The sequence below is a fragment of the Sus scrofa genome, chromosome 17 (assembly GCF_054392235.1).
Source record: "Sus scrofa isolate SSC_HxYL_T2T_F1_AM1 chromosome 17, Sscrofa_HxYL_maternal_Yorkshire_Landrace_v2.0, whole genome shotgun sequence".
Lineage (NCBI taxonomy): Eukaryota > Metazoa > Chordata > Mammalia > Artiodactyla > Suidae > Sus > Sus scrofa.
The window spans coordinates 65644660-65925741 of NC_139399.1; the positions used below are offsets into that span (position 1 = coordinate 65644660).

At 55.3% G+C, this 281082-nt stretch overlaps 3 protein-coding genes and 5 long non-coding RNA genes across 21 annotated transcripts in view; 4 read left to right on the forward strand and 4 right to left on the reverse strand.

The window, feature by feature from the left end:
* Nucleotides 1-15754: 15754 nt before the first annotated feature.
* LOC110257401 (uncharacterized) lies at nt 15755-18378 on the reverse strand. The gene is made up of 2 exons (XR_002339957.2): nt 18058-18378; nt 15755-16797 (listed from the first exon to the last, which is right to left on the reverse strand). It is a non-coding gene; the product is annotated as an uncharacterized LOC110257401 (long non-coding RNA).
* On the forward strand, nt 18333-24298 carry PCK1 (phosphoenolpyruvate carboxykinase 1). 2 transcript variants are annotated; one of them, NM_001123158.1, is given in 10 exon segments: nt 18333-18477; nt 18655-18918; nt 19402-19583; nt 20015-20218; nt 20565-20752; nt 20985-21147; nt 21561-21785; nt 21873-22004; nt 22385-22480; nt 23307-24298. In NM_001123158.1, coding segments are annotated over 9 exon segments (1869 nt in total). In that variant the 5' UTR covers nt 18333-18477; nt 18655-18694; the 3' UTR covers nt 23762-24298.
* A 34891-nt stretch (nt 24299-59189) lies between these two features.
* ZBP1 (Z-DNA binding protein 1) lies at nt 59190-72226 on the reverse strand. 4 transcript variants are annotated; one of them, XM_085002618.1, is made up of 8 exons: nt 72060-72225; nt 69724-69945; nt 68753-68830; nt 68172-68345; nt 66789-66947; nt 65231-65434; nt 64004-64237; nt 59190-62248 (listed from the first exon to the last, which is right to left on the reverse strand). In XM_085002618.1, the coding sequence occupies exons 1-8, from the start codon at nt 72151-72153 to the stop codon at nt 62100-62102; spliced, it is 1314 nt and encodes a 437-aa protein (XP_084858744.1). In that variant the 5' UTR covers nt 72154-72225; the 3' UTR covers nt 59190-62099.
* On the forward strand, nt 70936-87229 carry LOC146395401 (uncharacterized). 4 transcript variants are annotated; one of them, XR_014831982.1, is made up of 3 exons: nt 70936-71235; nt 80082-81907; nt 84877-87229. It is a non-coding gene; the product is annotated as an uncharacterized LOC146395401 (long non-coding RNA). The 4 variants fall into 4 exon arrangements; XR_014831983.1 differs by having other exon boundaries at nt 80082-81405; nt 85113-87229; XR_014831981.1 differs by lacking the exons at nt 80082-81907; nt 84877-87229 and adding an exon at nt 71981-76872.
* Nucleotides 85404-140586, reverse strand: PMEPA1 (prostate transmembrane protein, androgen induced 1). 5 transcript variants are annotated; one of them, XM_085002614.1, is made up of 5 exons: nt 110014-112371; nt 109536-109639; nt 93882-94036; nt 89945-89998; nt 85404-89499 (listed from the first exon to the last, which is right to left on the reverse strand). In XM_085002614.1, exons 2-5 carry the CDS (start codon nt 109585-109587, stop codon nt 88951-88953), a joined length of 810 nt encoding a protein of 269 aa, XP_084858740.1. In that variant the 5' UTR covers nt 109588-109639; nt 110014-112371; the 3' UTR covers nt 85404-88950.
* A 7988-nt stretch (nt 140587-148574) lies between these two features.
* On the forward strand, nt 148575-171194 carry LOC146395402 (uncharacterized). 3 transcript variants are annotated; one of them, XR_014832706.1, is made up of 2 exons: nt 148575-148709; nt 170354-171194. It is a non-coding gene; the product is annotated as an uncharacterized LOC146395402 (long non-coding RNA). The 3 variants fall into 3 exon arrangements; XR_014832707.1 differs by lacking the exon at nt 170354-171194 and adding an exon at nt 150299-156277; XR_014832705.1 differs by lacking the exon at nt 148575-148709 and adding an exon at nt 163532-164123.
* A 1512-nt stretch (nt 171195-172706) lies between these two features.
* LOC146395403 (uncharacterized) lies at nt 172707-198424 on the forward strand. The gene is made up of 7 exons (XR_014832816.1): nt 172707-172970; nt 173060-173140; nt 193797-193965; nt 194491-195379; nt 196540-196657; nt 196837-197231; nt 197543-198424. It is a non-coding gene; the product is annotated as an uncharacterized LOC146395403 (long non-coding RNA).
* Nucleotides 198425-270153: 71729 nt separating this feature from the next.
* LOC146395404 (uncharacterized) overlaps nt 270154-281082 on the reverse strand; it is an 18435-nt gene continuing 7506 nt past the window's right edge. Inside the window, exon 2 of the long non-coding RNA XR_014832695.1 lies at nt 270154-273771. This is a non-coding gene — a long non-coding RNA (uncharacterized LOC146395404). The remainder of the gene's footprint in view (nt 273772-281082) is intronic.

The window sequence follows — 281082 nt, forward strand, 5'->3', positions numbered from 1 at the left end:
GCGGAGAGCTTATTGTGTTAAATAACTTTGGATGTTTTAATATATTGGGTTTCCTCCGAATGGGGCATCCTTCAAGCAACGGGCTCCTAATTCCTCTTAAACGGCCCCAAACGATTCTAGAAAACCTTAGAAACCCCATGCAGAGCTCCTCTGAATTGTGACCGTTGACCTACATTTATGTAACCTTCTGGTTACACAATGGAGCAAGTTGAGGTTAGAAAGAGGTGTGTCCTGCCTCAGGTCCAAAGCTTGCCCGTGGGACCAATTTATCTCCTTGTTTTCTTTCTTGATTGCTGTTTGTCTCTCTTGATCTTATTGAAAGGGACTTGAAAACATGAAGTACAGCTCTTGATTTGATTGAACTGATTGCTCTAAGTGAAAACACAGGACTATCAACCTGGAGCTGCCGATAAGGCTGTTTTCCAGGGACACAGGGGAAGCAGGCTCGACCTGAAAGTTCAGGGTTGCGGGGGCTGGCGGGGAGCGAGGGAAGGAAGGCAAGGTGGTCGTGTTACAGGCGCTCAGGGTTAGAAATGCATCACACAATCGGATTGGGGAGGAAGCCAGGTAATAAAATAAGTGCCTAATTGTGGGCTGCCAGGCAGACAGCGGGGGCAAAAACTGAAGTGACAGTTGACTATGGCAGAGGACTGAGCAAGAGAAGGGTGGGCGAGGTGGAAAAACAAAGGAAGACGTAATAAAAAGCCAACACAGGGGGAAGAGCCGTCTGTCACTTTGTCTTAGGAGAAATTAAGAAGCCAGACAAATTATAAGTGTACTTTGCTTGGGAAACATGATCAGACAGGCTGGGGCTGGTACTCCTGGCGGGGTGGTGTGTGGGGCGGAGGGGTCCTGTGGGTGACTCGTCGGGGGGACCGTTGTGACTGGACAGGGTTTGCAGGGCTCAGTGAAATACAGGAGCAGGAGGGGGTGATGTTGGGGGGTTTGGCTGGATCGCCCTGGATCGCCCTGGTTCTTCTGTTCAGAAAGAGAGCAGATAAAGGCAAAGACATGGCACGTGACTGGGGGCCTGGGTCTCCAGCCGTGGGTGCTGCTGGGCTTTAATTGCTTTGAACGGTCCTGCACAGGCAGTGCTGTTTTTCTTCTTCTTCTTCTTCTTCTTCTTCTTCTTCTTCTTCTTCTTCTTCTTTAAATATAAAGGCCATTTCATTTACTTATTTATTTTTCTTTTTTGGTTGCCCCGCGGCCTATGAGCTCCTGGGCCAGGGGTCAGATCCCAGCTGCAGTTGCGACTTGTGGCACAGCTGCGGCAGCGCCGGATCCTTAACCCACTGTGCCGGGGCGGGGGTCGAACCTGCTTCCCAGCGCTCCCAAGATGCCACCTGTCCCCGCTGCGCCACAGCGGGAGCTCCCGCAGGTGCTCCTCTTAGCCTGCGGTTTGAGACCAGGACGCTGGCTGTCTGTCACACACAGCGAGGACCCTGTGCTCGTCTCCCTCCCCAGGTGTCCTCTGGAGGAAGTATCCGTGCTCACACGGGGCTCCCCCAGGAGGGCTGGAGGGAGAGCTTTTTGGGGACCCCCTAGCCTTGGAGGCCAAGGATTTCATTTGTCCTGTCTTCACAGAGGAGAGGGAGGGGGCCACTCTGAACATTTGATCTTTGCATTCCGTTGTCTTTGTCTCCTCTCCGTTGGCAAGGGCTTCATCAGGCCTTTAGGATAATACCCCCCAAAGAGTGTGCTTCCGGGCATCTCAGGACCAAGGCGCCCAGATAGGCCCCCACTCAAACCCCGGCTGCGCCCGACCAGCCTGCGGATCTGGCAAAGACCTGTGGTTCGGGTGGGCCTCAGGTTCTCGGGGAGCTCAGGCCCTGCGTCCAGGCAAGAGTTGGGGGCTTAGAGCGAGGGGTGTCCTCCTCCGTCTCTCCAGCCCACGCCGAGTCACGCAGCCATGCGTGGCCACGGCGGCCTCTGCAGACGAAAAGGGAATTCCGTTTCCTTCTAGAAGGTCCTCTCCAGGTCTCAGGTGTCACGACCGAGTGAAGAGCACAAGGCTGCTTTCGAAATCCGTATCGACACAGCCAAGCAAAACGGTTTCCAGTGGACTGCCCAGGCCTCGCTAATGCTTCATGAGGATAATAGAGGGCTTAATTTGTTTTCGGATTGTAATTTTATTGTATCTTAATGCGAGGGAAGGTGAGATAAATTCCCTATTATTTTATAATAACCCTCATTTTTATAAGACCATACTCTTACAATAACCGCTCCACTGCAAGTGATGAATACGTAATTGGGTTTCTTATATATTAGCATATTCTAATTTACCACCACACACTTAGCTCTTTTTTTCCCACCTTAATGTTTATATTTTTCACTATTGAAACACTTTTAAAGATTCTCTACAGTGTCTCATTCAGGCTTATACTGTAGACGTTCCACCACGAAACTTCTGCCATCATCTCTCTTTTCAGATGGTAAATTACCCCGAGAGGTTTAATGAATAAATGAATAAGTGAGTTAATAATGACCAGAGAACGGTCCCAGTAGAGCACGGTGTGTTCGGGGTGCTTGGCTGACACTTCGCCAGTGGGGACTCTCTTCCGGCAACCCCCACCCCGTCCCAGCTCTGCCTCCTGACTCACCGTTTTCATGGGCACGGCTTATGTGTGTAAACACACAGAGCAGGAGGGCAATTATTGTTTAATTTCAAAAACAAATGAATCACTTGTGTAAAGGGCAATTTTGCACCATGCTTTTATGCCCGAGGTGACTCATGCCGTGTGGTCTGCGTTTTCAAAGAGACGGACCTCGGAACATGTTTGCATGCCTGGCAAGGTCATTGCGATGCTGACGCCCCCCCACCCCACCCCACCCCCCTCCCCCACCGGGCCCTCCACCAGGAATCAGAGGTGCAGAGCTTTCCAACAGGGCCTGGTGGCGTTGGTGCAGGACAGGTGGGGGGAGCGTCCCCTGGTCCCCCAACACAGAATGCCAGTCATGCTCCCCTCTTTTGGGGACAACCGCAAAGGTTCCATATTTCTGATGGCAGCCCCGGGGCCGTGGGTGCTGGGGGTCCTGTCCCTGGTGGAGAGTGCATTCCAGAAGGTTGGGGTCTGCCAAGCTCTTGGGCTGCTGTGTCCACCCGTGTCCCTGTGTTGACCCCTTGGCCGACTTACGATAGATGTTTAGTGCTGCTGCTCTTTATTCCTGGCAGGATATGCTTGTTTGGGGTTTTTGTGTTTTGTTTACTAAAGAAAGAATGCGAGTACAGATAGGCTCTGAGGGCTCAGGAGAGGAGGAGGTAAAGTCCTCCTGCAAATAAAACCCAAGCGGAGTCCAAACAAGATGTAACAGTGGCAGGAACTGGAATCCCAGGCCAGGCGCCCGGGGCCGATCCCCATGGCGTGGAGCGGGGGACATGGACTTCTGGCTAATTTCTCACAAGCCAGCGTCACGGCTCCAAGCTCCCATCCTTAAACCCATGTTGGGAGCACCCTGGCTCTCAGAGCTGGGCTCATCTGACCCAAACTCACAAGACAGGTGGTTAGAACAAGAACGCCAACCCACGGACCTGCATGGAGCTGTGCGGGGCTGAGCTCCTGGCATCTACGACGCTCACGACCTTCAGAGCACAAATCAGAACCATCATGGTGCTCAGGTCTAGAGATGCCACGCAGAGGGGTTGGTTAGGTTACCTGGATTCACTGACGCGTGCAACGAGCACCACTGAGCCCTTCCTGTGGTCAAGGCTGCGACATCGTCGTGACCAAGATGGACAGGGTGTTTGTCCAGCACGGAGCCTATTACATTTGAGTCAGGGATTCTGAAATTTCACTTGTAGACAAATGAAGACACTCATGCCAGGCAATAAGTGCCAGGAAGGAACCCCAAGAGATGAGAGTGTGCTGGCAAGGGGTGGGGAAGGCCGAGCCCAGGTGACAAGAAGGCCCAGCCTCGCGCAGGCCGTGAGGAGGGCTGCAGGCAGAAGGAAGAGCAGGTGCCAAGGCCCTGAGGTAGGAACAGAGGTGGCTCGAGGATGGGACCGAGTTTCACTCACGAAACGGAAGCTCCTGGGGCTCTCAGGCACGGACCACGCTGATACAGAGGGTGGACTGAGCAGAGGGAGCAGGTTGAGAAAACAATGGGCTGAAATTGCCGGGATCCTTTTGGGGTCAGTCTGTGTCCCTTCCCATACCCATTGCACCCTCACAGCAGGGCGCCCACTGCCTGGCCTCACGGACTGCACACAGATATGTGTCGTCCAGGTCCCAGGCACTGCAGGAAAGGGAGGGACAGCCTTTTTGTGACAATCCGAGTGCTTATGGCTAGAGGTGCTACAGGCCACCTCCCCGAGAGGACACGGTCCCGCTCCGACGGGCCGAGGAAAGTAAATTTCATCTCCGACTTAGACTTTTTTTTTTAAAGGAAAAACACATGTCACATGAAACTTTTTGACATGACAATACCTGAACAATTAGGTACATAAAGAACAATGAAAAGCTAAGTGTTCCCAAGTATATTTTGAGCAGTTATTATCCCCCATGCGTGCCTTTCATGTCACTTGTGGGGTGTTCCCCTGTTTGTAGCGAAGCTGCAAACTTTTCCGCTTGCCCTTCTTTAAAGCAGTTGAGAGTGTTCTTCAGTCTCTGAGTTGAACTGTGGCAGGTCGCTCCAAAAATAAAGCGCGCAAACCCTTTATTTTGAAAAAAGCCCAAACAGGGCCCATCACCTTGGCGAGAACATTCCCTTTTCAGAATGTCGCACGCTGCCCTGGACATGTCCAGAGAGCTCTCACTGACACGACGCGGCAGCTCCCAGGAAGACTTCGGATGAGCATTGCCTTTGCTGTTCAAAGTACAACCGAGAAAGTCCATGAAGTCCCCCCGCCCCCCGCAACATTTATCATGAAGAACTCACAGCAACTACTTTATATCGGGTCGCCTACAGAATATGCAATTATTTCATTTCTCTCTCGCTGCACATGGAGGCTGTGAAGACATTTTAACAGAAGGGGACCCCTGACATGTTCACCTGGAAGGAAGAAAAACCTTCTGATGGCTCCACTAGGCTTCACGCTTTCAAAATGCACACGGAAGTGTCTGGACGGAGGCATAAAGGCGTCCATCTTCAAATCCAGATCTTTTGAAAACACGTTGTGACCCCAGAACCAGAACTTCCCATCATGGGCCAACTTGCCGAAAATCCAAGCTCACTTGTTTGTGGCTCATGACATTTTTTTTTTTTTTTCTTACAGAAGGGCCCAGGGTTCAGAATGCTCATGCATCTCTCTAAACATTGACCCTGGAAGTTGCAGTTTGCTGGGTAGAAATAAACCTAAGCCCCAGAGGACTGGTCCATGGCTACCGTCTTGTTCCCAAGATGCCCCTAGCCTGGGAAGACCAGCGCTGGGCTTTCTGGTTTGCAGGATTCAGGGTGGGTTGGTCCAGTTGGTCCGTGGGAAGGGTACCAGGGCGTTAAAAGCCCTCTCACAGCTGTTCTCCTGCCTGGAATTTGGCATCTTCCTCTTCCTTTGCTCTCCAACCTTGGTCAGGAACATAGAGGCCTGACTATGTGAATAGCCCAGGGTGCAAAAGACGGACCCTGGTGTCAGGTGAATTCTTGACACGGGCAGCTCAGCCTGGGGCCAGCCCCCTGCACCCGCATCCTCCTCAGGGGCCAGCGGCCTCCCCAGTGCTTCTGGGGAATGAGGTCAGGACCAACCAGGGAGCCTTTGGCCAGCGCTGGCCCCGGGACAGGAACGGCTCTCTGAAGGCAAGACTCTCCCTCTTCCAGAGAACGTCAGGCCAGGCCAGCCCGCGCCCCTGGGTGTGTGAGCAATGCAGCCAGTGACGGAGGCTCCATCGGGGGCGGGGGGCGATGTAATGGGCCCCCGCTTACGTGCTTCGGGTCCAGATGAATTTCCTCAGATGTTCCCGTTAACAATGATGGATCGAGTGAAGCTATTGTTAATAAAAATTAGGCGCCCAGCTTGGGAATGGGCTTCGGTTCGTGCCTCGGCCCTTCGCAAAGGGCACGTCTAAGAAGGATTATTTTCAGCAGCTGGTGATTGGAGTGGGTTGGGCCAGGCGGACCATGATTCCAGCCATTTATCAAAGCTGTCAAGTCGCGTCTCCCACCGCAAGGGTTTACCAGAATGCGCAACGAGCTCCCGCCTTCTGCTAGGAGGAGACTATTAGGCCGTAACTCAGGACTTTTCAAACGACTGCGGCTATGTAGTGCACCTGTTTTATTGGATGTGCATATGTCTTGGGGCTCTTGCTGCTCCTAATTATGAAAGGGTACCCTGGGACTTCTGGAAAAGTAAACAACGCAGCTCAGGCAAACGCCTGCCCAGGGAGCTTTGCCTAAGCCCGGGCAGAGTGTGCTCCAGGGAGCTGGTGAGGCGAGGGGAACGGCGGTGTCGGGAGTGAAAAATGGGCCAGTTGTTCCACACACGTGATAACATAAATCTGCTTCAAGGAAACGAGAGGGAAGAAGAGCAGACAGGAAAGCATATGGAGAGAGTGTACTGAGAACCTGCGCCGAGACTGCCACTTCTCCGTGGTTAGGGATGGCATCGGGGGTGGGGGCGTTGATGAGGCGTGTTTATCGCCTGCACTGTGCACTTGCTGCCATGTCACCGTGGCTTTGGGTGGCTCTGTTCCTTGGGTGCTGACCTCGTGGTCACTGTGGCCCTGGGGGGCTCTGCGTGTGCACACCTTGTCTTCCCAGTGGGGTTTGTCTCGCGGTCATTTACTGAGCACCTACTATGTGTCAGGGGTGGCTTGAGGGGTGGAGTTTGCGGGAAGGAGTGAGAACACAGACTCCCAGGTGTCAGGGGTTTTGCCTTTGCTTTTGCGTCCCTTCAGAAACCAGCAAGGGTGGCTACTTGGGTTACCCCGTGGGATCTGGGCACCCTCTGATGGAAGTTCTGTGATCACCCTCACTTAACAGGAGGGGAAGCTGAGGAAGCACAGAAAGGGGATGCCTTGACCAAGGCCCCCTGGTCAGGTGGGGGTGGAAGCATATCCACCTGCGGCGTCCACGATGTCGGCTCCTACGCGACACTGCCCCCCGCAAGGGACCCCGCGGTCTACCTGCAGGTGGAAATACTGAGCCAGTCCCCATCTCTGCTGGTCAGATAGGGTCCCCTGCTCAGGGAAGGTGACCCGCCCCTGCAGAGAAGTTGGTCTCTCAAAGCCCAGACTTCCCACTGCTTTCCGGTCCCGCAGTGGTTGGCCTGCCACTGGGAGAGAGAGCCCACCAGGGCGTGTGCGTGGAGGCCAGCCTGCGACAGAGGTGAGTGCACTAGACCCTGCTGGTGGTGGCCGGGGTAGCAGCCAACAAGGCAGAGAAGGATTGAGAAAGAGGCCTCTTGCCTCACAGCTTCCCTGCCCCAAGCCAGGAAAAAAAAAACTTGCACAACTGAGAATGGAATTCTCCCTGATCGACAATTAAAGGAGGACAGAGGTGAACGCATTCGAGGGGCAGCATCTCTCACCCTCTTCTTCCTATTTTCTGGTCTGAAACACCAGCTTGTTGGAAAAAACGGAGCTTCTCTGTCTGCTTTGGCCTGAGTGTCTATACACCCCCAGCCGATGTCTCAACAAAAATTTTATTTTTTCTAGAAATATCCAAAAATGCCAAAATGAACTGCTGCCTTTACCATTTGCCTTACTCGGTTGCATCTTGAAAGCAGCGCGGACGAGTTTGGGAGAGGGGGCTCGTGCGCTGGCATCTTTTCCCATCAGACTCCGTGGTCGTTGTTCAAGCAGGGTTTTCTGCGTGCGTGCAGAGGGGCTCTGCTTGTGCAGCAGGATGTGAGAACAGCATCCTGAAAGGCCTCCATCTCCACTGTGTTTCCCCTTGGAAATATTTCAGGGTGGCACGGCTGCCTTGGTGATGGGGTGTGCTGCCTGGACAGCCCCCCACCCCGGGGGAGGCGTCCCGAGGCTCGGTATTGGGAATTCTCCCCCATTCTTGGGAGAGGAGCTGAGAGTGTTAGGTTTACTGGGTTTCAGGAATGATCCCCAGCACGGATCAGAAGAGACGTTGTCTTTTTGCAGGGAGTGCCGGGGAAGGACCCAGTCGGTTCCCTGGTAACCCTCATCATGGCCCATGGAGTTAACTCTGCCGCAAAGTGGATCCATTTTCTCGCTGCTGGATTGTTAGTGTGGTAACTATGCAATTAGTTCTGTCTGCCCCGTGCTTTGCCGGGTGATGCTGTCTTTTCTCTGCAAGCGTGTTTGGAACCGGTTTTGGTGGCGGGTCTGTTCTCACTCTGCGGCACGTGGGAACGTGGACCTGCTCACTTGGTAGTACCCCAAATCAAGGGCCCTGTGAGTCAGAGGGGCGTCTCAGCTCCGAGACAAGGAAGCTGAGACCGTGGAAGATGAGTGACCAATCCAGGGATACTCAGAACCGATGGCCCAAGCCTTGCCTTTTCGAAGACCGCCTGGGCCTGTACCACCCAGCGAACCCCCTCCGCGCTATCAGTCAGATGCGCATCAACGGGAACAGCAAAACATTGGTGACTTGGGCCAAAATCCGGGTACATTCTTCATCAGCATGAAACGGATGACGAGACGAGACCTAAGGCCGGCTTGTAAAACCTGGGTGTTTGATTTTCTGTGGTCACATCCTGGTTTTCTGCCCCTTTCCCCCCAACGTAGTTCACGCCTAAGTCACCTGTCTGGAACCCTGACTCCTCATTTGAATAGGTACACGCAGCACAGAAACCGAGTCCTCCCCAGTTCGCTGAGAAGGGAGGCTTAGAAAACACCCCTTCACTCAGCTTCCAAAGGAAGTGAGAGGGAAATGAGACGAAAACCACTGCCACTGTGGGCCACAGGATCCATGGCAGTGACCCCGTGCCGTGGTCAATTGACAGGACCTTAGGGATGGCGAGAGCTTTGGACCGTATCTCATGCACCTTCACGCTGTTCAGGAGAAGAGAGGGAGAAGGGCATGCTGGTCTCACTGGTTTCTGGGGGAGCTGGAGCCAGAATTGACCCAGGTCTCCTGAGCCTGGGTTCAGTGTAGACTGGCATCTATCTTGTCTCACTTAGGATACGTTAGGCTGCAAACCACAGGCCTCCCAACTCCAACATCGAGTCACCACGAGGGGCTGTGATCTCAGAGGGTCCGGAGAAGGGCACAGACCGTGAGCGTCGTGGGATCTGCCGGTCCTGACTTCCAGGGCGGCTCTGCTGCCACCGCCTGGTGCTGCGACCTCCGTAGAAGGTGCTGCGACCTCTGGGCCAGCATCCCAGAGGTGGCCCTGCTCGCTGAGGTTCACGGGGTGGATGCGGTGCAGAATGTTGAATCCCAGCATCTGCGTCATTTCTGCGTGGCCAGGGCTCCTTGATGCCTCCCCATAAACCTGATGGGGAAATTGGCAGAAAAAAGAGCCAAGATGGGCAGAGACAAGAAGCAAGATCGCGGGGCTTTCCTCTTTCATGGCTCACCAACGACTGAAAGGGGAAAGACCCCGCCCCTAGAAAGGCTCTAACACCTGGTGATTAGCATTCGTGGAACACGTCTCAGTGCAGGTCTTTGGGCAAAAATCATGCTTTAGGAACGTGCACCAGGCAAAGTGGGTCAGGTCCCCTTTTATTTCTTCATGGCGGGAAGAATATGCTCACAGGCAAACTCAGGAAGATCCCGCAATGACACAGTTGTCGCCTCTGCGGGCTGAGTGTACCGCCAGCCCGAGACCATGGCCTGAAGACATTTCGAGGCTGTGGAGTGGAGGGGTGGGGGGAAGGCTGCGGTGGCGGGTGGCGGGTGGCGCGTGGGTGTAGGGTGCTGGAGAACTGCCTACATCCTGGAGTGAGCTTGAAACGAGCGTCGCCCTGTACCTGCCCCCATGCTGGGCCGTTGTCTCCACATCTTCCAAATAAAAGCCTGGACTACATAATCTTTTGGTTTTTTCATTGAGGTAAAATTCACATAACATAAAATCAACCATTTTAGGAGTGCCCACTGCGGCAGGGTGGTTAAGAATCTGACTGCAGTGGCTCCGGTCACTGCAGAGGCGTGGGTGTGCTCCCCTGCCTGGCAAAGTGGATTAAAGGATCTGGCATTGCTGCAGCGGTGGTGTCGGTTGCAGCTGTGGCTCAGACTCAGTCCCTGGCCCGGGACTTCCGTTAATGCCAAGCGTGCGGCCGTGAAAAATAAAATCATAAAATAAAATAAACCATTTTGAAGTGTACAATCTAGCGGCATTTAGTACGTTCACAAAGTCATGCAGCCATGGCCTCTTAGTTTTCAAAACATTTTCATCATCCCTGAGGGAGGCTCCCCCCCCCCACATTAAGCTGATCTTTTAAGGACCCTTTCAATTATGTGATCCTATGGCTCTAAAATAGGAACTCATCCCATTCAACTCCCTAAAAGTCCCCTCCAGGCCGCAGAGACCTTAAGATTATCCTGTAAAAGTAGAACATCTAAATATTTGTCCCTGACAAACACCGCGCTGGTGGCCGCTGGTGGCCGACTGGGGTTCCCTGAGCCAAATGCTCCCATGCAGATCGTTACACGCCTGGCCGGTGTTTTCCTGCCACTGGAAACTTCCATGACTGGGGCGCTTGTCCCCCACAGAGAGCGGCCCTGGCGGGGACACGGGGTTGATATGCGCACATGCCTTTGGCACCAGGACAAGACGTGGGATGTGCACTGTTTGTTTCTCATCACCTTCTGGAAAACCACTGTCCCTTTGATCCTTACCAGGAAAGGGGAGCGCTTTCCTAGGGCTTCAGATTCCCAGGCCGAGGGGGCATTTTGGGGGTGACCCCTGGGTGGAATGAACCCCTCCATCTCCCCCATCCGTGGAGGAGAGGCCATGGTCCTGCAGTGGAGAGCCCTGACTTGGGAAAACGGCCCCTTTGCCCCCTCTGGGTCACAGCTGTTTCACTCCTCCAGGGAAAGAACTGGTGGTGAGGGGTGGATTTTGAGTGTTTTCTGGAGTTCCTTGTTGGAACAGAGATCCAGTACGGCAGTCCCACAGGTGAGGTCCAAGATGCAGTCCAAGATGCGGCGGGGTGAGGAGAGCTCGGAGCACTTCTCACCTGGCAGTTCCCCCTCTGTCCACCAGGGGGCTCAGAGGGACGCCCCCAACCCTCAGAGCCCAGGGTGGAAACCTCCCATCTAGACAGTACGGGACGGGACGGCCAAGCCCCGGGGTTGACGGTTCTGGGAGTTTCTGTTTTTTTATTGGCATCTAGGTAACCAGGAACCGCCAGTGTATGTCAAGCAAACTGTTCTCTGGGAGACTCCACCCAAGTTCATGGCTTTGTTTTCCACTGCTTACCTGGAACGCAGCCATTCCCTACCCTATACCTCACCTGCTCACACCTTCTAGTCTTGGTGGCCCGGCCTCGGCCGCCCTGTGGCCTTCTTGGCTGCTCCATCCGCACAGGCATCCAAAGACTTTTCAAAGTCTTGTTTCCTCGCTCCTCAGGACCCTGGGGACAGCGGGCCTGCAGCTTAGGATAAGAAAAAACGTGTATGTGACCTCGGGGAGAAGGCGTGAAGGCATCCGCTAGCTTTGACACTTTTTTCCAGTGTCTGGTTTTCTTCCTCGTTTCAATGGCGCGGTTTTGTACCTGGGCTTGGCTTTGCAGATGCTTTTGGAAGAAGAGCATCCTTGTGCCTTAGGACGCGTGTGTTTATGCGGCCCTGGGAAAACTGGGGTGGGGGGTGTGTGTCTTGTGGTGTTTGCAAATGCAGAAAGGACAAATACCCCTCGTAGCCCCGGGAGATGGCAATTGATAAAGCCTGCTCGTCAACCCAGGTCCCGACGTCAGCAGAATCGCAGAAATAAGAAGAAAGAGACACAGAAATAGAGTGGGGATCAGGGGGCTACTGCTTTCAAGAGGCAAGAGCCACCCTCTGAGCCCACTCACGGTTTTTATTTACTAGTTTCTAGTTCCTTGTACGTGCAGGGGATACATCGGTATTTTACTTCAAACTTATAGGAAGCAAGATATGCTAGGACAGGGGAGTTCCCATCGTGGCGCAGTGGTTAACGAATCTGACTAGGAACCATGAGGTTGTGGGTTCGTTCCCTGGCCTTGCTCAGTGGGTGAAGGATCCGGCGTTGCTGTGAGCTGTGGTGTAGGTGGCAGACATGGCTCGGATCCCGCATTGCTGTGGCTGTGGCGCAGGCTGGCAGCCACAGCTCCGATTAGACCCCTAGCTTGGGAACCTCCATATGCCGTGGGAGCGGCCCAAGAAAATGGCAAAAAAAAGAAAAAAAGATATGCTAGGAGAGTCATTCCGAAGCACACAAAGCAATCATAACTGTTTTAGCCCTCCCAGGCCGTAATTTGTTGTGTGCTTCCAGCCATCTGTGGCCTCTCCCACAAATCCCCCCAGGCTCCAGCCCTGAGAATGCCAGAGCTGAGGGTTTTCCATCAGCAACACCAGGGCTTCAGCAATCTTGTTTTCCTGATGCCATTTTTTGATGTTGTTCTCTTTCGTGTTGCCTCAAGGGTCATGAGAGTCACAAGACTTTGTATAGACTGACCTCTACAGCCACTCTACGGTGCCAGTCTTTCCTTTCCATTCTTTGTCACGTCGCATATTCATGCCTCCAACAGACAATGATAAGTGTAGCCACCCACCCTCCCCAGCCACCTTGGCACGAGTTGAAAAATCCATAGCGGGGTTTTGACGGAAGATCCCCAGGGGTCCCAGCTCCAGGGAACGGCTGGGGGATTCCAGGTTAGCTGCCCCTGCAGGAAACCAGTGGCTGGTACTCAGTTCTGGGGCTTCCTCGCAGCAAAGGCCACGGGTACCTTGAGGTGTTGCTCAGTGAGCCCCCCCTTGGGGGCAGGGGGTCTCTGAGAACAGAGGCAGATTGGGGCCCTAGGGGTCCATCAACAGAGGGACAAGAGAACCTCTTCTGCGAGTCCTCAAAACCTTCGTTTCCCTCCGCATTGCTTTTTTCTTTTAGAGAACTTGGTACTTTTGGGTAAACCTGCGGCCCTATGTCTGCTTTTTAACGTCTGATCGGGAAAACTTGCAGAGACCTAACGCCATCCTTCCATCCTGTACACGTGGGAGAGGGGACGGTTGGGTGGCTCTCTGCTCCCTCGTTTTCACCGGACCAGCCCTTTCGCTCCTTGAACGCCGTGTAGGCTTTGGAACCGCGCCGAAGTTCTGGTTTCTCATGTTTGTCTTCCATCTAGGTGCTCTTCGAGCGACTCTCAGCTGCCCTTATGGGGCGCAGGCTCTTTGTGTGCCCACCGTGCAGAAAGACCCACTCTGGTGGTACCCCGGTGTCTGATGCACTTCAGGAAATGCAAGGTCTCAGCAATACAGGACCACGTCGGAAACCACGTCCACAGCGGCCACGGCCACGCGGCTCTGTCTGGGATGCGCGACTCACGATTGCCTTTATGTTAATGTCCAAATGCACTTGTTCTCCTTAACGGTTAAAGCAGGGGTACCGCACACACTCCACAGGCCACCAAGAAGGCTGTTCCAGTCTAAATCACGTCCAGCCAGAGCCACTTCCCCATACCTCAACAGCGGACAGTTTCTTCTGTCATTTCCCCTTTGTGTCTGCAAATCTTTCGACACGACAACCCTTTGTCCTTTGCCGCCTGCCCTGGGTCCATCCTTGTCTCTTGGTGCCAGGCCTCCTTTGTTTATACTGCTATATTTATCATACATAATTTTATATAGTTTTACAACAGATAACATTGTATCTAAGATGGAATTTTATAAGTATATAAAATATAAAAATATAAATATCATGTCATTTGTATACCTTTGCTATATATATTTGTATTATATACTTATATATTTATACTAAACACATTTAAATGTTAGATATTTTATCTTATATTTTGATTATATATACATTTTTATATATGCAAGTTACATTTATGAAGTTGCCTAGTTATCTACACTGGGGGAAAACTAATCAGATGAACTGAGCAAGCACAGAGGTATGCGGACAGGGAAACTCTTTATAGGCTGTGTGTTTTATTAATTATACCAAACTGTCACACAGACATTGCGCATGTGTTTTTAGCCACAGTCTTAAAGCAGGTGGTGATGAGTGTCGTGAACAGTTACGTTCTGAGAACTTCGCTACGGAATTTTCTTTCTATCCTGAACACTGGGGACTACGGAGGCTGCGAAGTAAAACAATAACTTTCAGTTTTGACAGGGAGCGAACCTCGGAATGACCCCGTCACTAAACTTCCTTCAGTTAATTAGGGACACTCCAAAGTTTCAAGTTGCCACCATCTGGAGAGGCTATTTCTCAGCATTCTTAAAACATAGGAAGTTCCTAAAAAGTTCACCTTAAAAAAACCTCTTAGTTCATGTACCTTCGACTTACTTAAAGACTCCATCGTATCAAAATGGGCTGACAAATTTTCTAACAGAAATCACATGAACTTATTAGACTTTCAGTAAACCCAGGGGCAATAAAGATGTTATACTTAATCTTGATGCCTCTGAAGACAGGTCTGTAAACACGGAATATTTTCCGGATCACGTGAGCCTAAAATTCACTCGGGTTAGTTTCTGTTCTGTTTCTTTTTTTTTTTTTTTTTTGTCCTTTTTGCTATTTCTTGGGCCACTCCCGCGGCATGTGGAGGTTCCCAGGCTAGGGGTCGAATCGGAGCTGTAGCCACCGGCCTACGCCAGAGCCACAGCAACGCGGGATCCGAGCCGCGTCTGCAACCTACCCCATAGCTCACGGCAACGCCGGATCATTAACCCACTGAGCAAGGGCAGGGATCAAACCGGCAACCTCATGGTTCCTAGTCGGATTCATTAACCACTGCGCCACGACGGGAACTCCCTGTTCTGTTTCTGAGCCAATGTCCTTTAAGCCAATTAACTCGTGCTCATTTACGAGTGAATTGTGGTAAGACATCCGAAGGGAAAGACGTGTGTTCACAACCTCCACGTGGACATGCGTCCACTCAGAGATCTCATAGCTTCATTTTAAACTTAGTCATGAACCAGGTGTTACAATATAACATTCACTAGTTTATAACCAACAGTTGGTGTAAGTTAAATTTAAAAGCTTCTTCTTTTTATTTTTTATTTTTTGTCTTTTTAGGGCCTGCACCCAGGGCATATGGAGGTTCCCAAGCTAGAGGTCGAATTGGAGCTGTAGCTGCCGGCCTACACCACAGTCACTGGGGATCCGAGCCACGTCTGCGACCTACGACACAGCTCACGGCAATGCCAGATCCTTAACCCACTGAGCGAGGTCAGGGATCAAACCCGCGTCCTCATAGATGCGAGTCGGTTTCATTAACCACTGAGCCACGACGGGAACTCCTAGAAGCTTCTTTCCCGCTTTTTTTTTTCCTCCTCAGCCTCCGAATGGAGATGCTCCAGCTAAGGTACCGGTTCCTCAGAGCCCTGGTAGAACGTTGATACCTCAAGGTATAATGAGCAAAAAGCAGGTTCTCCTAGAAGGACTTGTTCCCCTGGGGTTCGAATTTTGACAAGATGTTTTATCAAGCCAGCAAAACCCGTTCTGAAGGAGCCTCGTCTTGGGAATTTTTCTCCAGAGTCTAAAGAATAGTATGGCCATTACAATATCTGATATTGGCTTTGGTGCTGAAACCAGAACTGAAGGTGATCTAATTTTGTAGGATTCACCTCAAATGTCTACACTTAGGACCTGAACTTCTGTGTGCCATGTTCGCCAATTAAAATAATGTACCTTCTTGAACACACACACACAGACACACACACAAATGACAAAAGCCAACCTCAGTGCAAGAGGTTTAAAGCCACACCAATTCCAAAGGCCATCTTAGGCTCTTACTTTTATTAAACCAATAGACATCTTCCAACCCAAAAATCGTGCCTTTGCAGCTAGCCTAAAATATTGCCTAGGGATACTGAAACTCTGGAGGGGAATTCTCCAGCCAGATCCCCAGGCCAAAGGGGCCCGGGAGCTGCTGGATCTGCGAAGGAGAAGCCCCCCACCAGCAGAGGGCCTGCAGACCCCAAGGCCCTGAGCGCTCTCAAGGAAGAGTTGGTGTGCCCGGGGTGCCAAAAGCCCAACTCTGACAGCGGGCGTGTGCGGCAAAGTGAGGGTTTATTTGCAGAGCATCAAGCAAAGGAGAAGGAGACAAGCCTCGGATGCCCTCCGTCTTGGTCTTCGAGTTGGGGGTGTTTTAAAGGGGGAAGAATGAAAAAACTGGGGTTAACCATTGTCTTATGACATGTCTACGACTTTTCTTAGTTTTAGGTGTCAGGATTCTCCAGTTGGCGACTCTCTGGCCAGGTGGTCCATGGCTCGGGGATCTGGGTGCTCACGCTGCCCTGGGAAACACCCCGAGTCTGTAGTTCCTGAGGATACAGCCGCAGCTACAGTGCGCGGATGATGTTGTGACAGCAACTGTCTCAGTTGTCTGTTTGATTAGTGTTCGTTTAGCACAGGTTGGAGTTCAGAGGTGACGAGAAAGGGCTTGAGGTCAGAGGAGGCAGTTTTGATAGAGAGATAAATCTTAAACTCGGGAAGGATCTTGGTGTCACTGTTACTGTTTTATCGGCACCATGGGAATCTCCAGCCCCTTGGGGAGATCAGCCACGCTGGTGTCAAGGTGTGTGCTGTGTTTTCGTGGTTATGCATTTGAATGGCTGATTTCATTAACACCAGATCCTAAGAAAGTGTCCCCAGAGGTGGAGCTATGTTGTGGTTAAAACTGGACACCCCATAAACTTAGACATGGCCGACAGCACCATTAAGGATGAGTTCCAGGAGTTCCCTGGTGGTGCAGCGAGTTAAGGGCCCACTGTTGTTACTGCTGTAGTGTGTGTTCCATCCCTGACCGCGGAACTTCCACATCCCTTTGGCATGGCCAAAAAAAAAAAAAAAAAAAAAAAAGAGAAAGAAAAGAATGAATTCCATTGAATTAAATGGCAATTGATTTTAAACTAAACAAAAACATTTATTGTATTTATACTGAAAGATTAATTGGCTGAATAAAAGATCTGCGTGAAGGAAACACAGCAATGGGCTGAGAGTTCTGCTGGAAGTTGTACGTGTGTACACGACAAAGTGGCAGCGGGAAGGAAGCCCTGCTGGACGGTCCTCTAAGTACCCCTTGGTCGGAGGTGGTTTGTCCCCAAGGCCTTGTGATGGCCACAGCTCCTCACAGACACAGTCTGGGAATCAGCTCAGCTCACGCCCCACGGGGGAGGCAGGCAAGTCCCCACCGACCCCCTCTGAGTCCCGCTGGCTGTGGGGAGTCAGGGGCTGGCCCCGTTCTCCTGACTTCTCACCCAGTGTTCCAGAAACATTAGCCAGCAGTTCCATAGCTCATTAAATTGGGCTGAAGTTCTGATGCTTTGCAAAGCAAATTCTTTACTGCTGTTATAAAGGTCTCATTGCTCAAGGGTAATCTAGCAAAACCGCCAAGCCCCCTCCACTCCCCGCTGCTCAGATTTGCAAGGGCAACAGAAAGTATAGAGTCAACTTCAGAAATAACTGCACCCAGCCCAGAACTCCTTGGAGAATACATGCAAGTTCCCAGAAGGGGCAAAGGTGCCTCATAAGGCGCAGTCTGCTGCGCTGCTCCAGAGCCCAGTCGCTCGTGTTCCAACCCCCCCTCTACCACCCACCAGCCTGGGAGCTGGGAGTAGCCACTGGGTCTCCTGGGCCTCAGTGTCCTTGTCTGTTCAGGGAGGTGGGGGAGTGGGGAGCCATTCGTGGACGCCACTGCAGAGGGCGACAGGAAGTTAGTTGCAAAGCACTCAGAACAACGCTCGGCGTTTGTTCATTCCTCTCCCACTGTGTGCGGGGAACCATGCACACAGCACGAACAAAAGAGAGAGAAATCCTTACCCTCAGGGAGCTGATGTTTGGGGTAGGGGCAGGGGGCAGGCAGTGGACACTCAATAAGGTTCATCACCTCTAATTAGGTCAGACCTTTGCCAAGAAGCCACATGCTTTCTTGAATTCAGGGTCGTTCTTCCCATGGGCCTTTGACTGTGGGGTGACAGCTCACCATCGTGGTTGTGGCCAGCCAGCGGCCATCTGTACACAAGACGTGCTGCCCAAACCGCCAATCTCCCCCCCCTCCCGCCCCCGCTGGGGCGCCATCCTACCTGCCTGTCGATGGGAGGGCCGTGAGCTATGCATCAGCAGTGGACTGGTTCAAAGTTTAGTCAATCTGAGGTTGCGTAACGGTTGGCTGTGGCCGATCCCAGGGCCGGAGGCCGCCCAGCACTCATTAACGACCATCAATGATTACCCCCGGGGGTTTATTGTGGTGAGCCGGTCCAAAGCGTAACGGACCGTGGCCATGATCCAAAGACCGGCCCTGACGTCAGAGACGAGCCTCCCGGGTGTGGCTGAGGGCCCGGGCCTTTCTCCTCCCCGGAATTTAAAGCTGGGAGGTTCTGCCCCCAAACACCCAGCAGGGCCTCCCCACTGGGAACGCGCGCTGACCAGCGGGACGAGCCTGCAAAGCGACCCTTGGGTCTCGGATCCGACCTTCCTTGACCATCCAAGGAGAGAAAACGTAGGTAAAGCTGCTTCATTTCCATTTCTAACAAAGGGCAGAGCTAACAGGAACTGGTTTTTGTCTTCCTTCCAGCTGTGACTGTGTGGTGACGTGGAGCCCACAGAGAGTGCGTGGCGTCCACCCGAGGTTGCCCGAGGTGCCGGTTCTGGTTCAGGAAGCCTGTGCTTTCTTGTTGCAGGCGACCTTGGCATCCACGCCCCTTAGCTCAGCCCTGCAGGATGCCTCCTCAGCTCTCAAACGGCCTCAACCACTCGGCCAAAGTCGTCCGGGGCACCCTGGACAGCCTGCCCCAGGCCGTGCGGGATTTCGTGGAGAGCAGCGCTAAGCTGTGCCAGCCTGACCAAATCCACATCTGCGATGGCTCCGAGGAGGAGAACCAGCAGCTGCTGAGCCACATGGAGGAAGAGGGTGTCATCAAGAGGCTGAAGAAGTATGACAACTGGTGAGTCCCGCCCCGGCCCCTGTGGTGGCTTCCCTGTCCCCAGCGAGCGAGCTGCCAGTGGGAAGAGGTGGAAGAGGGGCTGTGTGGTTGGCAGGCTCTCGAGAAACTTAACCAAAGAGTCAGAAACGCATAGTCTTAATTTTATGATATTGGCAGAGCAGCCCAAGGTCTCAGGGAGAGGGCGCGTGCAGGCCCTCTTTGCGTTTAGATCCTTGATCAAAACCAAGGTCAGACCATCCCTGTCCTCGACGACTCGCCCCTAGTCTATGAAAGGTCCCCCGACCGAGTGCCAGTCGGCGTGGCTGTGTCCACACGGACGGACCATCATCTGTGAGCCCGGCACCTGCCAGGTGTGGGAAGAACGTGCTAATGAGTAAACGGGTCCCATCCGGAAGGATCGGGCGCACCTCTGGGGGTCCAGGGCATGGGGGGTAGCAGCACAGCCCTCTCCCGTCCCAACCTGGGTGTTTTTGATTTTTGCAGCTGGTTGGCTCTCACAGACCCCAGGGACGTGGCCAGAATTGAAAGCAAGACGGTCATCATTACTCAGGAGCAAAGGGATGCGGTGCCCATCCCCAGAAGCGGCCTCAGCCAGCTGGGTCGCTGGATGTCCCCGGAGGACTTCGAGAAAGCCTTCAATGCCCGGTTTCCGGGGTGCATGAAGGGTGAGTGAAATCTTTACCTGATTGGGTGAAATATCAGCGAAACTTTTCTCATCGATCTGGCCTCCTGGTAGTTGTAATAGAACCTCCCGTGGCCTCAGCGAGCTTTAAATTCCGTGTGTGAAATGGGCCGCGTATTGACACTGCCCAGCGCAGTGTGGCTGGATAGACTGACTTGCGTGGCCATGGAAACAGTTTCCACGCACGCAGCGCGAAGACAGCTTGGAGGGACCCAGCTGCGCGTTGGTGAAAAGTCTTTCATTTGGGGGCTCTGTTCACTCTCCAGTGGGCTCCTCCAAATCGGGGAGGGGTGCCAGCGGCAAAGGGGCGTGTTGTCCAAGGGGGATCAGGAGGAGGGTCGCCGGGGACACCGGGGGTGGCGGCTGGGGAGTCCGGGGTGACCCCTCACCCGCTGCCCCCTGCTGCCCCCGCAGGTCGCACGCTGTATGTCATCCCGTTCAGCATGGGGCCCCTGGGCTCGCCCCTGTCCAAGATTGGCATCGAGCTGACGGACTCGCCCTACGTGGTGGCCAGCATGCGCATCATGACGCGGATGGGCTCGGCCGTCCTGGACGCGCTGGGGGCGGGCGAGTTCATCAAGGGCCTCCACTCCGTGGGGTGCCCCCTGCCTTTGAAAAGTAAGCAGGTGCATTTCCAAATCGACAGCTGGAGTTGGGAAAAAAGGCGTTTCCGTTGTTGCCCAGTGGAAACGCATCTGACTAGGAACCATGAGGTTCGATCCCTGGCCTCGCTCAGTGGGTTAAGGATCCGGCGTTGCCGTGAGCTGTGGTGCAGGTTGCAGATGCAGCTCGGATCCTGTGTTGCTGTGGCTGTGGTGTAGGCCAGCAGCTACAGCTCCAATTAGACCCCTAGCCTGGGAACCTCCACCTGCTGCAGTTGTGGCCCTAAAAAGCAAAAAAAAAAAAGATAGCTTAAGCTTTGAACCCAGGTGGATGCTAATGTGGGGCGTGTCCTCCTGTGCAGAGCCCTTGGTTAACAACTGGGCCTGTAACCCAGAGCTGACGCTCATTGCCCACCTGCCCGACCGCCGAGAAATCATCTCCTTTGGGAGCGGGTACGGCGGGAACTCACTCCTTGGGAAGAAGTGCTTTGCCCTGAGGATGGCCGGCCGGCTGGCCAAGGAGGAGGGGTGGCTGGCAGAGCACATGCTGGTAAGATGCAGGAAATCCTAAATGTGCGAGGCAGGGGGCGGGGGAGGCAGGGAGGAGGCGTGTACCCACCTCCCTACAGTTCCTACCAGGCAAGAGCCTGTGGGCTCCCAGGACAGATGTAGAAACTCCACCCGTACTTCTGAGTGGCTCCCGGGCACCCTCCTAGGCCAAAGCATTGACCTCCGGGACAGAAAGGAGCCGAGAGCTTAAGGAGAAGTCTTGTCTCCAACAGATTCTGGGCGTAACCAACCCCGAGGGCCAGAAGAAATACTTTGCCGCAGCTTTCCCCAGCGCCTGCGGGAAGACCAACCTGGCTATGATGAACCCCACGCTCCCGGGCTGGAAAGTGGAGTGCGTGGGGGACGACATCGCCTGGATGAAATTCGACCAACAAGGTGACCCTTTGAGGCTCCCGTGCTGATGATTCGAATTGGCTCGCAGTGAGGTTTTGGCTTTCACGCGTCCAGGGTGTCGGGGTTGGGCTTCTTCCAGTTCTTGCCAAAGTGTGGACATCCGCATTCTGCCAGCCTTCTTTAACCTCCTGGCCAGTCTGGGTGGAAATGGGGCCCTGTATGGGTGTTCGTTTACACAGTAAATGGATTAAAACCTTGTGGTGGGACAGTGGTGAGGAAGAAAGAGTCTACATGACTAATAATGCTCGGACGAGAAAGGAGACGTAGACTCGAGGGAGGAGGGAAAAAATGAAAGATTTGAGAATCTGGGACAGAAACTAGCGTGGCCGGAACGGAGATTATTCGTCATGCCTTGCCTGGGACTTACCTCCACCGGCCGGTTTGAAACTCTCCAGGTAATTTACGGGCCATCAACCCAGAGAACGGGTTTTTTGGCGTCGCTCCCGGAACCTCTGTGAAGACAAACCCCAATGCCATCAAAACCATCCAAAGCAACACCATCTTCACCAACGTGGCCGAGACCAGCGACGGGGGCGTTTACTGGGAAGGCATCGACCAGCCGCTGGCCCCGGACATCAAGCTCACTTCCTGGAAGGGCACAGAGTGGGACCCCAAGGATGGTAAGGCCCCCCGGGAGGCCCGGTGCCCCCACCTACAGGCCTGTGTGTCGGCAGCTGCTCAGGGCGTCTTCTCTCTGGCTGTTGTAGGGGAACCTTGCGCTCACCCCAACTCGCGGTTCTGCACCCCTGCCAGCCAGTGCCCCATCATCGACCCTGCCTGGGAGGCCCCGGAAGGCGTGCCCATTGAGGGCATCATCTTCGGAGGGCGCCGCCCTGCTGGTGAGGCTCCCCTGCCCTCGGGCTGGGTGCTCGGGGTATCGCTAGCCGAGTGGGGGGGGGAGCGTGGTCCTCTTTCCTGTGACTTGTCGGAGGGTGCCAGGGATCCAGAGCTTCCCTCCCCAAGCCACAGGGGAAGAAGCAGGCCCCAGCGCAGAACCCCGTCTCTGGCTGCCCAGCACCCCTGGCTCCTGGGATGCTGTACCCGCCTTGACTTCAGCCTCCCGCTGTAACTTCGACGTGGCCGCATGTGCCCTTCGCTCTGGGGAGGCAGAATCAGCCCTGTTAGACAGACTCTGCTCTGCCGTCTCTCCATGTCTGAGATGCCGCCCCGAGGGCTCTGGGCATCGAGGCCGTTAAGGAACACTTCTTTCCTACTAAAGGCGTCCCTCTGGTGTACGAGGCTCTCAGCTGGCAGCACGGCGTGTTCGTGGGGGCGGCCATGAGGTCCGAGGCCACCGCGGCTGCGGAGCACAAGGGTGAGTCTCCAAGGAGGGCAGCGCTGCCCTTTCTTCTCTGTGTGTCTCTCTGTTTCTGTATGTCTCTCTCTGTTTCTGTCTCTGTGTGTCGCTCTTTCTCTCGATATATGTCTCTCTGTGTCTTTATCTCTGTCTGCCTGTCTCTTTCCATCTCTGTGTGTCTCTCTCTATGTGTCTTTCTATCTCTGCCTCTCTCTGTTTCTCTGTCTTCTCTCTGTCTCTGTGTGTCTACATGTCTCTCCGCGTCTCTCCATCTCTGTCTCTGATGTCTCTCTGTCTCCCTGTGTCTCTTTATCTCTCTCTGTCTCTCCATGTCTGTCTCTGTCTTGCTGTCTCTGTGTCTCTCTGTGTCTGTGTCTCTGTCCTCTCTCTGTCTCTGTGTTTCCCCATGTCTCTCTGTCTGTCTCTATCTCTCTTCCCTGAGTCTCTGTCTCTGTGTCTATCTCTGTTTCTCTATCTCTCTCTTGCTGCTTTTGTCTCTGTGTCTCTCTGTGTCTGTCTCTCTGTTCTCTCTCTGTCTCTGGGTCTCCCTATGTCTCTGCATCTCTCTGTCCCTGTCCTTCCCCGTATCTCTCTGTCTCTCTGTCCCTGTGTCTCTCTGTCTCTGTGCTCCTCGCATCTCTGTCTCTCTGTACCTGTGTCTCTCTGTCCCTGTCCTTCCCCGCATCTCTCTGTCTCTCTGGCCGTGTGTCCCTCTGTCTCTGTCCGTCCCCGCATCCCTCTGTACGTGTAGGGAGGCAGAGAAAGTCACGGGGCACGTCAGCGGTAAGTGGCGTGCCCGGCGTCCCGTGGGGCATCCCTCACCAGCCGAGCCTCCTGTCTGCAGGCAAAGTCATTATGCACGACCCCTTCGCCATGCGGCCGTTCTTCGGCTACAACTTCGGCAAATACCTGGCCCACTGGCTCAGCATGGCCCAGCACCCGGCGGCCAAGCTGCCCAAGATCTTCCACGTCAACTGGTTCCGGAAGGACAAGGACGGCAGGTTCCTCTGGCCGGGCTTCGGCGAGAACTGCCGGGTGCTGGCGTGGATGTTCGACCGCGTCCAGGGGAAGGGCGGCGCCAGGCTCACGCCCATCGGCTACGTCCCCGAGGAGGCCGCCCTGGACCTGCGGGGCCTGGAGGCCGTCCGCGTGAGCGAGCTCTTCCAGGTCTCCAAGGAGTTCTGGGAGGAGGAGGCGGACGAGATCCACAAGTACCTGGAGGAGCAGGTGAACGCAGACCTGCCCTACGAAATCCAGAGCGAGGTCCTGGCCCTGAAGCAGAGAATCAGCCAGATGTGACGGGGCCCAGGCCACCCCGCCCACCCGCCCCCTGCCCTCCGGACGGCGGAGCCCAGAGAGGGTGCTTCCCGACCTCCCACCGCCTGCAGCACCGCAATGAGCACAGCCCACGTTTTCTGATAAGACCCCAGAGTAGGGCTAGTAACAATGAGGTCAGGAAGTGAGATCTCAGCACGACTCCAGCCTTCACGATCCGGCACGATGGTTCAGCCTAGGGACACGCAGGCACAGGGTCTCTGGTTTTGCCCTTCTGCTGTAGCAGGGAGCCAGAATGCCCAGACTGCTTGAGCTGTATATACGCGTATGTGTCAGTGTGTGTGTCCGCAGACGGTCGTCTGCGACGTATTTAACACCTTTGGAAAAATCTTGGGCGAGATTACTGCTAGTTGTTGCTAGAAAGTCATGTGGCTTTGTCATTAACACGTGTGTTTAAATTATTTTTATATACTGTGGTTCCCTGCCTTTACATAATTTCCACGATTCCCCCTCTCACTTCTTAGAAAAAAAATCACAAAATAAAGTTTTATAGAAAAGTTGGCTTTGTTGACTTGGCGTTTCTTACCTTTTTATTTTTTTGTCTTTTTGCCATTTCTTGGGCTGCTCCCACAGCATATGGAGGTTCCCAGGCTAGGGGTTGAGTCAGAGCTGTAGCCACCGGCCTACGCCAGAGCCACAGCAACGTGGGATGCGAGCCGCATCTGCAACCTATACCACAACTCACGGCAATGCTGGATCCTTAACCCATGGAGCGAGGCCAGGGACCGAACCCGCAACCTCATGGTTCCTAGTCGGATTCGTTAACCACTGCGCCATGACGGGAACCCTCTGGTTTTTCTTATTTTGAAGCACCGAGAAGAGGGGACCCAGATGCAGTCCTTAGAGAGCAAACCCACTCCAAAGAACTCAGGGCATCAGGTTCATTCCGATGCAGGGAGCGACTCGTGGGCGAGGGGGGGAGCAGGATGGAATGAGACGGGGGCGGGGGGGGGGCGATGAGCAGCAAGAACGTCACGCATCGGTGACATGGCACCACGCTTTGGGTTTTCTGAATTAACCACTGGTTAGCTCCTGGATGCCACTAGAGAGTGCCCTTTAGTAAGCCCACAAACCTTTAAATGGTGGGTCTTGTGTGACTGGAGGGGGAGAGTTTAAAATGCGCTTTTTGACAAAGCCTGGGGGCTCGGCTTCCACGAGAATTATATCCTGGCCAATTTCACAGCCTTTTGGCCATACACTCTTTTTTGAGCAATGCTTTTCTCCACTGTCACCCGCAGGGGAGGAGAGGAGAGAAAAACGTCCTTCAGAAGAAACAGCAGAAGGGCTCTCCGGGCATTCATGGAGCACCTTCTGTATACAGAGCATCGTGTCGGTGTCCATGGGGGGCTGCCCTGCGACGAGCAGCTGGCGTGGTTTGGCCTCGAGTCCCCCCCGGGTCCTGGCGTCTACTGGGTGTTCTCCGGGAAATCCAAACACACCGCGCGCTGGGGGGGCCACACGCGTCCTGCAGATCAGCGCGACCTTCTCTGGTGGCCGTGCTCCCTTCCGGGCGCCCCCATCACACCCCCCAGTGGCGTGTTCCCGGGTGATCCGGATGCCTCGGCTTTGCTCCATGCCACCTCTCACAGCTGCGACTTGCCTGCTGCTCTAAACTCCTCTGTGCCCCGCAGCCTCCACCTGGACGATCAAGCCAAGATCCCCCCGATTTTGCAGGTGGGGGACCTGAGGCCAAGAGGGTCGGTGGGGGCTGGGAAAGAGCAACCAGTTTTCTTTCCCTTGAAGGAGCTGAGCGCCGCCTGGGTTCTGCCGACAAACTGTCATGTTCTGATGGCAAAACCACTGATGGGGAAAAATCATTTAATGGAATTAAATGCTATCTGCTGTATTAATTTAAATCAGCGGCTTTCAAACTTGTTTTTCCTTTCACTGCAGAACATCTGCATGACACATACTCTGACTCAGAAACCCAGCGCCTACAGGAGACAAAACCGGAGACCGCCCACCTAAGGCTGGGCGGGTGTCGGGACCCAGGCCCCTGGCCTCCTTTTTTCCACTCCCTGGGGGCTCTGAGGCAGTTCTCTGGACCCCTGAGAGGCGCTCCCCTCCCAGGATATAGCTTGGGCACCATTTTTAAAATGCATGCCTGGGCCCCGGGGTCCTGTTCTAGGCCCTTGGAGGGCCTCATCCATTTCCGAGCAAAGCCGGTCATCCCAGAATTCTGTGTGCCCAGTGTCACCCCCCCCCCCCCCCAGCCAGCACACTTGCATATAACCGTGTTGCCACCCGGCCCAGGAAGCCTGGGGGACAGCCTGGAGGAGGTGCCTCAAATAGAATAAGAGTTTTCGGGGGCCAAAGGATTCAACACATGCCTAAGTCAGTTTCCCCTGTGCCAGCTGTGCTCCATGTCCTGGTTTCAATGCGGGGCCCTGTCGCTACAATAATCAGGATACTCTGGTCTGTGATGGCAAATGTTGTTTTTGCTGCACCTGAGCCCACATGCGGCAGGAAGACAGACAAGGCCAAGGCTGTTTGCAGGTGGCCGGGCTGAGGCCCTGAGAGGGTGAGTGGCCCGTTGTTCTGGGTGAAATGGGGATGAGAATAAAAGCTGAGTCTCCGGGCTCCGTCCGCCCCCTCCGTGGTCCATATGCATCCAAATCAACACAGGAGCTGATGTCCTGTGTTGGAATCCAGCACCGAGCTGCCCTCTGACCTCCGCAGGTTCCCGGAGCCCTGCTGGGGTCTGGGTTAAAGGCCAGAACACAGTAGGTACACAGCAAATATTGAACCAGGGCAACAAACCTATCGCTACGTTCACTCGAGCACCCGATGTCATCGGGGGACTGGGGGAGGTGGGCGGGAGGGGCTGGGGGCTCTGGGCTCTGGGACTGGCAGGGCCAGCTGCCTCCCTCCCTCCCTCCCTCCCTCTCCTCAGGCCCACCCGACCCCAGAGCCCTGGTCTGCTCAAGCTCCCGGCCCTCTGGCCACCACACTGCACCTTCCACGATCCTTCCAGAGCCTTTCGGCCACAGGCACGGGCTCCGGTGGCTCCTGGGGCTGCTCCCCTGCCAGACGGCACCGGGCCAGACCATGACCTCGGCTGTGTCCTCGCTGCCATCGTCAGCAGTTGCAACAGCAGGCAGCTAAGTTCCAGCATCTATGGGAAAGGGCTGGCTGCCTGCTCCCACCTCCTGCCCTCTTTCCTTCCCTGGGGGCAGTCGATACAGATGACCTTGGCCTCAGCCCAGCTCTGCCTCTGGCCAGGGGTGTCAGCTAAAGTGACATCCTCATCTGTGCCTTGGGGTAATAATACCCCTGCTGGCATCCAACGGGGACAAAATGTAATAGCCCAGCTCCGTGTAGATTCCGGGTCTGCAGGGTCTGGATGCGTGTCACCACCCTCCCTCTGCCTGCGGTGAGCCGCAGGTGCCGGCACAACACTCCGAACCTCAGTGTCCTCAACTGTAAAATGGGCTCCACTCTAGTCGGGGCAGATATTCAATACGCGGGGCTGGAGGAAAGAAGCCGAAGTCTTCCCATGCTGGCCGATGGGGAGCCGCGGCCCCAGCCCCTTGACTGCCCCCTACCCACCATCTCACCTCTTCCCCTGGGTCTCCCGGGCCTTCCCACATCTGGCTCTGGGTTTTTACTTCTCCCACTGCCCTTTTTTTTTTTTGTCTTTGAATGGCCCCTCCCATGGCACATGGAGGTTCCCAGGTTAGGGGTCGAATCGGAGCTGCAGCTGCCAGCCTACGCCACAGCCACAGCAACGCCAGATCCGAGCCACATCTGTGACCTACACCACAGCTCACGGCCACGCCAGATCCTTAACCCACAGAGTGGGACCAGGGATCGAACCCTCATCCTCATGGATACTAGTCAGGTTCTTAACCCGCGGAGCCACAGCAGGAACTTCTCCCACTGGTTTTTAAACATTTTGAACATCACTGCTGACCCAGCCCCACCTGGATGCTTTGATGCTGTACTAACCCCCTGACTCAGAACTTGGCCTCTAACCATGGAGCTTGGTCAGGGAGAGGAAGCCCTCTCTCTGGTTGAGTCAGCTGACCTCAACCCAGGGGACCGAGAAAGTTTCCTCCATGGGGTAAATTGGGGGCTTGAGATGGGGACAAGTGTCGGAGGGGCACAATCTTAAGTGTGACGTTTCCTGCTATTCCGAGGTTTTGCCTTGAGTTTTCTTGAGGAGGAAGCTGAGCACAGCTGGGCCCTTGTTAAGTGTTACCTCCCAGGACCACAGTCCAGATGTCGAGAAGCACGGCCGTGGTTCTGATCATCACCGAGCTGCTCCCACACACCATGTACTCTGCCATCTGGGACCCCCAGAGCCCAGAGCTTTCTCTGATGCCGCCGAGCCGGGCTCCAGGGCATCCCTGGTCCACAGGCGCACCGAGGCGGGGCCCAGAGCACACTTGCCTGGCTGACGGCTGCCACAGCTTTGCGCCAATTCTCACTCCTGGGGGCTCGCTTGTCTGCCACCTGCTCGGTGCCATGTGGCCCCCGGGGAACAGGGCATGTCGATGTGTGACCATACACCAGGCATGCCAGCCCCAGCGACGGAAACTTTCTCCCGGCGAAGCAATTTGAAGCAAAATACGCTGTAAATATTTGTTCAGCCCAGGAAAATGACTTTAATTGCATAATTAAACTTGATGTAGATGGCTATTTCCGGACAGTACGACTGGGGAAAAGCTGAGACCACAGCTGTCCCTCTGAGTTTGTTGACTACAGGGGACGAACGGCGTATTTGTAGAGACTTTGCCCTGGCCTCTGCCTTTCCTCTGAGTCATGAGGGTTTTGAGAAAAGTCAGGGGAGGCGGAGGAAGAGGCCTGGTGGCTGCTGGAGAAAGGAAGGAGGGGCGACGTCCCCCAACTCAGAGAGCCAACAGCAAGGGGACCCCCCAGGCCTCAGGCGGGATTTGCACTGTGTATTGCAAGCCTTCTAATGTACATGTCATCTTCCATGGCAACCGGTAACTCGAGCACAGGATCAACACACTGAAGTGGGAAAAAATTACCAGACTGAACGAAATTTGCTTCAGAAGCAAACATTGCCAGCCGACCACTAATTAAAACCCGGCATTCCTCGCAAAGGTAACCACACGAATACCATCCTAAGTGGCAGAAGCTGGCATGGCCACAAAAGACATACTCCATGTGGTTCCATTTATAGGACATGTCCAGAACAGGCAAATCCACAGATAGAGAGATTTGTGGTTTCTAGGAGTCACAGGAAGGAGGCATAGGAGCGAGTGTAGGGTTTCTTGTGGGGGTGATGAGAACGTTCTAAAATCAGATTGTGGTAGTTCCCCTTGTGGAATAGCAGAAAGGAATCCGACGAGGAACCATGAGGTTGCAGGTTCGATCCTTGGCCTCAGTGGGTTAGGGATCTGGTGTTGCCATGAGCTGTGGTGTAGGTCACGTGCAGGTGTGGCTCGTATCCTGCATTGCTGTGGCTGGCATGTAGGCTGGCAGCTACAGCTCTGATTCGACCCCAAGCCTGGGAGCCTCCATATGCCGCAGGGGTGGCCCTAAAAAGCAAAAATAAAAATAAAAAATGAAATACAATCAGATTGTGGCGAAGTTTGCCTGATCCTGTGAATACATTTAAAACCCCCTGACTTGTACATTTCAAGGAGGTAAATTTAATGGTCTGTGAATTAAAGCCCCCCAAAATGATTGAAAAAAGAAGAGATTCTGTAAAACGAAAATCTCGCTTAACTTGCATTAGAAAGCAAGCAGGTGCCTGCCAAAGGCTCTGAGTCGAGGGGGGCATTCGCCTTGTCAAAGAGGGAGATGGGAAAGGATGAGGGCGAGGCAGCCCAGCGGGTGTCTGTCCCGCAAAGAGTCAGGGGGATTCAGAGAAAAGGGGAAAGGGACAGACTTTCTCATTGTGGATTTCAGTGCCACTTAATGCCAGGCCCGTGAACCTCTTCGCATCAGCAGGATCACGGCAGATATCATCTCGGCAATTGCCAGAGGAGAAACAGGCTGGAGAACAGCAGCCTGCAAAAGTCGTCGCAGCCAGCAGGTGGCAGAGCTGGGTCCCCAAATCCCAGCTGTCCGTCCGTGCCCGGATCCCAAATGGGTTCTCAGCAGAGGGAAGACTCCCACCCCAGCTCTGACAGTGGATCAGAAAACTTGCACAGCGAGAGGGCTCATGTCACCGCCCAGGAGACGACTGAGACGCAGGTGCTCTGGACACAGAGGCTCCAGACAGGCACGAGAGCTCACTCCCCTCCCTGGCATCAGAAGCCTGCAGAATGGACTCCGGGCTAGGGAATGCATGTCACTGCAGCCACTTGACCCCTGCTGCAGCCTGGGGACAGACACTTCTGCTCTGAACCTCGGTTTCCCCAGCTGCACAAGAGTGCCCTGCCTGGCCCCCAGGAGGTGTCCCCCCTCCAGCCTGCCATAAAGTCAAAGCCATGTGGATTTTTGGTAGAGACCCTGAGAACTGGGATTGAGTGAGCCCAGGTCCAGGTGTGGGGACAGTGACAAGGTGGAGAGCATGGGCTGACTTCAGGGATGGGAAGGGCACGTGCTCCCGACGCATTGTCCACCCACGGCTCATCAGCACGCCTGCAATCCCACCCTCGGGGCGCCCGGTTCCTGTTGGTCCGGCTGCCTCTCACCTACTGCTAAATTCTCCCAAAGCCAGGACCCAGATCATGGGCACACCCTGAGGCCCCTGGACCCTCCATCCTGGCCCAAAGCCTCGCCCCCTGTAGGCCATAGAGGAGAGATGGACACTCATGAGCTGGTTTTGCCTTCAGGGATGGGGGTTCAGACGATGGGGTATTTGGCCCTTAGCATCTCCTGGGGAGGGAGGGACCCCACTCTGTGGCCCATGGCAGCTCTGGGACCTTATCCACCAGAGGGGTACGGGCATCTGGAAGATCTTGACTGTCAATCAAGAGCCAGACCCTGGAGGGTGAGGGGGTCAAGGCTACTTTCCAGGTCTGGGTGAAGACAGCTCTGGGGACCCCCCAGCTCACCGTGAAATCCTCTGCTGTGGCTGAGGCTCCTGAACCCGGGTGGGTGGGCACCCTGGGAGACAGGCACAACCCCAGGATTGGTCCTAACCCCCATCCCGCAGCCCCCCATTAATAAACCAATGCCCTCCGAGGTGAACTCTGGTCTGGCCTCGGTGGGCACGGAGGCTGTTTGTCTGAAATCTGGGCGAGAGTTTCATCACCACTGAGAGCAGAGGCCGGGGAGCCAGGGGCCACGGTGACTCAGGCGGCAGCTGCTCCCCGTTATGTAAAACGGAGCTCAGAGCCATTAGCCGGGAGGAGGTGAAATTTACATTTTGAATTAACTCGGATCATCAGATGCTTCCTCTCGACCCAGGGAAATGAAACATAACATGGGAGGGAGCCGTGGGCTGGGAGGCAGGGGCTCGGCCAACCGTGCCAGATTGGCTGTTCCTTTTTATTTTTTTCAACAGGCTGCAGGCGAAAGGGGACCAGAGGACACTGCCTGCTTCAGAGTCAGCCTGGGAGGGGGAAGGCGATGCAAATGGACGTAGTCTTGCTCTTTTTTTTCCCTTGGACCGAAGCACAATAAATCTGAAATTCTGATCTGTCCAATTTCCTCCACCTCTTCCTCCCTAATAATGGTTATTTATTGAGCTCTTATTATGTGCCTGGCACTTGGCTAAAGACTTCAGAGATAAGGCAGAAGTGAATCTGTCCCCCCTTCCACCCCTCTCTTTATTTCCTAGCAGGGAGGGAGTCTGAGGGCAGAAGTGAAGAGAGAGTTTTATGAACAGCGCAGCGCTCCGCGGCTCCCGGTCAGAGGTTTGGTTTGTTTGTCAGAGGCACTGCTCGGGAACCAGGGGCCTGAAACCCACCCCCTGACACTAAAGCACCGTGAAACCCACCGCCCTCCCCCAGGCTCGCTGTGAAGGGCGCCCCCTGTGGTTGTGCAGCACGACCTCCTCCTAGGCGTCCAGGCCAGCGAGGGTCTGCACGGCTGTCTGAGCCAGAGCAGGGCTCACAGCCTGGGCCTCAGCGGGCGAGACGAGGTGTCTGCCCCTTCCCGGGGCCTCTGAGGGTGTCTGTGCTCAACAGCCAGTGAGACTTCCCTCCCTGGAAAGGATGGCCTGACTTTGTCCGGAAGAGGCCTGCTGTCACTCAAGGGGCCCTCCCCTCCACAGCTCCATGGGGTGGCCCTTTATCGACCCGGTCTTCCTGGCTTCACAGACCGATCGACCCCTGAGAACAGGTTATAATCCAAGCTGCCTTGACTCGACTCGATCCAACTTCAACTCTTTCATGTCCGAACTCAGATGGTCAGGGGTTAAACCTCCTGGAATCACAGGTTGCTGCAGGTGCCCGGCGCCCCTCTGGTGTGGGTTGCAGTCACCCCACAAATGTAGGGGGCAGCGACGGAAGAATGGGGCCTGACTCAAGCAGCAGGACCTGCCTTTTCCCACTGCTGAGAGTGAGGGAATGTGCTCTGAGGGGTGAAATGCCCTTGCCGTTGCCCGCCGGCCATGCCTCCTCGGATGGCAGGTCTCTGGGAGCAGCCTGTCCCTTTGCAGTGAATAGTCACTGAACACCTCTGACTGCCTGGCCCTTAGAGCCAGCCCGAGTGCTTAGCTGAACTGATCATGATTCCTTCCTAATGAACTGGTCCTATGGGAGGCCCCGTCCTTTTCCCAGGGTGGCTGAAAAACCTCAAGCTTCAAGTTCTCAGGAGCATTGTTCTGGTGGCTGAGCATCCACAGGTTTGCTTTCTGCCTCACGCAGAATTTCTGGGTGTCGGCCTCCCGGTCCAGCCCCCCAGCCTCTGTAATTCTGCCTGGGTAGCAGCTGAGGGTCCCTCCCTCGTCTTTTTACCCTTCCTTCCATCAATCCAGCCCTTCCGGTCCATTTAATCATCCATTTCTCTCTCCTCCGTCTACGCCTCCGTGTACCCCCCACCTGCACACCTATTCAGCCTGGGGAGAAGGGCCCGGGGTTGTCAGAAAGGACAGCCCCAGGCCACCTGGCTATGCCCAGGGCCCAGGGTCGGGGGTCTCTCCCTCCAGCCCTCACCAACCCAGCAGGGACTTTGAACAACCTGAGCCAGAAAGCAGGCTCGTGCCTGGAGCTTGGCTGCCCACTGCTTAGAAAATGACGGCCCTGTGGTCACTTCCTAATGGCCTGTGCAGCCCCTGCATTCACGCAAGAACAAAGCAGTGGAGGAAACCGAACGACTTCCCAGGGTCTTGGCTCTGGCGGGGCAGAAATCTAGGTCTTTTACGGTTTCAGACATAAGTGCTAGCCTGCTGTTATGCTAAAAATTTCAGCATCTGAAAAGTTCCAAGCTAATTTTCAGGGGGGGAAATTAGACACAAAGTGGCTTTTAAAACCCAGAGGATCTTGGGTTTAAAACCTGGTTGCCAGGGAAACTCTTCCAATGCTTCCTCGCCACCACATTATAAATTAAACCCCTTAACTGAAGGGTAGGTAATTAAGGTAATTGGCGATGCTGCTGCAGACAGAGAACGTGGTGAGGCAGCTGGGGGAAGGGGCGCATGACATTTTAGGGCGCACCCACCCCCCAGGCCCTGGGGAAGCTGGATCCATGACCACCCTGGGGGCTGGAAGGCACCTTTGGAGGAGAACAGCAGCCAGCGAACAGCTGCGTGCTGTGTTCTGTGAAAGGCCAAGCAGGTGACTGCTGAAAGGAAGCCTTAAATGTCACGCTGCTACCCCGTTGGTTTCAAATAGGTGGAAAGCTTCGTGAGTCAGTTAATGAGCAGACTGTGAAGGCTGCAGTGTTCCGGCCCCCGCGGCCGTGTTAATGTCTGTGGTGCCGGAGCCGAAGCAATTGTTATCTCCACCCTCCAGAGGGAGGCAATTTAGGTTTTCTTTTGCAGTCCCAGCCATCCAGCAATACATCTGCCCATATTCATCTCTCTCTCCATCTGTTCATTCATCGAATTGTCCGTCAGAGCATCCATCCACATCCACCCCGTTACTCTTCATCTACCCATCTGCCTACCTGTCCACCTGTCCATCCACTTGCCATTCGCCTAGCCCCCGACCCCACACACACTCAGGATGGATGGATGCCTGGATGGACCAAGAGTGAGGGCATGTCCCCTCTCCTATCCATCTACTTCCATTTCCCTGTCTAGGGATTCACTTGCTCATCCATCCATCCACCCACCCATCCATCCACCCATCTATCCATCCATCCATCCTCCATCCATCTACCCATCCATCCATCCATCCTCCACCCACCCACCCACCCATCCATCCATCCTCCACCCATCTACCCACCCATCCATCCATCCTCCACCCATCTACCCACCCATCCATCCATCCTCCACCCATCTACCCACCCATCCATCCATCCTCCACCCATCTACCCACCCATCCATCCATCCTCCACCCACCCACCCACCCATCCATCCATCCTCCACCCATCTACCCACCCATCCATCCATCCTCCACCCATCTACCCATCCATCCATCCATCCTCCACCCATCTACCCACCCACCCATCCATCCATCCTCCACCCACCCACCCACCCATCCATCCATCCTCCACCCATCTACCCACCCATCCATCCATCCTCCACCCATCCATCCATCCATCCTCCACCCATCTACCCACCCATCCATCCATCCTCCACCCACCCACCCATCCATCCATCCATCCTCCACCCATCTACCCATCCATCCATCCATCCTCCATCCATCTACCCACCCATCCATCCATCCTCCACCCATCCATCCATCCATCCTCCACCCATCTACCCACCCACCCATCCATCCATCCTCCACCCACCCACCCATCCATCCATCCATCCTCCACCCATCTACCCATCCATCCATCCATCCTCCATCCATCTACCCACCCATCCATCCATCCTCCACCCACCCACCCATCCATCCATCCATCCTCCACCCATCTACCCATCCATCCATCCATCCTCCATCCATCTACCCACCCATCCATCCATCCTCCACCCACCCACCCACCCATCCATCCATCCTCCACCCATCTACCCACCCATCCATCCATCCTCCATCCATCTACCCACCCATCCATCCATCCTCCACCCACCCACCCACCCATCCATCCATCCTCCACCCACCCACCCACCCATCCATCCATCCTCCACCCATCTACCCACCCATCCATCCATCCTCCACCCATCCATCCATCCATCCTCCACCCATCTACCCACCCATCCATCCATCCTCCACCCACCCACCCATCCATCCATCCATCCTCCACCCATCTACCCATCCATCCATCCATCCTCCATCCATCTACCCACCCATCCATCCATCCATCCTCCACCCATCTACCCATCCATCCATCCATCCTCCACCCACCCACCCACCCATCCATCCATCCTCCACCCATCTACCCACCCATCCATCCATCCTCCACCCATCCATCCATCCATCCTCCACCCATCTACCCACCCATCCATCCATCCTCCACCCACCCACCCACCCATCCATCCATCCTCCACCCACCCACCCACCCATCCATCCATCCTCCACCCACCCACCCATCCATCCTCCACCCACCCACCCACCCATCCATCCATCCTCCACCCACCCACCCACCCATCCATCCATCCTCCACCCATCTACCCACCCATCCATCCATCCTCCACCCACCCACCCACCCATCCATCCATCCTCCACCCACCCACCCATCCATCCATCCATCCTCCACCCATCTACCCACCCATCCATCCATCCTCCACCCATCTACCCACCCATCCATCCATCCTCCACCCACCCACCCACCCATCCATCCATCCTCCACCCACCCACCCATCCATCCATCCACCCACCCATCCATCCATCCATCCACCCACCCATCCATCCACCCATCCATCTATCTTCTATCCATCCACCCATCCATCTATCTTCTATCCATCCACCCATCCATCTATCTTCTATCCATCCACCCACCCATCCACCCACCCATCCACCCACCCATCCATCCACCCATCCATCTATCTTCTATCCATCCACCCATCCATCCACCCACCCACCCATCCACCCATCCACCCATCCATCTATCTTCTATCCATCCACCCATCCATCCACCCACCCACCCATCCATCCATCCACCCACCCATCCATCCATCCATCCACCCACCCATCCATCCACCCATCCATCTATCTTCTATCCATCCACCCATCCATCTATCTTCTATCCATCCACCCATCCATCTATCTTCTATCCATCCACCCACCCATCCACCCACCCATCCACCCACCCATCCATCCACCCATCCATCTATCTTCTATCCATCCACCCACCCATCCACCCACCCATCCATCCACCCATCCACCCATCCATCTATCTTCTATCCATCCACCCATCCATCCACCCACCCACCCATCCACCCATTCATCCTCTCATCCATCCACACATCTAGTTAGTAAACATTAAGCCTGAGCTTCCACGTGTCCACCGACAGTAGCTTTGACTTACTGAGTGTTGACATAGGCCCAGCGCTTGCCAGGCACTATCTCTTTAGTTCCTCTGCTCAAGGCTGAGACTTGCGAGAGTTTTATTATCCTCATTCTATAGATGAGGCCATAGAAGAATTCTTACAATTCCCGCTAGCAAGGGTGGGACTTGGATTTAAACCTTTCTCTCCCCAGGGAGGGGGCTGGGGTTTAGCATCCCCCATCCCCCGGGTTTCAGCCCCAAGAGAAGAGTTGAAGGAGGATGGGGACAGAGAGGAACCTACATCCCAAACCCCAGGGCTGTCCAGCAGCCCTGGCTCTGACCTCCTGCCCCAGCAGGAGTGCAAGCACTCTCGCATCCTCTGTTTTGGCCCCTCCCCCTTCCCGCATGGTAAATATGCCAGCGTGGTCAGGGAGCTGGTGCCAAGGTGAAAAGTCCGCGGATCAGAAACCGCAGCGGCTGAGGCCAGGCCCCCTGGGAAGTGTTGTTCCCAGAAGGTAAGACCTTTCGCCCAGTGAGCTCTGCCCCCTTCCAGGGAAGGCCCAGTTGGCAAACCGGTGTCCCCATCTCTGGCCTCTGCCTCGCCCTTTACCTCCTTCCAAGGTACCCTGTCCCAAGAACCAAGTTGGTGGGTGGTGAACTCCTTGACCCCGACTCTTGACACTTGGGGAGGGAGGGCTGGGTCCAGAGCAGAGGAGGGGGAGGGGAGGGTGGGCTTGTCCAGCCACCCAGGGCCCAGCACTGTGCCGGGGGCTCCAGGGGCCTCTGCGTCAACCTGACAGCACCCCGATGTCAGACTGGACCACTGGACTGGACCAAGGCGTGTGACCGCGCCTTGGAGAGGCCAGGACTGACCTGCTGTCCGTAGCCCTGGGCGGGGCACCAGAAAGGCTGGCAGTCCTCAGCCGTGTGGCAGATCCCAGTCCCGGGAGAGGTGGTGTCACCGCAAAGACGGCAGGGAGCTGGGACCTGGGGAGGGGCACCCCTCGGCCTGTCTGGGGGGAAAGGCACAGAAGCCTTTGTGAACCGAAGGGACTCGCGAGCACCTGCTGAGTGAGCCACTGAGGACAGGGCTGACTGGTACAAGGCACGACTACCACAGTGCCCAGCACGGTGCCCAGTATCGGGGGATGCTCAGCTGACGCTCCCCAGGACCCATGTGTGCCAGCCAAGGCACTCAAAGCAGGCAGCCTCTCTGAGCCCCCGCCAAACCTCTGAGGTAGCCATGACCCCCAAGTCTGGCTTTCAGGACTCGGGGAGGACGGGGTTGGGGGTGCAACTTGCCAAGGTCGCGGGATCGGAGGGCAGAATGGGATTTGACCCCTGGTGTGTCTGTGTCCCGAGGGGCTGCATCCACCACCCTCAGCCTCCTAGCCATTTGCTGAAGGGTGGAGCCAGGCCTGGGCTTCTCCCAGGGCTTTTGCCTGTTATCACCGGGGGCTATTTGCTGGGTGTGATCCCCGTGGCAGGTGCTGGGAGGTCCCGGCCGAGCCAGGCCAGCTAGGGCATTGGGGTAGCAGCTTCTCAGCCAGAGGTCCCCGCCCAGGAATTAGCTCCGCAAACACTGGTGGGGCGGGGGCGAGGGCGGGGGTGGGGGGTGGGTGGGCAGGGAGGGAGTGCTGCTTCCTAAACCCAGAGCTAAGCCTGGGACATCAGCTCCTTCCTGGATAAAAATCCTAACACCTACCCCCTAGGAACAGGAACCGAGCATGCCAGCTAGACCCCCCCGCCCCCCAGCCCTGCTGGGAAACGCTGCCTTGATTCCCGCTTTGTTTATAAGAAACTTGGGGGGTGTTGGTTTGTGGGTACCACCACCTCTCTGGATCTGTGAGCATCTTGGAGTCAAAGGATAGCAAGCTTTCCCACGGCCGACACGCCCACCTGCCACAGCCCCCCTCCCAGGTGAGCAGATGGGGGTGAGGCCGAGCCTCCACCCTGTCCCTCCAGGCAGGGAAACTGAGGCCGGGAGCTGGAAAGGGACAGATCTGAAGGACCCCCGAGTTTCTCTTCCTGGCTGCAGACCAGCTGAGAGAGTCATCCAAGGTCGCCAGAGCCTGGGCGGCAGTGTTTTGACTTCTGGTCAGGTCCTTCTCCCATCACGACGCGCCGTGCGAGGGGAGGGAGGCGTGGGGGCCGCCGGGGGCCTCTTTAATTCATGAGTTACTGGCAGAAGCACAATCTCGGGGGAAGATTGATGACCGGCCGCAGGTATTGGTGGGCGGATTCATAAAGCTGTCGGCAGCCGGCCGTAAATCAGATGAATATTCAAGATTCTGCCTCGGGAGCCGTTCTCTGACTCTGGCAACAACAGGATGGATGTGCCGCAGGAAGGCGGCGTGGTGGCCTCGGGAGCCCTCGGCCCCCGGAAGGAGGCACTTTCCACCTGCGCAGAGCTTCTGCTTCTGTCTGGGAAACTTGGGCAGCTTGAAAGAGCGAGGAGGGGGTTGTGGACCCCAAACCCACCTGCAGCTCCTGTTTCAAAGATATTTTTTCATTCAAGCATAATTGACATGCAGCAAAACACACAGGTCTTAGGTGGGGAGTGGGCTGTGTATATCCACCACCTAGAGCAAGATCCAGAACATTCCATCATCAGCCCAGAAAGTTCCCTTGTGTGCATCCCTGCTAATCCCCACCTCCCCAAGCCCCAGGGGGCCCCGATCTTTCTATCCCTAGAGACAGGTGGCCTCATCCATGGCAGACAGTCTGGGATGGACATGGAACCATTTCCTGTTCTGCCTGTTTTCTCCAGCACCCTCAGGGGTCTCACGGCGAGCTGCCCATCCCGCCGCACAGCTGCTGCATCTCCGCTGGGAGCCACCACCGCGGCTGGCTGAGCCGTTCCTTCGCCATGGCCGCCTGGCCTCTTTCTGGTTCTGCCTCTTTAGGAAGGGCTGCTTCGAATGCCTCCCTGGGAGTTTTCTCTTGGGTGGGGCAGATATCCCACCAAGCAGACCCCCAAGTGGGCTAGAGGTCCAGGTGCTGCCTCTGTTCCATGTCACCTCCCCTAGTGGCTGTGCAGTGGCCCTTTATTTAATCCGCAAAGTCTCCGAGGTCCTGCAGGAGGACAGCCTTTCCCCTTCTCAGGAGCTGATGGGGCAGGAAGCTCGTCTGGGTTGAGTTCAGAAGCTGAATCTTGAGGATACAACTTCCAGAAGGGGACTGAGCCTTGTTCCTGAGGCTGCTCAAGCCCTGACTCAAAAAAGCCCTGGAGCAAACCCTCCCGTGGCAGCCCATTGCCCTCAGGATGCCACTCAAATTCCTCCTCCACGTGGCCGCAAGGGCCTGTGGGATCCACCTCTCTGCATGCATTTCAGGCCACGGTCCCACCTGTTAACCAGGTCAGGTCCTACCCCAGGGCCTTTGCACTGGCTGCTCCTTCTGCCTGGAGCATGGCAGAGAAGAGGGGCTGCCCCTGGAGTTGCCTGGGTTATGCACCCCCTGTGGCTGCCCCATCCTGGGGTCCCATAGGCTCACTTGTGGCGGGGGGCTGAGGGTACAGAAGCAGCAGAAGGGCCCCTGCTGGCCTCCCACCTGTCCACAGACTGGTGTCCAGGGAGGGGTAGCCTCTGCCATCTGGGGCAGGCACCTTGCTCACGGCGGGCTAGGTGTGCGGCGAGGTCCCTTGGGGGGTCCCCTCAGGAACAACCTCATCTGTCAGAGCAGGAAACTGAGGTCTCCGTAACGCCCAGCGCCCTCCATCTCCAGCCTGTGGAACCTGGTTTTCCTCAGGCAGGGGACCCCGAGCGCTCTGGGCTGGCTTTGGGCCGAGGCTGGACTCAATGAAAAGCTGCCCTCCCGGGGTTCACTGCCTTCCAGGAGGGCGGAAGGAAAGCTCGCACCTTTTCTCTCGGGAGAACAGCTGCCATCTCCCGGTTCTCATGAGATGAACTTCTCTCCTAACTCTGGGCTCTGCTGCTTCACTGCTCTTGGCCAGTGCCACAGGGGGTGCTCCATGGGATAGGGAACCTTTAGAAGTTAGTATCTGAAAGCCCTCCTCCACCCCCTGGTCCCCTGTCTGGGGGCCCCCCTGGCCATCGGTATAAAGCCAGCCCCCAGGACTCATCACCACCCCAGGTCACAGCCTCCCGGGGCAGGGGGGACGCAAAGCAAGCTTTGTCCTCGGGAACTGCACTTCCTGCCCCCCTTTCCATCCTGCGGGGTGTGGGGGGTGCTGACGGCGGACACCTCTCCCCCCTCCCCGCTCCTGCTCCCCCTCCCCAGGCGGCTCTGGCTGGTCCCCCTGGAGCTGAGAGCACAGAAAGCCCTGGTCCTTGAAGAAGAGGAACTGTCACCAGTTAGCCCCACGTGGGGGTCCTGCAGGGGCCCCGCATTTCTATTTACGAATATCGGGGCTGCCCACCCACCCCTCAAATCAACTCCCCCAAAGGCAGTGACCCCAGATGTCCCCCATGGAGATAAACTTTCTTGTCCTAGACTTTCAAAGTCCGAGAAAGAGCCTCAAGCAACACAGTCACGTCTGCTGGCAGACATGTGCGTCATGGAAAACTTAGAGGCTGGCGATTGGGCCGCCTCTGCTGCAGCGCGACGAGTCCCCAAACGCTTGAAAAACAACCTAATGTATTCCTGTCTGCAGCTCTGAGCAAAAGCTCATTTCGTGTCTTGTGTTTCCATTTCCTGAGGATTAATAAGTGTGGAGAGGGACTCGGGCTTCGTGCCGAATATTTATTTAGTCAATATACACATCAATTTAGCAAATTAGAGATTGCAAGCCATTTCTAAGCAATGCTGTAAAAATAATAGCTGTACTTTAAACTTGTAATGGATTTTGGTGTTGGGGGTGGTGATTACGTGCCTGGCACTTTATAAGCACAAAGTTTAGTTCTCCTTAAACTTCAGTGAATGTCTGAGTCATCGTGGGTGTTTGTTAAGAAAGCAGACATCTGAACCCCATTGTCTGGTTCACGGAAGGGGTCTGGGATGGGGTGGGCTTTGGCTACAGTGACGCTGCATTTAGACTCCAACTCAGCTCCTTCCGGCTGTGTGATGGCAGAGGGCGGGCTTTCTCAGCCCGGGCACTGCTGACTTTGGGGGCTGGATGGGGGCCATCCTGGGCATTGCCGGATGTTTCTAGCAGCATCCCTGGCTTCTACCCACGAGATGCCATCGGCAGCAGCCCCCTCCCCAGTTGTGATAACCAGAAACTTCTCCAGACACTGGCTCATGTTCCTGGGTTGCAGACTCTCCCCCAGATAAGGACAACTGGTCTAGAGCCAGGCTCCCAGTCTCTGTAAGCCTCCATTTCTTCCTGGAGACCCTCGTTCTGTGAGCAAGATTTCACCCCACAACCCAGAGAGAGAGTGGCTACTGCTCATGTTGCAGAGGTGAGAAAATAGGCTCAGAGAGGTGCTGGGGCCTGCCCAGGGGTGCACAGCAGACACATGCCTGAGCAGGGACATGCAAGCCATCTCCTGCTTCTTGGAATGGTCACAGGCTCCATCCAAATGACTCCTCAGAAAGACCTGCTCTGTGTCCCTCAGCTAGGGTAGGTTTTCACCCCCTCTCACCCCGCTTCTCTTTCTCATCACCATGGTTCTCTTTATAGGGCTTCGCCCGGTAGCCCCCAGTTCGTGTGTGTGTTGACCTGGTTCTCATCTGTCCCCTCCTCTGGAATGTGGGCCCCATCAGTCAGTAAGCAGGGCTTTTTTCCATCTTGTTCGCTGCCATTTCATCAGTGCCTGGCACATGCTAGATGAATCCAAGAGTAACGGAGTGGCAGAACTTCTGGGCACATGGCTGTGTGACCAAGTGCTGGCTAATGAGTTATAAGCGGAAGTCTTTGGTGTTGCATTCTGGGAAGTGTCCTAATTGGGAGAAAGCAAGCTCTTTCTTTTAACCAGTCCCTGGAAGAGGGAAATGATGGCTGGAGCACAAGCAGCCACTTTGGGCTATGACGTAGAAGCTCTGTGTAGAGGATGAAGGGTCGATAAGGCAGAAAGGATCTGGGCTTTGTTGACTTCTGCAAGGTGCTTTACCCACCCCAGATTCCTTTCTCTGAGCTTCTCCCACATGAATATGAAATAATCTGCTGTATTTATCCTCTTACCTTGGTTTCTCTGTTCTATGGCCCACACTGAACCTTACCTCATGTTCTCAGCTTTTAGGAGTGCCCAGGATGGAGGAGGAAGCAGATATTGTTCATTCTGTCCAGGATGCTCTCAGATCTTTGGATTTCATGGGGCCCTTCCATTAGGAGGAGCTCCTACCCACACTGTCAAGGTCAATGCCCCAGCCCCCAAGGTGAGAGGGGTGTGAGTGGCCCCATGAGAGAAAAGAAGCACTGAGGTTAGAGGAAGGACTCAGGAGTGGGGAATGGGCTGGGAGTCAAGCCTTGGCCATGTCTGCGCAGGAACCCGTGCTCCTTAGATGACATTGCTGGTTCTCTGACTCTCAGTCAAGTACTTCCACTTGTTCATTCACTCACTCATTCAGTGACAGCCCCTCTGTGCCTGCTGGAGTCTGGGGACAGGATGGCCAACGACGGCTCCCGGAATCCTGGAGTGAAATAGACCAGGTGTTAACCAGTAAACAGGGAAATGGAGATTCCGAAGTAGACCCGCTAGGCTGGGAGAGGAAGGGAGAAGGAATTGAGAGGGACCGAGGGGGTGGCTTTACATGGGAGGCAGGAACGCGCTCCCCGAGCGGGAGATGATGGTGAGATGTGGGGCGGTGGGGAGACAGGCCCCTGGAAGCCGGACCGGTGCTCCGCCCGGAGGGCATGGCCAGTGCAGAGGCTCTTGGACTGGGCGTGCATGTCAGGGGAGCAGGAAGATGCCCAGGGCGGGGGGGTGGTGCTGGCTTGGGAGGACCTGCCTTGAAGGCGATTTGGGGAGGGTCTCAGGTCCAGGGGGCGTTAAGATCTACACGAGCTTCTCCCCAGGGCTTTGCCTGTCTGGCTGATATTTTCAGTATCAACTCCTATTCCCTGGACACTTTCCCAGGGGCAACCATGACCCCGCGGGCTGGAGATGCTCTTTGGCAGGCAGGCTGCTCACACTCCCTACACCCCCATGGGGCGGGGGCTGGGGGGGGCCTCCACCCACAGCTGCCCAGCTGGTTGGATAAAGACCTCCTCTCCAGCACCATCCGTCTGGAATAATCTTGAGCCAAAGGTTACCGGTGGTGTGTTCTGCACTGGCTCCCAGAGCCTCCTGCCCACAGCGGGGAACCCCCCTGCCCCCGCGTCCATGCCCCTATCCTACCCCCTCTGCCTCTGGAACTCCTTTCCTTCTGCCTCCCCAACCCCCAGGGCTTCCCGTCCTTGTCTCCATTCTGCCCTCTAGAGAACCCAACCCAGACACAGTGTGAGCTCGTTCAAGCCTCACAACCACCCTGGAAAGGAGATGCTATCATTGCTTCTGTTTCCTGAAGAAAAGCCAACTGAAGCACAGAGAAGTTAAGCCATTTGCTCAAGGACACACAGGAAGTGGCAAAGCTGGGACTAAGTCCAGACAGTCTGGTTCCCAAGTCAGTGGGTTAATGCCCTGCCCTGTTGTATCATTGCTGAGTGGTTCTGATTTGGATTTGAAGGCTGACCCAGGGCACGGGGGCGGGGGGGGAGGCCAGCCTTCTCCCACCGTGGTCTCTTGGCAACAGTCTAGCAGGGGGGCAGCAGCGCTCCTTAACTTGTCAGCAGCCGTCCTCACCTGCCGAATCAGGAACTTAGGCGGGGCCCAGGCTCTGCCCTGCAGATTCAGGTGCACACTCAAGTTTGAGAACCACTGGTATAGACAAGTGGTGTAGACATGACCTGACCTAAAGTTTAAAAGTTTCTGTCTGGGGAGTTCCCGTCATGGCACAGTGGAAACAAATCCAACTAGTATCCATGAGGTTGTGGGTTCAATCCCCGTCCTCGCTCAGTGGGTCAGAGATCCAGCGTTGCCGTGAGCTGTGGTGTAGGTTGCAGATGCAGCTTGGATCCTGCATGGCTGTAGCTGTGGTGTAGGCCGGCAGCTGTAGCTCCGATTCAACCTCTTGCCTGGGAATCTCCATATGCCATAGGTATAGCCCTAAAATGACAAAAAAAAAAAAAAATTAAAAAATTAAAAAAAAATTGCAGGTTCCTTCTGGCTGCCACGTGGGAGAGGGGTGGGAGGCAGCAGAAAGGGTCGCCATCCTAGAGAAGGGGGGCTTCAGGGGAGATGCAGCGGAAAAAATGTGTCAGATTCGGGCTGCCTTTGAAGGTCAGGCTGCAGACCTGGAGCTGGATAGGCTGGTGGTGGTGAAACCAAGAAAAACCAGAGACAACCCCCAGGTTTTTGGCCTCACCCAGGGCTGGGTACAGGTTTCAGAGTGGAGAACAGTGGGGGTGCTGGCTGTGAATCAAAAGCAGTGTCCCAAACTGCATCCAAGCCTTCGAAACAAACACCGGCTGTCCACTCCTTGGTGGCATCCCCCAGGGTCGCCCCCTTCCAGGCAGTACCCAGGGGGCTGTGGCCGGGGCACCAGCGGGATCTCCAGTCTACGCAGTGACCGACTTCCAAACCAGATGATTGTTCTTCAAAAGCACTGAACAATAAGTCCATTGTTGGCGTGCCGTGTTCAGATGCTCAGGAAAACAACATTTCCTACGGCCAAGGATGCTCACGCGGGATGGAGACCTGGGGAGGAGAGGGGTTGAGGCCTCGCGGTGGAATTAAGTGGAGGACAGAGGGATTCGAAGAGAGAGCCAGGGAGATGGTAGAGGAAGGGACGGAGGTGGGAACGGCCAGGTGTGGGTACCAGCCGGCCAGGTGGAGCTTTGGAGAAGCTGTTTGGGGAGCAGCCCGTCTGGCTGGGAAGGGAGACGTGGGTTCATTGGAGGCAGAGCCAGGGAACCGCAGGCAGAAGGAAAAGAGACGCTTATCTCCGGAAGAGGCTTTGAGTTTATTCAACCTGATCCGACACATATTAAGTACCCATGACATGTGGGGACGTTGCACCCATGAAACCAGGTGCCAGAGAGACGCGGGCCTGATGCCAGGGGGGCACACAGTTTGCCAGGGCAACTTGAGGGGCATCCTTGAGAAATGACTCCCGGGAGCAGGCTGAGGGTGCACCAGAGGCCCCCAGTGTCCCTCGAGGCTGCTGGGGAGCATCTCAAAGGGGACCGAATGAATGGTCCACCGTGTGGATTCTTCTGGAAGGAGGAGAGACCCATTCTTGCTGGCTTAAGGAAACTGCTTGTCTCTCAAGAGGCTTCTTAGTCTGGGATGGACTCTTGGACCAAGACAGGGAGGCCCAAGGCCACCTGTCCCCTGGGGTGTCCCTGTGCCTGTGTCCTGTGTGAAGGGTGCAGAAGGCAAAGGTCAGGACTTAGCCTCCTTGTCGGGCCCCAACCTGGCTCGGCTGAGCCAGAGTCCTCAGGAGCACGGCTGCACCTCCTTAGAAGGACCTGTAGAGGGCGCCCTCTACTACACAAGCACACCCAGGTGGTCTGGCCCGGGAGCCCTTGCATCCCAAACGAGCTCTCTTGGAGTTCCCCTCGTGGCTCAGAGGTTAACAATCCCAACTAGGATCCATGAGGATTTGGGTTCGATCCCTGGCCTCGCTTGGTGGGTTAAGGATCCGGCGTTGCCGTGAGCTGTGGTGTCGGTCGCAGACACAGCTCGGATCCCGCATTGCTGTGGCTGTGGCTGTGGCTGTGGCCAGCAGCTGTAGTTCTGAGTTGACCCCTAGCCTGGGAACTTCCATATGCCATGGCTGCGGCCCTAAAAAGCCAAAAAAAAAAAATTAAAAAATAAAAAAATAAAAATAAAAAATAAAAAACCAAACACGCTCTCCCTGAGAGAAGCCCTAATAAATATCAATTTCTCCGATCTGTCACATTTCCACGGCTGCTCGGGCAGCTGCGGCTGAGAAGCATCTGGACTCACTCCTTAATGGCTTACTAGCTCAGTCCTTCCGCAGTCTCTCACCTGGCGTCCCTTCTTCATGGTACGCGCACGGGCACGTGTTCAAAGCCACACGCGTGCACGTCAGGACCAGAAGGGACCTTTAAAGATTAACCAGCACGCGCTGGGGGCTGCGAGCCGGACCCTGGACAAAACGCCTGACCTGCACCAAGGCGATGACGCACCCACCCCCACGGTCAAGCAGCCGCCCCAGGGCCGCAGACGACGGGGTGCACATCTCTGCTTGATTTCTTCCAGGGACGGGGTGCTCCCTTCCTCTCTCCCACACAGCTGCAGAATAGCTTTACCCAATGGGGCCAGCGGCCCCCCACCCCCTCTGGGTCCTCAAGGGCTTCGAAGCCACATCCCAGAAAACACGCGCAGGCACCCTCCCTGTGATGGAAACAACCATTACTGGGTCCAAGGGCTCCTTAGACCCTGCTGTCCTGGTCTAGGGAGGCTCTGCCTTTGCTGACCTAACCCAGCGCCTGAAACAGACCCGGCTTTCCAAGGGGGCTTGGTGGGGCTAACCTGCTGTCGCCCCACATTAATCAGGGAGAAGCAGCAGCAAGAACAGGAGAAGAGGGTACCTACCCCTGTGCGCTCGGGCCCTTGGGCTGGCTCTGCGGACGCTGCTAGGTCCTGGGGAGGCCCCGGGTGGGGAGCACTTAAGCCAAGCATTTGGTCCTGCCTTTGGGATGGTGACAGAGCCACCCATGCACAGGTTTCCCTGTGCACCCAGCGTCTCCCAGTCTCTTAGAAGGACCAACCCACATGCTCTTCTCAGCAGCCTGCCGAGGTGTGGACCGCACTCCCCACACTGCACTCGGGGGGTTGCGGTGAGAATTACATGAGGTGATACGTGTGAAAGGCTGAGAGGGGCCTGGTATCTTGGGAGCACACGAGAAAGGCAGACTGTTATTAGTGCCATTTAACAGATGAGGAAACTGAGGCCAGAGAGGATAAGTGATTTAGGATCAACCCTCCTGAGCCCCCGGCTGAACCCTGGATGCTAACCTTGACACTAACTCAGAACTTCCAAGGAATCAGGTCAATGACACAAATGATGAAAAGAAGGATGCTTCTCAGGGCTGGCCCAAGAGGTGATACCCAAGCACCCCCGCCCCAGTAAGAGGGGCTGTCATTGTCCTATTTACAGATGGGGACATCATGACCAAGGAGACTAGACTCTGCCTGAGGCCACACAGGGAGACAGGTCTCTCAAATAGCACCAGTGCTTAACGACCACACAGTACTACCTGTGCAGCTTCCTCCTCACGGGCAGAAAAGGCAGGCTCCAGCCTAAGCCAGCACCCTTTATAGGGACACCCCATGACATGCCTGGAGGTGGCTGTAGACCACCAGCATAAGTGGGAGGGTCAGGCTGCCCTTGGGGGCCGGGAGAGCCATGCCAAGGCAGGTGGTCTCGAATCCCGCAGCGCTGCTCTCCAGCTGCGTGACCTGCTCTGAGCTTGGCTCCCGGAGTTGGATCGTTGGGCCCGCTGTGCAGGGAACACCAAGGCACAGCGGGGGGTGAACACAGCCAGTGAGGCTCTAGCCGCCCCCTCCCCAACCCCCCCGCATCCTGACTCCTCCCCACCGCCTGCCCTTCCCCTGGGGCAAATCCCACCCAGCTCCTGGTCCAGCCTGGCACACAGGAGCCCTTGTCCATCCCAACCTGGCACGGCCACGCTCTGGAACGGGGCTTGTTTTGATGGGGGCCAGGCCCCAGGACAGGAGCTGCTGCTCAGAGGGGGTCTGCCCAGGGCAGAGCGCCGAGCTGAGGGAACTGCCCTGCATGAGTCCCCTGCCCACGGGACACCCGGCTTGCCAGCAAGCAAGCAGCCCCCTGCCCAGGACGGCTTCCAGATTTAAAAGCAGTCAAGGAGCAAAGCCAGGCCGAACTGCCTGGTGCCATCACTCTGGGGAGTTTTGCTCTCCTGGCAGGTACGGGGAGGTCCACCCGTGCCCCCAGCCCTGCCCCCTGCTAGAACAAGGCTTTGTGGGGCCTGGCCTTTCTTTACCAAAGTCCCCAGCAGAGGGGCAGGGCTGGGGTGGGGTAAAGTTGGATGGGGTGGGGCTGCCACAGCGGACCAAACCAGTGTCTCCAAGAGCTTCCAGGCGGAGATCCAGCCCGAGCCAGCTCCGTTAATCATTCTCTGTCCACTGGGGAGCCCGCCCGGATGGATTTTCCAGGCCACAGGAGGGCCAGAGCCCCAGCCACGTCCCCTGGCCGTGAATGTTCCGGTGGGGTGTTTTGTGACCCGCCAAGGGAGTTCAGGGTTGGGGAGGGAGGCCTGAGCTCCAAGGGCCGGGGTCACAGGGCCTCAAGCTCCTTCTAGAGCCAAGATGCAGTGGGATGAGGTTAGATGAGAAACAGGGCTGGTGCCCAGGTGCTGGGCAGCCCCGGATACCCTGCCACAGCCTATAAAGAGGGCCGGGGTCTTCTTGGAGCCCTGGGGAGGGCCGTTTCTTCACTAAGCACCTACTGAGCACCGGGGGCTGTGAGACACGCCAGATGCAAACGTGAACTTGAGCTAGAAGCATGGCTAAAGGGCGGTGAGATTACGAAGGGAATATGCCCACGTTTATTGAGCTTTTACTGAGCTTCAGGTGCGGTTCTGTGTGTGCGGCACCTGCCCACCTCATGCTGCTTCTCTCCTGGGGGCCTGGGGATGGGGGGGCAACCACCAGCTCCACTCTGGGGTGGGGATGCTGAGCCTCTGTGACTTCAGCCCTCTGCCCATAGCCCCACGCAGGACACGGCAGAGCAGGTGAACTCTGAACCCCTCGGCCACACCTGAGCCAGGTGTGGGACAGGCTTGGGGTGGTGACGGAGAGGGACATGACCCCCTTGGGGACCAGAGGCTAAGGGCCTGTTCCCCTCAGGTGGTGTGGGGGGCAGCTGGGGACTCTCACGGGTGCACAGACCCGTCGGAGACCCTCTTAGTTCAGCCGCAGTGAGGAGGAGGGGGCTTTACTGGGAGGGAGGCGAGCAGCAGATGGAATGTGTCCCCATGAGAGCCTGGTAGGGATGGACCCGCCCATTCTGCTCTGTCCCGGGGACACCCACAGCCTCTGTCGCCCCAGGTCCACATTGGCCCGGCAGCTCGGTGCCAATTCTGGGCCACCCACAGTACAAAATGTCACCTCCATGGGGCCCCAGGACCTCTCAGAGGAGAGTGACCAGCGCCCTCTGCTGGAAGAGGGACGCCTGAGTCGAGGCCTGGGGCCACGTGAAGCCCTGGAAAGGGCGTCCTGTGAATGGGAACAGCCTTAGGCAGAGGCTCAGAGGCTGGGGCGAGGCCTGGGCAGGTGGGAAACTGGATGCAGCAGGCGAGCTGGGGACGGGAGGAGCAGGGAGAAGTGGAGGGGTTGGAGGGTTGGGTCTGGCTGGCCCCGAGGGCCACGTTCAGGGGCAAAGGGGAGCCACTGAGGGTTGTATGGGGAGGTGCCTTTCTGTCTCCCGAATTCTGGGTGGAGAACAGGCAGAGGGGTGAGAGGAGAGGCGCCTGCCCTGTCTGTAGAGAGGTGGTGGGCGGCTTCGTAGGAGGTCCAGGGGCAGCTTTGGAAGTGGGTTTGAGGGACTAATGGGTGAGTGTTGTCAGCACCCTCCCCGCCCCCCGCGGTCTGAGAGAGAGAGAGAGCGAGAGCGAGAGCGAGAGCGAGAGAGAGAGAGAGAGAGAGAGAGAGAGAGAGAGCTGTAGGGTCCTGGGAGGACTTGGTGAGCAGGGTTAGGGACACCCAGAACCCCCCCGGCCAGGCCCTGCCCTCTCCCGATGGCCAGACCCAGGATGCAGGTTCTCATCCTCTAAGGACTTGGTCTCACCCAGGAGGAGGTGGGACCACTGCAGAGCAGGGGGAAGGGCAGGGGGGTGGGGGGACTGGCCCAGCCCCTCCTTTCCCCATCCTCGTGGTAGGGCTGGCTGGAATCGGGGTGGGGAGGGCAGCCTGGAGTGGGGGTGGGGAGGGCGGCTGGGGAGGGAGACAGGTGAGCAGAAGAAGAGCGCAGGTGGTGGGGCTGGGAGGGGGGTTGGGGGCAGAAGGAGGGCCGGTCTGGGCCTTGCACACGCAGCAGAGGAGAGGCCTGGTCTAAGCGGGGAGCGCGGCCCCCACCTCAGCTGGAGAATCTCTGAGCCGGTTCTGCCCTGCCCAGCCCCAGTTCCCCTACATGTCCCCTGTCCAAAGCCAGAATCAACCAGAAACATCAATGCTTAACCTGGTGACTCCACCGGGGACCTGGGCCGCAACGTGTCAGCACTTGGACAGAGCGAGTCTCTGTAAATACCCAGCCCAGAGCGAGCGAGCGAAGTCCCAGCCCAAAGTCCCCGGCCTGCCAGTGGGATTCAATCCACAGGCCTGACTGAGGGGAGGGGGGCTTGTCAGCTGAGGCCCGAAGGGAGGGGCTGCAGACCGTGGGGTTCTGGGTGCCCAGGCTTCCAGGAGCTTGAATGTGGCCCCCAGGGAATCCCAGGCAGCCTGGCTGCCACGGCCTCATCAGGGATCACAGCCCCCATAGGGGGAAGGGGACAGGACCACCTGGACCCCCCACAGGGACCGGGGGATGGGGTGGCCAGGAAGGATGGCTCAGCCACTGTCTTTAGGAACTTGCTGTCCTGCAGAGGGAACGGCCTGAGCAAGTCCCTCCCTCCGTCCAGGTGGGGGGTGGGATGGACGAGGGTCCCTGGGACAGGCCAGAAGTCACCTGCACACCTGCCTCCCCGGCCTTGTCCCTCACATGGGCCTCCCGCAGGAGCCACTCGCTGCTCCTGGACGGATGTTCTCGTCTCCAACAAACAGCTCCCGCTTCTCTGTGTCAGGACTGTTTAAATGCCTTCGAGGTCTGGGCTCCCAAACGCCCACAGCAGCCTGCGAGGTTGGTAGGGATGGGAAACTAGGCACAGAGAGGCTGCCCACTTGTCCACAGCTGCACAGCCTGGCAGGGGAAGCTCTGGGCCAAGCCCCTGACCTTGGGGCCAGGTAGACAAGGAGGCCTCAATTTACCCTGCCGGCCTGGGTCCTGTGGAGGGCAGAGGGCAGAGGGCAGGGGGCAGAAACTGTTCCTTCTGGGTTCTGGGCCCCTGGCTTAGTTAGATGTGAATGGCCAAGTCCAGCTCACCACAGCCTGCATCAGCTCCCGGGCAGAAAGATGCCAAATGCTGATTCCTGGGGCCACGCTCACCCTCCTCCTCTTGGTTGGGGGCCCTGGAGTCAGCTTTTCTCTGGAGATGGCCCCGGGGTCTGAAGATGGCCACTACAGCCTGGGCGGGGCTGCCCCTGGGGGCAGTAAATGCCTTGGGCTGAACCCCGAGAAACTCATAAAGAGTTGGGTGGGGTTTATAGGCCAGAGAGGTAAATATTGACTCAGGAAAGAGCCCAGAAGGGCTTCAAGCTGGAGTCGGAGGTTGGGTAGGGCCCAACATGAGAGTTCAGTGGGCAGAGGTGAGAGTGGGTGTCCAGGGGAGGGCACTGCCCAGGCGAAGGCTGGGGGGCTGGCAGGGCCCTGGACTGGAAAGTCAGGTCTGGGGAGCAAATGAGGGGGTGAGGACACGTGGGAGGGGCCGGGTCCTCAAAGGCCCTGAATGACAGGCAAATCACCCAATTTCAGCCCCACTGGGCGTCAGTCACCTGTGAGAGTTCATTCATTCATTCGTGAAGTGCATGCATGTTGTGTCCCTACTCAGAAGCCAGACATAGCTCTTGAAATCGAGGGGACAGTGAACCAATGGATGGACGAGGTCTCTGCCCTGGTGGAGCTGACAGTGTCCAGGGACGAGACTCCAACTCAAAGAACAAGGAAGTGAAATGATGGCTGATCCCTCTGGGTGCTCAGAAGGAGAGGCTCAGCCATGTGACAGGGAGGGCCTGGTGACAGAGGGGGCCTCTCTAAGGAGCAGGCCCTTGAACTGAGACCTGGAAGAGGAGCCAACAGCCAGAAGAGACAGAGGAAGGCAGCCAGAGGGAGTGTGCGTGCAAAGGTCCTGGGGCAGGAAGATCTGAGTACATTCCAGTCTGCTGAGGTTGGGCCAGAGAGGGACACAGAAGGATGTCGGGGGATGAAGCCGAGGGGCTGGCAGGTCCAGGTCAGCCGTCCTCCCCGAGCTGGGAGGGATTTGGAGCGCTGAGCTCACCTGGAGGGTTTTCTGCAGGGGAGAGTCTGATGCGATTTACATGCAGTGTGGAGTCCCGGGACCCACGTAGACGTGCTGGACTGAATTTGCAAGCGGGGGCCTGGGAATCTGTCTGTGTGCACACATGGGGGTTGGGGACTTTGCTGGACAATAAGATGTTGCTTTGCAGGAGGGGACAGTGAGAGGGAGAGAGAGGACATCCCACAGAAAGCTTCAGCGAGAGGTAGGCAGCAGGGAACACGGGCTGGTAGGGCTGCAGGCGCTCACGGGTGTGACAGAGCAGCAGCCCCACCAGAATGAGGGAAGCGGCCAGGACAGAGGCACCCCAGTGGCCCCTGCAGGGACCGAATACAAAGGCACCCCAAGGTCCCTTTAAGGACACATACCTTGTGCAGGTGGTCACCGTTGCACTGCAGAACTGAGAACTTGGGGTTTGAGGGTCCACAGAGACGAGGTAGGAGTGGGGGGCGTATTCGAATCTGAAGCTCCGGCCCCGGAAGGGACCTCAGGAACCAGCCCCCAGCCTAGCATCCTGGGCCGAGTTGAGGCAGTGAATTGGATCCTGTGACCCCAATTCCACCACCCAGTAATTTCCAAACTTGGGTTCCGTTTGCAAAATAGGTCAAGGGCGCCACCTGGTGGCGAGAGCCTTGGCCACGGCGGGCTTCACAGTGTCGGGTCAGAGGGGGGTCTGTTTAAAGTTACCCATTGAATGCGTGTGCCCTGCACGTAAAGCCGAAGACCCAGGTGAACTGAAAGAAACCGCCGCCTGGGATTTCAGTCTGGGAAAGCCTTTCTTCTCATGTACAGGGACTTTCATGTTTTTTCTACGCATCCAGGTATTGTTTAATCCAAAATGTGCATCACGCCCGCGCAGAGCCCTGGGACCTGCTGGGATCGTCCCTATGTGGCGGAGGTCTCTCTGTCTCTGTCACTGAGGGTTCTTTGACAACCCAAGCCGCTGCACACGCCCTCTGGGTGGGCCTGGGGGTGACTTAGGCTGGCTGAGCACGTAGGTCGGACGTACAGAAGCAAAGCGAGTTTTCCAGGGTTTTTGGTTTCTGCTGTTGCTGCCCTCGAGGCAGGTGGAAACTTCAGAGCCCTCAGCTCCGTGACTCCATGACGAGAAGGGGGTTTTGCCAAGTCCACATTCAGACACAAAGATCACAGCGCTGGGGACCAAGCGCCCCCGCTGCCCCCCAGCCCTGGCCTCCAGTGTCTGCTCCACCGAATGGCCCGGCCACCTGCCCTGGCTCCTCTCAGAGTTGGAGGGGCCCGACTGCCCTGGATAGATGCACCGAGACTGGAACACAGCCGAGCAGTCGGACCTGGGTTTGATCTTGCTTTCAGGGGCCTCGGTTTCCTTATCTGTGAAATGGGCCAGAGCCCAGTCTGTCCATTTCACTGGGCTTTTGTGAGGGTTAAACAGGCCATCTCTGTGTGCAGAGCCAGTTCCTAAGCCTGTGTGCAAATGCGGATTCAGGGATTGTGGGACCAGGACAAACTCAAACTGCCTGGCGTGTTGTCACCATCAGCAGAGGGGGCAGGCTGTCATCAAGTCACGACAGGTTAGCCCACCTTTGCTGTCACTGTGGCATCATGAGCACAGATGTCCCCTGACGTCCCCAGGATGCTCACGGCACGCCAGGCCCCGCTGCAGATGATCCCAGCGAAAGCCCCATTTCGTAGAAGGGAAAACTGAGGCTCAGGGAGACTCAGCAATGTTTCCAAGGGCCTGTGGTAAGAGTTGGAGCCCTGATGGAGCCCAGGCCCGGTTCCCCTGGTTTGGTGGGAAGAAGCAATGCTGCCAGTGTCACCGAGGTGTGACACGTGTGTGTGTGTGTGTGTGTGTGTGTGTGTGTGTGTGTGTGTGAGAGATTGGGGGAGGGGGCTAGCCAGTGGGGAGACACCCCCCTGCCTTGGGAGCTGAGCTGTGTGTGCATTCCGTGCTGGCATTGTGGGAAGGGAGGGCAGTGTAGGAATTAACCTGGAGTCTGTGGACGGGCTTAGGGTGCCGTGCAGAGCCCCAGGACCCTAGGGGGAATGTCTTGGGTCTGGCCGCTTTGGGGGAGGGAGTAAGAAAGCATCCCCACCTCCGCCTGGCCCCTGGCTGGGACCCTGGAAGTTCTTAAGCTGAGCCTGCTGAGAGCTGCAGCCGCCAGTGGCCAGGCCATCTGTGGCCAGCAGGTGGCGCTCGGCCCAAAGCTGTGAAAGGCTGAGAGCAGATTCCTCCAAGGCCTGCCTGCAGGTTGGGACCGGCTGGGACCTGGGACCTGGACCTGGCTGAGACCAGTATGGGACCTGGGACCTGGGACCTGGGACCTGGCTTGAGGCTGCTCTCCCCCCAGTTGCCGTCCTGCCACAGAGACCAGCCAGAATTGGTTTGGGGTAGGGGACGGCTCCTTCCCAGGGGGCCTCTGGGATCCCAGCTACAACTGTGGTCCCTTGGTGTCCTGGCTGTGCCCAGCTGGAACCAGGCTGGGATGGTCTCAGCCTCAGAACAGCTCCTGGGGATCCCAAGGGTGCTTCAAAAAATGTCCCTGCTCTATTACGCTAAGTGAATAAGGCAGACAGAGCTAAATACTGCGTGATACTGCTTATATGTGGAATATAATAGGATACGACAAACTAATGAGTGTACCATAGGAGAAACCAACTCAGATAGAGAACAAACTGTGGTCACTGGTGGGGGAGGGGGGCCCGATGGGGGTGGAGAGTGGGCCGCACAAACTGTCGGGTGTAGACAGGCTCAAGGATGCATCGTACAGCATGAAGAATAGAGCCAACATTTTGAAATACCTGTAAATGGAAAGTAACCTTAAAAATTCTATAAAAATAAAAAATTATTTAAAAAAAAAACCGGAGTTCCCGTCGTGGCGCAGTGGTTAACGAATCCAACTAGGAACCTTGAGGTTGCGGGTTCGGTCCCTGCCCTTGCTCAGTGGGTTAACGATCCGGCGTTGCCGTGAGCTGTGGTGTAGGTTGCAGACGCGGCTCAGATCCCGTGTGGCTGTGGCTCTGGCGTAGGCCGGTGGCTACAGCTCCGTTTGGACCCCTAGCCTGGGAACCTCCATATGCCGCGGGAGCGGCCCAAGAAATAGCAAAAAAGACAAAAAAAAAAAGAAAAAAAAAAAAAAAAAACGAAACAAAACCCTACTCAGGCCCCGCTCCCAGAGCCTGCCATGGACCAGTCTAGGGTGGCTTGGGAATCAGCATTGGTTGGAGGCTCCGAGGGCTAAGGATCACTGTGCAAGACACACTTAAATTCTCTCCAGGAACTCCGTGGGGAAGGGGCGGTCTGAATTTCTTCCCATCTCACAGAGGGAAAAACTGAGGCTCAGAGGTGACGGGCCTTCCCGTGAGGTTACACTCAGGTTACAACAAAGGGCTGCCATGCCAAGCCTTTCGTGACATCCTCCCCGGTGCTGGCTTTCTCGCCCTCCGCACTGCTGACGCTGGGGCTTGATGGTTCTTTATTGTGGGGGGCCGTCCCAGTCAGCAGAGGGGGAGGAACACAGCCCACCCCAACCCACCACGACCCCCCTGCCCTCATCCCCCGAAGCTGTGAATCCGGTACCTGGTGGGACGGGCTTTGCGGATGCGATTAAGGATCTTGAGATTCGAGGGACCCTGGGCTGGCAGGTGGCTGAAAGAGATCCAAGGTTCTTACAAGAGGGAGGAGAGGGGAGGGGAGACAAAAAACAGAGCGAGCTCGGGAGATGTGGGGGGAGAGGGAGGGGCCGCCAGCCGGGAGGGCAGGTGCCTCCGGAAGCTGGAAAAGGCAGGCTGGAGTCTCCGCTGAACCTCCAGGGTAACAGCTTTGCCCACCTTGGCTTTGTCGCAGTGAGGCCATGGCATTCCCGCCTCCAGAATCCCAGGATGAAGAGTTTGTGTTGTTTCCAACCACTCCTTCACGGCAGCTGGTCACAGCAGCAACAGGAGGCTAGACCCCCCGCCCATGACAACCAAGTCGCCGGACTCGCCACAGGTCCCAGGATGGGGTGGGAACCACCAAACTTCTTATCCTTCCCGGAACTCTTCCCAACAGAGGCCCCAACCCTCTCGCAAGCCTGAGCTGCGTGCAGTAAACTGCCTGCCTGGCCCATTCTGCAGATGAGAAGGCTGAGGCTCCGAACCGCTTGGTGGGCAGCTGGGGGTGGGGTCCCAGAGAATGACGGCGGCACCAGGACTCCCCTCCAGAAGCTCACAGCCTCTGTCCCAGACTCTGCATCCCTGTACCCTCGTGGCCCCCACCAGCAGGTGGAGCTGGGTCTGCAGCCCCCAGGCAATGCCAGGCCTTTGCAGGGAGGTGGGGGGCTCTGCAGCCCAGGTGAGGGGCAGTGGCCCCACCCCCACTGCCTGGCACCCCTGCCCTCTGGCTTCTCTGAATTTTGTGTTTGTTTACAAGAGACAAAAAAAGAACACACACACACACACACACACACACACACGTGAGCACACTTTTTTTAATCTTTTCTTGGCCACATCCAGAAGTTTGCCGAGCCAGGGACTGAACCCACACTGCCTCAGAGATAACACCAGGTCCTTAACCCACTGTGCCACAGAGGGAGAGCCACATAATTAATTCAGACGTTCCAACAGGTCTGCAATATATCCATCTAGAGTTCTTAACAAATGCAAAAATATACGTTTAGAAATCGTGTCCATTTTATTTTTCCCACTGGAAACTTCATTCCTGGGTTTGCCCAGCCTTGCATTCCAGGCCATGGCCACAGATGCTTCATCACTTTCCCGCACAGCATCAGGCTTCCGACCTCCCCTCACTCCCGGGTCTCCTTCCCCCCGTGGTCCTTTCTCTCTGCTCCCCTGGTTTTAGGAGAGAGCGTCCACCTGCCTCGTCCTGAGAAAGGGGCGTGGAAAGCAATTTTAGCCATTTCCCTGGAAAAGGCCCTGAGGTCCCCTCTCCCGGTGCGTGCACGCTCTGCAGGGCAGCAAGGCCAGGGGGCAGAAGCCCTTCCCTGAGGATTCTGAAGGCTTTTCTTCATCTCCCAGGTTGCCGTTGGGCCATCCTGCTCTGTTAGTTGACCTGCCATGTGGTTTGGCATCCGAAGGCTTCTAGAACCTTCTCTCTATGCCCAATATCCCCCAGTTTCATCATCACAGGTCTCTTGGTTGAGGCTTTGTTAGTCACTGAACCACGTAGTCACGGTCTTGCTCTGGCCCTTTTAAAAAATACAATTCACACCCCTATTTTATTCAGTTTCTCCACTCAGAAGATTTAAGGCTTATTAATCCTGTAAATTTCTCAGCTCTCTTATTGTCTGTTTTATAAACAAATTTTTATCTGCTACCTGGAATTTTTTTTCTCAACGTTGTCTCTCAACTATTCCTTTTTTCCTTCAATAATTGGTTTTCATACTTAAAGTGTCAAGAGCTTGTCCTCATTCTTCTAAACTTCCTCTTTTTGAGCAAACCTTTCTTGTTTCCGGGTTGTAATATCTTCTCCCTTGGAGGGTGCTGGCGATGGGGCGCTGATGTTTTCTTCTGTTTGCTGGATTTTCTCAAGTTCCTCCTAAGTTGCCTTTATGTTAGACAGCTCTTTTTCTGACCTTCTTATTGGCAGCTTCTCTCAGATGTCTTGTGAAAATGTCTTTTTAAATAAAAAGGCCAATATGTGTAGTTTTCTGTAACCTGGGCTGCTAGTGACACCATATCTGTCCAGCAGGGACACTCCCCAATTCCAAGCACCTCTGCCCTCTCACGGCACCTCGTCCCCCCGACATTCCATGCAGGAGGCAGAGGAGGAGCTCCTGGTATCATCTAAAGTAGGAACGAAGGCACAGGGAGGTCTACCCAAACCCCTAGAGTGGCTCAACCCTGCCTCTGATGAGCTCTCTCTCTGTAGCTAAAGAAAACCCCTCTGTGTTTGGGAAGAAACACCCACGTGCCTTTCTTGAAGTGGGCCCCTGACTTTTGCCAGTGCAACACCCTTCCGTCTCCTTCCTGGGGAACTGGTCCCCAGCAGGTGACCAACCCCACTTCCTGCATCCTGGGGGGAGCATGTTTGACCCCACATTAACCAATCAGAGGACCCCATTCTCCCTGATTGGTTCAAGGATCAGCATGTGATCCATGCCCAACCAATCAGAATCCTCCCTGGGACATTCTACCAATAGCATTTGGCCTGAAAATGTCTCTTTCTGTTGGGGATGCTAAGCTGACAGGCCAAAAGCCTTGGGTGGCTGGCAGCCAGAGTCTCTCAGAGAGAGGGTGAAAAAGGGAACTGAAAATAATGCTTGCAGTTCCCATCGTGGCTCAGTGAAAATGAGTCTGACTAGGGCCCATGAGGATGCTGGTTCGATCCCTGGCCTTGCTCAGTGGGTTGGGGATCCGGCTTTGCCCTGAGCTGTGGTGTAAGTCACAGATGCAGCTAGGATCTGGCATTGTTGTGGCTGTGGTATAGACCGGCAGCTGTGACTCCGATTTGACCCCTAGCCTGGGAACTTCCATATGCCACAGGTGTGGCCATAAAAAGCAAAAAAAAAAAAAAAAGTTTGAGCCCCTGGATCCAGCTATTCCTGCAGCTGTCTCTTGATTGCCCAGTTGCAGGAGCAAATAGATTCCCTTTTTAGGTTTCTGTCACTTGCAGCCCAAATGCTCCTGGATTACTTCCTAAACTCCTTTTCTTGCTCTAAGCCTCTAATCTTGGCTGTCTGCTAAAGCCCTGCAGGTGAGGAATCGGGTCTGGGCTCACCCTGAGAGGAGCAGAGAAGCTGGGATGAGAAAATAGAATTGCATTTAGTGAGCAGGTTATGGTGAGTTTGGAAAGTCACTTCTAACTCATGGAGCAAATTCCTCCTCTCCCCTCCCCAAGCCCCCGCCCCCATCCAGCTCCAGGAGCTGCAAGTTCTGTGGGCACCTGTATCACTGCACAGGAGGAGGAGGGTGGGGTGAGCTAATGAGCAAAGGACCGGTGGATGGACAGGCTTAATCATTCTCTGCTTTTAATGGTAGCTAGTTAATTTCCTTCCTGAAGAGACCAGCTTTGACTTTCACCTCCAGCCCCCATTAACTACCGACAATGCTCTGTCAGCAGGTTTATGACATATTAATTATACAGAGAGGGGAAATCTCGCAGGAAAAATGAATGTTCTGGCTTGGGCTGCAGGTGGAGCTGAGGCTGAGTTCCAAGACGGATTTCGATTGCCCACTGATACAGGCCTGGTTAACCACAGACCTTGGATAAGCTTTGAGGCAGGCGGTTAGTTTTCAGCTCACCGCAGAGGGAAGACAATGCCAGCAGGAAAGAGCCAAAGCAGATTTCAAGCCCCTTAGAGCTGGTGGCACGTTTGAAAACTGGATATTCCATGGAGGAATGACTTGGGGGCCCCCAGGTCACCATGGTGGTCCCCTGTGGGCCAGGCAACTCCAGCCCATGGGACAAAACCCTCCCTTCTCGTCATGGATCCAGCTCCCCTGTTGCAGGGACCTGGAATATTCACGCAGGTGGAGCAGTGCCGGTCTGGAGCTCAGTGTCAAGTCCAAAATCCTCTCCAGCCAACCTCTTGCTTCTATATTCTTTGCACCATTTTCTAGCAATCCGCAAACTGCCACGCAGCTCCGAGAAATCACCTTGTTCTGACCATCACGCTTGGCCTGGAACACCGTCTCTGTGCCCCCATCCTTCTCCCTCTGCCAGGTGTCGAAGAAGCTGTAGGGCTTTCTCCTCCCCCTGGGGAGCCTCCTGGCAGTGGCTGGGCCCCTGTCCCACCCTCCCTTAATTCCCCGGGGTTATTCCTGCTCAGGACACCTCGCCACGTCCTGGGCCCACCTCTCCCGCTGACTGTGAACTGCTCGCTGAGGGCAGGGCTTTGGCTTCCCCTCTCTGTTGGGCCTGGTACCCAGGAGGTGGTCTGTGAAGGGACCTGTCCAGCACAGGCTGGAGGTTCAAGAGCGAAAAGACAGGGCCCCCGTGCCCAGTGAATTCACCGGCTGATGCTGGGGAGAAGCAGTTCATCTCTGAGGTTCCTGCTTATCTGCCAGCATCCATTGTCTGGCTCCTGGTAACTTTAGAAAACAGCCCATCTCTTGCCTCCAAGCCACGTGACTGGGAGTGACTGATCTTCCTCCTGGTTCCAGGGGTAGATCACAGGACACCATTTGGCCAACCACGACATTCCGTTCTTCTGACCAATGACCAGTTGGGCGATGGGCATGTGACCAACACCATCCATCATGGCTTTTGCTCTTGGGAAGAGGTACCCTCCTCTCACTGGACAGTGGTTACACGGAGGCCTGAAGCTTCCAGTGATCATCTTTGCCCACACAAAGGAAGGCAGACGGAGAGATGGAGAGAGGGACGCTAAGTCCTAAGACATTTTCTGAGCTCCTGGATGCAGACATTCCTGAAGCAGGTTTATGCTTGAACTTGTCCATATTATAAAAGTCAATACATCCCCTTTTGTGCTGAATCAGGCCCCAGCTTTCTGTCATCTACAACCAAATATGTGTTGATGAGTACAGAGACAGATGAATAACAGGGCAGTGAGGCATGGGTGTGATGGGAAGCACAGGAGCCCTCAGGAGCGGAGAAGAGACACAGGCTGCGCTAGGTGCAGGGGAAGCCTTCCTAGACAAGGTCATGTCTCAGCTGTGTCCTGCAGGCTGAGTAGCATCCAGCTAAGGAAAGGGAGTGGCAGAAGCAAGGAAGACATGCTGCACCGGGAAACCAAGATCAGACCTGACTTCCACGCTAAGGGGACCCAAGACTTATCCAGTGGACAGAAGCAGAGATAGGTTCAGGAACGACTGGATCCAGGAGCTCAAGCAATGGCTCGGGACTCCCCTTTAAGGGACACCCTCTAAGTGCTGCCTGCTGGTCCAGGCACTTCTCAACACATCATAACATGCGCCTCAAGACCCCGCCAGTTAAGAATTTGTTCAATGACGTTCTTTCCTGAGGCTCTGTCATGAGCCAGGCCCTCGTCCTCCAAGGTAGACACTAGCCCTGGGGGACACGGCTCCTGGGCATTGCACGACGCGGTCCAGCAGAGGAGGCTCAGTGCAGTGAGAGAGGTCCACCTGAGGTGTGCACGCGGCATTGGGAGGTGTGGACACTGAGTTTCAGGAGCCTGAGTGTGCGTGCGGGGCCGGAAGTCTCGTTCCGAGGTGGCCCCGCCTGGCTAATTGGCCGCCTTCATGCATCCTTTTCCACCTTCCTCCCATCACCCCTCCCCAGGTACCACCCCCACCCCTACCACACTTCTTGGTTCTGGAAATGCCACTGCACCCACCCCTTTGAGGTGGGGCTCTGCCACTGCACCCACCCCTTTGAGGGGGGCTCTGCCCCCCTCAAGCTGATGGTTGGTCAGCTGGGGTCACCTGAATGGCAGGCTGGCCCATGGCCTCTCTGGGGCCTGGAGGGAAGGGGTTTGCCCCCTGCAAGTTCAGCTAAGAACTCCCAAGAGAGCAAGGCCAAGGTGGGAAGGTTCTAGAAATGTCAGGTGGTAAAGGGGCCAGGCGGCCATGATGGGCCTCGAGGAGGTCAGGTCGTGTGTGAGAGGCAGAGAGTGGGTGGCCTTGCTGGATGGAGGGTCGGGGAGAGTGGCCTGGCCATGCTGGCTGTCAGTGCTTCCTCTCCACACCCCGAGAGGCCCAAGGAGACTGCCCACCAGGCTGCTCCTGGCCACAAGCAGCCCCGCCTGCGCCCCACGCCAGGCCCAGCCCAAATGCTGCCGCACACTGGCCACGTATCAGGAGGCAAGGTCAAAAGGGACACTTATGGCAGCAGAGGGCGGGCTTGGGCTCGCCAGCACCCGGCTCTTGCTGTGCGAGTCTGGCCTGCGGGCTGCCTGCTCTGAGCCACCCTGCCAGGCCCCTGTCGGCTGTTCTGTCCCCTCAGTGGCCATCTTCTGTGGTTCTGGGACCCCTGCTTCTGAGAGTCAGAGCTTCCAGCTGGGAGGTGAGCATCTCAGCGTCGCTGGGGGCAGCCTGACCGCCTTCGGGAGGGACTTGGCTGCTGCGTCCAGCAGCTCCAGAGAGAGAGTCTGGGGAAGAGACGGGGACCCAGGAACGCGTGAGCCACCTCGCCTCGAATAGCTGCATGACCAAGGTGATGTGGCTCACGGGCACTGAGGCCACTGCTTGGGGCCATGGGCTTCCAGGCAGATGACCTGGCAGACCTTTAAATCGCGCACTAATCTTGTGGCCCCTGCTTGAAACCCCCAGGCCGGCCCAGCTCACTTCTGATAAGTTCCAGGCCTTTCTTCTGGGCTTCCCGGCACAAAGACACCCAGTCTTGCCCGTGGGATCCACGGCCTCCTGCCCTGGGGCCCCTGCGTGGGATTCTGAAGGTCACCCTTGTTCCTGCTCGGGGCCTTTGAATTTGCTGTTCCCTCCACCTGCAATGCTGTTCCCAGCTCTGAACTTGGCCACCTCTTCTTCCCCGCGGGCCTCGGCTCCAATGCCTCGTCCCCCCGAGCTGCTCTGACTGCCTGGTCACGGCCAGTGCACCGCCCCAGGTAGTACTGGTTTTTACAGTCTTGGCCTTGAAAACCTTGAAAGGCTCGACCGCTCTGCGATTGTCGGGTGCTGCCTGGACTCTGATCTCCCCGAGTGGGGAGTATTTGTCTGTTTTGCTCATGGCTTTATCTCCAGGAAAGGGAACAGTTGGGGACCAGAGTGGGGCCAGAGTGGGTCAATGAATGAATGAGTGAACTTCTTCTTTCCATCTTTCTTTCTCTCTCTTCTTTCTTTGTCTCTCTTCTTTCTGTCTTACTTTCTTTCCACCTCTCTCTCTCTTTCTTGCTTTCTCTCTCTCTCTCTCTCTCTTTCTTTCCTGCCCCCACAGCATGTTAAAATTCCCAGGCCAGGGATCAAACAGGCACCACAGCAGTGACCCGAGCCACAGCAGTGACAGGCCCAAATCCTTAACCCACTGAGCCGCCAGGGAACTCCAAGGACTGCTTCCTTCTAACACTTGAAAGATGGAAGAAACATAAGGTGGCTGGAGCATTGTCTGGGTGGGGAGAATCAGGGAACGGGGTGACTAAGAAGAGAAGTGGGATCATGTTCCAGAAGTTTCCAAGGAGGGCCAGCTTCATGGGCATGGGACCTGGGCAGACACGCAGGCCCATTCAGAGGAGCCTGTGCTTGGTTTTCTGCTCTGCTGTCTCTGTCTCGAAATTCTTATCACGTTTTGAACAAGGAGCCTTGCTTTCTCTTGTCACACTAGGTCCCACGAGTCACATCACCAGCCCAGGGGCCCCTGCCATCTGGGAAGCTCATCCAAGCCTCACCACAACCTGCCAGCCACAGGCTGTTCTAAGGGCCCTCTTTTGTTGTTGTTGTTGTGTCTTTAGGGCCGCACCCGCAGCATATGGAGTTTCCCAGGCTAGGGGTCTCTTTGGAGCTGCAGCTGCCGGCCTACACCACAGCCACAGCAACACCAGACCTGAGCTGCGTCTGCAACTTACACCACAGCTCACAGCCACACAGGGTCCTTAACCCACTGAGCAAGGCCAGGGATCGAACCCGCATCCTCATGGATACTAGTCAGGTTCGTAACCCGCCGAGCCACAACAGGGACTCCCTAAGCACCCTGCCTTTATACACCGGGAAGCAGAGGCTCTGAGCTAAGTGTGGGTAGGTGGGCCTGGCACGTTCTAGCTTAGAGCCCCTGCTTCTGCTATGACATCTCTGCCTCCCAGACTCCGCCGGAAACGGGAGCCCAGGGCGCGACTGCTGAAGGAGGGCATGAAAGGAAGGGCGAGAGATCGCGCAGGGCCACGGCCGCAGCTCACCTGGGTCCTCTCCTGGCTCCCCGGGGTCCGCCCTGCCCTCCTCAGGCCCCGAGACTCCCCCGGGACCAGCCGTCCCCGGGCTGACGCTCATCCTGTTGCTGTTGCCCACGGTCGTGTCCTCCAGGAAGCACGAGCGAATTCGGACCTTCTGGGCCATGACCCCTTCTGCGTGAGGTCCTGGCTCGGGGATTTGAATATCAATGGAAGCCTCTGGACTCGTAGCTGAGACAGAGCCTGTGGATCAGCCGAAGGGAGAGATGCCGGGCGGGGGGGGGGTGTGAGCAGCCTCGTGGTGGCCCTGGGGTCCTGACCCCAGGCTGGCTCTCAAGTCCTCTGGCTGGTTCTCCTCCCGGCACCTCCGCACAGGGGCCCACGCTGAGCTCGGTTGACAGCGAGACGTGGCCGCACGAGGTCCCTCTGCACGTGCCCTTCCTCTGCCTGGGCCGCCAGCTCTTGGCCCCCTGTCTGCCTGTTCGGGTCCCCCCGCCTCCCGCAGTCCAGCCCAGAAGGTCTGGTGCCCTGGGGCTGTCCCCTGGGACTCGACCACTCCCTCCCGCTACCTCCTGCTCCCCATCCCTGCTTCCCGGCAGCTCTGGAACACCGTCTCCATCCTGGGCTAGAATCTTCATGTGGCCCCAGCCCGGTCTCCAGCCCCTGCCATCTGGTGCCTGCTTTTCCCAGGCAAACTTCACAACAGAGCCGTCCATGCTCAGATCACCTCCGACCCCTGGTTGCTGGACCCCTGGGCCTCCCTTGACCTCGCCAGCCTCCCCTCTTCTGGAAACTTGGCCCCTCGAAACCCTGGCTCCCTTCTCTCTCTGAGGCCTCTGCTGTCTGTGTCCCCCAGCTTGTCTCAGATGACCAGTGCCAGGGAGGACACAGCCTGGGCCCTCTGGTCACTGTGGGCAGCGCCTAGATGGTTCCTGTCCCCACCTCCTTAGCGGCTTTCCCATCCCACTGTCTCTTTTGTCCCCGCTTCAGCTGGCTCAGGAAACGGACCCTACCCATTGGACAGATCAGGAAAGTCAGGTTTTCCCAGGCAGGTGAGGAATGAGAACCCAAGCCCTAGCTCTGAAAGAGCCATGGGCTCTACTCTGCAGTACAGCCTCTGGGTGGAAGGGAGGGAATTTCCCATCATGCCTCTCTCCCCACAAGGCCTGGCTCAAGTGCCATCTAGCATGGATGGGAGTGGGGGTGGGGCAGCCTGGTGGGCTGTTCTCTGGGTACCTGGGGGGCTGCCACAAGCGCTATGGGCAGGGCCCTCAGCCGGGAAGCTGTGAAGTCTCATCTCGTTGCCATGGCCCATCTGTACCCGTCTGAGCACAGACTTCTCCATGCAGATGTCCTGGGGCCCCCAGGATCCAGCCAGGGGACCCTGGGCTGAGGAGTCGGCAGGTACCGTCGGAGGGAGGTAGAAGGCAGCCATGGAGCCTGGCAGGGGACACAGAAACATGACCCCTGACCCCCACCCTCTGACCCCCCTACACGTAAGTCCTGGCCGGACAGAGGCAACAGGACTCTGAATTCTTTGTGGACACCATCCGACAGGAAGTGGTTCTTTCAGGCTCTGGACTGGAGAGCAGGTGGGACAGCTTAGCACGGGCTCCCTGGTTTTTAGAGCAGGTGCCTGGGGTGTCCCTGGGGTACTAAAAATAGTCCTCTACCCCCCGGCTGTTCTCACACCTCTGAGCCTGGCAGGGGAGGTCTCCTTTGGGCTTACTCTGTGAACACCGAGTGCTCAGAGCCTCTGATATTGCTTTATTTTCTCAGCATTAATTTTTATAGTGACCTTTGTGGTTTTCAACCTAAGGTAATGCTGTAAAAGTTTACTTTAAAATGTATTTGAGGAGTTCCTGTCGTGGCTCAGTGGTTAACGGATCTGACTGGTAACCATGAGGACGCAGCTTCGCTCCCTGGCCTCTCTCAGTGGGTTAAGGATCCGGCATTGCTGTGAGCTGTGGGGTAGCTCGAATCTGGGGTTGCTGTGGCTGTGGTGTAGACTGGCAGCTACAGCTCCGATTGGACCCCTAGCCTGGGAACCTCCATATGCCAAAGGTGTGGCCCTAAAAAGACAAAAAAAAAAAAAATTGAGTGGAATGAAAAGGTAAACCATTGAACAACATTAAGTCAAAAATCAGCCATGGGCATGGCCAGATTTGGGAAGGTGACACTCAGAGGACTGATGCTGGGGAAACGCTGACATAGGTTGGAGGACAGGGTCCCTCATTTCACAGCTGGGGAAACTGAGGCCCGCAGCGGGGAAGGGCTTTCTCGAGGTCATGGGATTGTTCCAATATTTAGGCCTATGCGCTCACTCATGTCCCACGGCTGGACTGATGGGTGACCTTCTCCCCACAGTGCCCAGCATGGAGCAGGCTCCACTGGCTTCCTGTGGTCATTAAAGCTAGGACAAACCTGGGAAGATGCATCATAGGGCCTGAGATGTTAACATGTGGGGAAAAAAGTGTGTCTCAGAACAAGCAAAGTGCTGCAATGACCCCTTGGGACATCCTAGTAATGGAGAGTGAATTGAATTGTGTCCGGTGGGGAAATACCGAGTCCCATCAAAAATGAGGCAAAAGATGTTGGGATGAAAGGAAAGCAGGAGAGGCTTGATCCAGCCACAAAGAGAGCTGTCCTCATTCACAGGAAAGCCATAGGGACCTTGGACATCTCAAAGCTCTCCTTGCCCCCTAGAGGGCTGAATGACCTCTCCTCCCTGTCCTCACCCAGATAGAGCAGGTGCCTGACAGGGCCCTTCTCCTGGGCATCTCGGAGGACTTACCGCTTTCCCCAGAGGACTCGTGTCTCATGATGACATTGCCATGTCCAATCTGGATGTTTTCAGAGTTCTCAATGGAAATGCAGTTGTTCAGTCCCTTCTGACAGATCATGTTGATTGGATTTTGCTGGTAAATAACCGGGGTGGACTGATTTCTAGAATCTTCTGCAAAATAACATTCCACTCAATCCATTTATACTTCTCTAGGGGTCAGGACTTCCCAATTCTAGTTGGCAGCACCAAAATCTCTGGGGCAGCTTGTTAAAAAAACAGATTCCCAGGGGCCCACCTGGGGGTTCTGAGCCCGCAGGTGCCGGGGCGGGGGGGTGGGGGTGGGGCACGCAGGTGCTGGCATTTCACCAGCCGCCGCAGGTACAGCAGAAGAGCCTTGCTTGGCCGTCGTCCTGCAGGCCACCTACCCATGTGTCCTCTGCCACCCCTGGAGGAGGCGGAAACCTCACTGCACGCCCACCCTCGGCCCCTCCCACTGAGAGGCAGCCACAGCCCGGGCCTCTGCGGTCTGGGCCCCTCTCCCTTCAGGGAGAGCTGCAAGGTGGCTGTCCACGGGCTGTTTCTGGCCACACGATAAGCTCTGCTTGATATTTTCAAGAATATGGCTTTGTCACGACCATTTACCATCGGGCCCAGGACGCTGAGACCCCCCGCCCCCCGTGGCCACAACGAGCAGGTGTGTCAGCCCCACACGGGCTCTACAAATGGGGCCACATGCCCATCTTCACGGGGCCTCAGCTCCTGGGCCTTTGTGAGCCCTTTCCTCCATTAAAAAAAAAAAAAAAACCAAAAAAAACACACGACAAAACACAACAAAATTTCGCATTACATTCTGCGACTGCAATGGGGTAAAAAGAAATATCCTCTCGGCCAGAGTCATTATTAGCCATTCATTGGTCTGCGGATTTTAAGAGAAATTAGAACACTTTTGTGATTCCCCTAAAAGCACTGCGGGCTCTGGGCCCTGACACTGCTGCGTCTAGTGGGTAGTTGGTCCTGGGACTCTGAGCCCAGCTGGGCCTTCTCTTCCAGGAACTTTCAACTCCAAGTTGGGCAAAGCGCTTTCAGAAAACTGTCAGCACCCTCAGGCGGAGGCCTGCACCCTGGGGCTGCGACTTAGGAGGGGGCCACGCCTCCAGGAAGCCCCCGACCCTGATTCCTCCGCCAGCATGCCCTTCCCTCCTGGAACCCCCTTCGGAGTGACCGGTCACCAGGACCACAGCAAGCTGCCCGGGGGGGGTGGATGACGAGGTGGAGCCGGCAAAGGGCTGGTGGGCAGGAGCCCAGCAAGGGCCAAGTGCTGGGTCTTACGGTTTCTCGTCGCAGCTCTGCCCCTCTGGCCCGTCCAGGTGTGGGCGGCAGGTAAGGGCCTACCTGGCTGGTAAACCCCCCAGGCGTTCGACTTCTGGTCCAGGGTCAGGAGGTGCATGCTCCTCATGGCGTACAGGTCGCGGTTGACTTCCTTCGCCGTCTTCAGCCCCAGGGCCTGGGCGATGTGCAGGGCCTTGTGGGGCCCCTGGGCTTTCAGAAGCCCGTAGATCTCCGTCTCTGGGAGGCAGGAGGGCACACGGTTAAGGGGGACCCGGAGTTTGAATCCGTTCCCCCGCTCTCCAGACGCGTGCCCTCGGACAGACCCAGCCCCTCTGTGCCCATTTTCCTCATCTGGACAAAGGCTACGGTAGTGATGCCCCCAGAGGTGGTGCTGGGGGTGGCGGAGGCTCCTCAGGGGCCCCACACGGTGCCTGGGACACAGGAGGTGCAGGATAAATGCCCACTGCCCATCAGGCCAATGACCGCGCAGCCATGCGGCTGCTTCTTCGGAAAAGACTGCATCTTGCCTCTGAGCGCTTTGTGGGAAACCAGTAGGGGAGGCTCGAGCCCTGAACACTCAGCATCTCAAGAGGCCAAGGACAGGTGGGGGTCGAGGGAACCAGAGTGGCAGGAAGGGTGCTCACGCCGCTCGCTGAGCTCAGGGCCAGGCGTCCTTGGGCCAGGCGTCCTTGGAATCGCAACTGCCTCTTGCCGGGGTCTCTCTGCTGAAGAAAGAAAGACAAGTCAGGGGGCGCCTGGAGGAACGGGCGTGGGGGTGGGGGCACTGCCAGGCAAAGGGGGCTGCTCCGTAGGGGGCCCCAGTGCACAACACCTGAAACTCAGATTCTAGAGTTAAACCAGCTTCCCCCCGGCCCTGGCCCTGGCAGCTGTGTGGCTTCCCTGCTCAGCATCGTCTCTGGGAAGCTGGGAGCAGACAGTGTCCCTTTGCAAGTACTTGACCTGTGTCAGCACTTTTGGCCCATGGGCTGCAGAACTAGAGAAGCAGATCTTACAGGATGCTAAGTCTGTTCTATTATTTTCACACCATTGTTATTGTCTTTCTTCTTATTATTAATGTTTGCTGATTGCCTACTATGTGATGGCACTAGGGTCAGAGCTTTTTTTTTTTTTTTTTTTTTTTTTTTTGCTTTTTAGGGCCACACCTGCGGCATACAGAGGATCCCAGAACAGGGTACAAATTGGAGCTGCGGCTGCCAGCCACAGCCACAGCAACACTGGATCTGAGTCTCGTCTGTGACCTACATTGCAGCTTGTGGCCATACCGGATCCTTAACCCACTAAGCAAGACCAAGGATCGAACCCTCGTCCTTATGGGTACCAGTCACATTCATTACCGCTGAGCCACAGTGGGAACTCCAAGGCTCAGCACTTCGTATCAAATCCTCTCAAAGTCCTAAACGGCAGCCCTGCTGTTATCTCCGTTGGCCAGAAAAAGAAACCAAGACACAGGGAGGGGATATGGAGCGCCTCCGAGGGCAGAGCCTATGTTGGAACCCTGTGTTGGAACCCAGCCCCCAGCCGGGCTGGGCCACTGCCAGGACGGCTCGTGCAGGGCCCCATCCCTCCCCTCCCCCACCCCGCGACGGCAGGTTACCCTGCTCTGCCAGCACCACTTCTCTGGTCCCGTCGGTCCCAGCATCGCCCAGGCACCACGTCGCAGGGCCCACGAGGGTGAGCCCTCCCCTGGACTCCTTCTTCATCTGGTGGAGGACTTGGTTGAGTTTCTTCTTGGGCACCTGGCATTTGATGACCAGCTGGGCAGTCCTCACGGGGGAGCCGGCATCCCTCAGCACCTGCAGGATCCTCCGCTCAAGCTCTGGGAGGGAGACAGGGGCAGGGAGAGAGGCGAGCCCCCACCCAGGTTTAGAGAACTGGTTTTAGAGAACTGAGCTCCCAGCCTGAGTGGGAGGCCCCTTGGCACTGGGGCCAGACAGCCTAGCGGCCAGGGGAGCACTGAGGGCAGGTGGGCACCCCAGCCCTGGACATCCTTGGAGCAGAGGGGAGTGGAGGTGCTGGGATGCAAGAGGTGGGGGCTGGACCATGGGAGGAGGGGGTGGCGGGGGGCGGGGGAAGGCCCGCCCAGGCGTCCTCCGATGGCCCATCCTCCTCCGCTCAGGCTCACCCTCCACGTGAGAGGCGTCACGATTCCTCCGCGCCCGAAACCCAATGAACATTTGGAAACAGCTCTTTCTGGAGGTCCCCTGATGGCTCAGCGGTAACAAACCCGACTAGTATCCATGGGGACGCGGGTTCGATCCCTGGCCTCAATCAGTGGGTTAAGGATCTGCTGTGGAGGTAGCTGTGGCTGTGGCTGTGGGTCAGATTCAACCCCTGGCCCGGGAACCATGGGGACACGCCCCTCCCGCCCCCCCAAAATACTTCTTACAAAGACAGAACTGAGACCAAGGCAAGGTAAGCCCTAGGAAAGACCCAGCCTCGGCAACCTGATCCCACACCTTCTGGGCTTTTCCTGGATTCCAAGTGGGCAGCATTGTGGGGAAAGGGGCAATTCACTTGCCGATACTGGGCTGGGCGCTGTGGCCTGCCCTTGTGGGTGGAGTGTTTGCATCCTTGCTGGGCACAGGTGACGGGCAAGCAGAACACCCGGGTCCCCCGCCCCTTCACATGCCAAGCCCTACCCCGCAGCTGGGATCCAATCCAAACCACTGCGGCTTTGCCCAGCCTTGGAAAGAGCTTGATTCTTGAAAAGCTGCCCCTGGTGGGCGTCTCCCCCTGGCTCCTCCTCCAGTCACCTGACCCTAAAGGGGAACCGATGCCAAGAAGGCTGGGCTGGCCTCCTTGGCTCGCTCTCCCAGCTGGGGAACCGGAAGCTGTGAAATGGACGAAGCGAGGGACCCCTGGAAAGCCCGCAGCGGAGGAAGTTAAATTTGGTCACGAAGTGCCCCTGACAGGTCCCGGCAGGTCCCCTCGGGAAGTATGACAGGACCTTGGGGAACAGCCGGGGCCCCTGGGCCACACCCGGTCAGCCGCCCTCCCCGGCTTGCTCTCTTTTCTGGGTTTGAGACCCACTTCTGTCACCTGCTACCCAGTTCTGTCACCTGCTATCTGGGAAACAGTGAAACGTGTGGCTCCATGAAAGATTGCGGTAAGGATTTTTTGTTTGTTTGTTTGTTTTGTTTTGTTGCCTTTTCTAGGGCCACACCCATGGCATAGAGAAGTTTCCAGGCTAGGTAGGGGTCGAATTGGAGCTGGAGCCGCCGGCCTACGCCAGAGCCACAGCAACGCGGGATCCTAGCCGTGTCTGCAAACTACACCACAGCTCACAGCAACCGGATCCTTAACTCACTGAACAAGGCCAGGGATCGAACCCTCAACCTCCTGGTTCCTAGTCGGATTCATTAACCACTGAGCCACGAGGGGAACTCCTGGTGAGGATTAAATGAGCTCGTGATCACAAAACACAAACGAAGAAACAAAAAGCCCCTCAGGTCACAGCCCACGAGCTTTTGTTGTGTGGGGGGGGGGCGCCTAGAGCACAGCAATGGCTCAATAACAACTGGCTGTCACTCAGCGCTGCCTGAAGCAAAGTTATCCCAGGAGAGAAGGAAGCAGGATGCAGCCAGGCACAAGCCCGGGGCCACCCGTCCAAACTTCTGTTCTTCCTCCAAACCGAGGGTGAGGACAGGGGCTCGGGTCCCAGGCTCAGTGGGGTTGTTTCACCAGCAGAGCCTCAGGGATCTCAGGTGGAAGACGGAACGGCCATCAGGCTTGCCCCGGGGGTCCTTGCAACATGCACACCAAGCGTGTTGCAAGCTGCCCGGGGCAGATGGAGGCTCTGAGTCAGACCCAATGGCCTCTCTCCCTCTTTCTCGCTCCTGCTTTGCTATCAGGGCTGTGATCGGCCGAGAAAAGGAACCAGGACAAAGTGCAAGTTCCACCCAGGAATGTCCCCTGTTCCTTAGAAGGTACCTGCATCCTCTGGGTCGGCAGGGGTCTCGGCCACGTCGGCAGCAGCCGCTGGGAGCCTGGGAGCCTTGGGGACAGTGGCCTGCTCCGACTCCATGGCCTTGAGAAGGTGGGTCCGGCCGAGGCTGAGTGTCGTTTTGTGACCCAGCCTGGGGCTGCTGGCAGCTGTGAGGATGTTCCAGCTTCACTCACCAGATGTGAGCTGTTCACGTGCCCGGAAACAGGCCTCGTCACTGAATGAGCAGATTCAGGGCATGAAGAAAATGAAACTTGTCTGTGTGGTATTCGAAAGAAACAAAACTGAAAGTAGAACGGAGCAAGACAGAGTTACGGCTGCAACTAGATGCCCGTGGGGAGTTGCTGAGCTGGGCAAGGCCAGACCTTCCTCTGGGGCCGAGGGCTCCCACTGTGACCCCCACAAGCCCACCAAGACACCTGGGGGGGTGCCCTGTTCACCTTTGTATATGTCATAACGGCAGCCCTAAGCAATGAGATCCTGCTGTGTGGCACTGGGAACTATATCTAGTCACTTGTGATGGAGCTTGATGGGGGATAATGTGAGAAAAAGAATGTGCGTGTGTGTGTGTGTGTGTGTGCGCGTGCGCGTGTGCGCGAGACTAGGTCAGTTTGCTGTTCAGTAGAAAATTGACAGAACCCTGTAAACCAACTATAATAGAGAAAATAAAAATCACTATTTAAAAATTTTTTTTAAATAAAAAATAAAAGAAGTTAACAGTTTCACCAAAAAAGGGGGGGAAAAGCACAACGCCAGCCCTCTTTCCTGAGTCCCTTCTGCATGCTCTGTGATCCCGTGTGCCTCTGACTCATCGGCGGGGCGTAGGGGCTGATACTGGTCTCTTTTCTCAGAGAGGAAACTGAGCCACTTGCTCAAGGTGAGGCAGCCCACAGGGTCAGGGACTCGTCCCCAGAAGCCCCTGGGATCGGGGTCCCAGCTGTAGAGGGAAGGAGGGGGCGCCAGGGTGGGGCGCCCAGGGGGACATCATCCCCAGCATTTCCACAAAGGGAGGCATTCAGGACAAGTATATCCATGGAAGGGGTCCCAGAGGCTTGTCTCAAAGCTGTCTTTGTAAAGCAAGCAGGGAAAAAACCCAATGCCTGGCCCTCCTCAGAACAAAAAAATCCCAGTCTCAGGAGGTGGGGCTGAAGGTCCCAGGTGACTTTATTCGAACCCAAGGCGGAGTGTTGGACAAGTCAATAAAAACCACAGTGAGGCTTTTGTTCTTTTTTTTTTTTTTTTTTTTTTTTTTTGCTTTTTTTGGGCTGCAGCCACAGCATATGAAAGGGGTCAAATTGGAGCTACAGCTGCCAGCCACAGCCACAGCCACAGCAACAAGGGATCCAAGCCATGTCTGCAACCTACACCACAGCTCACGGCAACAGCAGATCCTTGACCCACTGAGCAAGGCCAGGGATCGAACCTGCGTCTTCATGGATAATAGTCGGATTCGTTTCCTCTGCGCCATGACAGGAATTCCCTTACTCTTTTAAAATAAGCAAACAGGAGAAACATATATCTCTATGTGAATTGACAATATTAGTTTTAAATGCGGAATAATTGGGAGAGTGGAGTTGAAATGTCGAGGCACCCTCCGCTGGGGGCTCCGGCTGGGCCCCTGCAGGCTACAGGAAGCCGCCATACCAAGACTGGCCACCAGGTGGCGCCCGCTCACCAATCTGGGCCTGCGTCCCCTTTGCCTGGTCCCTCTGAGTTAGGGGGCCTCTCACCTGTCCCAAATGGTAGGAAAACCCTGACTCCATCTGGCCCTGCCCCCACCTCTCCTCATTCCTCTTGGCCTCTCCTCCTCAAGCTTCCTTGTGTGCTGCTGACCCCTTAGTGTGACGCCCCAACCTAGGCCTTAACCCAGGGGCCTGGTGGGCTTGCAAGTCAGGCTGAGGGACTCCAGCTTGATCAGAGCGTCAGCTTTCCTTTGGTCTGTGTCCACCTGGACATGTTTGGATGGCCCTTTCCCCTTCTCCTGTGCCCTGTCCCTGTGTATCTCCACGACCCCTGTGCCGCCCAAGCTACATGGGGCCTCCACACTGGCTCTCTGAGGGTCACGATGAGTCTGCCACAGCATCCGCTGCACAGGGGAAGCCAAGTGTCACTGGCAGGTGCCTCCTGGACGAGGCTTTCTTCCCCAGGGCAGGTCTGAGCTGCAGCCCTGCTCCTTCCAAGCTGTGTGCCACTGCATCTCTGAGCTACATCTTCTTTAATTATAATGCAGAGATAATAAATAAGAAAAAGCCCATCTATCTGACACTTAGGTGTTCACAAAATGTGCATCATTTAGAAAATGCCAGGGATTGAACCTGTGTCTGATGGATCTCCATAACTCCAAAATATAGACGCTGGGGAAGAGAGAGAGAGCAGAGAAGCAATTTAATGCAGGTGGGTTTTGCCTTCCATAGCATTCCGTGGCATGTCAGGAATTCACGGAAGCCGTAAACCTACAGGGGGCACCCCACTACACTGAGTGGGATTCTCACTTTTAAAGTTTGAATTATCTTGTATTTCCTCTTCTGAATTTAAGAGACTTCTAATATGATTTTGACTATAAGGATTATTTTTAACTGAAATACAGTGGCTTAAAGGATACAGACACTTCTTTCTTTCTCCTATAACAGCCTGGTAGGCAGTCCAGGTTTGATGCGCGGCACCACAGTGTTGAGACCCAGGCCCTTTCTATCTTGTTGCTCTGCCATCTGTGGCCTTCATTCCCAGGTTTGCCTTATGTTCTAAGATGGCTGCTCAAGCTCCAGCCATCACGACTGCATTCCTTATAGCAGAAAGGAGGCAAGGGAGATATCTCTCCTTTAAGAACACTCACAAGTCGTGGAAACATTCCACTGACATTTCATCATTCTCATGGTCTAGCAAGGGAGGCTGGGAATGAAGATCTTTATTCTGGGTCACCACATACCCGGCTAAAATCCGGGGTTCTATTACTTGCAAACTGGGGACAACAGACGTCAGAGAGTACTTAGCTGTCCCATACCCTTATCTTTCCCCCCAAGAAAGGGACAAGGAAACTTCCACTATGCCTTTAGGGATGACCATGCATTAGAGCCTATGTACTGAGCAGGTCTGAGGTTGCAGTCAAAGGCAGTTTCTGTACTCTCAGAGCCTCTGGTCCAGTGCGGACGACACAAGGGGAGAGGAAGGGAGTCAGGGACACCAGTGACTCCCCACTCTGCCTGGGAAGGACCTCCAAGGCCATAAGGAGTTCCAAGATGGCGCCACTGGAGCCCAAAGCCCTTTTTTGCCTTGGAAAGCTCACTCCCTTTTCATGGCCTGTGTTTTTCTGGAAACTATTAGAACTCTCCGCCCAAACCAGATGATAATTACATGTTACCAATCTCGAGTCTTTAAATTTCTCTCTCTCTCTTTAAAAAGAGAGATATTTTTACTGCACATTGTGTTGGCGAAGCCCGGTCTCCTTTCTACCCGGCAGCCTGGTTGTTATTATCGCGCTTCCTCTGTGAATTCACCCCAGAGGGAGGGAGGGGAAAGGTCTGAAGGCAGCAAATGGGGATAATAATGTGTCTCTGGCCAGGGGCAAAGGTCAGAGAACCAGAGGCGGCAGAGAGAGAGGGATGGTACAAGATCACAGGACTATCAGAGGAGGGTCAGGAAAGAAGGCCGGGCCAGGGGCTGTGGGAAGGCAGCCTGCACATGCGTCTGCCCCCAAGTTGTCTGCCCTGGCTCCTCTGTTCACTGCCCCGCAGGACAGATCTCCGTGGGCCTTCTCGGGTCACCTGGGTCCCATGGAGTCAGACAGACCTGGGGCTCCTATTCTGGTGCCCCAACCTTGTAGCTCTGTGCCTCAAGCCTGTCGTTGATCTTTCTGAGCCTTGGTTTCTCCTTTTGAAAAAGGGCATCACAGCAGCTCCACCCTGGGGTTGTTTCAAAGCTTCCACAAGATCATGTAAGGTCCTAGGAGAGCATGGAGTGCATAGCTTGTGCTCAGTAAAAGGGACCTGTTGTATCTTCATTGTATACCCACCCCCCCTGCCTGGTCTCTCTCTGGTCTTGCACTGAATAATTCCTTGTGCCTTCATCATCCCAGGCTAGGTGCTGGAGCCTGGGGTAGGGCTGGGGGAGGCCTCCCTTGCTGATTTCTGGCTCCACTGTCGCTTTCCAGCTACAGAAAAGGTCACGCCACCCAACTGAGGGATTGGCAGGTGGCTTGGGCTGAGTCCTGGGTGCCCCCCACTCCCAGCAGTGCTGGCCTGCAAATGGGGAGCTGGGCAAGGGGGCACATATGTCAGCGGGATGGGCAGGGCTCTGGGCACTGAAGGCTGTGACTGAAACCTGAGCTTTTGCCCTGGGGGCTAAGGAAGAACCACCGGAAGCTTTTCACCCAGGGGGAGTTGGGATTCAGAGAGGCTGCCTGGGGTGCTGGAGGTGGGTGAGGGGAGAGGGGTGGGGCCAGGACCAGGCCTTTTCACTCCCTTTATTCCCCCAACTCTTTTGGAAAGCCCTTCCCACCTCCCCCCAAAACAGAATGAAATGAATTCACCTCTGTGATTTTTATAATCAAAAGAGTTTTGGATAATGCTGCTTCTAAAATTCTTTGTTTACAAGAAATTAATTTAGTTACAATTGGCCACAATTCCTCCACTGAGGGTCCAGTCTTAGAAATTCTTGCAAAATGAGGAGTAAATTCACCTATAAATTTGTTTCAAATGTGATGAAGTATAATGAAATCTTTATGATGATGAAAGGGAACAATGAATGCATTTGACATTGTGTTAGGTTTTCTAGATGTTTAATTAAACATTCATTGCTTCTGGAGTTCCCATCGTGGCACAGTGGAAACGAATCCGACTAGGAACCACAAGGTTGTGGGTTTGATCCCTGGCCTTGCTCAGTGGGTGAAGGATCCGGCGTTGCCATGAGCTATGGTGTAGGTCACAGACAGGGCTCAGATCTGGTGTTGCTGTGGCTGTGGTGTAGGCCGCCAGCTACAGCTCCGATTAGACCCCTAGCCTGGGAACCTCTACATGTCACAGGGGCAGCCCTAAAAAGACACACACACGCACAAAAAGTATTGCTTCTGATTTTCCAAGGTTTTTCTTTTCGCCATTTTTGGAGTGCTAACGTTTTCAAAGGCTCTCAAAACATCCTCAGGCCTGAGATGCAAAGGCTTCTCTACCTAGAAGCTCAAAATGGGGAAACAGGGAAAATTAACACATTGTACATCATGAATTTTTTAGAAAACAATGACATGCAGAGAGACACATCTGAGGGCCCTTCTCTTTAGGGGACGGAGCCCAGGGTGAGGTGTGGCCGGGGCGTTGCCAAGTGTGGGATTGGGCAGCTGCAGAACAGGTCGATGTGCTCATTCAGAGCTTCTTTTCATTCTAAATGGGTATCATACCCTAAAATTTGACCCAAAGACTTTTTGTTTGTTTGTTTGTTTGTTTTTTGGTCTTTAGGGCCACACCCGAGGCATGTGGAGGTTCCCAGGCTAAGGGTCTAATTGGAGCTATAGCCGCCGGCCTACACCACAGCCATAGCAACGCAGGATCCCAGCCACATCTTTGACCCACACCACAGCTCACAGCAACGCCAGATCCTTAACACACTGAGCGAGGCCAGGGATTGAACCTCCGTCCTCATGGACCCCAGTTGGGATGGTTAACTGCTGAGCCACGACAGGACCTCCGAAAGACATCTCTTAGCAGACCTAATGAGTTTAGTATGGACCCTATTTCCGGTGTTTTATTTTATTCAATTTTTCTAGCCATATTGTGAATACTGTTAAATCTGCATTTTACAGATAAGAAAACTGAGGTTCAGAAAGATGACTAAGTCACCCGGTCAAGGTCATGGGCTAGTGGGTGGAATTGAGGGTGGAACTGAGGGGGGTTAAGCCAGGCTATCAGACTGGAGAATCCAAGCTCTTAGCAATTACTTCTACTGCTATGAACAGGTATGGTGTCACAAGTCCTGGGATAAGAAATGGTGCTTTCTAAGCTGGACAACGCAGCACTGTCTCGTAGGACTTATTAGATCTGTCATGGAAAAAAGTTGACAATTGTTTCTAAGGTTTCTTTGAGTATGCCCATCTTAGCTTAGCTGCTATAACAAAAATACCATAGAACAAGTGGTTTGTCATTATCTTTTTCTTTTTATGGCCACCTGTGGTATAGAGAAATTTCCAGGCCAGGGGTCAAATCAGAGCTGTAGCTGAGGCTATACCACTGCCACAGCAGTGCTGCATCTGAGCTGCAAGCTATGCCACAGCTCGTGGCAATGCTGGATCCTTAACCCACAGAGTGAGGACAGGGATGGAACCTGCATCCTCAAGGAGACAACTGGGTTCTTAACCGGCAGAGCCACAATGGGAACTCCCAACCAAGTGGTTTAAACAACAAAGATCTGACTCTCCATTCTGGGACTGGAAGTTCAAGGTCATGGTGCTGGCAGATTCCGTGTCTGGTGAGAGGCACTTCCTGGTCCATAGATGCTGTGTTCTCGCTGTGTCCTCACCTGGTGGGGATTCGGGGGAGCAAAAGGTGTCTCATGACTCTTATAAGGGCGCCAATCCCATCTCGGGAGCTCCACCCTCATAACCTCGTTTAATCCTAATCACCTCCCAAGGGCCCCACCTCCTAACACCATCACGTCGGTCGCCGGGTAGGGTTTCAACATATGAATTTGTGGGTTGCCCTGAACCCTCGCTGCCTATCAGTGCCCACGCAAGCAGCACGGTGCCGAGTCCTCAGAGGCTCAGCAACCTGAGAAGGGAGTAGAAAAGAGTTCAATATTTGAGATTTTGTTCTCGTTAACCACTTTTAAAATGATTCTGTGTTGAAATAGTTGGGCTATATGGGGGTGAAGAAAAGACTGGGTGACTGTATGTCCACACACCCAGGCAGGCACACCCAGCTCTGCACACACGTGCACACACACCCACACACACACACACACACACATGCACATGCACGAGCCCCTCTGTCTTCCTCATGGGGAGCTCTCTAAGGTGCTCTGACCTCACGTCACTCACCACCACTTTACAGTTTGCAATCTGAGGCTGGGCACCCCAGAAGCACACCTAAGGCACCTGAGAGGGCAGGCGGGGAGGGCCGGGGAAGGGTGGTCCCTGATGGAGGGCGTGCCATCCAGCACGTGACCTGGTACTCCCGGGCATCAGTGTGGCTGGGAGCGAGGGGAATGCTGGGAACATGAAGAGCATCTTCTTGGGGTTCCCCACGGAGGGCAAGGGAGCTGAGGTGCTTGGCTTCCCTCGGTCGCTGGAGGAAGCTCTTCTTCATGGTGTCTATCCCCCAGCATGACTGGCCTGCTGTATGGGGGGCAGAGAAGCTTCTGGAAGCCAGAGACAGTCCCAGGCAGCCGGACATAGGTGCTGCGGCGGGAAGTTGGACCCGAGTGGGCAGAAGCAGAAAGAGTCTGGGGACAGGGGCACAGTAGCATTGCTTCCAGTTCTCTGCCCAAGTTACTCCTCTTGGGAACTGAGGCCCCCAGGGGGTGACCAGCTGGAAACAGCCAGGGGGTGGATTTCGAATCCAGATCAAAGGATCACATCCAGGGCCCTGACCCCATCCTTTGCAGCTTCCCCCGGATTTGCCCACGCCTGTAAAGAGCAGGCAGGCAGGAGTCTAGCTCCATGAATTTTAAAAATTCATTTTTACATTTGCTCACTCAATCGAGTTAGATGCTTTTAAAGACAAATTTAATTATTTTGAGCTCAATAAAAGCCTTTTAATAAGCTGAACATCATGATTTCAACCCTCTGCTTTTCAGGGTCATCAGTCAGGGCGAGGAGGGGGCACAAATGGCAAGGAGGGGAGAGTGGAGGGGACCTGGGGGAGGGGGAGGGGCAAATCGTGGCAGCTCACGTGCACACATGGACACACACACACACACACACACGGATGGATATTCATTTTAAAACTTTATTTGCACATTTAAGCCCATCATTTGTTCCAAAGCGTTTGATTGTGAAGCTTTTATATAATATTTTGTTTTATTTTTAGAAACAGTTCTTTTACTTCAGGACAACTGTACAAAGTGTTAAAGAAAATGCAACGCTGATTTGGCACAGCCTTCCTGTGTGTTCTGTCTCCCCCGTTGGCTCACACATTCTTTCTCACTCTGAACGTTCCGTCTACGCCTGCGACTGAGACAGGAAGCCAGACACACATGCTGAAATAATTTCAATAAATATCAACTCTAAACCAACTTGAAGTAATCAAGATGGCAGGGCTGGTTCAGACGCTGCTGCCTTCCCCAGCTCGGTGCAAAGGCGGCAGCGTGGACTGAACACGGCCACGCCGTTGCTGTGTTCATCAAAAGCTTCCTTTTTTGATTATTAATGCGTTTACTTGTCCATTGTAACGGCACCTGGCAGATGTCGGCCGTCCAACCTCCTGCTGACACCACCACCCCGATTTTCTTTTAGAAAACCACCTTTCCCCTTCGCAATCCACATGGATGGGAGGAAGCTGGCCCCACCCCCAGGTCCGGAGGAGGGCACGTGACCCAAACCAGGCCAATCGGAGCCCTCCCTTCTTGCGGCTCTGCCGTGATTGGCTCCGGGACGGGTATGTGCCCTAAGCCAGTCCAGTGGGATTCCACTCTGGGACTTGCGATCGGAGACGGCGAACTCATTTTCTCCCACTTGATTTAGAGCTGTCAGGAAATGAACCAGGAGAGCAGGTGGCCCCGAGAGGAGAATCTGGCTGAAAAGCAAGTCTGTAGGGATGAGCAGTTGGAATGGAGACAAACGCCTTCCTAGCACGGGGGCGGGCACACCTGGACCTGGAAGCGTGTGGTCTAGCCCCACTCTGAGCCAGGTGCTCTTCAGGTCCAAGAGTCAATGATTCGTGCTTCTGCTGAAGCCGGTCTGTTGCTTTGGGTCACTTATTACATGAAGAATTAATGGAAACGTACACGTTCATCAGAGAGGAAACTAAAATATTGGGTGGACTGATTCAAGGTCATGTGGTGGACAAATAAGGATAGAAAAAAGCATTTTGGAAAGAGGGGAGAAACGGGGAGACTCTTTCTGCCACGTGCTTGGCGTGTGACCTCTGCCTTGTCACCCTAGTCTGGGCCATTCTGTGTACCTGTAACAACATTAATATGACCAGTTCCTTTCCTTTATCCAAGCAAGAGAATATCGTCCGTGTACAAAGATGTATGCATGAGCTCGTCACCATAGGATGGCCTATAAAGGTGAAGGAATTATAAACAACCGAGATGTCCAACCAAAGAGGATCCATTGAGCAAATTAGGAAACCTGTACAGTGGAACGCTCTGATGCGAGGAAAAACATGGGCCATAGGATGATATTTATAGGTAAGGAAAGGGGTCACGGTGTATTAAGGAAAGATATTTATAAAGCTAGAGTATGATTCCATTTTGAAATATATGTGGGAGTTTCCATCGTGGCTCAGCGGTAATGAACCCGATGAGCATCCATGAGGATGGTCCCTGGCCTCACTCAGTGGGTTAAAGATCCGGCATTGCCCTGAGCTGTGACTGAATTTCAGCTTCGAGATCTCCTTACAGATAAAGCACAGAGGACCGAATTATGCTACCGGAATATTCCTGGTCTTGATAAGTTGGAAGTAGAAACGGAGAGAACTCAGAACAGGTGCGAAAGGAGGGAGGGGATGGGGCGAGCGGAAGGGCAGGCCCAGGGCAATGTGCCACCTCCTCAACTTGCCCAGGGGGGCCTGAGACACTGCGGCCTCAGAGGGCACGCAGATAGAGGGGAGGCTCACAGGACTTGATGTCACCAAGACAACCGGAGAGGACCCCCAAATAAGAACATGTCTTTAGTGGGCAGCAAGGAGGCGTGTCAACGTGCTACAGGCTTTCCCGTCCCAGCAGGAAGTTGGGCAGTAATATCTCAAATCCAGGAAAGCGCGGATTAGAGGTGGACTCCAGGGTTGGGGTGAAGCGGTCCCTCCCCAAATGCACAGGAATGAGAGCAGCTGTTGCCCCCTAGGGCCAGGCTGAGGGCCTGGAAAAGATGGGGCGGGGGGGGGAGGGGCGCTGTTGCCTTAGACCTGCTCTTTTACTTTGATAAAAACATCCAATATACACGATGGAAAACAAACGCACCCCCCCGCCTGTTAGAGACGCTAAGGGTCAGCGGTGCGCTGATCCCAGAGGCGCTGTCAGCGAGGACCAGGTCTCACCTCCCAGGCCCGTTTCCCCCCGGAGGATACCAGGACTCAGGTGGGCTGCAGAAGGCGCCCAGCCAGTCAGGTGCAGAGCTGGGTCAGAACCCACGCTCGTGTGGCCCCGGGACCCTGAGGTGTGGCCGGGGAGTGTGCCCTGGTCAGCCAGGCCTGTTTCCATTCTGATGCTGCCATCTGACTGCATGGAGAGAGTCTGGGGGCGCTGGATGAGGAGACGGTGTGGGATGGTGGGATAGAGCATCCCAGCTGTGGCAGTCTGGTGACATGGGGTGGCGGGCAGGGGGCAGCTGACCTCTCTGCGCCTTGGTTTCCATGTCTGTAGAATGGGGGTGCTGGGAGAATGAAGGTTGTCGGGAGGTGCCTCCTTCCTGGGAGTGTGTATTTATCCTGCATAGACAGTGTGTATGACCTTGGCTCTGACCTCAAGCAGCTCAGTCCCCTGGGGCTGGAAGTGGGGGTTGGGGGCGAGCCATGAACGCTACATGCTGTCAGTAGAAGGACACAGGGAAGCACAGGGGAGGGCAGCTAGCTCAGGCTGGGGCACACTGGAAGGCTTCCCGGAGGAGGTGCTGTCTGAGTTGGGTCTTACTGCCTAAGGTCAGGACAATGCCTGGTCAGGACAGTGCAGGGGTTGGAGGAGGGGCCTCTAAGCAGTGGTGACACAGTCACAGGCCTGGGGAAGAGCACCAGACGCACAGGGAGGGCCGGCAGGATGGTTTTTGCTGGAGCGTCAGGTATCCGCAGGAGAATAGACAGTGTGTCTCCTGGGCACCTGGGTGAGGCGTCTGGGCTTCTTCCTGAGGCACAGGATCCGTGGAAGACTCTAAGGCCCGCCGGATGTGGGGCTGACCCCCGCGGGGGAGGAGGGAGTCAGGAGGCGGGGTGTCACCAGGCCAGTGCAGGGGGGACACAAGATAATTAGGGGGTTTAGGAAGGACCCTCCACTCCCCAGGCAGGGGGGCTGCAGGGGGCAGAGGGAAATGGGGTCCCGGGGAGCAATCTGGTGAATGACAAGGGGCTTCTGCCAGGTGGCCAGAGGCCAGCGTGGAGAACAGAGAATCCCCGTTGCTCCAGCCAGATTCCAGACGTTTCTCCCAAGCCACTGGCTGCTGGGCCTGGCTCTGTGTGATGGGGGCTGGGGGGGGAGGGGAGACCAGGCGCCTGTGGATTTTTAGGTCACTGCAGAGGCTCTGGGCGCAGAAAGAGCCACCTCAGGCTGCCACCCCATCTCCTGCCACCTTTGAGGCAGGAGGGATCTGCAGTAAAGCACTGGCCAGGGCTTTGGGGGGAGGGCAGGGCCGGTCCTGCTGGCACGGGCGCCGCGCTGGCACGGAGGCTGTGAAATACCTCTGTTTAGCAGATTGACTCCAAAGGGAAACTTCAGCCTTTCTCTTGGTCACATGATTACCTGCCTGGTGTCCTCACCCCCCTTCCAGGGGCTCCCCTCCCTCCGGGTCAGCGTTGCCAGGCTGTGCAGGTGCCCTGCTAAGGCCCCTCGTGGCCGCTGCGCAGGCGAATGCCTGGTTCAGTCTCTGCTCCCCCATCTCTGTCTTCCCAACATCCCTCAGCTCAGAATTATTGAGGCTTCCTAAGCCTCTCCTGGCTCCCGACAGTCCCCTCTCCTTCCCTCCCCCATGGGACTGTGGTCCCAGGCTGTCAGCTTGTCTCGCCAGCCAGAGGGTGAACTCTTTGAGGTCAGGGTTGGGTCTGACGCTCCAGCCCACCCCCCCAAGTGTCCCCTTGGCCCTGGGCACGCAGCTGCGCTGAAGTATATTGTGGGAAGTGAGTGCAAGGTGAGGCCTCCTGCAAAGAGCTGCCAGCCTTGCTCAGTGCTTAGCATCATGTTTGGGATGCAGGTCGCCCTGGGAGAGAGGTCAGATGCTCTCAAGATGCTCCTGGCTCTTCGTGTGACAGTGGGCCAAAGAGGGGCCCCCAAAGCCCCAGGCTGGCCCTCTGAAAATGTTCCCGGGGGCCAGCCCTTAGCATCAATTATGTGAAAACTGTCCTGGAGCCCATGGTTAATGAGAACGGCTGATACTGGCCCACCAGGTGCCCTGTGGCTTGATCTAATCAGACACCAGGTGCAATCACCTGGCAGGGACTGCCGGTAACTTGTTCCGCAGACCAGGTGACTGAGGGTCAGCAAGCAGAGTGACCTCGAGTGACAGGCACCCAGGCTCCGGAGCCAGGCCGGGGCCCAGCACCAAGGTGCCCTGCTCAGTCCACCCAAGGGTCATGAAGCCAGTTCTTCGTCATCACTGAGGTTCTTCCTCGCCAGAGAGGGGAACAGGTGAGGCAGCTGTGTGCCCGGTTCTGCCCCATCACTGGGCTCTGTGGTCCAAAGCTTACAAAACCCCAGGGCTGGGGCCAAACAGTGGTCACCTCTGGGGATTGATACCATTTGAGCTGATTTAAAAACAAAACAAAACAAAACAAAAAAAACTTTGATCAGACATGAAAAGTGGTTCAATTTAGAGAAATAAACAAGAGATTCCGCGGCGGGTCCCGTCCCCCGCTCTATGTACGTTGCTGCTAAGGGCTGGCCCCTGGGAACATTTTCAGAGGGCCAACCTGGGGCTTTGGGGACCCCTCTTGGGCCCACTGTCACATGAAGAGCCAGGAGCATCTGAGAACCGACCTCACTCCCAGGGCAACTTGCGTCCCAAAGCTTCCTGCAGATCCCGTGGGATCAGCCTGAGGCTGGGACTTTGCCTAAAATAGTCCCTCTGGCACAACTTCCCCTCCCTCTGTCCTCTTCCCAACTCCCTTCCCTGGGAGCACGACCTTGACGTAGCCCTTCACACACAAGTCCAAGCCTCTGGAAGAGCCCCACCTAAGACAGCTTCTTTCTTGCAGACCTTATCAGAGCTTTCATGAAGCCACAGTGGATGATATCTTAAGTGAGAGGACAAGTAGGCAAGGTTTTGCCAACTCGTTTAGCCCAATGCCCTCCAAGCACTGCCCTGCTATCACTGGGCTTCCTGAATGCCGCCTGAGCTAAAACAGAGAGGCTGATGGAGTTGCTCAAAGGCACACAGCAGCTCAGAGGGGGATTGCTTCCTTCCCAAGAGAGGCATTCAGGGGTTGGTGCAGAGGGCCGTGGGGGTTAGGGGAAAGCAACGTAGCACAAGAAATGAAAGAGCCTCCTTCCAAAGAATTGTAAAATTTATTGTATAAGTATTGCAGCTTTTCAGAATGTCATCATTGCCACTAATGATTACTGATACACAACAAGCGATTTCATCAGGGCTGTGGATTGGCATCCAAATACAGAGTCTCGCGCAGCAGCAACGTGGGCGCCGCACCCAGCGTGCCACAGAGAGTTTACATACGTGGAACTTGAACAGAACTGGGGAAACAGGGCTGCAAAGAGGAGCGGTTCCAAGGCCAGGGGAGCAACGTCAAAGCGTCGCCATCGGCACAACCACCGTGGAATCAGGCAGGCGAACGAGGATGCAGCGTGTCCTTCTGAGCTCTATATAGTACAGCAACATTTGAAGCGCAGTTTCCGGAAAACCAAACCCAACGAAACATCTTCTTTCCTTTATCATCAGGAGGTTTTATGGATCTGGAAGCTTGGTGTTGCACGTAGGAAAACAACAGTAATTCTCTGAAACGTACAATTCACAGAGAAGACAGACAAGGACGGGGGACCGATGCAGTCCCTGCCCCGGGGCTCGCTAGACGTGGGGACAGGAGTCGCTCTCAGCTCCTGGCAAAACACTGGACCGTGCACAGCTCTCGGTGCACCTGAGCCAAGTCCGTCTGCGTAGACCTGGGCTTGGGGGGGAAATGGTTTTCCGCCGGAGGAAATGTGATGATTGACAAGCAGGGAAACGAGAGGATTGGAGAAAGCCGAGCTCTGCCTGCCACCTTCTCCGAGCCCAGCCTGGTCCCCCTCCAACCAGCCACTGCCGAGGACCCCCCTAACTTCCCACCGGAAAAGGGGGGCCTCCCAAGGGGTGCTCAAAGGCTTTTCAAAGGCACAACAGCCAACATCTAGAGGAAGGCGTGCGTCCCCAGGGCTCTGGGTCCAGCAGCGATCGAGAACTTTGCACAAACACACCCGTGGTTTTCCTGGGAGGTGCCCTGACTTTGACAAGCCGCTCTGCCATGAACTTCTGCCACGGTCATCCGCGGAGCCCGGAGCCCAGTGGAGGCCTGGACTGCAACACTGGGGGACGAGGGGGGTGCTCTGCCCTCAAGCCAGCTGAGGGCAATAACCCCCTCTCCTGCTTCCTTCTAATTCACTGCCCACACGGCAAACGCAGGGCACATCGCCAAGCAACGAGATTCAAGGTTTGGCTCAAGAGGACCTCGGGGACACTTCGGCCTGGCTCTCGGCTGAGGCTATGCACACAAACAAGGGCCACATCTAGGTTTTCGACCCACGTGGGAGTTCAACGAGTACTTGACCAGAGGCTGGAGGGGCAGGAGGGGCGGCCTGACCGAGGGGGCACGTCCGAGGTGGAGGGAAGGCGACGAGGATGCTTTTAAAGAGGCAGTGGCCCTCTGTCCCCCACGAGCGGGAAGGCCAGTCCCGGGTGAGCGGGGCACTCGCTGCCCAGGAACGCCACTGCCTGGGGACAAAAGGAGTCGGCTGCTCTCTCAGTAAGGCACTAGGGAGACGCTTTACATAAAGGAAAGGACATTTCTTTAAAAAAATGTTTCATCTAGAAATGTGTCCCTGTACCTTTCAGGACAAACTCTCTGGATTTCTCTGCACGACCTTTCAAAGAATCTTCGAGAGAGAAGCCAAGGTTAGGCTGACGACCCCACGGGGAGGCAGGCTTTGTGGCCAAGGTAGCAGAACGTGGTGCCAGCTGATGAGCGGGCACTCAGACCCCTCGGTCACCTACGGGTCATCATGGTCTTAAAAGGTACATACAGAAATAGAGTTCAAACGGTCAGAACTTCAAAACTGTTCTCGAGTTTTTGTTTTTCAAGTAATAAAAAAAGTTGCTTAAAAACGAGTTATTGCCTCTCACTTCTCTCTCTTGCATTAACCTGCCAGTCCGAATTCTGCCAGAGGCATCCCCCCATGGAATACCAGCCGGACCTCTGTGCCAGGAAGGACCTCCAGCCCCTGGTAGAACCCTAGGGACCCCCGGCTCCACCTTCTCCGCTGCCAGCTCTACTGGCACACACGGGCGCCCCCCTGCGCGCCAGCAGCAAGAGGTCCCGCTGAAAGCTACTCTGGAAAATCTTGGCAAACAAGAGTTGGGTCTGATCAAGATGCTTAGAGAAACACAGCTACATGGTTTTCACGGGGATGGGAGTGAAAATGCAGAAAAGGAGGAGGGAAGGAATTCTGCTTCTCTGTTCTAAAGCTTTTGCATTGGCTTGACTGCCTTTCCCGTTTTAACCCTCTCGCGACGTCTTGGGAGAAACCCGGGCGGGTGCGCTTTTTCAGCTCTGGTCTTCTGATGGTGGGCCTGTTACAGGAGACTCGATACACACAGAGAAGAGATGGGGATGAGGGCACGTTCCTACAGTCCTCTGGGCCTTTCCTCTACGCCAGCGGGCTGCACCCACCGCAGCCGAGAGCGCCTGGGACCAGCCAATCACCAAGTATCCTGGGCACACAAGCCACCCAGCCGCCTCCTCCGGCATGGCCCTGGCACAACGGGCAGGGCGCGAAAAGCACCTTCGTCAGCCCCCTCCTACGGGGACCTTCATGGTTTAAAGAGAGAGGAAAAACTAAGGTTCCTTCAGCAACAGTTTATCTTTATCTCGGGAAGAGCAGAAAGCCCAGCTCCTGGAATTCGGTGCCTTTCGGTTACCTTTCCTATTTCATTTGCGATCCAGAAGCTGTCCTGGCCCAGAGGGGGGAACAATGCATCTCCTTGGGGCGGGAGCGTGTAACAGGTACGAACCCATCCCTAGCAGGAAAGGAGCCCACCGGGGCCTCTCTCCAGCAGCGTGGGGCCCACCCTCTGCCGGACACCGGCCACGAACTTCCAACATTTCTCCCTTAAAGGTCTCGACAGACGGTGATAGAAGTTTCCATCAAACAAGCACTGACATATTTATATTAAAAAATAGTGCAAAAGCTCAACATTTATATAAATAACTCTAAACCCCTGCTTTGTAGTTTTTTTTTTTTTTTCTTTACAAGGTAATACACACTTTCTGAGTTGGCACTCAAAAATTGCCATTTTTTTTCTCTTCTAGTTCAGAAAACAACTTTTTTTTTTTTTTGTAATAGGCCTCTTCTAATACAAAAATACTCCTGCCCTTGCACATACAGTTTCTCTTATTTTATATATATTTATATATATAATATTGCAGATCTTTAAACAAAGGTTTTTGTGCAAATATGTCTTTAAAGTTAAGTGAAATCATAAACAAACAAAAGAAAGTAAGCATTCACGCACGCAGCTCAACTAGAAACAGGACTAGTGTAGTTTTTTTTTTTCTCTTTTGCCTTCAAGACACAGCTCAACAAAGAAACATGGGTTTGTTTTTTTTGTTTTTTTCTTTTCGTTTTTTTGTTTTGTTTTGCAAGCTTTCTTAGCTTGTGCATTCAGACCAGACAGAACATGTAAATATTTATACACAGAGAGGTGGGAGAGGATGGTTACTTCAAATTTTCTGTGTGTCGCCGTCCTCCTCTCTCTTTTCTTTCAAGAAGTGCGGAGTGTTTTGCTGTTTCACTACTGCTGCCCCGGCCTGGCCCCCCGCCCCGGGACTCCTAGAGGGGGTGGCCCTTCTGTTTATCCTTCTCTTTGCCCCAGGCCGCCGTGCTCTCCAGCGGGGCGATGTGTGCGGGGTGCAGCCGGGTCCCCTCCAGCAAGGAGGGCGGCCCGCTGGTCTGCTGGTGCTGGAAGGTGGAGGCGCCGGGGTAGTGCCCGATGACCTCGCTGTAGGTGGGGGGCGGGCCCTCCATGCGCCCGCCGCCCCCGTAGCACGTGGCGCTGATGCCCGAGTTACTGCTGGGGGGACAGGGGCCGCCCAGCATGGCGCTGTCCATCAGGTCGCTGTCGAAGATGGTTCTGTTCGGGGGCGCGCGCACCGACTCGCGGTTCAGCTCCAGCTGCTGCTCGGGGTCCCGCAGCTGGAGCGTGCAGGGCCCCTGGTAGGGCGGCGGCTCCTCGCCGTCCGACAGCGAGATGGTGGGCGGCAGGTCGATCTCGTGCTGCAGGTACGGGTAGGTGGGCTGGAAGCGGTGGAAGCGGTCCCGCTGGGCGAAGGGGGGCACCGCCAGGCGGTCGGCGGGCCGGGGCGGGGCGTAGACCTGCGGCTGCAGGAGAAAAAGGGCAGAGTGAGGCGCACCCCCTGGAGCCGCCGGCGCGGGGGGGGGGGGGGGGGGAAACAGGGCGGCGTGGACCCTGCTGGGGGATGCGGGGAAGAGCCCGGAGTCCAGCCCGAGGCCGGCGAGCCCTGGAGGGTGGGCATCATCCCAGAGTGGAAAGGGGGCCGCCTTTGCTCTTGGGTGGCGCAGAGAGTGTGGGCACCTACTCCCGGGCGAGGCAGGGTGTAGTAAGGTCCCTGCAGGGGCATCTCGAGGCCAAGGGCGGTTCTTCAGAGAAGGGCCGGGGTGAGCCTCAGGCGGCCACACTCGACAGCAGGGGAGGTGCCGCCCCGCCCAAAGGGGACCCGCTGGGCAGGGGGCCGCTGGCATCCCCCACAGCAGCCTTGGGGGGCGGGGGTGGGAGTGGGGAAGGGGCGGCTGCGCTGGGGCTCACCTCTGGGACTCCACTGCCCGACACCGTGCTCTCCGAGGGCCAGAGGCATCCTTCCTGTGTGGGGACGGAAGAGACCGGGTCAGTGCGACCCGCGGAGGGGGGAAGGGCAAAGGGGCAGCCGGGCCTGGCGTCTGGGACTGTGCACCACCCACTTCTCTCCGTCCCCACCGCGGCCACCCTAGTCCTGGCCTGGACGCTGTCCTTGGCCATCACCCCATCGCTGTGTCACCCATGTCTCCACTCCGGCTGCCGTCCCCGAAAATGCAACCTCCGAACTCACACTTGGCAAAATACACATCCTAGTTGTGGGTCCCTCCTTCTCAAAACCCTCCAGTAGTCTCTGTGGACCTTAGAAAACCTCCAGGGAGTTCCCGTCGTGGCGCAGTGGTTAACGAATCCGACTAGGAACCATGAGGTTGCGGGTTCGGTCCCTGCCCTTGCTCAGTGGGTTAACGATCCGGCGTTGCCGTGAGCTGTGGTGTAGGTTGCAGATGCGGCTCGGATCCCGCGTTGCTGTGGCTCTGGCGTAGGCCGGGGACTACAGCTCCGATTCAACCCCAAGCCTGGGAACCTCCATATGCTGCGGGAGCGGCCCAAGAAATAGCAACAACAACAACAACAACAAAAAAGACAAAAAAAAAAAAAAAAAAAGAAAACCTCCACATGAACTCGTGAACTGATTGATAAGAAAGCCAAGGTGCTTGCTGTGCGAACTTGGGCAAGTGACTGCCTCTCAAAATGTGCGGAATTGCAGTGCCTGCCTCTTGGAGTCCAAGAAGTGAAAGAGGCGAACATGCAGACCGCCTGCGGTGCACGTGGCCCTCGGGGAGCTTATCAAGCGCTGGGTGCTACCACGGCTCTCCAGCCAGCCACTCTGACCCTCCACCCGGTGCATCAGACTCTAAGGGTGCACCACAGGGCCTTGGCACTGGCTGCCCCCTGCACAGCTGGCTCCTGGCTTTGCAACTCCAGCGTCCCCTGCAGGCTTTCTCTAACACCATTATCTAAATGGCCTTCTCACATGAAAAATCCTGTCGCAGCTTATTTCCTTCAAAGCATCTGTCATTTCTGTAATCACCTGTGCACATAGTTCTTTATCACTCTATGGCGTCTCTCTCGCCCGTTATTGTAAGCTCTGTTTATAGCTGAGGAAATACAGGATTGTTGATTAGCAGAGTGCCCTGTGCAGTTGCTCCAGTCAAGGAATGCAGCACCATTTCTATGTTGGTGACATGCAGGGACAGCCCCAGGCCTGGGGCGAGGGATGCCTCTAATTTTATTGGTTTACTGAGCTGAAACTAACATATAATCAACTGCACCTATTCAAAGCATATAATTTGGTTCTGTTTGGGGGTATGTATATACCAGAGACCCATCTCCACAATCGACATAATGAACATTATTTATCACCCCAAAGCTTCCTTTGGGACATGTTTTCTTGAGGGTTCGTTCCCAGCTAAGTCTCACCTGCAGTCTGAGGAGGAATTGTGGGGAAGGTTGCAGTTCCCTATATGGCCACTAGGGGGCTCTGTGTCTCTCAAAACGGTCCCATCAGGAATGCATTTACCCCACACACTCACTGGGGTCTAGGCGTGGGGACGCAGACAGCAGACAGACACCGGGACTGTTAATACGGTCATCAAGGGCCATTTGGTTACTGATATTAGAAATGCTTTGATGTCAGGCCGGTGCTAATTAAACTCTTGGAAGCACTAACTCAACTCTTCGGACCAAACCCGCCGGGTGGCTGCGCTGAGTTGGCCCAGCTGGTAAGAGGCCGTGCTGGGGTCCAGACCTCACCCGTCTGCATCCAAAATCATCTGGGCTCAAGCTGGCCCGGGCAGGCCCTGTGGCCCCAGTCAGGCTCCCAGCACAACCTTGTAAGTCACGGTGGTCCACCAGCGCCTAGGACGTCACTGTCACTAGCATTACTTGGTATTTCCTAGCTTCCCTGGGAGCAGCCCCAGCGGGGCGGTGAGGTCCAGAGCCGCAGGGCTTACCTGTGGGAGAACCTCACCCTCAGACAAATGAGGGAACCAGCTCCCCCAGGGTCACCTGGAGAAGGGGACACGGCCCGACAGTCAGGTGGGGGTGGCCCGGCCCCAGGCAGACGGCAGCTGCTGCCTTTGGGTCTCTCTGGGCAGTCATGGGGCCTGAGATGTCTCAGACGTGCCCTGACGGGTTGGGGGCCCCCAGGGAGCCTCAACACTCACTTCGGGTCTAACGAGCCTGGTGTTTACCCAGCCAGGCATCCCCAGGGGCTGGGTAGATGCTGGGGGCGGGGGGCATTTTCTTTTAGCCTCAGATGTTCAGGGACCAAAGCCCCAGAGACGCAGGGGCTGTCCCCCGCTCCATGGTAGCAAGGGATCCCCCACACCAGAACCTCTGCTGTTTCCCCATTCTTGCTCACTCCATCCCCACTGACCTTTCAGGGTAAGCAGGGGCCCAGCTGGCTCCACCCAGTCTGCAGATGTGCACACTGAGGCTCAGAGCGCCAAGCACGTGTTATACCAGCGTGTTTTCCCCTTTGCCCTAAGTGCCCTCACTTGCCCCAGCATCCAAGGGAGGGGAGAAGGGGCCGTGGGCTCTCCCAACTGTCCTGGAGAAGCTGTGTGGCCCTGGGCAAAAGTCCCCCCCTCTCTGAGCCCCAGGTTCTCCTCTGTAAAGTATGGTCCCCAGCTGCCGAAGGGGGGGTGGTCACTGAGGGCAGGTGCGACAGCTGGTGCCACCATCACTCAGGCAACAGCAAATAAACACACAGGTGAGGCCTGTGGTAAAGCCTGGGGTTCCTTTCAAGCTGCAGCGCTGTCCCCTCACCCTGCCCCCCAGGGTTCCTGACAGAGAGACCAGCGCGGACGCTCCTGGCCCTGGCAACCTGGTGACGTAGCGAGGCCTGACGCCAGCGGAGGCGCCCGAGCCTGCTGGGGACAGGCCTGCCAGCCCGACCTGGCTCACCCCACAGACTGGGCAGGGCTGCTGGCCCGGGGCGACCCCCGGGGCAGGGAGGCCACTACCTCCCTGTTGTCGCCACCTTCCCAGCACCAGGTGAGCACAGGCTCAGGGAAGGGCTCTGCCCACAGCCCCGGGCAGCCCGCGGGCTCCCTTCTCCCTGGGATTCCAGCCCAGCGCACGGCCCGCTCCCGTCCAGGCTGTTCAAGGGCACACTGCAGGCGTGGAGCTGGGAACCGCCCTTCACCACCCCATGGGCCACCTGCTGGACACTACCGGTGGCAGGGTGGGGTGGGCCCTGAAGGAGGAGGGGCAGCAGGGGGTCTAGGCACTCAGGTCTGGAGCAGGGCGTGTTCCCACCCCGCGAGGAGTTGCTCGATCTGCCCCATGTGGGGCCTAGGGGGGGATATTCCTGGGTTTCCAGATGCGCAGCAGGCTTACAGCTCTGGAAGCTCGGCACGCTGCATTCGTGTAGGGACCACAAGGATGATACAGCGTCGGCCCCTCTGACCCCCAGGCATCCCACTCTTGTTTCTTCCTCAGGGCTCACCCTGCCTGTTCCCTGGGATCCCAGGGACAGCCCCTTCAGCTTCCATCGAACACCCCCTGCTCTGGTCTAGACCCAGTGCACCAGACAGCAGCCCTGGGGCGGGGGGGACCTCCCCCCGGGGAGGGTCCTAGACACGCAGAAAGGCTCCGCAGATACCTGTCCAGTGAACGGAGGGACGGTGGACGGTGGAGTGAGACGTGCTTGCAGACCCCCAGCCAGCAGCGCCCGGGCCCTCTTCCACGATGACGGGGGACCAGAGCCCTGCTGCGTGGTGGCGTCCACCGCCTCCCTCACCTGGGCCACTGCCTGTGGCTGGACCGCCCTCCCCCACACCCCACCCCAGGCGGTCTCCCTGCCCGCGGTGCCCAGGGGCCCCCCGGGCCTCCCCCCGCCCCCCCGCCCCGCGTTGCAGGTGCAGAGGGCGGGGTGTGCACTCACCGAGGACAGCGCGTCTTCCCTCCGCCTGCCCTGGCTGTGCCGGCCGAGGAAGGAGCGAGCGGACAGCTTGTAGTGGCTCAGCAGGCACGTGATCACCACCACCATCACCATCACCACCACCACGATGATGGTGATTTCCACGAACTCCAGCTCCGCTGCAAGAGTGGGGCCGCGTGAGACCCGGGGCCCCGGCCCTGCGGGGCGTGCCCCCAGCCCGACACACGCACGCCCCACCCACGAACAGAGGACACGCCCCCGCGCCCCTGCCGCCCACGCGCAAAACGCACACACTCCCCCGCCCTCGGTGAAAGGGCCTCAGAAAAACCCCAGCCAGGAGGCTGCCAACGCTGCAACTCTCATTTCTTTTTTTTTGGGGGGGGGGAGGTTGTTTTGTTTTTCCCCCCAGAAGGCGGAAAACCCTCCAGGGCTGAAAAAGGAAGGAGGTTATTTCGATTGCGCCAGAGCCGGGGTGGGTTCTGCTGACTCGAGCGGGTCCGTGTCGGGTGGCTCTGCAGCTGGCCAAGCTCCGTGCCAGCAGAGTCCCCAGCAGCGGGCGGTGAGATGCTGGGGACCCAGGCAGGGACCTGGCGCTCGTGCGGCGAGGGGGGGCACAGCCAGCTTTGCTGGGGTCCCTCTGCTGCCTCCCCCAGCCCAAGGCCACCCCTAAGCTGGGAATGGGCCTCTTCAGACCCCGGAGGGCGGGCAGGAAGATCGATCGCCCCCTCCCCCCATTAGCTGAGAGCTCCCAAGGGCACAAGTTCAAGCTCAAGGCCACTGACTCAGCCCTTCCCCTTCAAGACAGACACACATGTAGGTGGAGCAGCAGGGGCGGCCACAGGCGGGAACTGAGAAGCAGGCAGAGGGAGGTCTGCTGTGTCACCCGTGTGCCACCCGCGGGGGCCACCCCTCCTGCCACCAGCCTCAGTTTCCCCTCGGCTCCCAGGGCAGGTCGACACGTCTTGGGTGGATGTTCCTGTTGGTACAGCAGCAGATGCCCCCGCACACAGCCCACCCCCCCGCATCTCTCCTCCCCTGGCCCCCAGGCCCTACAGGACAGCCACCTTCTCACGCCACGTGAAACCTTTGTCCACTGTGTCTGGGGACACAGTGGCTGTCACAACTGGGGGCCTCCTGGAATCTAGAGGGTGGGGCCGGGGTGCTGCTTCAGCTCCTACAGTGCACAGGGCACCGCGACAAAGAACCCCTGATCAGGGCTGCGCGTAGAGACAGAAGCTTCTTTATCATCACGCCTCACAGGAGAAGAGACGGAGGTGCAGAGGTCAAGGTCAGGCTCCCTCACGCGACGGTCCACTGAACCTCTACCTCTGCACCCGGGAATTAGATCTGGAGCCGGGCCTCTGGCTCCGCCCCAGGGGGGCGCTCACCCCATCTGGCCCTGGGGGCCAGGAAGGAGGAACCTTGAGCGAGACCTTGGGCCCCGAGCAAGCTGGGCCTCGAACCCTCTGGGGGACCTGTTCACTTTCCCGCCAGGAGGGTAGCAGGGGCCTGGGTTGTGCAAAGGCCCGGCCTCTGGCCTTGGACGCAGAAACGCTGGCCACACCTCATGCATCCCAGACAGGCTGGTCCAGGGCCTGGGCAGCCTGGCCTGGCTCCACAGGGCCCAGGGCCCGTCCCTGAAGGCCCGGGATAAAGCTGCCCATTCAGGGGACACACAGGCCTGCTTTGTGCAACACCCACGCCCCCACCTCAAAGGGGCCTCAGCCTCTCCCCCAACACCGTGCACTCTTCACCCCATGGGCACCCGGGGGTGGGCACCCTCCGCCCCTCCCCCTGCTGGCTCCAGGGCCCTGCCCATGAGCCTGGAGGAAGGTAGGCTGCCCCGTCCCCACCCCTGGTGACCTGCAGGCCCTGGCTGAGCCGCTGCCCTCCTCTGGGTGCCGTCCAGTGGCTGAGGCAACAGGGTGAGGGTGGTAGGGGCAGTGGTTGGGGCCCCAGCAGGTCCAGTGGGTGTGGACAGATCCCACAGCTCTTCTGACCCCCAAAAGGGCAGGAGGACCCGATTTCTGGGGGCTGGTGTCCAAAGTGAGAGGATCACCCCAGAAAGGGGCCCAGGGCTCCCGAAAGCATTAAGGTGACCCCTCTGTCCCTGGGCTATGGCCCCATGCAAATCCACATGGGGGAAGGGAAAGAGAAACCACAAAGCATTTCTAGGCTCAATCCTGGAAGCCAGAGTCCTGGGGTCTCGGCCACTGGAGAAGGGAGATGCCCAAGGGTTCCTGAGACCCTGAGGCAGCTGCGGGGCCAGCAGTGTCGCCACCGGGACCCCCAGGCCGGCTCTGTGACCTTGACTCGCCTCTGAGTCCATCCCAGTTTTCCCAAGTAGGAGGAGGAGGAGGGGCAGGCCAATGTGCCTGGCATTCAGGAAGGGCTCCCTCAAGGCGACAGTGCTTCGTGGGGGCTCTCCAGCACCTCAGCTATGGCAAAGCAAGGACGGCCCCAACCCATTAGCCTAGAGAGAGCAGGTCGAGCAGGACAGCAAAGACACGGAGGCACAGGTGGGGGTGGATGGGGGTGCGCAGAAGAGCCCTGCCCACCCAGCCAGGAGGCAGAAAACACCCAGGACTGGGTGTTTTGGCCTCGGCCAGGGTTGAGGGGCTCTGGTCATGCCAACAGAACCAACCACAATAAACTCTCATAGTCAGGTAACTCAATAAACTCTCCCACCTGCAGGGAGAGGTGGCTAACTGCAGGCATTTGCTTCCACAGCCCGGCCCCTCTCAAAGGAACAGAATGGAGCTGCGGGTCCCACCCTCTTTACACAGGCTTGTGCTGTCCACCTGGCACCAAGCTCCACCTGGGTCCCCATCCTACTTGACATCACCTGCCTGGCCCCTTCCCTTGGGCAGCCGAGGTTTGGGCAGCATCTGCACCAAGGTTTCAGCATCTGTGCCCAACTTCTCATTCCTGCTCCCACAACAGGCATCACTAATCGAGCAGGAGCTCCTCCTCACCAGGTCCACAGGTCTCTACGCAGGCATGGCTAGTTGAAACTAAACAGGACAGCTTCCAGGCAGGCTCCCCATCTTCCAGAAGCTAGAAACTACTAGTGAAGCTGCCTGGCTTTTGACGCCAGCCATACATTCGAGAGTTTTACAAGCACTGGGAAGGCCCACACTTCTGGCCAAGAGAGGGGCCCTCAAGATGTGCAGCCATACGAACCCTGCCCCAGTTCCCCAATCTGAGGATGCTTGAAGGGTGGGTCCTTCCGCTGCCCCACGCGCGTCTCCAGTCTCCCATGACTATGGGACTCTCAGCAAAGCCTGCTCACAGAGCAAGGGGGGCAGCAGGCTGGCCTCGTGGTGACTACTCACTGAGACTGTGGTTGGGATTTGAACCCCTGCTCTGAGCCCGCCTCCCCAGGGTCTGTGAGGTGCGCGTCGTCCCCTCTGCCATTGTGCAGATGAGCAAACTGAGGCACAGGGAGAAGTGGCTCCAGATCAAAGGGTGGGACCGGGTCCCGAACCCAGAGCCTCCTGGAGAGCTAGAAAATGACAGGGTCTCGGGCTTCCGCTAAGTCCACCCAGCTTCCCCAGGGAACTGTTAGTCTTCCCTCCCCACGCCAAAGGAGCTGTGATGATGCCAGGTCCTGACATCCTGCACCTGCCAGCTGGGTGACTCTGGGGGCTCCTGGTACAACCCGGGGGTGGGGGTGGAGGTGGGGGCATGAGATAACAGATGCAAAGAGCTCAGGCAGGAAACAGGGGGTGCTCCACGGTCCCGCTGTCACAATTCCCGATGCCCCTGTGGGACACCGGGCATCCCTCATCCAGGCTGATTCCCTGGAAACGTTGAGTGTGCAGAACTGGCCTCTGCCCCAGGGTCCGTCCAAAAATGTCACCCGGGAGGCGGCTGGACTTACAGGCACTGATCCCTCTGCTCTGTGAGCCTGCGTCAGGGACACTCCTCTTCCGGCCAGGGCATCAAGTCTGCTCCCCCGAGGCGGTGGGGAGCGGCTCTGCCGTTTTTCTTCATAATTTCCCCCTGGGGGTGGGTGATGGATGCGGCAAGCTCCAGGGGGTGGCTGAGCCCATCCGCCACAGGCAAAGTAAGGTCACTCTAATTTAATTGAGCGTCCTCTTTCCTCGTGAATAATTTCAAATTAACAGGTGCGTCCGTCTCATTGGAGCAGCCTGACCCTCCTTTTGTCTTCTCCTCAGAGACAGACGCAGTCACTTTGAGATGCGTGCACGGGTGTCTCTGAGGCTTTCCCAGCCCGTCTGACGCTAGTGACAGAGGCAGCGGGTGCCAAGGGCCCCTCGTGAGCCAGGCATCGCCTTGCTAAGGCCGAACCTCATTCTGTGAAGCGGATGCTAACATGACCCCCACACCCGTGCTTTCAGGGCTGGGCTGGGTTGACAGCCCCACACCCACCCATCTGAGAACCGTGGCCCCAGAACGTCAGGTGGCTTCAAGTCAGGTGCTCGTGTGGAATGGACCCTGTCACCGGACTGGATCAGCACTGCCTGGGGCATCACTTGCCACGTGGTCTATGAAGCCAGCACTTCGGCCAGTGGTACCCACTCCCCAACAGGATAGAGGAAAGTCACAGGACAGTTAGAAGGGACCTGAGCCAGGCACTCGGGGCAGCTCTGGGCACCACCCATGAAACCACATAGACACTCACAGCTGCCCCCTCCTCTGCCACTCTCTGAGTGTCAGCAACTGTCTGGGACAAGACCTTCCCTCTAAATTCCCACAGCAGCTCCCATCGGGCCAGGAGCTGAGCCAGAGCACAGTCCTGATTCCACGGTGGCCTCGCCCAGCAGCTGGGGGAGCCAGGACACGCTCTCAGAAGGCGGCTTTCAAAGTAGAAGAAAAATTAAAGTGTGGCTTTAAGAGGGCGCCAACTACAGCAAAAGCATCCTCAAACTCTCAGCCGGACTTGCGTCGTGGGACGAACACACAGGATCCCTTGTGTGACCCGGAGATGCTGTCGTCGTCTTCACCATGGCTGGGGAGGGTTCAGGGCGACGGGACGCCTGTAGCTTCCACTGGCCACCGCGTGGCAGGTGTTCCCACTCGGGCAGGTTAAGGTGAAGACGCTGGTCTTTTGCATCCAAGTCTACAGCTCCCTGTTCTCCGATGGGGCCACGACCTGAACCCAACGCAGGGGCCTCTCGGTTCAAAGCCGTGTCCGGCCACTTCCCGGCTGCCGATGGGGAGAGGGCTGGGGGAGAAGGCAGCATCCACTCCGCGGGTATGACTGTCATTGGGTTTTTGGTGAATAATCTAATCGGAGCGGCAGCCGGGTGCTGGAGCTCTTTTTTTCTTTCCTTGGCTGGAGAGCTGGGCCAGAGTCCACCTAACTCCTGCCAGCCCACAGGAGGTTCAGACTAGACGACCCCCCCTTCTCCCGGCAGCCCCCCCGCCCCCCGCCCCTGTGTCTGCTCCGGTCGGAGGGGCAGCCGGCGTGCTTCCTGGTTAACAAGCAGCCCGTGCAGGCGGCCCCGTCTGGCCTCGCGGCCGCACACCAAGGAATTAGGAATTGGCACTGTCTGAAATTTATGAAAATCTAATCTCGTTAGGCCTGCCTGGATGAGACTGGCCGGGGCAGGCCTCATTGTCATTCTGCGAGCCCCAGCCTGCCTGGGGTTCCCGCCACATCATTTACACCCCCCCCCCTGCCCCCCGCATTTGAATAAGAGCCCAGCCTTTTCCCCCTGGAATTTCAAATAAAATTGAACCAGACGTCAAAGGAATAACTTTCTGATCGCTCCTGGTTGCCATTTCAAACACCCCCGACAGCACAGTGACTTCTCGGGGTAAGGCCATTTCTAAGTATAAAATGGATCTTTCTCTTAGAAGGTTTGGGAAGTGGGCAGGGACTCCAGGCCAGTTTTTTTCTCATTTTTAAAGACAGACAGTACCGGTGCCTACTCTGTGCCAAGCACGCAGCGGATACCCAAACACGAAGCCCTGAGATACTGTCCGGGGTTGGGCGCAAACAAGTCCTAGGCTGGCCAGAGGGGGGGGCCCGGCCTTGCACCGGGGCCCAGGGCTCCCCGCCCTGCTGCTCATGGCAGAATTCAGGGCAGAGATTCCGAACATGAGGTTTGTCCCAAGATTCCTGGGTTCGAATCCCAACTTTGCCACTTCAGCTGTGACCTTAGGTAAATCACTAGTGTCCTCAACCCAGTCGGCTCGTTTCACCTTGTTTTGGTGAGTTGATTCAGAGCCAGCATTGCCAGGAGGAAAACCTGTCTGTCAGATGTAGGATGACAGCGCCCTGAGGGAAACCTCCTTGAAAACCTCATTCCAGGGAACCAAGAACTCCAGGCCCTGGGCCCTGCCTGTCCTTCCCCCTGCAGAAGCCACAGAGGCCGGAGGAGGCCCACCAAAGCCGGGACCCTCTGCCAGCGCCGTAGCCCATGGACAGTGTGAACTGGGGGTGCATCTGCAGAGCAAAAAAAAATCAATCTCCCCACACTCTCAGAGAGAGCCCCGACCCGGCAAACCACTTCTGTCCTAGGATGCCGTCTCTTTAGCTCGCTGGCTCTAAGAGTTCCGTTCTGTGTCCCGGAAAAGGCCCCAGCACAGCCCGCCTCAGGGCCTTTGCACGTGCGCCTTCTGCTGCCTGGATGGTCTTTGCCCACATCCACGCACTGGCTCCCTCCTCCCCTCCTGGTCTCACGTTCTCAGGACGTAACCCGGGCGCCCTGTCCGAATCGGCACTTGCCCTGGTCCCCAGATCGTGCCCGCCTCACCACTTAGCTCCTGCCTCTCCCCCTGGGACACCAGTGTCCGTGGCTCTGCACCTGTTCTCCAGGTCCCCAGCACCTTCCCCAGAGCAGGCCCACAATTAACATGTCAAATCAACAATCACCATGTCCTCGTGTACACAGAAGAGGGGCAGGAAGGCCCACTGCGGGTTTGCACAAAAAGCCAAAAATCACTACGAACCACTCGAATGTCCCCCCAAGGGGTCTGCACACCCAGGAAGGCCCGGCCAGTGGGTCTGTGCACAGTGGCCCGAAAAGGTGCCCCAATGGGGCCCAGAGAAGCCACCAAGCAGGACAAGCCCATCTTTGCTTAAAAGAGCACAAACGTCCGTATTTTTAAATAAAAGGGAGGCTGGTGATACATACGCATGTCTACGAGCGACTCTCGGGTCTGCACAGAGGCCAGGGATGGTCACCCCGGGGGAGCCCGTGAGGGGCGGCCCTCTCTCGTATCACACACTCCCGCACCGCTCGGCACGGTCAGGTACGTGGAATTACATTTGCAGTCAAAGAGGAAAATAAAGCTGTAAGAAGCACCTGTCCGTATCTAGCACAGGCAGCCGCTGTCAAGTGGGGCCCTCCGGGGGCCGTCTGGCAGAGGTGCTCTCATCATGGGTCTGGCAGTACTTGGGGACATACCCAGCCCCTCAGGCCTCTGACTGGCCCTGGGGGATTCGGGGCTGCACTGGGATGGCCCTTGGCGGGGCAGGGAAGAGCCTGACAGCGCCCCTTGGGTGACCTGGCTGAGGAGTCCGAGGTGATACCCAGGTGCCAGGCGGTCATCTAGTCACTAGCCTGACCTCCCACTGCAGCTTTGCCCCATGAGACTGTGGCTCCCTGTCTCTCCTACCGATGGCGGGACTGATGGCCCTTCGGGGGGGGGGGTGCCAGGGGCGGGGGGAGAGCTGGACCACAGAAGAATCCACGCACACACCTGGCCCTCTGCCTGAGCCGCTTCCAGCCTGGCCTCACAGGCTGGCTGGCTGCCTCCCTCCCCTCCTGGGAAGGACACACACACACCCCTTCCCTGCTAAGCTGCGCCCCCTCCCGGCTCCCGAGCACACGGGTGTCACTCACCATTTCTTACTCAGCCACCCTGCTCCGGTGGAGGGCATCTCAGGATGGGATGGCAGACTCAGCTCCGTGTCCCCCCAGCCAGAGCCTAACAGAGAAGGTGCCACAGTACACTGTCCCAGAGGCGGCGAAACTTCCGGGAGCCCAGGGGACCCAGGCAGTCAAGGTGCATTCATGAGACAATAACTACAGCACCAGGTGGAGAGAGCTTGACGATGCATCGTTAACCCCACATTTCCTGCTCGGCTGTGCGACGCCTTTTCACTGGTAAGATGCCTTGTCCTGGTTACCCGCCAACTGCCCTCTTTTATGCCCAAGAGGCAGAAGCGCGCGGGGCCTCACCCCACACGTTCCAAGGTCATCTTTTAGGAGGTGGCCTCGAAGGGGCTGCCGCTGGCAATGGGTGAGCCCTGGGTCTGAAGGTGCAACGTGGGAACGGATGAAATGAACTCCAGGGAGAGCAGAGGGCCTGCATAATCATTTTAGAACCTCATGATTAAATGCTCTTTCAATAAGAAAAGACAAAGCGGTGCCTTTTATCTTTCTTGCTATTATCCAAATGGAAAGAACTAATGGGATTTTTTTTTTCTATTGTCACCGACATCGAACATCTTTAAACACCCACTGTCAGCAAAATATCAATCACCGTTCGAGAGTTATTGGCAAAATGGAGTGAATGCGCGGTGAGAGAGCCGTTTCTGTCAATGGACACCGTGGAGGTGCGATGGAAAGTTATTTAAGATAAATCAAATGCGTTGTGTTAATTGAGAGAAGGAGGCCTGGGGGAGCGAGGCGTCTGCGGTGCTGTGTCCATGGCCAGAATCCTCCTGGAGGCACCTTGGCTGTGCCCACCAAAATCTAAAATGCAGGCGTTCCCTCCTGCCCTGGAGATTCAGGATCCGGCTTTGCCACTGCGGTGGCTTGGGCTCGAGTCCTGGCCCGGGAGCTTCCGCATGCCACGGGCATGGCCAAAAAATAAAAATAAATAAACCTGCAACGCCCCCCCGACATACATTCCACTAGCATCCATGAGGATGAGAGTTCGATCCCTGGCCCTTCGCAGTGGATTAAGGATCTGGCCTTGCTGTGAGCTATGGTGTGGGTTGAAGATGAGGCTCGGATCCTGTGTTGCTGTGATTCACGGAAAGATCGGAGCACATGTATTTATTACACCTCTGCAGGGTCCTTGGAAACATGAACCACCAGACACCACCTAAGTCCCACGCAACGACCCCCAGTACGTCTCAGTATGAAATCACGGTGCGGCCACTAAAAAGGTACCTACATCCACAGCGGGGTTTCCCAGCCTGGGCACGATGGGCGTTTTGAGCCAGAGGACCCCCTGGGGTGGAGACGGTGCCTGTAGGGTGTTGAGCAGCATCCTTGGCCTCTACCCATGAGATGTCAGCAGCGCCACCACTGCCAGGTTGGGACAACCAAAAATGTCTCCAGACGTTGCCCAACGTCCCTCCGGGGCAGAACTGTGTGGCTGGTCTATAGGTGTGATCATGGGTGGATGTGTGTAATTACTGCCGAGCAGAAATACTGAAATAGGAACTGTGTATATAATAGGGACCCATTTTTACAGCAAAAGCGAGGCTAAAAATCAAATCGCTCATGAGGGTTACTTCTGGAGGGAGGCGTCTCTCCTTTTCACTTCTTTGTATTTCGATGCTCTTTGCACTGGAGTTCCCTGGTGGCTCAGTGGGTTAAGGATCTGGTGTCACTGCTGCGGGGCCTGAATTTGATCCCTGGCCCCGGAAATTCCACATGCCGTGGGTGCTGCCAAAACATACATATATATACTGTTTGCATTTTTACAACAAGCGTTGACAGCTTTAACTTAAGCCATCTTAATTAACATACCAAAGAGGCTCGGGCACACGTGCATGTGTGCGTGTGTTTCCCAGTGAGGCTGACAATGCGACTCGCGGTTGCCCTCGCCACTCAGGAGTCACCGGGTGCTCCTTGGAAACAGCAGATGTTTCTCTCAGTTACCGATTTTCAAGAGTCTGGTGTTTCCCAACATGAGCGCAGAGGGCAGCGCCAGGAGGGGAGGTGCACGGGGCTCCGTTTCCAAGACTCTCAGACAAAAAGCTCCGCGCTGAATGGGCCCACAATGAGGCGGCATTGAACCTCTTGTCAATTCCTCCTCCATCAGCCCCGCCGCGTGCTGGAGGGCCTGGGGTCGCCCGAGACCAGACGGTGGGGAGGGGTCTCGGCGCTGGCTGGGGGTGCTGTCCTGCGTCTCACCCAGGGCAGAGGTGGGGCCACGCACTGAGCGCCAAGGTCAGACGTCCGTCCGGAGACCCTGGAGAAGGGGTGAGTGCTGGACAAGGTCCCCTGCACCCTTGGGCTCCCGGGACCTGAATTTGATTCTGCAAACACCGGCACAGGGTGGTGCGATGGGGAGCAGGAGCCCTGGGGCTGGCCTGGTGGTGCCCAACCCCAGCTCGACCTGTGGCCCAGCGTGGGACCCAAGGAAGTTCCTTCAGCCTCTGCGCCTCAGTTCCCCCGGCGAGGAGGCGGCCACCAGGGGACCAAGAGGGCCAACGAACGCGGCCAGGTGAACGCATAGCAGGTGTCGGGTACATGTCATGTGGCCCATCAGCTGTCATTCACAAGAGCTACTTGCTCGGCCCAACGCCAGCTCTCCTGGGCCCCCAGCCTCCTCCTTTCATTGCTAACTGCTTCCTGGTGGCCTGCACGGTCCTCTCAGCCCGGCGGCGGGCTGCCTGCCCTGCCAGCAGAACCTCTGCCCAAACTGGTCACCTCCTGGGAGGTCCGCTCGACTCTCCCTCCCCAGTTCCCAGCTCCTGCAGGCACTTCCTTCTCCGGCTTCCTCTGGCGGTTTGAAGCTCTCGCGTATACCTAGCGGTTAATTTTGTAAATACCACACAGACTCTCTGCTATGACCGCCAAGAAAATGTATGTATCATCGTTTAGCCTTCCTTTTGTCTGCATCTTATTGCCACTGCTAGTCTGTCTACTCCATCAGGATGCTGTCTCCTTGTCCTGCAAGTTCCTCACAACCAGCACAAGACTGGCAAGCAGGAGCCCTTCTGCCCAGTCTGTGGTAGACTCCTGTTCAACCCTCAAAACCCAACTGTGGTTGCCCCGGAGCAACTTTTACATCCTATTATGGCATCAAGCCTAGCTCCAAAGACGAGGGTATCCCCTTTACCGGACTCTCCTTGCTGTCTGGCCCACCATGAGCTAGGTGGTCACACCCAATCAGCTAAGCACTAGGGAGCCTAGAACCTCCAGAGCAGTGCAGGGGCTCAAGGTGTAGACCTGGATGTGACACACACCTCTCTGGGCTCGAGTCCCCTCCAGATGAACACCATGGCCAAACAGCGCCTCGCTCACGGAACCAACATGAGATTCCATGGAAGAATGGCTCTCACGGCACCAGGCTCACAGCAAACCCTAAAGTGATAGTTACAATAGGAGCTGGTACTAATAGATCAACTTAAAGTTCTCACCTCCTTCCCAATTCCTCCCCTTGGGGCAGAAAGGGTCCCTTGTGTTATGCGCGGAGTATTTACTTCCCCCAAATTAGCATGTTCAAGCCCTAACTGCCGCAAGCATGGCTGTATTTGGAGATGGGGTCTCTAAATAAACGGTGGTCATAAGTGTGGGGCCCTGACCCTACGGGATTAGTGTCTTTATAAGCAGAAACACCAGAGAGCTCATTTTCTCTCTCTGCACACACACCAAGGAAAGGCCACACAGGACACAGCAAGAAGGCAGCCGTCTGCCAGCCAGGTAAAGAGCCCTCACCAGAACCCGATCTGCCAGCACCTTGAACTTGGACCTGCACACACTAACACACCTTGAATGGTAAGGGCTGATGTTGGGAAGGAGGCTGCAAGCCGTGGAGGCAGGGAACCTGCCCCCGGGTGGAATGGGGGTTGGGGGGTGCACTACGGAAACACAAGTGCACCCGTGGGGACAGAGGGACAGCCAGCAGCCATCTCTGCCGCTGCCCAGGGCATGTGTGACGTTATTCACCACGAGGGATGTTCTGTCTACATCCAACCTCAGGGGCTTTTTGGTCCCACTCACTCTCCCCAGTGGCACCCATGTGCTGCGCACCTACTGTGTGTCAGGCCCTGTGCCAAGCCCTGGAGATGCATGGCTTCCCAGGGGGCTACATAAATCCTACACTCCACGGCAACAGGATTCCAATCTGTGCCCCCAGGAACCTGCTGGATTTATTTCTGGGACAGATGATCAATGGTCTAGATGCCCAAGGCTGCCCTATCAACGACCATCCAACAGGTGCCTCCCCTCCCAGGTTCCTGGGGTCCAAGTTTTCATCTCACGGAGCTTTCCTAGCAGCTTCCTGGGGGGGGCGGGATGTCTTAGTTCAATGGTCCCCCTGTTCTAGGGACAGGGATCTGAGGCCCGGGGAGGGAAATGGCACGCCCATGCTCACACAGGTGCCACACGGGGCCTGGCGACCTAACTGCCATCCTCTCTCGACAAGAAACTCGACAAAAGCCACAATCACACACAGGGCCACCTTCGGCAGTGCCAGCCGGAAGCAGCAGTGGTTCTCTCACTCTCTCTCACCCCCTCTCTTCCCATAGAATGAGCAGCAGCTGGCAAAGGCCGAGTCATCAGGAGCCAGACTGGGCGGCAAGGGGACACAGTGCCAACTTGCCAGCCAGGGAGGTGGGGTGGCCCACTACTTGATGAAAGACTCAGGGTCTTCCCCCCCTGCCCGGGTGACCTGGCCCAGGAATTCCCTGCCCCTAACTGGGAATTTACAGATTTGTGCGGGGGAGGCTCCAGGAAAGGAGGCTGGACACACGGACCGTCGGCCACTGCGCAGACCCTCTGCCTGGGGAAGGAACCAAGGTTGGGAGAAGCCCCAGTGGGGAAATGACGTCACCCCTGCAGGACGCCCCCAAACCGATGGGAGCCCTAACATGTGTCTCTGACATTCTCAAGGCCTCAGAGCCCAGGTCTGTCTGAGGGCGTCTGTGTGTCTGTCTCCCATCCTTGCATACGTATGTCCTTCTCTTTCAGGCTGTTTGTCTTCCTGGGTGTCGTGTGTGTGTGTGTGTGTGTGTGTGTGTGTGTGTGTGTGTGTGTGTGTGTGTTGTGTGTGTGTGTGTGTGTGCGTGCGTGTGTCTGGGGTCTAAATCTGTCCAGACTCTTATGAGTCCCTTCCGCTTTCCTTTTCAGGCGACAGGCAAAACAAATTCCCAGAGGGCAGTTACAAGCCTCCCAGACCAGACGCCAGACGCCTCTCCCAGTCCCCACCCCACGGGCGAGGCTATTCCAGCCCGTGGTATCATTTCCTCTTGAACATCGTCCAGCAGCCCGAACTCCCCAACAATGGCCAAGGCCAAGGTTCTGTTCCCTGAGGAAAGCAGCAGCCCGGGAGGCAGACACAGCGAGCGGCGGGAGGCAGGGGGTCCGGCTCTGCATTCGAGTCCAGATGCCGCCACTTCCTGCGTGTGGGACCCTGGGCGGGTCCCCTGGGACCCCGGCCTTCGTTTCCCCCTCGTGAAGCCCGGGGCCATCACTGAATCGCCTCCCAGGATCACTGAGGGTCCACCGCGGAGGCAATGTGTACTAGCTCTCCCACCCCTAGCAGGTACACAGCAAGTGCCTAATAAACGGGGGCCATCGTGAGACTGGAAGCAGGTGTGAGGGACGCGAGGGCGTCTGTGCACAGTCGTTAAGGATCCAGAGTGGGTGGTGCTGAGCAGGTACATTCAATTTATAGGATAACAACTGGGAGGCAAGGAAAAGGCAGGCGAGATGGAGAAACAGGAAAACCCTCGGGAGAGACCCACACGGGCCACAAGGTCCTGGGGCAAGGCTTAGAGGGGGGCCGGCTGGGGTCCTCTCCCTTGCGGCTCATTGGATGCAGATCCAGCCTACACTGGGATCAGGACAGAACCCACCTCCCACAAGGGGAGCCGGTGGGGGGTCTTCCCAGGTGGAGGCCGGGCATCTTAGGGGTCCCTCCTCAAAAGCAAAAGGGGTGCCTGCGTGTGCTCCCTCGTCTCCCAGCTTCCTCTGATGCACTGACGTCCCACCAGCCTCGTCTGCACCCCTCAGTCGGAGCAATTTTTAAGAAACCCCAATTGGATCCCTGACTCACGCTCAGATTAAAGCCGGATGGGGCCCGATCAACCTCATCTCTGCACCTGTCGTCTCCTTCTCATGCTCATCACACTCCAGCCACGCTGGCCTTTTTCCTGTTCCTACCCCAGGACCTTTGCATGTGCCATCTTGTCATGGGACGTTCCGTGTTCCCACCTCAGGGAGGCCTCCTGGTCACCCCATGCCAAAGGTACTCACTCTCACCGAGCTGCAAATGTCCCGATGGCCTGTCTAGGCCACAAGGGGCAACGCGGTGTAGAGTTAGGAGGCTGGACTCTCTGCGCTGCCCTATGACTCTGCGCCTGCTTCTTCATCCGTACCCTGGGGTCAAAGGAGAGGCCTCCTCACCGGCCTGCTTGAGGATTATAAAATACCTGGAGGGTGCCTGGCACAGGGGCGAGCAGCCTGGCAGGTGAATTAATTCTTTATTAATTCACCTGCCAGTTTATTGCTGATTTCCCCTCAGCAGCAAGAAAGGTGCATGCGAAGGCCCTTGTTTGTCTTGTTCTCGCCGAATCCCTGGTGGCTAACACCGTGCTTGGCACAACAACATGCTGCCCTCAATCAGTATTTGAAGGAGGAAGGAATTCACCGCCAAGGTCCACTCGCTGCGATGCCCATCTCTCCCCAGAGGCCGGAGGATGGATGGGTGTGGATGACACGGGGGAGGTCTTTCACAAAACTAAATTTGCCACTACCATCCGACCCAGCAATTACACTCCCGGGCTCTTCGCCCAGAGAAATGAAAACTTATGTTCACACAAAAACCTGCGCACAAACGTTCACAGCGGCTTTAAGTGTGACAGCCCCCAGCTGGAAGCGGCCCAGACGCTCTGCAGCAGGTGAGTGGTCAAGATCACCGGGGCACCCCCGCGGCCCGGAGCACGATGGAGAGGAAGAGACACGGACACACACGCCACGACCTGCGTGGGTCTTGAGAGTTGGGCCAAGTGAAGCAAAGCCAACCTCAGAAGGTCACAGACGGTATGATGCCATGCGTATAACAGCCTCAAAATGACAAAATTAGACGAACAGATTCCCGGCTGCCGGTGGCACGTCTGATAAAACGGCACAGAACCAAGCACACAGGCCGGCACACACCAATGCACGCACACTTACACACACACTCAAACAGGGGCAGGACGCCGGGGAGTGGGAATAAGGTCAGCGGACTGTACCGAACGGCAATTTCTGGCTGGGGTACCGGGGGAAGACGGGATGCTTGCAAGGGCTCTCGCTGCCTTGTTTCTTACAACTGCAAGAGAATCTACAATCATCTCGACATAAAAAGTCGAAAAAGAGGAGTTCCCACTGTGGGGCAATGGGATTGGCGCCATCTCTGCAGCACCGGGACGTAGGTTCGATCCCGGCCTGGCACGGTGGGTTAAAGGATCTGGGCCCCGGCTGCAGCGTAGGTTACAACTGTGGCTCGGATCTGATCCCTGGCCTGGGAACTCCATATGCCAAGGGGTGGCCGAAAAAGAAAAAAAAAGTTTAAAAAGAAAAGTGAGGCGTTGAGGGGGGACGCTGTGTCCCCTGGGGCCCTACATGACTCTGGCAAGGGGCAATGCCAGCTGCTTCAAGCAACCCCCGGGGCACACACAGTCCAGGCCTGGTGCCGGGAAGGTGGCTTATGGGAGGGTGGGGTGGCAAGAGCCGAGACAGAAGCCTGGTCCCCCTCTCCCAGCCTCCCTCCGTCTCCCGTTCACAGCACCTGCCATCTGGCTGCTGCAGCCAGCCAAATGAAACCATCTCTGGGCTGTCATCTTTCCACACGCAGGTCTGGCTCCCAGGTTTGAGGATTAAATCCTAAACATGCTATTTAAAATGTAGAAACGAAGAGAGATTTTAAGGAAACTCTAAGCGTTGTCCTCCCTGCGCCCCCCGCCCCGCCGCAGAGAGCCAAGCACCTCACCTCCCACTTCTTTCCCAAAGGCCCAGAGAGCAGCTTGGGCTCCCTCATACCACTGTGTACCCCGTACACCCCGGGGTGCCCGATACAGCAGGTTAAAGGTCATGCCTCCCCAAGGTCAGCATCGCTCTTAAGTACGGATGTGTCAGCAATGATAAAGCGACTGCAAACTCTGCAGCCAGGCACCACCTTGGGCTCAGAAGAGTCAGGAGCTGCAGGGATCTTTGAACCGTATGGGCGTCCTGGAAGCCACCTGTGTGTCCTTTCATACACTGCTCACCTGTCTTCTCGGGACGCCGTAATGAGTGCTGGTCCCTCTGCATCTGGGGGTCCCGGCCAGCCCTGTGCTAGCTCAGGAGAAGCGATGTCTGTCTCCCCAGGGCTCCGGTCCACTGGGGAGGGCCCAACGCTAAGCCAGAAAGACGCAAATGAGCACCACTAGTCCTGGGTGGTAGGACAAGAACACGAGGGGGGATGGGCGGAGTGGCCTGGGGCAGGGCTCCTGGGATGGGGAGTCAGGGACTATCTCTGAGGGGGCAGCCTTCAAGCCGAGACCTGAGAGAGGAGGAAAGCAGGGGGGAGAACAGGTGCAACTGCCCTGAGGCAGGATATGTGTCACAGACGAGGACAGGAAGGGAGACCCAGGCCTCTGGGACACGGAGCACGGGTATGAAGCGGAGTCAGCTGCTCTGGGGCCTGGCAAACGTGCCCAGACTCCCTTGGGGGTGCCTGCCTGTGCATGTGAGCGCAGGCAGCAGAGAAAGGCTGCGTGGGAAAACGATTCGCTTTCCAAACAAGGCCACACGCGAGGACGGCTGTGCAAACTCCTTCAATGCTGCCGGCCCCTATGTCCAAGGCTCACTTGGCATCTCCCGGGGGTGGGCACAGGGGCCTGCAGGATCTGGGACGTTCACAGTCACCCTGCTGTGGACTAACCCGTCTGGCTCAGGGCTGCATTTCTTCAGTGGAGGAGCCACTCCTGTTGCGGTTACACTTGGGTTGCAGATGTAAAAGCCAAGGCCAGAGTCGGATATTTAAACTAATTATGGGGAAGGGGAGAGGCGGGGCAGGGGGCAGATACCCGGGACCCCGGAAGTGACCTGGGTTAGGAATGAAGCTGGGACAAAAACCAGCCTATGAGACCCTGGATCTCGGGATGGGGGGGGGAGACAGCAGCCTGGAAACCCCAACATGGTCAGAGACAAAAAGCGTGGACCAGAGAGGGGCAGAGAATTGCTCGAGGTCACAGAGCTAGCTCGGCAGAGCTGGGGAGCCGGCGCCAGGCCCGGTGGATAGAGGCTGCCCATACTGGCCCACCCGGCCAGGGTTGGCACCATGTGCCACCCTGGAAAACAAGGGCCATGACCCGGCCTGTCTTTTCCAGGGAGCGGGGAGCCTGGCTCCAGGTCCCAGAAAGCCCCAGGAAGCCTGGCCGGATGAGTAAACGGTGGACATGACTCCTGCCCCAGACACCCCCACAGGGAGAGATCTGCCCGGTGGCTTGGCCAGGGCAGCACTAAAAGCATCAAGTGCAGCTTATCACTCAAGGCTCCCAACCGGCCACCGTGGGGAGTCCTGTCGTCACCTAAGCTGACCGCGAAGAGACTGCCAGCCTGCCTACACTGGCCGCCACCCCAGGGGCAGGCCCTTAGGGTCCAGGCCATGGCTCTTCCTGGGGACGATCTGTCCGCTGGGGACATCTGGCGGTGCCTGCAGACACTGTGTTTGTTCCCACTGGAAGGGATACTGTTAGTACCCACCGGGTGAAGGGGCCAGGGTGCTACCAGGCACAGGACGGCCCCGCCAGGAAGGGCTTATCCTGCTCAAATGCACGGAGGTCGAGAAGCTCCGGATTAAATGCGACAGGAGGTAACATCTAGAGCGCAGTGCCTGCTGTGCAAGCACGAGTCAGGCAACGAGAGCCATCCTAGGCCTCCACACAGAGACGGCGGCAAGGACTCAGGATGCGCGGCTGCTTTAAGGAGGGACAACGATCCAGTCTCTACCAACGTGATCTGAAAGCAGACACATCAGGGCAAGGCCCGTGTTGCCTTCCCGCCTGGACTGTGAACCACGAATGGCCTGGTAGAGCTGCTGCAGCTCCCTGGTCTCAGAAGCATCGCCTGCACCAGGCACACAGCAGGTGCTTCATACATGCCTGCGAAATGCGTAAAGGAACAAGAGGAAGGGGGCGCAGAGGCTGCCTGCACAAAAGCAGTGTTTACAGGCCCCTCTCTGGAGGAAGGAGAAGGAGCCGATGGATGGGTGGGGGCCCCGATCAGTGAAAAAGGGGATTTCTGGACAGGGCATCCGAGAAAACCAGGATCTGTGACAACTTCTTGTTTCTGGGTTTTATGCAATCAGCAGTCAGCCTCTGAGAGCCCTTTTACCCAAACTCAGAGAGACCACAAGCTTAGGCGCCTCAGTCTTCATCCAGTCTTTTGTTTGTTTTCTTTCTTTCTTTTCTGCTTTTTAGGGCTGCACCTGCGGCATATGGAAGTTCCCAGGCTAGGGGGTGACTCTGAGCTGCAGCTGCCAGCCTCCGCCACAGCCAGTGAAAGGCCAGATCCCAGCCACGTCTGTGACCTACACCACAGCTCATGGCAACGCCAGTTCCTTCACCCACTGAGCAAGGCCAGGGATCAAACCTGCCCCCTCATGGATACCAGTTGGGTTTGATATCGCTGAGCCATGATGGGAACTCCTCTTCATCCAGTCTTTATGGAGCACTTTGACATCCTGGGTGTCCTGGGTGCCTGGGGAGTAGGTTCCAGATGTGAGGCGGGGCCCTCTGATGGGCTGGGGACTCCCCATGGCCACCTCTATGCCAGTTCTCTGGGCCTTGGAGCCCCCACTCATCCACCCCGGGTTCTACCGACAAGGGTGAAGCTGTGTCCACGCCCACAGCAAAGTGTGCTGTGATCGACTAGTGATGTCTGCCCCCGGAGCCGGCAGGACAGACAAGAGATGCGTGTGTTTCTGACTTCCAGTGGTTATAACAAATTCAGCCTCACTGGGACCCACCACGCCCTGCAAACCAGCTGCCCACCTGAGACCCAGCACAGGCCCCCTTCCTGCCAGGGCAACATTTGATCCTGCAATTTACAGGCGAACTCAAGGGACAGGCTACCTGGGTTTTTTCTTCCGAAGACCCTAAGGCACCTGCACCAGGGCGGCCCCAGCAATGAGAAGGGAAGCAGTCTGCCCAGACCGTTCCCCTCTCAGAACAAAATTTGTGTTCTGAGACAACTCTAGGCTCACATACTGCAGAGGGCGCTCTGGACACCCCTTGCCCAGGTGCCACCAGCAGTAGCAGCTGGCGGACCTGCACCATCCGTGGCTCTCCCAGGTGAATCGGAAACTTCGATTCAGTCCACCCTCGCTTTGCAGACATGGGGACTGAAACACCATCTCTCCCCACTCCGGGTGCCACGGCCAACAGACCCCCGCCCCCTCCCCCTCGCCTCTCCCCGAGATTCTCTGCCCCCATCGTCCCACCGCTGGCCGGGGCTCACCCCTCAGGCGCCAGCACGCATGTCACCCCCAGAGGTTTTCTTGACGCTGGTCCAGCACCACCACAGGCCCGGTCACCGGGCCCCTGTTTCATCTCCTCCCTGGCATCACCAGTATCCGAAACTACTTCCACTCCCGACCAGAGCCTGAGCTCCGTGAGGCTGGGACTGATGCTTTCAGCCACCGCCGTCCGCCTCCAGCCCCCTCGGTGGCACCTGGTAGGAGCTCAAACTCAACCATCCAACAGATGAACACAAAACAGCCACTCCCCCAACGCTGGGCCACCCTCTCTCCTGCCACCTGCTGTGGGCACGCAGACACCTGGAGGGACTGAGGTGGGGGTTACAGTACAGCGAAGGCTGTGGTTGGGATTCTGAACAACCTGGGTGCTTTCTGGACTCAGAAAGCCCAGTTCTGCCACCAAGTCGCCACGTGACCTTGGGCAAGCTGTTTCTGAGCCTCAGGGTTCTCCTCCAGAAAACCAGGAGCAGACACCCAAGCTCCCCTGCAAACCTAAGCATGAACTTCCCCCAACAGAGGCCCAGGTTCTGGGTCTTCCTGGAGCATTAGAGGAGCCAGCTGCCTGCTCATGGGGGTTCCCCAGGATCAGCCTCCAACTGCCCCTCCTGACGAAGAGGTGCCAACAGGGATGGGGACACAGGGCTGCACAGCCGACAGCCCACACTGAGAGGTGGGGCGCGGCGGCGGCTCTGACTGGGGCTGGGACCCCCCGATCCTCCATTAAAAAAATCCCTGCAAAGCACCCACTGCGTTCCTGGTTGTCAGCAGACACCAACTTCTCCTGGAGGAAGAAAAGTTTAATTGATGAGCTATAAATATTTCTGCTAAAAGCTGCTGGGGAGCTGGGCTTTCTAGATGAGCGGGCCCCCCTGAAAAGGAAGGCGGCCACCAGATTTGTTTCGAATTATGAAAATAGATGCTATCTCTCCGCCACATCTGTTTTGCCTGACAAATAAGCAGCAATTCGCCTCCTGAATAAGGCAGCACACCCAGGCCGTCTTGAAACTGCAGCTTTCCCGACTCTTCAGAGAAAGGGAAAAGAAAAAAGGCCAGGCCTCCCAGATTGGAGACTTAGACATGAGACTTTTTTCAATCTTGTCTCTCAAGCTGCAGGCTCTTGGGGCGTCGGTGCCACATACATCCTTAAACTCGGCTTTCAAAGCTCCCGTCGCCCCTGTGTGAACCGAAGCTGCTTGTATTAGAGGGCACAAGGATCCCTGCTGCTCTTTAAAAAGAAAAAGAAGGCCAGGAGACATACGATCAAGCGCAGTAATGCAAAAAAAAAAAAAAAAAAAAAAAAAAAAAGTCCCCCCAAACTCAAGCCAAGCGTGCATTTTTGATGTGCTGGAAAAGGCCAGTTTTTGGAGGGAACATTCATACTGGTGGCATTCGTTTTTTTATGCCACGCTGGCATGGTGACTGGGTTAATATCATCATTTTCCTTTAATTACTCCAAGACAGACCCAATTACAGCGCAGACACGTCTGCCAGCCTGAGGAGCCGATAGTTAATAGCCCATCCTTCTTAAGGACCAATCTGCTTGGGAGCTTCGGGGAGGGAGTGGGGCCAGGAGCGTGTCTGCCCGCCGTGCAAACTTGGTGATGCTGTTCCAGTCGCTCTCTTTGATTTTTCAAAAAGGCCCTTGACCCCTCAGCGGTTTGGGCCTTTTCTCCTTCAGGACGGATGTTCCAGAACAGAGCGGGAAGCCCTCAATGCCTGTTTAACTCAAAGTATTACAACATGGGCACCAAATCAGCCCGTGCGGACTTTCAGGCTAAGATGATTGGCGAGGACCAGGCTGGGGACCCACTGTTCAGCTGCCCGCACACAGCCAGTGCCGGGCACAAGAGGGGCGGCGGTGTCACCGGCCACTGCTGCCTACGGGTTCTGTCTGTTTGGGGGGAGAAATAAAAGGATCAGGTGAAGAAGCCCGGAGTGTTTTGAGCACGTTCTCTCCCACCTCCTGCAGATGAAATGTCCAATCGCCCCACCCTGCAAGGAGGTGGACTGATAACGCTGGACTGGCTGCGTCTGGCAGAAACGAGATGCAGTTCAGGGAGGGACCCCAAGAGGCATCCGGTGAGCCTCCCCACCTTCTGTGCCCACCCCCCCGTAAACCGCCAGAGCAGATTGATGACCGCTGGGCAGAGGGTAGAAATTCACAGGCTGCAAAGCCAGGTCAACAACGACGACAATAGTTTTCACGAGGGGTGGGGAGCTGTGAGGTTTGGCCGGGGGTGGTGGCAGGGCAGCAGGGCAGCCGTGTCTCATCCTGCAGCCCGCCCTGGTGCTGCTTCCTTCCCCGTCTTATCGTACAGCTGGACTGCGGCTCAGCTCAGTTTCTTAACCCCAGGGCCTGCGGTCACCTCAAGGGGAGGGGAGTCTGAGAAGAGCCCCCCCCCACACGGCAGGGTCGGGAAAGTGCCCAAAGCCCCTGCTTTCCCGCTGCTGGCAGGACAATGCCTATTTGCAGGTTCGGGTCCTGCAGGGACGGCCAAGGGTGTCTGGGGGCCGGAGACCCTCCAAGCCCATAGCCTTGCCCCCTTTCACAGAGGCAACAATCACCTAGTTGCTATGGCAACGAGGTTAATGAATGCATCTCTTTCGAATAACTCAGACCTCGGACCCCATTCCAGTTGCCCTGCTATTTCCATCCTTCAAAAGCCAACCTCTGGTGTTTTGTTTTATGAGTCTAGGTGTACCATCAAAAACAAAAAGAAAAAGAAAAAAAAAAAAAAAGAATGGGAAAGAGTGATAAGAGGTGGGTAGGGGAAGTTGTGGGGTGAGGAGGGGCGGGGTCTCTGCCCATCCTTCAGAGCGGAGAAAACCTGGATGTCACTTTCTCTCTTTTTTTGGTGATGGGATAAAATTAGCACCGTCAAGTCAACGTGTTATAAACACAAAGACGCTGCCAGAAGGCGAAGTGCCTTAATTTAAGGGAGGGAAGATGGCTGAAGAAGGTTCTGGGGAGGGGGAGGGCGGTCAGATGGCGGTGGGGGGGTGGCGTCGGCAAGCCTTCCCACTCAGTGTCCCATCACCAGAGGGAAAAGCCATTTCCCCGCGAATGTACATCTGCAGGGCGTCTAGACAGACATAAAGAGGACAATTAAAGAAAGAAAAAAGCTGCAAGCCACAGTCACCCCTCACTCCTCGCCAGGGCACCCGGCTGCAACTCGCTCACTGCCCAAACAGGCGAAAAATTATAAAAACAAGAAAAGCCAGTGTGGGCGAGGGGGAGGCCGGGGGAGTCTGGACCGAAAACAGTTTATGAGCAAGTGTTTTGAAATTCTGCTTTAAATAAGCCGGTAAATGAATTCAACCTTGTCAGATCTCTCTCCCTCACGCAGACCAAATATCCCGCTGGCGTGCTGTCTAGACACAGATAACAAAGGACTTTTTACAGCGCCCAGAGACGCGCTGACAAAGTAGCCATTTAAAGATGCAGTATTGCCTTCTCCGTCTAAAACGATTTGTCAGATGGACTTCAATGAAAATGCTAAGTTAACGGTCTGGTTTGGGGTCTGCCAGTGGATGGGGCGGGAAGGGGGGGGTGTCGGGCAGCCCCGGAGAAATAGAAAACGCATCATCTCTGACTGGGCTGCCCTCCAGGTTGCTTGGAAAATTGGACTGTACGGGGCCGCCCGGCAAATAATCCTCGCTCTTGTTCCGAGGAGCCGGCTGCGGACACCCAGTCGGAGCAGGTTCTGTGCGGCGGCGCCGTGCATTGAAAGGGGTGGCAGAAAGGGTTAAACTTCAGTGCAGGGGGCGGTGGGAGGAGGATCTGTCTCCACCTGCCTCTGGGGGTGCTGAGCATAGGCGGGGGTGGGGGCAGGAATGTGGTGTCACCCCCAACTCTGCATTTGGCAGGAGTGGCTGTTGCCCTGTTGGTTGCCCTCATTGCAGAGTCGCCCCCAAATGTCCTCCTTCCCAGGCAAGGGCGGTGTCGGGGGCGGGCCGGCCTCAGGGGTGTACCCCAATACCCCCATACCGGGGGATGCGCCTCTCCTCCCCCAGGCTGGGTCAGACAGGGGTCCAGCCTCGGGTCCCCAGCCCAGGGCGCCCAGACACAGTGGGTCCCCGACAGGGCGTCTCAGGTCTGTTCCACACAGTGGGCTCCCAACAGGGGGTTCTTGGGTTTCTTCCATTCAGATCTGCTAACCTCCCTAGGATGGCCTGGTGCCCAGGGGTGCCCACTCTTCCCATCAACCCCACCTGCCTTCTGTCAGGGTGCTGCCCCTACGGCTACCCGCTCTGCATGGCCACCCCTTGTCGGGGGCAGTGTGTGTTCCTGCCCTTCCCCCACCCCACCCCCGCCTCAAAGTGTGGAATCCAGACCCTGGAGCCAGAAAGACACTGATGCGACCCCAGCCCACTCACTTCCAGGCTATGTGGCCCCAAGGCATGTGCCCCTGTGAGTCTGTTTCCCCAACTGTGAACCAGGGTCCTGGCCACCTGCCCTGAAGCGCTGTGGTGAGGATTAAACGCCCCCTGGCCAGCCCAGCACCCTGCAGGCCCCTCACCCCTGGGCCCAAGCCTCAAAGCTGCCGTCACCCCAAAGCAGGTACCAGCCTCACTCACACGGAAGGAAAAGGACGTGAGAACAGACACGCGTGGAGGCTGGACACGCACAGTCCATAAATACAACCCTGCCAGGATCAGGAGTCCCACGGATAAAAGCTGTCTACACCCGTCCACGGGGCGGTGGGCATGCCGATGACATAACGCTCAGAGGCCTCCCGCTGGTCTTCACTGGGACCCCAAGCCACTCAAATAAAAGGGGGGCTCCCTATGGGCTATGTCAAGAGGACTAACGACTCAAATGCTCCCTCCTTCTGTTTCCAGTTTCCAGACTCATTTGTAACAAGTGCTTTTAAGAGGCTGCTTCTAATCTCTGCTCCTCCCACAGCAAACAGCCCACGGGCTCCGCCGTCTGTGGGCAGAACCTCTGGTTTCACCCAGACACACGGATGTGGAGGTTCTGGAAGTCATCCACGCTGCAGGGGACAAGACACCGGGATTTAGAACCGAGTTCTCTTTGGGCAAGGGGTCTGGCGGGAGTCAAGAGGCTCTGGGAGGGTGGGGAGGCCAGCTGGGTGGGCACTGCCCCTAACAGCTGGACCCCAAGGCCAAGGCCCAAGGGGAGGCGGCTTGCCCAGGGGACCCAGCCAGGACTAGGAAGAACCCAGGTGCTTCCTGCACTTGTCCTTTCCTCCTTCGCACACCTGCCGCCATCTGGTAACCACAGCAGACATTACTAATCAATGACTGCACTTTCCCTGAGCCCAGCTCCGGCCTCAGGGAGCTTCCGGTCCCCAGGGTCCCAGGAGGTCTCTGCCCATCGAGCAAATGAAACGTTTTCTGCCAACTCTTCCCCATCGTGGTGGGGAGCCTCTGATCTGGGAGGCAATGACAAAATACTGGGAGGAACTGGACGTCCTGCAGAACAAGATGCAGGGCAGGTGGCAGAATGACTGATGGCCCCGGGGCCCGCCACACAGGTCCAGACACGCACCCTGTTCCCGCACCTTCCCACACACCAAGCTCCTCCTCTGCCTGCCTCTCTCCATCCTGTTCGGCTCTCCCAGCCTCATTGCAAACCCACAGGGCCACCCAGATGGCGAGCGGCTCTCTCCTCTTCTGGAGGAAGTGCCCGGGCACAAAACCCAAGCTCCCCCCATTGGGGCTCAGGGATGACCTCTGACCCTGACCCCCTGTGTCTCTCTGTCTTGCCCTGTGAGACCCTGAGGTCAGGTCGGGCGGTCCAGGTCCTTCTATAACTCGTCTTCACCCTAACCTCGACCCCACTCTCCCCTTCCCCCTGGACCGACGCAGGCCTGCCCCTCCCCCAAAACCCACTCTCCTCTCCGTAGCTGGAGGCGGGTGTCCACCGTTACCCCTCTCCTGCTCTAAACCCCTGCAGGGCTCCCCAGTACCCCAGCTCCAAACTCTTCTAAAACCCGATGGGATCAGACCCCATCCTCTCAGCCCCAGTGGTCCCCTCCTCAGCCAACAGCTCCAGCCACCCTGCCTGGGGGCTCTGAAGGTCCAAAAGGTCCCCGTATACCTTCTCCGACCTCAGCGGCAAACCTGCACCCTGAGATGAAAGCCTGCTTCTCCTTCCCGAGGCTGCGCCAACAGGCCCCACAGCCGAGGGAGTGCGTGATGAGCCTCAGCAAGCCACTCGGATTCTGGGGGCTTCTCCCACCACAGCGGAGCTGGGAGGGGCCTTCCGGGGGGGAACAGGCCATTCAGAACCGGTAAGCGACGGGCTCTATCACAGAGCCATGATTCCTGGGCAGAGCCGAGCCCCGCTGGCCTGACCCCATCCTGGCATGTCCCCCCACCTCCCAGCGCCACCCTCCGTGGGCTCTGCATTCAGCGGGGGAGGGGGCTCCACCCCCAGACTGGACAACGTCCCAACCACCGACTCAAGAAGGGCACATGCTGCCAGGCAGGGAACATGGACCATCTCATGAAATCCCTGGGAGGAACCACTGCACGTGCCCACTTTACAGATGAGGCCACCGAGGCTCTAAAAGGTTACAGATCTTGCCAGTCAAGAACCAGGTACCAGAGCTTCAAACCGGAGTCTGTGTGGCCAGTGCCAGCTCCCCCGAGCTTCCTGTCACCCATGGCCACAGGACAAAGTGGCTTCGAGGTCACATCTCAGGATGTTTTGGGCTGCCTCACCGTGGACGAGGCACCCAGACGTCGTGAGCAGGTGCGGGCTGGAGACGTGGCACGGCTGCAGCTCTTCCCACGGGTTCCTTGGGCCCGGGTGCCGCCTCTGCCCTTGGGTTCTGGCTGGCAGCCTGGCCCCAGACCTCCTGGCACGGGCTGCGTGGGTCGATTCAGACAGCGTCCACTAGGCAGCTCCGGGCACACAGGCCCAAGCGGGTGCAGCTCTGATGGGCTTCACAGCGCGTCTCTGTGGGCAGCTGCGTCCAGCATTAGAAATTGGTGCGTGTTCTGCCGGGAGGCTGGTCCCTGGCCGAGCAGGGGAGACAACGGGCTGTCTCCTTTGAAGCGGGTGTCGCTTCATCCACCCCCACCCCTTTCTTCTTTGGGGGAAGATTTCTTCCTGCCTCGGCCCAAATCCCACTCTCTGGGGCCCCTCCCCAACCCCTGACCCTCCAGAACAAAAGGGAGCATGAGTGTCTAGATGGCTCGTCTGAACGTGAGAGAAGGGGGCATTGTGGAGGCCTGGCCTCCCGGCTGGAGAGGTCAGGGTGCGGGGGAGCGGGGGCGGGAGGGGCATGGCCAAGGCTGACACCTCTGGGGTCCCAGGCCCTGCCTGTCCCTCCTCCTGGGACGGAGCTGTGGCTGGGGCCCAGCCTGGAGGATCCAGCTTGGGTGGCTGCCAAGGCTGGGCATGCCATCGCCAAATGAAATGCAGAGAATCCCTCAGCCCGTCACGAAAACGTTCATGCACCCAAGGAACCAATTTGCGGGAGAGCCCCGGACCTGTGCCCGAGTCCGGGCGCATCCGTAATAACTGCTGTTCATCACGAGATCAGTTAGAAGCTTCAGGTGTGTTCTTGGCTGAGGTGGCCAGGATGGAGAGTCCCCAGCAGGGACGCTGGGGGCTTCCTGCGTCTGGAAGGCCTTGCTCCCAGGAGGGGAGGGGCCGTGTTCCTGGACACCTGGCCGGAGGATACAGGCTGTGTGCCTCCAGGCGCCCACTCACCCTCTCTGGGCTCTCTGGGTCTTTGGGACACCTTGTCCATAAAAACAGGCTCAGATCAGATCTGCGTTTTTTTTTTTTCATGCTAAGTTTTACCAGCAAAGATCTCGGATTTAACAAAAGTCTGACGCAGGAGCTCGATGTATGAAATGGATACAGGAGCAGCGCTGATGGGAGCCCGGGAGATGAGAGGTTGCGTGGCCCTGTGGCGGCTGAGGTCCAGCAGGTGCCCTCTACGTGCTGGGCACCGGCCCTGCCTCTCCAACGGGCATTGGTCCATCTGAGAGAAGTGAAGGGACAGGCTGCTGTCGGGGCAGCCGGGATGAGCGGGACACCCCCAGGTGAGCCTCAGGCCCCCGTCCCAGGGAGGGGACAGAGATGTGTCCCTCTCCCTCTCCCCAAAATTGCCGGTGGGAAGGGCAGCACCCACCTCTGCAAGCCCTGGATCAGCCTTCTAGGCAGAGGCCTGGAAACAGGCCTGCAAATAAACTAATCCCCACGTGATGGGCTTGCAGGCATTTAGACTTTTGTCTTGGTCGTTTATCAAATTCTTGGAATTTTTCTTAAATAAGGAGCACATATCACTTCTCACGATCAGAAAAGCCAGGCAATTTTCACCGTGAAATTACCGTTATCTCTTCAGGGCTGTTATACATGTGGCTACGGGCGTTCCGAGGCAGAAGAAGCCAGGAGAAACGGGTACAGAGGTTACTCCTGCGTCTGTCCTAGGAAAAGCTCCGAGAGAAGACAAAGCCTTCAAGGCCAGCCCTGGGCCCCCAGGACTCTGGGGGCGGCCCTGGACATCAGTGCTGGTACCCCAGCCGGTTAGAACCTGGGACTCCAGGGTTCTCGAACCCGAATCTCCTGAAAGAAGACTGATAAAAATGCCAGTTCCTGGCCTACCCTGGGTTTCTGGACCAGCACCCGAGGGAAAAGTTGAGAATTTTCTGTTTCAGTTCCATATCCAAGTTAAGAATCAATGCCCGGGATCAAATGGGATCCAGTGCTACCACGGGGACCCCCGGTTGACAAAGCTGATAGAAAAGCAGAGGAAACTGAGAAAGATGCTCCCAGCCCCGGTCCTTGCCTGTAGGACCTCAGAAACACATTCACCAGTTTTCTTATTTCCTATTGGCCACCCTCAAGTGTGTCCGCCTTTCTCGGCAACCCTATCCCCAAAGAAATCCCCTTTTGTTGTGGAAAATGAAGTAAGTCGCAGTGGAGACGGGCAGAGGCTGCAGGGCAGCTGGGCCCAGGCCCCCGCCTCCTGGTCTAGGTTTCATCTGTGACACACATACACAGCACGGGGGCTCCCTCTCCTCATCTGTGCCCACAGCCTCAGCTCCGATGCCACTCCCACTGCCTGGCCTGGGACAACTGAGCCTCCACTTTCTCCACTGGGGAATGGGGTGAACAGAGCCCACAGCAGGGATCAGATGACAGAGTGCCTGGACCTGTCATCTCCCGGGGAACCTCGCCCGGGGCAGAACTCCTACTCATGCCTCAAGGCCCTGGCTCACTTTTCCCACTGGAGCCAAGGGCTTCCCCGCCACTCTGCCCTCCCTTCCCACAGGCAGGCGCTGGGGCTGGTGTGGCCCCCTCCCCCTCAATACCGGCCAGGTCTTAACCAAGAAGAGGCTGCATTTGAGGAGCATCTATGAGGCACCCATCACTTGGCTAAGCAGCTCTTACGTTCTGTCACGACAGCCCCACAAAGGGGAGGACCCGCGCCATTCCCATGTCGCAGGTGAGGAAAGAGGGTGGCGTGCAGAAGCAGCCCCAAGGACCCACTCCTAGGCTGTGGGGGTCGGGCCCAGGCCTTCTGCTCCCTGGTGCCACTCGCTCCCTGCTCGCTGGGCCTGGCCTTACCAAGGACTCCAGGCTGTGGCCCTCCAGGGCAGGCCACGGGCCACCCCAGAATCACAGGGGCTGAGTGGCAGGCCACGGGCCACCCCAGAATCACAGGGGCTGGGTGGATAACCCCAGGGCAGCCAGGGGAGAGGGCCCAGCCCGCCCCCCCACTGCCCCTGCAGAGAAGCCTGATCTCCCAGCTTGTGGGATGGGCACAGCCACTCCCCTGGCCAGGAAGAACTTCTCGAGGACCAAGGCCACCCCATGGGGAGGCTGGCACCACAGGCTTGGCACCCAAGACGGGGTGGCCTGCGGAAGCTGGAGCCTGGGGTCCTTCTGCCCACTCCCCCCTCCCTGGACACTCTGCAGGGTGCAGAGAGGAAAGCCAGGGCTCTGGGAACGCTGGGCTGCCATCGCTCCCAGGACCGAGGGGCAAGGGCCACAACTGACCCTCGGCCGAGCCCTTAGCCCACACAGATAAGTTAGTGGCCCCGGAGCCAGACTGCTGAGGTCTGAGTCCCGGTCCTGCGACTCACCAGCCATGATCACTAACTAAGGCCAGCGCCCTCTCGGGCTCAGCGAGTCTGCATCTGTGTAAGGGGTCCCGCCAGGGGCGCTGGGAGAACCCCCATCACAGGGAGGGTCCTAGGGCACGATCTTAGGGACACAGCAGGGCTGCCTAAGTGCTGTGACTCTCAGGGCCCGTCTCCTGGCTTTCACACCTGGTTCGCTGTTGACTTAGTCTCTGCTGTGGGCTGAGGTCTCGGGGGAAGTGGTCAAACCAAAAATCCACCCAGAATCAACCAGGCGGAATCAGAGCACAAAGAGCCGGCGCAAAGGCCAGACAGGCCCCGAAGCCGCAGAACCACGACGGCCACACTCACCTGTGAGCAGGCGGGGGCCTCCGCCCCTGCATTCCCGCCCAGGGGCCAGGACCTGCGTGTCTGCCACCGGCCGCACGGCCAGATCTTTCACATTCCAGCCAAGCTGCAATGCCTCTGTGGGCTGCAATAAAAATTCCTAGACAGGGAGTCAGGTAGGAGGCAGGCCCCGGATGAGGGATGAGCGAGCGGGCTGGGGAGCCGCGCTGTGAGCTCTCGGCTGCCCTACGAGTGAGGCTGGTGGGTGGCGAGCCCCTTTCTGCCCTTTCCTCTGGACTCAGGCCCAGGATCTGAGACCAGGGGGGAGGCGGTCTCGGAGACAGGGGCTCAGGAAGAAGCCCGGCTCCCCACCCCACCCCAGACCAGCCTCACCCCCCCTGAGAGGCTACATCTGGCCACATCGGGGCAGTGGGGGAGTCTTCAAAGAGCGCCCCCCGCCATCTGTCACAAGCGAACTGTTTTGCAACTAGCAGAAATACGCACAGCTCTGCCAAACTCCAAGCCAGACAAGCAGCCGAACGTCCCCCCAAACTGGGCCAGGTCCCAGCAGTGACCAGGTGACAGTGGGAACAGCGTGGCCTGGGGTGTAGCGTCCGACAGAGGACATGTGCCCATCAGGAGCCCGGGCGCCCCTGTGAGGCCGGGGCTGGGGCCAGGACACCCCAGGCCCTCAGCTTCTCTTGCTTCGCATGGTGCTTCCTCTCCCCAGAGCCAAAAAGGTGCCTTCAGGAGGTGACATAATAAATCAGAGACCTATTCTGCAAAATATCAAATCATTCCAAGCACCGCAGGGCAATTAAATTAAGCAGATTCTTCCCATTACAAAGAAGGAACATAGAAATCTTGATTAAAACACACACAGAGATCCAGCTGACACATAGCTGTGCCGGGGCAGGTTGCCGACACTGCGGGCTCAGCGCCCTCCCTGCAAACAGCGGGGAGGCCGTGAGATCCAGGGGACAGTGGGTTGGCTCCTTCTACGGGCGCCATCCTGAGGGCAAAGCTGGAGCCTCACCTGCCGGGAGCTGCAGTCTGGGTCTGGGGGAAGGACGGGAGTCCCCCCCCACCGCCCCCCATCCATAAAGTTCATCCGGCCCATGAACTTTTCCCTGGGGACCCTGCCCGGGGCCTGACCTCCTGGCCTTGATCTCATTAGAATTGAGTTGACCCCGACCTTCAAACGGCCGGTGACCTTCGAGGGCAAAACGCAGAGTGTTTCCGTTCTGCACGAGGCGCAGTGAGCCTGGAACTGCTGGCTAAAGACCCCTGAGGACTCTCCTTGGGATGCGCATCCTATAAACCACATCGCTTCGCCAGCCTTTCTGACGTCCGCTGTTTCCAAACCCTCCATCAAAAGAATTTAATTTCCTAGATATTTTTTTAAAAAATCACTCTTCAACCTTGTCTTACTCAGCCTTGTTTTAAACAATACTCATGAAATCAGTGAGGCGCTCTGCCTGCTCCGTTCATCCTAACTCACATTCAACACACATTAACAGAAGAAGCTAACTATTAAACGCGAAACTCCTGTCCGAACACCATCCAACATTTTCTCCTAGGCTGCCAGTTTGCTCCGGGCTTGTTGATCTTCTTGAACTTCCAAGGTCACGTGGTAATGACCCACGGAGCATCAAGAGGTTCCAGGTCCAGCTCAGCCAATTATCATCGTGTGCCCTTGGGCAAGGAGGGCTGTCCGTCCACCGGGCCTCAGTCTGCCCATCTGGAAACCAAGGGTAGGAATGGGAGCTCCCTGCAAAGCTGATGCAGCACAGAGCCTGGCATCCAGTAAAGAGCTGTCATGAGCCATGTGTTGTCACCTATAGTCCCCAATGTCTTGCCAACATCCCCATTTTACAGATGAAAAACTGAGCTGTGGGGGCCACAAAGCTGGTAAATGATGGAGCCATGATTCTGAGCTGGCACTCTAACTCTGAAGCCACTCTGCGGTTATCCGCTTCCTCTTTCGAGAATGCTCGGGACCCGCAATCGCCAGCTGCACCCTCTATGATGAGGCCTGCCCCCACCCCCACGGCACACAGTTCCATCCCGAGGTCCAAACCGTCAGCCAGCAGGAACTCGGCTTCGGTGTTCTCTGCCTCTGACTAACCACCTCCCCCAGACATGATTCATACCTGTCTGGGGTCACCCGCAGCCTCATTCCCCGCACAGGAATGCAGGCCAGGTGAGCCGGCAGGCGGGCTGGCATCAACAGCTGATGGGGCCAATGCCAGGTGTAGCCTGCTGAGTTGCCAAGGCCTCCGCCATCACCCTGAGTCCCCTGCGCTGGGGCTGGACAGATGCCCACGTCCCGAGGACCCATTTATGGGCTCAGACTCAGATGATAAAACCTCTTCCCCACGGAGGTGCCTAGAATTTCACCCACAGACAGTCGCTCTTCTCGGTGCACGGGGCCCTTTTATGGAACTTGGGCCCCGTTTGAAACTGCAGCCCTGCGGTACATCCACGCCATGCAATGCTGCTCAGAAAGAAAACAGAATCTCTCCCGAGACCCACAACCCGAGTGTATCTCAAAGTCGGGAGGCCGAGGGGAAGAAGCCAGACAGAGAGAACGCAGACACGGCGTGATTCCAGGCATGCAACGTTCTGCGCTTCCAAGGTTTCCTCCCTTGGGACTGGATCTGCAGTGACTGCCTCGGGGGGGGGGGGCAGGTGTAGGCTGGGGGGCGGGGGACCTCTGGGGAAGGTCCTCCTCCTCGATCTGGACAGTTGTCACAGACACAGACACTTGCCAAAACCCATCATGGTGCACGATGACGTCTGTGCGCTTATACCTCAACGAGCACATCAGGGCAGGGGAAACGCAGGTTCCAAGAGGAAGTTTCACGACGGCAGAGAGGAGAAGGGACAGCTGCTGAGGTCTGACCAGGTCTTGGCAGTGTCGTCCTTCTCACAAGAGCCCTAGGGGTCGTTCAGCCCATTTTACAGAGGACAGAATGGAGGGGGGGCGGGGAGGGGAGATGGGCGGGGGCAGGGCTGTGAGCAGGGCTCATCGGGGCATCAGTGATGAGAAAATCTCGTGTCTGGAACATTCTGCCCTCGACTGCAAGCCCACCCATGTCCTTCTCTCGCCTCTGGGTGAGACATCCCCTCAAGAAGCCATCTGCACACCCCTCCCGCCCCCCAGTGAAGCAGAAAGCCACTTGCACGTAGCCAAGAACCCAGAAGGCAAAGGTAGGGACAGCTACACCGGAAGGCCAGGTTCAAGGCCCTGTCCGGCAGCCACGGGGAGCAGGAGAGGAAGCCAGGACACCAGGTACCCATCCTGATCCTGGTGAAACCCTGCGCCCCTAAGGTTCCCTGAACTAAAGACAAAAACACACAGGCCCCCGCCCACCCCCACCGCAGCTGGCAGAGGCCTCAGGGGTCGCTCGGCTGTTCCAAGCACCTGCCTGGAACGACAGGACAGGCGCTGGTAGACGAGGCCGAGGCCCGGCTCACAGCCCCTGGGGTCCTGCTGCCCGACTCACGGAGACCTGTGCGAGTGTGAGCTGGACTGGCTCATGTGGAATCCCGCCTGCACGCTGGCCTTACCACAATGGCATTAGCAGCGGGGCTCCGACTGGTGACAGAAGGGCTTCAGGCTGAAAACTGGCCCACCATCCCTCCTTCCCCCAGCCTGAACCTCAATATATCCATCGGCAGGCACGGGGCTGGGGCCAGCCCAGCGCTGCTTAACCTCAGCTGCACCCCGAACTACCTGGGGAGATTTAAGAAGCTGGCTCCCTGTCTGTCTCCTCCCCAGTTATTGGCCTGGGGTGAGGCTGAGGGTCAGGGCTGCAGACCCCCGGTGGCTTCCACGCTCAGCAGCACAGACAAGGGCTGAGTTTAGAAGGAGGCTGGGGAGGCCCTGAGTCTTCATGCTCTCCCCTCCCCCCTTCCCCTAGATCTCCCCTCTCGGGGAGCCCAGGCCCTGGGCAGCACCCCACAGGGACCGTGACCCCTTCCCCCTTCAGCTGCAACCCGACACGGGACAGATTTCTGCTCTCTGGCCTGAGCCGCGGATCGGATCGCTGCTGGTGACCATTCCAAGCAGGGCGTGTGTGGAGGAGGGGACGAAGGAATGGGACGCAGGCCCAGCTGCAAAAGCCCGAAGGCGAGGGCAGAGAGGCCACGCCCCTACACGCGCGACAGGTGCTTCCAAAGCTGAAGGGATCTCAGGCAAAGCCTTTGGAGCCCCGCAGCCCAAGTTCAAATCTGGCTCTGCTCCTGGCTGGTGATCTCTGTGCCTCAGCCCCGCCTCCTCCTGTGCCCAGTGGGTGGCCAGAGGGCCTGCGAGGTGCTCGTGAGCATCTGAAACTATATGCAGGCACAGCTGGGGTTCAGACAGCCGCAACGCCACCACGGAAATCACCAAGAAGATGGTTAAAGGAGCTGGAATGTGGACTGCCCAGCCTCTCTTGTCTTGCTCTTCTTCCCGAACCTCAGCCCCACTCACCCGAGTCTATTCGAGAGTGTCCAGGGCCCATTCTCACTGGCGTGTAAAAGAATGCCTCAATGTGCATTCAGGGTAAAAACGGAGGCCTCTCCATCATCTGAGCTGGTGACCCTGATTTTTAGGAAAGACAAATGAAGTACAGTCGGGGGGCAGGGGGCTGAGAGGCACATGAGCAAGGATCTTTCTCCAGGTCTCAGCATGAACGAGGACTGGGACGGACCCAGGCCTGACGGCTGAAGGTGGGCCCAGGTCACTCCAAGGTGGGAGCAGCACAGCCTTAGACATCATAGCAAGGACCGTCCCCAACTTGTCAGGCAGCCCCAAGGCCTCCACGGGACATGATGAGCAGACGCGGAGTCTTGGTGGCTGCATGCTAAGACAATTCCTCCCCTGCCAGGAGTTCTGCAGTGCTTGCTGCTCTCCCAGGCTGGGATCGACTAGCAATGTCTGTCACAGGCAGCAAGGGAGGGGAGGCTGGGTCGAATGCCATGCGCTCATTCCTGGTCCACACCTAACTCGAGCTACCGGAGCTGGGGATCCACAAATACCCAAGCCAGGACCTCGCTCAGAGGACAGCATACAGCAGGGCAAGTCGTGCATCAGGGCATCAACCAGAGAAGGAGGCTTCAGGGAGAAATGGCCACAGGCAGACATACTCCTCAACGAAACAGAAGCAACCTCTGGAGGATGCACGTGCAGGCAGGGCTGGGATTTATGTGGACAGCTAGAAGCTGGACTCACCATTACAGCTCTGGTCCGTGGAGCAGGTAACTCTAGTGACCCTTTAGATGGGAGGATGGTGACAATTTTATTTAGGGCCAAAGCAGCGAATAAAATGAGACAAAATTAGCAGCTCCACGAGTAAGCCCACACACGCCACTATTTAATGCAACAACCTGACAACGGCAAACATCTAATCACTGTCACCAGCAGAGAAGTGAGTGGCCCCTGACCCGGAAGCCAGGTACTGAGACTGTCCCAGGGTGGATCCCGTCCCTTTAGAAAGGCAACACTGTCTGCATTTGTGGCTTCTGGCTTGAAACTCTGCCCCAGGTCTGATGGGGTGTTCCCTTCCGGCAGTCTGCTCAGAGATCGGGCTCCATCGACACGGAAGCGAAAACCCGAGATAGGAGTGCATTTAGTTGTGAGCTCTCAGGACGAGCACCAGCAGCAAACCAAGAGGTGTTCAAAGGGCTGGCGGGCATTATTTAACGGTGATAGTCACCCGTGTCACTGACACCCCTTCCATCATCTCAGGACCCCTACCTCCGTCTCCCATACCATAGACAGATGAGAAAAAAACCCCGTCCGCTGTGGCCGTGACCCCCACCGGCTGCTCGGCTCGGCCCCTGTGAATCACTCCTGGCTCACCGAGACGACGGCGTGATAACGGGCGGCACAGACACCCGTAGATGAATCATGCCCTGCCTTCCCCAAGACCAAACCTTCGGCTTTCACAGACACCAATTACAAAGTAGAAAGAAAAGAACAAAGACATTACTCAGGGTGTTTGCGCAGCGTTGATTCATGGGTTTACAGAATTATTACCGACTAAATTGTTCTCAGGAAAGCGATGAGACCTGGGACCAGCTGGTCGGCACCTCGGCCTGCCCACTTGGGAATGTGGAAAATGGGGCGGGGGCAGACGCCAAATTCGTGCCGAAGGGACCCTCCCTGCCCCCTGCACTTTCGGCTTTCTTTTGGAGGGTTACTTAACACCTCGACGAGGCTCTTCAAAGGTGGATCCACATGAGCGATGTGAAAGAAGCAAAAGCACGTACAGACTTAGTTTTACTAAACATCTGCGTTTTTAGCCCTTGAGTGTAGCACCCATAAGAGCCCACACAGTCTTCCTTCTGTGAGCGGGACTTTGAAAACGCATGACCCGCCCGGATCGAAACTCACACCGTCTCCCAACTGCCGTCCACCGCAGATACATCAGATCAAAGCTATTCTACCTGCTATAAAACGTAGGCGGATGTAGAAAGAGCGTTGGCTGTGGCCACATGCAAGTTCTGAGCTTCCCCAGTGCAAGTGTGGCTCTGGGATGAGTCAGCCTGCAGGGCTTGGACGGAGGCTTGGTGGCCAGGCATCTGAACCTCACAGGGCAGCTTTGGCACCGTCTGGAGGCAACCCTGTCAGGGATCCCGACCCTGGTGGGCAAAGTGACACAGGCAAGAATAAAGCTGAGCTCACACCTGGCTCACGCTCTCGGGCAGCGGCCCCGCTTCCAGCAGCGCCCGGACTGTCACGAGCAAGACGGGTGGCAGGGCCATCTTCCGGAATCTATTCTAGACCGTCGTGACCACATCTCCAGGACCATCGGGGCTGGAACAAACCTCCTTTGGGAAAAGGCAGTGTGCCTGGCCCAAAATGTGCAGGAAAACTGACTCAGCGCCACACTCCTATGGCTTCTGAGTACAGAGCCGAGAACCCCAATTTCACCTCCCTGGGGGAGCCCAGGGCAAAGCAGAGAGAAGGCTCAGGCCCAGACCTGGGCGCACCTGTGGGAGGGGGAGGTGGGGTGTCTGCTTCGACCTCCAGTGTTGGGACCTCAGAGAAGTCTCCCAGCCTTGGATGGAATGCACAGATCTTAAAATACTCTGCAAATTTTACGTTATAAAATACGTATGTATATTTTTTATACCCCATGATATGTGGGTTTACTTATCAAAGCACACATTTTTGTATTCGTAACCAGTGACACGCAGACAGACCCATGGTTGGACGTGTTGACCTTGGCCCCGACCTGCAAAGCCAGGGCGGGGGGGGACATCAGCTTCTGCAAAACTTAAGGACCAGCAGAGACGCTCCTATTTCTGAAGACTGATGTGACCTGCAAGTGATTCTCCATCACGGATGATCACAGGTGACAGATCAAGTGCCGGCAGCTCAGAGAACCTCACTGCGGGCTCCCGAGCAGCCGGGGGAGACCGAGCAACACCCAAAAGCCCCTCTTGCACCAACTCTTTCACTGCTTATCGAACCATCTGCTCTGGGCCCAGACCACGCAGACGCTGTATCAATTTCTCCAGACTTCAAAGGTAAATTGGTGTCTCGAGAACCCACGTGACTGCTCAGTGCTTTAAGTGCTATCTGTCCAGCTCCATATCTGTCCAGCCCAGGAGAGCCAGGGAGGCGTTTCTGGAAGAGAGTAAGACTTTTAAGACCTGGCTCCGGAGACCAGAAGCCAACGCTCCCCAACATCCAGACAGCAGGGCCGCTGGGATTTTACACTTGTTACCAAATCATTACAACTCACTGCCAGGACAGCGGTTTCCCAAGCCCCCTGATACAATATGATAAACGACTAGAGTTCAAGCCTATCTGAAGGGGAAGCAAATCAGACCCCACAGGTCTCAATGCTTCCGACACCCCAGAAGACACTCGGCAGAGGCAATTCGGAGCCCAGGGACCCACCGCTTCTTCCCCCACCCCCATCCCCGATGAAAACCAAATACACAATCGGACACTGCAGGAACATCAGGGAGATCCGATCACCACCTGGCACCCGGGAAGGTGAGTCAGAGCAGCTGCCTGACTCCTTGCAACCTGTGGGTCTCATCGTCACATGCGAGCAAATGCCAGCTCCGCCAGGGGTGACACACAGACAGAGCAACTGGAAAACACTCCATGTCTGAAGCAAGTGGGAGTAGAAGAGAACGGCCCTAGGAATCCTCCTTCTGAGAGGGTGTGGGGCAGACCCTGGCGAGGCCCCTTTGTCATTTCCAAGCTCTCCGTGGCACTGAAGTGATGCTGAGACCCCAACCTTCCTGGACAACAGCAGCAGAGGCAGGGGAGCCCGTCCGCATGAGGTTCTGCACCTGCCACCCCTGCCCCCACCCTGAGTGGGGCTCTGATGTTTCCGGAAGAGGTGGTGGGAAGGAGGCCAAGGCACAGCTTCCTGCTCCAAACAGTGGGCATGTCTTTGGAGCATTCGAGATAATACATTATGCCACAGGGGCCGCACACTACTGGGCATCTGTCTCGACAACCTAGGAAGTGAATGGTAATCTCCCCTCCGCTTCAGGGAGGGGCGAGTGGCGGAGCCCTCGAGACAGGTGCTGCCCAAGTCCCTGTCCTGACCACGTCTGGTCCCGCCTGCAATCTTCTTGGGGCCCTCCCGCCCTGCCCACTTCCTTCTCTCCTCACACAACCTGGCTGGGGACATCACGACCCAAAGGACACTGTCCCCAAGTGCCAAGTCTCCAAGTGCTTGGTGACCAGAGGGAAGAGCGATGACACAACTAACGACACAACATCAACACCACGTGGCAGGTCTGGCAGGAGAGCCCCACAGCTGCTCCTGGGGGCCAGCGGGATGGGCAGTCTGGAGCCTGGGGGCCCCCCCTGGGAGGTGCTCGGCTTTCGGCTCTCCGTCGGCCCCACTCCCTGAAATGAACTCACATTCTCCTCTGTGCCCTTTGCAGAACGGCAAGTCTCAGAGGGCAGGGTTTACCCGTGCTGTTGTCCCTGGAGGCTCTCCTGCGCTGGGAACAGCGCCAGGAACAGCACAAATGATGATGAGGAAGCACCGAGTTACTGAGCTCCCACGGGGTGCCCTGTGTGCATTCATCCCCCATAAAACCTGGATTTTCATCACCTTGCCCTGGCCAGAAGCTGGGCAGCGTACAGACCATGGATGGCCCAGAGTCACAGGACAGTTCACCAAGAGGGTCCCTCCAGGAACAGCCGTGGGCCACCTACCAGGCTCCTGCCACAGCATCTGGTGGCGGGGGGCTCGAGGATGCAGAAAGGAGTCGGAGAGACAGCTGACGCGGGACATGTGTCTGAGGAAGACTTTTCCAATGAAAGGCAGCCAGTGTACTCAGATTTGTGGGTGCTCTTCCCTGACAAATGGGGGTTGGGGTGTGTCACAAGGAAGGAATCACAGGAGCAGGGGCTACAGGTTTCGGGAGCTGAGGTTTAAATCCCAGCTCCTGGCAATATGACCCGGAGCAAGTGTCTTACCCTCTCCGAGCCCGTTTGGCATTTGCAAATGGGTAAGAACAACAGCATCTCGGAGTTGTTTTGAAGATCGAGAAAAATGCGTCACTAGTACCTGGCACATAATAAGCTCTCCATATCCAACTAGGAAAGGGAGTGGAAGCAAAAATCCATCAGTCACCCTGGAAACAGAAGACAGAAGCTGTTCCGTGGCTCTTGGAAAGCCTGGGGCTGCCCCAAACCTTTCTCGGCCCATCCCGGGGTGGCTCTGATCAGCAAGCCACTCAGAGACCTTTCCCAGCCTGGTGACAGACACCCCCACCGGCGCCCTGGCAAGACCCCCGGGCTGACACGGTTTGGCTTTGCGTGCCACCCAAAGCAAAGGGAGGTTGACGTCACTCCACAGAGGGCGCTGCCCACCCAGGGAGGTGGAAGGGCAGGAGCGAAGACACAGGTGCTCAGAGGTGGAGAGGTGAAACCCGCCAGGAAGACAAAGATCCGGGTCTTCTTCTGACGGTGCACCCCCCGCCCCCCCCACACTCGCTGGAGTTACAAATGGAGATGAATGTGCAAAATGGGAGCCTCAAACTATTGGGAGTTTCTGGGCTTCACGCTCTGGACCGTCTCAGGCTCTCAGGAATGGACCCCGTGTGGCCTCTGGTGTCAGGGCGGTGCTGATTTCCTGGTCTCTGCTTTGGGTGTCCCCGCCCTTTGCGCCCAGCTGCTGTCCTCCAAAGCGGCTCGGGATGCCTCGAACCCCGGGGTCTGCGGCCTCTTGGGCCCAGGGTAGATGTGCTGGGGGTCTGCCAGCCAGAGACAGGGAAGCTCACACCACCACTCAATTACCTCCACTGTCAAGGTCATGGTCCCCCCATGGGCCGGTGCCCTGCAACATTCCCAGCCAGTCCTGCCCAGCCCAGACGGAAGGGGGCGACCTTCTTCTGAAGGCTTTCGCAACAGGCAGAGTGCCAGGGTGACCATGAGGGGACAGGACACGTGGCTTGTTGGGCCAAGGCCAACCCCACTGTCACCACCGACCCCCATGAACACAGAGCGGTGTGGACACCAGGCACACACGCCCCGAGAATCATCTCAGAACCCTCCTATCACCCCAGCCCACGAGAGCTGTGGTCACCTAGCCTTACGGAGGCCAAGAGGCAGCGGAAGGTGACACAGCCAGCAAGCTCTGGAGCGGGGCTGAGCTTCGACCCCTCTGGTGCTGGGTCAGGCTCTTAACCCGCTGCAGCCCCACCGCCACCCTCACCCGGTTCTCAGCAGCTTCCTCCTGGACACACTGCATTTGTGTGCTGAACCATGCTCTCCCGGCCTCGGGAAGCGCCCAGGCAGCGGGGAGCATCCTCATGGCTCCACAGGCCCACAAAGAGGAGGGGGCAGGCAGCTCACCCCGCGCCCCCCTTAACCAAGTGTACACACATGCGCACGCGTGCACGCACACATGCGACACCTTTTAAAAAGCCCAGAGTGGGGGTCCTCAGCTTTGATCTCCTCCTCAGCACGTGAGCCATACAGAAGCTCACGGTCTCCCAAATCCCTTCTCTTTGGCCAGGACCCCAGATGCCAGGCTGCCTGCAACTCTGTCCCTGGATGATGACACCTAAAGAGAAAAGGCCACGCAGCCCCTCTGGTTTGGGGCTCCCCACAAGTACCCTCCTCTCCAGCATCTGTTTAGGTCTTAACAATTAGCCCAAACAGAAAGGTTTAAAAACCCTAGACCTGGGCTTAGACGAGACCAGGTGGGGCAGGTACAGGGGGTCAGCGATCAGGGCACGGCTGAGCTCTGCAGACACACAAGCAGCCCCGACTCCACCCTCCCCACCAGCCTCTCCCAGGCAGCCTCACATGGCTCTTGTCTTTCGGAGGGAGAGTGCACACACGTGCGCAACTCACAGTCTATGTGTGTGCACTGTTTCCCTTTTCGTTTTTCTTGCCTGCCCAGAAGAAGCTGTAACCCTTCCCAACCCCAAGAGAAGCTGGCGGGAAAGGCAGAAAGGAGGGCAGCTGAGAGCTGAGTGTGTGCCCGTGTACGTGTGTCTGCACGCGGATGGGTGAGCATGCACACGCGTGTGAGCGCCTGCCTAGGCCTGTGTACAAGAGAGCCATTAGTTACTCTGTGTCTTCACAAACACGAAGCTCACCCCTGACCCGGGGAGGCGGTGTAGCGGGCTTAACCCAGACCTCCTGGGAAGCCGTGACCAACTGCCTGGCCTGAGAGCCAGTCAGAAGTCAGCCTCGTATGCGCCTCGACCTAAAACCCAGACAGTAAGAAGACACGTGGGGGAAAAGTCCCAGCCAGACAAGAGGGCCCATGGGGGATGAGCTGGTGCTGGCGGGACGGCCATCCTTTAGCTGAAACCTGCAGGATCCGCTTTCCCGGGGCCCGAGTCTTTCCTCCTAATGAGCACGAATCTGAGACGGTTCATCGGGCGGGGGTGGGGGGGCAATCTGCCCCACGTGGTGTGCAGTGGGCACTCAGGAAAGGCGGAGTGGGTGAGTGGCAGGGGCCAGCGCGGGCCTTTCCAGGGGCTGATTTCCGAAGGGAACTAGGGATCTTCTCCCGGCAACTGCGACCTGCACACCCGCCCCCAAGCCCCTGCGGGAAAACCAGGAAGGGATGGCGGGGCTGCTCCGAGGGCACCGGGCGAAGTCTGGGCCGTGGCTGTTACCAGGCGGCAGGGGGAGTGGCCCTCCTGCTGACATCTGGAGCGTAGAGGCCAGATGCTGCCACAGAGCCAGCACACAACACACCTCCTCTCCCTCCCAACAAGGAATCCTCGGGCCCAGACGGCCCGGTGCCGAGGGTGAGACAGCCTGGATTCCAGTGTAACACGTGAATAGCACACGTGCCAGACAAACCGCCGGAGAATTGGGTGTCCTCGGAGTTTCAGAGAGTGGAATCTCCGGGGCTCGGGGCTATTTGTTTGGAATTGGTCAGAGAAGAGGACTCAGAGGTTCACTGACTCCAATTGTGTTAAAACAACAACAAAGCCACCACCGTAGATACCGCCTGCAGAGATGCCACCTCCCAGGTCCCTCCAGAAATGCTGCCACGAGAGCCAACCGCTGTTTGGCCCCACAATTCAGCCTGTCCTGAAAGCACAATTAGCATCCCCCCCCCCGAAAGTTTCAGGCAGAAGGTGGAGGAGAAAGACAGGGGTAATTTCTAAGAGACGCAACAGAACTGAAAAGAGGTCAGAGAATGCCAAGAAAAAGGCAAATGGGTGCCAGGAGGAATCCTTTCCTCAAAAGTCGCCACACAGAACTCCCCTGCTGGTGGGTTGTCACTTGAGCCGACGGTTTTCAATCCCCAGACCCCTGGCTCTTTTACAGAACATTTTTCTGTAGGGTGTGTTCTGGGAACAGGGAATTCCCATCAGACAGCAGCCCTCACCCCTCTCAGAAAAGATGGGGCCCCTGGAGGGTCCAGGCAGTGTCTTGCCAAAGTCAGGACCATGCCAGATATCTGGCTTCCTCATAGCAGACCCAGTTCCCATCATCCCAGGCACAAAGGAGATGCTGATTTCCTCCAGCCCCCAAGTTCAAAGTGGACCTACTCCGGGACTGCATTCGTTCCATGAGAAAAAAACCCTGGATCTGGGTCCAGCATGGGTCGGGGACCTGGGGCAAAACTTTCCTTTGCCACTTCCTCTTACTTCTGAAACGAGGGCACAGTCACGGAAGCTGGCCCAGGCTTCGCCCAGGTCTGAAATTTGGGGCCACCACATCAGGAAGCCCGCACTATTCAAGGGGCAAGGATTTCTGGCACCTGAAGCCTCCAGCCAGACTTTGGAGGGCAGAGGTCCCATCTGGAAAGATGCTAAGTTTTTTTTTTGTTCATTTCACCCATCCCTGGCTCCTTTTTCAGAAGAGGAAACTGACGCCAGGGGCCCTAAGGGAACTACCAGGGGCAATCTCTTCTCTTCTAGAACAGGAGCCACCTGACACTGCCCTGCCGCCCAACTCCAAATCCAGTGTTCCACTGGAACCCCCACTGGAGCCCCCACTCAGATCATGGGGAATGCACAGTGGCCTCTGCCTGTCTCTCTCTCTCCTTCCTTCAATCTCCCCTTCCTTCCTATCTTTTTGTAGAAAGCAACGCCAAGCCTTTAAGGCTTCCTCAGCGGACCGTTTCCGGGAAATCTGATTAGCACTTTCAACAAACTGTTACATTATACCTGCGTTTTAAAGGCCGCTTCCCTCTCTGCCCTGGGCTTTCTTCCAGGAAGTAGGGGCCGTGTGTAAAAAATACACTGAGCGAGGTGACTAATGGGCCACCTCTGGGCCAGCTGGAGCAGGCCAGGGTTCCAGACGCTAACCTCAAGGGTCCCACTCAGAGGCCGCGTGTGGGAAGCTCACCAGTCAAAACAGGCATCGGACTTAACAGCACCTCGGTGTCAGCCAAAACACTGCTGGGGCGCATCAGCCCAAGAAGGCACAGACGTAAGAATGAATTTTTTAAAAAGTCCTGACCACAAAGGAAGAAGAGAGCAGCATGTCCCATTAGTTCCACACAACAACCAGGACCCTTCAGGTGGGGTGTTCTCTCGGGCAACTTGCTGGGGGCGTGGGGGGGGCGGTACCTGAGCAGCAACCATTTAGCACCAGTGAGACTTTCCAAACATGTGCCAACACATTGTACTAATATCCCCGTGCATTTCATTAGCCTCCAGCTTTCACAAAGGGCCTTTGGGAAGCAATCGGGTTTAATGCAAGGCAGTTCCGCAAACGCTGGCTCCGGAGCAGGTTCTCTGGGCATCTCGCTGGCCTGGCTCAGGGCAGCTGGGGGGTGGGGGTGGGGGACAACGACGACGACAAGGCTTCAATTCCAGGACAAGAAGGAGTGGGGACAGGCAGATGGAGGTCCCACCACCTAGCCAGCCAGCCTGCCCCAGCAGAGCTGGTCATGGGTTATTTTTACCTCTTGCTCCTCACTGTACAGGCTCAGGGGCCGAAAACTGTGGCAGCCGCCTGCGGAAACTGGCTTATGAGTCACCCAGTGACTGCCCTAGCTTGGTGGCGGCTGCCTCTGGACTCCTGGTCCAGCTGGAAGAAGCAGGGGGGGGGGGTCCTTGCAGGGCAGGAAAGGGCTGTGTGCACCCCTGCCTGAGGTGCTTAGGGGCGAGGATGGGGAAAACGAAGCTCAAATAGGCCAGAGGTTCCCAAAAGGATGGACCCGGGGAGGGGGTACAGGCTAGACGGCAGTCCCCTGGGGGGGCGACAGTCAATGCCCCACCCAACCCAACGTCCACCTGGGTGGGCTCTGTATGACCGAAGTGGAGGCTTATCCCTCCCAACTTCTCTGTCTGCGGGGGGAGTCAGCACCCAGCTTCAAAGGCTCCCCTCCCGACCCTTGGTGTGCCTCCTCCTTTCAGAGCAAGGCAGCCCCAAATACAGACAGCCCCAAACTTTGACTCATTTGTAACCACTGTCCCAGCCAGACTGAGCCAAGCTGTCCAGACAGAGGCTATTTATAGGTGCGTCGGGGACACAGACACTCACACAATGACACACACTCAGGATCCACGTTCAGCCAGAGCCGCCAGCGCGGAGCCCTAGATTCAGACACCTGGGTTCAAACGGTCCCCAGACCCCCAGAGAGATGCACCCAGACCGGGACACAGAGAGCCCCAGAGATCCGACAAGACTTGAGAACACAGACTCTTGGGGCGGCTCGCGAGCCAGACACACAGACACCCAGAGAGGGACGCCAGACCCAGACAGAGACACACAGATACGCACGCTCCACAGACGCACGGAAACCCACTCACACAGACCCACAGCGCCACGCACACTCCAGACACACACCCGGAGCCCCAGACACCGCGCAGGCCAGACAGTGTCTCACACACCCGACACCCCCCCCCCCCGCCCCCAAGCCAAAGTTGATAAAGAGCCGGCCTAATTGCTCCATCGCGACTGCCCCTTAGGGAAATAAAATGGAAACTCTTCATGGATCCACCCGCCCCAGCCCTCCCGCGCCGGGCGCCCCTCCGGCCTCCCCTCCGCCCGGCCCCGGGTCCGAGTCCCGGCGGGCGGGGCGCGGACTGCGGGGGCCGTGCCAGGCTCGCAGCGCCGCGGGACAAAGCCGGGCCGGCGGCCAGCTGCCGCGAGCCGGGAGGGCGCGCCCGGGGCGCGGCGGGCGCAGCCGGGGCGCAGGGCGCACGGCCCGAGGGGGCGCGCACGGCCCAAGTCCCCGCCCGCATTTGCGCCTGACTCAGGGTCCGAGCCCGTAGGGGCCTCGGGGGAGGGGGGCGCGGGGTCACTCACTGATCTCCATGCTCTGGAACAAAGAGCGTTTGCAGTTGCACGTGCAGGAGACATTGGGCTGCCCGGCGGCGGCGGCGGCGGTGCTGTTGACCCCCATTAAGCGGTGCATGGACGGCGCGGCGGCGCGGCGCGGAGCGCAGGGGGCTCGGGGGCGGCCGGGGGGGGCTCCGGCCGGCGCCCGGCGCTCGGGCCCCGCATGCAGGAGGCGCGCGGCGGGGAAGGCGCGCCCCGGCTCGCCGGGCTCGGGGCGCCGCCAAGTTCCCGGGGCGCCGCGGGACTCAGTGCTCGGGGCCGCGCTCCCCCGCGCCCCCCGGCTGCCCCTCCGCAGCCCCCGGGGCGTCGGCAGTGCCCGTGGGTGGCGTCCGGGAAATGGGCTGGCAGCCGGGGCGCGCGCTGCCGCCGGCGCTGAGCCTCTGCTGCTGGCTTCCCCCAGCCGAGCGCCTCCGCCGCCGCCGCCGCCTCCTCCTCATTCAAGTCCAAGGAGATCGGGTTTCGCTCCGAGACCGCGGTCGGAGGCAGGCAGACGGTCTGACGTCAGCGCTAGACGGGGCTGCCGGTTCCCACCGCGCGGGGGCCGGGGAGGGGGCGCGCGCTGCGCCAATCCCCGCCGAGGTTCCCCCGCACCCCCTCCCCGGGCCGCGGGGCGGGGTGACGGGGAAGGGGGCGGGCTCTTAAAGGGCCAGCGCCGGGCGGCCCGCGTAGACCCGCGACCCGCGCGCTGGAGGAAGGTCGTAGCGTCCGCTCCCCTACGGGGGTCGGTTTGGAAGCTCTGCCCCGCACACACCAGGCCGGGGGCGGGGAGCAGGTTTGGGTCCCAGCCGCACCCCCGCGCGTGGCGGATGCGTTCCTCGCAACCCGGCCCCCAGGGTCCTTGACCCAGGCTTTCGGGGGAAGTTTGCCCCCATGCCCCCGAGAGTACGAGGTCCCTGGGGCTCGGGATTAGGGACCAGGGGCCCGTCCTCCAGGTCACCCATTACCTGATTTCGCAGGAAACTCCCCGACTCCAGATCTGCAGCCCCAAGAGGCCCCAAGCCGTTTGCGACCCCCACGCACTTTAACCCGACCCAGATGAGGTCGACTGGGGAAGCGTGGAACTCCGGTAGACGCGTCCCGGACAGTTCTGAGAAACGCCCCCGACAGCTCCGAGAAACGCCCGGGAGCCCTTGTCATGTAAATACGCGTCGGGGACGGGGAACCTCCCCGCCGGCGGGGCCCGGGGCAAATCCACACCCAACGTCTGCTGCCCGAGGGGCCACCGGCCGTAGGGGGCGCGGCTCCGGTGTTCTAAAGAAGGGGGAGGAAGTGCGGGGGTGCGCTTTTATTTCGAGTTTTAATTACACAAGTGCTACAAGAACACATTCTCCTGGAATTAAAAAGATATTAAAATGTTACGTAAGAGGCCCCCCTCCCTGGCACATCGCCAAACTCTCAACACTTGGTGTGTCCCCTCCTAGACCCAGCCCTAAATCTCTATTTATTTAGCAAGCACTTATTTACTCGTGTCAGAAACTTACTAAACATGAACGCAATCTGACGCCTACTCAGAGAGGCAGAAATATTTTAAAAAATCCTGATTTTACAGACACGGAAACTGGCCTAGGGGTCGCTGGCTTAGGGTCCCAATGGAGGGGTTTGAGGCGGAATTCCCGTCTTTGGGGTATTTGCCCCTCCCCCCCATATATTTGTAATTCTTAAATATCCACACATCTCTGTAATGCCTGGAATGCTAGTGATGAGCAGAGCCTACTTTTGCTACACGGGGAAACAGGGTTTAAAGGTTATTGGTATTTCATGGAGTTTCCCGTCATGGCTCAGGGGTAAGGCAACTGACTAGGATCCATGAGGACACAGGTTCCATCCCTGGCCTCCCTCTGCCGGGTAAGGTTCCGGCGTTGCATGAGCTGTGGTGTAGGTCGCAGATGCAGTTTGGATCCCATGTTGCTGTGGCTGTGGCGTAGGCTGGCAGCTGCAGCTCCGATTTGACCCCTAGCTTGGGAACCTCCATATGCTGCAAATGTAGTCCTAAAAAGACCAAAAAAAAAAAAGTTATTGGCATTTCCTTTTAACAGACTGGAACCTGGGTGTTATCTTAAAGAATTCAAAGAAAGCCAACCCAGGAAGTGGAGTTCTGACCAACTGGGCACAGAGATGCTTCTTGCTTTCTTGGGAGGGCAGGCCAGAAACCTCTTCTAGAGGGTTCAAGCTCAGGAGTGATTGATTGACAAGAGAGAGAGCCAAGGGGTGTCCAACACGGAAGGAGGTTCAAAGGCACTGACCAGCCCCCGTTTGAGAAGAGACATTCACCCTAGGAACTATGGGCCAGGCCTGGTTCAGGCCCCAAGCCCAGGGACCAGGAAGGGTGGAAGCTCTCAGGGCCAACCGTGAAGGATGCCCCTGCTGTGGGCTGGGAAGTCTCAGCCCCTACCTCAAGGAGGGGTCCTCTCACCAGCAGGTCCATTGAAGGGGTGGAGGCACGTCTCACTGCGTTTTGGCCTCTGTGGCTTGGAGGAAATGCTGGAGAGTCCTGCACGCTCCTTTAGGGGGCCTGGGAAACGTCAGCTGGGCCTGGGGATGACCTTGAGTCCCACTCATTTCCCAGGCCGAAGGAGACCACCGTCCCTTGTTTCAGCCATTCCTTCATTCATTCAATCAACAAACTTTCACTGAGTTCTAGTTAGCCCAGAGCGCCAGGACGTCAGTGAGGCCAGGGGCAACCCCTGCTCTTCTGAAGTCTCTTGCAGCTGAGCTGGCCTGCCTGGCAGCAAGACTCACACACGTTGGCTATCTTGGAAGTGAAGCAGCATTTACACCATCCAGGTTCCAGGAGGCAGACCTAACCAGTTAATTCAGTGGATTTAAAAAAAACAAACAAACGAAAAAAACCCCCAAACCTACCCACAACATTGACCTCTGGTTAATCTGTCTGGACAGCAGCACTGGCCACATGTAATGAGCACCGGCAGTGTGACCCCACTCTTTTGATGGTGGCACCTGGGACCAGATAGTGTCCTCATCTTGGTTCCCAAGTTAGCTCCACAGGTGTGTCAGGTATGGGGGTAGCAACTGGATGGGCAAAGATGAGTGGGGGACAGCCGTGACCCTGATGAGAACTTCACCTCCCCGCCCCCACCCCTGCCCCGAGTTTCCTCTTCTTCCAAGTAGGGATGTTAAGTGCCTCTGCCTGGGTGACTGTGAGAGGGTGAAGGGGTTGGTCTCTGGAAGTGGGTAAGAAGAGGGCTGAATATATACTGCAGTTGTTTGGATCTCTGGCCTCGCTCAGTGGGTGAAGGATCCGGCGTTGCCTCGAGCTGTCGTGTAGGTCGCAGTCGTGGCTTGGATCTGGCGTGGCTGTGGCTGTGGCGTAGGCTGGCAGTTGCAGCTCTGATTCAACCCCTGGTCCGGGAACCTCCATATACCGCAGGTGCGACCCTAAAAAGACATAAATAAATAAATAAATATATGTATACGGCGATTGTACCGTTTAATCTTCATGGACCCAGGGAGGAGTTTGTTTTGTTTTGTTTTGTTTTTTTGCAGATGAGGGTACTGACAACTAGAAAGTTCTCGAAACGACAGGGCCCCGGTAGCAGGAAAGGACAAAGTTGCTTTGGAAGAAGCATACACCTGACCCTCCCCACACTCCTGGGTGGCTTCCGGCGCGCCGAGGGCTGCCACATAAATGCGAATGTCAGATAAACCACGGACAATTTTTAGTATTGCCCAATATTTGGGATATACTTACCCTAAAAAAGTATGTGTCGTTTATCTGACACTTAAATTTAACTGGAAGTCTTATGCTTTTATTTGCTAAATCTGGCAACCCTGTGTGTGCCAGGCACCAGCCCATGTGGTGCTGGGAGTTCAGCGATGAGGGGGACAGAGCCCTCCTCGGGGAAGGCACTGGAAGAGGTGACATGGGCAGGGGCAGGGGGGGCGGGGTGGGAGAGCTCACTGGGTTTGGAGTAGGGGCCTTGGCAGGTGGACCACCTCTGCGGGGCCAGCCTGAGTCCACGCCAAGGAGACTGAAAGTTGGAGAGAAGTGTTTCCTTCTTTCATTCAGGAGATGGTGTACCCTATTTAGTGCCAGGCTCTGTGCTGGGCACTGGACTCGGGGCAACAATCCAAACTCCCCGCCCTCACGTCACCTCCTGGGGTCCAGGAGACTCTCTTAGAAGTGCGTGCAAACCTGGTGGCTCAACTAGGTGGCGTTAGAGACAGTCATCAGCTAGAGTTTGGTCATCAGCTGGCGATCGGGGAGGCCCACTCGGAAGAGGTGACTTTTCATTCAATTCATATTTATTGAACATCTTCCAAGGGTCATGTACAAACCCCAGCCCTCCCATGACTCAGACCCTGGCGGTGAGACAGACAAGAGATGCGTAAACATTAAGTCCCGAGACGGTTCCGGAGGAACAAGTGCTAGAAAGAAACGAGGGACCTGACCTGGATGTGCTGGAGCCCATCAAGGGGTCAGGTGGCCGCTCTGGGGAGGTAGGACGACAGGGTGGGCGTCCCAGGCTGAGGGCGGCAGAGCCAAAGGCCTTGGTGGAAGACGGACTCAGGGAAATGTGGGACTTGGAACACGTTTCCCAACCCGGTTACAGGCCCCGGGTTGTGAAACGGGTGTGTGTCCCCAGACAACCGCCGGGCAATGGACTTTCAGGGCGTCCACAGGGCACATGCGGCTGGCTGCCCTGTGCTGGGGCTTGGATTTGCCACAGGGGGATTTTTAGAGAAGAAACGGTGCTGTCTGAGCCAGTAAGGAGGACTCGCTCTGGCCGGCACATCCCTGCTGGGCTGCACACCTGGCCGGCCTCACAGGGTGCATCCAGGCAGGTGCTGGGCTCCCACCCGGAAGGGCCTCGCGCTTGGTCTGATGCTCTGTTGTCCTCATCTTGAAATTCCTCATAATTAATAATGTTTGAACAATGAGCCCTGAAAACCCCACAGCCTGTCCTGCTCAGGTGCCAGGTCCTCGTTGGCAGCCAGTTGGGGACCGAGGAAGCCAGCGTGGGTTGTGGCTGTGGCCAAGGGAGGCTGGCTGTGTCCTGCCTGTCCTCGCTGGGGCCTGCTTTGACAGCGGGCAGTGAGGACAAGGCAGAGCCTGCCCTGCCCCCTCACCTTCTGCCACCGCCAGGCCTGCCGGACAGAGCTGCCTTTTAGAAGCAGCCTCCCTGGTGGCCTGAAAGAGTTTACCTGCCTCTCCTCCAACCGACCACCTTGGAAACCCCTTCCAGCAGAGTCCCTGTTTCCCCCGCCTGTCCCCCCCGCCAGCCCTGCTTGTGGGTCTGTCAACCAGCGGTCCCAAGTTAACACCTTTGTCTTGTTTGGCTTGTAAACACTGAGAAGAGCTCATGTTTACTGGACCCTACCTGTGTGCCAAGGCCCTGTTCTAGCCACTTCATACTTGGCTATTGAATCACTCAACAAACACGCACGGGGATCCTAGAGGAAGACGGAGCCTAGCTCGCTGGATCCCCCGACAGCCTTGTGGGGTACAAGCTGATATTATTCCCATTGGACAGATGTGGACACTGAGGCTCAGGGAGCCATGAATGAGCTGGCGTGGGCCTTGAAGGCAGGGACTCTGGCCCCGGCTGACCTCGGCAGGTGGTGTCTGGGCTCCGGGCACCAACCTCATACCTCTGCCTGGTCCCATCTGCCGTCCCCCTGTACTCGGCCTACACGGCTCCCTGGAGGCTTCCTGGACCCCCAGTTTGCCCAACTGCTTGGTGGTTTCTGTCCATAAAAGCTCACCCGCCAAGACTAAGGGCAGCTGACCTCGGCAGGAAGGGTCACGGGGGAGTGGGCCAGGGAGGGCGAGGACCAAACTCGGAGAGGCACCTCGGGCAACCTTGCTGAGGCTGCATCTCTTCCATCCCCAAGCAGGGGCGGGGACAGCATTTCACAGGGGCGGGGGGGGGGGCATCAACCTCAGCATAGGGACCTGCGCCAGCAGACGTATGTGTCTGCATGTTTGCTGTCTGTCTCCACTGGAGCCCTTGGGTGGCAACCCCACAGGGGCAGGGCAGTCTGGCTTCTGCCCCACGTGTCCCCAGTGGTGCGTTGATCCAGGTCTGTGAAGGCACTTGGCAAAGCTCTGTGGATTAAATGAGTGGCACCCACACAGGTAAACAGACCAGTCACACTTGTGCTGCCTCCCCGACCGGCTGACCATGCATCTAACTTCCGGCCTGTGCCCCCCTCCGCTTCTGCCCACTTCTCATGACGGGCTTCTAACTAAGTGTCTGGAAGCCAGAAACCTGGGAAGGGCCTACCAAGAACAAGAGCCTGCCTGGTACCAGAACCAGAACCAGAGGTCGTAACCATAAAGATGTGAAGCGTGTGTGTGTCTGCAGTCTGGGTGTTGCGGGTGTGGGGATGTGTTGCACATATGTGTGGGTGTGTACTTGTGCACAGTCTTGCTGTGAAGGGTGTGTGTGTGTTGTGTGTATGAGTATGTGCGTTTTGTTGGTTGTAGCCTGTGTGTTCAGGTGCCGATGCAGGAGCTTAGGGCCTGGACACATGTCACATTTGAACTCTCCAGCAACAAGCCAAAGGAGCCCTGCTAAACAGTCACAGATGCCACCAGCGGAGTCACCGCCTTCTCTCCTGTCCAGTTCCTCACTGCCAGCAGAGAGCTGGTTTCTTTGAAGACGACAGGGCTTTGAGACCAAAGCACAGAGACGAGGTGTGGGCAGAAGGAAAGGACAGAAGGAAACATTCAAACCAAATCCTGTCTTCACGCAGAGGGGTAAACGGAGGCCCAGGCTGGGACATGACTTGGCCAAGGTCAAGCTGCTGGAAGGGCAGAGCTGAGCCAGCATCCTGCTTCTGACTCCTGGCCCAGGCCCTCCAGGGTCTTTGGTTCCCTTAAATAGCTTTGTACACAGGCTCTCCTGCCACAGGCTGAGCCTGAGAGGGGTTTGGAAGATTCCAGATGTTCAACTCATGTCTGAAACACTTCCAGAAAGAACTGTTTGTCATTCAAGCTGATTTCATGGGCCAGAAATACTGGAGTAGAAATATTCTGTGTCTTCGTTCACATGAACGATACATTTTACTGTTGTCAGGAGAGATTAAGAATGTCAAACTGTGATTCTTGGTGGCATCAAAGGCCTTTGTGCCAGACTGGGTGGTGGCACTCTTCTGCCAGGTTTAGAGGGGGGCCGGTGAAGAGATGTGAGCATAAGGGTGCAGGCCAGGCTAGCTGCAGAGGGTGGAGGGAGGGCTGTGTCCGCCTGGCTGGGCTGGGCCAGGGCCGAGCACCCTACCTGGCAGAGGAAAATGGTTCCACACGACCGGCCAGGGGGGCCCCAGGCCCTGGGGTAGGCGGTGACTATGGCAAGCCAAGCTCTGCCTTCGCAGCGTTTACCCATTGGGGGCTCAATCACTCATTGATTCATTTCTCAAACACTGACCAAAACCTGAGGTCACACGAGCATAGGCCACCATGTCTAACGGCATGGCCTTGGTCAGGAAAGTTAATTAGTGACTCCAGGCCTCAAGGCCCTCGTCTTTAAGATCATAAATAGCATCAGAATGCTACTGGGAGGATTAAACAGTAAAATTCCTGGACAGCGCTTAGCATAGGGCCAGGCCAGGAACAAGCGCTTGTTGTTATTAGACCATGCTCAGTGGTTCTGGAGCTCCTGGGTCCATGCAAAACATAAAGGAACCTTAAAATCCCCTTCCTCCCTTTGCAGAAGTTAGCCCAAATTGTAATTTTTTTTTTTTTCTTTTTGCCTTTTCTAGGGCCGCTCCTGCGGCATATGGAGGTTCCCAGGCTAGGGGTCTAATCGGAGCTGTAGCCGCTGGCCTATGCCACAGCCACAGCAACAAGGGATCTGAGCCTCATCTTCGACCTACACCAACAGCTCACGGCAATGCCGGATCCTTAACCCACTGAGCAAGGCCAGGGATTGAACCCACAATCCCATGGTTCCTAGTCAGATTCGTTAACCACTGCACCACGACGGGAACTCCACTGTAATTTTTTTAATGACTTTGTGAGTTGCTTTGTTCAGTGTCTCTCACTGGGCTGTCTCCTGCCTATCCCCAAAGTCTGGTCTCAAGAACAGATGCTCAGATGTCCCCAGGGCTTCCAGAATGCCAGACAGGAACCGTTGGAATGCAGAGGACGGGGGTGGCATGGTGCCCCAACAGTCCCCACAAGCCGTGGCACCCAGAACACGTGCCCTGCATCTTCTGTCTGCAGTGCCTGTGCTGGAGCTGGAGCTGATGCAATGTCCTCCCTCTGCACAGGGAGCCCTGTGCTCAGACACGGAGCTTGGGAACAGGTGTCCAGGAGCCTGCTTCAGAGGTGATGAGACTGGCATCGTATTTTTGAAAGAGGCATGGGCTACTCCTTCTTGTTCTTTGCTGTATCCACAGCTCCTGGCAGCCACTGGCAGGTATGATGGCGCAATACATGCCCGCTGCATAATGAATGCAAGACAGTTTTGCAATATATACCAGGCCTTGAAAGAGAAGTAGCCTCACTCTGGTTCCATGCCTACAGCATAGTTTAAGGAAATAATCAGAGAACTGATCCTTAAGCACAAGAATACTGATCCTATGTCTTTTCATTTGCAAACGCAAAATTCAGTGAAATTAAGAAACATGTAGGATATTGGTTGAATAAAAAGTCAAAGACAATGCATCTGTTAAAAAACATGTTTTCAAAGATTATTTGACGATGCAGAAAGAAGTGCTTTATAAAGCAAATTTTAAAATAGCCTTCAGAACTGATCCCGATTTTGTACAAATAAAATTATATTATTAGAAAAAAGACTGAGATGATACATGCCCAAAAGTCAGCAGGGATTCTTTCTGTGGAATGGATAAAATGACATTTACATTTCTCTTATATTGTTTGTTGTATTTTTTACAATGAACTTTAGTTTACAAAAAAAATTAAAGGTTACTTAAAAGTGCCTCTGAAGCCACACGCGCCTCTCCTCCCCTGCGGCTCCTTTAATTTCAGTCAAGACGCCAAAGAGGCGGGGGTGCCAGACATCACTGACGTCAGAAGCAGCCCGAAATGACACAGCGGGTGAGCCAATCCCAAGTTTGCATTCCGGAAGCAGCCATTCGATTGGACATAAGTGAGGGCTGTCTCGCCCAATGGCGGAAGAGGGGCTGGAGCCTGGCGGCCGCGTGGGTTTTAAATCCACGTGGTGGCGGAAGGGCGGGGCGGCGGCGGCTGCGCTTTTGGGGCTACAGACGTGTACCGCGGAGCGTGTGCGTGGGTCCCATCCTCCACGCCTCCTGCGCCCTGGGCCCGGTATTCAGCCCCGCCGCACCTCTTTGTGTCAGCAAGTACCGTGTAGGATCTTGTGAGTACCAGAGGCATTCATCCATTAGACTCATGTTCACTAGCATCTACTGTGTGCCAAGCCGGGCCAGACGGGATAAGGGAGAACACACGGGAGACACTGAGAATCCACGCTTCTGTGTAACTACCAGCAAGTGGTTTACCGTTACCTCCACTCTGTTCCATAGCGCTTAATCCACCTCCTCTGCAAAGATAGGAACTTCCTAGGGAGTGAGCCGTGGGGCAGAGATGCTCTGTGACTGGCCAAGGGTCTGCCCCGTAGTTTGTGTTCAGTATGTACCTGCGGAATAATTATTTCAAAGACCAATTTTTAGCACAATGCTTGCCGTGTAGTACGTTTGATAAATGGTAGCTGTTTGTTCGATAAAGAACAATAGCAAGTACTGATTAAATGCCTATTTGTGTGCAAGGTGCCCGGGGCACTTTCCATGTATTACCTAATTTAATAGTCACGAAATGACTTGTCTTATCTAACTTAATAGTCACAAAATTACAAATCTTCCCTGATTTGATAGTCACGAAAAGCAAGTTAAGCACCATTGTTACTCCCATTTTACAGATGTGCAAACTGAGGCAGAGGGAGCCTAGTAACTTTTCTACGATCCTGTAGCTAAAAGGTGGGAGGCCAGATTTAAGAGGGATTGGTCTTTTTTTTTTTTTTTTTTTTTTTTTTTTTTTTTGCTTTTTAGGGCCACACCTACAGCATATGGAAGTTCCGGGGCTAGGGTCAAATTGGAGCTGCAGCTGCTGGCCTGAGCCACGACCACAGCAGCAATGTGGGATCCGAGCCACCTGCAACCTGCACCACAGCTCATGGCAACGGTGGATCCTTAACCCACTGAGTGAGGCCAGGGATCGAACCCACATTGTCATGGATACTAGTCAGTTCATAAGCTGCTGAACCACAACGGGAACACCAAGAGACCTTGGTCTTAACCACTGCACTATCCCGATATTTATCCTGTACTTTCCTTTCTAAGAGAGTTTTTTTCCTCAATCAGCCTGTTCTCCTAGGAATCAGAGAAAAGGGAGCGAGTAGGAGTCCGGGAGGCTGGGATCCCGCCATCCTCTGCATTGCCCAGCTCTGCTGGGCAGCAGAAGTCAGAGAGGAGTGAATAGAATGGCTCCACTGGGCGTGCCAGGCCATGGGCTGGGCTGGGCTGGGGGTACCTTGATGGGCATGACAGACCTGTCCCTGCCCTCAGGGAGCTGGCAGTCTAAGCCTGCAGCCACTAACTGTGAGCTGTGGGCAGCCTGCAAAAGTGTTTTTGGTTTTGCCTGCCTAATGTTTAAGTTTTGTTTTTTAATGATCTTTATTTTTTCCATTATAGTTGATTTACAGCTAATGTTTAAAATTTTTCTAAACTTTTTAACATCAATCGCCATGGTCCCTCCCCCTCCCCATTGCGTCACACTTGTCTGCCTTTATCCACGTGTCCCTTCCAGCACCTAGATGTCTGTCCCCTGGTCTAACCATGAAGGAAGCCCCAGGGGGGGCCTGGCACCTCAAGACCAGCCTCCTCAGGGATGGCACTCAGGTGAGTGCTCTGGCATTCTTGACCTTGTCCTGGTCTTTGTTTAAAATCCCAGAATCTCCACCTTGAGCCCTAAAGTCCCGCACCTCCCAAAGCTGAAAGCCCCTCCATGGGCCTCTGAGCATGTGCAGCCCTCGGCTGGAGTATCTGAAAACCCTGGTGGTGGATGCCAACTCTGACTCAGTTAAACCTGGATCTAAAGCCCAGCTTTGGAGTTCCCGTCATGGCGCAGCGGAATCGAATCCGACTGGGAACCCTGAGGTTGCTGGTTCGATTCCTGGCCTCGCTCAGTGGGTTAAAGATCCGGCATTGCCGTGAGCTGTGGTGTGAGACGTGGCTCAGATCTGGCGTTGCTGTGGCTCTAGCATAGGCCGGCACCTGGAGCTCCGATTTGACCCTTAGCCTGGGAACCTCCACATGCTGCGGGTGCGGCTCCAAAAGGAGAGAAAGACAATAAATAAAGAAATAAAGCCCAGCTTTGCTGCCAACAAGCCAAGAGATGCTCAGCCATAAAGACCTGTTTTAGTTTCTTCCTCTGCAAAATGGGGATAACAGCGGTCCCTCTCCCAGGGAGGACTGTTCCTATGAGGAGGTGGACGAGGTAGGGAGGATGGTTGGCACACAGTAGGTGCTCATCACGCGGGCTGCCGACCTTTCTTTAGGAGGCCCTGGCACTGGCAGAAGTCCCTCCGTACATCAAGATGAGGTCCGGCTGCTTTGTAACTTCCATAACGTCATGCTCCTGGAAGCATCAGTGTGCTTCTCTTGAACACGTAGAAGAGCTCTCCAGAAACTGAGGGCCCAGCCACACACCACAGCTCCTTCCCATGTGACACCTGCTACATCATTTGTGGTGCCAGCGCAGACTCAAGATGTAGGGCTCCTGGTTCAGAAATGAGTAAGAATGTCAAGGTGATGCCAGGATAGCTCAGAGCCCCTCCTGAGGGTAGCGTCCCACGCGACCACGCCACACCCGTGGAGTGGGCCCCACTCCCACGGGTGGTCCCCCGACCTGTAAGGCCCCCCAGGTCCACGTGTGGCTGGAGAAGGTCTGCCTGGACCAGGATGGAGCGAGGAGAGTTTCCAGCTGGGCCCAGGGAAGGGCATCTGCAGGCGTGGTCTGCACCTCCCAGGGGATGCTGCCACGTGCCCTTCAGCCGCCAGTGCCCCCCTCCTGGACTTTTTGTTTGTTATTTTGATGGAACTAGAGTCTCCAGATCCGAGGTCTCTAGCTGGATGACGTTTTATTTTGTATATACCTGTGTCACCACCACCCACCAGTCTAGAAAGTTCCCTCCAGTTCCTTCTCGGTTACTGCCCGCCCCACCCTGTGGCAGAGGTAACCCTCATCCTGCCTTCTTTCACTCTGGATCTGCTCTGCCTGTTCTTGACCTTGACATAAGCAGGATACTCTGGCACACGCTCTTTTGGGTCTGCCTTTGCCCCTCCCTGTCAAGTCTGGGAGCCTCAGCCGCGTCGTTGCTGTCATCTCCGTTTGTCGCCTTCCGTTGCTCTGTAGCGGTCAGGATGGACCACGACCGTCCTGTTCCTTCTGGTTTCCAGCTGTTGGGCGTTGCAGGCAGAACTGCCCTGGGCATCCTGGAGCTGCCCAGGCGTGCTCGCCGCATGCAGGCACACCTTTCTCCTGGGGTCACTGCCTGTGATTGGCTTGAGTAGATACCGCCGAAGGGTCTCCCGAGTGGTTGTACCAATGCGCATGCCCGCCAGCGGCCACGTGCGCCTCGCTGGCGTTTTACCCCCTCACCTGCCCTTGACGTTGCCACAGTTTTAGTGGCAGCCATTCGGGTGACGTCTCTCTTGACTTTGGAACTGGCCTAAGGAAGCCGGGTGCCGGGACTCCCACTCACTGTTCCTTCCTGGCCACAGCCGAGACCTTGAACCCTGGACGTGCACAGGCCAGCCCTGGAGCACCCTCTCCCCCTGGGGGGCCACATTGCCCATGTCCCAGGCACGGACTTCATCTGAGTGACCAAGGAAGCTCTGACCAGGACAGACCCTAGTTCGGGGAGAGCCCCATGTTCTCCCGGACCCCTCCAGCCCCAACTGGGTCTCGAATCTTGGACTCATCTCTCCCAGCAGGAGCGTGCACTTCCCTTCCACACTTTGAACAGGAAGCGTTCTGATCTTTTTAAAGTCAGTCTATTTAAAAACGCCTTCGGGAGGGAGAAGAAGGGGCTGGACAGACGTTACATGTATGCTGATGGGGGGTTGCAGCCAGATGTATGGATGATTAAAATACGGAGGGGAAGGCATCTCAAAAACACAGCAGTCGTAATAACGCCCGATCCTTATAGTGGGTTCGCTGTGGAAGGCTGTGAGCTATGCTGTGCTGGGGGCTTGGTCCCCGGAGCAGCTCAGTGTGAACTTCCCAAAAGCCGCCCGCCCCCGGGCGGGGTTGGTATCACCCCATTTTATGGATGGGGAAACGGAGGCTTGGAAGGTGTCCCTTGCCTGAGGTTCCACAGCTGGTGAAGGATGGATTTGAACCCACGTCCATCTGTCCCTGGAGCCTCCGCGGCTGACCTCCTTCTACACTGCGCCAGGGAGGACCTTCCCTAATGCCGCACGGGGTCTGGTAGCTCAGTCGCCTGTGGACCTCGAAAACTGGCCACTGCTGCCTGTGTCTGGCTAGATCTACAGCGTGCTTTAAACTTTTAAAACGAGTGGCTTATTTAATAATGAGGATATGTCACATGAAGGAATCTGCATCTCTAGCTCTTCCTGCTACGTCACAAGGTCAGACCCCATGGGGTGAGAGCCAGGAGGTGCCAAGCGAGCCCTAGGGGCAAGGACCTCAGGCCTGGCTTGCCTCCCTACCTGTTGCCACTCCCTACCCCCTTCACTGTCCTTGCCAGCCACCGCCTGCCTGTCCCTGGCCATCGGGTCTCCAAGGAAAACGGAAGTGACCTTTATTCTGAGAGGGCTCCAGAAATCACACTTGCTTTTCTGGGCCCTCGGGGCAGGGCCTCTCACAGAGCCCGTCTAGACTGCTGCTGGCAGGGTGGTGGGGAGGGTGGCGGATTCCAGGATGATGGTTTGACGGGGGAAACCAGCCAGGCACCTGTTCTGTGAGTCGTGGCCCTCTCGACCCTCCCCTTTCTGCTGGTGTCAGGAAGAGAAGGCTCTTGAGATGCGGTGATCAGCCTGAGTTACCAGGTGGGTTCGGCGCAGTCACAGTGTCACCAGAGGCAGAGGGAGAGGTGACACTTGGAGCAGGCACGTGACCTCCAAGGCAGAGATTGGACTGATTCGGACCCAAACCCTGGCGTAGCCACCAGGGACCAGAAGAGGCATTCGCCCGGCAGCTCCAAAGGGGAGCCGGGCCCCGAGACACTTTGATTTCAGACCTCAGGCCTCCAGAGCTGCGCGAGAAAGAAGTCCTGTGCTTTTTAAGCCACCAATTTTGTGGTCATTTGTTAGGACAGCCCTGGGAAACGGGTGCTGAGGGTTGGACCCTGTTCTCGCAGTGTCTGGACTGCACGGCTCCCGGTTTCAGCAGCCACTGTGGGCGGGAGAGAGGGAGATTCTACAGAGTCCTTGTCTTTGGGGGCCCCAAACAACCGAAATTTATCCTGTCGTGGTTTTGGAGGCCAGAAGTCGAAAATCGGGGTGTCGGTAGGGTTGGTTCCTTCTGGGTTGGCTCCTGGCCTCTCTCCCAAGTTCTGGTGGCTGCCGGCGGCCCTTGGTGTCCCTGACTTATAGATGTCACCCCAGTCTCTGTCTTCACGTGGCCATTGTACAAGGACACCTGTCACTGGATTTAGAGCTCCCCCTAGCCCAGTAGGACCTCATCTTAGCCACGGCGGCTGCCAGAATTCCGCTGTGCCTTCATTCCGCTCACTCACAGTGTTTGGGCCTCCTCGGGTTTGGCGCTGAGCAGAGAGCTGCAGCCTCTGACCCCTTGCAGCCTGTGGTCCGGGGAGCAGAAAGGACTCCGCAGTCACCTGACTCTGTGCCCGCGCCTCCGAGCGCAGACGTTGTCAGGGAAACAGACAAAACCACAAATGCCCACTCGGGACTGGATTTCAAATCTGACCCCTTTCCTTCTCGCTCGGAGCCCGACAAGGCGACCTGAAATTCCAGACGTGCTGTCCCCAGACGCGAGGATCACCTTTCTCCCACTGGAAAACAAGTCAGGGTCGCCTCAGGTTGAATCTTCCAGACAGACGAGGCCACTGGCTAGTCGAGGGCCTTCGGGGCACCAGGTGGGGAGTGACCTGGAGAGGCACGTGCAATCGTCCAGTGCTTCCCCTTGCATTGCTACTAAGTCTGCACCCCCCTGTGGGGCATGCAGGCTGCTTGTGGCCTGCTGGCCATATGCTGAGCCCCTCCCGCCCCCCCCCCCACCCCCTCGCCCCAGTCCCAGGCATCCTCCTGCTGCTGCTGCCTTTTTTTTTTTTTTTTTTGTCTTTTTGCCTTTTTCTAGGACTGCTCCCGTGGCATATGGCGGTTCCCAGGCTAGGGGTCAAATTGGAGCTGCAGCCACCACCCTACGCCAGAGCCTCAGCAACACGGGATCCGAGCCGCGTCTGCAACCTCCACCACAGCCCACGGCAACGCCGGATCCTTAACCCACTGAGCAAGGCCAGGGATCGAACCTGCAACCCCATGGTTCCCAGTCGGATTCGTTAACCACTGCGCCCTGACGGGAACTCCTGCTGCTGCTTCTTGCAAGACCAGAGCTGCATGGCCTTGAAGGTGACCATCCCCGACACCTCCCCCCCACCGACGCAGAGCCTTCATGCTTGCTGGTCCATCTGCCCAGAATGGTCTTATGGCCACCTCCATCGGTCATTTAGGGCAGTCCTCCTCTTGGAAGCCATCCCCTTGCCTCTGCGGTTGTCCTACTCCAACACCCCATTTCTCTCCCTTGGGCCACCAGCAAGAGCCCCTGGAATTTATGTGCGTTTGCTCGCTGTTCTTGTCTTGCCTCACCAACTGTGCACCCTGCAGAGGCAGGTCGTGGCCTCTTGGCTGCGTGACCCCAGCTTCCTGAGAAGGCCCAGCGGAGCTACTGAATGAATGTGTGTCCGTGGAAGGTGGCCCCCCCTGGAGGGGGGACGTCCCAGCCTGCTGCCTTCTCCCATGGGCTGGGTCATCACAGCCCCCGTTTAGAGGTCCATTTGCTTCGGCCTCTTGTGCGGGGTCTCAGGGTCCGAAGTGATGGGGGCAGCCGTGCTGGGAGATGGGGAGCAGCCGCCTGAGCTCTGTGAGGCCGCACAGGCCCCTCTGGCGGGGACCAGCCTTACCTATTCATTCAGAGAGGCTTCTGCGTCTAGGGTCCAACCCACAGCCAAACCGCTCTCTTGGTTTGACATTCGGGGCCCTTGTGTGTGCGGTTCTGCAAGAGTAGGTGGCCTGGGGTTCCTTTTCCCGGAGGGTCTGTTTCCTTCGGGGAAGGTGGGTCAGTGTAGAGGCCGTACCGTGTCTGCCTGCAGGGCCGGTCAGTGCTCCCAGCTTCTTGGCCACGGACAGCCTGTCGCTCTGGCCTGTAGATCTTGACATCATTTGGTCACACGGAGGTGGGAGGAAGGGAGCAAGGGGTGGACGTTGTTGCAGAAGGAGCGTGGGGTTTGCGGTCGGACGGGCTGGCCCACAGCCGCAGCGGCCCGAGTGCCTGCTTCGCGTGAGCACGGTTCTCAGGTCTCTCCCAGAAGTCTTGCATGGGATGCTCCAAAGACTCCTACCCCGTGGGCCTCCATGTCCCCACTTTACAGACCTGGAATCTGATGCCCAGAGAACATGGGTCCCGTGCCCGGTTGGCAGAGTCCCGATTGGAAGCCAGGATTGTCAGATTTTAAAACGGATGCTCCTACCCATGAATGGAAGGACCCGGGTTTGGACTTAGAAGAAACGACTGGGCTTGGGGTAGAACGATGAAGGCAACAGCCCCGAAGCCAGCAGTAACAGTAACACCCTTGATGCTTACGGCCCCAACCCTGGTAACGGCCACAGAGGAGCCCGGCTCTAAGCTGCCCCTGTGTTAATGGCCCCGCACAGCCTCCTCCCTTCAGCCCTCCCCGCAGTTTGCCATGGGCATCACAGTGCCAGGTGCAGCATGCTGTTAGGGACCAATTTGCCCACTCGCCCAGCAGCCCTGGACGGCAGTTACATTTTGTGTGTGTGTGTGGTCCTGCTGCCTTTTCCAGGGCTGCTCCTGCGGCATATGGAGATTCCCAGGCCAGGGGCCCAGTTGGAGCCACAGCAGTGCGGCATCCGAGCTGTGTCTGCAGCCTACACCACAGCTCACAGCAATGCCGAATCCCCAACCCACTGAGCAAGGCTAGGGATCGAACGCACGACCCCATGGTTCCCGGTCGGACTTGTCAACCACTGCACACTCCAGCAGTTACTTTTTTTTTTTTTTTGTCTTTTGTCTTTTTTGTTGTTGTTGTTGCTATTTCTTGGGCCGCTCCCGCGGCATATGGAGGTTCCCAGGCTAGGGGTTGAATCGGAGCTGTAGCCACCGGCCTACGCCAGAGCCACAGCAACTCGGGATCCGAGCCACGCCTGCAACCTACACCACAGCTCACGGCAACGCCTGATCGTTAACCCACTGAGCAAGGGCAGGGACCGAACCCGCAACCTCATGGTTCCTAGTTGGATTCGTTAACCACTGCGCCACGACGGGAACTCCACCAGCAGTTACTTTTAACTCCTTTTTTTTTTTTTTGCTTTTTAGGGCCGTACCTGTGCCTTATAGAGATTCCCAGGCTAGGGATCAGATCGGATCTATAGCTGCCGGCCTACACCACAGCCACAGCAACTTGGGATCTGCGCCGCGTCTGCAACCTCCACCACAGGTCACAGCGACGCCGGGTTCTTAACCCACTGATCAAGGCCAGGGATCAAACCTGCAACCTCATGGTTCCTAGTCAGATTTGTTTTCGCTGTGCCACGACAGGAACTCCTGTCTCCATTTTGCAGGTGAGAAAACTGAGGCCCAGAGAATGAATTCGTCCAGTGACTGTCCCTCTCAGGGCTGGGGATGCTTCTGGTCTGGGATGACATTTCCATCAGGCCACTGGGAAATGAGGCCAGCAGAGAGATGTGTAAACTTTTGGCAAAGATAAATCTGTATTCCTTTTTCTTTTCTTTCTTTTTTTTTGGCCATGCCTGCGGCAGGTGGAAGTTCCAGGGCCAGGTCTTGAACCTGCCGCACAGCAGTGATGATGCCAGATCCTCAGCTGCTAGGCTACCAGGGAACTCCCAAACCTCTCTTCCATTTTGTTGCTGTGGAAGAGTTCTTTCCTGAGGAGATGATGTTAATGGCAGAAAGTAACTGGCAAAATGTGCTTTGTTAGCAGTTTAAAAATTACCGTCCTAGGAGTTCCCCCTGTGGTTCAGTGGGTTAAGAACCACGACATAGTGTCCGTGAGGATGCCGGTTCAATCCCTGGCCTCATTCAGCGGGTTAAGGATCTGGTATTGCCACAGATTTGGCTCGGATCCAGTGTTACTGCGGCTGTGGTGCAGGCTGGCAGCTGCAGCCTGGATTTGACCCCTAGCCTGGGAACTTCTATATGCTGCAGGTGCAGCCCTAAAGAAGGAAAAAAAAAATCGTCAGTAATGACGTCCTGCTGTGTAGCATAGGGAGCTATAGCCAGTCACTTGTGATAGAGCATGGTAGAAGATAATACACGCTAAAGAACATAGGAGTTCCTGTTGTGGCGCAGCAGAAATGAGTCTGACTAGGAACCATGGGGTTGTGGGTTTGATCCCTGGCCTTGGTCAGTGGGTTCAGGATCTGGCATTGCTGTGAGCTGTGGTGTGTAGATTGCAGATTGCGTAGGCCGGCAGCAACAGCTCTGATTAGACCCCTAGCCTGGGAACCTCCATATGCCGCAAGTGCAGCCCTAAAAGACAAAAGATACACACACACACACACACACACACACACACACACACACACACAAGAATGTATCTATATGCAGGACTGGTCACTTTGCTGTACAGCAGAAATTGGCACCACATTGTAAGTCAACTATAATTAAAATTTACTGTTCTCTGGTGGTCTCCTCCGCCCCCTTTAAAAACAGCATACCTGAGTTCTGCCCATGGGGAGCCCAATTCTCCCAGGGCACCATACCTGATACCTGGAACCCAGGTGAGACCACGTCTGGATGGACCCACCCAGCTCTGCCACGATCAGCCCAGAAACCCCACATTTCTCAGCCCCATCTGGAGCGCGGGATCTTGCAAAGACCAGCCCGGCAGGTTCTGGAGCCGCTGGATAAGATGAGCTGGGAAATGTCCCATTTCCCGGCTTCGCACTGGTACAGTTTCAGGATCTACGTGCCTGGGGGTAGATCTAGAGATGTCCCAAGCTGGCCCTGGGGACGAGGAATTGAGCGAGAGGGAGAGCAAGTGTGTTTGTCTAAAAGGAGTGCCCTGGGGGGGAGTCTGCTGATAAACGTGGAAGCAGCGAGCTTACGTTTCTGGTTAAAACAAAATGAGACACCTTAGGCAAAGATCAGTGTGCAGAGTTTGTCAGTGAAATGTCCCCAATGCTGGAAATAAATAAGAATGTCCAGGAGCTCTGGGACGAGCTCTGGGGGAACTCCAGGCAGGGAGGGTCCAAGTGGCCCCCCCGGGGTGGGGGTGTCTGCGCCTCCTCACAGCTTCATGGGTTTGACCCTGGATCCTCTCGGCCTGCCACAGGGCTGGTTTCCTGAGTGCTGGATCCAGCTGGCTGAGGCCCTGGGCAAATCGCTTCACCTCTCTGGGCTCCGTTGGCGCGTCTGTAAAATGGGTGGGAAATAAACATGATTCCGTGGGGTTGAGGGGTGGGAGGCTGAGGTTCACGGCTGGGCCCTCTCCTGGAGGTTGGAGGCATGGGTCCCTGGGCTCCCGGGCCTTCACGGATGAGGAAGAGGTCAGTTCACAAGGTCTGAGTGCTGGTCTGGCCCGAGCTTGGATTGGCAGCTTCGGCAGCAGGGGCGCCCCTCTCCCTGGGGTGGTGAAAATGTGATCCCCTCTCTGCTCCTGATTTGTAAATAAGAGCTTTGTTGTGTCTCCTGCTCAATCCCCGGGTCTGGCTCAGTGCCTGGTGCATCTTAGATGCTCACTGAAATAACCGGTTCCTTTAGGCCGGGGCGGCCAACGGCAGCCCTTGGTCAAATCCAGCCTCTGCGCCTGCATCTGAGCCGAGAGTGGCATTTGCATTTCTTAATGGTTAAAGACAAAAAGCGTGATATTCAGAGTTCCCGTCGTGGCTCAGCAGGTTAAAAACCCCACATAATGTCCGTGAGGATGTGGGTTCGATCCCTGGCCTCACTCAGTGGGTTAAGGTTCTGGCGTTGCCGTGAGCTGTAGTGTAGGTCGCAGATGTGGCTGGGATCCCTTGTGGCTGTGGCTGTGGTGTAGGCTGGCCGCTGTAGCTCCGATTGGACCCCTCGCCTGGGAACCTCCATATGCTGTGTGTGCAGCCCTGAAAAGCCAAAAAAAAGGGAGTAATATCCTATGACACATGCAAACTCTAGGGAACTTGAGCTTCTGTGTCGATAAGTACAGTGTTAGTGGAACACAGACGTGTCCACGGTTTAGGTATCATCTTTGGCAGCATTCCTGCTCCAGGGACAGGGGTTGTGACAGAGCTTACAGCCCCGGACAACCAAATACATTTAACTCTCTGGCCCTGGAAGAAAAAAGTTTGCCGCCCTCTGGTCTAGACAGTGGGTCTCAACTTCCACGCGCCCTGGGGCCACTCTGGGAACGTAAAACATGCTGATGTCCTGGCAGCCACAAAAAATGCTGCCACTGGTCTGGGGTGCAGCCTGGGCGTGGGGATGAGTTAAGAACTGCCAGGTTGGATGGGCAGCCAGGGCTGAGAACATGCCTGAGGTGCTGGCTGTGAATCTCGACTCCTCTCTGCTGCTGTCAGGACCCCAGGCGTGTAGATCCCTGGGGCTCCCTGGGGAGAGCCTGCGCCCTGGGGGAGGGTAGTGGGCAGAGGAGGGAGGGTTACCTCCCTTGGCTCCGGCTGGTGTGGGCACGGGGGATGCCAGCCCGGGGAGCATCTCCTTGGCTGGCCAACAGCATGTCTGATGGGGCCTGGCTATTCTGGAGGTGATGGAAGGAGCTTCTAGGCTTTGGGCCACGCTCTGTGCCAACAGCATGCCCTACTGCCGTAAGAGGCGGGAGCATCCTCCTCTGGCTCACGTCAAACGCGTGTAGTTCATTGTTGATCAACAATGCCTCAAGAAAGCTTTTTTTTTTTTGGCCATACCCATAACATGCAGAAGTTCCTGGGCCAGGGATCAGACCCACACCACCGCAATGACAACGCCAGATCCTTAACCACTAGGCCACCAGGGAATTCAGTAAAGCTACTTTTAAAAATAGAGGTAGGGGAGTTCCCCTTGTGGCTCAGCAGGTTAAGAATCCGACTAGCATCCATGAGGACTTGGGTTCAATCCCTGGCCTTGCTCAGTGGGTTAAGGATCCAGCGTTGCCATGTAGGTTGCAGACATGGCTCGGATCCTGTGTGGCTGTGACTGTGGTGTAGGCCGGCAGCTGTAGCTCCGATTGGACCCCTCGCCTGGGAACCTCCATATGCCATGGGTGTGACCCTAAAAAGGCAAAAAGACCGAAAAAAATGAAGAAATAAATAAATAAAAATAAAAATAGAGGCAGGACTCCAGAGTTACCTCTAAGCAACTTCTCGGAGGCTCAGGGCGGCCAGATAACGTGCTTAATTAAACGCTGTAGTGAGATCCGAATTTGAATTCAGACCTGGCAGCTCCAGAGTCCACCTCCTCGGCCGCGGCACCGTCCTGCCGTCAGGACGAAGGGAGAATAAAGCATTTGTGTGTTCCGGGAGCCAGGGGTGTCTGGTTTTTCAAGTGACGAGCAATCTTTCCAGCAGCGGTGGCAGCGACAATGTCCCGTGGCTTCTTTCTCGCAAATCTTTTATTTTTGGCCTGAGACAGCTAATGCGTGGCCAACGTATCCAAGGAAACCGGGATGGTTGGAGCAAGCTGTACCAAATCCCCATGCTAAAACCATCAGACGGCTAATTCGGGCCTCTCCAGTTATTTATTTATTTTTAGCCCCCCGTGTATCATTTTACACACTCTCCTGACACACGCAACCGTCAGACGCACGCGTCCAGGGCATGTGACAACGTGCCTGTTCTTGGGGTGGGGGGTGGGGGGCAGGTGTGCTCCCTGATTCTCGTTTGGGAGCTCCCCAAGAGACGCCTGATCCACCCGGGGCCTCCCTCTGCCGCCGCCGCTCCCCCCAGCGGCAGGTCCAGAATTTCAACCCCCTGGAGGTCTACCTCCAGGTCAAGTTTTTTCCGTCTTGTCACTGTTGACATTTGGGGCCGGAAGACTCCCTGTCCCTGGGGCTCCACTTCTCCGCCTTCCTTGGTCTACGCCTGGCATCCCTCCGACGCCCCCTCCCGGCCCTCCCCCCACCCCTGCATCCCGCTCTTGGCAAATTCCGGGGTGCGACCTCTATTTTAAAAAAGTAGCTTTATTGAGGCCTTGCTGAGAAACAATAAACTGCATGTATCTGAAGTTGCGATGTGATCGATCTTGCCCCGGGGACGCCCTCGGGAAGCCGTCATCAGAGTTCCCCTACGAACACCCCTGTCACTGCCAGAAGCTTCCTTGCGCCCCTTGGTAATCTCTCCCAGCCCCTCCCACCGAGCAGCCGCTGACGTGCTCCTGTCCCCATAGATTACTTTGCATTTTCTAGAGTTTTATATAAACGGCATCATACAGTGTGTGCTTTTTTGGGTCTGGCTTTTTCACTCAACAAAATTAGCCTGAGACCGGTGCCTGTGGCTGTGTGTAGCAGTCGTTTGTTGCTTTTCATTTCTGGGTCGTATTCCACGGGGTGAATAGACCCCAGCTCCATTCACCTGCGGACCCACTTACTCCTCTTTCGCAACGCAATGATTTCCTGACATACGATGAACGTCCGGAAAATGCACAACCCCTGTGACGACCGGATGAGTGCATTTTCACAGGGGACACGCCGGTGCAACTTACGCCCCACTGGGAAGCAGGACACACGAGCAGCGGCCTGGGCCCCCCACGCCTGTCCCTGCCCCCACCCCGTTCAAAGGGGGCCCCACCCTGATCCTGACCCAGAGATGAAGCTGGGGCGTCGGGACCCTCCCATGACTGGATCATCTCTGATGTTCTTTTCTGTGGGTCTGGCTTCGTCACGCCCTGTGAGGATGGTAACATCCAGCATCCCACTGCTGGCAGTGGGTTCCCTCTGCTGCCGAGTAGCCCTCAGACGTGTGAATACACCGCAGAGCGTTTACCCATCCTGTGGCGCACATGTGGGCTGTTTGCAGTATTTGGTCTTTGTGAATATTGCATCTACGAACAGTTTCGCAGGTGTGAGTCTCTTGCCTCTGTCCCGCCCTGTGTCCAGTCCTTCCTCCCTCCCTCTGTCCTCCCTCCTGCTTTTCTTCTCCCTTTCGCTCTGCCTTCTAGGCCATGACCCCCTTGGAGAGTAAGACTATCGCTTACTTAGCTTGATAACTTGATGTCAAGCGTCGCGGCCCCGGATGTGCTGTGTGTGGGGCGTGGGCTGTCTCCACGGGACGGGGGAGCGGGGAGCATTCCCTGTGAAGCCACCAGCCCCTGCTGCTGTGGCTGGAGCCCTGGAGGCACGTCCTGGGTGTGTTCTGGCACAGGAGCCAGACGGCAGGGCGCTTCGGTTCAGGCACCGTGGTGTGGCGCTGAGCATCTGGCTTCCCCAAGAGGAACTTGGAAGGGAGTCCTGGTCTTTACCTGTGTGGCCTCCTGGAGCCGTTCTCAGGGCGTCCCCTGGCTTTGCTGTGCAGGCCTTTCCGGCAGAAGGGAAGGCTATGCCCCGCTCTCTGCGGGTGAGGTCTAAGGTAGGGGCGCCAGATAAAATAAAGGCCATCCAGGAAATGTGCATTTCAGTTCAACAATGAATAATTCATTAGTATAAATATGCCCCGAATATTGCATTGGACCTATTATAAAAATTCTTCATTGTTTGCCTGAAATCCAAACTCGACGGGCCACCTCGTATTTTTTTTTTTTTTTTTTTTTTTGTCTTTTTGCCATTTCTTGGCCGCTCCAGCGGCATATGGAGGTTCCCAGGCTAGGGGTCGAATCGGAGCTGTAGCCGCCAGCCTACACCAGAGCCACAGCAACATGGGATCCGAGCCGCGTCTGTGACCTACACCACAGCTCATGGCAACGCTGGATCGTTAACCCACTGAGTAAGGGCAGGGACCGAACCTGCAACCTCATGGCTCCTAGTCAGATTCGTTAACCACTGTGCCACAACGGGAACTCCCCACCTTGTATTTTGATGTGCTAAATCAAACAACTCCATCTAGCAGAACTGAGTCGGATGAATAAATTAATGAGTTTGCTTTAGTTATCTATTGCCGCGTAGCAAATTACCATCAACTTAGCTGCGTAAAACCATCCCGGTTCACACCCCTGTGTAAAATGGATCAGTAACAAGGCTGTATCGCAGAGCAGAGGGAATTACAGCTGTTACCTTGTAATAACTTTTAATGGAGTACAACCTGCAAAAACACGGAGTCGCAACACTGTGCACTTGACACTGACAGTGTAAATCAACTATACTTAAAAAAAGTCATTCCCCGTTCATTATCGCTCAGGTTTGGCGGGTCAGGAGTCCAGGCACGGGCCAGCTGCCTCTGCTGCTGGATCTCACCTGGGCGGAGATCAAGGGATGGACGGGGGCTGCGGTCTCACCTGAAATCGAGGTGCGAGGCTGGAAAAGGATTAGCGTTTGAGCTCCCGCAGGGGCTGGTAGAGTTGATCTCCTTGTGGCTGTGGGACTCGGAGCCCAGGGCTTCTTCAGCGATGCTGAGGAAACCAAGCATTTAGGGTGAGTCCAGGAGCGAGACGGGTCTTACAATGTGACGTAAGCGCGGGAGGGACACCCCACCCCCTTGACTGTCGCTAGGGACTGGCTGACGAAGTAGGGCTCCCTCCCTGCTCTAGAATAAGTGTGGCAAGAATCAAGAGGGCTCTGGTTTCTATGTGTGGGCCCAGAGAGGTGCCCACGGTTTATCTTGAAGCACAGAGAGCACGTTGTGCATTTGTCCAAATGAAAAGAGCTAAATCAGTTTTTACATCTCCACCCGCCCCCAATTATAAAGGCAATACATGCTCACGGCAAAAAACAGAGGGAACAGAAACTTATAAGGAGAAAGAAAGTGGAAAAGGTCCAGAATCTTACTGCCCAGAAACACTGCTTCTAACGTGATGCGTTTTCTTCCAATCTCATTTCTATGCATATTTGCACACATGGGGCTATATCTATATATTTAATATATATATTTAAATATATTGAAGCAAAAATAGACTCGCTCAGCGAGTGTGTCGAGGGGCTTGCTTTTTTCTAAGCGGCTGTCTCAGCTTTCCATGCTAATGATCATAGATTTTTCTTATCATCTCACGGCGATGGAGCCTCTGGGCGGGGTGCAGGGTGTGGGGATTGAGCAATCCCCAGTGGATGGACTTTTAGGGTGTTTTTGCTTTTTCGTTATTGTGTACGTGGTGGTGCAGAGAACACCCCTGCACGCTCACCACGGTGTAACTGAGTCTCGCAGTGAGATAATCTCCCACAAATGGAATCACTGCCCCAAAGGTGTTCCCAAGCGGCGCTGCCTCCTTTATGTGCAGTTTTAATGGTGGGTCTGGACTCCAGGGCCTGAGGGCAGATCTAGTCTCTTCCCCTCACCAACCATTTTATCTGGGACACATTCTTTAACCTCCTCGAACCGTCTCTTCGGCTCTAAAACGGGAATTGTGGGAGTTCCCGTCATGGTGCAGCAGAAACGAACCCGACTAGTATCCATGAAGATGCAGTTTCAACCCCTGGCCTCACTCAGTGGGTTAAGGATCTGACATGGCCGTGAACTGTGGTGTAGGTCACAGACGTGGCTCAGATCTGGTGTTGCTGTGACTGTGGCGTAGGACAGCAGCTGCAGCTCCCATTTGACCCCTAGCTTGGCAACTTCCATATACCGCACCTGTGGCCCTAAAGAAATGAAGTTAAAATGGGGATTATAACTGAATTGTCCCTCCTGGAGCTGCTGGGAGGGGTCCATGAGTTGGGAAGTATTTGGGGCTTCTGCTGGCCGGCCCTTCGTGGAAGGCAGGGCCGGCTCAGATTTGCTGTTGGGAATGTATCTTGGGGACCTTGGCACCTGCTGGGAAGTGGAGAATCATGATAACACAGTGATGGCTCCTTGTGTGTTTCCTCGCACAGGGAAAGTTCAAAGCTTTACGGACTCACCTAATGCTGGGATGAGCCCGGGAGCCGGGCACTGGGACCCATATACGGCCGAAGAACATGAGCTATGAGAGCAGAACTCGGGCTCTGCATTTATGTGGTTCTGGAGCCTCTAATCTACAGAGATGCTGGCAGGAGGCCCACAGGGGTAGAGGAGAGAGCTGCTGTGGTCAGAGAAGCCTGGGTTCACGTGCTGACTCTGCCTTGTTACAGAGGCAGAGTGTTGAGTGGCTGAATGAGCGTTCATGGAGGGGGTGGTGGAGGTGGGGGGAGACAGGTGATAAAGGGGTCAAGCAGCAAATGACAGTAAATGATGGCAGACCCTGGTACGCTTGGGGAGGATGAGGAGGGGGCAGGAGGAGGGGTGGGACCTGCTTTGTATTTGCAGGTCTTAGGGGGGCTTCCTGAGGGTGAGTCCCCTCTGTGCCAAGGCCAGAAAGACCAGATGAGAAGGAGCCCCTTTGGAAGGAGACTGGGCTGCAGGGAAAGTTCCAGCCTGTTTGAGGGCAAGACCTTGGGGGGGTTTGAGGAACTGGAGAGGCCTGTTCTGGAACAAGAGGAAGGAGGCAACACATGCTCTTAGCATCACTGATAAGTGGCTGGTCCAAGTTCAGGGGGCTGGGCTTCTACCCCAGATGGCCCTCTGTCCGAATCTGTGCCCTTAAGGAGGGCTGTCTGAACATTTAAGAGAGGTGCAAATCCTGATTTTTTATGTGAAATGTCCTGATATGTCCATTTTAACAGCCTAGTTAAAAAAGAAAGTAAAATAGGAGTTCCCATCATGGCTTAGTGGTAAGAAACCCGACTAGGAACCATGAGGTTGCCGGTTCGATTCTTGGCCTCACCCAGTGGGTTAAGGATCTGGCGCTGCTGTGAGTGTGATGTAGGTCACAGATGCAGCTCAAATCTGGCATTGCTGTGGCTGTGGTGTTGGCTGGCAGCTGCAGCTCCATTTCGACCCCTAGCCCGGGGATCTCCATATGCTGAAGGTGTGGCCCTAAAAAGCAAAAAAAAAAAAAAAAAAAAAAGCCACCCCCCCAAAAAAATAACAAAAAATAAATTTATACGGAGATAGGAACACATTTACAGGTATGATAAGTGTATTCTGCCCCCTGACCCCCCCGCCCCCACCCGAACCTCTGTCCCTTCAGCTGACAGGTGCTGAGGACCCGGGCCCTACACTTCGGGTTGTTCGAGGTGGGTCATAGTCGTTCGAGCTCCGGGAGGGGCTGTGTCTTGCAGCCCAGGCTGAGTTTCCCATCATGAAATCCGGTCCCTATCACCTCGCTCCGCACCACCTTGCTCGGTGACCTTGAAGAGGTTGGTTCTAGACTAGCCCTGCCTTTGTTTGGAGAACCACCCCGCGGGAGCCGTTCCTCTCCACTTAGCTGTCAACCTTCGCTTTGCCCAAAGGTGTGCTTCGCGCCTTTAAAATATGACTTGGGGAGTTCCCGTCGTGTTGCAGGGGTAATGTACCTGACGGGCATCCGTAAGGATGCAGGCTATTTCCCCCGCCTCGCTCAGTGGGTTAAGGATCCGGCGTTGCTGTGAGCTGTGGTGTAGGTCACAGATGTGGCTCGGATCCCATGTTGTGGCTTAAGCCGGCAGTTACGGCTCTGACTGGACCCCTAGCCTGGGAACTTCCATATGCTGCGGGTGCGGCCCTAAGAAGAGAAAAATATATATACTACGTGGTAACATTCAGGGGTACCTGCCCCATCACCCAGCAGCCCCAGTGGAAGGAGGGTTCCTGGCACAGGTGCCCAGGGATCTGGGTAAGAAGCCTGGAAGCATCGTTTGAAAACTCAGACTTGCAAGGACCTAGATGCCCTGTAAGAGGGAACTGAGCCCGTAACTCGGGGATACCAGGGAGCTGTTCACAAGGGTGGGGTTCGAGCAGGGCTCTGCAAACTACAGCCTGAGGCTGAAGTCTAGCCTGCTCCCTGTTTTTGTCAATAAAGTTTTATTGGAACCCAGCCATTTATTCACACATTGTCTGTGGCTGCGTGCAACCTACAGCAGCAGCGTTGAGCAGTTGCGACAGAGACCAGATGGCCTGCCAGGCTTACGATAAGAACGCCTCGACCCTTTTCAGAAAAACTCTGCGACACCAGTCAACACGGGGGTGGAAGGCTCTCCACGACTTACTGTCCCGTGAGAAAAAAAAAACCCAAATCAGGGCAGAGGTGCACAGCAGCATAAATAGGACGATTGCAGTTTTATAAAGAACAACAGAAGACCAACAAAATCTTCAACATGCACGCAGATGTATTTTATAGGTCCACGAAAGTCGGAAAGGCTCACCCGTCTGCTGACAGTGTTACCTCTGGAATTTAGGGGAGCGCGTACTTTATTGAGCGTTAACTAGGTGCTAAGCTCTGTGCTGAAGGCATCGCATCTCTCACTTAATTTTACAACAGGCCTGGGAGGGAGCGAGGTGCTCTTCTAACGTGCTTTTTGCAGATGTGGAAATGAAGGCCCAGAGAGGTGAAAGCACTTGCCCGAGGTCACACAGCTCTCGGGGAGGAGAGCTGGGATTCTCGTGTGGGGGAGAAGGGCAAAGACTTTTTACTTTGCAGATGTGCACGCTGTTGGGCAAGCGCGAAAAAGATGAAGACGGTACTTGCTTCACACCATTTCAATCCCACACTCCCTGGACCTCAGGCCGTCTCCTACCCCCCTGCCCCCCTGGGTGTTCCTTCGAGGAGGGGTCTTGAGTGATTTTTCCGGAAGGTCTCCAGGAAGGACCCCAGGCCTGCTCTACTGAAGGGGGACATGTTCTGAGCACCCTGGGTAGCAGGGGCACCCTCTCTCAGTTTGCTAAGCTGAGGACACATGTTTGCAGGGAAACTGGGTGCTCACCTGTTCTGCCCAGATTTTCCAAGTCATTGCCTTTCACGAGTGTCATCACATGGGGACATTTCGGAGTGCCAGTCTTGAGGTTGTTGTTAATACTGATTTAATGGTGCTAAAATGATGAAGCATGGCAGGCTTTTAAACAATGAGCTTCATAAAAGGTGTTAATAGCCTCTTAAGTGCCTGAATAATATTCCCGCCTATCATAAACGGCTCCCAATTAGGCCTCTTCACCTCTCTTTACCGGAGGAATGAGTGAGGAGTTGGCGGGAAGACTGGAGGGAGCCTTCTGGAGCCTTCTGGGGCAGGGAGGAGGTGTGCCCACTGGGAAAAGGTCAGTAGCAAAGGCCAGGAGGTATGCACGCACATTCTGAAGCCAGGCCAGGCTTTTCAGGAAGAGGGATCTGGTCAAGGGAACAGCCAGAACGTGGTTAGAGGGCAGGGGTGTGGGGTCTGGGGTCTGAGAAGCCAGATGGAGCTGCATCCATCGGACGGCCCTCAGCCGCCAAACCTGATGGCAGCGCTGGAGGGCTGAGGTTTAACGCCTGGGCTGCAGCCTCAGAATCTGGCTCTGTGACACCCTCACTGGTCAGTGTGGGCAGCTGGCCTTTGGCTGTGTGTGTGCATCAATGCAAAATGCAAAACCCCAGCCCCTCAATCATAAGGCCTGAAGAATTTCAGGATGGCTAAATAGCACAGCATTAAAGCAAATGGGGAACCTCTCGGAGCCGGGGGCCTGTGTGACTGTGTGGGTTGTATACCTGCACGGCACCCGCCCCGTGTCTTTAGTCTTCCCACCTTTAAAATGGGCTTAGACTCATATGTAACTTTTTTTTTTTTTTCTGCTTTTCAGAGCTGCACCCACAGCATATGGAGCTTCCCAGGCTAGGGGTCCAGTCGGAACTATTGCTGCCGGCCTACACCACAGCCACTGCAATGCAGGATCCGGGCTGCGTCTGCAACCTACACCACAGCTCACGGCAACGCTGGATCCTTAAACCACTGCGGGTGGCCAGGGATGGAACCCGCAATCTCATGGTTCCTAGTTGGATTCGTCAACCACTGCGCCATGACAGGAACTCCATACGTAACTTTTTAAGAAATCACATTAGAAAAGGAAAAGGAAACAGGTGTCGATAATTTTAACATTACCTAAAAGTTATAGATAGCCCGAATCTTGTCATTTTGACATGTAGGCAAACAAAAGAATGATCAGTGACATCTTTTATTTATTTATTTGTTTATTTTTGTCTTTTTAGGGCTGCACCCGTGGCACATGGAGGTTCCCAGGCTAGGGGTCGAATCAAAGCTGCAGCTGCCTGCCATGCTAGATCCGAGGTCTGTGACCTACACCACAGCTCACAGCAACACTGGATCCTTAACCCACTGAGCAAGGGCAGGGATCGAACCCGCAACCTCATGGTTCCTAGTCGGATTCGTTTCTGCTGAGCCACAATGGGAACTCCCCATATTTTATATTTTTTTCATATCAAGCTATGGAAACCCAGGAAATAGTTTACACTGACAGTTCATCTCAGCTCGAACTGGCCTCATTTCAAGCAAGTCTCAATAGCCACACGTGGCTTGTAGCATCTGACCACGCAGATCTAGGCAAAGGGGCCCCCACGGCATCCGGAACAAGGCAAGTGTTTGTGGACTTCAGAGCGGGGCTCAGTTCGTCCTAGGCCTCCATTTCCTCAGCCCCCAGGGGGGTCACCCTAACAGGAGGCAGGTGGAGCTCTGCGGGATGCCACGTGCGGCACGGTGGCCTGGGTCCCCCACTACCTTGGGCTGGAATTGCTGCCTGGCTGCCTGCCAGCCGGGGACCTCAGGCAAGCCTGGTCCCCACTCCCCAGCTCAGTGTGCAGGGGGCGCCTGCGGATGGCCCACGTCCTGGGGCTGCCGGCTCAGTGGGGCTTGGCCACTGCTCTCTTGCTACATCTTGCTTTTCTTCTCTGCAGCCCCGCCCCTTCTGGGGTGCCTCAGAGACCCCATCTGAGAACGGCTGTGATGAAAGTTTCCTCCTGACCTGGCAGCGTGGAAGGCTCCTGGGACGTGTCATCATCCCCCGTGTATTTTCTGCTCCAAGAACAACCCCCTGTATACAATAGGCACTTAATAAGTGTTCGTTAAACAACAAGGAACAGATGCATGAATAAACGCCCATGGGAAGGGGGGCTTTGTGTAGCTGTTTGGGGTTTGAAGCAACAGTTGGAGCCCTGCTTGGGGGAGGGGGCGGGGGGGGAGGGCGCAGATCTGGGACTCTGGGTGGGGTCTCTGCGTCCCCTCCCACCCCTGTCTGTACGGATCCTGGGCTCTGCTCTGCTGGGTCACTTTGGGCCAATTCCCAGATCCCAGAGGCTCTCAGGCTCTGGCCCAGCTCTACCGAGGGGCTGCACCCACTGTGGGGCGGGGCTCAGGGTGGGCCAGGGGGCCAGTCACCCACCCTCTGAGCCCGGGGCCTCTGGGTGGGGCCTGCAGCGTGGCCTGCGGATGACCTCGGCACAGATCGGCGACACGCGCCCTCCCCGAGCCAGGCCTGTTTGCTCCTAATGCGTTTGCATTTCCAGATGGGATCATTTTAGCAATATTGCGCTTTTCTGTTGTAGGAGGGGAACGACAACGAGGCAGGGCCTTCCTTCCTGCCCTTTCTTCCAGGCTCCGAAAGATCAATCCGACCAGCGGCCTTCCCAGGGGCCCACGTGCCGCCGGAGGGAGAAAGTCCTGGGGGAGGGCAGGGGGAAGTCCTCCTCCCCACCTATTTCTCGGAAGGAAAAATAAACTTGTAAATGTTGGAAATAAGTCACGTGCCTGTTCTGCACGCCTTGCTCATTGCCCTTCCTGCTCCGAGTTTTTGTCTTCTCTGGGTACTACTGATTCTATTACCTAACCTTTGTCTTTAAAAAAAACTCATGTAAAATGCCTTTTTATATAGCATTGGAAAAAGCGCTCTGTGGGAGTTCCCGCTGTGGCTCGGTAGTAAGGAACCCGACTAGCATCCATGAGGATGTGGGTTTGATCCCTGGCCTCGCTCACTGGGTTAAGGATCTGGTGTGGCCATGAGCTGGAGTGTAGGTGGCAGTTGCGGCTCAGATCCCGCATTGCTGTGGCTGTGGTGTAGGCCGGCGGCTATATCTCGGATTCAACCCCTCCCCTGGGAACCTCCATATGCCGCGGGTGTGGCCCCAAAAAAAACAAGCAAAAACTCTTTGTATATATGGAAAACTTTAAGCAAAAGTAGCCTAATTAACATAACACAATGTATCTATAATATATAATACATAACATAAGCTATATTGCAATATATTATGTATAATTAATATATAATTATGTAATTATTTGTAATAATATACTATGTATTTTATAATATAAAATATTAAATGATATATTAAAATTATACATATTTTGCTGTTCTTGCCGTGGTACGGTGGGTTAAGAATCCGACTGCAGCGGCTCAGGTCGCTGTGGAGGTGGGGGTTCCATCCCCAGCCCAGTGCAGCAGGTTGAAGGATCCAGTGTTGCCACAGCTGAGGTGTAGGTCGCAGCTGTACCGGATTCAGTCGCTGGCCCAGGAGCTTCCATATGCCGCAAGTGCAGCCCTAACATTTTTTTAAAGTTATTCCTATCTTATATAAAACATATATAGAATTATATTTAATATAAAATTATATAAAACACTACCCCTCAGCTGGCTTCAAAGAACTTCAACTCATGGCAGATCCTGTTTCTTCTCTGCCTCTACTCCGAATCTGCCCCCACTCCAGATTATTTTGAAGCAAATCCTAGACATCATGTCATTTCATCCATAAATATTTCAGTATCTGTCTCCAAAACATTCGACTTACTTTTAAAACTGAGTTTATCTTAAGAGCGAACTCTAATATCACGACCTTAAAAGGAAAATTTGGGTCATTCTCTGTAAAGAGGGAAAAATAAACACAAAGAGAACACAAGAGCGTACTGAGCTTCTGGAAGGTGCCAGCCTGCTTGCTTGGCCCCAAAGGGCGCCTAGAAAGGGCTCCGGGGTGTTAAGGACAAGCCACAAGCTAGTGTCCCACGGAGACCTTCTCTGTGACAGATCTCGCCGGGGAAGATGAAAGAGGATGGAGAGGGAAGAGCCTTCTCTGTGCAGTCCGTTATTTGATGCTTGGGTCCAAGGATCCCTGAGAGCCCCACCCCTGCCCCACACCCCTGCCCCGATGGGATGCAGGCCACACCCAGGCGGCACTGCAGGAGGCCACGAGGAGCCAGTGGCAGGAAGGCTGTCTGGGAGATGCCGCTGCTGCTGCGGAGACATGAAGGGCCCAGGGCCGAGCAGGAGGCCCAGCTGGGTTCCCATCCTGGGGTACCCCTTCCCCGGTGTGGGACCCTGAGCATGGGACACACGCGCTGATAAGGCTTCAGTTTCCACATCAGTAGAATGGGGGCAAGAATAGCTCATACCCCCCATGGTTGCCCTGAGGCTCTCCAATGCGATATTTTCAAGGAAGTATTTACGTACTGATGGACAAAGCGAAAGCTCACCGAACCAGCCCTTACTCTTATTCTTATTGTTACTGATTCTGCCATCATCAGCAGGTAAGTATGCCACCCCTGTCAATTCCTAAGTGGGCCCGGGTGGGGGTAAGGGTCTCCCTGATGATGGAATTTCTCCCCGGCCCCCCCAGGCACTTGTCTCCCCAGCGCCTGAACCTTGTGCGACATGACACCTGGGCTCTCAAGAACCCCCAAGCCCAGCCTCCAAGCCCGTGAGTCACTTCTGTCGACTGGGGAAAACCAACCAGCCCAGCAGACATCCAGACTCCCATGGGCGTCCCCAGCTGCCTGCTCCTGGCATGAGCCGCGCCACCCCCCACCCCCGTCCCTGCCAGACAGTTGGGCAGACTGCCAGGTCTGCGATTCACACCCGGGGTGGCAGCAGACAGCCCCCACCGGGCCGGGCTGCGCGCATGCGTGCTCCTCCTCTCCCCTCTCCTCGGCTGGGTTGTTTTGCTCTGGGCTGCAAATTCATTTTTAGATCCCAGCCTCCTCCCTCCCCCATCTCCTGCTTCCATTCTTAGAAAGCGAACTGGGATGTGCTCGGGGCTTCGCGGTGAAGTCAGAAGTTTGCCCACGTGCTCTGGCCGCCTGAGATACGGAGTTAATTAAAAAGGGGGCTTTGAGTGGCAGGTTCATTGGCCGGAAACGCAGCTGGCTGGCGCTGCCTCTGCGGGGACGGATGGCTGCTCTGGCCGCCCAGCCTCCCAAGGCCCGGCCGGTGAGCTCCTGGGACCGGGGCTGCCCTCCGCCGGCATGGGTTGGTCGGCCGTGGAGGTTGGTTACATATGGACTCTTGCAGCATCTTGCGCTGCTGAGAGATTTTTAATTAGACAAATAAATTTTAAAGAGTTTGGAAGGAGGGTTGCTTTCAGGAACCCGAGCTAGCTGAAATGCGCTTTGTCTGCGGGAAGGAAGCTGACCTTCCTCAAGGCCAACCTGGCAGAAGCGGTGAAGGGGGTGGGGAGAGAGGAGAGGAGAGGAGAGAGGGAGAATCGGAGGGGAGGAAGAGGAACTTGGGGGTGGGGGGCACTAGGGGGATGGTGAGCACCAGGCAGCCCAGTGAGAGGGACTGAGGAGCCAGAGCCAGACTCTGAGCATTCAACATCCTGGTGCTGCCACTTCCCTGCTGTGTGACCCCGGGCAAGTCACTCAACCTCTCTGTGCCTCTATTTTCTTATCTGTAAAATGGGAACATTGCTCATAACAGTACTCCTCTGTAAGTTAAGACAAAGTGTTCCCCCCAGGACCTGGCACAAAGTGGAAATTATTAATTAAGCTGAGTTTATTATTATATAAAGAGCAGGGGAAAGAGAAGGGTGAGGCCGAAGTTTACAGGCAATGTCCCCTCTTCAGTCTCACCCAGCAAAACCCGAGGGCATTGATTGAAGGAAGGAGAGGCAGATCCTACCAGACCTACTCCCCTTGGATGTGAAGATGGCGAGGCCCAGCAGAGGGCTTCTCTCTAGGGCTGCTCCTCCATTGACTCAGGGAGAGACAACAGCCTCTGAGAGCTCAGGTGCCTCCTTCTCCAGGAAGCCTTCCCTGATTGTCAGCTCCCTTGAACTACCTTCCTCTATTCCTCTCTTGCCCCAGGCTCCCCTCTTAGCACAGCTCATGCTGTTTGGTGATGTGCCTTGTTTAAAGTTGTGTGTTTTCTCCCCTAGAATACCTTCATAAGTATTTTGCAAACACTCTCATTGTAAAAAAGATAAAAATGCAGAAGCATGGCGAGGGAAATAAGGCAGTCTTACCCCCACGTAATCCCACACCTCTTCCTATAGTTTGGTGCCTGGCTTTCTGACCTTTAGGAAAGTGAGTGTGAGTGTGTGTATGGGTATCGTTTTGTTTTGTCTCTAAATGTGATCATACCGTGCATATTAAGCAAAACAGGTAAATTTCAAAACAGTGTCTTGGCATCTGTCCACAGCAGTGCTTATCTAACTTGTTCTTTTATTTTTACTTCTTAAAATATTTCCCTTGAACCTATAATATGGACACATAGTAAAAAAAAAAAAAACTGTGCAAAGAGGTAGAGTGTGAAAACATTGTTTCTCTCCGCTCCTGATAGTGCCCCCCCATTTCCCTTCCCCAGAAGCATGCCTGTTACTCACTTCCTGTGCATCCTTGCAGAGTCTGTGCACAAAACAGCAACGGCTGTGTCTACAGCCTTTTTTTCCTCTTTGTACGCTGCTCTGCCCCTTGCTCATTTTCACTTAAATCTGCACCTCGAATGCTCGTCCTCATCAGGACGCTGTCCAGCTTCCTCAGTCTGTCTTTTTTTTTTTTTTAATTTTTTGAAATTTATTTTATTTTATTTATTGTCTTTGTAGGGCCATACCCGCGGCATATGGAGGTTCCCAGGCTAGGGGCCTAATCAGAGCTGCAGCCGCCGGCCCACGCCAGAGCCACAGCAACGCCAGATCCGAGCTGCGTCTGCGACCCACACCACAGCTCACGGCAACGCCGGATCCTGAACCCACTGAGCGAGGCCAGGGATCGAACCCGAAACCTCATGGTTCCTCGTTGGATTCGTTTCCGCTGCGCCACGATGGGAACTCCTACGTCAGTCTCTCTGACAGGTGCACAGTGTTCCATTATAGGGATGGGCCCTAAGTTATATGAGGCCCTAGCGGTGGACATGGAGGTTGCAATACCCGTCACTACATTCTCTGACACTTCTCCCAGGGAGAGAGGTGAGGTCTACAAATAGTTCCCTCCCTTGAAGGTGGGCGAGCTTGCGACTGCTTCCACCAACGGAGGACAGCGAGAGTGATACTGTCTGACCACAGGGTAGGTTAGAAGGGGCCCTGGTGCTTCTGCCTGGCTTGCTTGGGCTCTGAGGCTGCCATGCTGGCAGGAAGCCCAAGTCACAGGGACAGGTTCAGAGAGGGCGCTCTGGCTCCCGGCTGAGCCCAGCCTGGAAATGACTATGGCCTTGATGCCAGGCAGGTGAGTGAGGGGGCTTCCGGAAGATTCTCTGGCTATCTGAGTCCTGGGACATAGGGGAGTGGACACAACCAATCTGCTGTGCCCTGCCTGGGTTTCTTTTTTGTGTGTCTTTTTGCCATTTCTTGGGCCGCTCGCACGGCATATGGAGGTTCCCAGGCTAGGGGTCGAATCGGAGCTATAGCCACCGGCCTACGCCAGAGCCACAGCAACGCAGGATCCGAGCCACGTCTGCAACCTACACCACAGCTCACGGCAATGCCGGATCCTTAACCCACTGAGCAAGGGCAGGGATCGAACCCTCAACTTCATGGTTCCTAGTTGGATTCGTTAACCACTGCGCCACGACGGGAACTCCTCTGCCTGGGTTTCTGACTCATAAATCATTAGCAAAGTAAAATGGTTTTAAGCCGTTGGATTTTGGGTCATCCGTTACTTAGCAATAAATAATCAGAACGACAGGCTTTCCCGTGTCCTTTTGCCTTCCAGAGAGTAGGCTCCTCTGGGATTCTCCAGACCAGGGATTGTCTCACTGATTTTGAGGCAAAATTCTCCATATAAAATGAACCATTTTAGCCCTACAATGCAGGAGCATTTATCACACTCACGATGTACAACCGTCACTTCCGACAGACTCCAAAACAGTTTCATCACCCCAAAAGAAAGCCGTGTCTCCTAGGTCCCCACTCCCCCTTTCTCCCCCCACCTCCCCAGCCCCTGGTGACCACTCATCTACCTTCTGTTGCTATGGATTTACCAGTTCTGGGCATTTCGTATCGAAGGAACCATAGGAAATGTGGTCTTTGGTGGCTGGCTCCTTCTTCTTCTACTTGGCACACTGGGTTCGAGGGTCTTCCGTGTCAGGGCTTCATAACCGCTGCGGCTGAATCATATCCCCTTGTAGAGACACAGCGTGTTTTGCTGTCTGTTCATCTCCTGCTGGACAGATTGGTTTTTTCCACCTGTTGGCTATGATAAGTGATGCTGCTGTGGACATCGGCGTACAAATATATGTTTGAGGCTTTGTTTCAGTTCTTTGGGCATAAACCCGGGACTGGAGTTCCTGGATCCCATGGTAATTCGTGTGGAACTCTGTGAGGATCCGCCTGGCTCTCTCAGCAGTTGCCTTGTCTTACGTTCCCACCAGCCATGCCCATGAGCTCCAGTTTCTCCACATCCTCGCCGGCATTTGCTCTTGCCCGTTGTTGGACTCCTAGTGGGAGTGGTATCTGGCTATGGTTTGGGTTGGCATGGACTTAGTGACAAATGATGCAGAACATCTTTCCATGGGCTCACTGGCCACTTGTGTACCAACCTTGGAGAGCTTACGGATTTTGCCTCCACAGCGCCTCCTGCAGGGGCTGGTATGGACTTGGACTCCATACCTCTCCACTGAATGAAAGGATGGGGTGCAAACAGGGGCTCTTCTTGGCCCTCTGTCCACGCTATGCTCCTTGTGGATACACGTCTTCCTGTGGCTCCGTGCGTCCAGCCAAGCAGTGGGACCCCCTGACATTCCAGGGCGAGCGAGTCTTGTTACACGACTATCTGCAATTTAACCCTGATTGGGAGTCAACCTTGATTCATCGGGGGACCCCGCTTTGCTTGATGACCCCCAGGTCACAGCTTAGGGCTCTGCCAACACGGCCAGATCCCAGCAGACCATAAGGGGAGACTGTGAAACAAGACAACTCCCCGCCTTCTCCCGACTGGAGCTGGAGGCCCAGGGTGGGCTCTGCAGAGCTCAATGGGGCTCTGGGAGAGAATCACAGCCTGAGCCGTGGTCCAGCACCTACCGCTATACCCATGTTGGCAGGGAGTCCCAGGCTGCTGCTGCTGCTGCTGCTGCTGTGTGTGTGTAGGGGGCTGATTCCTGGGGGATGGGGGCGAGGGAGGGGAAAGGAAAAACAGGAGAGATGGGTTCTCAGGTGGTGATTCCTGGCTTCTCTGCCAGGGGCTGGGCTCGGGGGTGAGGAGGCGGCCCCAGGAGACAGATGGCTAGAGCTGCCACATCTAGTTTTTAAGTGCTGTCTAACTGAGGTCTAACAAAGCTAGAGTAAGCGTATTACTCTTATTTGTACAGCTCGATGGATTTTTATGTGAGTCTCCACCATATAAGCATCTCCCAGAACCCGGAAGACGTCCTCACTCCCACTGGGCCACGACCCCTGCCGAGATAACAGCTCTTCTGACCGAATCACCGTCAGTTAGTTGTGCCAGTTCTTGAACTTCATGTACCAGGAGCTGCACGCTCGCTGGGCGCTCCTCTGTGTCTAGTGTCTTCTGCTTAGTACATGCTCTTGCGTTGCGTGTTCTCATGAGTATGCCTCCTCCTCCTCCTCTTCCTCCCTCCTAGACTTCCTTCCTTCTTTTTAAAAAATTTTCTGCTGCGGTGATTCTCAGCTGGGGGTGATTTTGCTCCCCGGGGACATTCGACAATGTCTGGAGACTTTTTTGATTGTCACGCCCTGGGAGAGGGTGCTACTGGCATCTGCTGGGGAGAGGACAATGCACAGGAGGCCCCTGTGAAAAAGAAAGCTCTACCCCCAAAGTCGACAGTGGGGAGGCTGGAAGCCCTGCTTTGCAGCAGTTCGCCGCGTGACTAGGTTGCAGCTGATTTATTCCCCTTGCTGGTGATGAGCACGTGTCTGTTTCCGGCTCTTGCACGTGGTGCCATTGTGAGTCCCTCCGGCACATCTTTGGTGCATTGTGATGCATTTGTCCCAGGCATGTGTTCCGGGGAGCGGCATTGTCAGCAAGCAAAGGCTTAGCTTCAGTGAGTCCTGCCAAGTAGTTGTCCCAAGTGCACCTTCCCTCCCCTTGTATGGAGCTCCTGTTACCCCATGTTCCTGTCAACACTTGGTAGTGTCTTCCTTTCTATTTTAGCCATTTGTGGCTCTGACGTGTGTCATTTTCAGATGTGCAAGCTTCTTGTTCCAGACACCTGAGTCCTCAGGGAGGGCTGTGGGCATGTGTCCTTTTTTTTGGCTGCTCAGAGTCTGAATCCCTCTCTTACATTTGGGGACCCCCTTCATTCTACATCTGGGGGGAAGGCTGAGCTCACTTCCTGCGTTCAAGCTCTCCAGATCACCTTCTCAGCCTCCCTTGTCACTAAATTGCGGTTGTTTAAGCCTCCTGACATCGCTAATGGGTGGATCCCACTATAAGCTTCATCTTACAGTTATTAGGATCTGAGGCCTTCACAGTCCCTCTGTCACTCCTCCCTTTGGGACTTTCGGGGGCTGAGCTACATCTGTGCTCCCAGTGCCAACAGAGCATGGGCTCATTAGTTGGATAAAGGTGTTTCTCATCGTAGGTCGTCCTCATAGCCATCACTGGACTCCTACCCTCCATTATATTAGAAGAGATTGAAGGTCAACTAGGGATCCATGGATTCTAAGTCCTTGAAGTCAGGCTCCAATTCTTTTCTCTTCAGTGATAAATATCACAGTGCCTGGCACAGAGTAGCTACTCAGTAAACCTTTGCTAAATGAAGGAAAGAAACAGGTTTGCAACCTGCCTACAAATGGAAATCCTGAAAAGAAGATTTAAAAGAAAAAAAGAGACTTATTATAATAGGAAGTCCAGAGGGAGGGCTTCAGGCATGTTGTGATCAAGGCTCTGCCTCTATTGTGCTGTAAGTTTCTTGGCTCAGCCTTCTTCCATGTGTTTGCCTTGTCCTCAGGCTGGCTTCCCTCATATCGTAAGATGTTGCTGGCAGCAACAGGCTTCCTTGTTCTTAACCAGCTATGGCATATAAGTCTCCCTTTTCTTAGGGGTCATTGGGTTAACTTAAGTCACATAGTTATTATTTAAACAGGACTAGTTGTCTAGGCATTGCTCTCTTACCATGGTTAAATTGAACCACCTCTGGTAAGAGAGATGGACTTACAATGATTGGCTTAGATGGGTTAATCAGAAACCTGCCAATTATTATTTCTAGGAGGGGGTCAGCTTTTCCCCAGTTACAGAGGTGCCTGTGGATGGTAGATATCTGAGCAAAATCAATATTTGGGGGGGAAAGAAGATGGGGGCAGTGGTTATTTGCAGGCAACCAATGGTGTCCCTGTATTGCCCTGTATCCCAAGTCTCTTGTTAACAAGTAAGAATAAAACCGGTATCCATCCATTCATTTGAATAATCAAGTGAAGACCTATATCATTTTCTAGTGCTGGACAACAAATTCCCTCAAAATTTAGGGACTTAAAAATAATCTTTTTAGCCTCACAGTTTCTGTGGGTCACACTGAGCTAGTAGGTCTGGTTCAGGGTCCCTCCTGAGGCTGCAATCAGGATGCTGGCTGGGGCTGCACCCTTTGAAGGCTTGACCGGGGCCGGAAGATCTGCTTCCAAGATGGCACACGCAGTGGAGGTGGGTACGGGCCTCCGTTTCTTGCCACGTGGACCTCTCTGGAGGACCATTCAACTGTCCTCATGACACGGTAGCATCTTAGCCAGCCTGAGTGATCCGAGAAGGAGCAAGGAGGGCTGCAGGGGCCTGTTGAGCCCTCGTAACTTCCTCGATGTCCCCTCTGCTAGAAGCAAGTTGCAAAGGCCAGCTGTCACCCAAGGAAGGGGGATGCAGCTCCACCTCTTGAAGGAGGGAGAACTTGTGGACGTATTTTGAAGCCAAGACACGTCACCTCTCTATGCTTTCCCTACCGAGGTCTACAGAGCCGACCTGCGTTTCCTTGGTGTTGGCACACGTCCCGCCTTCATCACGCCAGCTCAGCACTTCCTCTGGGTGGAGGGACTTTCAACCCCAGGTCTTCTCTGAAGAATTAGAGAGCAAACACCACAGCGTCCTCCCTGAGGGTCTCCCTGGAGACGTTGTCACGCAAGTTCATCAAATGGCCAAGTGTTCAATAGGGAAATTATTATTATTATTATTTTTTTGGATATGCCTGCAGCACGTTTAAGTTCCTGGGCCAGGATCAAACCCGTCTCACGGCAGCGATCTGAGCTGTTGCAGAGACAATGCCAAATCCTTAGCCCGCTGCAACGTGAGTGAACCCCCCTGTAGGGAAACTCTGGCTTGCAGGAAAGCACTGGAGAAATTCTTGTGTGGGAGAAAACCTCCTGGGAGATTTGAACTTATAAGTTCAAAGTCACATTATACTATTTCTACCTTCAATAATGAAAATAATTATCTTCATTATTTCAACCATGCCGACAACAACTCCTTTTATTTAAAGGATGATGTGGGAGGCACAGTGCTATCTTCTGATCTGGTGGTCACATCATCTCATCTGGTCTTTAGAGCAGTGGTCCAGGGAGGTAGGGATTTCTAGCACTCCCTCTGCCAAAGATGGAGAAATTGAGTCTCAAAGGCCTCATAAGGTGGGGTGTCCCTGGCATTGTCACTGCTGACTTCTCTCCAGGTCACCTTGGACCCAGGCCCCGTGCTGCTAAGCGCTGCTGGATACAGATCAGCAAGTACCGAGACTTGAGCTCAAGACACATCATCCCCAGGCAGCCTCGTCATCCGTCAGCTGGAGCTGCGACTTGGTGCCGAGTGACAGCGTTCGCAGGATGCAGATGGGGGAAGAGACGGGGACGCGTTGGCTTGTCACCTTCACGACATGAACTCAATCAGCTCGCGGGCAACGAGAAAAAGGTTGCCTTCATTTCCCGCATCTGTATTAATGATGTGACTGACAGGCCGAAGGGGGGAAGGATACCTCTTGCCTCCTGGTTTTCCGCGGAGCACCCAGTGATCTATTTCATCCTGGCAAAAAGCAAGTGTTCCGGGCTCACACAGAGTCAGCTGTGCTGTGGTTGGACCTGGCGTCTGGGATGACCAGAGACAACCCAATGGCCGGGGGCGGGGCTTGGGTTGTCTCTATAGCGTCATTCTCCATCTGCAGACACAGATGATGCGCCCTGTCCCCGGCCCTGGTGTCTTTCCTGAGCTCTAGACCAACACTGCCCAGTGGTACCTGCCGACAACAAAAAAGTTCTCTTTTCTCTAAGATTGCAGGTGCCCCTTACAGAGGCTATGGAGCACTTGCAGTTGTGCAGCTGAGGAGCTGAATTTTTAGTTCCGTATAATATTAAGTCACTCTGTGTCACGGTAAACAGTCACACGTGCCTAGGGGTGACAGGGTTGGAGAGTGGCGTCCCGTCCCTGACCGTCTTTTTCAACTACCTGATTTAGGTGGCCCTCCCCAGAGGCAAGGATTGATTAAGTGAACGTGATTGATTGAGGAAGGGCTCCCAGGAGGACCTGGGCAGAGATTGGGGGCAGCAGGACGGGCAGGAGAAGCAGCCACGCAAGGTGTGAAGGTGCAGGCTCGGGGAGAGGGGGGAACCAGCCGCCTGCTCCCTGGGAGTTCGGGGTGTCAGTGGTGCCTCTGAGCTTGTCCCATTTGGAGGCGCAGAGCTGGGCGTCAGCCCCCTGCACTGGCCATGCACTGGCGATGAGCCGTCTGAGCACTCTGGCTGCCGTCACCCAGGGGAAACGCGCTATAGAAATGTCACAGGTAACAGAAGCGGTGCAAGGTGTCCAGGGGTTGGCAGAGCACTGACAAAGCCCCTTGCTTAGGTGGTCCTACGCGGAGCGTGGCCAGATAGGAACAGAACCTCTGCATTCTGGCTCCTGTGGCTGGTGTAACAAATTGCCACAAAGTCAGTGACTTAAAACCACACAAATCTATTATCTTATGGTTCCAGAGGTCAGAAGTCTGACACAGGTCTCACTGGGTTAAAATCAAGGTGTCAGCAGAGCTGCGTTCCCAGAGGATCTAGGAGAGGAGCCACTGCTGGTCTTTTCCAGCTTCTAGAGACCACTGCCCTCCTTGGCTCGTGGCCCTTCGTCCTTCTTCAAAGCTGGCAGTGATGGCCAGAGTCCTTCCCACGCTGCATCTCCGGCCTTCGTCCGTTGTCTTGGCGCTCTCCGACCCCAGCTGAGAAAGGCCGTCTAACTTCAAGGCTCCACGTGGTTGGAAGGGCCCAGCTGGACGGTCCAGGCTGCTTCTCCAGCTGAGGTCCAATGCACTCATCACAGCTGCAAAGTCTCTTTTCCCAAGTGAGGGGACACAGCCCAGGGTCTGAGGGCTGGGGTGCAGGCCTCTCGGAGGGGCCATCATTCTGCCTGGCACCTTGTCTAAGCCCCCACCGTGCTGACCATGCTCGTGGTCTCTTTCTCAACGGATGGTCCTCTCCTGCGTCCTCACGGTGTTTCCACTTGAGACCTGAGCCTCATTGCTCTGCTGGTGTCAGCATCCCACGTGCAGCATAGACCCAAGCCCGTGGTTGCTACCTCCGAAAAACCCCGGAATCAACACACTTTTCTTGATCCTCCTCCCTCTACGGTCATAGTCCGCTAATGGGTCCTGCCACCTTCTCCCCGTCTTCTCTCCAAACAGCATCCAGAATGATCTATTTAACATGGATCTCAGGTGTATCGGTCAGAATGGGCTGGGTTACGCTCTGTCACAAGTCTTCTCCAAGGTTCCATCCAGGGTGAAAAATGGCCCCTCTGAATACATTGAAACAGACAAAGGAGACAAAATTCACACAATTTATGAGTACGTCTTGAGCTGGCCTTGTTCACTGTGATGGTGGCCCAAAGACACGAAACCATTTGGGGACTGAGAGGGATTATGACAAAATAGCAAAGTGTTTACCTGACAGTGTGGTGGAGAGGACGGCTCCAGCCAGGGGGTCACGGAGAGGCCCTCTGAGGAGGAGACATTGACTTGAGGCCTCGGTGATGAGAAGGAGCCGGTGGTGTGAAGCTCTGGTGGGGGAGGAAGCATTCTAAGCAGAAGGAAACGTCTGTGCAAAGGTCCTGAGGCAGAAACAGGCTCGTGGTCAGAGACAGTGAATTCGGGAGAAGCTTGTGAGACAGGGAAGAAGAGAGGGTGTCAGCCACAGTGATGGGAAGCCGTGCAAGGGCTTTGAACAGGAGAGGAACTCGATCTGTGCTTTTGAAAGTCAGCTGGTCGCCACGAGGCGGAGGGTAGAGGGCAAGAGTGGCTTCAGAGAATCCAGTTCCTCTGAGACAGGGTGGAGATGACGCACCTTGGGCTGCGGTGGTTGCAGTGGGGGTGGTGAGAAGTGCGCAGGTGCAGACCATCCTTTGGAGGTGGAGCCAGGAGGACTGCTGATGGCTCTTGGGTGCCATGTAGGACAGTTGAGGATGGATGACTGCAAGGTCTGAGCCAGCCACCTGGGGGGACGTTAGTGCCACTTCTGAGATGGGAGAGGTTGGGAGGAAGCAGATTTATTTTGAGGAAGGAAAGGCCCTGCGGCAGGCCCAGGCCGTGCATTTACTTGCTTGAAGGGGCCGATGGTAGGGAGGGGAAGGATTGAGGCTCTGGGGTAAAACAGTTTGGGCATCTCAGGAAAGTTGCTTAAAATTTTGTGTGTGTGTCTTTTTTTTTTTTTTTGTCTTTTTAGGGCTGTACCCATGGCGTATGGAAATTCCCAGGCTAGGGGTCGAATCGGAGCTGTCACCACCGGCCTACACCACAGCCACAGCAATGCCAGATCCGAGCTGCGTCTGCAACCTACACCACAGCTGACAGCAATGCTGGATCCTTAACCCACTGAGTAAGGCCAGGGATTGAACCCGCAACCTCATTGTTCCTAGTTGGGTTCGTTTCCACTGCACCATGATGGGAACTCCGCTTAGATTTTTTTGAGAACAAGTTTTCTCAACTACAAAATAAGGGTGTCTGGCTCCAGCTCCTGCTGTGGTGATGAAAAGCTCTGTGCAATAGGCCTGGCAAGAGTAGGAGCACAAGAAATGACAACAGTTATTGCAAAACATCCATCTTTACTGCGGATGATGCTTTTCATTTCAAAGCCTATTTTACCTGATATTAATGTAGTCACAGCCTTATTCTTCCGTATTTCTTATGCTTACTTGGTCCCATTCTTAAGTTTTCACGTTATTCATTTACTTTTCTATCCGTTTACTTTTCGCTAATGGTTTACTCTGTCTCTGGATGAGAGCATGCCGTTTCATCTTTTAAAATCCAGTCCATTCTGATGGTCTCTGCCTTTTAACTGGAGTGTTCATTACATTAACATTTAGTGTAAGTGCAGGTATGGTTAGATTTGGGTCCACCATTTTATTATTTTTCTCTCCAACTTGTCTTCTCTCTTTTTTTTTTTTTCTTTTTTCTGTTTTTGTTTTTGTCTTTGTCCTTCGTGTCTCCTTTTGGACTCTTGTTTTAGATTATCTGAATTTTTGTTTAGAACTCCATTTTCATCATCCTTGTGGTTTTCAAAGATATACTTCTCTGCACCACTTCTTTTTTTTTTTTTTTTTTTTTTGGTCTTTTTGCCTCTTCTAGGGCCGCTCCCACGGCATGTGGAGGTTCCCAGGCTGGGAGTCTAATCGGAGCTGTAGCTGCCGGCCTACGCCACAGCCACAGCAACATGGGATCTGAGCAGGGTCTGTGACCTTTTAGTGATTGTTATAGGGTGTAGACTATACATCCTTAATTTTTCATACTCTGTTTACACTTAATATTGTATGACTTCATGTAAAAGGTAGAAACCTTACAATCGTATAAGTTCATATTTCTACAGCTTTTATGCTTATAGTCGTTATGTATTCCATATGTATACATTATAAACCCCACAAGGCAATATTATAATTTCTTCTGTAAATGGCTCTATGATTTTTAAAGAGATGAAGAGGAAATAAGACAACAGCCCTTTGCAGATATCTATATATTTAAGGTTTCCTGTTTCCTGAGGATCTGTTTCCATTTGGCATCATTCACCTCCAGGATAAAGGGGTTCCCGCTGTGGCGCAGCAGAAATGAATCTGACTGGCATCCACGAGGACGCAGGTTCCATCCCTGGCCTTGCTCAGTGGGTTAAGGATCCAGTGTGGCTTGGATCTGGTGTTGCTGTGGCTGTGGTGTAGGTTGGCAGCTGTTGCTCTGATTCGATCCCTAGCCTGGGAGCTTCCATATGTCACAGGTGTGGATCTGGGAGAAAAAAAAGTCACCTCCAGGATGAAGAATTTCTTCCAGCATTTTGTGTCATGCAGATTTTCTGGCACCAGATACTGTTAGTTCTCCCTTGTCTAAAAGGGCAGTTAGTGGGGAGGCCAAGAATGAAGGCTCTGGTGTCAGACAATTTGGGCCCCACTTACCCAGTTTAAACCTCTGACTTAGAGAACAGTGAGAGCATAACTGCGTTTAAGCGGCTGAGTGTGGCAATGGGTTCCATCAGAGCATGTGAATACACTGGGGTATAATGAATGCTAACCGGGAAGATTCTGGGATTTGTTATTTTGCTTGGATGAGGGCTGTTTCTTGGGTTTTGGCGGGCAGTGACGTTGGTTAAACTTGAACTTCAAATTCTGTACCTCAGGCAGCAGCTCTGGTCCTAGTCACACCTTTATCTTACTTACCTGGGCTTCTTTGGGTCTGCTTCAGGTGTGGTCAGGGGTCCCTCAGAGATGGGGGTGGACAGAATTAGGGGGCTTCCTCTCCGAATCTTTCCCATCCAGGGAAATAGTCTCCCTTCACTCGTCAAGGTTTACCAGCCTCTGGGTTTTGGTTCCTTCAGCCAGGGACACCGAGTTCTCCTGGCGTCCTGTTGCCTGGTGGCTGCTCTGTGCCACCTGTCCTCAGCTTCAGTGCAAAGGCTGCAAAGGCTTGTTTTGTCCCAAGCCCCCCCCCCACCTCCTCCTTCCAAAGCACTCTGTTTCCTGTCCAGCACTTCCAGCTGGCCATTCTTTGCGCTGTGGTCAGGTTTTGTCATTGTGGTCATGAAAGAATCATCTGGTCATTGCCAGGAGCAGAAGTCCTCTCGTTGAACTTAGAGGACCTGTGAGTGGGTGTCCTTTCATCTCCTCCGTGGTTCGTGGAAGAGAGACTGTGTCCAGCACGGGGTTCCAGCGGGTCCTCTTTCTTCCCAGCTCCGCATCTCCTCATTTGTAAGCCCGCGCCATGGGCCCCTGGATAAGGGAGAATGCGAGCAGGTTTCTCAGGTGCTGGACCCAGGGTTGGTCTCATGTTTACTTTCACGAGCATCTCTCCGTGGCTCGTGGAAGAAGAAACACTAAAGCTGGCGCTGGCCAGTTTTTCACGCCCTGCTGTCCGTTCCTCCAAATTACCTCTGGGAAAGGCATCATCGTTCTTTCCGGCCAGGAAAATGAAACCTGAAAAAAAAAAAAAAAAGATGAATTGCAGCAATTCAGAATGTGCTGTAATTCAGAATTTCCACCCCTTGTCTCCCCAAACAAGCTCTGCTGAGTAGGTGCTGCCCCTGAGCCATGGCCACGCAAACAAGGGACGCTGCGGTGCACAAAGCCATGGCAACTGCGCAGGAGGCAGCATTGGCCAGATCAGAACTCTGCTGCCCTGGTTCCTCTGTGTGTCATGCACTGTGTCACCAAGTGTCCCATGTGTCCGTTACTGTGCTGGGTGCTGGAGTCACAGCGGCCAACAAGGCAGACATGATTCTGCCTGTGGTCTGGTCGGAGAGCTGGACACGAGTCCAATCATCGGATCCCCACGTGTCCACCACAGAGGTGCGGGGAACGGATGCGCTGGGAGTCGTGCAGCTGGGAGTCGTGTGTGCACGTAAGACTGGAAGCTGCCTGCTGCGCTGCCCTGGGAAGTACCGGAGGTCTGAGGATGAGTGGAATTTAACAAGGACGAGGCCAGACAGGAGGAGGCTGAACCAGCCTGTGCACAGGCCCTGTGGTGGGTGGGGCCTGGTACATTCCAGAACAGATGCGGGGGTGAGGTGGAGGGAAGTGCTGTGGGGGCTGGGAGGGCTACTTAGAGAGGTGCACCGTGGGGTTGAGATTTAGCCATTAAAATACAAGAAGCATGGTGACCTGTGACTTTCTGACAAATGCCAAATACATTTTAAAAAATATAAGTAAATCCCAAGTATTGTAGGGGACATACGGATACTAAAAATTATTCATTGTTCATCGGAAATTCTAGTTAAACTGCGCTGGGCCAGTGTTTTCTCGGGCAGCTCTGCATGGAGGGTCTTACAGACCATGCAAGGAACTTCTTCTCAGGGCAGGAGGAAAAAAAGCGGGGTGTGAGCAGCCTGGGCCAGGCAGCGCTTCGAGAAGGTTGGCTTGTGGCTGCGGGAGGGTGGCTGGAGTGGGCCCCGGGCAGTGGGAGGCTGGGAGGAGCAGCATCCAGGCCAGACTCTCCCTGGGGCCTGGGGCCGGGTCCTGGGGCCTGGGGAGGAACGGCCAGGCCCTGTTGAGTCGGGAAGCTTTTCACAGCCAGCTCTGCTCCAGGGACAAGAAAATACTGCAGAAGAAACCTCCCAGTGTCTGTTTTTCTCCACCAGCTGTTGGGGAGGAAAGCAGCGCTTTGCCGGGGGGCGATTACTCAGGGATTGTCGGGAGGCGCCAGGACCGAGCAGCCAACCTGGGACCCTGGCCTCGAGCCTCTCACAGCCACGCCCGCTCACTGGCCTTCCCCACCCACTGAAGAGCACTGCCGCGGGGCCCAGAAGAACTTGGAACCCTGGGTTTGTTTTTGTGATTACGAAATGAGTCATCTCCCCCAGCAAGGGTGTGTTGAGGGCCTGTCCCCAGGCTGGGAGTGGGGGAGGGTGTCTCCTTGAGGCCGCAGAGTCCAAGGTGGCCTCCCGCCTGCAGGATCCGGCTGCAAGAACCTTAAAGGCGTTTGAGCCAGACAGTCCTGTGTTTGGATCCTATTTTTTTTTTTTTTTTTTTGGTCTTTTTAGGGCCTCACTGGCGGCATATGGAGGTTCCCAGGCTTGGGGTCGAATTGGAGCTGCAGCTGCCGGCCTATGCCACAGCCACAGCAACTTGGGATCTGAGCCAGGTCTACAACCTACACCACAGCTCACAGTCATGCTGGATCCTTAATCCACTGAGCAAGGCCAGAGATTGAACCTGCATCCTCAGGGATGCTAGTCAGATTCATTTCCACGGAGCCATGACGGGAACTCTCCAGATCCTAATTCTTGACATCTAATTTTTTTCATCTTTTTTGAGACTCAATCTTCTTATTTATAAAGTGAGAACCCTATCATTGCCTCCTTTGTAAGGCTGTTGAGGATTAAATGAGTCAGAGTTTATGACAAGTCCTGGGATGTGGCAGGCACTCAGTTAATGCCCTGTGCCTCTTTGTCCCCCTTCTCCGGGGGCCTGGCCAGGTGTGGGTGTATAGCAGGGGGCAGCCGCATTTTCCTGTAAAAGGCCAGACAGTGTAGTTCGGCTTTGTGTGCCAGTTGGTCTCAGTCGGTCCGTGGCCCTGCTCTCGTGGACTTGACCGCAGAGCGGCAGGGACAGGCTGGCATGGGAGGTGGGAGCTTTCTTGTCCCCCTCCCACAGTGAGGACTTTCATTCTTGGACTTGCTTTGTAAGATTATAAATGTCTGTGTTTGTGCGAGTCCTGGAAGCTGGTCCTGGGGCTGCTTGTGACTCTGCCCTCTGAGGACAGGGAGACGGGGCAGCAGGATGCCAGAATGTTGGTGAGCAAGGATGTGGCCTCACCTGGAGTTCAGCCTCAGCCTCAGCCTCAGCCGGATCTCACTCGGAGCCCTGGACTGTGATTGCACCAGAGTTCCCTCCCCGAGACGAGGGACGGGCCCTTTGTCCCCTAGGGCTGGTCCGTTTCTAGTGCAGGTGGCTGACCCCTTGTGAAGGGTGTCTTTTGGGTACCAGCGGTTAGCTGGGAATGCTTAGTAGCCAGCACCTACCCATGACAGCGGGGGGGATGAACGCCCCTAGTCAGTGACGGGGCTCAGGGCACAGGAGCAGCTGTCACACTGAGTCTCCCATCATCACTATCATGACTGCCACCACCCCATGAGTACCATCACCACTGTCACCACCACCACCATCTTCACTACCACCATCATCATTAGACCATCATCACCATCACCACCATCAGCACCACCACCATTGTCACCATCAGTACCATCACCACCATCACCATCACCATCATCACCATCACCACTGTCACCACCACCACCATCTTCACCACCACCATCATCATTAGACCATCATCACCATCACCACCATCAGTACCACCACCATTGTCACCATCAGTACCATCACCACCATCACCATCACCATCATCACCATCACCACTGTCACCACCACCACCATCTTCACCACCACCATCATCATTAGACCATCACCACCATCACCATCAGACCATCATCACCACCATATCACCACCACCATCACTCTCATCTCCCAGTATCTCATTTGAGCTGCTCAGAGCCTGTGAGAGCTGGAGGAGAGCTGAGGAGCTTTAGCAAGGAGCAGGCATGGCCTGGCAGTTTGTGATGAGCTGAGGGTGGGGGTGCCGAGGAGAAGCTGGGACCCCCACCTGTTTTCCCAGCTCGTAGGTGAGAACCGTGCTCACTCCCCACTGCTCTCGGGGAGCAGGGAGGCCCAGGCAGGCACTTGCCTCCTGCCCCCTGGGTTGCAGGCTCCCCTTCACTGCAGCTGGTTTCCTTCATGGGGTTAAAGCTGTGGGACAGGAGCTAAGCCAGGGGACGTGCATCCCGCGCACACCCTGGGCACTTGTCTCTGCCGCCCGTGCCTCAGTTTCTCCTAAATCATCAGCTGGGTGGTGGGCAGCGGCTGGTGGCCAGGGTGGGCTCCTGTCAACAGCTTTTGCACATAGACAGGAGATGGGGACGGGAGGATGCTGGCGGTGCTGCGGGGCAGGGTGGGCACTTCAGGGAGCCACCTCCTGTGACCCGACCTCCTGGGGGCTTGCAGAGGAAGGAGCACAGCCTGGGGCTCAGTGGGTGGCAGGCAGCATGGAAACATTTGGACGAGGGCAGGGGCAGCGGGACGCTCTCCCCCATGGCTGGAGTCAGACAGGCGCAGCTGCCCTGGAGAGCCAGGAGGAGGCAGCTGGAAAGGGTGAACATGCCAGATATGCCGCCTGCAATGCACCCACGAGGCCGACGGCTTCAGGCCACTCTGGGCCCTGGGCGAGGGGGCAGGGCCCGGGGGACAGTGGCCTCCTGGGTTGGCACAGTCAGACGCCAAGTCTCAGAGACTCACTTGGTGTCACTGCAGGGCTTGAGACCCTTAATGGCTTCCAAGGGCAGCTGGGGTCAAAAGTGAACTGCCCACTGCAGCCAGCAAGGCCCGAGTGGCCTGTCCCTGCGGACCTTCCCTCGAATCGCATGTCGCTTGCCCCCTCACTCATGTCCATCCCTGTGCCCTGGCCCCGTCTGCTCTGCTCGGCCTGTTGGGCACACCCCATCCCAGGGCCTTTGCACTGGCCACCCCCTCTGCCTGCAGTTCTCTCCTCCAGCCCCTCCATGTCTGCTTCTCTGCCTTCTTCCCACAGTCTGGGTCTCAAATCTCCCCTCCCCTCAGGACCTTCTTGGGAGAATTCTACCCCCCCCACCCCCATCAACCACCTCTTTAACGCCCTTCATCCTCAGGCATCCTCTTGCTCAGCCTCTCCGACCCCCAGACGGAGCCGGTGGGGCAGGGAGCCGCCTGCTCGTGCTCTGTCTGCCTGGCCTCCCCTGCCTGTGTGATGCCAGGTGTTTGGTCAGTGCTGGCTGAGCCCAGCCTTGAACTTGCTCGGGTGATGATTGCATCTCCCAAGCTCGGGCCGCAGAGGGGCCTGCAAGGCATGAGTGGGCTCTGCTGGCACCGAGTGACTCCATCCAGATGGCACCTAACTCCCCCCGGGACTGTGATGACAGGAACCCAGGTTCTCCTGACCGCTGGGGCTGGTGGGAGAAATAATTGGATTAATTAAAGAAACAGAACCCTGCGGAGGGGACCAGGGGTGCTGAGGCAGAGGGCTATTCACCATCTCCACGGCTCACGCCCGACTTCCCCCTCGACGGCAGTCCCTTCATCCCAGGCTTTGCCTCTCTCCCCCGACTCTGGGGCATCGTCCTGCCAGTTCACAAGGTCACATGCCCCAGCCAGTGGGGTGGGTGTCACCCCTCTCCTTCTCCTCCTTTCCCCAAAGGGCTTTTGGTCCAGGATGGACAAGCCCTGCAGACACCTTCCAGAATGAGGCCCAATGCATGCTGACAGGTGCTCTGCGGGTGCGGGCTGGGGGCCAGGCGGGTGGCAGAGGTTATGACCCCACGACCCGGAGGCTCAGAGAAGAAGAGGGCGTGGATTTCAACCCAGTCTGTCTGACTCCAGGCCTGGAGCCTTCCTCTGCTCAGGACGGCCTGCGGGAGGCAAAGGGAAATAAGACCCAGCCTGGTCCTTACGGAGTTTCTGGCCTGAGGGGTGTGGTGAGGCCTCAGAGCCTCTGAATGTGAGCTGGCTTTCCCCACTCAGACTTGGAGCTGGGAAGTCAGAGCTGGTGGTGGACAGGGCGCCAGGAAAGAACAGAGCTGCTGTGTCAGCATGTTGCTCTGAAGGGGCTGCTTTTCTGGAAAGTTCCATAGGGCCCCCCCGGACTCCCTCCCTCCATAGCCTGTAGTGGGCAAAGCCGGGCCTCCCTCCGCATAGCTTCATGAATGGGGTGGTCCTTGTACCCTCCCCCCTGCCCCCCAGCCCTGGTTTTCTCATCAACAGAGAGGGTGTCATGACCAAGCTTGAGAAGAGTATCTCTCAGTAGGTGTTCGGGTACAGAGCCGGCGCTCCGTAAGGGTGGGCCCGTGAGGCAGGAGTGGGGGGTAGAGGGGGCAGCCAGCTATGTGCTGGCTCCGGCCTTGGTCAGTGGAGTGGGAAGGAAGAGGCATCTCAAAGGGGAAATGGAGGAGTTCCCGTCATGGCTCAGCGGAAACGAGTCTGACTAGTATCCATGAGGATGCAAGTTCGATTCCTGGCTTCACTCAGTGGGTTAAGGATCCAGCGTTGCTATGGCTGTGGTGTAGGCTGGTGGCTATAGCTTTGATCGGACCCCTAGCCTGGGAACCTCCATATGCCTCCGGTGCGGCCCTAAAAAGACAAAAAAAGGGAGGGTGGGTGGGACAAGGAGCTGGTAGCAGGTAAGGAGACTGCTGTCGATGGCAGAGGGGAGGCAACGACTGGGTTCGGAGGCGAGGCTGCTTGACTCGAGGCTCAGCTGGTCCATAGGATTTCCTGCACAGCCTGGGTGTGTGGGGCCTTTGGGGACAGAGGAAGGAACCGCGGTTCTTGCTGCCAGCAGGTGGGTGGGCCACCCAGGGGGTGGGGAGGGAGTGGGGTTTCTCTTCTTTCCCTGAGGCTCCCAGTGCAGCCCCCATGCAGCCTGCTTGAGGTGGGGGGAATTTGGCTCCCGGTTCGATTCCTCCTTACCAACGTCAGGGCTTCCCACGGCAAGCCCACCCGTCGGACCCAGGCCCCTCTGAGCAGTGCGTGCGCCCACAGCTCACCCCGTAGCTGCCAACCTCCCTCGCTTCTGTTTGCTTTATTCCAGGTCCTCCCTCCGCTCCGAATGCGCCTGCGCCTCCTGCAGTGGTTCCTGTTGTGGTCCAGCGTGGGGGTGGGAGAAAGAATTTTCCAGCATAGCAAGGGGAAGGGGAAGAAGACTTTGTGGAGAGAAACGCTGTCCGTGCAGTGGGACAACTTCCTGATGATCAGAGAACCCCAACCCCGAGGGCGTGGGCGTGTCTGTTTTTACAGCCCAGGGTCACAGGAGAGAGGAGGGGTCTTAGGAGACACCTGCTGGCCAGTTGGGGGCGTATGTCGCTCCTACAGGGGCAGGGTGAGGAGTGGGCTGCATATCTTTCCTCGTAGGGGCAGGAAGGGGTTGGCCAGGTCTCTCAGGAGGGACTGGAGAACTCTAGCTACTGCCGTGGGACGGAAGGAGAGAGAAGAGTCTGGTCATTTTTATCTTGGCCACCGGCTTTTCGAGTTTTATCTCCGTGGAGGGGCCGCGACGTCCCACAATTCGATGATGAGGTGGCTTCTTTTGTTGTCCTGCGTGTGTGTGTGTGTGTGTGTGTGTGTGTGTGTTCATTCCACGCACGGATCAAAGCTTCATAGAGCTCCCTGTTTCTTCTCTTTTCTCAGCCTCGTGTTTTAACGCACATCCATGTCACTGTGTGTCCACCTGGGCTGGGCTTCTTAGGGCTTCACTAGAAGGCCTGTCTGTGGCCTTCCTCCCTCAACAAGGATGCCAGCTGGTCACCCGGCCCACACCTTGGCAGTGATCTTAAAAAAAAAACACAACCTTTCTTTGGTGAGCATTTCTTTGGCATTTGCACTCAGAATCCAGGAGGGCAGACATGCTGGCGAGTGTACCTGGGGTGGGGGGAGGCCCCTGCCCGCCCCTCCGACCCTCACCATTAACCCTCTTTAAATCTCGCCAGTTGCATCTCTCTCATTACTCATGAATTTTAACATCCTGGGCCTTCGAGTCGCCTTGTCTGTTAATTGCCTGTTCCTATTTTTGTCCATTTTCCCACTGGGGTTTCTCTTTTTTTTTTGGTTGACTTGCAGGAGGTCCTGGGCACCACGCAGGCAGCCCTGGCACATAGCTGGTGCTTGGCACCTGCTGGGTGGGCGGCTGAGGGAGGGGATTGTGGGGAGGTGGAGGGATGCCCCGATCCCGGAGCCCCCAGGTCCCTCGTGTGTGAGGTCCCAATCCTCCCGTACCCCGGCTGCAGTGAGGAGCAGCTGAGGTACCAGGGGAGGGAACTTGGCCAGGGCATCTTGCTGGGCACCCTCCTGATGCCGTGCGGGGACTCAGAGTCCTTTCTTGCAGGCGGCACGACCTCTCACCTGGCGGTACCTGCAGGGCTCCTGGCGCATCCGTGAGTTGCTCAGTGCGTGTCACACACCAGCCCACCTCCCCAGCGCCTAAAGCTCCAAGAAAGTGACAGAGCACATGAGATCCACCACATATGATGCAAAAGTCAATGTTTTTACCTGATCTGTAGCTGGAAAGAGGAAAAGACCCACACATTTGTGGCCGTGGGAAGAAAACCTAGGAAAATAGCACTTTGGTTTAACTGAGTTGACGAGGATGCTTCAATGACAGCTTCAAGGAGACCTGCCCTCTCAGAGGCGAGTCACCGAGTCCTGCCCACCCCCAGGTCCTCTCTTGGGCAGTCTGGTTGCCTGCAGGATGGAAAGCCGTCTCCGGGTTCCTGGCCTGAGAGACGTGAGGACCAGTGACTCACTGTCGGCCCTCTGGGCTTGGTCCAGCCAGGAAGCCCAGTGCGTGCCTTCTCAGCCCGCCGCCGTCCACCCAGGGCTCAGCCCAGAGGCTCCTGGGGAAGCAGCCGTTCCCTCAGCTGAAAAGGCTCCTGGAGGAAATACTGACAATGAATCGCAGCAAGAAGACAATGAGGGCAGAAGAGAGTCCTGGATTTCGAGAGCAGGGCCGCGGTGTGGCCTGGAGGAAGCAGGGGCTGCGGCTGAGGGCCCAGGAGATGCCTGCTGTGTGACCGTCCCTAGACTCAGGAGTGCCCATCTCCATCCGTGCCACCAAAGCTGGAAACTTGCAGCCAGGCTCCACTCACGGGCCCCTTCCTCTAACCCCCGCCCCCCTGCCCTGGTCCATCCTGCCACACCCTGGGGAGGAGCTGGGAGGGCATTTGTTGCAGCAGTGAAGGATGCTGGCCCTGGCTCTGGTCACTGGCTCAAAGCGGGTGAGCTCAGGGGACACTGGGGTCTGGGGAGGGGACCACAATGTCTCTGGCTTCCTTTCTCCCTTTCCCAAGCACAGAGCGTATCCATGCATTCATTCAACCTTCATCCATTCATTGGGGACCTGCCCCCACCACCCCCTGCCCCTGCCTCGGGCACTGTGCTGTGTATCAGGGGCACAAAGTCAGGCTGACACCCTGCCCTGACCTCATGGACTTACATGAGAGCAGGTGAGACAAATAAACAGGCCAAGCACGTGTTCTTTCTAGAGGCTGAGCTAAGTACTTTGCAGGAAACAAGGAGAATCCTTGTTAGCGAGGGGCAGGGTTTGAGAAAGACTTCCCCGAGGAGGTGAGGATGAGCGGTTCTGAGGACTTCTGGGGATGGAGTTTTCTCTCCCTGGGAACAGCACGTGCAAAGGTCCTGGGGTGGAAAGCGGCTTGGGACACATAAGATGCTGAGAGAGGACCTCGCAGGCAGTGGCTGCTCAGCCAGGGTCAGGGCAGCGGTCCCTCCAGCCATCATTTCCCAGGTAGCCACCCCCCTCTCCCCACCACATGTTCTCTGTGGGAAAGGTTTGCCAAAACATCATTAACATCTCACAAAGGGAAACCATCAGGCTGTCTGTGCAGGAAGATCCTGGACCGCTTGCCAGTTATCAACCGGAGAAAATTAAATCATGCGTTTACAATAGACCCCTCAGGACCAGGCATGCTTTTTCTCTTCCCTCCTGGTTTGTGGCCTGCAATGTAGACAGGGAAGTGGGTTTGCCCCCAGGAGAGAGACGGGAAAGCAAAATATTCCTCAGCAGAGAAAACAAAAAGAATCGTGACAAGCCAGGAGACAGTCTCTGAGCCTTGAAATGATCTTTTTTTTTTTTTTTTTTTTTGTCTTTTTGCCATTTCTTGGGCAGCTCCCATGGCATATGGAAGTTCCCAGGCTAGGGGTCTAATTGGAGCTGCAGCCGCTGGCCTATGCCAGAGCCACAGCAATGCCATATCCGAGCGCGTCTGCAGCCTACACCACAGCTCACGGCAACGCCGGATCCTTAACCCACTGAGCACGGCCAGGGATCAAACCTGCAACCTCATAGTTCCTAGTCGGATTCGTTAACCACTGGGCCACGACGGGAACTCCATCGAACTGATCTTTTTATCAACAGGCAAGTGCTGTCCCCAGCTGGAGACACCTGCCCCACCCCCTCCTCTGAGGACCGCGTGGCTTCCACTGAGGGGCTCTCCTGGGACCGAGGAATCAGCATTTGGAAGACAAGAGCTGAGGTCTTTCTTTATATTCTTTTCATCCCCCCCAAAGGCTCCACGAGGGAAGTTTTAGTCCCTTTTATAAATAAAAGAGCTTCCCCAAGCCACAGATGTTAAGTCCCAAAGCCAAGATGCGACCCCTGATTGTACCCAGGCTCTGACTTTCTGTGACTCTCTCCTGTGTTCCCAAAATAAAGGCCTGAGCCCTGGGCTCTGGGCTGAGCTTGAGACTGAGTTCAGCGTGTGCCAAGCCCTTTGTGGGTTATTGGTCTGTCCCTGCCAGCTTCCTCTGTGAGCCCCCGGGAGCAATCTTCTGAGGAATAAGACTGGGGAGCCTCGCAGGGCACAGCTTCTGGGAGTGACGGAGACTCCACAAGTTCCAGGGGAGCGTGTTCCACCCACAAAGACAGCTACCTGCACACGCGGGCTCTCCCTCTGATCCAGGGCTTGGTGCTGACATAGAGACCAGGCAACGTCGTCCCGAGAAACACCGGTGATCGACCAGGGAAACTGGTCCCATCCTTTCTCCCCTGCTCCCCGTCCCCGCAGACGCTCCTGCTGGAAACCGCGCCGCAGAAGGAAAGGAAGAGAGGTAAGCCAGCTCTTTCCTCCTCGGTGCCCTTTCTCGTAGGCAAGCCGGGCACTGAGTGTCGGCAGAATGTGCAAAGGTACCAAGATGCGAAAGAAAACGTTAATTTTCGAATCTAATTTTGTGTGGTGTTTCTCCCTATCCTACAACACAACCCATGTGCCTGTGTGAGTGACGAAGTACAAATTGTGCCATTTCAGGGATATTCCAGGAGTTAAATGCTCTTATGTTTGTATTTAAAATGGACACCGTATATCATAAAGATGAATGCTAAAATCCATGCTATAATGTAGCTTTTTTTTTTTTTAACTTAGGACCGCTTCGAATGGCAAATAGAAATCACGACAAATCGAGAGATGGCAAGAGGAAGGAAAAAGAATGGTAGCTTTGTACTTTCGATGACAATTTTCCCCTGCTTTTTGAAGAGGGACCCCACATTTTTCTGTCCCACTGGCTCCCCCAAATTATGTAGCTGCCTTGCTCCAGGTAATGAGAAGGGCCCTGGTTCTCCAGTGTTTGAGACCGGGCCCCGGGCCTGTTTGTGGCTGGAAACGAGGCAACAGGATGTAATGATGAAAGGAGCCACCGCTGGCTGCGTGTCCCGATGCCCAGCTATGCTTTGCATTAGCAGATGGGGTGGCGGGGGTACAGCTGTTACCTCCAGTTCACAGATGAAGACACGGAGGCTCAAGAGATGGCGTGATTTGTGTGAGCTGGAACGTGACTGCGTTGCTGCTAGGATGTGGATTTTTCTGTCTTTAACGGCGTCGTTTCCTTACCACCCGCCAACCCATTTTGCAGACCTGCCCACAAAAGCATCTCTCTTGGGCTCTTTATCTTTGCAAGATCCGTTTCCTCTGAAACACTGAATCTAAAAGTCCCTGGAATCGTCTCACCAACTGTTTCCTTCCTCTCTCCGAGAAGTTTCCCCATAAAAGTTTGGAGAGAGGCAGGATAGGGAGGAGGAACTGAAAAAAAGGCAGCAGATTTTTAATGTGTTATGGACGGTTCGCTGGTTGGAATCCCATTTCCCTTGGCTGAGCCGATCAGTGTCAGCAGCCACTCCCCAGACCCAGAGCGTCCGTCCGTTTAAGTGTTAATTATGTTTTCCTATCTGCCTGTAAACGCCTGTTTGGGAGAGCCCGGGCGTTCTTAAAATAAATGGCAATATAAAATTGAAAACAGCTAGCGTTCCCGAATCCATTTTCACATCTCATAACTTTGAAGCATAATTCATGTCTCCCTCCTGCGCCTGCGTGGCCACGGGGACGGCTTCACAGTCGCCGTGTAATTTCTACGAGGAGCAAATCCGTTTGTCATCTGCAGTGTCTCGGTGTCTCACTGCCCCTCGGAGCCCTTAAATAAAAGCAAGACGTGCCACGTCTCCCCGCTTGATTAAACCATGTGGGCCACGAGAGTGCAGGGAAAATGTATAATTTATTTTGTAAACTGGAGAGACAACTGCAAAGGATTCAACCTATAATTGTGAGGATAATCGCTCCCATGACCGAGCTGTGTTTGGCGGCTGCGTGGGGCGGGATGCGGGCGCCGGGCTTGCACGTGGCAGAAGTGTGACACCCAGCAGAACCGTGGCAGAGAAGCCGCCTTAGCCGCCGCGTTACTTAGAATAGGGTTTCTTTAAATATACGCATATTTCAATTGAGGTTTAACACACATACAGCAGAGTGCTCGGGCCTTATAAAACATGCTGCTCCGTGCATTCTTGTACCATGCACATGGCCATTTTGCACTCTTGCACACAGGCGTGCCTGTCAAACCTTCACCGTGACCAAGATGCACAGCCTGCAGAGCCTTTTCGGCACCTGTGTGTGCCTGCTGCCAGGGTCAGGGCTCATCTACCTGCCATGCCTGTAGATGACTTTCTCTTGTATTTTCTTTTCTTTGTGTTCACCGAACCACCCAGCGTGGGGTCTTTGGGGCCGTCCTTTTCACTCCTCATTGTTTGTCTGCATTTCATCCACGTTCTCACAGTTCTCACGGGTGGTGGGAGTCTATGCTTTTTCATGGCTGCATAGTATTCCAACGTATGATTCATCCATTCTGCTGTGGATGGGCATTTGAATTGTTCTCAGGTGCTTGGCTGTTGTGAACCCCACGTGCTGCTGGGAGCATTAGAAGGGGTTTGTCTTGTCTGTATTAGGAACTGGATCCATGGGCCCGTAGGTCACGTACACACACTGAGTCCTTACCTGTATGTTCCCTGTGGTTTTCTCCTTCTCAGCTGTGGCTGAGTCAGGAGCCAGGAGACAAGGACCCTCACTGGAGCCTTGGGCACACTTCTTTCAGGAAGCAGATCTGCCGTTTCTGGACCAGCAGCTCCTTCTCTTACAGCTCCTCTGAAGTCTGAGTTCCCGGGAGGTTTCGTTTCCCTTTCTGGTTTCCTGTGGCACGTTGCCTTTATTCTGAGTTAACGACTAGACCTAATTAAACAGCACCGGCTCCTCTGAGCGGCTGATTCTCCTCCTGTCTGAATGCAAATGAACCTCCCGTGCTCTTAACATTCAGGTCCATTGATCAGAATCAACCTCTCTCAAGGCTCTAAGGCCAAAGTCGTTCCACTGTCACTCCTCCCGTCTGCGTCTGCGGGGAGGGGCCGGGTGGCTGCTTTCCCGCCAGCCCTGCCGGGAGCAGCCTGAGACGGGGTTTGGTCACAAGCAAGGGGACTGGGCCGAGTTTGCCTGGGAGGGTCCACGGCCCTCGGAACCCGCAGTGTGGCCCAAGGTGTTTGCTGCTTTATGCCCCGCTCCCCCAAAAGCCTCTTTGGAGCATTTACTGTTTCACTTCATGGAGCAAATACCGATTCTTCTATGTGCCAGTCACTGCGCTGGGCCCGGGAGAGGCTTTAGTGCACAGGACACAAGCCTGGGGGGAGACAGGGAAACAGCAGGGTCCGTGCTGCCAACGGCGCGGGGGACACAGATATGACAGGGCTGCGAAAGTGACGCGGTCCTCATTTAGCTTGAGGCGGGCAGGAGCGGGCGGATGCCAGGGTCCAGCCTCCAGCTGCTTATGTGCAGGTGGTCACAGACTCCCTCAAGGCCCAGCAGGCAGACAGACTGCTTCCCTGGAGGGTCAGAATTGGAGGGCCTGAGCCGGACCATCCCGTATGTGCCACCTGAGGCCACATTGCCCCCAGCTGCTCTGGCCTCAGTGTGGTTTATTCCCCTGTCCCTCTGGGACCAGCGGTGTGCTCAGCCCAGGGAGGCAGGGTAGCCTCTGGCCTTTAGCCCTCAAGGAGGGTGCCTGCTCGTTGGCGACAGGACTCTGATGTATGGTCGGGGACAAGACAGTGAGGTGCCCAGTGCCCCTTCGGGCAGGAAAAGGGATACTCGGAACTGCCGGCGTCTTGTCCAAGAGAAAACAGCCCGACACTAGTTAAAACAGTAAAGGCAGATTTTCTTCAGTGCTATTGCTGAAGGGGAGGGGAGTATAAGATGGAGCATCTCAATTCCAAATACAGCCCAGGCTGCCATGTGCCCCTGTGACGTGAACTGGTCTCGTCACCCCATCTTACAGAGGAAGGAACTGGGACCAGAAAGGTGGGGTGACGTGGCAGGTGGATGCCGGCGTTTCTGGGTAAGTCAGCCTGTGTTTGAACCTTTGCCTCATGAACCAGCTGCTCTGAGACTCTGGACCAGCTTTTAAAATTATTGCATTATCCTCCCCGAGGCCATTGGGGACAGTGTCCATCAGTGGTGGCAGCATGGACGGGGTAGGGGACCAAAGTCTGGCTTCAGCATCACTATTCAGACCTGGCCAATCAGAACAGTGACTTCGGGCAAGTTACTGAAGCTCTCTGTGCCTAGCTGTTTGTTTGTTTGTTTGTTCCTTCTACTGACCACACCTGCGGCATATGGAGGTTCCCAGGCTAAGGCTCCAATTGGAGCTGCAGCTGCCAGCCTACACCACGGCCACCGCAGTGCGGGATGTGAGCCGAATCTTCGATCTACACCGCAGCTTTCCACAATGCCAGATCCTTAACCCACTGAGTGAGGCCAGGGATCAAACTCACATCCTCATGGATACGAGTGGAGTTCGTAACCCACTGAGCCACAACGGGAACTCCCTGTGCATAGCTTTCTGTTCAGGTTAGAAAAGTTATCATGTTTTAAAACACCGGACTAGTGCCGGGCACGTCCTAAGCGCTATAAGCATGATAGCTCTTCCTGGTTTTTTAAAATCACGATTCTAATGCTATTTACTTGTTTGTGGTGAGGATGAGATGGGACAGGTAAGCAGACGTGACTCTACCTATAAGCTGAGTGTTGAAGGGAAGCTGCTTTTCATGTTGACCTAGAAAAGCTGTTTTCCTCTTTTTTTTTTTTTTTTTTTTTTTTGTCTTTTTGCTATTTCTTGGGCTGCTCCCGGGGCATATGGAGGTTCCCAGGCTAGGGGTCGAATCGGAGCTGTAGCCACCGGCCTACGCCAGAGCCACAGCAACGCGGGATCCGAGCCGCGTCTGCAACCTACACCACAGCTCACGGCAACGCCGGATTGTTAACCCACTGAGCAAGGGCAGGGACCGAACCCGCAACCTCATGGTTCCTAGTCGGATTCGTTAACCACTGCGCCACGACGGGAACTCCCTGTTTTCCTCTTCTTAAAGTAGGCTGCCACTGTGATTAGTTCCTGGGACCCAGCGATCACGGTTGTGGACTTGATTTTCATTTCTGTCTGGAGAAGATTGTTTCCTATTTACTTTGCAGGCAGGCCTGTGGCCATCTCGTCTGGCTTGTCTCCCTTTGCCCTGAGCTCTGTGGCAGGTTCTGGCTTCGTCCCTGGGTGTGGAAGCCCCCAGCGCTTTGCTGGATCTTGTTCAAATCCTGTGAATAAATACATAGACCTGAAACGGAGAGCCGCGGGGTCAGGAAATAAACCCCTGAGCGTGTGTGTGTGCGTGTGTGTGTGCGCTGGGGTGAGTGTTGAATGACTGGCGTTGGGGGGGGGGCATTGCTAAAATTGGGAAGTACGGAAGAAACACAAGGAAAAATGGCTGGTTTTGTAATTTTATTTCGGCATAGAAATGTCTGAACAGAGTTGAGATACGACAACAATGCATCCTAAGATAATCAAATATTTTGAAAGCCATAAAAAAGACCATAAAAATGACTAGGTATCTCATTAGTTGGAAACATCCATGAGTATACTTTTAGCCTATGTCTTCATAGAATTATTTTGTGACACATTAAAGAAAAGAAACATCTTTGAATAAGTAATATAATCATACAATCCAAAACAAAAATACTACAAAATACATGCACCGTAAAGTTTTTTTTCTTCTCCCTCCCTGGTCCCCACTGGTCCAGTTCCTTATACCTGACAGGTGACATCCTTAATTAGCTTAGGGGCAGGGATCTCTCTAGAGTAACATAGTTACAGGCAAATAGAAATGGGTCTTTTGCATCCTGCTTTATGCATGGAAAGTGTCTTATGTGTATTGTTTTCTACCTTGCTGGCTGCACCAATGATACGTCTTAGGGAGTCTCCCCGCTTTCAAAAATAGCTGCATGATATTCTTTCGTAAGGCTGTCCACGACTTGTTTAACCAAGCTTCCTAACTCTCCTTTGCATGCGAAAACACACCCCCATACACATTTTAAGCAATGGTAAAATTATTTTACACACATGGTTTTGCTACCTGCTTCTTTTTGTATCAATCTGTTATGAATGCCCTTTCCTGTTAATCTCTGTTCACAACATCCTTTTTAATAATGTCACATTACTCCGTGCTTTGGGTGGGTCTTACTTTGTTTTACGTTTCCCCGCGGATGGGCATTTAGGTGGTTTCTGCTTTTCACTCTTACAAATGGGCTCTGGAAGTTTCGTTCTGAATTGTACGATTTTATTACTTATTCTGTGTATATGTTTATGGACTGGTCTCCTTCACGCCGTCTGATGGATTCTTGGAAACCGATTTTGCTGCATGAAAGGGCACACACGTTTCCAGGGATTCTGCGGCACGGTGCCATTACCGCTGGGAAAGCCGTACCTGGCTACGGTCCCCTGGGAATGGGTGTGAGGGCTCATCTTCTGCTTGTCACCAAGCCTGCATGTGATCAATCTTTTCCATCTTTGCTAATTGATCACACAGTCATGGAGTATAACCCCAATTTGTCTTCCCGGTAGAAAGTGCAGTCCTAGGAGATAATCAAAAAGGATGGATTTGGGGGCATGGCCCTCCTGCGATCCCCTGCAGGCTGTTTCCCAGGAGTATTGAATTTGGGTCCAGGCACTGGCTGGGAGAGACCAGGGCAAACACCGGTTTCCTGTCCTAAAGGATTATTCTGTACTTTCTGAGTTTATTTGAATTCGGGTCTTTGGGCTAGAGCAAGGGCTATTTAAGTTTACTGCCTTCTAATATGGCTACTATTTAGCATTGAGTGCTTTTCACAGCCAAGCCTTGAAAAACCAAGATTTCTACGTGGATTGTCTCACTGACGACGCCCTCCAAGAGCTTTATGCAAGTTTGGTTACCACTGTCCCCATTTGATGGAGAAATGGAAAGTCACAGCTCTGAGCTCACTTTCTGGACGTTACTCCGCAGTAATGGCAGGGCTGGGTTCTTACTCCAACTTTTTGTTGTGAAAATCCTCAAACACACAGAAAAGCTGGAAGAATAATTCTGTGAATGCCTGTATGTTTGCCACCGAGACCTAACGAAGTGAAAGCAAAGGTGAACTTTTGGCCAAGTTTGCTATAACTTTGTGTGTCTGTGAGAGAGAGAGCATGCACGTTGTGTGAGGTAATTTTAAGTTGCAGGCATTGTCACTATTCACTCCCAAACACTTCAGCCACATTTCTTAAGAAAAAGGTCATTTTCCTGCGTGTCCATAACCACCATTTTCTCACTAAGAAAATTAAAAATAAATCCTTCATACTTTCTATTGACCAGTCCACAGACAAATTTCTCCAAACATCCCCCAAATATCCCTCTAGTTGTTCTGCTTTTGAATGAGCATCTAGCAGCTTTCTCATTTCGCCTTTAGTTTTTGCATCTCTTGAGTTTTTTGAGACCTGGGACAGTTTCCCTCTGCCTTTCTCAGGGACTTTTTGACATGAAAAGATCCAGCTGTCTCAGGGATGTCCCCCATTCTGGGTGCTTCTTCTTCTTCTTTCTCCTCTATTTCCCAAAAAACACAATGGAAGGTTGTTCCACCATCATGGATGCTAAGTGTGGTTCCCTGGAGGTGATGGCAGCCAGTAACTTTTCCACGGCCCCAAATTCCCTTTTCTCTTTGATTAATTCTGAAGGGGGACATTGCGGTGCTTTGCAAGGAATCTGTTTTCCCAACAACCTCTTACCTCCTGGCTTTAGTATCCATTGATGACCCTTTTCTGATTCAGCTATTTCATCGGAAGTTGCAAACGGTGATCTTTCTGATGCCCTCTTTCCTCTATCATGGACGAGCTGGTATTCTCATCGGAGAAGAGCGTCTCTCATCCACTGAGAAAGCTGGTCCCTCCTGAAAGGGCTGGGTCAGCGGGACTAGGGTTTGAACACACCTTCTCCCTGGACTGCATCTCTCTCCCTTCCCACAATGCATTTCAGACGAGATCGGGCGCGTTCAGGGTGGTACAGCCATAGACCCACAATGCGTTTCAAATGTTCCTCTCTTCCAGGTTCTGACAAACCTTCCAACATCTGCCCTTTTTCCCCCCTGGAGGGGCAGGTGGCCACTAATTGTTGGAAATATTCCCTCGGGGGCTGCTTCTAAGAGGTGGGTGGTTTGCTTCTCCAGGGAACAATTTGAGTCCCACCAGCTGAGGGGTGCTGTTGGGCATGAGCCAATGGGAGGCAGCTCTTGGGGGCAGGAGGGAGCCCACGTACAGGGTGTGTGGGAGTGAGGTTTCCAGAGCCAGCAGACGGGCTGTGCGGCTTTGGGTGTGACTCAACCTCTCTGCGGCTCCGTTTCCCTGCCCTCGTCATGGGGACCTTCGTGGAAACGTTGATCCTGTGTGATAACGTCCGTGACCGGGCCTGGCACAGAGCTGGCCCACATCAAAGGATCGCTCTATCCATATAAGGAGCATCAGCTTTGGGAAATGCGTCCATTACAGAATCTATGTTTTTGGAATTTTGTGAGGATTAGCGAGTGTTTACTGTCTGATGGTAGGGCTTTGCACATCATCGTCCAATAGGACCACATAAGGTGTTTGATGTTATTAATAATTGGAGGAGGAGGGGTTAAGCTGGGAAGGGCCTTGGAGAAGCTTGGGTGTGGGTCCAGGAACATCGCAGACCTGCCAGGGTGCGCCGTTCAGATGTGCTCGTGTGACCTCTGAAGGTTCCACTTTGGTCCTGTGTCCTGGGGATTCTTTGAGAGGAAAGGAAGAATTGGATGGAGAAAGAACGAGAGAAAAGTTAAAAATGTTTGTTGAGCACCCATGTGTGTTAGATAATTTTCTATTTATTTTCTGTTTTTGTTTTTTTCCCTTCATGACGACCATACCTGTGGTTCTGGGTAGTATCAGGACTGCCTGTGCCAAGCAACAGAAAACCCGTCTCAAGCTAGCTTAAGTAAGAAAGGGAATTTACTCCTGTGAAATGGTTCATGTAACTAGATTAAGTCCAGGAGTGTCTGGATCAAGAGCCTCAAGCATTGTGACCTCAAGTCAGCCTCTCACGCTATCTCTCCTTTTCTCTAGGTTGGCCTCAGTCACAGTCCAGCTTTCCCCTCCTGGAGACAAAAGGGCTGCCAGAAGTTTCAGAATTTCCTCTCATTCACACAGTGGTTTAGGTGAAAAGAGTGTGCCTCTAACCTTCTGGCTCCAACAGAAGTCCCAGAGAAGTCTCTCATTGGCTTCTTTGGGGTGATGGACACATCCTTGAACCAATCACTGTGGCTGGAGGGATCCACTGTTCTGATTGGCCAGGTCTGGTTCAGATGCCACCTTTCCACTCAGATGTGATGTCAGCTCTCTTCCCCAGAGGAAAATCGGAGTGCTGTTCCCAGAGGAAAGGGAATGAATGCTAGACAAAGTGACAGATGTCCACTGCCCTTTGGGTCTGTGGATGGACCGAGTGACGATGCTTGGGTAGGGAGAACACATGTGCCCAGCCAGGAGGAGGCAGAAGAGCAAGATCACCCCAGGATGCTCAGGGGAAGACCACCGACTCCCACTGAACTCCCAGCTCGAAATGGGATTTATATTTAGCACAAGCAAGGCTGTCAAGCTCTTAAATATGCATGGGGTTGGAAGAGCCGGGAGGGAGAGAAAGTGCAGATTCTGCATGTGCCAGCGAGGAATTAATTAGAAATAAACCATATACGAGAAGCTGTCTGAATTCTCTCCTGCTTTTGATCTGGCTGTCAACGGATGACTTTGGGAATTCTCCGGGTGGCCCCTCTGGAACCCCTGATGGAGGTGGAGGGAGGCTGTCGGCTGCTTTCCATTGCATCAACCCATTGTCACCTCTCAGGTTGAGGTGACCCTTCCCATTGGGGTGTGTGGGTTGAGAGGCTTGTCCCTGGGGAGTTGAGATTGTTTATGGAGCCAGGGGGCAGGCAGGGCCTGGGTGCTTGTGGGAGGCACTGCCAAGGACCGGTGATGGGGGCCCTGGACCCTCATTCTGTCCTTTGCACTGATCATTATTGATGCTCACTCTCACCAACCAGATGCCAGGTGGGGCAGAGGCTGGGTCTCTCCTGGTCTGGCCACATCTATTCCTGGCTGGACACATAGTAGGCACTTTATAAATACCAAATAGCATCATAGCCTCTGGGCTGGAAGGGATGTAGAGCCAGAGTGACCTTTTAAAAACTTTAAAGCTCATCAGATCCTACCTCTGCCCAAGATGTCCTCTCTGAGGACACCCTGCGTCACCAGGAACAAAGCCCCTGACCCTCTTGTGCTAGGCAGGCCCTTGGCTCTGTCCAGGCCAAGCCCCCACTGCCCTCCTTGTATGCCCTAGTGTTTGCTGACCTCCGAGAAGCTGCCTCACGCCCCCAGCCCATGCCCTGCACTCTCCTCTCTCTGGAATCTTCAGGCCCCCATCTTCACAGTTTGGAGTCTTCTGGTGATTTAGATCTCAGGCCATTTGTCACCTCCTCAAGGAAGCCCTCCGTGCTGTCAGCCTTCAAAGCACCTTTTCAAGCCTTTATCATCATGTGACAGCATCCTGTGTAATCCCCGATTTGCCTGCCTGTGGTCTGTTCCCTCTGTCCGATTTAACAGCATGAGAGACCATGGTCCAGCCCTGCCTATAGTCACCCTGGTTCTACAGCTACGGCTGGTGCAGGGGCTGCCTGCTGGGGGCTGAACATGCGTGTCCTCCAGATTCATCTGCTGAAGCCCGAACCCCAAAGTGATGGAACCAGGAGATGGAGCCTTTGAGAGATGCTCGGAGTTAGGTGAGGTCACAAGGGTGGATGGGCGTCCATAGGAGAGGAGGAGAGAGCTCTCTCTACAGGATGCGGTGCGGAGGCGGGCATCCACAAGCCGCAAAGAGCCTGCTCCAGATGCCACATCTGCCAGCACCAGGGTCTCAGACTTCAGCCTCCAGAACTGTGACAGGTAAATATCTATTGGTTAAGCCGCTCAGTCTGAGGTACCCTGTGATGGCAGCCCATCGGCTAACGCAACGCTTAATGTGCGTTTAGTGAATACAAGTTGGATTGAACCTTTGGAATGAGTGCATCAAAAGAGCCACAGGGGTCTTCATTAAAAAAAATTCATATTTTTTTACTGAGTTCATTGTAGATTCAAATGTAGCTGTCAGAAATAACCCAGAGAAATTCCATAGGCTTTGCCCAGTTTCTGCCCAACAGTAACATTTTGCACGACGACAGGACGCTATCACCGCCAGGGCAAAGCCATCATGCCTTCCAATTTCTTCCTTCCTTCCTTCCTTCATTCCTTCCTTCCTCTCTTTCTTTCTCTGTCTTTTTAGGGCCCTACTTGCGGCATATGGAGGTTCCCAGGCTAGGGGTTGAATTGGAGCTGTAGCTGCCAGCCTACACCACAGCCACAGCAATATGGGACCTGAGCCGTGTCTCTGACATATACCACAGCTCACGGCAATGCCGGATCCTTAACCACTGAGCGAGGCCAGGGATCGAACCCACATCCTCATGGATACTAGTCACATTCATTTCCTCTGCGCCGTGACGGGAACTCCCGCTTTCTGATTTCCACACTCCCCTTGCACTCGTATATATCTGTGTCATCCCGACCCCTGTGCAGTCCTGGACCCACCAGGACAGCTGAGACGCCAAGCTGTTCTGACCTCACAAAGAACCCTGGCTTGTCCTTTTACTCCTTATATCATGCTGTTTTTTTAAAGCGACTTTTTCCCCCAATTGATGTTATGCAAAACTCCAGGTGGGAAAGTCGCAGGGGCCTGCAGGGGCCTCCAGGGGCCTGGCTGCTACTGCAGCCACTGCAGGCATCACTCTGCTCTTTGCTCAGCCCTGAGGACAGGCTTGGGATCAGGAGCTGGGTGCACGAAGCAGCTGGGACCTGGGGAATCTGCTGTGCAGGTGCCTGGACAGTGTCCAGGGCTGGAGGCCTGGCCCCAGGGCTTGCCTCTGGGTGTGAGCTGGGGGTCCCAGGACTGGTAACTAGAGGCCAGGTGGGAGCCGGGGTCCAGGGCCCAGCTCGGCAGCCCAGAGTGTGAGTGGGATGGGGTGGTGGGTGGCGGTGGTGGCGTGGCCCTGGGTCCGGCCCTCATAGCTCAGGACATGAGCAGAGGTCCTGGCGGAGCGCTGGGGCCAGAGCAGGTCCTCTGCATGCAGCCAGCACTGGCCTCACGGGGCAGGCTCCCCGTTGCTTGGATGTTGTGTCCCACTCCATTTTGGGGCCTGTCTCCTCCCTCTGGATGGTTCTGTGAGTCCCTGGCTCCTTGGGACAAACTGCTTCTCTGCTGAGATCAGCATCGGTGTCTGTCGCTGCTGCTCAGAGCCCCCAGCATGCAGCCCCTCAGCTCCATGAAGATCTCAGCGGGGCCTTGGCTTTGTGGGGGCGGGGGCTGGGCTCGGACTGGAAGCCAAGGTCGGGGCCTGGGTGCTGCTCATGGGCAGGGCTCCATCCGAGAGCACTTTCTGGAGCACAGGGAAGGGACTGCCCTCTCGCCTTCTCTGGGACAGGGCCTCGCTCCCCGGTCTGCCCGTGAACCTGGACACTTCCAGTTAGGGGAGCCACGTGACCCGCACACATTCGAGGCAGCTCGCAGGGGCCAGGCGGGGACTGAACTCGCACCCCCTGTAGCCTTGTCTTCCCCCCAGTCCTCCAGGACAGAGGCTGGTGTGTCCTCTCTAGCCCGCAGCAGGGTCTCATCCCTGCACTCACCGCAGCGTGGGGTTGCTTTCATTCAGACCCAATCACGTGGGTCCACCCTTTGCTCGAATTTCAAGAAACCTACTCAAGATTCTGACTTCATCTGTTTTTAATTTTTTTTCCCCATGAAGACTGAAATTCAGGGATATTTATCTCGCCAGGCGTGCGAAAGCTTAAATAAAATAAGCTTTATCTGTTGGAAGCTGTCAACTGATAAAAAAGAAAAGAATTAAGCATATTCCTGTTTAATGAACTCTCCAGACAGAGGTGGCTTTCTGCCTCTTGGCTTAGCTCTGCTCTGTAGAAACAGCCCCGTGCCCAGTCTGAGGACTGCCTTGGGACTCCCCTCTCCGACCCCCCCCAAACTGTCTAGACATCCTGTAAACAGAGAGAGTTTGCCGGGCGGGCGGGCGGGCGGGCGGGCGGGCGGTGGCAGCACGGAGGTGGGGGTGTTTGTCACTTTGGGGACGGCTGAAGTAAGATTCATGGCCGTGGAATGTCCTCCTCGGGACAAAAGCACACCGGCTTCCTTGTCCCCTTGGAGCACTGTCCTGGGCCAGGGCCCCCCCTCCTCCCCTGCCCCACGGGACAGCGTCCTCTCCCCAGGGAACCTGTTCTCTTTCCAGGTGGCCTCCTGAGGGTGCTGGGCCTCGGGCACGGATGCCGAGGGACCTGCCTGGGACACGCATCTTCCCCAGATGACACCTGCACCTGCTGAAAAGCCCTGCTCCACCCGCTTAGGAAATCCAGTTGGCTCTACTTCCAACTCCCACAGAGAGTATATGCCACGCCTGCCTTCCTGCCAGCACCCCGGGCCAGGCAATGGTCTCTGCAGCCTGGACGGTGGCCATGGCCCCCTCCCTGGCCTCTCTGCTTCCGTCGTCAGCCCACTGTGCTCCAAATTATAGGGCAGAGTGTGACGAGCCCTCTTCTAAAGGCTGCACGGTTCCTGTTTCATTCATAGTAAACCCCGAAGCTCTTAAAACGGGCTCAGGACCCTACCTGGTCTGACTCTGCAAAACCTGCCACCTGTCTAACCTTACCTGCTTCTACGCCCCCCCTGGCTTGCGACATCCAGCCCCACTGGCTTCCTTGCAGTGCCTGGAACACGACAGGCACACTGTGGCCTCAGGGCCTTTGCACTGGCAGGTCCCTCTGCCTGGAACGCTCCTCCCCCAGATGCTGGCATGGCTCACCCCACACCTCCTTCAAGTCTTTGCTCAAATGTCACCTTCTCAGCCAGTTCTCCCCGGGGCCATTCTATTTTGCAGCATAGGGGTCCCTCTTGGGGTTATACATTCTTTGGGTTTGGACAAAGGTATGAGGTCATACATGGTCATTAGAGTATCGTACAGAGTATGATGGCAGGTGTCACTGCCCTAAACCCCCTGTGCTCTGCCTATTCATCCCTCCCCCCACCCCCACGCCTGACAACCACTGACCTTCCGACCGTCCCCGTGATTTTGCCTTTTCCGCAATTACAGTTGCAATTATACGATATGGCTGGGACAAGGGGCCTGACGCCTGCCTGCATGGTCAGGAAGGGCCCTGGAAGGAGCAGGATGTCAGCCGGGTCTGGGAGGGTGAGTAAATCTGGGGGACGTGGTGGCGGGGGGTGGCCCTCTAGCAGGCCTGTGCTGGCCGGTCGGTGGGGGCGGAGAGAAGGTGAGGGTCTCTCCTCTTCTTTCGGGGTGCTCCGACTTGCTTTGTGAACTTGGCCACATCCTTCCCCAACCTTGGCCTCCAAGTCCCCCAAAATAAAGCGTGAGCAGGACCAGAGGTGCCCTCCAACATTTGTCCCTGGCAAGGAGAGAGGCAGTTGCTGGCGTGGGATGGGCCCTCTCTGCACTGCCCTGGGCCAGCTGTACGAAGCATCCTTCTGGGCAGGAGGTGGGGCTTGTAAACCGGGTTGACCCCAGGATGGGGCCAAGCTGCGGGCAGATGGACTAGCATCTGGCCTGGTCCCCCCAGGCCCACTGTGATGGGCTCAACGCTGGCAACAACCTTTGTAGGAGATGCCTTGATGCTCTGTCAGGTGGCTGATGAGCCCTTTCTGAATCCCGATCCAACAAGCCCTCGCTAAAATATGCGTTCTCAGGGCAGGGAGGCCCCAACAGCCCATTAGGGGAGACACCACCTTGTTTGAATTTAGAAATGAGGTCGCTGGGTGACATATAAATGCAGTCTCCGTTTGCCGCTGGGGCCAGCAGCCTCCTCGTTCATGTGGAGACATGGAACGCAAAGTTTACATTTGCTCTTAGGATGTTTGAGTCCCTCAGCTGATGTCTGGAAAGATGCAGGAGCTGAGTGCTTCCTGCAGCCCCAGGTTTGCCTGGAGCCAGGCTGAGAGACTTGCCTGAAACCTGGGAAATGATAAGAAGGAAACACAGGGTTTGCTAAGCCCCTTCTTTCTAATCCGCATGGTAACACCATTGGGGCGGGGGGAGATGTCCACCTGCCAAAGGCTTGCTCACCGCAGGGGGGAGGGAGGGGGGCTGATGACTTGGGTGAAATTTGGATAAGTCAGGGACACCGACGCCAGCTGGCCGAGACCCCCGACTGGACCAGCTTGCTCAGCTTGTCTCATCTCCTGTTGTCACCAAACTCTTACATCAGACTAGAATTCTGGCAAATTTGCTCATTAAAAGAAATATCTCTGGTGAGGAAGGAGTGGTCAGCCCAGTTCTCTGCCTCCGCAGACCCCGAGCTGTAGGACAAAACCCCCCATGGGCTCGTGGAGTGTAGAGTCGGACAAGGCAGCTTTCTTAGTTGATGCCAGTACTTGCTGACGTCACGGGAGGAAGCACCAATGAGGCTGCCGTTCAACGTGTACCAGATGCTGAGACTTCAAAGGTTTACGTTGTATGGCATCTAATCCTTTCCACCACAGGACCTTTGCATGTGTCACGGTCAGACCCACCTATCACAATCTTGTTTTTACATGGACAGCTTTGACCACGTGACGGAGGTCTGACTTCCCCAGAGGGTGCCTTTATGAGGCTGAGATCTCTGGGGTCTTGTTCCCAGCTGTATCTTCAGACCTGGCGTAGGGTGGGCCCTGCTCATCTCTCGTTGGACACGCTCTGGGAGGTCCACATGCCCCTCAGCTGCCAAGGCTACAGAGCCCGGCACCTTCTCCTTAGGGGCTGAGGAATTTTCTCTCCGCCCTCCATCCCACCTCCATCTTTATGTATTGAGAGCTTTGTTCAATGGCAGAGAGGCCCCATGTCCTGAGAAGGGCTTGTTCAGGAATCACGTTCTTTTCTGTGTTAAGCCTGATGGGTTTATTTCACTTGTAATGTGAAATATCAAAGTTGCCATTCTAGACAGTTTAAGGCGGGGAGCAGGTGGGGGAAGGACATGGCTTTTCAGAAACATTAGGAAAGCCTGAGGGAGAAGGTGACATGCTGTGGTGGGTAGGACGTGGGCTCCAGAGTGAGATGGCCTGGGTCCACATCCCAGCTCTGCTGCTTCTGAGCTGGGTGACTTTGGGCAAGTAGCTTAACCTCTCTGTGCTTCAGTCTCATCTATGAAATGGAAATAATAGTAGACTCTGCCTCGTGGGGTTGTTATAAGGACTAAACAAGTTAAGGCACATAAAGTGCTTAAGTGCAGAAGGAACAGCATGAATTAGCTATTATTTTTGTATTATATTATCTTCGTCCTCTTCCTCATCAATAGCAGCATCATCAGAGCTCATATTTCAGTACGAAGAATACAGCCATTACGTGATCTGTCAGGAGCATTTGGTGGCTGGTAACAAACATCTGAAATAAAAGTGCTTTAAGGTTCAAATGTATTTATCTCTCTGACTTGAAACGAGGCTGTGGTGGCAGCTAGGACCCAGGTGTTGTTTTTGTTTTTTGTTTGTTTGCTCCTCTGCTTCTCCATCTTTAGTATGTAGTGTCCATTTCTAGGTTTGCCTCGTGGTACAATGCGGCTGCCCAAACTCCAGACAACAGCTCTGGGTTCCAGTCCCAAAGAAGGGAACTGGGAGTGTAAGAGCGTGTGTTGACTCACTGTTCCTGTCTACACCATCCCACTGCAAGCCCCCGAGAATCTCCGAGAAGTTCACTCTCAGCGGCTGCAGGGCCAAGAGGAAGTGCCCTCAAGCAGCCTTCCGGGATAAACAGGAGCTGATGGATAAATACCTCCGCCTCCTGGTCTCCTGGTGGGACACCTCCGAGAGGCGTGTTCTCTGCCATTTCCCCCCAGGTCCCGCAGGACTGAGTTCATTGCCCACAGCCCTGACCGATGCTCATCAGCTCTGGCTTCCGCCCTTTCTCTGACTCACCTCCCCAAGGTGCTGCTTTGAAAATATCCATTTACTCAGAGTCCTTGCCTTAGACGCCATCTGCGAGGGAACCCCGTCAAAGACGGGGGATGGGGCAAAAGGGGCACCCCAGCGCCTGGTCCACCTCTGCCCGCAGTTCCCGCCAGCCTCTGTCCCCACATCCTCGTGCCCGCGCTGCGAGGGCTGCTGGGGCCTGTGGGCCCCCCGCCGGGGTCTCTGGCCGGGAAGGAGGTGAGGAGTGTGGCTATCTTTCAGAGCATCTGCTGCCTGGAGGAGGAGGGAGAACCCAGAAGTTTCTGCCTCCATCTGGGATCCGGTCGGACAAGACGTGTCAAAGGCCTCGGACCCTTGCAGCTTTTCCCGAGAAATGTCTTGATCCACTTCATTCCACCACCGTTGACCGAACCTTCCTGACACGGTGTCCATCTCACAGCACCTGCCGGGCGCCACAGAGGCTGCTGTGGGTGGAGGCAGAGAACAGGCCCCGGGACGGGAGATGAGGCTGGCAGCTGCCCAGTCCCCAAGCTTTCTCCGGGGTGGGGGTGACAGCAGCGACTGTCATGGAGGCTGAGTCTTTCCTCAGCAAGGCTAACAACCAAGAGCCCAGTTCTCAGGTTTCAAGGCCACACGGGCCTCTGGCTTAGGAGGAGGCTCTGCTCTTTGGGACGAGGCTGGTGGGGAGCCACCGTCTTGGACACGGCTGGTTGTCAGGCCAGAGCAAAGGCGCCCGAGGGGGTGGCCCAGCACCAATTAATACGCAGCTCGGAAGTGGTCCCGGGATGCGGCCGCTCACACCTCATGGGGCCCAAGTGGCCACAGGGTCCCACCCACTTCAAGGAGAGCAGGGAGGGGAGTGGGTCCGAAATACGTGGCAGACACCTGGTGGCCGTCATCCGTGGGGACGGCTTGATGCCCTTCCTGGGAGGCCTCTCCATGCGTTTGCACACACACAAGGATGTACCTGGAGCGTCCTTACCAGGTGTGTGACTCTGTTTCATGCCTGTCAAGGCTGCAGCGCATGTCAGGGCTTGGAGCGTCCATAGGTTATCTTGCCAGCCACCTACGGAGGGGCTTCTAGGATGTCTGTCATCGCTCTGTGAACAGCCCACAGTGCATATACTTACCCGTGCACTTTAGTGCACGCATCTCAGAAACCGGGGGGTGCTGGGTGCTGGCTTGCATATTTCAGTTTTCACAGATACTGCAAATCATCCTTCGGAGCGATGAGCAATGCACACCGCGCCTGCCCCCCACAGGATGGGGGCTACAGCCAGTCCCCACATATCTGCCAACGAGGGATGTGATACAGTTTCATCGCATGGGAGATCCCCCTATAATTTTTTTTAAATGATACAATGTTATGGATAAACACACGTAAACAGTGAAGTACGTACACAGCAGAAATCAGAAGCGCCCTCTTCTCTTGTCTTATTTTTCCTTTTGCGCCCCCATTCCAGAGGCGCCACTGTTGCCCGTGTGTCAGGCATCCTTCTAGATTTTTCTGGATGCATTTACCTAATATACTTCATAAATATATATTGAGTTTTTAATGTGTAACTTTGTTATCACTGTGTTGTGTTTTGTTCTGGAATTAGGCTCACCACCTACCTTCCCTCTTTGCTTCCTCCTTAATTTTTAGCATCTTTTATTACCCTTTGTTATGGAAGGAAATTCCCTGGCTTCTCGGGCTCTCTTTTCCTGAGTTTTTCTTTTTTCCTCACACACCTATAGGCGGGAGGAGGGGGACGAGAGGCGAAGGTGATTATGGCTTTGTCTGCCTTTTTCCTTCCCTTCCCGGAGTTGCCTGGGGTGGGGTGACCAGTGTCCAGACATGTCTCTGGGGTGGAGGCAGGAAGACGTGAAGGCAGGCTGGCTGCAGAGTCTCCGACGGGGAGGCGGGGGCAGGAGGCTGGCTGAGGAAGGGGATGTAACTCAGACAAGCATCCTTCCAAACTCCGGTGGGGAGGAAAAGCGCTCCTGTGGCAAAATTCTACAAAATGCTCTGAAGGATAAATTTTTCATTGTTCTGTCCTGCAGGCAGCTTGGGAAAACACCGTTGTCTCAGCCACAAGTGAGCTCCCCCATCTTATTTTATTTTTAAACGACACTTTCAGCCCTAGTTCTGACCCCGGACTAATGGGGCCGTCCTTGCCAAGGTCACCGGGTGGGAGCTGCGCAGCCGGGGCGCTGGGAGTGGAGGTGAGGCCGGGGACCAGCTGGGCGCTCTGCTCCCCACGCTCCTCACCCACCGTGGAGCCGTCCCGGACCGATCTCTGGCCAGAGAAACATCAAACGCACCAAATGACGTGGCGAACCACAAACCAGAGGCTGCGCTCACCCTTTCCACGTAAAGCACCCTGGGTGATTGACTTATTTACAAACTCTTAGGTGGTGCTGCTTAGACGCAGAGTTTGGAATAGTCATGTATTCGCTTTTCACAAGGACTTGATGTGCGAAGCTTGATTGCCCAGCCTGGCACAGGGGAGATGGGGTGGGTGAGGGCGGAGTTGGTGCGTGGAGCGTGCACCCAGCCCAGATTTTGTGTCAAAAGATTGTGCAGGGCCTCGCCTGCCCCCTGGGCCTCGCTGCTTTTCCCCCAGCAAAGGTGCGTTCTGTCCCCAAGGTGGAAAGCCTCCGCCACCTCCCTTGTTGTCACTCTCCTGCACCTGCCCCCCGAGGAGGGTCTGGCTCCAGGCGGCCCCTTTTTTGTCCTTAGAGCTGGGATCACAGCCGCTCCAGGGCCCAGGGTCAAACAAGGAAGACCTTAGATGTGTTGGTTTCTTCCTTGACCACCCTAAACAGTGCACCCTGAAAGTATGGGGGAGCAGTCCAGAGCCAACAGAGCAGAACCCTGACGGCGGTGAGGCAGGAGAGAGGAAGGAGCAGGAGATGAGTCAACCTCGCCTCCTTCCGAGGGCCGACTGGTCCAGGATGCGGGGACCCCACAGGCTCTCTGGGGACGTCCTGCCTGAGTGAGCAGGCGGCCGTGCCGTCTTGACTAGATGTGGCAGCTTGGTGACGCCCGCCTATTGGCTCCGTCCCTCCCTGCCCTCACTCTTGCTTCTCGGGACTGTTCTCCAGGGAAGCGTTAGGGCCGCGCTCGGCCTCCAGCTCTGTTTCCCAGGGAATTCCAGCTGAGCCGGAGAGACGTGTGCTAGTAACTTCTGCTGCCCTCTCTGCGGGGGTCTCCACCGCCGGTACCTGCTAAGGTCCCCACTCTACCAGGTTCTTTCATCCTCGAAGCAGCGCGTCCTTGTGTAGATGAAGCTTTGGCACCACGCATGCCCAAGGTTACCAGTACATACGTGGAGGAATCGGGCAGTTTGGATCTGGAATTTTGCTCCTTTTTTTTTTTTCTTTTTTTTGGGGGGGTCACACCTGCCACATATGGAAGTTCCCAGGCTAGGGGACAAGTTGGAGCTGCAGCTGTCAGCCTACTGCATACCCACAGCAACGCCAGATCCAAGCCATATCTGCGACCTAAACCACAGCTCACGGCGATGCTGGATCCTTAACCCACTGAGCGAGGCCAGGAATTGAACCCGCGACTTCATGGTTCCTGGTTGGGTTGATAACCCATTGAGCCACAACGGGAACTCCCTGGAATTTTTGTTCTTAAGTGTCATGCTAGAGCTACTGGTCACCTCGCAGTCACCACTAGCTGTACGCAGCTCCAAGGAAGTCTCTGGGCCCCCAAAACCCTGGAGTGGGCGTGATTATCACTTTACAGATGAAGAGAATTCGGCTCAGAAAGGTTTGAACGAGGTCTCTTGCTCATTCGGCACGTTCGATGGCTGCCTCTCTGTGCTAGGCCGTGTTCTAGATGCTGTGGGTGTGACAGCAGGCGCTCTGGGTCTGCGCTGTGTGGGACACACAGTAAACAGTCACCAACACAACAGAGTGACAGCTCGTGATCCGTGCTACAAGGCACCAAGGAGGAGGTGCCAGCGTCGCTGACACCCATGGGTCCCCAAGAGGCCGCCTGCAAGGGGTCGGTGGGGAAGAGCGGTCCCAGCGGAGGGAACAGCACAGGCAAAGACCTGGAGGTGGGGGCTGTCTCAGCACATTAGTTTGGGGTAAAGGAGGAGGGCCTGCTTGGGAGAGTGGAGGGGACGGGCGCAGGGCAGAGGCTGAGCACCGGCCTGGAGGGTCTTGGGCGGGTGACGGGATGGGACACAGCCCATGTGCCTGTTGAGAAAACCCTGAGGGGTAGGGTGGGGTCCGTGGAGTCTGGACTGGGGAGCAGGAAGGGAAGGGGAGACCGGTGAGGAGGGTGGTGGCCTTTGTCCTGTGTGCTCTGCACCCCTCAAGCTCTCACCTCCAGTGGGGATGGGGCCCAGCTTCCTGCACACGTGACAGCCGGAACACCCGTGGTCCGGGTGCCTGGTATTCTGAGGATAGGGTGGGGAGCGTGGATGGGGTTCTGGGGGCAGGTTGTGGGATGGCTCCCTGTCTTCCAGCATCTGGGATAAAACCTAGAACACTCCAGACCCCTCGGCATGCCCTCTGCAGCCCCTGCCTGCTCCTTCAGCGCACGTGGGCAGCGCAAGGGGACCCGTCACTGGGCAGGCCTTGCTGTCTCCTCCGAAGTCCATACACTGCCCATCTCTGCCAAGAAAACTCCTTCCTGCCCGTGGACACAGCCCACATGTGCATATCATGCACGGAGGCCCTGGACTCCCTCGGCCCCAAGTCCTTTTGCACACAGGCCAGGGTAAGACTTTTGTATCATGTGCAGAACAAATATTCTGGCAGTTTTTTATTAAAAGAAATATGCACAGCTCCAGCGATCCTGTTTGTACAAATGGGCCTTAGAGAAATCAAAGCCTGGGAGCTTAGCAGCTCAAGGGCCTCTTCTCAGAACCTGCCCCTCTGTCTGCCCGCTCCTGGCCCTGAAGACCGCCCCGTCCGATGTGCTGGTGGCATGATTATAGGTGTTCAGCATCTTGGCCATCACACCTGCACACACAGGTGTTGACGGGGGAGGTGGGGGACGCGTGGTTAAAAAAAACCCAAACCAGAAACAACCTAGATGCCATTTAGAGGGAATGGGAGAGGATTTGCTGCTATGGAAAAGCCAAGGTAGGATCACGGGAATAGAAATGAGAAGATGCCAGCGCAGGTTTTTAAAAAACACATTGGAGCAGTGTTTACTGTAAATGACACTTTAGGGGGTCTTCAAGGGGTGTTTGAGGGGGAGCAGGGAAGAGTGCGGAGGGGAGCCCGGCTGATTGGGACTGGGGGCAGGGGGATGGACTAAGTCAGCTTCTTTCCTGACTCGTTCTGGCACGTTTGTGATGCGTTTTGAATTGTAAATCAGCAGAGAAAAGCTGGTGTCCCGCACCGAGCAGGGGGCCCTTGTGGGGACCAAGCGTCCAGCTGCCACGGCAAAGGCAGGGCCCCGTTTTCCACTCCCGGCTTTGCAAAAACCAAGCAGCACCGCGGCAGCTTCTTCCAACCCCAGGAATATATGTTGTTTTTCACGCAGAAGGATGTGCGTGGCCCCCCCTGGGCGGGAGGTGGGTTTTCTGCCTGCACCGACGCTGACGCCCCTCATCCTTGTCTGGTCTGGGGTCCCAGCAAGCCGTGGAAGGAGGGAAAGGAAGAGACAGCAGGCGAAGCCGGCTAAGCGTCAGCTGCGGGGAGAGTCGCAGCAGCTTCAGTTTAGGCCGAGTCCTCTCCACGCTGCTTTACACTCAGGCCCGTCGACACACTCCTGACCTTTGTTCCACTGTTCGGCTCCCAGAGAATTCCAGAAACGAGAACACCATCCCTGGCCGTCAGCTGCCTGGCCCCGTGCGTCTGAAGCAATAAGGCGCTCGTCACTCCTGAGGGTTTATCGGGCTCAGCGGCGTGGTTCTGATGCCATCTGTGCTGCCGGCTGCACCCTGGACCGCCGTCAGGTGGGGAATTCCTCGAGGCGATAACTCAGTGCAGGCAGTGGAGACCAAGCTCTGGCCGGGCTCCTGGGTCGAGTGGGGCCGTACGTGTTCCAGGAACCGATCTACAAAGACAGTCGAGCCCGAATAAGAAAAGCCAAATCCAGGAGGCCCCTGGAGTGGATGCTTTGTTGCCAGAAAAGCCCATGGAGGCGCAGGCATTGATCTTAATTCTAGGAATTTATCTTAATTAGGAAGATGGACTCGATGGGCCAGGCCTGAGCCAGGCAGCGTGGGGCAGATGCCACAGAAACCCCAACTCAAACTGACATTAATAATAAAGGGAGCAGGGGTTTCTCAGAAAAGTAAATATAGAACCACCATAGGATCCAGCAGTCTCACTCTTGGGGATGAATCTGGACAAAACTACTATTCAAAAAGATACACGTTAGAGTTCCCGTCGTGGCTCAGTGGTTAACGAATCCGACTAGGAACCATGAGGTTGCGGGTTCGATCCCTGGCCTTGCTCAGTGGGTTAAGGATCTGGCGTTGCTGTGAGCTGTGGTGTAGGTTGCAGACGCGGCTCGGATCCTGCATTGCTGTGGCTCTGGTGTAGGCCGGCGGCTGCAGCTCTGATTCGACCCCCAGCCTGGGAATCTCCATATGCCACAGGAGCGGCCCTAAAAATAGCAAAAAGACAGAAAAAAAAAAAAAAGATACATGCACTCTATGTTCCTAGCAGCACTATTCACAATAACCAAGACATGAAAGCAACCTAAATGTCCATTGACAGAAGAATGGATCAAGAAGGTGAGGTACATATACACAACGGAATACTACTCAGCCGTGAAAAAGAATGAAATAATGCCATTTGCAGCAACATGGATGCAACTAGAGATTCTCATACCAAGTGAAGTAAGTCAGAAAGAGAAAGACAAACCCCATATGATATCACTTACATGTGGCATCTGAAATATGGCACACATGAACCTGCCTACAGAATAGAACCAGACTCAGACATGGAGAACAGACTTGTGGTTGCCAAGGGGGAGGGGGAGGAAGTGGGAGGGACTGGGAGTCTGGGCTTAGTAGATGAAACTGTTCTATTTAGACTGGATAAGCAATGAGGTCTTGCTGTACAGCACAGGAAACTCTATCCAGTCTCTTGGGACAGAACATGATGGAAGAGAGTGTGAAAAAAAGAATGTATATATGTATATTTGTGGGACTGGGTCACTATGCTGCACAGCAGAAAGTGGTACAACACTGCAAATCAACTATATTATATACAGTAGTGTATACAGTACAGTGTAAAGTATATATTATACTTATTTAAATTTAAATTTCTTTTTAAACAGTAAAGGGAATGTTTGGGACCTGCTTTAGCGGGAAAGTCAGAAGCTGGTGTGGACGTAGCAGCTCCAGCAATCCGACCAGGCTAGAGTGGCCCCGTCCCGCTGTGTCCGCTGTGTTGCCGTCATCCTCAGAGCACCTTGCCTTTGGCCACCAGATGACAGTCTGCTCCTCTGGTCGCTGTTTGCTTCCAGGTCTCAGATCAGTAAGAAAGAGCCCAAGAAAAATGTCCCAGGTTTGGGGCCTGGCTGGCGGCCCTGGTCGTCTCTGCCTGCCGGATGCTCAGCTCTGAGCAGAGAGTGAGGAGGAGATGGGTGGGCTTCCCCTCCCCCACTTGGGAGCCGCGTGCACAGGATTTGGCTCCTTCTAATGGTTCCTCCTCTCCACCCTTATTTTTGGGAGGCTAAATGCTTCTACTCCCGTCCCCCCCATACGTCAGCCGTGTGTGTGATGCAATCACGTTATTTAGTGTCTTTCTCCTCAGCTGGACTGTGTCTTCCTGGCAAGAGCAGCCAGCTCCACGCTGCTCACCAGGGTGCCCAGGAGCCTGGCCCAGGGCTGGCCTGGGAGACATGCTTGGCACACACCTATTGGCCGATGGTCCAGCTGGTGAGAAGCAGAGTGAGAATCTCCCCGTGTTTTCTCTGAATCCAAGTCTTGGCGCTTCGAAACCCCCAACCCCACCTCCTTGAGAGCAGGCAGCCTGCACTGGGGGTCACGGAGGCTGGGTCCCCCACTCTGCCCAGGCTCTGACCTGCCGACACAGAGAGCCTGTCTTCTTCCTGGGCCTCAGCGTCTGCATGTTGATGGGTTTTTTTGTTTGTTTTGTTTTGTTTTGTTTTTGCTTTTGAGGGCTGCACCCGTGGCATATGGAGGTTCCCAGGCTAGGGGTCTAATTGGAGCTACAGCTTCCAGCCTACACCACAGCCACAGCAACGCGGGATCCAAGCTGTGTCTGTGACCTACACCACAGCTCATGGCAATGTCGGATCCTTAACCCACTGATCGAGGCCAGGGATTGAACCTGCCTCCTCGTGGATACTAGTTGGATTCGTTTCTGCAACACCACAACGGGAACTCTTCCATCCCGATAATTTTTTGGATCTTTTGCAGGCTATGTCAGACCCCGGCCCCGTCTCACCCTCTGTGCTTGCAGGAGGCTTCAGGGGCTGGGTCCTGTCTGCTGGGAGCTGGCTGACATGCAGGGCCGGAGTGGGGCTTCAAAGGACATCCGTCCACGTTGTCCCCTGCAGGACTGTTGGTGTGGTGTGTGCCTTGCACGCATGTGTGCATGGGCTTATTGGGTGGGGGTGTGTGAGGGGAGCCGTAGAGTAGCCCGAGACCCAAGCAAGTCCACCGGGTGGGTGAATTTGTCCCTTGGGTGGTGTCCCCAAGTGGGTTCTAAGCTCACCAGAGGGGGTGGGGACAGTCTGGGAGCCCCTCCTCAGGACCTAGGTCTTGTTTGAGCTCCACAGACGTTAACTTGGCAGACACAGCCCTAGCTCCTGCCAGTCCCAGCGGGTCAGCCGACCCCTCACCTTTCCTCGGAGGCCCAGGGTTGTCGTCTGGAAAGGGCGTGCTGGTTTCCCAGGGCCGCAGGAACAGGCTGCAGTGATTCTCCCTGCCTGCGGTTCCCAAAGGTACATTTTGGGAGTAATGGACCCACAATTTCCACTTTCATGTGGACTGGGGAAAAACACATCCCTTTGCGGCCATGTACAAAGACCACTGTACAAAGTGGCTTCAACGGAGTACAGGCACGTTAAAGACCTTGGGGACTGGGGGTCAGATGGAACCATGAGGTCAATAACAGTGCCGAGGACCATGGCAGACTCTCCAGGCGTGGGGCCAAGGCTGGCGATTGCCCTCCAGGCCTGTGAGCGTCGGGCGTGTCCAGCCTGAAGTCCCACGTGGATGTGAGTTTCAGGGGACATTTCAACCCAGCACGGCCGTGGTCTTGTTCAGTCCACCGCCAGCCCTCCGATAACACGGTAAGATCAGAATCGTCACACCCATTTCTCAAATGAGGAAACTGAGGCCCTGGCAGCTGCCAAGGGACAAATGCAGGACCTACACTTGGATACAAAGCCAGGACATGATGGAGAAGGCAGGGAGGGCCGGGTCCTGAAATTCCCGGTGCTTCTGTGGCTCTGCAACCGGCATAATCGGCCATAAAGAGGAAACTTCAAGAAGAAAAACAAAGAAAAACCCAAATTGGCTCTGTATGTTTACAACCAAAGGGCCTCTCCTGGGAGTAGAATATGAAATTTTAATATTTTAGGCAAGCAGGCAATACTTCTTGTCTAGACATGGAGAAATGTTGAGATGCAGAATTATTTCCAGCGTCTCAGTCAAGGCAGCACGGCTCCTGTGTGTCCCCCCGCAGATTCAGGGTGGCGGGGAGGGGGCATGTACTCTGGGAACAGACACCAGAGCCCTGACTGCCCACGGGCGGCCTCAGCTGCTGTGCGTCGCCACGGACCCGAGAGATGCTGGCTGGCGGGCTGTCTTTTCCCAGACAATTGAGCTGCTTACAAATCAATAAAAACACGATTGATTGGGACAAGGGCTTTACCGTACTTGAGTCTCGAACCACTGTCCGAAGAGTGTGGGATCGTTAAACCCATAGTTTGCTCTCAGAAACACGGAGCGGGGAAGGGAGAGGAATGAGGGATGGGCCAGGTTGTGAGTTCTGTTACTTTGCTGTATTTCTCTCTTAGTTGCCACCTGGAAACGTAAGCAGAGTCAGAGTTCCTGTTGTCAGTCCGCAGAAACCATTCTCACTAGGATCCATGAGGATTCGCGTTCGATCCCTGGCCTCGCTCAGTGGATTAAGGATCTGGCATTGCTGTGAGCTGCAGTGTAGGTCACAGACGTGGCTCGGATCCCCTGTTGCTGTGGCTGTGGTGTAGGCCGGCAGTTACAGCTCTGATGAGACCCCTAGCCTGGGAACCTCCATGTGCTGCGGGTGTGGCCCTAAAAAGACCAAAAAAAAAAAAAAAGAAAAGAGAAAAAAGAAAAAGAAAAGCAGGTGAAGCAGCTTCTTGTTGGTCACGTGTTGGGATGCTGAAGCTGGGCTGGGGCACCCAGCCTGCCTTCCTCTAAGCTGTGTGACCTTCAGCCAGTTCCTTCCTCTCTCTGGGCCTCAGATTCCTCGTTTATAAACGAGTTGGTAGGATGGGTCTCTTCAACCCCCGTCATCCCCACAAGACTCAGACCCAGGATCCCGGGGGGTAAGGCTGGGAGAGATGCAGCTGGGTTTCCCACAGGGTCACTTCATGCGTGTGAGCCATGGGGTCAGAAGCACATGTCGAGGAACCTGAGGCTCGGGGCCCCTTGAATGGGGCAGCTGATAACCTGGGATGTCTCTCCATCTCCAGCGCAGCTCAGAGTGAGGGATCTGAGTGTGATTTGATTTCCACTGTGCACCCCTCTAGGTTTTCTGAGAGAACAAAACCTCAGATGCCAAAGAGGCTTCGGATCCCATAATCCCGCCTCGAGAAGCCTCTTGGTCCTGGTTTTACACTTTTCACACCCACACACAGAGAAGGGAAGTGGCTTTTGCCCAAGGAGGCTGGGAGGTGGCTGAGACTAACATCTGTGGCTCCTCGGCCCTGCTCCTCCCCTTGGCGTCAGCAGCTCCGCAAGTCCTGTGGCGGAATCTTTAGAAGTTGACTTTCTACTAAGCCTCTCTCCAGCCCAGGGACTCGTCTGGAAGTCATGGGTGGGGTCTGCCTCTCTGGTCAGCTGTGGTTGTAGTGTTAATATTTCCCAGACGACGCTTCCTGGTCCCCAGTTTCTCTGTCCCCTCAAACCTCCGCGAAGGGAGGAATGTGCTGGGCTGGCCCAGACATCCTGGTTTCTCTGCTGCTACCTGCCCGCTACGCAGAAACAGCCGGCTCCACTTAATGTGCAGCTTGGAGTCCGCCGTCCAAACCTAGGTTGGTGCTAAAAAAGCCAGAGGACACGCCCAAGGCAGGCACCTGCTCCCATCCACCCACCAGCCCAGCTGGAAATGCGGCCACGGCTCCTCCTGTCGGCTGACTCTCTTGTTTGTTTCCAGCCCCGCCCATCATTCACAAAGAAGGCTTGGCACCCCCTCTGCCTTCTTTGAAGCAGTCATCCTCCTCTTCCTGTGAGCTGGTCTGAGCACGGTCCCAGTCTCTGATCACGAGCCAGGTAGTTATTGATCACTTATTAAGCGCCAGGAAGTTGCCATCACTATCAGCATCAGTACTAGGTCAACCCTATGAGGCGGGGACGAATCTTGTCCCTTTTTTTTTTTTTTTTGTCTTTTTGCCTTTTCTAGGGCCACTCGCACGGCATGTGGAGGTTCCCAGGCTAGGGGTCTAATCGGAGCTGTAGCTGCCGGCCTACACCACAGCCACAGCCACATGGGATCCAAGCTGCATCTGCGACCTACACCACAGCTCAGGGCAACACCAGATCCTTAACCCACTGAGCGAGGCCAGGGATTGAACCCGCAACCTCAAGGTTCCTAGTTGGATTCATTTCCACTGCACCATGGTGGGAACTCCTGAGACCACTTTCTTTTTTTAAAAAAATAAATTTTTGGAGTTCCCGTCGTGGCGCAGTGGTTAACGAATCCGACTAGGAACCATGAGGTTGCGGGTTCGGTCCCTGCCGTTGCTCAGTGGGTTAACGATCTGGCGTTGCCGTGAGCTGTGGTGTAGGTTGCAGACGCGGTTCAGATCCCGCGTTGTTGTGGCTCTGGCATAGGCCGGTGGCTACAGCTCCGATTGGACCCCTAGCCTGGGAACCTCCATATGCCGCGGGAGCGGCCCAAGAAATAGCAACAACAACAACAACAACAAAAAGACAAAAATAAATAAATAAATAAATTTTATTGCATAATTGACACAGAAAGTAAGTATCAGTTTCAGGTGTGCACCAAAGTGAATCAGTTCCGTGTGTATCCAGTCTTTTTCAGATTCTTTTCCCTCACACGTTATTACACAGTGTTGAGTAGATTGCCCTGTGCTATTAAATAGGTCCTGGTTACCTATTTTATTTATTTATTCATTTATTCATTTTGTCTTTTTAGGGCTTCACCCACAGTATATGGAAGTTCCCAGGCTAGGGGTCGAATCAGAGCTGTAGCTGCCAGACTACACCACAGCCACAGTTCTGCTGGAAGGTTTAAGCAAAGGTTCCCTCGAGGCTGTCTCTCCCTCCAAGAGGAATGTTTGCTTCTCAAGTCTTACTTTCAAAGTGAGCAGCGCATTCAAGTTTAATAGCAATTGATGGCATCTCCGATATGCCAGGCAGGACACCAGGTGCAGGAGCTGCCCTCGTGGAGCCCACACTGCAGTAGGGCCACAGGTGCCCGCTGTGGTCATTCGCCACAAGGAAGTGGGGAAGACAGAGCAGGAAGCTGGGCTGGGAGGAGGGGTCGGGGAATTTGAGATGCGGGGCCGGGGGGGCCTCTCTAGGGAGCAGACATTGAGATAAAACCTGAACATTGATCAGGAGGTGGCCATGAAAGAGACAACAGCAAGTGCAAAGGCCCTGGGGTGGGCATGAGCTTGTCTTACTGGAGATTCCAAGGTCAGTGATTCAGGGCTGGGGAGGAGGAGGAGGAGGTCAAAGAGATAGACCTTCTTAAATAGAGACACTACACTATCACTGAGGTACTCCACTACCCAAATATCCTGGGGGCTGGGGGCAGGGGGACGTAGGTTTATGGCATGTCCACCACGGGACACACATGGCATTTCATGGCACCCTCGCAACAGCGAATGAGGCAGGAGTTCTCGTTACCCCCACTTAGCAGATGAGGGGCCTGAGGGTCAAGGTGGTGGAACAGGTCCTTGGAAGCCACTGCTGACCAGGCTGGTCCCTGAGGGGCTTGTGGGCTGCAGGAGGTTCTTGGCTGAAAATGTGAAGTCCAGGGGTGGGAGTTGCCCAGGTTTCCTCTGTCTCATCACGTGCTCTCACTTTTGCTATTTCCAGCCTAACCCTGTTGAAACTCTGAGAGATGTCGGCCCATACAGCCTCTGGTCCATACTCCCAGGCCCGCTTGTGCAAAGCTGGGGGCCAGGGGAAACAGATTTCTGCCAACCTGTCCTCGCTCAGGCTTGGGGGGCATGCACCCCTCCCTCTCAAGGCTAGGCATCTGTGAAGTACCTCTCTGGCACAGGCTTTTCAGAGTCTGAAAGCCAGGGATCCACAGGAAGAAACCAAAAGCAGGCTCGGTTTGGGGAGCAAGTAGACTGCTCGCAATTGGTTTGATGGCGGGTGGTGCCCCGAGGCCCATACGCCCTGGCACCTGGCCCGGGACCACTCCCTGCCCATTTGCTGGGGGCATGTAACCCGCGGAAGCTGCATCCGGCATCTCCCGGCCCTCCTCCACACCTGACTCAGGTGTGACGGGACCAGATGGACCTGCACGGGAGCTTTGTACCAGGGATGCCAGGATGTGGTCCTGGGCAGGCCTGAGAATCTTTTCTCCTGAAGCTTGTGTTCTACTGAGAGAGCCACAAATCATGCGTAAAAACATAAAAGATGCTACCTTGGAGCGACAAATGATAGGTGGGGACAGGGTGACCAGCAGAGGAAGAGGGGTCACAGAAGACCACTCTGAAGAGGTGGCCTTTGCAGGGAGACCTGAGTCAAGAAGAAAGACCCCCCCTCCCCTCCCACTCTTGGGAAGGACAAAATGACACAGGGCCTTGTGCACCAAGTTGGCGCTATCTGCCAGCTCTGCCCCCGCTGAGGCCCATTTCACAGATCAGTAAACTGAGACACAGAGAAGCAAACTAACTCACCAAGGCTATAGGGCCAAGAAGAACCCAAGCCCCCTGGCTCCAGGGCCCACACACAGAACCGCTAGCCTGTACCGCCTCTCGAAGAAACCTAGGGGCACAGAGTCCTACCCCCCATATCCGTGGTAGCCTGTGCTTTCAAACCAAGGACCTGCGTCCATCTAAACACCTAGGTGGGGGGGGGGCACTACCAGGTGGAAAGCTGGTCCACCTGCTACCTTGCGCCACGTGCCCGCCGTCCTCCGTTTCTGCTCTCAATGGGGGCCTCGTGCAGGCTCGCAGGGGAGCCTCTAGTTACAGCCCCCGCACTAAGCGTGGCCAAGGGCTGGTGTTTCACTCCCCATGTGTCAGGGATCTGCAGGAGGCTCCTTGCTGCCCAGGCCCGGCTACACTCCGGTCAAGCCCCGGGATGTCACAGTGGCATCAAATCGCTATAAACCTTTTTAAACACTGTCACCATGGATGGCTAACAAGGTCCAAACGGTGAAAAGTGTGAAGCTAATGTCACCACATGGCATCCATTCCCCAGCCTCCAGGGTCTGGCCACTCTGGTCCCCTGCATTTGCCTGGAGCCAGCGGCCTGTCTCACGGACAGCATCTGGGGACAAGAGGGTCCAGGCTGAGGCTGTGTCCCCAGATGTCTCCAGAGCTGCCAGTCCCTGGTCCCCGGCATGGTTTGGGTTCTGTGCTCCCGGGCAAAGCCAGGGAGTGAGGCCTCGTTGCTCTGGGCTGTGGACGCTGCGCGGGCCTTTGTGACTCAGGGAATGAGCACAGCTGCCGTGGGGCCGGCTGACCTGTTTCCAGTGATTCCATCTGCTTCCAGCCTTTAGGCAGCTGCCCACCTCCCACCCCTTCTGACTCCCCAGGCCCCAGGCCTTTCTGCTGGCTCCGTCTCACGTCAAAACTGTCCCCTGTCCCTGGAATGTGCCTCCAGAAGGCCCCCATACACACTCGGGAGGAAGGGGCGGCTCAGACCACTGGCCCCAGCCCAGCCGGCCCCACGTGCCTCCTCCCTGGAACCAGGATGCCAACGCGGGAGGGACTGGGGCATCAGCAGCCCCTGGCAGAAGAGGGTGAGGGCTCATGGCAGCCCGGGGAGCAGACACGGGAGAACATACAGCACATTTCTTTCAACTTCAGGTGGAAAAGCACTGACTCATCCCCCAGCCTTTGTTTTTACCCCAAAGCAGTCACTGAACTCTTTGCGTCTTCAGCCCCGAAACTAATGAAACACGTATCAGGTTGGGGTTTTACGGGGAGATGGACCCCGGTCACACTTTGTTTACTCCCTTAGGCTCTCAATGTTCCTCTCATAAGCCAAGTCGGGGTGTCTTAGGGCTGGGGTCTCCTGGTCTCCTCTCTTTGCCCTCAACTCCATCTCTGTTCCGCAGACAGTAGAAGGCAGTTCTCCAGCAGGTGCTCTTGGGAGGACTGGGGTCTGAGGTGCTCTTGGCACGAACGTCGTGGCTGCTTCATTTTAACAGGTGGAGCATTAGCAAGTCGGTGGCAGCAGCGCCCCAAGACCACGGCTCCCTGGGTGGTCACTGCCGTAAAGCAGCACCGGTGTCTTTGGCCGCACGCGTCCCTAGAGAGAACATTGGCATTGCCTTCGTAGGAAAGGTCGCAGGGTCCTGAAACGTTGGGCATCGTGCAGCGAGGCAGGGTAGACGCGGTCAATTGTTTGGGGATCGAAGCCCCAGGCTAAAATTTCTCCAACAAAGTCGTCAAGGTGCCCACAACCGCTCTGCCTCAGGGGAGGGGGCTGGGAGACAGCACCCTGGGGAGAGCGGAATTCAGGCTCCCCTCCCCGACAGGAATAGTGCCCGGTGCTCTTTGCAGAATCGTGCACAGAACTCCTGGCTGAGGCTTCAGCCACTCTGAACGTTCTTAAGAACAAACACGATCGTGCTAGCTGAAAAATAAGAAAGTGAAATAAATGCTAGGCAGTCCCTTTGAAGGACGGTGGCGGGAGAGCTGCAGAGGGCCTGGTCTGTTCTGTACAGAGCCCTTGACGGTCACGCCTTTCTGGAATGCCGACCAGAAATATGTTACATTCAGATGCAAAGCTATTTGTTCAAGTTATCAAACCGCAGCTGAAAAACATGATTTTTTTCCACTTTTTTTTTTCTTCTCTCCTCACTAAGAAAATTGAAGTATAAAATCCAGCAGACAATTATGCTTCGCGGAGTGGTGTCATGTCTGCAGGCTTCTCGGATGCCGGCGGTGGCCTCTAATTAGATTTGGGGTTCTCTATGTGGGGGCCCCAGCTTAATGCAATTTGAAAACTAATCATACTTAATTAGATTGTACTATTAGGAAAGAGCGGAGCACATGGAAGAGTTGCGACTCCTGCTTGGGAAACTTACAAAAGCAATATCACAAAACACGCTGTTATTACCCAGGAGAGGAGTGAAAGTCATTCATCTTAGGTTTGAATGATTGGCTTTGCATCGTGCTGGCCAGGTACTGAGGGGTGTCCCTTCTCTACGGGGCCGCGTTTTCCTGGTGTCCTGTGTGTCTGGCTGCCTTCCCTCAGAATGGAGGGGACTTTATCTCAGGCCGTGATCTGGAGACCGTTCTTGCACTTTTGGTGCAAGTTGTAAGAGACACACTTCATGCCTCATTTTGTTGGGGCACGTGGTTCAAAGGCGGCTGACACCTGGGGTGGAGGGAGGCTGTCGCCATGCTGAAAACCTCCATGTGTCATGGTTTAATGACCTGCAATAAGCAGAGGAAGGACACCTGCCTGTATGTAGGAGGCACAGGTCCAAGGTCATTGTTAATTCCCCTCCTGGCAGCTGGGAAACTCCGAGCCCTGGGGAGCAAAACACTGGTGTCTCCAGCTCACTGAATGGACATCAGCCTGGTTCATCTTCGCAACTGAAAAGAGTTTCTCAGTTCTCCACCTGTCGATGAGAGAAGAAGGATTCCAGGTCAACCCTTTGGTCAATTTCTGACCAAGGGCGTTAAAGGAGGACGCTCCACTCACCTCCCCTGTGTCTTTATTTCTGGTTTGTAAAGTGAGTGTCAGCAAGTGAGTGATGAATAAATGAATGAATGTGTCACTCCTCAAATATTGCTTGCCTGGCACTGGGGATTAAAATAATGAAGAAGACAGGTTCCTGTCCTCAGAGAGCAGGGATCCTTTAGAAAGCAGAGCCTGAGGCAAGGATTAAGTGGTTCCTGCTGTACTGGGGAGGAGCAAGCCCAGGGCAGAGGAGGTGAGAGCGTGGGAGGGGAGGTGGTGGAGGCGGATGTGACCGGCAGTGAGGCAGGACTGCCATGCCCAATGTGCCCAGGAGGGACACAGCAGGCTGCCCAGCAGGGGTGTTTGCCCAGCACACAAGCTTCCCTGCAAAGATGGCCAGGAGGAGCTGCACCTCCAAGGAGTCACAGGAGGGAGAAAGGAGAAGGAATTCTGCCCGGCTCAGGACTCAACCCCATACCCGTCCTCTCTGGGCACCTCATCCAGCCTCTTGGGATGGCTAGAATAGCCAGAGTTCCCTGTGCAGTGTCGTTTGCCTGGGGAAGTGGCAGGGGGGGGGGCAGTGTCTTCTGAGAGGGAAGGCAGGAGCACCTGGGAGAACGTGAGGTGGGGCTCGAGGGAGAGAGACAACTGAAGAGGGCGATGCCTGTGTCCGTGGGGGTGTGGACAGCACAGCAGGAGCACAGGGGCATCTCACAGTCTTCGGGGGCTCAATTCTGTTTTGGAGAGGAGGAGTATGTGTCTCCACATGGAAAGATGAGTAGGATTTGGCCAGAGGAAGGATGCGGGTGGGGCAGCCTTCCAGCAGCAGGCATAGGTGGGCAAAGGTAGGATGGAAGGGGAGTTGGAAGCAGGGGGAAGGCTAGGACGAGTTCAAGTCTCTTCCCCAAACTGTCCCCAAGGACATTTCTCCATGGGTATGTGTCTCTGTGTGGGTGGGAGCATCTGTTCGCTGTGTTGATTTGAACATCTGGCCCACACAGAATATTTCCAGGTCACATCCACATCCCTCTGGACTTTGTGGAAGCTGTTTTCTGGTGTAATGTGCTTCTGCGGAAAAGGCAGGTCCGTTCAAATATTCCCCTGCTTTTCTGTGACTCATTTTCTTGCCTTGATATTTGAAGAAGTCTTTCTCTGTCTTTGAAATTGAATTGTTCAATTACAGTATGGCTCAGTGTTGGCCATTTTGAAGAAAAGCTTCTTGAAACATAATGAGTATTTTTTAAATAGAAAGTTTTAGAGGTTTTTCTTCATTTCAGGGAAATATTCTTGCTTCATGTCTTCGAACACACTGTCACTTTTGGGGTTTGTAATCCAGAGACACCCCAAACCCTTATAGCCAATCTCCTGTGACAGGTTTTCACATGTTAGTTCTGTTCAGCTCTAATCACTTGCCATTTTCATGTGTATTCATTTTATCTCAAACCTTTTCTCTAGGTTAATATTTGATTTCCAACTCTATCTCTTGTCTTTTCTGTCATTTTAAAGTTATGTAACAATGCTTTTAAAAAATCTATTCCCTTAGGTCAGTTTATATCTTAAATAGGATTTTAAAATTATTTTGTCTTCCAGCATTTGTTTTACTGAATGCATCATTTTTTGTTAAGTTTTTCTATGGGGTGAAGCAACTGGGAGAAATTCTCTTCTGTTTCTGGAGACATATCTTCTTCTTGATTGGGCTCTTCTTTCCTTTCCTCTTCCTCCCTCCCTCCTTCCTTTCTTCTTTCCTTCCTTCCTTCCTCCTTCCTCCTTCCTTTCCCCATCCCTCCCTTAGTGTTCTAACTTTCCTTGCTCTGAAGTCTGCTCTGTCTGAATGTAAATATCTACTCCTGCTTTCTTTTGATTGAAAAGAATGGTATATCTTCCCCCACCCCTTTATTTTTAATCCATCTGTGTCTTTACATTTAAAGCAGGTTTCTTTTGGACAACATAGAGGCAGACCTTGTTTTCTTACCTACTCTGTCAGTCTATGGCTTTTGATAGGTGTAGTTACCCCATTGATGTTTAAAGGGATTATTGGTAGAGTTGATTAATATTTACCACATTTGTTACTATTTCTATTCGTCATGCTTATTATTTTTTGTCTTCTCTTTTTCTGCCTTCTCTGGTTTTAATGGAGCATGTTCTCTCTGACTTCATTTTTCTCTCCTCTCTAGTATATTAATTATTCTTCTTTTAAAAATTTTTAGTGGTTGCCTTAGAGTTTGCAATATACACGTATAGCTAATCCAAGGTACTATCAACTAACACGATCCCACTTTGTGAGTAGTGAGGATAGCTTATAATAGAGTGTTCTCAATCCATTACCCCTTCTAGTCCATATAATATTGTTATCATTAATGTTGCTTGTCCTTAAGCTATAATAGCCAAATGAATTTTTGCTGTTATTGTTTTGAAGTTATCTATCAGATTAATTATGAATAAGGAAAATACACGATTTGATTTTAACTTCATTTATTCCCTTTCTAATTCTCTTTCTTTATGTAGTTCTGAATTTTCCTTCCTTCGAAGAACTTTTTATTTTATTTTATTTTATTACTACTTTTTTTGTCTCTTGTCTTTCTAGGGCCGCACCTGTGGCATATGGATGTTCCCAGGCTAGGGGTCTAATTGGAGCTCTGGCTCCCAGCCTATGCCAGAGTCACGACTCCAGATCTGAGCCTACACTACAGGTCATGGCAATGCCAGATCCTTAACCCACTGAGTGAGGTCAGGAATCAAACCCGCAACCTCATGGTTCCTAGTCAGCTTCAGTTCCACTGCACCAAGATGGACATCCCCTTTGAAGAACTTTTAGAAATACTTCTTTCAGTTCGTTTATGGCTCAGTGGTAACAAATCTGACTAGAATCCATGAAAATGCGGGTTTGATCCCTCACTTCTCTCAGTGAGTTAAGGTGTTGCCATGAGCTGTAGATATGGCTCAGATCCTGCGTTGCTGTGGCTGTGGCATAGCCCAGCATCTGCAGCTCCAATTTGACTCCTACCCTGGGAATTTCCATATACTGCAGGTGTGCCCCCCCCATACTTCTTATAAGACAGATCTGAGACAAATGCCCTCAGTTTACTTTCCCTTAAGATTTGAAGGATAATTTCACTAGGTTGTCAAAATTTTAATATTTCACTCAAATCTTTACTTGCTTAAAAGGCTTTTCAAGAGACATCTGCTGTAATTCTTTTCCTTGTCCCTCTGTAGTAAATTGGTCCCCCCACCCCTACCCACTCCAGCTTCTTTCAAGGTTTTCTCTTTTCTTTGGTTTTCTACAGTTCGAGTGTGGTATGCTTAGTCTTTTGGTGTTTATCCTACTTGGTGTTCTCTGTGCTTCCTGGTGACATTAATTTTGGAAAAAATCTCAGTCCTGTTATTATTCGTACATTTTTTCTATTCCTTTCTTTTTTTTCCCCCCACTGCTGTTATGCCCATTATACATATGTTATACCTTTTGGTAATTGTCCCACATTTCATGGACAGTCTTTATTCTGTTCTGTTCTTTAAAAAAATTTTTTTTTCTTTGCTTTTCAGTTTGGGAAGTTCTTATTGACACATCTTCAAGCTCAATGATTCTTTCTTCATCCATGTGCAGTCAACTAAAGAGCTCATCATAAGCATTCTTACTTTCTCTTATAGTGTTTTTGATTTCCAACATTCCTTTTTGATTCTTTCTAAGAGTCCACCTCCTTGCTTATATTATCTGTCTGTTCTTGTATGCTGTCCACTTCTTCCATTAGAGCATATAGCATGTTAATCATAGTTATTTTAAGTCCTGACCTGATAATTCTGAAACCCCTGCCATTACCTAGTCTGGTTCTAAGGCCCACGCTGTCTTCTCAGACTGTGCGTTTTCTTGCCTTGTAGTGTGCCTTGTAACTTTTTGTTGAAATCTGGACATGTATTGAGCAATAGGAGCTGAGGCAAACAGGATTTATTGTGAGGAGCTATGTCAGTGTGGCTTAGGGCTGGGCAGTGTTTCATGTTTGTTATAACCATAAGTAGCAACAAAGGTTTCAGATCCCTCATGCCCATGTTTTGGTCTCTCCTATTGCCTTTGGGTTTCCCTGGAAATTCCTCTTTAAATTGAATGCGTCCCACAGCTCTCAGTTGTAACTTACTGTTACTCTACTGGAGCCCTGTTAAAGTGATAATAAAATCATAGGAAGAGGAAATGTCCTGTGATCTTATCAACAAATCTTCTGAGTGGGCCAGGGCCCCTCAGCTGTGACCTTCAGAAGAGTTTAGTCCTTTTTCCTCTTCATTAAAGTGATATGGAAGGCCACAGGAGGCTCTAGGTGTCTAGTTGCCCTTGACCTAGGTGATAAGGCTCTGTAAAGTATTTTCTCTTGAGTACAGGCCTTTGTTAAGGAGAATAGTAGGTTTGGGGGCATATTTCAAAGTGGCTGCATTCCCCTCCCCCTGCTGGAACCACTGGTGAGGTTCCTAAAGGGAAAACTCATGACAGTGAGGGCCCCCTCTTGAAATGGGACTGAGTTTTTCATCTCAAGTGAGTCCACACTCAGTCTCCAGCAATTAGTCAATTGCTGTTTAAGTGTTGCTGCCTGCTCCTGGTTCCAGCAGCTTCTGGTTTCTGTAAGCGGTGACTTTCCGCCTGTCCGTCTCCCAGGTTTCTAGGGTGACAGTCTGCCCTGCGACCTCGGGTCTCTGAAGGATCTAGGAAGTGATGTTGATTTTCAGTTTGCTCAGCTTTTCTCTTGTTGTGTGGATGAGCATGATGAGTTCTAAGCTTTACATGTTGGAGGAGAAACTGGAAGTCCTCTGAATACATTTTAAAATCAAGTTGTAAAGTATTTTATTGCCAGTTACTGAAAGCTTCTTGGAAAATTCAGATCAAAGGGACAAATTATTTCTTGCATAAGCTATCTGCATAATTGCCTCAATTACCCCTCCGTGTGCAGAGGCACGGGACCTCAGGGCAACTTGAGAAACCAGTCAGCCCTTCCTCCAGCTCAGGTTGGGAGCAAGTATGATGGGCTGGATGCAGAGTGCAGGGAAGCTCGTCCCAGGGGGTGGTGTGCACAGAGTTATGGGGCCCAGACCAGGGTGAAGCAAGTGAGGCACTCAGGGTGAACATTTATGGGGGGCCTAACATGCAGGCACCAACTCTGCATAGGAACAGCCCTGAGAGGGATTCTCCCTAAATTTTAAACCCGAGTGTCTTGCTTGATCAGCCCTAGTTATGAGCACAAGTTTAGGGTCCAGACTGCCCAGCCTCACCCTTGTCTGCTGCCCGCTGGCTAAGTGACCTTGGGCGAGATAATGACCTCTCAGTGGCTCAGTTTTCGCACTTGAAAAGTGGAGATAAGCCTAATGCTTACTAGCAGGGACTATAGACTCTTAAGCAAAATCCCTGTGTTGGAATCTTAACCCCATGGGTGAAAGTTTTCAGAGATGGGACATTTGGGAGGTTCTTGTGTCATAAGAGCTCTGTGAATGGGGTTGGTGTCCTTATAAAAGGACCCCAGAGAGCTCCCTCGCCCCTTCTATCATGTGAGAATGAGAGAGAAGAGAGCCATCTATGATCCAAGAAACCAGACACCAAATCTGCCAGTGCCCAGATCTTGGACTTCCAGCTTCCAGAGCTATGAGAAATACATTTCTGTTGTTTATAAGCCATTTCTGCTATGTGTGGGATTCTGTTATAGCACCCCAAATGCACCAAGACACTGGGAAACAGCACCCTCAAACACGTCACTTGTTTATTTCTCTCTCGATTCCTGTAGCGGAAGCTTCTGCTTCACTGTCTTCCCTCCACCATCCTGGCTTCTCCTGCAGCTCAGCCAGCCCACCTCCCCGTCCTCTGCCCTTCATTCTCAGCTCGGCTGCCGGCCAGCTCTTTCTTGCACCCAGAGGCTGCCCAGCCCATGTGGGGGTGGCTGGGAAGTGCCTGTGACAGCTCTTGGCGCCTGGTCTCAGCAGGTCAGTTCTGAGGTGACTTCCACAGTTCCCCAGAGGGAAGCTGCTCAGAGCTGCAGCTTTATCCTCCTTCCTCCTGCCCCCATTCCCTGGGGTCACAGCCTCGATCACCTGCATCCACAATGACCCCTGCCCCCTGGGGTCGCAGCCCTGATCACCTGCATCCACGCCCCATCTTAGGGTCTGTTTAGGGGGAGTCCAAATGAAGCACTTTGTCAACGGTGAATGTCCTCTCTGGAATAGTCCTAGGGTGCCTCCCCAGGGCATCTGTCCAGCACGCGTGTCTGTGGTGAGGATTCACGCATTCAGCAGTACGGTCTTGGGCACCTCTTGGGGGTTGGGTCCCCCTGGGATTTGCTGGGTCAGAATCTGAGCCAAGGCTTGGGGCCATCAGCTGTAGGACACGATGCCCCTTTTGTGGCCAACACTGATTAGAGGAGGTGGCAGGCAGTCAAGAAGCGGGGGCTCTGGACCCTGCATGCCGGGGTGGGACCTTGGCTCCACCCCATGAAGCCAGGTGATCTCAGGCAAGGGATGGATGCTTCCAAGCCTCAGATGCTCATCTGTGAAATGGGCAGAGCCCCGAGGACGCTGAGGGCTGCAGTGAGCGTGGCATGAGTTGATACCCAGGCACCTCTGATGGGGTTGTAGCTCAGTGGATGTGTTACAATTTGGTACAAAGCTGAACGGGGCCCATTCCTCCCAATACCTCTGATTCGTGGGTATATTTTATGTCTATATAAAAACAAAATTACCTCCACATCCACTGGAACTGCTTTCCCTTTAGGAGGGAGAAGAGTGATTATTGACTTGCAGAAACCCCCAAAAACACTTCCTAATCTCTCTCCTGGAGACTCATGGATGAGGCTGTCTTGTTGAAAGTTAATCAGAGTTGACACTGTTGCCCCAAAGAAAACAAACCACTCCTTAATGAGGTGACAGACAGAGCCAGGAAATTTTACCCGAAAAGTCCAAAGGGATTAAAGAGTCCAACTGCCTCTCTATGCTGAGCATCTGTAATTTTGACAGTTTGCTGATGAAAGAAAAAAAAAATACATAAAACAAAACGTATCTTCTTAGCAGTGAAAAAGCCTGTCTGGCGAGGGAGGTTTCAGGGGAAGAAAGTGGAAAATTTTCCCCCGACTCCTCCCCACTTGGGTTGAACACGAAGCCACACTGGTTTCCGTTCCCGCCCCCTCTCTCCGCCTCTGTCCTGCCTCTCTGTCTATTCCCATCCCTCTGTCTCTCCACTCCTAATTCCTGATTCCTCAGCCATGTTTGCTCACCTTGAGGCCCACCTGCCACCCCCCGAAACCTGCGCTGCCTCTGAGATGCCCCCAGCTCCCCCCATCACTGGATCTCTTTGGCAGCCATGAGCTTGCAGACCCAGCCTTGGGTCGTACTTAAAAATGCTGCTGAGACGTGTCACAGCCCTGGGGAGCTGGCTTGTCTGCACTCAGAGAATCCTCCTTCCAGAGCCAGGGGTTCCCCTCCTCCAATGCGGCCCTCCCTGCTGGAAGATTCCAGGTTTTTCTGACACCTGGTGTGGAAGCTGTGAAGAGTTGGGCGTCAGGGGGAAGCTGGCAGCTGGCTTCCCTTTGTTCAGTCTGTTGAGGCCCCTCCCCCCCAGCCACTCCCATAAGGAGTCAGAAATGAAAGCGAACCCCACCCTGCAGAAACCACCTGCTTTCTGTCCAGGGCTGACGCGGACACTCATGAAGACCCATCGATGGGTGGACAAAAACAATGTTCTGTCCTCTGGGCTGCCTGTGGCTGTCCAGAAAGGTCTTTGGACTCATAGGGGTGGGATTGGCCCCCTAGCCCGGGACCCTCCATATACTGTGGGTCTGGCCCTAAAAGGAAAAAAGAAAAAAAAAAAGTTCATGGGTCCAGCTGGCTTCAGGAATGGCTAGATCCAGGGGATCCAACAATGCCACAAGGAGTACCTCTCTCTCCATCCCTTGATTATGCTCTTGTCTATGTACATTTCACTCCCAAGGAGGGGCTGCCACTGCCACTGCTTCCCAAAGCTTCCAGTTTACATTTCTGCAACTTTACATCCCCAGTAGAGAAAGGGCCTCACTTTCCCAATTTCTCCTCACAACTTCTGGGGTTGTCTCTCATTGGCTGAGATGGGGTCACATGCCCATCCTTGAACCAATGGCTGTCTTCAGGAAAATGGATGACGAGCCCTGATTGGCTAGGCCTGGGTCACGTGTCTGTTCCAGGACTCAAGGGTGAGCTCAGCTCCACCCAATCCTGTGCCTGGAGGGGGAGTGAGGAGAAGTGTCCACAGGAGAGCGGGTACTGCTGGAAGATGAGGTTGGGGTGGATGCTGGGCAGCAAACAGCGCAAGGCGCTTGACTCATGGTCCCAGCACACGATGATGTGTGGGAGTGTTGGGTGAGCCTGGGATCGTGCCTGGCGCTGTGGTCGGAGTCACGCGGGATTCCTTCACATCGTGGAGCAAAGACTTTGGGGTCAGACAGAGTTCTCATCCCCACCCAGCCCTTTACCAGCAGTGTGGGTACTTGCTCCCTAAGTCCACTCGGGGGGCCCCGATGGCAGGGGGTGTCCTGAGGGCCCAGGATTGGAAGCCCTGCCCTCCCCCTGTGGCCCAGCATCTTGGGAAGGTGAGTCGTGAGGACTTTCCACTAACATCCCCGGCCTGGACAGCCTCGGGGGTCCTGTCTCAGAGCTCTCGCTGGGGCGGCCCCTGGTCTCCTCGAGTCTGAGGCTGAAAAAAGTCCACACCAACCAAACCCTCAGCTTGGGGGGCTGGGGGCCCAGACGAGGACTAGAGACTCAGGGCAGCAGGGAGGGGGCTTCAGGCCCCCCAGGGAGTCCCCATTCCCCCATGGCCCAGGGCTATTCCCTCTCCATGCAGGAACCCCCCCCCCCAATTCCAGGTCAGCAGAGGGAGGGGAAGCCTGGAGGCTGGGAGCCCAGTCTCCTCCGAGCTGGGGACACTGGCCAGAAACTGCCCTTCCCCAGGGGCCACAGTGGAAATAAGGGAGACAGTGTCTGAAAAGCACTAATGCTGTATTTCTCAGTCAAAATGTCCAGTGTTGGTGACAACCGGCCCCCCATTGTATTACCCCAGTAACTTGGGTCCTCCAGGCCCGTCTCTCCCAGAACCCCTCAGAGTTTCCTCTTTGCCCCAAGGAAGAGGCACCTTCTGGGGCCCAGACCCCAGACCCTGCCACCCCAGGCAGGAGCTTGCTCCCCGTGCTGCCTGCTCCTGACCGACGCACAGGTTTTGTTTGTTTGTCTGTCTTTGCAGCATATGGAGGTTCCCAGGCTAGGGGTCGAATCAGAGCTGCAGCTGCCAGCCTACACCACAGCCACAGCAATGCGGGAGCCAAGCCTCGTCTGCAACCTACACCACCGCTCATGGCAGCACCAGATCCTTAACCCACTGAGTGAGGCCAGGGATCAAACCTGTGTCCTCATGGATGCTAGTTGGGTTCGTTAACCACTGAGCCAGGACGGGAACTCCCTGACACACAGTTTTTATCTAATTTTTTGGCTTTGAGTGCAGCCAAGCAGGTGCAACATCTGAGGGCGGGGGGCAGGGGAGTGAGGGGCCCAGCGGGCTGGGAGATCCATCCACCTGCAGGGAGGCGGGCAGTGGCACCATCCAGGACACTCTGATGTTGGTGATTTTCATTCTCAAGGCCCTGACGCATGTCTGTGAACCCTGCAGGCAGCCTGCCTATCCCACCCCCCCACCCCCACAAACTGGGCTCAGGCGGGAGGTTTAGGTGAGTGCTCTTCCCCCAGGCAGGCCCCCTGAACAGGCCCATGTTTCCTTGCCTGGTTGTTTGGCTTCGGGTTGGGTTTAGGAATGTTACCAAGTGACTGTTTATGCCCCAAATGAAAGCTGAGTGCAGTTCCCCTTTCCCACAAATACTTGTGAACGTTTCCAAAGGCGGTTCCAGACCTCGGGGGCACGTGGGTGCAGACCTGCGTCATTCCAGCCCTCGAGGGAGCTCCTTGACCCCGGAGGTCTCAGTTTACACCTGCTGTGAAGTGGGGCTGGGGTGCCCTCTCCAGGGGCTGCTGGGATGCCTCTCTGGACAAACGGGGCTGTAACTTCTGCAGGGGTCTGCGGAGGGTGGAGCAGGAGAAGGTCCACGGCTGCCTGAATTTCCCCGTCCAGGCACGGCCCTGGGAAGGTGCTGCTGTGGCTCTGCCTGCTCTGGGAGCTGCCAGCCTGGCTGCCCGTGGCCCTGCCAAGGGCTGGTTCTGACCCCGGCAAGCTCCTCTAGCCTACAGCCACCCACCTGCCCGGTTTCGGTTTTAGCACTGAAAGTCCACATCCTAGGAGACATTTCAGTCCCGGGCAAATCAGGACAGTCGGTCATGGGGCCTTGGCTTCGTCATGAGTAGAGTGGGGATAATAATAGGGCTGCTGAGAGGACTACACGAGGTCACGTGCATGAAATGCACGTGGCCAGGGCGCTTCCGGTAACTCAGTGCAGAAGGAGAAATCAATGTGCCAGCCGCGGGGCTGGCAACGGAGGCCGGCCTCAGCTCTGCCTTCAGGCCTCTGCAGCTCGCATTAATGGTGTGCCTGCTGCATGCCCAGCGCAGTGCTCACAGTGCACTTTCCACTGGGCACAATCTTATTCCCATTTTAGTGATGAAAACCCAAGGACCCCGGAGCTGAAGGGAGGGCGCATTGGCCAGAGTTGCCCACCTGGATCTGCCTGACTTCGCAGCGCTCACCCTTCCCAAGACTCTGCACTGCCTCCAGGAGGGAAAGAAACTTCCAGAACCAAGGTCAGAGATGCAACCCCGGAGGGCATACACCATCCTGGACCCTGGAACCACAGTGGCCCCGGTGGGAGCGCTTGGTGGGTCAAGGCCACAGGCCTTGGTCTCTTCCTTGTGTTTACAGGCCTGGCAGGCGGAGTTCTGGAACTTGTGGGCATGGCTGAGGCTGAGTGAGGCTCACTGTTTACCTGATCAGCTTTCCCCTCTGTGCCCATCCTGGCCTCTGTACCAGCCTTAGCTCAGAGTCTGAAACCCAGCTCCTGGCACAGACCCGGCTGCCTTCGCCCTGCTCTGATGTCTGGTCCTGGCTGGCTCTGTCCCATCTCCCAGAGCCGTCGCCTCTGAGACCCTCCATCCCTGCCCCCACCTCCCCCCCAACCTCGACTCCAGCATCATCTGAGGGAAGAGAGCTGGGTGGGTCTCAGTCCAAAGGGATAAAATGATGTTTCTTTAGTTTCCCAGACTTTTTATTTTTTTAGGGCTGAACTCATGGCATATGGAAGTTCCAGGCTAGGGGTCGAATTGGAGTTAAGCTGCCGACCACAGCCATAGCTATGTGGGATCCGAGCCACATCTGCGACCTACACCACAGCTCCCAAGCAACGCCGGATCCTTAACCTACTGCGAGGGGCCAGGGATCAAACCGGCATCCTCATGGATACTAGTTGGATTCGTTTCTGCTGATGGGAAACGAATCAGTGTTTGGGAGCTCCAAAAGCTGGAGCTGGAACCGATGGGAGGTCCCTTCCAGACGATTTTTTAGTCAACTCACCAACTCATGTCAAGTTGTCTCCAGCCGAGTCAACTCCGATTAGGTCCACGTAAATCAGCTTGGATCAGTCAGCCCAACATGGTCGAAGCCCAGTCCACTGGTCCCCACTGCTTTCCATCTCACTCAGCTATTTATCAGGGGTGCTCCTTGGGCAGGCGCGGGGAGCCCCTGGGAGGGTTACTGAGGCCAGGAAAATGGTCCAGAGTCAGGTGGAGGCAGCGATGCAAAGTGCTTCATCCAAAGTGGTTAGTTTAGAAAAAAAGAGGCCGGGGGCACAGCCTCTGGGCTCAGTGAGGTTCCAATCTCTGCTCAGAAATTCACCGACCACGAAACCCGAGAAAAGGGACCCGTCCGGGCTGAGTCTTCCCTCCACCCCGTGTCTCTAAAATGGAGATGGTGATGGTGCCATTTAAGGGATGGGGCCAAAGATGTGGAGCCGTGCCTGCCACAGCGGCACCGGGCGTGCGGGGGCTACTGGGGTCTTTATTAATATTGTCCTGATTATTCCTCCAGCTCCTCGGGGCAACCCTGTGCCAGGAAAGGTGACTCACGAGACGAGGAATTAAGAAAAGAACAGTGTGTGTGTGTGTGTGTGTGTGTGTGTGTGTGTGTGTGTGTGTGTGTGTGTATGTAGGACTGGATCACTTGGCTGCATGGCAGAACTTGGCACAACATTGTAGACCAACTATACTTGAATAAAACAAACAAACAGAGATGCACAGAGGTGCTTTTTCTTCCTGAATCTTGAACTGGTTCCCTCTGCTGATCCCACCTGACAGCAGGTAGCGTCAGGGGACCTCCCCTGCTGACCACCGGCTCCTTGAGGGCAGGAATGAATCATTGCTCGGGTCGTGTGGGGCAGCAGGTGTCCAAGACCACCCGGGTCCCTTCACGCCGACACACGCAGAGTAACTCCCAGGGCGTGACCAAGTGACACGCAGAGTAACTCCCAGGGCGTGATGGCTGGAAGGCAGTGCGAGCCCAGAACCAAGGCAGAATTTCCAAAGAGAGCATCTTCGTGATGGAGGGGCTGCCTCCCATTCCTGGAACTGGAAGGGCCCGAGCCCTCCAGTCACTGGGCAAATGGGGGCCCAGAGCCCTGTGTCCAGCCCATCCTCCATGGCGGGCTCTCCAGAGCCCTGGCTGACCCAGTCGGCCCCTGGGACCGAGCCCCATGGGGTGTCAGGACACGTCCCTCCTCTCTGGCCCTGAGGGGCGCTCCTGGAATATGCTCCACTGGGATGCCCCATGGGCTGGTGGGGAAAGTTGTGCCAAGTGGAGACGGATGGGGTCTGGGTCCCTCGTGTGGCCACCTGCCGTGTGTTCTTGCAGCCACTTAACCCCACGAGCCTGCGCATGCGCCTTTTGCTAGAGCACTAAGCTTACAGGGCTGGGGTGTCAGTGCCCTGAGGAAGCCATGATGTGTTACCACAGACTAAATGATGCGAAACCACACAAAGGGATTCACAGTTCTGTGGCCCGAAGTCCAAATTTGGGGTGTCAGCAGGGCCCTGTCTTCTGAAGTTTCTAGCAGAGATTACGGCCTCTTTCAGCTCCTGCTGGTTTCCAGCATCCTTGGCTTGTGGCCGCATCCCTCCAGGCTCTGCTTTGATTTCACCTGGCCTCTCTCCTCGGTCAATGATCTCTTGTCATTGTCACCTGGATAATCTCCTCCCGAGATCCTTAAGTACGTCTGCAAACACCTCGTTTCCCAACGAGGCCACCGTTACAGGTTCTGGGGAACAGGGAATGGACACATCTGCCTGGGAGCCCCCATGCGACCCCCTTCAATTGGTCTGGGAATTAGGGCAGATCCAGGAGTCAGGGTCTTGCCTTCCAATCCTGCACCCGTGGCTCGGCTGTGTGACTCTACAGAGTCACTCAACCTCTCTGCCCCAGTTTTTCAGTTGTGAAATCCCAGTGCTATTGGATCCTATTGAGTCTATTTGAAGGGGTTGTTTGTGACAATTAAGTGAGTTCATACATGTCCAGGGCTGAGTATAGTCTTGGCCATAAGATCAAACGGCTGCTAAATGGAGGCCAATGTTGTTTCCAGAAGGAGGCTGATCTTCTCCAGGGCCGAGCCCCTGGCCACCCTCTCCTCATCCCGTCTCTCCTCTTGGCGGAGCTGGCTTTTCCGGCTGAGCTGCCATGGAGCCCCCGCTGCACCTTCCGGGCACACCTGCTTGCTCACGAGCTCCTGGGCTCATCTCCACCCCAGAGGGGGAGCCTTCTACCCGTTAAAATTTTGTCCCCCACCCCCGGCCCCTTCCCACCGCCTTTGGGGTAGAAGATGGAGGTGCAGTTTCTGCAACGCCGCTTCAGAGAAGGAGAGTAGCTGAACGCTCTCGGGTGTAGGAGTTAGGTTATAATTCCCAAGTTTCTCTGAACATTTTTCTAACTGGATCTTTTTGTGTCGTCTCAGAATAGACACACTTGTGGGCTTTCCTGCGCTCAAAATAGTTGTGAGATAGGAGTTGAAATCGACATCTGAGTTTGAATTATAACAACTTGGGTATAACTTTTGATTGGATGCATTTCACCAGCCAAATGTGGCTGCTTCTGCAAATACAGCTTCCTTTTAAGGAAGAGCAGAATTCCTGCGTGAGGGCTGTGCCTCAAAGTGGGCCTTCGGCAGCGTGGCGGCGGGCCCTGAGAGGTGAGTGGCGGGTCTCCCGGCGGTTCCAGACTCTCCACCTACTCCTGCCGAGGCCTCTGATGAAGGCAGAGCTGCCCAGCTTAGGGGTTGGCGGGGTCGGCGGCTCTACACCTGCCTGAATGGGGCCCTTGTGCGATCTGGGCTGATACTCTGGCCCAGGTACCTGGTCCAGGGTACCTGAGGGCCTTGGCTCTGAGGCCAGTGGGATGGCATTGGAATTTTGCCCCCTCCACTTATGATGGTTGTGACTTTGGGCCCCCGACTACATTTCCGTGTCTCAGGTTCCCCCTCTGTTGAGGTGCAAGAACCCCCCTGCTTACCTCCCTGGGTCGTTGTAAAGACTCAACCTGCTGACCCGGGGAAGGCTCTTAGAACAGTGACTGGCAGGGGTCAGTTTGGCTGGTTTGGGTGGCTCAGCACATGGCAGGTGGACAGTGAGCGTGCGAGGAGATGAACTGAGGTAGGTGTTGATGGTACTCCCCCTTCACAAGTCAAAGTACCTCGAGGATGCTCGGGGGCCTCGAACGGGGCCCCCAGGAGACCTGGAGACAGCTCACCAAGGGCCGTGAGGTGGAGATGGCACGGGTGCCACCAGCTGCAGACCCGCGAGGGGACACGAGGCCCTCCCATCCTGGACTCTGCTGTCCTCTTCTTCCAAGTGACAGAACTGCTCCTAAAAGGCTCACAAAGAGCTGTCCCTCGGCCCTGGCCCCGGCCTGGGATGCTGCCTCTCAGCAGATGCGGTTCACTCTGCACAGCAAGAGACCCGGGTACCACTTGCCTTACGGAGACTACAGGTGTGGCAGCGCCCTCGCCACGAGATGGAAAGAGAAGGCACTTAACTTCATTTTTTAAACAATATTTTATTGATTTAACTGACGCCGTCTAGTCAGGGGGTCCCCACCTGCCTTGCCTGAGCGGATGGGCAAAAAGGGAGGGCAGGGGGGAGGCCTGGCTGATGCAATTAATCCTTTCAAAGTGCAGCTGAGGGGCCACCATGCGGAGGGGCACCTGGCAGGCGGGGGGTGGGGGTGGCGGCCCCAGGTCGGGTCTATATCGCCTGATCTGGGTACAGGTCCCCTAGGGGGTCCTCCTTGGTGGGCAATGCCACAGGCCCTGCACTTTCTGAAGGGCTGTGATGCTCCAGTCACAAGGAAAAGCAGGGTCACATCACAGCCCAAGCTCTTCAGCCACAGAGCCGTTCTCCTCAAAGGAGGTGCGAGGAAACGGGGGCCTGGGGGGCTCCGCTCAAGGCGCCGGGTGGGAAGAGCCGGGCCGGGCGTCGCTGGCCCGGTCTCGTCTCAGCTGGTGATTACTTTATCTGAAGAAGATAAGACCTGTGCATTTGATTATAGCATCACTGCCACTGTGAGTCTGACGGAGCCTGCAGCACCGGGCGAGCGGCCGTCTGAACAGGCCCATTATCATTGCGTCGCACGCCTCGGAGTTAAGGCAAAGCAGGGAGAAATAAGGAATTTCTGCAAAGGTGATAAGAGTCCTTCCCTGCCACTAGGGTGAAAATTGCGCTTTTAAAGCCACAGTGTTCTCTCTTCGCTGCCCCCTCATTGTGCTTTGTGCTATAACGGTGTCCGCGGGCAGGGCCGTCTTTTTGTCCAGCCCCTCTGAGTCCTTGGCGACATTTCATCAGCCCTTAAAAGCAAACCGCAGGCAGGAAGAGCCACCGGAGGTGGACGCCACCTGGAGACCTGGGTTGTTGCAAGCTGAATCCTACGATACGCTTTATTTAACCTTGAGCGTGCGCTGTCCCCCCACCTCCCCGCCCAGCCTCCCGCTAATGCTCTTTGTCTTTTAGGATCTAAGGTGCAGAGGTTTAAATAGATCGAACTTCTGAGCTCCAAGCGCTGCATCTTCCCTGGTCCCTGGAAAGCCTCCACCACCTCACTCCATTATTCTCTTATTTTCCCTCCCTCTGCCTCCATCCCCACTCTGGCTTCCAGTCGCACAGCCCACACCCTGGTTTGGACACGTGTCTCTGAGTGGTACCCATCTTCCGGATGAGAAAAAACCCCGGGAACACAGCATTACCTGGAGCGCGCGTCCTTGGGCTTCCTTGTCTCCCGGCCCCCCACCCCACCCCCCCAGAGCTTTGTTTTTATTGCCTGAAGTCCTGCTGCCACATCTTTAGGACCCCAGGGGGTGGGGACCGTTGAGGCCAGAGGGTTGAGTTGTGCATCCAGATGTTTCTTGTTCTCCCACATCTGGGCCCTTCTCTTTGCACGGAACAGTTGTGAGGTTTTATTATTATAAAGTCCCAGCAAGACGGGCCAAGGGGTGCTGCCAGCTCTGTCTCAGTTCCATCACCGAGTCAGCTAAGAAGCCTCCTGCCTAATTACCCCCATGGCGAGCCAAGAAGAGGGGCTGGAGGGTATTTTAATAATCAAGACAGAGCTTTCAAATCGAAGCGATTATTCCAGCCAGGATCAACCAAGGTCCCTCACGAACACTTGGCCAAAATGAGTTTTCAAGGAGAAGTTCTGTCTTAAATTATGTTTATGGATCATTCCAGTTTTAAGTGAATATTTAGACTGCAGTTCACAGAAACTCCCGCTTTGGTGGGGAAAAGAAAACTGGCTTTCATTTTACAGTTTTTGTCTTCGTCAGCATTTCTAACGGCAAGAATGACAAACTCTGCTTGGGAAATGCCAGCGCTGACAGCTGTGTTTTATTATTGAATATTTCTGGTGGCGAGGTTGGCGGCCGCTCTGTTTATACTGCTCCTAAGACTTCATGCAAGACTCTGCGAGGTCCTGGGCTTAAACCGAAGTGTCTGACCCCCTGGATAATTCATTCCATCCCCTTCGTTCCTCATTGCTTTCTTTTAATTTTTTTCCCAAGGGCAAATTGAGCACTGCCAGAAAATGGAGTCCACAGACAGAGGGATGCTGGGGACCCCAGGTTGCCTCTTTGGTCCAGGAACATACAAGGTGACCCGGGAACGCTGCTTCTCCACCAAGCTGCTGGTTCCAAGGTCAGGCAAACACGCTCTGGACTTCTGCCTGCATAGGCTTTTCAGCAAGTACTTCCTGCCCTCAGCCCTTCAGACCCTGCTGCTGAGTTTTTTTTTGGGGGGGGGGTCTCTGCTCACAGGCAAGGGGGGGGTGCTGCACATTGCCTTTCAAATACCTTGTCTTACCGAAAGTCAGCCACCTGGCTTTGGAGATGTAAATAGGGTCTCAGCATCCCTGCTGTTCGCTTTCCGTCTCCCAAGAACAGACTCTGGGCTAACTGGGCCACCCTTTGGCCATTTGTTTATTCATTTGTTTTGTCCACAGACTTTTGCCGTTTGCTTCTGGGTGGGTGTAGAACTGGAGTCCACATATCAGCCGTGTTCTCCCTATGCCCTAAGAAAAGAGTGTTTCCAGCAAGCACATCCAGTGGAATTCCCAACGCTCTGCCCGGAGTCCGCAACTTTGGGAAGGGGAGTCAATTTATCAGGTCACCTCTGGTCTGTCCCCATAATGAGCTCGGGGGATGGGTTCTCCCGGCATCTTGGTGTCCATTCTTGATGGCGCCGATTCATGCGAGGGACCCAGCCTTTCTTGTATTCCCGCCGAAAGCCGTCGCTTTCACACGATGTGCAAACACGTGGAAGAATTTCTTGGGAGCTGGAGATGCTGGGAAGAGTCACTTCCCAAGGGAGCAAACAGCATTCCATGGCCATTTATTTTTCCAGGGTTTTCGCAGCCACGTCTGCAACCCGGGTCGTTCTTCCGCAGCACAACAGCCAGGACTCGCATCCAGGGCTCGTTCACTCTGTCATCTAGTTCTTCTGTGTTTATTCGGCACCTTACCACGTGCCAGACAGCTGGGGAAGCACGGGAGACAGCCATCCCTGCCCTCAGCATCTACTGGGATGGTGGCTGTGCCTGGGATATGGGGGTGTGTTTAGAAGTGGGGCGCTCTGCCAAGGACCACACCCCATATGTGGCTGTGGATCTGGAGAAGCTCAGGGAGGAGGTGGAGCCAGCCTCCGAGGGGATGGAGGGCCTGGGCTGGGCAGCTGAAGGGCAAGGTCCTGCGGCTGAGCTCTCTGGGCCCCCCTCCCCTGCATCCCCTACCTCCCAGCACACCTCCCTCCAGCTCCCGCTGCCCATCACATTTGCCCCTCAGCCTCTGCTTCTGCCCGGAATTTTTGGGCTCAAACTCCCTGCAGAGGGGATCTGGCTCATCTGCCTCTTCCTTTGGGCATTGGCCTACATCATGGGTCTCTGGCCACCTGGGGACCGGACATTTTGGGATCAAAAGCCCATCTTGATCTAACAGCTGGAATTGGGCCAGGGACAGAGTTCTGGTGACTTGTTCCACGTGGGGCCATGGGGGGCATTTCTTGCCTCCTCTTTGGCCCCTGGGGGGCGGCTCCTCCACCCTATCCAGCAGCTGGCTTCCCAGAGGAGCCCATGGGGGTTTCCATTTCAGGGGTCCAACTCTCAGTCCTACCAGGAAATGGAGGGGTGGTCCCAGATCCATGTAGCCCAGACCGGACGCCGTTGTGGGGCCCTCGACGTCCCCTCAGCCCTGCGAGAAGTGTGATTCCAGAGCCCCTCTCTCAGCTGTTGTTCCCAGAGTCATTTTTCTTCCTGGAGGTGGAGCCCTGTGTCCCCCAGTTCTGAGAAGCGGCTGGAGGAGGTTCACGGGGTCCCTGCACCCGTCCACGCGCGGGCCTCTGCCAGAGGCATTTGGAGACCAAGTGGGTGGCTGGCCTCTCTTTGGCCTCCGCTCCTGCCCTCCTTCCAACCTCCATCTTCAGCCTGAGGAGAAGTCACCTGCCCCCGGGGATCTGTGCTCCACGGCGAACCCCAGGGGCCAGGAGGAGGGGGTCTCGCCTCTGGCGGGTTCTGAGCCCCTCTGTGCAGGTGCTTTCTCACCTGTGAAGTGGACACATAAAGGCACCAAGCTCCGTGATGACCGATGGCCGATCCCACGGGAAGGCCTGGTCCCTGGGACATCGCCTTACAGATGAAACCGCAGCTACAGGGATTCAGCCCCCAGGTTGGGGCGGGGCTGGTGGGGTGCAGAGAGGAGGGGTCTGCTGCCCTCCCCTCGCCCCCCCCCCCCCGGTGGGTCGCAGAACCTCCCTCACCCCCGCCCCCCCGCATGCTCTCATTCCTCACAAACACAGGGGCCACTTCACCCCATCGTACAGAGGGGGGACCGAGGCCCCCACGCAGGTGACTCGCCCAAGGTCCGCCAGACGGGATTTGGTATTTGCCCTTCGTGCTGCACCGGGCTGCCTCTTAGAGCTAAGTGCTGGTGGTCCAGGCTGCGTAGACTCTGTGCCCCCACAGCCCTCCTCCCAGCCCCGACTCGGGACCACAAGGCCGGGTTCCCCCAGAAATTCTCTTGGTCATAAAAGACAGTCCATCAAGATTAACAACTCGAATTGCCTGGAGGCCCCCTTCGTTCCAGATGCTTTTTGCTCACCCCAGATGGTTGTTTTGCTGGTGGTAAACGAGCGACTTGGTGCTCTTGGATTCCGTTTGCCAGAGTGTGCTTTCTTTCCAGCCTTGGTCCCCGAACCCAGTTCACAGAGGCTGGGCTGCCAGCTGTTTCATGGCACCGTGGCTGTACTACAGATGTGGCACGGTGCGTGCTGGGGTCTGCAGCCTTGCCACCCCCGCGGGAAACCTGGGTAGGTGGAGGGGGCTTCTGAGGCCAATAGCAAGAAGTCCCAGCCCCTGTAATTTGCATATGTACAGAAACTGCTACCTTGGCCCCTATTTCTCTGCATGTGACCTTTTTGAAAAGGTTAAGTGGGTTAATTCAGGGCTTCTTCGATTTTAATGTGCTGGCACAAACCCTCGGAGGTCTGGTTAAAATGCAGATTCAGGTGGGGCCCAGGATTCTGCATGTCTGAGCAGCTGCCAGGGGGTGCGATGCTGCTGGCCTGGGGACCCGATTTGGAGAAGCTGTTGGGGAGGGGTTGTGTGTGGTTCATGTGAGCAGGGGTGTTTGGGGCTGGGGTGCAAGTGGAGTCCAAGGAGGACAGTAAGGAGAAGGGTCAGTTTGGGGACAGGGATGTGGTGCGGGGGTGACTTGCCAGGGACGGTGGGAAGGGAGAGCTGGGTCCTGGGGCTCTCGGGGCTGCAGGCTCGCTCTCTTCCCTCTGGCTTCACAGCCCAGTGCATCCTGGTACTGTTCCCGGCCCTGATGTCGGCCAGCACTGGGCAACTAGGGGGGTCTTGCTTGCTCAGGAGGAGTTCAAGGTCAGAGGCCGAGCCACGGGGGGTACCAGTAAATCTCAGTGCAGTGCTGGCCAGAAGAGATAAGGGGCTCATGCTTAAAGATAGTTTTTTTTTGTTTGTTGGTTTGTTTTTTAGGGCTGTACCCTGGCATGTGGAAGTTCCCAGGCTAGGGATCGAATCAGAGCTACAGCTGCCAGCCTACAGCACAGACACGGCCACGCCAGATCTGAGCCACATCTGTGATCTACACCATAGCTCACGGCAATGCTGGATGGATCCCTAACCCACTGAGAAAGGCCAGGGATCGAACCTGCATCCTCATGAATACTAGATGGGTTCTTAACCCACTGAGCCACAATGGGAACTCCCGTTTAAAGATTTTTTAAAAAATAATTCCAAACTTTACAAAAAAGTTGGAAGTATAAAAATTGTATAAAAAAATCCCCATATAACCATTTGCCCAGATTGGCTGTTAACACTTTATCTTTTCTGGTCACTGTTTGCAGACTCTCTCTCCTTGTCTGTCCGTCTCAATCTGCCCCCTCTTATCTGAATGCCCCAATTTGCATAGTTTTTTTCTGAGCCTTTTCGGAAAACTGTACCTGTCTCTACTATAGCGTGCATTGCCCAGGAAAAGGGATTTTTCTCGTGCCTAAACACAGTCCAGTTGCTGACTCCTGGGCGTTCACATTAGCGCAATTCTTTTATCTGATTTTCCACCCATATTCTAATTTGGCCATTGACTCAAAGCCATCCTGCTAGCATTTTCTCCTGCAATACAAGGACCACCCACGACTGGGTTTTGTACTTCATCGTAATGTCTCTTGAGCGTCCGTCAACCTGGACCGTTGTCTTTAGGACACTGACATTTCTGAAAAACATAGTCCCTCCCCCCCAACCCCATTTTTGGGGGCCATGCCCATGGCATATAGGAAGTTCCCAGGCAAGGGATCAAGCCCGAGCCACAGCAGTGACCATGCCAGGTCCTCAACCCTCTGAGCCACCAGGGAACTCCCCTCCTCCCCAATTAAAAAAAAAAATAAAGCGTACCTCTTTTTGGATGAATCGTTTCCATGTAGTTAGAAAGCACGTGGGAATTCCGGCAGCTGACGCCAGAGACGTGTGTGCTCTTCAGAGGCCCACTGGCCCTGCGCTGGGATGTTAATTTTTATCACCTCGTCAGGATATCATCTGATTTCTCCACTGCCTCGTTATGATTTTTTCCTTAAAACCATGCAAACACCCAGCTCCTCAACAAATTCCCAAATTGCCCACTGGTGACCCAGGTGCTGACCAACCAGGATTGCAAACTGATGCCTCCGACTCCAGCACCTGTCCCAGTTCGAGGTCAGTGCTCAGCCTTCTCCTGGAAGCAGGGACCCTACCTCCTCCATCCATCCATTCATTCATCCATCCACCCATTCATTCATTCACTCCCTCACTCATCTGTCTCACATGTTTAAGGGCCATTTTATGTCTCTCTCTTTTTTTTTTTTTGAGTTGTCTGTTTATGTCTTTTGGTTATTTTCCTCTAGTATTTTTGATCTGTTTTTCTCAGATTTTCAAGGCTCTACGTATTTTAAATAACATTAACCTTTTAGCTCTGATATACATCACAGGTATTTTCTCCCAGTTTACCATCTGTCCTTTGACTTTGCATGTGGTGTTTTTAGCCAAGCAACCTTTTTAAAAAAAATTTTTTTTTTATTAGAGTTGATTTGCAATGTTCTGTCAACCCGAAGCAACAGCTCTTAATTTCTATGTGTTCCAGTCATCAGTCCTGACTTTTCGTGCTCGTTAGAAGGGCATCCCTTTCACGGGGCTTAGAGGAACTCACCCGCGTTTCCTTCCAGCGCTCACAGGGTTGCTTCTTTATATGTAGATCACTGATCCATGTGGAGTTATTCTTGTGTTGGGGATGAGAAATGGATTAATTTTATCTTCTTTCCAAACGGCTGTCTGGTTGTCCCAACGCATTTCTTACTCAGATCGCCTTAGCGCGGGGCTCATTTGGAATCCTTTCACAAATGGCCTTGGGGGTGGCGGGAGGGGGGACAGAGGGGACAGGGCTCTGCTGGTTCTTCCTCGTCAAGAGCCGTCTGGCCTCAGCTGAGCGGCCTCAGCCTTCGACTCCCTGGACTGGAGGATGCTGGGAGCTCTGCTCAGGGCAATGTGCCGAAAGGAACTCCTCGTCCCCGGGCAAGATGCTACATCACCCGCGCTCCTGGGGACCCGGGCCCTCTGACCCCAGGAGGGGCTCTCACCTCGGTACTGCAAAGACAGGGGCTGAGAGGCCTTGGGAAAGACAGAGGAAAGTCATGAGTCAGCCTTGGGTCATCTGTGACCTCAGGCCTTGTAAAAACCCGGGAAAAGCCTGTTCTCACCCTGGTTCAGGCCTTGTCATGGCCCACCGAGGTGACCTGGTGGCTTCCATCTGGTCTCTGGTCCTACTCCACTGCGACCAGTTGTCCAGGCCTGTGTTCTTGTGTGTACATGTGTGTGTGTGCATCAGGTGTTCATGCGCATGGCTCAGGGGTGTGTGGGTGTGTGTGCGCGCTAGAGTGGGCCCGTGTGGGGTGCACTGTTCTCGCACGTGGGGTGGTCCCCAAGAGCCTCCCACTAGGCGTTGGGTGGAAATGGTGTTTCAAGGACCCGAAGTGAAGTGAGGTTTCTGCCTGATTTCATCTCATCTCCTGTGAGGTCGGGGGGTTCGGACCCAGGGGGCTCCTGTGATGGGATAATGAACAAATTATCCGGCCCAAACCACAGGAAGCTGGACCACTCAGGGCACCTTTTGAGATGGTAGATAATAGGTCAGACCTCTTGGCAGACCCTAACTCACATGCTCAAGGTCAAACCAAGACTGGGGCGGGGGAGGGGGGCAGAGACAGCTGGAAGATGGCGGGGGTGGGGGGGCCTTAAGAGGACTTGGATGGAGCAGGTGGAAGAGGGTGGGGCCACCTTCTCTCCAGCACCATCACCCATGTGGGATCAGAGACAGACGGGGTCTGCTGAGGGTGAGGGCAGTGCATGTGGGGACAGAAGGGCCATCTTTACATAAGCTGAGTCACCTGGGATTGGAACTGGAACAAAGCTCGGGCAGAAAAGGAAGGAAGGGAGGCAGGGAGGGAGGAGGAAACTAGGAGGCATCAAAGATAAGGGCTTCCTCGAGAGGGAGTGAGAAGCCCGTCCTTGAAGGGCTTCAAGCAAGGGGTTTAGAGAAGGCCTCCCAGTGCTAGATAAGAGGTTGGGCCAGGACCCTTCAGAAGTCTGACTCCTCCACCTCCTTCCTCAGACTTTCGTCGGCACCGCCACCATCCATCCGTCCATGCCAGGCTTGTGCTTGGCACTTTCCATGGGCTGTTTTCTTCAGTCCTCTCAGCAGCCCCGTCCGGAAGGTGTCATGATTGCCCCCGTCGCACAAGTGAGGAAGCCACTTGCCCAGGGTCGCCAGCCAGGAAGGGGCAGAGTCAGATCCCGAGTTGACCCCATGTTTTGTGACCTCCAGGTCCCTGTGATCAGCTGCCACCATTCTAAACGAGGGACAGTCACCCTCTGGGCAAGCCCACCCCTCCTTGTCTGGAGGCTTCTGCGTGGAGGGTGAGGGGAGGGGGGCAGGGAAGTCACCCTCACCCCAGGGATCACCCCAGGGATGGGGGCTCAATGAACCCACCCTGTCTGTGGGCCCCCCGTGGTCAGCTCTGAGCACGGCCTCCTCCAGGTGCCCTGAGGGCCCACAGCGGCCCAGCTGGGGACCACGCTTTTAAGGCCTTTCCTCCTCTTTTGCATCCGGGTTCCCATTCGCCCTCTCCCTCCTGCAATCACCTTCCCAAATGGGCCGCATCCAAGTCTTGCCACAAGCTCTGCTTCGTGGAACCGCAAACCAAGACCCGCCTCCTTCTGGCAGGTGCGCAGCAGCCTCAAAGTCACGGTCTGGGTCGCCTTCTCTGTGGGGGCTGCCCTGCATCGTGCAGGAACCTGGCTGTCACCTCCTAGATGCCAGAAGCAGACTCTGCCCCATTGTGATGCTCGAACATGTTTGCAGATGTGCCCAAATGCCCCCCCCGAGGGCAAAACCCCGTGCCTGAGAACAAAAAACTCAGAAACTCAGCTGCTGAGAAGGTTGCACCCAGGGCAGGTGCCGGGGCGATGGCGGACTCGGGGGTGACACCAGGGTGGAAGGTCTAGTGTTGCCGCGTCGCGGCCCTCCCCCACTCTATTTTCAAAAGAAGCCAGAACTGAGGGAGAGTGTGATCCTTTAGGGTTTCAAAATCGGGGCTGGTCCAAGCAAACCCATCTGAGGACACAGTCAGTGGCCCTGCGTCTCTGCAGGTCCCTCCATCGTCCTGGACAGACCCCCAGCTTTCAGCCTCATGCCTTCTCATCTCTGGGAACTGCGTCCCTTGGAGCCGGGGAGCAGCAAAGGCTGCTCTGGTTCTTGGAGCCTCTCCAGCGGTTTCCCAGGGGTTCCGAGACCAAGTGACCCCGTGTGTGGGGAAAGAGCGAAACACAGGAGAGAGTTTCCTGGGAACTTGAGGCCAAGTCGGAGAACGAGGCCCGTGGGGCTGGGTTCCCCAGGACTTGTCACTGCACAGCCCTGCTGGGGGCTGTCACCAGTGAGCACTGGGGGATTTTTCACACTAAGTCCTTCAAGTGCCCTAAGAGGACACTATGCTTTTCTCCCTGGGCAGCCCAGCCCCGTCAGCTGACACCTGCCACCGAGAATGGCCAAAGGGCATTGGAAGCACGCGAAGCCATTTCTCCAGCCCCCCAGGGTCTGGGCGTAGGAAGCCTGGATTCCACCTCCAACTGGTCCCCACTCATGTGCTTCTGGCAAGATGGCGACACCTCCAAATTTTTTCAGTGAGGACGTTGTGGCCAGCATTGCTTGAGCACCTCTTGTATACCTGTGCTGAAATGACATCCTACCACTGAACCCACCAGAACGTGGGCTGCATGGTCAGGAGCTTAGTTTCTGGAACCCCGTCTCCCCGTCTACTTGGAACCATGGCAGACGGTCAAGGAAGAGAAAGCCTAACCTCACAGTGGCAGGTGGGGCAGGAATGGCCGCTCTCCTCCATGTTCCTGACAGAAGCTAAGCCTCAGAGAGGGTAAGTGGCTTTCTCAAGATCACACAGCGAGTCGGTGGGGGAGCCAGGGCTCAAAACCCAGGACAGTGTGCCCTTCAAATCTGTCATCTTGGCCACTTACAGCTGCCTCCCAGGTTCCCAGACTTTGTGTCAGTGTCTGCGTTTCCTCTTGCTGTTGTAACACATCACCCCAAACTTAGCGGCTCGAAACAATGCTTTATTTTCGTACGGCCTGGTGGTCAGAGGCTGAAATGGGTCTCGCTGGGCTAAGATCAAGGCGTTGGCAGAGCTGCCTTCCTTCAGGTGGCTCTGGGGAGACTGTTTCCTGGCCTTTCTGGCTTCTAGTGGCACCTGCATTCCTTGGCTTGTGGCCCCCTTCATCTTCAAAGCTTCTGCCGCATCTGACCTGCTTCCATTGCAACCTCTCCCTCCCTGAACCTCCGCCTGCCCCCCTTTCTCTCTAGTGATGACATTGGGTCCCTCAAGTTAACCCAGGATTGTCTCTCATCTCCATCTACAGAGGCTCTTTTGTGACATCAGGTGATCCACTCCCAGGTTCTGGGGACTAGGGGTGGACATGGACTTGGTGGGGTGGGGGGACAATCCTGCCAAACACAACCAGTTTGTGGAGTGGATTTCCAGCTTGCAGAATGCTTAGTCAGCTCAGGCCACCACAACCACAGGCCACAGCCCGGGGGCCCCACACCGTGGAATTGATTGATTTTCCTGCCGTCCTGGAGGCTGGAAGTAACGCCAGCAGGTGCGGTCCTGCCTTGCAGATGGCAGAGATGGAAGCGCTCTCTGTCCCTGTCCCGTCTCTGTCTCTGTCCTCTTAGGAGGCCACTGGTCCTGTGAGATTAGGATTGGGAGCGGCACCCCTAGGACCCCCTTTAACCACAACTCCCTCTAAATAGAGTCACTCTGGGGTTAGGGGTACAGCACAAGAATTTGGGGGACTCTCTTCCGTCCCTAGCCCGGGACATCAGTAACGGCTCCCACATCACCCTGGCTCTTCCTGAGACCCCGCTTCCTCGCTGCCCTGCCCTCTGACTGCCATCTGCTGGAGCCAATCAGAGGCCTGGAGGGGACTGGGGGACGGAGGAGCCAGGCGGGCCTCCCCTCTCAGGAAGCATGCCGGGCAGCGGATGAGACTCCTCTGTGGCCCCGGCTGCCCCGGCTGCCCCGGCCATGTTTGCTCCGGGGGCCCCACCTATGAGGTTCCATCACACTGCCCCCCATGCCCCTGGGTTTGGCTCTTCAGCTCTTCCTACACCTTCGTGAGGGGTTCCCGGCATCCCCATCCTTCTACTGGATGGCATCTGGGCTCCATTCTTCTGTCTGGTCCTTGACCAGCAAGCTGCCCCTCACCCCAGGACCCAGCCCCTTGCACAGCCCCTCTGTGGGGGAGGGTTCACGGCCCTCTGCTCTTCCTCCATTCCCCTGCTCCTCGGGGACACTCCGGCCAAGGTACAGAGCCGTGTCTGTCCCCGAAGCCATGGGGAGGACACCGGCATCCATCTGAGGAGTGAGTGGTTCCGTGACTGAGCTGAGAGCCAGCCCTGGGCCCCTCTCTGCTCTCTTTTGTGGTATTCTTTATTTTCCAAGTGGTTTATGGCAAACAATTTGTTGCTTCGGTTTTCAAAAAACACCAAAAAATCTAGAATTAAAAAAAAAAACCCAAGGCTTTATTCAAGCCCGGTGCTCTCCAGCAGAACGTTCCGCCATGATGGAAACATTCTTTACAGCTGCGTCATCCAGGACAGCAGCCTCCGGAAATGTGGCTGGTGTGGCTGAAGAACAGAATTTTAAATTGTTTTTCATGTCAGTTTAAAAGCCAGTGGGCACCTGTGTTGGCTGCCATGAGGACAGCACGAGACAGGCCTAACTGTGACTCTTCCTACTTCTGAGCATTGCTCGCCAGTGTGTTAACACCTGTGTACAGTGTCTTGCACAGAGCCCCAAAGTTATGAGTCAACAAGTTATCCACGTGCCCAGCCTTGGGTAAGGGGCAAGGTGAGCTGGAGGGGCTAGAACAAATGCCGGGAGGGCTCAGGGGGCCCCGGGTTGGCAGGGGGTGGGGGTGGGTGATCAGGGCAGTGACTTCAGGGCAGACAGAGGACAGATAGACTCACGTCCTCTCCATCCCATGTGAGCCCTGCCCCCCCCCCCCATGTCTTCCTCCCCCAGCCTGCAAAGCATGGGGCAAATGTAATTCAAGGTCTTTTACAAATCCCTGACTGGCACAAGCAGGGAACGTATATGGAGGTCAACATGAGATTTTGTTTTTCATGCAAATAAATCTATCTGCTCCGTGTGCACCAGGCTGCACTTTAGAGCCAGCCCCATGGGTGGGAGCAGCAGACAAGCCCCGTCTCCTCTGCAGTCCCCTGCAGTCCTCCCTGGTCTCCTGGGCAAGGCCAGAATATGGGGAACCAAGGGCGACAACCACTTCCATGGTGGGACTAAGAGCTTCGGGGGGCAACCTGCTAAACGCCAAGGCCTTCCCCATTCCCTCGCACGTAGAAATTCTCCACCTCACCTAAAAAACTAAGGACACCCCCAGTCTGTCCTCTTAGGCCCCTCTAAGTATGAGAGGCTGTTTGCTCATTTATTCAGACATTTAACCGTTTTTTATAGGATCCTGTCCAGGGTGTGAGTGGGGGAGAAGGAGTCCCAGAGAGGGGCAGGGCTGACCTCTACTGAGTTCCAGTGAAGTCCAGGAACTTCGCTGGAAGCGGGCTCTGAGGTGCTGCTAGGTTTTAATCTCCAAATCAATGCCCTCCCCCATCCTTAAGTGAGACATTTTACATCTCAGGAGAAATGGAAATTGAGGTGTAGAGAAGTACAGCACCTGCTCAAGATTCCACCACAAATGAGGAGGGGGACTGGAATTCTGCAGGATTCTGGAAGATCTTGGAGAATTATAGAAGATCCTAGAGGGATGTGGAAGAATCTAGAAGATTCTAGAAAATCCTTGAAGATCTCAAAGATCCTGGAGGGTTCTAGGATATCTTAAAGGACTCTAGAACATCCTAGCGGTATCTGGAAGATCCTTAAAGATCTTGGAGGATTACTAGAGGATCTTGGAGGGTTCTTCAGAATTCTGGAGTATTCTGGAATATCCTGGCAGATTCTAGATGATCCTTGAGGGTTAAAGAAGGTTCTGGAGGATTCTAGAAAATTCTAGAGGGCTCTCAAAGGCCTTGGAGAATTTTATAGGGTCCTGGAGGGTTCTGGAAAGATCGTGGAGGATTCTGGAAAATCCAGGGAGACTCTGTAAGATCCTGGATGATTCTGGGCCATCCTGGGGAATTTCTAGAAGATACTAGATGATATGTGAATATCCTGGAAGGTTCTGAAATATCCTAAAGGGTTCTAGGACATCCTGGAAGGTTCTAGAAGATCCTTGGGGGGTTCCTGTAGATCCTTGAGATTTCTGGAAGATCCTGGTGAACCCTAGATGGTCTTAGAGGATTCTGGAGAATTCTAGAAGATACTGCAGGAGGCTGGATGATCCTAGAGGGTTCCAGAAGATCCTAGAAAAATTTCAGAAAATTCTGGAGGATACTAGAAGATTCTAGAGAATTCTGGAAGGTCTTAGAGGCTCTTAGAAGATGTTGGAGGATACTGGATAACTCTAGAGCTGGAGGGTTCTGGAAGATCCAGAAGGTTTTAGAAGTTCCTAGAAGACTCCAGAAAAATTCTGAGGATTCTGGGAGACTCTAGAAGACCTTGGAGGATTCTGGAAGCTCCTAGGGGATCCTAGAACATTCTGGAGGATACTAGAAGATCCTAGATAATCCCAGAAAGATCCTAGAGGGTTCTGAAAGACCCTGAAGATCTTGAACCTGGATTTCTGAAGCTGGTGTCTACATCAGCACACAGCCTCCCCTCCTAGGTGGCAGGAGCAGGAGGAAGTGCAGCCTGGCCAGGGCAGCCTCTCCACTCGGGGCAGAGCCAGAGCCTAGCCAGGTCCCCAGGGCATTTTGCCTATTCCAACAATCATGGGGCCTCCCCAAAATACAGTCCCTTAAAGGACATCAGAACTCAGCCCAAATGGAGCCCAGAGTGATTCTGACATTTTTCCTTTCCTTCCTAATGTGGAAACCCCATCATCCATCACATTCCCTCCACAACTGCTGACCCTGGAAAGACAAGGCCCCCCTAGGATCATTCTGAATCTGATGGTCTGGCTGGTCACATGAACTGGAACTAGGCGGAATCCCCTGAATGGATTCTAGGATCTTCAAAAAGCAGGAGGCCTGAGTGAGAACCTATGAGGAAGGCAGAAGATATGGAGCTGGGGACAGCACTGACAGGAGACAGGGAATGGGAGAGGTGGGCCCCTAGATGACACAGGGCAAAGTTCCGGAAGCATCTGGGCATCAAAGCCTGGTCCATCACCCGTAGCCCCAGCAGTCCACTTTCCCTCCATCCCCATCTCTGCGAAGAGAAGGAGGAGGGTATTAAGTGTTTAAAACAACAGGCTTGATCATAGGCCTGGGCCAATTCTCCGCTCGATCATTTACCTCCCAGCTGCCCTTGACCGTATCACCTAACTCCTCTGCTCTTCTTTATCCTCATGCATAAAACAGAAAACAATGATGCCCACTCCATGTGTTTGTTAGAAATAGATCAACGTGTCAGTGATTTGGCTGAGGTTGGGGATAGAGTGAGGGCTCCAGGTGTGGCGGCCACTCTGTGCTGTGGGAACCTGTCCTAGCTCCTGCCTGGCCCCAGCTGGGTGGCCAGAGGTGACGCATCTAGAGGAATCTGCCTTGCGACTCTGCCTTATGACCCTATATTTTAAGGCATCTGGTTAAGTGAATAATCAATATTATTATGGTTTAAACTGTAAGTTTTCTCGGCCTTCCTGTTGCTCACAGTCAAATGTCTTCCTAACATAATCCATTCAGGAGTGTGTTTAAGAGGATTAGGGCGGCGAGTGGACACTGGGACAGCGCTGAGCCTGTGGCTACTAGATAGTTGCTAAGTGGGAGGCGAAGGCATTTTCCAGAAGTGGCCCATGGGCTGGGATCTGGACCCTCTAAGAGCCTTTGAAAATGCAAATAAGAAATGGAATGACACTGTATTTCCTTTTGACTATTTAGCGGTGTTTCTTTGACGAGCGGAGGCTGAGCCTGGTGGATGCTAGAAGTTATCTGGGTCACATTTGAAACCACAGTTTGGGTTCTGGGGGGAAAAATTCAGGATTAAAAAAGAGATAGAATCGAAAGAAGTTTATAGAATGATATTCCAGGGACTGAAGTCTGGGTTTCTTCTTTGCCATAACTTACGGGGTATAAAATAAGTTTACTGTCGGGGGTGCCAGGGAAAGGGGACTAGTGTCAAAAGCATAATACTCAAAAATTAAAAGCATAACTCTCAGGCAGCCGCACAGTGCGTGGATGTCACAATTACTGCATCCGTTAATGAGGGAAAGAGCAGGATGGCAAAATCGGCTCAAAAGAGGACATGAGAGGCGGATACAAGCCGAGACACAAAATTGCTTCACGTCTTGTGCCCGACGAGGCAAAAAAATGTTTCTAAACTCTGAGATAATCTTTTGGCCATTAATCACGTCCATCTCTTTTGGACACATAATCCTTTGCAACTTGTTAATCTTCTACAAGCAATCATCTCCCTTTACAGAGTCTGGGCTCTAAGCAAAAGGAAATAGTCACTCGTCAGAAAATCGGATCCCATTGGCGCAGGCGCGTTAGACGTTGTTCTAGCGCGTTTCTGCGAGCTCATGCAGTCAGTTTCCTTTTACTTCCAAGCTTGAATAATGTGTCTTAACACCATGAAAGGGAAAATAATTGACGTACCAAGCATGGGGTCCTTCACCCCACTTTCCATGTGTGCACACATGCGTACACACACACACATGTCTGCACACACGTGTGTGTACACACACTTGCCCACAGCGATGCGTGCCCGCCCCTGAGTGGGAGAATTCCTCCTGGGAAGGATGTGGGATCCCATTGAAACCTGGGCCTTGGAGTTCCCACCACGGCTCAGCAGAAACGCATTGGACTCGCATCCATGAGGACGCAGGCTCGATGCCTGGCCTCGCTCAGTGGGTTAAGGATCCGGCGATGCCGTGAGATGTGTAGGTGGCAGACGTGACTCGGATCTGGCGCTGCTGTGGCTGTGGTATAGGCCAGAGGCCACAGCTCCGATGTGACCCCTCTCCTGGGAACCTCCATCTGCTGCAGGGTGGCCCTAAAAAGACAAAACAAAACAAAGCAAAAAATCTTGGGCCTTGTGTCTCTCCCCTGATCCCCAATCCTATCTGGCTGCTGTTGCAAAATGATTGTATTTTGGTGGATAGTGCTTATCTCTGCAACTTTTTATTGCACTTAAGACAAAAATACTTTCTAGTGTAATTTACAGTCTTTTCAAAAGTTCTTTCTCCTAATACCGTTTTCCCTTTGACCACAGGAAGATTATTTTCTTGACATGGTTATAGGTAATGCAGTGCATAACTGACTTACCTAGGATGAACTTTGTTCTTTGAAATCAAGAAACATGTATTTTCAACACTGCAGTTCTTAAGTCTTAGCGTTTTGTTCATCGGTCGATAGAAAGGCATTCGGACGGTTCCGTGTGTCTCTGCCAGAGCGTCGGAGGATTCAGTCCATGACCAAGGACTTGGCTTGTCAAGACCGCCTCTGCTCCAGAGAAGGAAGGCCTCGCCTTCTAGGAGTTCCAGGCTCTTTCCACCTGCTGCCTGTCGAGTGTGTCCCTCTTCCTTCCACTGAATCTCTGTCATTCTCATGGGGACAAACTCGGTTTCTCTGGGCAGGTCCTCGCCTCCCCCGCCTGCCTTTCTAGCTCTGTCCTTGTGTTTCTGCAGGGGCTGGGGGCAGGTGCTGGGTCAGGAGGTGGGCGCCGACCTACGGGAATAAATATCCCTTGTTTCATATTGTACCTGGGCCTCCAAACCGAAGAAGTCTCGGGGGAAAGAGGCAGCCTCGTGCATGCGTGTACACACACTCACACAGACGGTCGCACACACTCTCTGACACACACAGGTCTGCAGGGAAGCCTGTGTGGCCTGAGTCCCAGGGCTGCTCCCTTTCGTGGCCCTTCCAAGACCCCGGGAACGCCCACCAACTTCTGCTCACGGATCCGTGTCATTGTCTTATCAAAGCCCCCCCCCCCAGTTGTACCAGCACCGTGCCCCGAGGAAACGGCACACCCCAACCCGTCTCCAATAGTACGGCTCGGAGAGCGGCCCAGCTTTGAGGGATTTGGGGGTCCCCCCGCCATGCCTTTGGGGGCACGGGCACCCATCTTCGTGGGTGATCTTGCTCCAGGGACCTGCTGCAGCCCAGGGTCTCCAAGAGCCCGGCTGCTTCCCGGTCCCTCTCGGGGACCCAGGCACCTTCCAGGGGTTATCAGGCCCCTGGAGACGCCTCCCTTCCTCCCAGACAGCAGGGGGGCAGGAAAGGTTGGCATATGTGACCCCCCCCGGGGGGTGGGCGCGGCACAGCAGCCGCCACAGGACCCTAATGATGGCTTCATTCCTGTGCCCCCTCAGCCTCCGCCTCCATCCCACACCCGGGAGGCCCTGAGCAGCCTCGCGCCGCCAGATCCCAGCTAATCGGCTCTGTCACCGGCCTGACTCCCTCTCCCCAGCCTCCCCGAGCCCCCGGGCCCCTGTCGCTCACAGATTTGGGGAACCAGGGGCTTATCTTGAAAGAGCAGATGGAGAAGTTCTCATTTTTTATTAAAGCCATCCAGCCTGCATAGGAAAAGTAATCTGCAGGCAGCTGCTAGGATAGCTATTTTAAATGCATTTCCATAGCTCCTCAGCTGTCCAATGACGCTGGATTTCTCTCTCCCTCTGCTCTGCTGGAACGCTGCCAGGTGCTGGTGTCCTGCTCAGAGCTGGGGGCCTCCTTCACGACGGGGGACAGAAGGAGCCACCCTGAGTCTGCTGGTGTCTGCTGGCCTGCAGTTGTCAGCCTCCTGAGGCATGAAGACCAGGGGCCCAGGGCCCAGGACAGGCGCCTGTGGACGCTGGAGGCCAATTGGTCAGAATCTTGGGCACGTGGGGAACTTCAGGGCATCCCTTTCAAGTGGCCCCTCCCCTGCTCATTCATAGCCTGGCTCTGTCTTCATCCCTCCATCCTTTCACAAGCATCCTTTGAAACTACCATCCCTGGACTGTTCTAGACGGAGATACTGCAGTGAGCAAAGGACAGGGTTCCTGTCCTCGGGGGGCTCACCTTCCATTTTGGAGGAAGCAGGAGATCAGCAGCCCAGCCTCCGAGGTGATCTCAGAGAGCTCTGGGTGCTGAAAGCAAGGCGTAATGGAGCAGAGCATGGCTCCCAGACTGGGGAGGCGCAGAGGGAGCCTGGAGTCAGAGCAGCCCTCACGGGGGAGGGACATGCCAGGGGTGTCCTGAAGGAGCTGGCTGTGTGCAGACCTGGGGATTCCTGGGAAGTGGGACCCCCCTAGGGCATGTGCAAAGGCCCTGGGGCCGCAGGGAGCCTCCTGTGCTCATGGATAGAAGGAGGCCCAGAGGGGCCGGAGGAGAACAAAGAGGTGCATGTGACAGATGAGGTGGGATGCACACCCAGCACCCATGAAGGGAGTTTGAGGGGACTGGACACTGTTCTGCCAGAGGCAGCGGAGCTTGACAGTGAGTGCTGTGATAGAAACAGACGGGGCAGGTGGCAGGTGCACTGCCTGGTGGCTGGTGTGAAGGAGATGCTGTGGCTGGTGCTCATCCTGGGCTCCCCCACAATCAGAGCCTGACTCAGGGGAGGGTCACCCCAGGAAGCATCAGTGGGGAGTGGAAACTGAGACAGGGATAGGAGAGCAGCTGACAGAGGCCACTGCTGTGGGTACCGGAGCTCGAGTCACCCCCAGAGGGGTCCCCCAGGGCAGGGAGGCCTCGTGTAGATGCACCTGCTCTCACTGCACAGGTGAGGTGGTCCAGGAGCAGCTCGGGGGCTGCAGAGGACACCCCCCACCCAATGCAGCTGCACAGTGGAAGCTCAGCTACACTCCTGATGGGACAGAGCAGAGCAGAGGGGCCGAGGGAGTGTGACCAGCAATTTCCTCCTGGAAGTGGAAGCAGGACCTGGGGGGTGGTGCTGAGGTTGTGGGGTGCACCCAGAGCTTAGCAGAGAGCCTGGGCTGCTCCAGGAAATGTGCCGTGGAGAGGGCAGCTGGAGGGAGGACAAGCAAGGACTTGGGAGAGTGACGTCGTGATTCCAGGAGAAAAAGGGACAGCCGTGCCCTCACCTTCTGCCTCCTGAGCCCCCTCCCCTCCCCTCCGGTCCCCTCACACCTCCAGCCCTCCCGCAGGGGTGCTGCTCAGCCTCCGCCTCCCTCCTGGGGCTCCTCAAAAGCCAAAAGCCGGGAGCCCTGCCGAGGCGCCCAGGAAGTTTGTGTAATGAATAATTAAAAGAGAAAGAGAAAAGGACATTCCGGAAAGGAGCCAGAGGCCTCCTTGAAGGTCGGTTGGGCAGTTCCTGAGCTGACATGCCTCCCTGGACACGGTGTCACCTGCCGAGGGCAGAGGGACGGCTGCGACTCGGTGTCCCGTCTGTGAGATGGGCATGGGGGCGGAAGAGGCAGGTGGTGGGATCAGGTCTCCCCCATCAGGTGCCTCCTCCTGCCCAGCTGACAGAGCTCGGCATCCTTAGGCTACATGCTTCCACTGTAACCAAGCTAGTGCCCCGTGGGGCTCCTGGGCACACAAGCCTTCCTGTGGCCTCCATTTCTCGTTTTGGGGGAATAAGCCTCGGCCTCCGTGACCTCCCCTGAGTGCCAAAGGGCAGTGGCACATCAGGGAAGGGAGGGGATGCAGAGACCAGGGAGGAGCCGTCAGAGACCGCGGTGCAGCCTCGGGGCAGGTCTGGTTCCTCCTGCCCAGCATGAGTTCCGAGAGCTGTTGCCAAAACTTGGCCTTGGTCCGCTGTTGCTGAATAGAAACGCAGAGACAGAGTCTGAGAAAAAGAGAGCTTTATTGCTTCGCCAGGCTAATGCCTTAAAGGCTGTGCCCTCCCCTTGGGAGAGCTTAGGAGGTGGTTTTATAGTTTGGGGAGTGGAAAATAGGGCTGCCGATGAGGATCCTGGTAGGTGCAAGCTTGTAGGGTCTCTCAGAGCTGGTGTTTAGTGGCCCCAGGACTGGGTCCGGGGGTCCTCTTTCCTCCCGGAATGAAGAAGCTTCATCCAGAAGTTTTTCATTTGCGGGGGGGGGGGGGGGGTTGTAGTTCTGCAGAAAGCCTCAAAGACACTGTTATGCACATTCCTTAAGGAGGAGCCAGGACCTGCCCCAAGGCTGCACCTCGGTCTCTGACGGCTCCTCCCTGGTCTCTGCATCCCCTCCCTTCCCTGATGTGCCACTGCCCTTTGGCACTCAGGGGAGGTCACGGAGGCCGAGGCTTATTCCCCCAAAATGAGACAGGGAGGCCACAGGAGATGGCCATGGATTAACCTTTGTGGCTTAAGGGCACAAGCTCGGTTACACCCCAGGTCCAGCCCCGTTCTTTAAAGTAAGGTGCATGGATGGAGCTGCCCTGTCCTCTAGGCACGTGGCTGTCACCGCTGGGGTGGGGGAGGGGATAGAAGTATCGTGTCCGCAGAGGCCGGGGATGCTGCTCAAGACCCTGTAACACACAGGGCAGCCCCCACCACTGCCCACATGACAACAGTGTCAAGCTTGGGAAACCGAACTCTAGTAGAAGCATGAATGTTCTGGAAGCCTGCAGAGCACCTGGCTTTGCGACTCAGAGGGAGCCGGTTGCCCTCTCTGGGCCTCGCTCCCTCCGCCTGCAAGACGGTTGTCTTTCCATGGCTTTCACCCTTGAGTCTTTCCAGGGCAGCCAAGGCGTGAAACTCTTACAGGAATGAGTCTGGATAAATAAAGACCCGAGTTTATTTCACTGCCTGCAAATCCAGGGGAGGGGAAAAAAAAAAATTCAGCCCAGGCCCGAGGCTGAAAGAGCGGGCTCATTTCTTTCTAGAAATCCTCTGCTCCTAAGCCCCCGCCAGGCAGCCAGCTCAGAGCGTCCTGCCCGTCAAGGTCAAATTGGTTTGAACGTGGCCTTGTCTCTTCTTCAAAGCGTTGGCAGTCCCGGCTCCCGGAGCGCCCAGCCTTTTCATGAAGCCCTTCGAATAACAAGGCGATTCAGCCGGTACCTGGACAGGTAACCTTCTCAGAAGGGAGCGTGCTTGCTCTTCTCAAAGGGCTCTGCAGAGGCCCCGTCAGGCAGCTCCCCGCGGCTGGTGGGGTGATGACCTGAAGGAAGTTCCTCCAGGCCCAAGGCAAGGCTGTCTCCCAGCCAACCTCGGATTTGCTCACCCAGTGTTCCAGAATCACAGGTCTCCCCCGGCGGCAGCTCCCAATGGAAGGGAGGGAGGCAGTTACGCAACATGCGGAAATTATTAGAGCTCAAAGGACGTGTAATTATCTCGTCCCATCGGAGACACTGTTGATGTTTGTACTCGGATAAACCACGGTGTGAGCTAAGACCTGTGCTGGCGGTGGCCAGAAGAATGGGCAGGTGGGGAGAGAACGGATGAATCACTCACTCGTTTCTCCTTGAGCTTACTTGTCGCCTGGGCTCTGTCACCAGCCTTCGCAGAGTCCCTTTGGGGTGGAAAACGCCAGCACTCTTTCCAGGGCTTCTGTTTAAATGCTGCTGGAAATGCTAAATACCCATATTATTTATTAACTTCCAAATCCCCCCCCTCCAACCTCTGCATGAGGGAGTGAGAGGATGGGGAAAGCAGAGGCCATCGTGAGCTGTCACGGCCATCAGAGGGCCCGCTTTGGGTCTCCCTCTGCCACTTGCCGGCTGTGTGTCCTGAGGCAGATCACTGAACCTCTCTGAGCCCCGTTGGCGTACCTGGGAAATGGGTAGAGAAAGGTGCCCTCCTCACCTAGTGTGGTCTGAGGGTGAGGTGAGTTGGGAAGCTCATGACACCTGCTGTGCCCAGGGCCTGAGAGCCCAGAATGACAGGAAGTTACCCTGAGATTGAACAAAAGGGGCTGGGCCTTGCCCAGGACTGGAGCCCGACCTGGGCTCTGGGGTGGGAGGTGGGGGGGGTTGGCAAGGCTGGCGCCATGGCGGGAGGGACGAGGGGTGGGGGGGTGGGGCTCACAGGACGGCCAGGCCAGTCCCTGCGGAGGGCTGAATTCTGGTGAGCCCAGTGTAGCCTTGCTGCTCAAGGAAAGGAAGGAAATTAAATTGTTCTGTGCAAACAGGTCAGTTTTAAATCTTGGGAACTACTTTAAAACTTTCAACAGAATACGATTCAAGCAAAATGAATCCACAGGGCTCCTGTGCTCCCTGGAGGCCAGCCCCCGTCCCCAGGCTCAGGGATGAGGTGTGCAACGCGTTTGTCCAGCACATACACCACGGGCCCTCTGGCCAGGCTGTCCAGGCCCCAGACTCAGACTCGCAGGGGAGAGTGGCTGGCCCCACGCTGCCCGGAGGACTTCTTGGCCACAGACTGAGGTGGGAACTTGACAGAGCCTTCGGGGTCAAAGCAGAGAGGGTGGCGGAAGGTCAGGGGCAGGTGCACCGTGGGATGGGGTGCTGAGGCCTGGCCGCTTGCACCCGTCTGCAGCCCATCACATGACCCACACTCGGCAGACGTGTCACTTAGGAGTCCCCACTCCCTGTAGAGCCTTAGGGATCACAGGACTCGAGTCCACCCCGGCTGCACATCAGAGCCCAGGAACATCAAAATCCCGATGCTGGGACACAAACCCAGAGGTTCTCACATAATTAGAGATGCAGCCTGGCCATCGGGAGGTGGGGGGTTAAAAGTTCCCAGGTTGGAGTTCCCTGATGGCTTAGTGGTTAAGGACCTGGGGTTGTCACTGCTGTGGCTCAGGTTACTGCTGAGGCTTGGGTTCACTCCCTGGTCTGGAAACTTCCACATGCCTCAGACTTGGCCAAAACAATAAAAAAAACCTCCTGGTGATCCCAGCAGGCAGCAGAGGTGAGAGCTGCTGACTCGAAGTGTGACAGTGGACTCAGGGTCATTGGAAACCTGGACTCTGACAGCACTTTGAGGCCGAGACACCTGTTGTCTCCATCTCCCGGCAGCTTGTCTCCAAGAGAAGGTGCTCGGAGACGCTTGTTAAACAGAAGAGGGAGGGAGGGTTGGTTGAGGGGCGTCCTACCTATTTTGATTATTTCTAGGTAGCAAAATGGAACTGCTGAGTACACATAAGTTTGTTTTGCATCTGTCTTTTTTTTTTTTTTTTTTTTTTTCCCGCTCATGAGTCTTAGGTGTGATGGGACCAGCTAAGAAATGTAGATTGAATATTCTCAGCCTTGAACGTTTGATGTGAATCCGTGTCTCTGATGCAGGAGGGACCTAGCAGGAACCTTGGAATCACACAGACCTGGTTTCTTTTTTCTTTCTTTCTTTCTTTTTCTTTTGCTTTGTAGGACCACATCTGTGGCATATGGAAGTCCCCAGGCTAGGGGTCTAATTGGAGCTACGGCTGCCGGCCTACGCTGGAGCCACAGCAACGTGGGATCCGAGCCACGTCTGTGACCTACACCACAGCTCACGGCAATGCCAGATCCTTAACCCACTGAACGAGGCCAGGGATTGAACCCGCAACCTCATGGTTCCTAGTCAGATTCATTTCCTCTGTGCCACGATGGGACTCCTGGACCTGTTTTCAAATCCTGACTTTACCCCTTCTGAGTTGTGTGACCTTGGCCAAACAGTCATGGGGCAGCTGCCTTGATCCTTGTCTGCAGAGTGGGGATCCTGGGGTTGCTAGGACCAGCCAAAGAAGGAATGCTTGCTACATGTCTGATGTGGTGGCTGATGCGTAGCCGTCACTGAAAAACTTGAAATTGTGTCTGTCCTTTCAGATTTACTAATCCACAAAGGATGACAGCACAGGACACAAAGCAAGCGCTTTATTGTAGCTATGAACGTCCACAAAGAATGCTGTTCCGCATTGAGAACTTTGTCTAGATACTCATATTGCAACAGAATAAAGGGTGGGGAAAAAATGTAATTGTAATATATACATATAAGGATAACCTGATCCCCTTGCTGTACAGTGGGAAAAAAAAAAAAAAAAAAAAGAATGCTATTCCTCAGCTCCACAGGGTTGGGCTGAAGGAGTCCTTGTAACAGCCAGAGAGAACCAGCTCTGGCACTCCCATCCCTGCTGGCACCATCACAAGGATGTCTCAGTCAGCGGCCACATCCTCCATTGTCCCCAGCAGCCTGGGTCCCCTGCTGCTGTCCTGGCATAAATGCTCCCCTCCATTGCCCATCCCGGCCAGGAGTGGCTGCATGTTACGTGGCCTCCCTCACCTTCTCCCTGGATGCCCAGGCCTCTCTCCCAGGCCACCCATCCCACCTGCACCTGGAGATGCTGCCTCATCCAAACCCTGGTGCTCCTGGCCTCCACCCCTGGCTCTGGACAGCGACAACCCCAGCCCAGCCCCTTCGGATGGCCGCCGGCCCCTCCCCTGAAGAGGAGCAGAGGTCAGCTCACGAAGGCAGAAAACAACCTGTCAAAACCCACATCAAACAAGAGGATGCAAATATTCAATGAGAACTCAGCAAGAACTCAGCAGGTATGCGGCGTCCATAAAACAACTAAAAAGAGCTGGGTGTTTGTCATCATTGCTTGTATTTAGAAGGTTTTTCCCCTGACACAGTAATATTCGTCATTATCACACAGGATAAATACCACACGCATTTCTACTGATGTGCGATGGGAGCCCTCTGGGTTCAGCACGTGTTGTTGTTGTTGCTTTTAATTCAAAGATGATAAAAATAATAGGCGCTAATTATTCATCAGAATAATGCAGGTCCATTTCAATCCAGCCAGGCTCCAGGCTGAGTGAAAAGATTTGTTGTTGTCTTGGAATTTTGTTGTACTGAAATTTATTTTTTTTTGTCTTTTTAGGGCTCCAGCTGCCGCATATGGAAGTTTCCAGGCTAGGGGTCGAATTAGAACCGTAGCCACTGGCCTACACCACAGCCACAGCAAGACCAGATCCGAGCCGTGTCTTCAGTCTACACCACAGCTCATGGCAATGCCAGATTCTTAACCCACTGAGCAAAGCGAGGGGCCGAACCTGCGTCCTCATGGATACTAGTCGGGTTTGTTACTACTGAGCCACCATGGGCGCTCCCTGAAATTTTGCTGAAATGAATGATAGGGCCCATTCCTCTGGCCTTGACTCTCTGGGTGTAACTCTCCCTTCTTGGTCAGTAGTTTAAACCTCTTCAGACTGGAGAAGGTGTTGGTGGAACACTGGTGCGGCCTTAGTTTCATGAGCTGTGATGCTTTCAGAAAAAGCAGTTCAGGAAAGAGGATTCCATTTAGAGCCCTCTGCAACTTTACACACCAATAGTCTCATGTGTTGCACACAAAATTTTTAGACCGTGTGTACCAACTTTTGTTTCATTTTACCAATGCACCTGCGGCATATGGAAGTTCCCAGGCTAGGGGTCGAACACCACAGCCACAGCAAAGCGGGATCTGAGCCCCATCTGCGATCTACACCACAGTTTGTGGCTATGCCGGAGGCCAGAGATTGAACCTGCATCCTCTCAGACACGATGTTGTGTCCTTAACCTGCTGGGGCCACAACCGGAACTTGTGTATCAAGCTTTGATAATGAGACCATGTAAGCTTTTTATTCTCTTTAAGGTGATAGAAAAAACAGAGGCTGGACTAATCCGGGAAAAAATTTTAAAGGTGCCTTGGTCAGGACCAAATGGCACAACAGCTGTGGCATCAGGCAGACTCGAACCTGCCTCGCAAACCCTAAGCACCAGACCTGACCTTCAGAAGGCTCTGACTTTGCAGGATCTCGCATCACTAACATGAAATGAAGATGAGTGTGGAACAAACCAGGCACACAGCAGGTGCCCTCGGGACGAATCTGCGTGCCTGGTGCCCCAGTGCCCCCAGAAGTACCTCCAACGGGCCCATCCATACGCTGAAGGATGGGCAGTGATGCCAGTCTGCAAACACAGGAATACGTGGCCCTGGACTCGTAGGAGGGAGAGTTCAAATGCATTCCAGGGGGGCAATTTATTTCGTGGGCTGATGAGTTGATAACCGTGAATACTTTATGTCTCTCTCCGGGCGGCCCAGCAAACCAGCCATGCCTGGAACTGGACGGAAAAATTGAAATGAGAATCCAAACAGCCTGGGAGGCAGAGCTCAGAGTCCCCAGACCCACGTCCTGTCCCGCGTTTGCCCCCAAGGGTCACAGCACTTGGAAATGAAGAAAGGTCTGGCGTGAGTGTGTTCTGCCCAGTTGGGGTCTTCGGTTTGGGTGGCTCCATCCAGCACAGCCCCTCCACTGCTCCCCCGGGAACCCAGGCTGGGGTGGAGTAGGCGCCAGCTACCAAGGCAAGGACGACGCAAAGAGATAATCCACTGAAACGCGGGAAGAGCCAGAGGTTCCGCAGGAGAAAGGGAGGGCTGGAGAGGGCAGGGGTGCCCCAGCTCACCCCCAAGTCAAGGCCGCGGGCCCAGAGCCCACCACGACGAACACGATGCCTCCTCGCCTCCTCCACTCACTCCTCTGTTCGCAGACTCATGCCACTGGTGACGGCGCCGCAGAGAAGCAACGCTTGGGAGCAGGTCCTTCGGCCCGTCGGCCCGGGCTTTGCTTCCCAGGTCTGTGCTCCAGGCTGTGTCCCGGGCAAGCTCACCTCTCTGTCCCAATTCCCTCGTCAGTAAAACGTGCACAAAAAAGAGTCCTTCACGCTTGTGGCAAAGAGTCAACGAGACAATTACTCCTCAGAATGACTTAGACGACCCACACGTAATAAATGTCCAATGAGCAGAGTGGCGGATGCTCATGAAACAGGCACATGCGACACCCGGCTTTCAGGAGGGCGCTGGGCCCAGGCGGACTTGGTCTGAGCCCCCAGGAATCTTAGAAGGGGCAGGAGTTGGGTACCCGACCTGGTTGGGGCAATCAGGAGCCTCCTAGAAGGGTCTGCCTCGGCATCGTCCAGTAAGGAATTCAGGGGCTGGTTAGGGGGAGTGGGTGCCCAGGGAAGGCCCACAAGGGGGTCCGTGGGCGGAGTTTCCCTCTACAGAGCTGTGGGGTGAGCCCAGGGGGCCACGTCCCTCAGGAAGGAGCAGCAGGGCGGGGAGGGCGTGGAACGGGATGGCCAGGTGGGACCCACCTCCTGCCAGGGCCTTTCGGGCGACTGGGCTGAGGCCAGGATGGTCACCCTGAGGCCAGGACGGTGGCGAGACCCAGGCAGGGTTGCGAGATGCGCGGGCAGATTCTGGCGAGAGCTTGCAGGGTGTGGATGAAAGAGGAGACAAGAGTGACCTCGGGTTTCCAGCAGGAGCAGTGGGGTGACGGCATCGCTGGGTCCCAGGGTGCTGGGGCAGCCAGGCTGCCGTGTGGAGGCGGGCGAACAGGATGCACAGACCCGCGGCAGCGGCAGGAGGCGCCCTGGACGTGTCTTTGCAGCTAAAGAGCTGATTGGAGCAGGAGGAACGGTCCTGGGTTGGCTCCCACTCTGGGGAAACCAAAGGAGGAGAGCTGAGCTGTGCCCCTCGGCCTGGTGTGATGTTCGGGGGAGGGAGTGAGCCCCCCATGGGGCAAGGGTTCCAGTGGGGACGTACGCCAGGCTGCTCGCAGCCTCCAGACCCCGGGACCCCTGCAGAGTCCCCTTTCAACATCGCTTATGAGATGAGGTCACTTTTTATTGCAGCTGGTCTTTATTGCACTGTGGCCACGCCCACAGCATGAGGACGTTCCGGGGCCAGGGATGGAAGCCTTACCACTGCAGTGACAGCACAGGATCCTTAACCCACTGAGCCCCTGGGGAACTCCTTGGCTGGTCTTTAAAGGAGTCCTTTAAGTGTTAAAACATCGGAGTCGGTGCCCTGCCCCCTTCCCCCCCAGACTTCCTGGGGGACCGGGGGGGGGCAGCTGCGGGCTCCAGCTAGTGGTGGAGGTGACTGCCTCTCTGCCCCGTGCGCAGCTGACCGAGAGTGTCATCTGCTTTTCCGCAAACATGAACTGAGCGTCAGCTACATGCCAGGCACTGGCGCAGGCACCAATTGCACCCCCAGGTCTGGAGCTGGCCCTTTTCCAGACTCCACCTTTGGGGACCCTAGAGCCCCTTTCTGGCTGGTGAGCACAACCTACAGGCCGTCAGTCTGAGGCTCTTTCTGGGCCAAATCCTGAGTCCCTCCCACCCCCCAACCATTTCTACTTAACGCAGATTTTCCTCTCCAACTGGAATTCCCAATTTCACCTACGACAGGATGGAATTAGAGGACTTGCCCAGGGTGGCCTGGCTCATGAGAACCATCCGAGTTCCTAAACCTGACGGGAGACGATTGCTGTTTAGGGAAATGCTAAATAAACTGGACCCAGCGCTGATGCTAGCGCCTCCTGTCGAGCCCGAGAAGGCCCTCGTCCCTCCCCTTCGTTGCATCTCTGACTTATTCTCACACCCCGATACACAGCGTGGCTTCTTACGCCACCTTGGTTCTTCTTACCAAGACTTGCAGGTAAGCTCGGAATGCCCCCTGGACACCTGTTCCCAGGCCGTGCACATTTTTATGATATCTTTAATTTAAGTTGACCTTGAGGTTTTTTGTTTTGTTTTGTTTTGTTTTTTTGTCTTTTTAGGGCCGCACCCAAGGCATATGGAGTTTCCCAGGCTAGGGGTCTAATCAGAGCTGTAGCCACAGCAACGCGGGATCCGAGCCGCATCTTCGACCTACACCACAGCTCGCGGCAACACTGGATCCTTAATCCACTGAGCGAGGCCAGGGATCGAACTCGCAACCCCATGGTTCCTAGTCGGATTCGTTTCCGCTGCGCCGTGACGGGCACCCCCCTCGACGTGTTTTATTATAACCCTCATTTTACAAGTGAAAAGCTCTTTGATCGTCTCTGAGGTACTTACCGCTTCCTGAAATTTTCTTGCTATTTTATTTATTTTATTTTATGGCCGCACCCAGGGCACATGGAACTTCCCAGGCAAGGGATTGAATCCCAGTCACAGCTGCCACCTCTCCTACAGCTGTGACAGTGCCACACAGATTCTTTTAACTGCACGGGGCCAGGGATTGAACCTGCACCTCTACGGTGACCCAAGCTGCTGAAGACGGATTCTTTTTTTTTTTTTTTTTTTGTCTTTTGTTGTTGTTGTTGTTGCTATCTCTTGGGCCGCTTCCGCGGCATATGGAGGTTCCCAGGCTAGGGGTTGAATCGGAGCTGTAGCCACCGGCCTACGCCAGAGCCACAGCAACGCGGGATCCGAGCCGCGTCTGCAACCTACACCACAGCTCACGGCAACGCCGGATCCTTAACCCACTGAGCAAGGGCAGGGACCGAACCCGCAACCTCATGGTTCCTAGTCGGATTCGTTAACCACTGCGCCACGACGGGAACTCCTGAAGACGGATTCTTAACCCACTGCTCCACAGTGGGAACTCCTTGCGTTTTTTCACATGAACCCATGTCCTGTTTGTTTCCCTATTAGACTGTAGGCTCCTTGAGGGCAAGTGTCTTAGCTTTTTCCTGGCTGTGTCTACAAATCTAGAATGATGCCAGGCATATAGGTAGTTTTCAGTAAAGGTCAGACGAGTGAATCCGTGAATGCACAGATGTTCAGGGGTGAGTGGGAGTTAAATACCACCCCAGGCTCCTCGGAGCTGAGACAGACACTGCCGCCCCTCAGGCTGGTGTCCGTCCTCTGAGGACACGTCAGGAGGGGGTGGGGACTGAGCCCTGGGAACCAAGATGGCACTCCTGTGCCCTCCACACTGGAGCCAAACCCACGTGGCACTCACCGACCTTTTCCAAGTACAGCTTGTAACTGGGACCCACAAATTTTTCTCCCAAGAGATCCTGGCTCCTGGCCTCATGCAGAAGCTTCTGCCGCTAACTGATCTCTCACTTGCGGTCTTGCCCACTGTAGCCCGGAACCAGGGTTCTCAGCCCTGGCTGCACAAGGAATCACCTCCGGAGGTGTTAAGACCCACTGATCTTCAGACCACCCTCCGGCCAATTAAATCAGCCTCGTGGAGTGGGTCAGCAGTTTCAAGACTCCCTGGGTGATTCCTGTGCAGCCCGGGCGAGGACCAGTGACCAGCCCTTCATTGCTAGAGATGCTGCAGTGGACGGCTGCTTCCTGGGTGCACCCCTCACACACCCTCACTGACCAGCCCACCGGCTTTGCTGAAAGGCCCTTTGAGGGGACCAGGAGGAGGAGGTCAAGCCGAGTCTCATCTTTTAGGGGACAAAGCCTCATCCCAGTTCCTCCCTCCAAGCCCACCTAAGCATTTTTGCAGTTACAGCTTTTCAGGTTCTAGAAGTCTGGAAACTCTGGAGACTGGAACGCGGCAGGAGATTTGGGAAGAACTCTCTGCCCAGGAAGGCGCTCCTTCCATGAAGTTGTTGGGGAACCACAACCCCAAACCCAGCCCTTCCTCTCGAGTGGCAGGACTTGCGTCAGGAAGGCTCTAGGTTCGGAAGGGGCTGGAAGCTCCCGCAGCAATACTCAGACCGGCTGCTCCCCAAGGGCTCCACGCATGACCTGGGCTGTGCCGTGCTTTGCTGATGCCCTGTTTTTGCATCATCACCAACAGACCCACGAGGACCCCGAGGCTCAGAGAGGTTCATTAACCTCACACAGCCAGGAAGTAACTGCACCAAGATTTCAGCCTGATTCCCACCACTAGAGCCCGCCTTTTAAACCATTGCTCTGCTCAAGGGTCGAGGGTCAAGGTCATGGCCTAGGAAGCCCTCAGCTAATGCTTTTAGTGACTGTAAGAATGAGAGGATGAGAAGAGCTGTATTGAAACCCGCGTGCCACTAACTTGAGTGTTTGTCTTCTTCCAGCACGGGTGGGAGGTCCGGACGGGGTGCTGGGGGAAGGGGCACCTGTGGACTGGGATTGTTGGGCTCTACAACGGAACGGTTCAGCAGGCAAAGGCAGGGTGTTATCACAGCACCATTTGGCGCTCTGGCGGGCTGGGCAGGCTTGATTGCCAGAGGGCTGGGGGCTCCCACGTGGTCACTTAACACCTATAAAGTGACCAGAAACCTCCCATTTCTGCCTGGCCTGCACTCACGCCCTTCCTTCCTTCCTCTCTGCTTGTCTCCGAGGATGGCCCCCCCAAGGCCAGCCCCAGAGGACGCCCTGGCTTTGAGTTTGGCCCCCCGACCCCTGTATGCCACTCTCTGACTTGGAGAAGATGGGGTTCTGGGAGCAGGATGCGGGGGAGGCGGGGACAATGATTCAGGAGGAGATGGAGCTTTCACAGCTGATGAGCCGCAGGGCTGGCAGCAGAACCAACACGCTTGTCCCAGCCCCTCCCCGGCTCCTGAAAACACCCCAATTCACGCTCCTCCAACAGGGGGTGACAGGTGGGTTAGGGGAGGGAAGCTGGAGGGGTGGGAGGCCCTAAGTCTGTGCATCTGGCAAATGCAAAGATCTTCAGAATTACCTCCAGCACACACGCGCGCACACACGTACACACGTGCAAACACACGCATACACGCACACATAGCGCGATCAGACCCGGCACTCCTGCTGTCTAGTCGGGGCTGGGAGCTAAATGGTCTCCTGCTGCGGGGGGCAGCCAGCTTGGAACTGCAGGCGTGCACCGCCCCTCCAAACCCGCGTACACCCATGCCTGCACACCCATGACACGGGGGTGGCATAGTGCAGCTCAATTAACGTTCGGGAGATGCTTTGATCACTACTGGCGGAAATTCGAGGTCATTGAAAGACTCCCAGCATTAAATCGTCATTTATCTTTGGATGGAGGAGAACTTGGCCCCAGCATCGCCTTCCGTCCCCCGCCTCCCCCTGCGGTGGCTCCTCGTGGTGTTTCTGGAGGCTGGGATCTGATTTGATCCCTCAGAGGTCGCCCCTCATCTGAGAGCCTGAATGCCCACCATGTCTGCCCCTGGCACTTAGCCGGCAGTCGCCCCAGAGGCCACCAGCCAGATGATGGGGGTCCGGACGCAGGGATGCAAGGGTCTCCGTCGCAGACCCCTGGGGCCGTCTCAGACAGGCAGGCAGGAGGGGACACACGTGTGGCTGCCAGAGCCCGTGGATGCTGCCTTAAAATATTCCAGTCACACTGCCGGCGGCGGAGCCGTAACCCGGGTGCATTGTAACACAGGGAGAATTTCATTTTGTTTTTGAAATGCTGTTATTACACTGAGGAGACCCACAAAGGCACCTTGGCAGGACGGGATCAAATAAATACCTGAACTCCGAGTGCAGCAACATTTACTTAGCAAATGACATTTTAATGCCGCCAGTCGAATTTACATACTAATTAAAATTTCCCTTTAAAACATAGAGACTTTTGGCCTCTCCGCCTACCCACGGTGACAAAGATTAAAAGACTTTTTATTACGTCCTGTCAAACAGAGCTCGCTGGGAAAGGGGGGAGCACGGTGGTGGCACTGTCCCCACCACCTCCGGGGGGAACTCCAGCGCGGCCTCCTGTTCCCCTCCCGGGCTCAGATGTCAGGAGTTGAGGCGGGGGGACAGCGGGACCTAACATGGGGTTCCAGGCCTCCAGGGGGCACGCTCCTGGTCTTTGGTCGTCTTGGCAGAGCTTAAAAAACATGCCAAGTTCGCCCACCCTGGCTGGAGAGTCCCTGGAGGTTTCCTCTTGCGCGAAAAGCTGGGCTCCCAGCCGTGTGCAAGGGAGAGGGGGTGTCATGTCCCATGGGGCCTCGTCCCCTTTCTTTCCCTTCCATCCCAAGGTTCCTGTCGGCTGGAAGCTATGCTGTTTCCAGGAGCAGCCGCTTCTGGGTGCTGAACGCATAGGGGACCCAGAGGGCCCCACTGGTCCCTCTGGCTCCCCGGAACTGCCACCAGCTTTGCTCTTGGGCCAGGAATGCCTCCTTTTCTCAAAGCCCCCAGGGTCTTCAACCTCTGCTCAGTCATTGGGTGAATATCGCTTGAATTCTTGCAGTGGCCAAGCGGCGTCCCAGGAAAACGGACAAGACTCCTGCTCCCTCAAAGCTGGCCTTTCAGCCACGGAGATGGACTGCGTGTTCCCAAGATGAGCTCAGAGACCGGGGAGAGTTATGATGACCCCAGAAATCCCCGGGCGGCAGGCGCCAGCCCCCACTTCCCTCCCTTCTGTTTCACAGATGGAGAAACAGAGGTGCAGGTGCAATCTGCCTGAAGTCACACAGCAGATAAAGGGCAGAATCACTCTTTGGACTTTCAGAATTAGGTCCCACAGTCTCCTTGTGACTCCCTATTACAGGTACAACAAGGAAAGTTGGCTCATTTGTTTGTTTCTTTTCAGGGCCGCACCTTCGGCATATGGAGGTTCCCAGGCCAGGGGTTGAATCAGAGCTGCAGCTGCCGGCCTACACCACAGCCACAGCCACGCGGGATCCGAGCCGCACTGTGACCTACACCACAGCTCACGGCAAGGCCGGATCCTTAACCCGCTGAGCCAGGCCGGGGATCAAACCTGCCTTCTCTCAGATGCTGTGTCAGGTTCTTAACCCGCTGAGCCACAGTGGGAACTCTGGCACCATTCAAAAAATGAAATGGGTTCTCGGGAGAGCGAAGATCTGGGGTACAGGCCTGCTTTCTTTCTTTTTATTGACTTTTTAGGTAAATGTTAATAGACCTCTAACTCACATTTGGCAAAGGGCAGAACCCGCAAGTGTTCCGTTCTGTGAGTCTTCTTCACAAAGTGACCGACCCACGTGCAGACAAGGAACAGCCCCGGGTAGATCCCCACGCCCCATCTGTCCCCATGATGGGTTTTTTCTCCTCCTGAACTGTGTGCAGATGGAAGGACGCCACCTGAGCCTGCGGCCGCGCCTGGCTTCTCCCAAGCACAAGCCTGAGAGCTGCCTACAAGGCAGGGTGTGAGCCTCGTGGCTCCTGCCCCAGCCCAGCCGACCTAGGAGAGCTTCCAGCCTCCGTTGCAGAGCACAACCCCAAAACGCAATGGCAATAAAGCCGGTCACGTGAAGTTTTTGGTTTCCCACTGCCCATAAAACTTATGTTTACACAATAGTCTCTTAAGTGCGCAACAGCAGTCTGTCTGATAAAACATCACACATACCTAGTTTTAAAATACTTTATGACTAAGAGATGCTAACCATTATCAGAGCTCGGGAATGGAAGGGAGCCAGCCTAAGGTATAAACACATTTGGCTTTACGAGATGCTGCCAAACCATCATCCAAAGTCGAACCAGTTCAGGCTCACACTAGCACTTAGCCCACAGGGGGTGCTGCCCGAGTTTTAGATTCGACTAATTCTGGTGTGCGCGTGGACACGGTCTCTCACGCAGGCTTTTATTTGCATTCCCTCGTGGCTGAACCCAACGAACCCTCTCTGATGTGTTGATCGGCCACTGGAATGTGCCCTGTGCCTTTGCACGTCCGCGCCTAATCTTTCTTACGGGTTGTCCATCTTTCTCTCATTGACTTGTAGGTGTTCTTTATAGACCCTAGGCAGACAAGTCTTCTGTTGAAAATCTGTGTTGTGAATGTTTTGTGTCACTCTGTGGCCTGCCGCTTACAACCTTACAGATTCCTTTTGATGCCTAGTTCGCACAATGCCATCTGACTTCGCAACATTTTCCTCTTTGTCACGGCTTTTTGTGTCCTGCTTCAGAACTCTTTGCCTAACCCAAGGCATAAAGAGCATTTCTTATGTGTTCCTCTTTTTTTTTTTTTTTTTTTTTTTTTTGTCTTTTTGCCTTTCCTAGAGCCAATCCCGCAGCACACGGAGGTTCTCAGGCTAGGAGTCGAATTGGAGCTGTAACTGCCAGCCCACGCCACAGCCACAGCAACACCAGATCCGAGCT

Bases quoted from the DNA above. Each gene is read 5' to 3' on its own strand.
- ZBP1 (XM_085002617.1), bottom strand. From the start codon at position 72,153: ATGGAGTCGGAGCAGGCCACTGTCCCCAAGGCTCCCAGGCTCCCAGCG. The intron at 69,946-72,059 runs GTACCTTCTAAG...TCTCCCTCCCAG, and splicing joins TGCCGACCCAGAGGATGCAG to AGCTTGAGCGGAGGATCCTG. The intron at 65,435-66,788 runs GTAAGTCCTCCG...GTCCCCTGCCAG, and splicing joins CGAGTCCTCTGGGGAAAGCG to GCTCCATGGCTGCCTTCTAC.
- PCK1 (XM_005673043.4), top strand. From the start codon at position 18,695: ATGCCTCCTCAGCTCTCAAACGGCCTCAACCACTCGGCCAAAGTCGTC. The intron at 20,753-20,984 runs GTAAGATGCAGG...TGTCTCCAACAG, and splicing joins GGCTGGCAGAGCACATGCTG to ATTCTGGGCGTAACCAACCC. The intron at 21,786-21,872 runs GTAAGGCCCCCC...TGGCTGTTGTAG, and splicing joins AGAGTGGGACCCCAAGGATG to GGGAACCTTGCGCTCACCCC.
- PMEPA1 (XM_005673042.4), bottom strand. From the start codon at position 140,541: ATGACAAGGGCTCCCGGGCGTTTCTCGGAGCTGTCGGGGGCGTTTCTC. The intron at 94,037-140,348 runs GTAATGGGTGAC...CCACTCTTGCAG, and splicing joins GGAGTTTCCTGCGAAATCAG to CGGAGCTGGAGTTCGTGGAA. The intron at 89,999-93,881 runs GTGAGTGCACAC...GTCCCCACACAG, and splicing joins GGGAAGACGCGCTGTCCTCG to GAAGGATGCCTCTGGCCCTC.